Here is a 274523-nt window from a genome sequence, read left to right as displayed (position 1 = left end):
CCTAACCCTAACCCTAACCCTAACCCTAACCCTAACCCTAACCCTAACCCTAACCCTAACCCTAACCCTAACCCTAACCCTAACCCTAACCCTAACCCTAACCCTAACCCTAACCCTAACCCTAACCCTAACCCTAACCCTAACCCTAACCCTAACCCTAACCCTAACCCTAACCCTAACCCTAACCCTAACCCTAACCCTAACCTAACCCTAACCCTAACCCTAACCCTAACCCTAACCCTAACCCTAACCCTAACCCTAACCCTAACCCTAACCCTAACCCTAACCCTAACCCTAACCCTAACCCTAACCCTAACCTAACCCTAACCCTAACCCTAACCCTAACCCTAACCCTAACCCTAACCCTAACCCTAACCCTAACCCTAACCCTAACCCTAACCCTAACCCTAACCCTAACCCTAACCCTAACCCTAACCCTAACCCTAACCCTAACCCTAACCCTAACCCTAACCCTAACCCTAACCCTAACCCTAACCCTAACCTAACCCTAACCCTAACCCTAACCCTAACCCTAACCCTAACCCTAACCCTAACCCTAACCCTAACCCTAACCCTAACCCTAACCCTAACCCTAACCCTAACCCTAACCCTAACCCTAACCCTAACCCTAACCCTAACCCTAACCCTAACCCTAACCCTAACCCTAACCCTAACCCTAACCCTAACCCTAACCCTAACCCTAACCCTAACCCTAACCCTAACCCTAACCCTAACCCTAACCCTAACCCTAACCCTAACCCTAACCCTAACCCTAACCCTAACCCTAACCCTAACCCTAACCCAAACCCTAACCCTAACCCTAACCCTAACCCTAACCCTAAACCCTAACCCTAACCCTAACCCTAACCCTAACCCTAACCCTAACCCTAACCCTAACCCTAACCCTAACCCTAACCCTAACCCTAACCCTAACCCTAACCCTAACCCTAACCCTAACCCTAACCCTAACCCTAACCCTAACCCTAACCCTAACCCTAACCCTCGTGACGTCATGATGAGTCGTCAAGATGGCGGCCCCCATGTGGTCACGTGGTATGGAACCAAGATGGCGGCCCCCATGGGGTCACGTGACTGGTGACCAAGATGGCGGCGACCGGGGGTCACGTGACTCGACAGCTGGGATGACGGCGAGTGCTCTGTGACGTCATTTACGACATGATGGCGGCCGCTGACGTCATTTACGGCAACGTGGTGGCCGTAGGGGGTGACGTCATTTACGGCAACAAGATGGCGGCGGGCAGGGGGTCACGTGATCGGGGACCAAGATGGCGGCGGTCACGTGACCGGGGAGGCAAGATGGCGGGCACTGTGATGTCATCCAAAATGGCGGCGCCCATGGGGTCACGTGGTGTCGTACAACATGGCGGCGCCCAGGGGGTCATGTGATCCGGGAACCAAGATGGCCGCTCCCCTGTGGTCACGTGATCGGGGACCAAGATGGCGGCCGTCGTGACGTCGTGATGACGCGTCCAAGATGGCGGCGCCCATACGGTCACGTGGTGGTGTCCAATATGGCGGCGCCCAGGGGGTCATGTGATCCGGGAACCAAGATGGCCGCCCCCATGCGGTCACGTGATGGGGACCAAGATGGCGGACCCTGTGATGTCATCAAGATGGCGGCGCCCATATAGTCACGTGGTGTCGTACAACATGGCGGCGCCCAGAGTGTCACGTGGTACGGCAGCCAAGATGGCGGCCGCCATGGGGGTCACGTGACTGGTGACCAAGATGGCGGCGGCCAGGGGTCACGTGACACGAGAGACAAGATGGCGGCGAGTGCTCTGTGACGTCATTTATGGCAAGATGGCGGCTGGTGACGTCATTTACGGCAACGTGGTGGCTGTAGGGGTGACGTCATTTACGGCAGCAAAATGGCGGCCGCGGGGGGGTCACGTGGTGCGGGGGGGCAAGATGGCGGCGGGCCGGGTGACGTCATTTGCAGCAAAATGGCGGCCGCCGGGACTGGGATTTTTTTCGGGGTTTCGGCTGGGTTTTGCGCGGTTTTTGCGGGTCAGCTGGGGCCGGAATGGCGTTCTGGTTCGTGTGGGGGCGGCGGCGGCGCGCGCGGGGGTCCGGGGGGCGCGGGGTGGGGGGCGTCGTTTCGGTCGGGCGATTGGGGGGGACGCCTGTGCACTGGGGTCCTTTCTGGGGTGTGTCGCGCTGGTGACGTCATCGGGGGCGCGCCGCGGGTGCAATGTGGTGCGGCGGGCGGCAGGGGGCGCTGTGACTGCAGTACCGGCCGGCAACCAGCAGGTGGCGCTGTGAGTGCAGTACCGGCCGGCAAGCAGCAGGGGGCGCTGTGCATGCAGTACCGGCCAGCAAGCAGCAGGTGGCGCTGTGCATGCAGTACCGGCCGGCAAGCAGCAGGTGGCGCTGTGAGTGCAGTATCGGCCGGCAAGCAGCAGGGGGCGCTGTGCATGCAGTACCGGCCGGCGAGCAGCAGGGGGCGCTGTGCATGCAGTACCGGCCGGCAAGCAGCAGGTGGCGCTGTGACTGCAGTACTCGCGAGTAAACGGCAGGTGGCGCTGTGACTGCATGATTTATATGTGAATGGCATGGGGTGGGGTGCTGGCTTGCAGGGGGCGGGTCCGGGGAGGGGGGCCGGCCATGGGGGTGGGCTGTAGGGGTGGGGTTATGCTGATGGCTACTGATTACTGGCACCTGGGGTGGGAGGGGTCCCTATATACTGTATATAGTAAAAAGAAGAAAAACTATATGTCTGGTGCAGCAGTAGGAAATTTCAGGCTCCCGGGGAGTAAATGGTTTATTTTTTAATTTTTTTTTTTTTTTTTTACTCCCAGGGAGCCTGAAAGTTTCTACTGCTGCTTTTTTAAACTAAAGCTAGAAAGGAAAACAAAGTTAGAAAGAGAAGGAAAGAGAAGGAGAGAGAGAGAAGGAGGGAGAGAGAGAGAGATAGAGAGAGAGAGAGAGAAGGAGAGACAAAAGAGAGAGAGAGAGAGAGGAAAGAGGAAAAGAGAGAGAGAAAGAGAGACAAAAAGAGAGAGAAGCAGAGAGAAAAGACAGACAGAAGCAGAGAGAAAACACAGAGAAGCAGAGAGAGAAGCAAGAAGAAAAGAGAGACAGAGCAGCAGAGAGAAAAGGGAGAGAGAAAAGAGTTGGAAAAAAATAGAGGGAGAGAACAGGGACAAAGACACAAACAAGAGGAGAGAACAGAGGGAGAAGACACAGAGGGAGACAGAGAGGGAGAAGAGATAGATAGGAAAAGACAAAGAAGAGACAAGAAGACAGAAGAAAACACAGGAAGACAGAGTGAGACAGGAAAAGGAGGGTGGGAGAACTGAAGAAGGACAGGAGTTAGAGGGAAAAAGAAAGTGGTTAGGATTAGAGTGAAGGTGAAAACTTAGGAGTGGGCTGAAAAAGGAAAGGACTAAGAGCAAAAAACACAAACCGAGGAAAAGGAGAAGGTGGAAAGAAAAAGAAGCGAGAGGACTGAGATAGACAGTTATAAAGGCAACAGAAACAAAGGGTTAGATATGGATGGAAGTTAAGGGAGAAATAGAACAGTAAAGTGAGGAGCAAAAGGAAGAAATACAGTGGAAAGAAATGACAACACCGCACCAAAAAAAGACAGGAGCCACGGTGGGGGTAGGGAAGGGCAGGGGGTATCTTTATTAAGGGTGACTCAACTTTATTAAAAGAATGTTTTCATTTACACATCAACAAAATACATGGAAACAGTGTATACAAATGCAAGTGCAGATACAATCCATAGACGCACTGGTAAAAATCGAGTTTACATACAGAGCAATACAGCAAAATGCAGCAGCTAATGCAAAAGCAATACAGAGCAATGCAGCAGTTAATGCAAATGCAATACACACCAATACAGAGCAATACAGCAAAATGCAGCAGCTAATGCAAATGCAATACACAGCAATACAGCAAAATGCAGCAGTTAATGCAAATGCAATACACACCAATACACACCAATACAGAGCAATACAACACATACTAACACAAGATGATAACCTTTTTCTATTTTCATTACAGGTTGATTTATTGTCACAGGACACCCAAAACAACAAAACCACACATAAAACAACACTCATCTACCATTAACACCCCCTTCACAGGACACACAAACTCACCATCGCTGCCATCACAACTGCTAAATTACACCCCAGTAATCATTGCTCCTCGGGAACGTGGTTCCCGGGATCACGAAAAAATCCTCCTGCCTGACGAAAACCCCGGTCCCTGGACGGTCCGCACCCAAACTTTGGCAATGAACGTCGCCTCGCTGACCGACCGGGACCCGGGAAAAAAAAACCCAGCCGGGGGGAAAAAAAAAAAAAACCCCCGGCTGGGGATTTTTTATTCTAAATTTAAAAATGAGTTGAAAAACCTGAAAGGCAAAACTCATACAAGGTTACAACCCTAGAACCCTTCAACACACACACACTGCCTTCAGCTTACACACACACCCATGCTGACTCACACCTCAAACTCTCTGCTAACCCTCGGCACGGACTCCCACCCCTCCACAGGAACCTGGTTCCCAGGAGGCCCCGAAAAATCCTCCTGCCTGACGAAAACCCCGGTCCCTGGCCGGTCCGCGCCCGAACTTTGGCGATGAACGTCGCCTCGCTGACCGACCGGGACCCGGGAAAAAAAAACCCAGCCGGGGGGAAAAAAAAAAAACCCCCCGGCTGGGGATTTTTTATTCTAAATTTAAAAATTATTTGAAAAACCTGAAAAGCAAAAGTCATATAAGGTTACAACCCTTCAACACACACATACACACACACACCCCTCCTTCAGCTTACATACAAACCCACCCTTGCTCACACCTCAACCTCTCTGCTAACCCCCGGCACGCATTCACGCCGCTCCTCGGGAACGTGGTTCCCGGGAGCCTCCAAAAAAATCCTCCTGCCTGACGAAAACCCCGGTCCCTGGACGGTCCGCGCCCAAACTTTGGTGATGAACATCGCCTCGCTGACCGACCGGGACCGGGGAAAAAAAAAACCCAGCCGGGGGGGAAAAAAAAAAACCCCCCGGCTGGGGATTTTTTATTCTAAATTTAAAAATTATTTGAAAAACCTGAAAAGCAAAAGTCATATAAGGTTACAACCCTAGAACCCTTCAACACACACACACACACTTCCTTCAGCTTACACACAAACCCACGCTGACTCACACCTCAACCTCTGTGCTAACCCCCGGCACGCATTCACGCCGCTCCTCGGGAACGCGGTTCCCGGGAGCCTCCAAAAAAATCCTCCTGCCTGACGAAAACCCCGGTCCCTGGACGGTCCGCGCCCAAACTCTGGCGATGAACGTCGCCTCGCTGACCGACCGGGACCCGGGAAAAAAAAACCCAGCCGGGGGGAAAAAAAAAAAACCCCCCGGCTGGGGATTTTTTATTCTAAATTTAAAAATTATTTGAAAAACCTGAAAAGCAAAAGTCATATAAGGTTACAACCCTTCAACACACACATACACAGACACACCCCTCCTTCAGCTTACATACAAACCCACCCTTGCTCACACCTCAACCTCTCTGCTAACCCCCGGCACGCATTCACGCCGCTCCTCGGGAACGTGGTTCCCGGGAGCCTCCAAAAAAATCCTCCTGCCTGACGAAAACCCCGGTCCCTGGACGGTCCGCGCCCAAACTTTGGTGATGAACATCGCCTCGCTGACCGACCGGGACCGGGGAAAAAAAAACCCAGCCGGGGGGAAAAAAAAAAAAACCCCCCGGCTGGGGATTTTTTATTCTAAATTTAAAAATTATTTGAAAAACCTGAAAAGCAAAAGTCATACAAGGTTACAACCCTAGAACCCTTCAACACACACACACACTTCCTTCAGCTTACACACAAACCCACGCTGACTCACACCTCAACCTCTGTGCTAACCCCCGGCACGCATTCACGCCGCTCCTCGGGAACGCGGTTCCCGGGAGCCTCCAAAAAAATCCTCCTGCCTGACGAAAACCCCGGTCCCTGGACAGTCCGCGCCCAAACTCTGGCGATGAACGTCGCCTCGCTGACCAACCGGGACCCGGGAAAAAAAAACCCAGCCGGGGGGAAAAAAAAAAAACCCCCCGGCTGGGGATTTTTTATTCTAAATTTAAAAATGAATTAAAAAACCTGAAAAGCAAAAGTCACATATACAAGGTTAAAACTAGTCAGCATATGCTCACACACACACACAGACGAGTGGACACAGACAGACACAGTCATGTGCTCTCACACACGCTCACACGCTCTTCCCGCTTACAGGCTCGCTGTGGCCCTTACTCGAGGTGCCGAAGAACGTGCTCCGACGCGTCTGCTGGCTGCCGCTCCTTGACGTCGAATGGTAGATTCTGGGGAAATCGGTAGCCTCGAGGACCTGTGAGACGACAGGAAGTGGTCAATGAGTGGCTGACAGCTAGGAATTGTCCCCGCTCTGGACCAATAAATTTTCTACCCAAAATCCCATAAAAGACAGATGAACAGTAAAGTTTTTACAACTGTTCTACCTAACTGTGACTACATGCCAGGGCAGGGCAGCTCCAATCATAAGTGGTATAATATAAGTACACACAATATATGCCGACACAGGTACACGCAATATGAGCCTATACAATATATGCCGACACAGGTACACGCAATATGAGCCTATACAATATGAGCCTATACAATATATGCCAACACAGGTACACGCAATATGAGCCTATACAATATGAGCCTATACAATATGAGCCTATACAATATGAGCCAACTTAGGTATACACAATATAAGCACATGCAATATAAGCCAACAAAGGTACATGCAATATAAGCCAACAAAGGTACATGCAATATAGGTACACACAATATAAGCCAACATAGGTACACACGATATAAGCCAAAACTTGAGATAACTATGGAAGATTAATTGTTGGGCCCCATACCCTTTGAGAAGATGGAACCTACAGAACAACTGCAGTCACTTGAGGAGGGTGTAAGACGCTCCCTCTAGAAGTCCAAGATAATGGCATGGCAAAAAAAGCACTACCAAAGCTGGTAGTGAGAAGGAAGATGGATAAGAAAATCTTGTATAATCCTTCCTGTCTCAAAGAGTAAAAATGTAAAGATGCCAGAATAAGCTATATCTGGGAAGGAATGTGAGTAAAATACTGCCTATATGGCACAAAATGGTGCCTGTAAAGCGTCGAGATGTAACAAAGGCCTATGACACGGAAGACATTAGACACGGACTACATAACACGGACACGGATGACACAACATAGACACAGATGGCGTAACACAGAGACAAGAGTAAACTGCCTAGCACTTTCAACTTATGGACCCGAGATTCCTAGCGCAAGATGAGCCAGAGGCTGATGATGCCAAAAGAAAGAAAGCCCTATGACGATGGCACGTGATGATGAACTGTAACTCGTTAAAAGAAGTTAGTGCCGAAGCAGTTAAGAGGATGCTCGAGAGGCTCGGCGAGCCTAGAGAAGGAAGCCGACTGCCGGGTGACCGTGGCCGTAGCTCCGGACCTGAAGGCGAGCTCCTCGGGGGAAAGGTCCGTGACGACGTCGAGTCGAGGAAGGCGGACGACGCAAAGTTCCCGAGAATGTGGAGATGGGTCGGAACTGCCCTGCCCGGCAAAGGCTCTGGGGAGGCTGAGGAGAAACCCTCTCCCTTTACTTCCAGAGAGCCTGTCCCGCTACAGACTTCTCCGCTAAGCTGACATGAAATTGCCCCCTGTGATAGTAAAGGTTTTTCCCCTTCTCCCGACCGCTGGCCCCGACACTTAGCTTTTGGAAGAGGAGCGGACAAAATCCATCCTCGGTCGCACGTGGACGTTGAGATGTTCTCCACGTGTGCTTCGGTGTCGCCGTTTCTAAGCTTTGGCTAAGAGCCTCCTCAGGGTACCTAAGACAAAACAGAAAACCTGACTATTGCCCTCAACAACAGTAATCCCCGGGACTCCTCCGCACCACTGCCTCGGCTCACCTCAAATCTTGATTTGACTCCGGAGGCTGCCCAGAAGATACCTGCAAAGAGAAAAGGTACATGCTTAGCATGCTGCTGCATAACATTCACCTATGAGTCAGCCTGCCTAAATGCCAACTCACCTGCCCTTCCTCTGTGCCTAGGGCAGCGACAGCACCTGCAAAGAAACAAAGCAGAAAAGCATGCTGAGATATTGTGAAAACACAACCTCCCAAATCTGACAAGTATGCCACACCAATACCTTAGGCTCGCACCCACCTGGCACAGATATGCTCGGCTAGGATAGATTGCAAGCGGACCACCTAAAATAAAAAAAAAAAAAAGATGCTTAAAGCTGCACCAGAAACTGAGACCTCAGCAATAACAATTGCTTCCGTACGCTAGTCAATGCTCACCTCGCCCACTTGGCCTTGACTGCTGCCCTCGGCCTTGACTTCCTGAAAAGAAAGACAAAGAACAATGCTGTAACAGCCACCATTTATGTTTCCTCTACAGAAACAAATACTGTCTCACCTGCTCGGGGGAATCCCCTCACCCGGGATGGGGCCCTCTGGCACGGATTTAATCCATCTGAATCTGAAAAAAAAGTTAGGACAAGAGTTAAACTGTTGCAGGATAACTTAAGAGCTCCAGATATCTTGTGTCCATCTACAAATCCCATCTAGAGTCCAACTACACCCCACATTACAAACTTCAAGTCCTCGGGACTTCTCCTATTGCACCGGGCTATGCGGCAGGGCAGAGCAGCTCCGGCACAAATGTGTGCAGACACCCGTGACACGGGACGGGACGTGACAAACAACGGGGACGCGACACGGACAGAAATCTCCTGGCAAGGAAAATGGCTGCGAGGACTGAGAGAATGCAAAAGGAGATGACCGAGGTGAAACTGATGGTGAGCTGATGAGGCTCAGAGAAACCTGGAGGAAGAAGATGCTAACTGAATGATTTATTCCAAGAACTGCAAAGATGGATGCCCAAGAATCATACAGCCAGAAGCCTCTACCTGCCCTCACGTTCCTTCGAGTCCTAGTCCGCCATAATGGATCCTGGCGGGACATAGCTGTCCATACAGCTCAGAACAAGACCTGAAAAGACACCTGATTGGATGCTTATAGAAAGAGATGAGGGTCTGATGCCTGTCTGAGCTCCCGAGTCGAAAGTTCTATGGCATGGGTGCCAGGCCAAGGAACGCTGAGAGCACAGATGCTAAGACTGGTGCCAAGGTTTCTGGTAGGCCCCTCAAAGGGCTAAGATAAAAGACATGAGACAGCTAAACAAGACATAATGCACAACAGACAAGTGACACGATACACACCGGGACTGCTCTGCCCTGCTCACCTCAGCACTGTGATCCAAAGTGAGAATTTGCTTTTAGGGGGCCTAAGGGGCCACTTCTTGGCTACCCTCAGAGTTGGCCCAGAGCCCCTCAGGTAGTTGGCCCTACCTTGAGTTGGCCCAGAGCCAACTCAAAACCTCCCCCCCACCCCAGGAGTGCCGACCCAGCACCTCGCTTTCATCCCCTCTGTGGGTCGTGGCCCTCTACTTATCTCTCGGACATCTGGGGATGCCGGTCCGTGTCGGGTGCGAAGAAAGGCCGCCTCGCCGGCTGGGAAGTTCCTGCTGTCACCGGGCTGTTGTCTCTTAGACAGCTATATTAAAGAAAACCAAACATCAGTGCCTGATCTTGGCACCACATCGGCCAAAACCCCACAAGTCTGCTACTCACCATTCTCCTAAGAAGGCCTAGCACCTCCTAACCGTAACCCTCTGCCACAGATGTAATGCATTTGCACCTGAAAGAAAGTTAGAACATATGTCAAACACATGCACGATAACTCAAAAGCTGCAAACACCTTATGTCAACCTAGGAATAGCATCTAGAGTCCAAGTACAGCCCACATTACAACTTTCAACTCCCCAAGGCTTCTCCTATTGCACCAGGCTATGCGGCAGGGCAGAGCAGCTCCGGCACAAATGTGTGTGCTGACACCCGTGACACAGGACAGACAGGACACGACAAACAATGGGCACAGGACACGGACAGAAATCTCTAGGCAAGAAGGATGACTGCAAGGACTGAGAAGATGCCAAATGAGATGACCGAGGTAAGACAGACCGATGGCGAGCTGATAAGGCTCAGAGTGCCCTGGAGAAGGAAGATGCTAAACTGAATGTTTTAGTCCAAGAACTGCAAAGATGAATGCACAGGAGCCCTACGGTGAGAAGCCTCTACCTGCTCTCACATTCTTACAAGTCCTAATCCACCATAATAGAACCTTGCAGGGTGCAGCTGTCCATACAGCTCAGAACAAGACCTGAAAAGACATGACTGGATGCTTACAAAGAGTTGCAATTCTGATGCCTGTCTAAGCTCCCGAGTCAAAAGTTTTATGGCCTGGGTGCCGGGCCAAAGAAACGTGGAGATCGTGGCTGCTACGAATACTGCCGAGGTTTCTGATAGGCCCCTCAAAGGGCTAAGATAAGACATGAGACACCCAAACAAGACATAATGCACGACAGACAAGTGACACAATACACACCGGGACTGCTCTGCCCTGTGCACCTCAGCACTGTGATCCAAAGTGAGACTTTGCTTTTAGGGGGCCTAAGGGGCCACTTCTTGGCTACCCTCATCTCCAGAGCCAACTCAAGACCTCCCCTCCCCGACCCCAGGAGTCCCAACCCAGCACTTCGCTTTCATCCCCTCTGTGGGTCGTAGCCCTCTACTTATCTCTCGGACATCTGGGGATGCCGGTCCGTGTCAGGTGCGAAGAAAGGCCGCCTCGCCTGCTGCAAAGTTCCTGCTGTCACCGGGCTGTTGTCTCTTAGACAGCTATATTAAAGAAAACCAAACATCAGTGCCTGATCTTGGCAGCCTGTCAGCCAAAACCCCACAAGTCTGCTACTCACCCTTCTCCTAAGAAGGCCCGGCTCCTCGGGTCGCACGCTTCGGGCACGCTCGGAGGCCGACGCCCGTCCTCGGGGGGTACGCCTGGATTAAGAGGACAGGAGGTGATGTGGCGTTGCTGAAACCTAAGTGGACCCTCGGTCCTCCTCCCTACTTCCCTGACTCACCGCAACTCCTCAGCGGTTCCTGACTGCTACCCGGAAGACGGGGCTCTTCAGGGTGGAAAATTCGGTCCGTCGGCCGGTTGGGGACGGGAGCTTGGCGTGCTCCAAGTGGATTGCCTAAGGCACAAAAATGAGAATGGAGACTTAGACTTGCCCCCTTAGAATTCAGACCTCAGCAACAAGAAAGGCTACTGCTCACCTTGCTCTCTTGAACTTGACTGCTGGGATCCAGCTATACTTCCTAAAAATAAAGACAAAAAACAGCGCTGTAACAGGGTCACACTTGACACTCCCCCTGGACAGACAAATGGTGACTGACCTGCTTGTGGGAACCCCCTCACCCAGGATGGGGGGCTCTGCCATGGATGCAATGCAACTGCACCTGAAAGAAAGTTAGAACATATGTCAAACACATGCACGATAACTCAAAAGCTACAAACACCTTAGGTCAATATAGGAATAGCATCTAGAGTCCAAGTACAGCCCACATTACAACTTTCAACTCCCTGAGGCTTGTCCTATTACACCAGGCTATGTGGCAGGGCAGAGCAGCTCCGGCACAAATATGTGCAGACACCCGTGACACAGGTAAGACGGGACGTGACAAACAATGGGCACACGACACAGACAGAAATCTCTGGGCAAGAAGGATGACTGCAAGGACTGAGAAGATGCCAAATGAGATGACTGAGGTGAGACCGATGGTGAGCTGACGAGGCTCAGAAAACACTGAAGGAAGAAGATGCTAACTGAATGATTTATTCCAAGAACTGAAAAAATGGATGCCTGAGAATCATACAGCCAGAAGCCTCTACCTGCCCTCACGTTCTTTCAAGTCCAAGTCTGCCTTAATGGATCCTGGCGGGACATAGCTGTCCATACAGCTCAGAACAAGACCTGAAAAGACATCTGACCGGATGCTTCTAAAGAGACAAGAGAGTCTGATGCCTGTCTGAGCTCCTGAGTCGAAAGTTCTATGGCATTGATGCCAGGCCAAGGAATGCAGAGATCACAGATGCTAACAATGATGCCAGGGTTTCTGACAGGCCCCTCCAAGGCCTAAGGTAAAAGACATGACATATCTAAACACACATAATACACAAAAGACAAGTGACACGATACACACCGGGACTGCTCTGCCCTGCACACCTCAGCACTGTGATGAAAAGTCAGGCTTTCCTTTTATGGGGCCTAAGGGGCCGCTTCATGGACACCCCCCACCTCCAAAGCGGACTCAAAAACCCCTCCCAGTAATTCCCAAACCTGCACCCTGCTTTCATCCCCTCTGTGGGTCGTGGCCCTCTACTTATCTCTCACGCATCTGGGGATGCCGGTCTCGGGTGCAAAGAAAGGCCGCTTCGTCAGCTGGGAAGCTCCTGCTGGCACCGGGCTTTTGTCTCTTAGACAGCTGTATTAAAGAAAACCAAACATCAGTGCCCAATCTTGGTAGCCCATCGGCCAAAACCCCACAAGTCTGCTACTCACCGTGCTCCTAAGAACGCTCAGCTGCTCGGGCCGTACGCTTCAGGCACGCTCAGAGACCGAAGCCATCGTCACAGGGGGTGTCTGGGTTAAGAGAGATGAGGTGATTTGGCATGGCTGAAACCTGAGTGGACCCTCGCTCCCCCTCCCTACTTCCCCTACTCACCGCAACTCCTTGGCAGCTGCTGAAGGCCACCTGGATGGCACCTTTAAATAGAAGAGTTCAGGGTTTCATCACCAGGTCCTGTAACGCATCCACAGGGCTCACACGTGCAGGGAACCCGGTGCATCGGCCGGCTGGTGACGGGGGCTTGGCAGGCTCCGAGTGGATTGCCTAAAGCACAAAAAAGAGAATGGAAGTTTAGAGCAGCACCAGAAACTGAGACTGGAGCAATAACAGCTACTCCGCTCCACTGCTCACCTTGACTGCTGGTATCCAGACTTAATTCCTAAAAAGAAAGACAAAGAACAGAGCTGTAACAGAGTCACCACATACACTTCTGCTGCAGAGACAAATGGTGCCTCACCTGCTCGGGGGAATCCCCTCACCCGGGATGGGGCCCTCTGGCACGGATTTAATCCATCTGAATCTGAAAAAAAAGTTAGGACAAGAGTTAAACTGTTGCAGGATAACTTAAGAGCTCCAGATATCTTGTGTCCATCTACAAATCCCATCTAGAGTCCAACTACACCCCACATTACAAACTTCAAGTCCTCGGGACTTCTCCTATTGCACCGGGCTATGCGGCAGGGCAGAGCAGCTCCGGCACAAATGCGTGCAGACACCCGTGACACGGGACGGGACGTGACAAACAACGGGGACGCGAAACAGACAAAAATCTCCTGGCAAGGAAAATGGCTGCGAGGACTGAGAGAATGCAAAAGGAGATGACCGAGGTGAGACTGATGGTGAGCTGATGAGGCTCAGAGAAACGTGGAGGAAGAAGATGCTAACTGAATGATTTATTCCAAGAACTGCAAAGATGGATGCCCAAGAATCATACAGCCAGAAGCCTCTACCTGCCCTCACGTTCTTTCGAGTCCTAGTCCGCCATAATGGATCCTGGCGAGGCATAGCTGTCCATACAGCTCAGAACAAGACCTGAAAAGACATCTGACCGGATGCTTCTAAAGAGACAAGAGAGTCTGATGCCTGTCTGAGCTCCTGAGTCGAAAGTTCTATGGCATTGATGCCAGGCCAAGGAATGCAGAGATCACAGATGCTAACAATGATGCCAGGGTTTCTGACAGGCCCCTCCAAGGCCTAAGGTAAAAGACATGACATATCTAAACACACATAATACACAAAAGACAAGTGACACGATACACACCGGGACTGCTCTGCCCTGCGCACCTCAGCACTGTGATGAAAAGTCAGGCTTTCCTTTTATGGGGCCTAAGGGTGTCCGCTTCATGGACACCCCCATCTCCAAAGGAGACTCAAAAACCCCTCCTGGTGGGTCCCTACCCTGCGCCCCGCTTTCATCCCCTCTGTGGGTTGTAGCCCTCTACTTATCTCTCGGACATCTGGGGATGCCGATCCTTGTCAGGTGCAAAAGAAGGCAGCGTCAACATCTGGGAAGTTCCTGCTGGCACTCTTGTTCAACAACTTCCTGTTGTTTCTTAGTCAGCTACATGAAAGAAATCCAAATATCAATGCATGATCTCTGCAGCACACCTGCCAAAACCCAACAATTCTGCTACTCACCGTTTTCCCAAGAATGCCTGGCTCCTGGGGCCGCACCCTTCGGCCGCGCTCCGAGGCTGATGCTGTTGTCACGGGGGTAAGCCTGGGTTAAAAGGAGACGAGGTCATGTTGCATTGCTGAAACCTGAGCGGACCCTCGCTCCGCCTCCCTACTTCCCCGACTCACCGTGACTCCTCGGCTGGTGCCCAAGGCTATCCTGGTGACACCTTTAAACAGAAAAGGGAGAGGCTTCATCAACGAGTCCCGTGATTCTTCCGCAGGGCTCAGGAGAGCGGCACACCCGGTTCGTCGGCCGGTTGGTGACTGGGGCTCGGTGTACTCCGAGTGGATTGCCTAAAGCGCAGAAGCGGGAACAGATGCTTAGAGTTGCACCGGAAAGTGAGACTGGAGCAATAACAACTGCTTCTGTACCCTACTCAATGCTCACCTTGCCCACCTCATCTTGACTGTTGATATCCAGCTTTACCTCCTAAAAAGAAAAAGCACAGAGCTGTAACAGAGTCACACTTTACACTCCCCCTGCAGAGACAAACGGTGACTGACCTGCTCGGGGGAACCTCCTCACTCGGGATGGGTGGATGGATTTTGCCCTGGATTTTATCCTTCTGCGTCTGAAAGAAAGTGAGGACAAAAGTCAAAGGGCTGTGGGATAACTTCACAGCTCCAAAAATCTCCTGTCTATCTAGGAATATCATCTAGAGTCTGGCAACACCCCACAAACTGCAAGTCCCTGGGACTTGTCCTGTTGCAGCAGGCTATGCGGCAGGGCAGGGCAGAGCAGCTCCGGCACAAACATGTGCGGACACCCGTGACACAGAACGTGACAAACAGGGGGATAACAAACACAACATATTATGCTTGTGGTGAGGGTCTCGAGGGGAAAAGGCAAAAGGGACCCCAAAGACACACTAGGTAACACGGTACACCGGACAACACACCGTGGACCGGAACTGTTCTGCGCTGCCTGCCTGAAAGCTGCCATCAAAAGTAGAACCTCTCCCTTTAGCTGTCCTAAGAGGCCCCTTGGAGAAGATTGCTTTTCCCTCTGCTAATTTTTAAATCTGTCCCAGGAACTCCCAACCCACTACTCTCCCATCATCCCATCTCCAGGCCGTGGCCCTGACTTATCTTTTGGATGATCGGTGATGTGGATCCACGTTGCACCTGAAATGAGTCTGCCTTGGAGGGCCCCGCAATTGCCTGTTAGCCTCTCGGTCAGCTACAATAAAGAAAAACAAAACCAAAGTATGAGTACAGAGTTATGTGGGCCAAATCCCAGCAAGTCAGATACTTGCCCTCTCCTGAGTGTGCCTGGCTCCTTCAGGCTCCAGCTGCATCCTGATTCCAAGGCTGTGGCCATTATTATGAGTGGCACCTGGGTAAGAGAAAGGCAAGGTGAAATGGCATTCCTGTGAGTGCAGTGGATGACCATGTGTGCTGTAAGACATGTGAATGCCTCTGCTCGGCTTCTGAAAAGCCTTGGGGTGGAGGCTCAAATAAACACCCTTTCTCACCCTGCTGCCTTCAAAACCACCCCCCCCAACAATGACTCCTAACTGGATACCTGCTCAGCCTCCCTCTCCTAGTCACAATCCTCAACTCACCTGAAGCCTCAATCTCAAACATCATCTTTGACACTGGGCAGATCCCTCTTGTGACATGATGAATCTGCTGAAAAGTGTTGTAGTTGACACAACCTGGAGCCTCTGGAAGCTGCACTCTTCCTAAAAAAAAATACAAAACAAAATATGAACAAAACCAGAAATTATAAATGCACTTTACCACCCCTACACACAAAACCCAAAATTGTGAACTTAAATAGTCCCTGTATTCTATGCTGTTTTCTTCACAGCATCTTTAAAGCCTCTGTTGCTTTAGGTGCCCAGAAACACCTACTGAAAACAAGCTGAGATAAGCTGAAAGAGCCTCTTGACTGAAATGAGAAGAGAGCTCTTATCCTAGCACATCCCAGAGAGGGAATGAACCCCCTCAGCAAAAGCTGGGGTTAATATACCCCTGATGGTGCCCGCCTCTCGTTCCCATGGCACCCAGGAAAAGGGAGGGGGCTGATCCCACCGGGCATAAAAGCCCTCAGAGAAGCTACAGCTGTTTGGCTCCTCTGACTCAAATTCAAGGGGAGCAAAGGGCTTGTTATAGAAGAAAACTCTTCAGAAAAATAACAGTGCTTTCTTTTTTGCAACAACTACTTGGAGTAAAAGGGCAGAAAACTGGTAAGAAATATAACTTTCTGTTTAGGCAGCATAACTAGATAAATTGGGTAATTTGCTATTAACTTACTTATAATTATTCCTTAGCAGCTACTAAGTAGTACTTCAAGTGTGACTAAGTCCAGTGGAGAAGAATGCTTATGATATGAATAGTCTAAGTCTCCTTGGGACCTCTAATTAGGCCTATCTACATTATAAGTAAAAATAAGGAAAATAAAAGCTTCCCAGGCAGTGTAAGGGTTAAGTGCATGCCAGGCTCACCCTACTCTGAGGTGAGAGGTACTTGGTCCTACGGCACAGAAAGAAGGGCCCTGAAATGTAGTTTTAAACCCTTAAAATGCTGAAAAAGGCAGAGCTTCCTTCCAGTGCACCCCTTAAACAGAGGGTTTAACAGAGGAAATGGGGCAGTTACTTCTACTGAAACTAATACAATGGAAAATAAATAGCTTCTGCCCTTTAATTTATTCTCCTTAAGTACTGGGAAAAGAGGGGTTTTCATCACTTTAAATCTCTCCAGTGATGAAAAAAGAGGGATTTTTCCCTCAGTTCAAACTCTTATGGAGGGATAGCTGGGCTTCTCCCTCAATTTAGGCCTCAGGACAACAAAAAGGGGCTGGCTATCCTAAATTCAAACCCATAAGAAACATTTTCAATATTTTTCCTTTCTACTTAAACTGGAAAATAATAGAAAATGAGGACTCCCTGTCAATTAACACCCCTGACAGCATAGAAAAGGCAGGGATTCTTTCAACTGAGACCATTAAAATGGCAGGGGAAGCAGAGTCCCTCCCAGTTTGAACACAAAAAATAAAGGAAAAGGAAGCTTTTTGCCTTTTTTCTAAACCCTTTTTCTCCTAATAACCCCTCTCCTTTCTGGGAGTGCTGTGGAGGGTCTGGGGGCCCTGGGGAGGGACTGACACAGTAAAAGGGGAAAGTTGAAAGCCCTCTCCTGGAACCCCACATGCTGCCTGGCCTGCTCAGATGCTGCCCCTTGGCAAAAGGGCTCTTCCCTTGGCATTTTCTCAAAGTGATGCTCCGTGCTGAGGTGGGTCTGGCTGCTCCCTAGTCCGTGCTGGATGCTCCGACCGTAGTTCCTGGAGGGACCCTTGGGATGCCCCCGTTAGCCCCTCTGGACTAGCAGCTCCCTGTGCGGGTGTGACTGGGTAACCCTCTGAAAGCAGCTGGGCACACGGGGGCTGCTAGACCTTGGAGTGGGGTTGAGGTGAAGAAAGGTCCTGTGAGGAGTTCCTTCCCCTGCACAGCCCTTCGTCTGCCCCTTAAACCATGGGCTGCCAGACTTCCCTTACTAAGGAAATTAACTGTCTTTCCTCTCTGTGTGCCCATGGCCGAAACTGCGATTCGGCCTCCAAAACTGCAGAGAACGATTTCTCACGGACCGCGGCTGCCGACGCCGAGAACTCTTGCCGCCCTTGGAGGGCCACGTGCCTCCTGCGAACGGACGTCGACGCGCAGCGGGGCTGAGTTTGGCTTTACGGGGAAGAGGGCCGGCGCGGGATTTCTCCGGGAGCGAAGCTGCCCCCGCCGAGAACTCGGGCTGCCCTGGCAGTGCCGAGCACCTCCTGCAATCTGGCGTCGGGAGACGCGGGGGGTGAGTTTTTCTGTGCAGAAGTTCTCCCAGACCAAAGCTGAGAGCATCTAACCCTAACCACAACAACTTAGCTGGGTCTAAAACTTACATCCTTCGGACTGGCGGCGTGGGACCCGACCCGCTGTGCCACTGCTGGCCCCTTTCTGAAGCATTCCACTGCAGTCCTAAAACTCTGCCTTTTTGGAGGGTGTTTTCCCTGACCATAATCTTCCAAATATGCTAAAGACTCATAAAATGGCTTTGAAAATGCCCCAACAATACCCTAAGTAGTCCCAGAAAAGTCCCTTCCAAAATCCCCTAAATACCTTTAAAAGTCCTGGAAAAAAAAACTCAAAAAGACATACTCAGTCTCCAAACTCTACCTCTTGCTGTCTAGCCCACAGATGTCGTCCCTACCTTTTTGCAGTGGGTCTGTTGTCCTCTGAGGGTTCTGTCATTGTCCTGGTGTGTGAGGGTTGCTGTCTGGTCTGGCTGTTAGGGCTGCTGTGTTGTGCTGCTGTTGGGGGAAAAGGCTGTTTTTAGGGGGGCTGCTTAGGCTGAGGTTAGGGTTGGGGTGAGGGGTGGTACAGCTGTACCCTGTACCCCTGATCTCCACTGGACTGTCCAGCCCTGAAGCCCTTTACCCCTCAACTGGTCCCTCTGCCCCCCAGCCCTCAGCTCCTGTGTGTCACCCTTGACCCCTCTCCTTTGCCCCTCAGCCCCCAGCTTCTCTGTGTCACCCTACAGCTGCCCCTGCCACCCTCAGCATCTCTGTGTGTCACCCGCTGTCCCCTCTCCCTGTTCCTCCCTCAGCTCCCAGCCTCTGTCACCCTCAAGCCCCCACAGTGCCCCTCAGGCTGCCCCTCAGCCTCCATGTGTTGTGCCATGAAAAACCCTAAAAAAACCTAAAAATTCCCTGAAAACCTCCTGATCTTCAAAATGTCCTAAAAACCCCATGAAAACCTAAAAATAGCCTGAGAATATGTTAGAATACACTGAAAATACCCTACTTTTAAAAAACCCCTGAAAATCCCCAAAGAACCTTTAAAAATTCCTAAATATACCCTAAATAGTCCAAAAGGAGCTTTAAAAATACCCCAAAAATCCTTAAAATGCCCTGATAAGACCCTGAAAAAACCTAAAAATTCCCTCAAAAACCCTAAAAATACCCTAGCCCTAAAAAGTCCTCCACATACCCTCAATAGTCCTAAAAAACCCCCAAGAACACCCAAATCCCCCCCCAAACAATTCTTCAAAGTACTAAGAAAGCCCTTAAAATAGCCTAACAAAATCTTTTAAAAGCCTTGAACAAGCCCTAAAAGTATCCTAAACGTTCCCAGAAAATTCCTGAAAAACTCCTTCAAAAAAGCCCAAAAAGATCCTTTTTTAAATCCATGAGAAAAACCCTAAAAAAACCCCTAAAAAACTGCTCAGCCCCCAACTCCTACCTGTCACTCTCTAGACCACAAACATCATCGCTACCTTTTTATTAGGGTTGCTGCCTGCAGCTGCTGGGAGCGTTCTGGGGCTGTCCCCAGCATTGGGGTTACTGCCTTGTGCTGCTGTTGGGGAAAACTGGGGTCCTAGGGGTGCTCTTTAGGGTTACCTTGGGGTTTGGTTGAGGGCTGCTGCACCTGTACCCTAACCCTACCTGGTACCCTGTGTCTTTTGTATCCCTAACCCTCGGTGTGAACTCTCCGTCTGTCAAGCCTCCCCCTCCTTGCCCCTCAGCCCGCAATGTCTGTGTGCCACCCCGAGACCTCTGACATTGTCCCTTGGCCCCCTGGCCTCCACCGTGCGCTCTCCACCTGGTTAGGGGTGGTTTTTAGGGTAAGGTTAGGGGTGGTGTGAGGGCTGGTTCACCTGTCACCCTCAAGCAGCCCCCACTTTGCCCCTCAAGGCATCTGCTTCCCCTCACTCTCTTCTTGTCACCCTCAAGCTCCCCGCCCTCAGCCTCTCAGCATCTCTGTGCCACCCTGGAGACCCCCAATTGCCTAGATAATTGCCACTTGCTGTGGACTCCCAATTTTGTTACAGGCATCAATCATTTCAGGCACTGTGGGTTTTTCTTTTCCTAGGGCTTTGATAACTCTTTTACATTCTGCATTGCCATTATTTTCAATAATGTCCCGTATCATTATTGGGCGAGCTATATCATCGCTGCATTGTCTTTCTGCTCCTTGCATTACGCGGTCCACAAATGTGGTAAATGGTTCAGACGAGTCTTGCCTAATCAGATTATAGGCTTTTTCAAAACTTCCTGCAGGCTGAATTTGCAAAAAGGCTCTGCGAGCCATCTTTTTAATGTCATCTAACGCTGTTTTGGGTAAATTCACTCGATTATCATTCTGATCATCAGGAGGGTCACCAGTCAGCTTAGACGTGACAAGGGTACGAAGGTCTGCATCGGTACTCTGTCTATAAGTGGCTTGTACCCCTGTGAGCAGTCTTTTCCATTTGAGTTCCCATAGCATATATTGTGAATCTGTGAGAATTATACTAGCAAGATTTTTACAGTCATTTGGTGTGAGTGTATGTCCTTCCAGGACTTTTCAGCAGTTGCTTAAAATATGGGGAGCAGATACCACCGTCCCTTATTGCTTTTCGCAATTCTTTTATCTCATGAGGTGGGATAGCCACCCGTGTTCTAGGACCAGCAGCTTGCTGGCTGAATGACACAGGCATAGCTAGAGGATTTAGACTTTCTTCTTTGCAAATCTGGCCTCTGACTTCATCCTAGTCTGTTAGTTGAAAATTATCAAAAGATTTTTGTTAGTTTTCTAATTTGGGATTAATGCTGATGAATTTTCAGCGTTTAGTGTCTCTTTTTGGGTCAGAAATCTGTCCCAAACACTGGGGGGACTCTGGAGCTGTTTGGGAACAGTTCTTTTTCAAAATTCTTTTGTGTTGGATCAAAGGGTTGGCATTTGCAGGGTAAAGACCGTGGAAATAATTTGGCAGATCAGGAAGCTAAAGATGCAGCAGAAAATGGAGCTGAAAGACTTTAATATTAACTCCAAATGAGGAAAAATTGGAAATTCCAAAGTTTAGGGAAGCAAAAAAAAAAGGCGAATTAAAACAAGATAGGTGGCGAAAAAGATAAATGGGGGAAATAGAAACATCTTGATGGAAGACAGATAATAAAATGCTTACTAGGGAATAGCAGAGGACATGTATCAAAACGCCCACTGGGATACTCAGGCTTTGTGTGATCACTTTTTTTTAAGGAACTATGGATGCATTGCGATTTTTGGAGTAGAAAAACAAGTAACTGAAAGATGTATAATTTGCCAAAGGATAAATAAAAAGGTGGTGAGAAAAACAACATGAGAAGGTCGTGAGTTAACTCGTCGACCATTTCAAAGTATCCAAGCAGAAGTTTGCTTTGGTAAACTCTGGATTTATTTGTAAAAACCGTTTAATCCAGGAAAAAAAAAAGGATATCCCACATGCTGGGCAGGAGGGAGATTGTAAGAAAATAACATTTTTAAAGGCAATAAAAGAAAAACGGTGAAAGTATAAGGCTGGGAACGAAATATTACCTCATCCATTCCCGTTTGTTCCCCCACTCGTTCGCGGCTGCCCCAGCCCCTGTGCCGGCTCCGGCACGGTCCGTCTGTCCCGGTCCGTCTGTCCCGGTCCGTCTGTCCCGGTCCGTCTGTCCCGGTCCGTCTGTCCCGGTCCGTCTGTCCCGGTCCCGACCGCCTGGCCCGCGGCCGCTCCGCTGGCCGTGCCGGCGGAAGGGGCGGGGGGTCCGTCCTGCCGTGTGCACCGTGGGTATCGCGCTGACCGCACCGAGGGGGGGTCCCGTCTGTCCCATCCCCGGCTGCCCTGACTCTGCTCGGCTCCCGCCGCTGCAGCCGGGGTCAGTCGCCGGTTTTGTCTCTGCCAGATCAGCCGCCGTGAGCCACGTGGGGCCGATCCACGCTGCAGCTCGGTCTGCACCGGAACAGCCCCTGGGACGGTCCCGGCTGCAGACCCCGCCTTTGGAGGACCCAGACCCTGAGCTGTGCCGAGTTCCCCCGTCCCGCCCTGAGCTCCGTTCCCTTGGTAACCACAGCTCCGGCTGCTCAGGGGAACTCTCTAAAGGAATCACCTTATCGAAACACTAAAAGTTCAGGTAAAAGAAAGCCGTCTCCTGATTCATCCTAAAAATACGGGAGAAAAGCTATAGAAGATAAAAATCCAAAAAGAATGGGATAAAGGGATTAGTCTATTTCCGTTAAAAGAGGCTCGCATAGGAGGGGCGGACCAGGGTTTGTAAATGCTCCTTTGACTTCGTCTGAGGTCTGAAATTTTAAGAAATAAATAAAAGGGATATTTGGAGGATCCCATAGGCATAGCTGAACAATTAGACCAATTTTTAGGTCCAAACATTTATACTTCAGAAGCGATGTGGTCTGTAATGAAAATAATACTTTCCTCAGGAAGAAAGGCAATTAATCTGAGCAGCTGAAATAAAAGCTTAGGAAAAAAGATAATCTACGGGGACCCTCAGAGAAGACAAAATGCCAACTGTACCTCCTGAGTGGGGTAAAAATAATGAGGAGGGGAGTAAACACATGAATAATTATTGTAATTACATAATCAAATGAATAAATGCGACAGCATATCAAAGGCGAAATGCAGGGGGGAAAAAATGGTTTTTAAGGGACAGCTTTTCGAGGGGAAAGAAGAAACTGCAACTAAATAGATAAACAAACTTAAGAGAAATAGGAAAATGGTCCTAAGTAAGCAGAAGATCTGAAAATCTTTAAAGAGATGGGCACAGAGGAGGAATGGGGAGGTCATAAGCTCTAATTTTCTGGGGAGGACAAATACCATCTGGAGCCTGTGATAACTTTAAAAGTGGGTCCCCAAGAAGAAGAATTGGAATTTGTAATAGACACAGGGGCAGAGAGAACATGCCTGTTAAATATTCCAAAAAGTTATAGTGTGAGCAAACATATAGTGAAAGTAACAGGGGCAAAGAGGGAAAGTTTTACATTTCTGGTCATTAAAGATGTAGTAATTGAGGGAAGAAACTAAAATTTGGATGGGAGATGTCTTATTGGTCCCAGCGGCAGGTAGCAATTTATTAGGAAGAGTCTTAAAAGTGCAATTCAGAAGAGGAGTTATATCAGAAAATGGGAAAATGACAGCTAGAGTTTTAAAATTATTTAAAAGAGGATGAAGAAAAAAAAATCAACAAAGAAGTTTGAGGTGGGGAAGGAAATAGGGGAAGATTAAATATCGACCCCATAAGGGTTACAACTGAGAGAGAAGATTGTCCCGTGCGTGTACGTCAGTATCCTGTATCTTTAGAAGGACGGGAAGGTTTGAAGCCGGTAATAGAAGGACTAATAAAGGATGGGGCATTAGAACCTTGTATGTCTCCTCATAATATCCGTATTCCCCCAGTAAAGTCTGATGGGAGTTATAGACTAGTACAAGATTTAAGGGAGTATCCTAGGGTGATGTTATGATGCTTGTATCCCCATTCATGTGTTCTGTTAATGTTGGATATTATGTTCTGTACCTTTAAGACCGGCTCTGAAGAGGGAAAGTTTTGTTTTGGTTTTCTTATCAGCCTGGCGGGACACAGAGACTGCAGCTTTTGCTGCTTTTGCTTTTTGCTTTTGCTCTCTCGCTCTTGCTTGCTTCGCTTCTGCTTGCTTTTGCTCTTTAGCTAGTTCAGCTAAACTGTCCAATTTCTTCCTGGACGGTTTCTCCTTTCCTTTTTCTGATCATTTTGAACCTGCTCCGGACTGGGACCTGGGAAACACCGAGAGTTTGCACCTTCTGGCCTGCAGCAGCAGCCCCAGCACCGGAGGGACTGAGAACAGAGTGACCACCCCCAGAGAGACTTTCTGAATTTGTCATCTTTTTTCAGAGTGGTGTCATCCGGTATTGTTCATTTTGTGTGCTGGGGGGTGCTGTGCTTGTTAAATAAACAGGTTCTTTCCACTCCTCTCCGAGAAATCCTTCCTGAACCGGTTGGGGGGAGGGGCTGTGTGGGTTTGCTTACTGGAGGAGCCCTAATTTGGAAATTCTCCTCCAAATTTGCCCTAAACCTCAACATAATAAAAGAACTCAGACTCACTACCCAGTGGTAAAATATCTTAGACACTTAATAAATAAAAGTAGCTGGAAAACCAACCATGAGAAAATTGCAAGAATTTTATTCATTCTCCCTCCCTCTTCAAAGAGAGAGATCAGAAATTTACCTAGATTATTGAAATATTATAGATTGAGGGGTACGCACAAGTAGCAAAATTTGTGTATGAAAAAAACTGACAGAAGGAGATTATATAAAACAGACCAAAGAAGATATTGTTAAATTAAAAGAGTTAAGTTAAAACTAGCCTAAGTACCAGCTTTAAGCTTACCTTTGTTAGAAAAGTCATTTATCATTTATACATAAATACAGAAAATGGAGTACCTCATAAAATTTTAATTCAAGACTAAGGAAGAGTAAAAAAATATCTAGTAGCTCATATATCAAAGATGTTAGACTCAGTAAGCCACAGGTAGCCAGTAGGTATTTAAAAGCTACTGCAATCCTAGTAAAAGAAAGTTGTAAGCTTACTTTTGGAAGTAATTGAGTTAGGTTCACTTCGTACCGTCTGAGGTGTGTTGAATCAAAAAAAACAGGTAAGAAGAGAAGAAAGAGAGAAGTTGAAGTAGGGAGGTGGTTAGCAAACTCTGAGATGTTAGAATGTGAAGTGATGACATCTTGGTGCTAGAAGAGAGCAGAAGTGTGAATGCGGTTTTTTTGCATGAAAGGCAGGGAAGTGTCTTAGCACACGGTTGTTAGGAGGTTATTCAATGCCGAACTGAGGTCCAGAAAGGGTTTAGCAAAATGGGCTCTCCTTTAAGGGAAAAGAGGATAAGTTGACTAGAGAAAGGAAAAGAATGTCAGGAGCACGTGGGGACGCCAGGTTTGGGGTTGTCAAGGTTGGGAGGTGTCTGACCGCTCCCTATGAGCGGCGGGGTCTCGGGGGCCGCGGCAGGCACCGATCCATGGAGGTGACCCGGCGGCGGTGCTGGCAGCAGGGGACACACGGGTTTGCCGGGCAGGAGCGGGCTGGCTCCGTGGCGGAACTGCCGGGGTGGCTCCCAGACTGCCGGGGTCCCGAGTCGAGGATGGCTGCGTCGGCCCTGGTAAGTGGGCTGAGACAGAGAAGGAAAGAGAGAGAAGAAGAGAGAGAGAGGGCAAAAGGGACCCAAGGCTGCCCCCAGGGTCCCCATGCCCGTGGCTGTTCTCCCCTGCTCCGGCCCTACAGCGAAGTGGCAGCACGGCATTGACAGCAAGGCCGTGAAAAGAGCGGGAGGGGGGCTAGCACTAAAAGATAAAATCAAAGCAGAGATTGCTGACTCTCCAAACCTCACAAAGTGGTTTGTTTTTCTTAAGTAAGAAGGTTTTTGGTCTTTTCTTTTGTGTGTTTTGTTTGCTGTTAAAAAGAAGTTTGGTTTTTTTTTTTCCTGAAGAATGGGTTTGTAAGGCTAAAACAATTAAATGCTGCCCAAAAAGTAAAAAGCAATAGATGTGATACATCTAGTGTTAAAATTGGTCTAGCTTTTCTTATTTAACTAACTGTAACTCACAAAAAGAAGAATTTGCCTCTGCAGCTATTAGCACAGCTGGATAGAAGAAGAAGAGGCTGCTGTGGAGAAAGGTTTTAGCTAAACCCAGAAAGTTTGGAAGAAAAGTGACTGGTAAAAGTTAATGCAGTATTATCTTTCTTTTATTACTATGCTATTAAGAAGTCCTTTCCAGGTACTACTGAAGCAGCAATCAGAATCACGGAAAGAGGGTGAATTCATGGCAGCAGAATCAAAGGACTTGTGAAGAAACCTGAGGAATGGACTATCGCATTTAAACCGGGTGATACCGAACTGACTTTCCAATGGGGACTGAGTGGTAATAGTTTCGAAAAAGGCAAATGATCCAAGAAATGTACAAAGAATAACACAGAATTAAGAATTAAGACAACGCTTATACCACTGGTTTCAAGCACTGCCTGGTTTTATTCTGGTCTTGCCTGAATAGAACATCTCCTTAGGGGAGGAATACTCCAGATAGAAGGATCAAGACTGTTTTTGTGTTCTGACCTCAGCCTGAGAATTGTACAGGGGAGAAGGGGAATTACCATTTCCATCAGTAAATTTTATTTGATTCATTCCAATACTGGACATGCTAGCTGGGTTATAAGGAAATTCTTGAATTGTGAGAATAATTAGTATTGTAGTTCACAAAATTTATGCTCTTATTGCAAAAAGTGTTAAAGTAATAACTTAGCTTTGTGGATGGGAATTATTAGTGCCTGGTGAATGAGAGATACCTGAAGAACGGTAAGAGACCACAGTTAAAGGGTGTCAAAACCAATTTGCCTGGAAATTAGTTAAGAGAAAGTGACAAGGAAATAGAGGCTGAGACCAGATTGGCCTCTGTATTTCACCACCGAGAAGATCAAATGCACCTGCTGTGGGTTGCAACCTCACAGGCCTGGGAGGTGGGAGTATAAGGCATACTGGACCTCTGTTATTCCTGTTTCTGGCACTCATTTGTTCTCTTTTCCCTTTCGGGATACCAGCAAGATCGTGTCACAAATGCTACAGAAAGCATCACGTGGAAAGAAACCAAAGTTCCTCTTTTATTACACACACCTACGTCAACAGCCGCTGTTATAACCCATCCAAATTAAGAACCTGTAGGCAAAACGGAATAAATTATTGGATTACAAGAAACTTAGGAAAATGTGGTAATAGATTTGGAATTGAATGTCCAAAAGGAGAGAGATGGATTTGTTTTAAATTTAATCTTGAAGATATGGTACAAGATTTGGTAAAAAAAACAAATAATAAACAAAAAAGTAAAACCAGCACAGCAATTGAACTCTGTATTGACCCCAAATTATCTATTGAGTCGTATTACAAGACTCCAAGCAGTTATGGAAATGATAGCAAATGGAGCCGCCCAGGCTTAGAGTTATTATCAAGTCAGCTAAGCCAAACAAAACCTGTAGTGTATCAGAATAGGTTGGCTTTAGACTATATATTGGCCAAAGAAGGGAGTGTTTGTAGAAAGTTTAATATATCAAATTGTTGAAAATTGATGACCACAGAAAAGTCATTCTAGAAAAAGCAAAAGAAATCGAAGAAGAAAAAAAAAAAAATATATGCATATAATAACCGAGGTACCAGCCAAAAAATTAGAAAACAATGTTAAAACCTAGCTGGTAGGGTAATGTATTAGAAGAAACTAAGATCTTTCATTTTATGTGTTACAACTGTTTTTATATTTCTTCCTTGTGTAATCCCCTGTTTTATTTTGCCAGCATAGTCCAGAAGATGCAAGTAGATAAGAAATATTGCTCAAGCCAAATGATTTACAAAGAATAAGAGTGGGGATTGTGAAAAATGCATGTATTTTATGGTTGGCTTTTCGGAAATAATAAAATGAATATTGTATGTGTTGTGTTAGAAAGTAATGCTGTATTAATTCTCTTAAGTAGTGTGTTAAATATAGTTATAGGTAACAAAAACTGTTAAAATAGAAACGATGCTATGTAAGATATTTTTTTTAAAGAAAGGACTTGCAGTGAGATAGCGGCCACAGGACACCTGAATCTTTCAGAGAAAAAGAATTTATTGCCCTCTTATCAGAAGAAACGAACTTCTTCCCACCTCTAAGGCACTGTTAGGATTAGAAGGAAGAAGCTGATGATGACCAGACAGAATCCTGTGTTTGAATGGAATTTATGCACCATGTATGAAGTGTATGACTATGCAACAGGCTATTGCTTTTAAGGGTTAATCCTTTGTTAACGGGGGTCCTTTTTCAGGCCTGTGCTGCCCGGAAAAAGGTACCCCGATGTCCGTAACTCTTTGTTTTTGTTATCTCATATTGTCCTAATTCAAATTGTCCAAATTATTATTACTCTAATTGTATTACTATTTTTATAATAATTTTATGACTATTAAACTTTCAAAAATTTTAAAAGCAAGTGATTGGCGTTTTTCACACCAGTCTGTAATGTGAAAATTATCAAAAGATTTTTGTGAGTTTTCTAATTTTGGCATTAATGCTGGCGAATTTTCAGGGTTTACTGTCTAATTTTGGGTTGAGAAATCTGTCCCAAACACTGAGGGGACTCTGGAGCTATTTGGGAACAGTTCTTTTTCGAAATTCTTTTGTGTTGGGATCAAAGGGTTGGCATTTGCAGGGGCAAAATAATTCTCTGTCTGTCCTGTATTTATTAAAGCAGCTGTCATATTCCAACCTCCTCCTTCTCCTCCTTGTCGCACGGTTTGTGTGCATGGATGTGGCTGTGCAGACAAATAGTGACACAAAGTAGTCCCACTGGGTGCTAGGAGTGTGAAGGTGAAAATGCGGAGGCACACCAGGTATCGGTTGCTCAGGGTTACGTGCTGCGCTGCAGGGGGATCTCTCGGTGCCCGGCAGAAGGAGAGACGCAGAAGGATACGTGCAAGGCGCTGCAGTTTTCCCCTGCTGTGGTGCCATGTACAGACGCAGTGGCGGCAGAAGTGGTGTGACAGGGCACAGGGATGCCGGCTGTGGCCGGACAGCGGCACGCAGCGGCTCAGAACCGGGACCGCGCTGTATCAAAGCTGCGGCTAATGCAGTGCGGGGTGGCGGCGGGGCCGTGGAGATAGAACTGCGCATGCGTGCGGCTGATCCCTGAAGCAGTGCTGTGGTTCGATGAGTCAGCGCGGAGTGATATCATTGGTGCTGGGGTTGTAGCAACTGCGCATGCGTGTGTTCCGTCACTACGGCGGCGCGGGCAGTCATCATGGCGGCGGGCGGGCCGGGGCGTGCGGGAGGCGGCGGAGCTGCGGGAATGGGGCTGCGGCCGCGGCCGTGGAAGGGAACACCGGGACACCCATGGTTGCAGGAGGCAGTGGAGCCACACCATCCAGCAGCTCTGAAGCGGGAGGGTGCAGTGGGGAAGGCACGGCTTGGCCCGCCATGCAGCGGTGGCGGCAGGAGAGGGGAAGCGACCACAGGTGGCGCTGACGGGAGGCTGGGCTGGAGTGCCACGGTGCCGGCACGGGGGGCTTGGGTGGCTGGGGCGCCCCGGGTAAGACAGTCATTAAAACACCCTAAAAATTATTTTAAAAGCCCTGAAAAAGCCCTAAAGGTATCCTAAACATTTCCAGAGAATTCCTAAAAAACTCCTGCAAAAAAAACCCTAAAAATCCCTGAAAAATCACCTGAAAGACCCTAAAAAACTGTTTAACCCCTACCTGTAACACTGTGGCCTCCAAACATCATCTCTACCTATTAATCGGGCTAACTGCAAGACCCTCAAACATCACCACAATCACCAGCTTGAGTTGGTCTGGACAGCACCAAATAAAATAAAATAAAAGGCTTTAAAAATAGAAAAATTAAAAATGAAAATTAAATAAAAAATTAAAAAATAAAATAAATGCTTTAAAAATAGAAAAATTAAAACTAAAAATTAAATAAAAATGAAATTGAAAAAATAAAAGAAATGCTTTAAAAATAGAAAATCAAAACTAAAAATTAAATGAAAATAATATTAAAAAAATAAAAGAAATGTTTTAAAAACAGAAAAATCAAAAAAAAAAAATGAAAAATAAAATTAAAAATAAAATAAATGCTTTAAAAATAAAAAAATTAAAACCAAAAATTAAATAAAAATAAAAAAAGGTTTAAAAGTAGAAAGATTAAAAATAAAAATTCAATAAAAATTAAGTAAAAAATAAAAAATAATACAAATGCTTTAAAAATAGAAAAATTAAAACTAAAAATTAAATAAAAAATAAAATTAAAAAAAATAAATGCTTTAAAAAAAGAAAAAGCAAAAAATAAAAATGAAATAAAAAATAAAATTAAAAAAATTAAATAAATAGTTTAAAAATAAAAAATTAAAACTAAAAATGAAAGAAAAAATAAAATTAGAAAAATAAAATAAATGCTTAAAAAAAGAAATAATTAAATAAAAAATAAAATAAAAAATAAAATAAAAAGCTTTAAAAATAGAAAAATCAAAAATAAAAATTAAATAAAAAGTAAAAAATAAAATAAATGCTTTAAAAATAAAAAAATCAAAACTAAAAATAAAAAAAAACCATAGAAATAAATGCTTTAAAAAAAGATAAAGCAAAAATAAAAATGAAATAAAAATGTAATTATAAAAATAAAATGCTTTAAAAATAGAAAAATTAAAACAAAAAATTACACAAAAATAAAATTTAAAAAAACCATAAAAAGCGTTAAAAATAGATAAATAAAAAAAATAAATAAAAAATAAAAAATAAAATAAATGCTTTAAAAATAAAAAAATCAAAACTAAAAATTAAGATAAAAATAAAAATAAAATATAAAATAAATTCTTTAAAAATAGAAAAATTAAAACTAAAAATTAAAGAAAAAAGAAAATTGAAAAAATAAAATAAATGCTTTAAAAACAAAAAAATTAAAACTAAAAATTAAATAAAAAATAAAATTAAAACAATAAAATAAAAAGCTTTAAAAATAGAAAAATTAAAAATAAAATAAAAGAAAAAATTAAATAAAAAGCTTTAAAAATAAAAAAATTAAAAATAAAAATTAAATAAAAATTAAATTAAAAAAATAAAATTAATTAAAAATTAATAAAAAACAAAATAAAATCCGTAAAGTGCTGTAAAGTACCATAAAAGTTCAATAAAAGGTAGTGTCGTAAAGCGCGACTGTCGCAAAAATACACATTTTACGTCAGTCGCGCTTTACGGCACCTTTTGCGACAGTCAAGCTTTGCGGCAGTTTTGCGACAGTCGCGCTTTACGGCACCTTTTACGACAGTCGCGCTTTACGGCACCTTTTGCGACAGTCGCGCTTTACGGCACCTTTTGCGACAGTCGCGCTTTACGGCACCTTTTGCGACAGTCGCGCTTTACGGCAGTTTTGCGACAGTCGCGCTTTACGGCACCTTTTACGACAGTCGCGCTTTACGGCAGTTTTGCGACAGTCGCGCTTTACGGCACCTTTTACGACAGTCGCGCTTTACGGCAGTTTTGCGACAGTCGCGCTTTACGGCACCTTTTACGACAGTCGCGCTTTACGGCACCTTTTACGACAGTCGCGCTTTACGACACCTTTTGCGACAGTCGCGCTTTACGGCACCTTTTACGACAGTCGCGCTTTACGGCACCTTTTACGACAGTCGCGCTTTACGGCACCTTTTGCGACAGTCGCGCTTTACGGCACCTTTTACGACAGTCGCGCTTTACGGCAGTTTTGCGACAGTCGCGCTTTACGGCACCTTTTGCGACAGTCGCGCTTTACGGCACCTTTTACGACAGTCGCGCTTTACGGCAGTTTTGCGACAGTCGCGCTTTACGGCACCTTTTGCGACAGTCGCGCTTTACGGCACCTTTTACGACAGTTTTACTACAGTCGCGCTTTACGGCACCGCCTTTTATTGAATTTTTACAGCACTTTACAGCACTTTCTGGTTTTTATTTTTTTTTTAATTTATTTTCAATTAATTTTATTTTTTAATTATATTTTTTATTTGAATTTTAGTTTTAATTTTCTATTTTTAAAGCTTATTATTTTTTATTTTTTATTTAATTTTTATTTTTATTTTTTCTATTTTTAAAGCTTTTTGTTTTATTTTTTAATTTTATTTTTTATTTTATATTTATTTATTTTCTATTTTTAAAGCTTTTAATTTTATTTATTTTTTATTTTATTTTTTTATTTTTCACTTAATTTTTAGTTTGAATTTTCTTTTTTAAAGCTTTTTTTAATGTTTTTTTTTTTTTTCTATTTTTAAGGCTTTTTATTTTAATTTTTAATTTTATTTTTATTTCATTTTTATTTCTAATTTTCTATATTTCAAGCTTTTTATTTTATTTTTTTATTTTTATTTTTATATTTAATTTTTATTTTTAATTTTTCTATTTTTAAAGCTTTTTTTTAATTTTATTTTTTATTTTATTTTTATTTTTAATTTTTCTATTTTTAAAGCTTTTTATTTTTTTAATTTAATTTTTTATTTAATTTTTATTTTTAAAGCTTTCCATTTTTAAAGCTTTTTATTTTATTTTTTTAGTTTTATTTTTTTATTTAATTTTTGTTTTTAGTTTTTCTATTTTTAAAGCTTTTTATTTTATTTTTTTAATTTTTCTATTTTTAAAGCTTTTTATTTTATTTCTTAATTTTATTTTTTATTTTTATTTTTATTTTTAATTTTTCTATTTTTAAAGCTTTTTAGTTTATTTTTTAATTGTATTTTTTACCTAATTTTTATTTTTAATTTTTCTATTTTTAAAGCTTTTTTTAATTTTATTTTTTATTTCATTTTTATTTTTAATTTTTCTATTTTTAAAGCTTTTTATTTTTTTAATTTAATTTTTTATTTAATTTTTATTTTTAAAGCTTTTTATTTTATTTTTTTAGTTTTATTTTTATATTTAATTTTTGTTTTTAGTTTTTCTATTTTTAAAGCTTTTTATTTTATTTTTTTAATTTTTCTATTTTTAAAGCTTTTTAGTTTATTTTTTTAATTGTATTTTTACCTTATTTTTATTTTTAATTTTTCTATTTTTAAAGCTTTTTAGTTTATTTTTTTAATTGTATCTTTACCTAATTTTTATTTTTAATTTTTCTATTTTTAAAGCTTTTTCTTTTTAATTTTTTTAATTTAATTTTAATATTTAATTTTTCTATTTTTAAAGCGTTTTAGTTTATTTTAAAATTTATTATTTAATTTTTATTTTTAATTTCTCTATCTTTAAAGCTTTTTATTGTTTAAATTTTTCTATTTTCAAAGCTTTTTTTTAATTTTATTTTTTACCTAATTTTTTTAATTTTTTCTATTTTAATAGCTTTTTTTTAATTTTATTTTTTAGTTAATTTTTATTTCTAATTTTCTATATTTCAAGCTTTTTATTTTATTTTTTATTTAATTTTTTAAAATTTTTTTTTAATTTTCTATTTTTTAAGCATTTTATTTTATTTGGTGCTGCCCAAACCTGCTGTAGTGCCTTTTTATACTTTGTAATACTTTGAAGTAATTTTGTTTTGTATCCCTATATTTTTCCCAAATGGTTTATCCCAAACTGTACCCCCCTCCCTTTACATCTGTTATCCCTCTCCCAGGATGAGATCATCCCCAAACCCCCACCCTGGCTCTCTGTCAATCACTCAGCCTCCCATCCCCTCCATCCAGAACTTTCGGTCCAAGTCATCGAGTGATCAGCCAGAGGCTAGGAGTCAGCCGCCCAAGCCTTGCCCCATACACTCTCCTATATGTCTATCCTCCAGCATCCATCCCTTAGGGTCACTTAATGGTTGGTATGATGTCATCTACTGTCGGTTTCCACCTCCCTTTAAATGTAACCTTGGCACATCTCCCCTGGGCTCTCCGCACGAGGCGCCCTGAGGTGCAGGAGCTCTGTTGGGACTCCTAATAAAACCTTGGATTAACCCCTGCTAAGAGTCGGCCCTTTATCCTCTACCGCTGTCTCTGGTGTCTCTTGTGCTGCAAAGGCGACCAGCCCAGGTGCCCTCAGTACCCTCAGGGCACAGAGAGTGTCTGCCCCCAGCCCAGGTGCCCTCAGTACCCTCGGGGCACACACAGAGAGTGTCTCCCTGCCAGCCCAGGTGCCCTCAGTACCCTCGGGGCACACACAGAGAGTGTCTCCCTGCCAGCCCAGGTGCCCTCAGTACCCTCGGGGCACAGAGAGTGTCTGCCCCCAGCCCAGGTGCCCTCAGTACCCTCGGGGCACACACAGAGAGTGTCTCCCTGCCAGCCCAGGTGCCCTCAGTACCCTCGGGGCACACACAGAGAGTGTCTCCCCACAGCCCAGGTGCCCTCAGCACCCTCAGGGCACAGAGAGCGTCTCCCCGCTGTCGGCCGTGTCAGGGCCGCCCCCTGGTTTCTGCCGACTCGGGACCGGCCGAGGGTTACTGAGAGGCTCGCACAAACTCGCTCGGCCGGTGATTGTGGTGGTGTTTGAGGGTCCCCAGGACGAGGGAAGAGACAAGAATCTTGACTCCACCTTTCAGAAGACTGAAATATTATTTTATGATCTCTACTATATTAAAAGAAAATGAGATATTAGAACTATACTGAAGGAGCAAGGAGACATCAGAAAGCTGGAAAGGAATGAATAATAAAAACCTGGGACTGCTCACAGCCCCGACACAGCTGGACCATGACTGGTCATCAAGTAGAAACAATGCACAGGAGACCAATCCAAGATGCCCCTGTTGCTAAACCATCTCCAGCCCACACTTCACAGCCAGCAGATCGTTATTGGTTCCATTTCTGTTCTGAGGCTTCTCAGGAGAAAAATCCCAGCAAAAGGATTTTCATCAAACACGTCAGTGCCAGGTGATGGCACAGGCAGCATCGGCTGGCCGAGGTCGCTGTGTCATCCCTCCCAGCCGAGGTGTCACAGGAAGGAGAGAGTTCACCCTGTGCTCACCCTGCAATAGAGAGCAATAGAGAGCAATGCAACACAAAACACATACTAACACAAGATGATAACCTTTTTCTATTTTCATTACGTGTTGATTTATTGTTACAGGAAACCCAAAACAACAACGCAGCGGGGGTGAGGTTTTTGTGAGGGGTGGGCTTGATGGTAACTGGTAGCTGTGGTGATGGATTGCTGGTTTATGTAATTACATAATCATGATGCAATTACCTCTTAGTTGTGTCATTATTTGTCTGGTAATGTAGATGGGAGTACTGATGATGTGGTTAATGGATATTGCTATTCATTACTGACAGCTGGAGCAGTAATTGGGGCCCTATAAAGTATATATTAAAAGGAATAAAAGCTGTATGTCTGGTGCAGCAGTAGATAATTTTAGGCTCCCAGGGAGTAAATAGTTTTCTTTAAATCATTATAGTTTGGGGGTTTTTTTTAGTCCCAGGTAGCATGAAAGTTTCTACTGCTGCTTTTTTAGTCTAAGGCTAGAAAGGAAAACAAAGTTAGAAATACAAGTAGCAAAAGAAAGAAAGAAAGAAAGAAAAGGTTAGAGAAAAAAGAGAGTTAAAGAGAGAAAGTGAAAAAGGAAAAGAATGAGAGTGAAAAAGGGGTTGACAAACAGAGTGAAAAACAGAAAAAAGAGTTGGAATGAAAAAGAAAGGGCATTCGGGAGGGGCGGTGCTGCCTAAGGTCCTTTCCCGCCCAGGAGCGAAGGAGCCGTTTGATCCCCTGGCGGGACGGCAGCTCCCGGTGGCGGAGGACGGAGCGGTGGCTGTCAGCCCGAGACTACAACTCCCGGCAGGCCCTGCTGACGGCGCAGCGTCTGACGCAACGGCGGACGCGGCATATGAGTGGTTGGCGGGCCGAGGTGGACGCGCGGGGCCGTGCGCCGGGAGAGCGGGATGTGCGCGGGCAGCTCCCGGCGCCTCTCCCGCGCGGGACGGAGCCGTGGCAGCGACGCTGGAGGAGCGAAGCCTCCGTCTCGCCGCCCGCATGGATCTGAGCAGCGCGGAAGGGGCGTCCACCCGGTTCCTCGGCCTCACTCAGCGGTACCGGTGGCGGGGGCTCAGCTCGGGCGGGGCGGGGCGGGGCGTGCTGCCGACAGCCGATGGCGGAGGGCGAGGCGGTGCTTTGCTGCCGCGGGCGGGGAGCTCAGGGGCCGCGCGGGCTCCCGCGGTCACTGTGGGGCGGCTGCCCTCGGGCTGGCGGAGGCGCAGGAGCCCCCGAGCTGCAGCCGTCTCCCTCGGGCTGCTGCCGCCGCTGCAGGCGGAGGCGGGCGAGCGGCTGCGGAGTCGGCTTCGCAGCGTGCTCAGCGTTGCGAGCACATAGCGCTGCGATATCGCTGGAATGACACGGCTGCTGACTGCGTTAGTGCTTGTGACTTTCTTAAATGAAAACAGATGGACCGGTAATGACTAGTAAACACATAGATGGCAAGGAGAATGGCGAGCCCAAGAAGCATGCAGGCTGTATCCTTCTGTGCTGATCGCACAGGTGCAGTCTGCAAACTCACCCCTTTCTGCCCCTACCCTCCCGACCCCCAAGTAAAACGCTTTCCAGTGTCGAGCTTCTGAAAGACAAAACTTGTGATTTGGCACTAGGATCCAGAAAACGTTTATGTTTAGATTAGCAAATGCGTTTAATTTTGCTTCGTTGTTCAACTTTCAGGACTGTTTTGTAGGAGCTTCTGTTGAAACGGGAAGAAGCTAGTCCTCTCTCCTCTTCATTGTTGCTGTTCATTTAGACAACTGCACCTATGTTTCCAGAAAAATGGGAAAGGGAGGTGGAATATACTGTGTAGATGTAAGCTGGTTAGTTATATTCACATGAATAAAGGTGTATCTGTGTTTAAATATTTTGCAATGTAAGTAAATTTTAAATTATTAAGCCCAAGTAAAGCGAAGCACTGATGAACTAACCTCCTCAGTGCTGGCAGTTCATCTTAATAAGATGAAAACTACTCTGAAAGTGTCATAACTGGAGCAGCCGTTTTTCTTATAGAGATCAGGACTATGGAAGGATGTAATTCAAGGAAGAAAATTAATATGAACAGTTGATTTTAATCACAGTGTATTTTTTAAATTAGCAGATGTGATACGTTAGAGAGTCGAGTACGAATCTTGGTGGTATCCGAGAATGGAGAGCCAAAGAGGGATGCAGGCGCGAGGATTCCTTAGGGAGCATGTGCGCTTAGGCAAATTGCATGATAACGTGAATCTTACCTGTGCCTAAATTGAAGCCTAATTTTAATGAGGTTGTGTCTGTAGCATTTATGTTGATGTGAGAGTCTCCTTTAATTACAACAACAAATACAATATGAAGCAGGTGAGGTGTGATATAAAGTAGTTAAGTTGAGAAGAGGCAGAGATTTGCTCTTGGGTATATTTCTGGTTTTTAAAAGGACTGCTAGTGTGTTTGAAGTTTAGGTATGTTTTAGGTGGTTTGAATTGGGACACAAATGACAATATTGATATTTAAGCAGTCTTGTTTTAATCATTAGTGCAGATATACTCGTGTTTTATGAATTATTGAGAGTGCCGTCAGAAAAATGCTTTTGATATGAGAGGGTGTGGTTTGTGGCAAGGCAGTCTGTCTTCAAATTAGTGGAACGTAGTTTGTGAAGAGGTGGCGAGTAATGCGCTATCATGGTACGAGGTTGGTACTGCGGGCGGATTTTGCGCTTCGCGTTCCAGGATTACTTTTGTTTGCTATCTTTTCAAGGTGGTGGAGGGAAACCTCTGAAATGCTGTTGTTCCCTCAGGCTCTTAAGTACTGGTTTCTTTTCTCATTGTGTGTGGGCTGAAAAAAGACTGAAAAAATCAGTAGCAACCTACTAAATGTGGTCTTACTGAGTTGTACAGTGCAGTTGACCTCTTTGAGGCTTTAAGTTTACTTTTCAAACGTGGTTATGAGCCACCACCTGCTTTGGAACTCTGATTGCATCATGCCTTAGTATTTAATTTAATCCTGGCTTTTGCTTCCAGTCAGGACGTGGACATTTGCTTTGGGTGTAATGTGAAAGCCAGACTGCGATGGCTGCTAGGGATTGTGCATGCTGTAAGAAGTGTTCCCTGCAGCAATGAGTTTATGTTCTGTGAACCCTGTTCAGCAGAAATTATATTTTTTTTAATGGCAGGGTATAGCATTGCAGGAAATGTAAGACTAGTTGACTTGTGTACACAGATGAAGCGTTTCTATTCCAGCTCCGTATCTGAAGATCTGGGTTGCAGACGCGGAGAGTTTAGCAGAAAGCATTATGGATCTGTGGAGCTTGTAAGTATACGTAGCCTGTCTTTCAGTTTATCAGCTTATAACGCAGAGCTCTAATCCTTTTCTTTTCCAAGTAAAAGAATTGGATCTAGTTTGGAAAATGTGCATTCTCAGCTAGACTTGAAAGTTATGAGCTGATATAAAGTGGCTTCTGAATAGATATATATCAGACCCGTGATGGGGCATCTTTTTACTACCTTATTAATTAATTTTTCATTGTAACAGAAAAGGAAGCTTTATATAAATACTGTGTTTACTTCCAGATGGAAATTGAGCCTTTTTTCCTCTTAGAAACTGAAGATGGCAAAACATTAGGGTAGTATTTAATGAAGTACTAACAATTATGTAAGCTATAAACTGTGTACATGCTTGTGTGTGTACATACACGTGTATGTAATTTTATATGTACGTGACTCATAGTAGTGGGAGAGGGCTGAAAACTGAATGACCTAGTCAGAGTTAGGATTTTGAAAATGGTTCCCTAGAATCCGTCAGCTATTCTGCATTTACTTGAAATTCGGAGATTAGGTTGGCACTACGTTTTTCTCATATATCAATTTCTTCTGCATTGTGAAAATATGTCAGCAGTGTCATTCTGATTACAAGGTCATAATGAAATTACATAAATTTACTGTAGGATAACAGAAGTGGGGAGGAGTTAAGAAACTTATCTCCAGCTCTGTTACTATGGGATGAAGTCACAAGTTTTCTACAAGCTATAGTTGTAATTTTCAAGTTAGTATATTAACTAATGTGTGTGTAAATTGGGTGTAAAATGGTGGCCTAGTTGCTGGAAGTTGTATTGCGGGAACACCGGGTTCCTTTCTCTTCTTTCCATATGTTATACATAAAAGATGCGTGTTTTAATCCAAAAATGCAAGTAATTGGTTTTCTGATAAGAGGCTCTTTCATTCCTAGTACTTAAAGTCTTTTGCTGGAAGATAAAAATTATTTATAATTATTAATTCACAGTAAGTTCACATGAATGGTTTCGTTTCTTGGATGTTTTTCTTAAAAATTTTGCTAGCATTTCATGAAAGTGTATCATTTTTGGAGTACAGATGTTTGAAGGTTCTTGTTGCCCTTTCAAAATTCTAAATGTTTCAAACTTAACTTTTCTTGCTTCATGAAGCACCTGATTTGTCTCAGAGTTCTTACCGGGTCATTCAAAGTCTTTAGTCAAATTGGTAATAGCTAGACTGATCCCTTCTCTCTGGGGAGTCCTGATGCCTGAACAACAAGAAATGGTAGTAAGTTTTGATTGCTGATCGTATGGCTATTTTTTGAAATAGAACCTCTATGTTAAACTCTCTTATAGCTTATATCTAGTGATGCTGACGGAGCCATTCAAAGAGCTGGACGGTTCCGTGTGGAAAATGGCTCCTCTGGTGAGGTAAGTGCCCAAAAATACTCACAGAACGCTGAAGAAAATGATTCAGCTTCAGTTATTTTTCACTTACAAAAGATGCATTTGCAGTCATTTTCTAAGGAAGAGGACTTTGAAAAATTCTCGCGTTTCGTTGTGGTAACGTTTTTGCTCACTCGATCGTGTTAGAGAAAAATATCTCTGATTGACGCTTCCCAGTCTCTACTACATCTCTATATCTATCCTGTCCTGTTGGTACTATGATGTTCAAGCTGACCTCTGTGCTTTAAAGTTTGCTCCTTGGCTTGATGAGGTTTAGCTTCATTTTTTTGACCCTTAGCTGTCTTTTGGCAGCTGTGCTTATCTTTAAATAAGAGAGAAAGAGGTTGAGTGGAGCCTTGGAGAGTAATTCACTTCATCTTTCTTGCTGCTAAACTCACAGTGTGTCCCTGCAACTACTCCCGTGACAATTAGGTTTCCACTTACCTTCATGTTTTATCTTCCTTTGCAAAACTTTCATCAAATACCATCTTAATATTGGAAGAAATAAGACCTCAAATTCTAGAGATACTTGTAAGGCTTTGGTAAAGTGTGTATTGAACTAATAGTAACAGTGAAATGTTACTGATCATCTGCTTCTGTCAGCACTGGCTGCAGAGTTGAAAGCAGTCTAACTATTCTGCATTGATTCTTTGGAGGGTTGTGTTTGGTCCTCTGTCTATTTAGCTCAGTTTCGTGAAGTTCAAAAGCTGATTGGCTCATATCATGGAAAGATTCGTAGAGTGGGTAGTGGACGGCCACATGGTCAATGAACGTGGAGAATGGCTTTTTCTTCGCATGTTAAGTCATAATGGGAAAGTGCTTGAGGGACGCTTGGGAATTTACCTTAATTTATGAGAAACAGCACTGAAGAACTTCTGAAGCATGCTTTGGTCAAGCAAGGAGACTTCTTTGGGGATTAATTTGGGAAGAACTGAGAAAATGAAAGCTGAAGGCATTAATTTATTTAAGTTTTAAAAATGTTTGTCTTCAAAGTCCACATTGAAAGACCTCCTTTTCACATTCTGCCATTACCCCTAAGAGTGGTACAGTAGGACAAGACTTACCTACTTACAGAGAAATTAATAAAAAGGGTATATGAGAGGTAGAAATTTCTATTTCAGCTACACACCGACTGACTTCGCAAAAATCCTTGCTTTTTAAGTAGCAGTGTACAGCTAAAATTTCACTCTTTATTTGCTTTTGCCTATATTTTGTCCTCTTTTTTTTTACTTGGTATTTAATGTAACAGTCTCTCAATTCGATTTCAGAATACGGACTATGCTCCGAGTACGTGGCACAGAACGGATGTGCATTTGGAAAACCCAGAGTATCATACAAGATGGTACTTGAAGTATTTTTTAGGGAAAGGTAAATATCTTTTTGCAGATGGATTGGAATTTGGACCAATGAAAATGTAATTTGCAAAAATGCTGTTGCTGTTTCTGTAGTTTTGAACTGTTACTATTTCAATATGAAAAAAGGTATGGTGTTAATTTAGTATTAAAACATTTTCTCTCCTGTACATGAAACAAGTCCTTGTTTCATGTGTTTTTAACCTGAAAACAGAGCATGGGTGTCTGTAAGGAGTGAAACCCCCACTACCAAAAAGGGATGTTTTGAAATCCTTCATGGCTTTGAAAACTGTACCGGTCTCTTTGGGTGTTTTTTTTCACACAGCTGATATAAGTACGTGGTTATTTCTGCAGACAATCTGGTGTCTCTCTGATTCTGCACGAGTGGGTGGGTATGTCTTCCTTATGACTGATGGTGCTGCTTGTTTTTCTTCCAACAGTTCATCAGAATTATGTAGGTACAGATGCAGAGAAGAACCCTTTCTTTCTGTCTGTTGTACTGTCTGAGCAAAATAATCAGCGCATTCCTCAATACCATTCAATACTTTGGAGAAAAACAGTAAGAAACAAATACTTTACTGCGGTTCTGCCTTTTGTTTGTTTTGGATATGTTTATCATATGCTTTTTCCTCTTTCTTCAGAATTCCAGTATTTATTACATATTTTTATTTTGTATAACAAGAACATATCATTCTACCATAGTAGATAACGCTAAACATTATACTAAACTTTTTGACAGAAATCTGTAGTGTCAGATATTTTCTAATTCTTCCAACAACTGGTTTTTTTAAGAAATGATGCCTAAATTGTTCTTGGTTACATCCTATGATCAGTTTTAGGCGCTGACTTTATACTGCTTTTACGATTTTCTTGTACAATGGTAAGAAAATAGGCAGGTCTGATACTGGTTTCACTTTTTTTCTACTTAATGTTCCGTGAGATTCTTGTATCCAAGCAATTGTTTTAAAATTCTACTGTAGACATTTATGGTTCACTTTTTTTTTTCTTTGCAGCACCCATGACATTTTTTTTTCTCTAAATCAGCAGTAAATATAGCTGAGTAAAATTACCTTGGTTTTCTTCCTTCTTTCTTAACTTAATTGTTTTTATTAATAATCCTATTTGAATATGCAGAAAAAGTGGGTATGTCCTGTAATATAGCCTAGCTTTTCTCGTTTACAGGGTACTCAGAAAATATGTCTCCCTTACAGTCCCACAAAAACATTATCAGTGAAATCTATATTAAGGTATGTATTTACAAATAAGCGATCAGTTTAGATATTTGCCTGTATACCTTTTCCTGTAATTCAGAGCTTGCGGTCCTGTGGTTTTTAGGATTAATCTATAAAACGTGTAAAAATGGTTTTGCAAGTCTTAATCGTTGAAGAGGCAGCAATAGGTGGTTTTAAAGCCTGTTCTTGACCAGACAAAGGGAAAAAGTGTGAATTTGATGCTGAACTTCTCATTTTTCATTTGACTTGCCTTGAATTATTTAAGAAGAGAGAGAACTAGAAAAAGGGAGAAATAGAATTGGTTCTTGAGCCCTCCTAAAATGCTCACCGTGATTCTGTGTAGAGCCGAAGTGAAGGGTGATGGAACAGAGCCCTGTGCTTTAGAAGGAAATCAATTTCAACCTGATCTCCACCCTGAGTCTCACTAATTTCTGTTTTTAAAATGCAAACTAAGTTTAGGAAGCGTTGGAAGTTAGTATTTTGGGAAAGAAATGGCAATTCCAGAAACCATTCCATTTCCCAGAGGCTCTGGGAACAATTCATTTTGTAAGCGCTGTAACTGCCATCGGTTGGTGGTTCGGGGTTGAAATGTGCACTTGCCCTCCTATAAAGCACTAGTTCGTTTGCATTTCAGTGCTATGAGTCTTGATAAATTTGAGAAGAGCCCAAGAGAAATTTTTCATCCTGAGATACAAAAGGTAGGAAGTGACTTTTTTTTGTTTGGTTCTTTATCTTTGTTATTTTCTGGAAATAGAAGTAATTAAGTATAGATACTACTGGTTTGTCTCTTCCAGTAGCAGATGATGATGATGATAATAATAACAATAATAATAATAATAATAATAATAATAATGTTGTAATACTACTTAAACTGTCTTTATCCATTGAACTGGCCATTTCAAATCAAAACTTCTAAACACAAATAAAACCATCATCCTTGTAGAATCTTTAATACAAGTGGGCTAAAGATGCTGTTTTTGTTGACAGGATTTATTGGTTCTGGAAGAGCAAGAGGTAAGTATAAGCCTGACTACTTCTAGCTCACAGACCCATCCAGTGAATACAGCTTTGTATTTTGATGGGCTTATGATGACTTTGAAATCAATTGCAGTAAAAAAAAAATTAATGTTTTTTTGAACATGACAGCAAAAATAACTTTAAGCACCAACTTAATCATAATAGATCACCAATTTAAGTTAATAATTTTGTGCTATACTATCAAAGTTTAAAGGTAAATTATTTTGTATTAGGAGATGGTATAAAGTGTATGTTCTAATGTGTAGGATGTATACAAAGATACATACATACATCAAAGTCCTTAGAGGAAACAAATTTTTATGTCTTCTGTTTGACTGTTTACCATATAATATTTGGTTTTATTTCCCAGGGATCGGTGAATTTTAAATTTGGAGTCCTTTATGCTAAGGATGGTCAGCTTACAGATGATGAAATGTTCAGTAATGGTGAGTTTTTCACCTTCTCCCTAATTGTTTTGTTCATCTGAATAAAAAAAAAAAAAGGCAAGATCGTGCCTACAGCGGGAAGCAGGGCGGGAGGCAATGGTTATATGAACAGTCGTTTAGTTTGGTTTCCTGTGTTGGGTGAAAAATTGTAGCATAGGGTCTTCTATGTCTGTAAGAAGTGACAGTAGGAAGCCTATTGTTACAGCTTGAAAGAGAGTGAAATCTCTCCTAGAAATAGACCGTGTGACATGAACATTTAGAAAAAAGAGGTATTTGAAGGAGGCAACTCATTAACTCACTGCTTGTAGTTCTTTCACTCTTTTACAGCATGATCACATTCTCCTATGCGCTTGAACAGCATTGGTGCTAGCAAAAGAGGTCACTGTTTAATGTTATGTGATGATGCCTATTTGAGGTGCTCTTTCTGGAAAGGCAGTAGGCTTGGAAGATGTGAAAGGAAACTAACTCAGCTGAAACTTTGTGTCCTGGAAGCAGGACCCATTTCCTCATTTTGGTCATTTTTGAGATATGTTCTATTACTATGGATGCGCTTTTTTTGTAACATTTCTCCCTCCCACATGTAGAAACTGGAAGTGAATGCTTTCAACGATTTTTGCATCTCTTGGGTGACACAGTTACTTTGAAAGGCTGGTCAGGCTACAGAGGAGGACTGGACACTAAAAGTAAGAACTCATCTGAAGCAATGAGAGGGGGGTGGAGCTGCATTCTAAATGTTTCTTCTTATTGTGTGTAGTGCATATTGTATATATCGTGGTTATGAAAAAATCCCCAAACGGGCTTCCTCGTTTGTGTATTAAATGCTCTGCTTCACCAGAAGTAGAACTCGTTCACCAGGAACGAGTCAGGTTAGCTTAAGTCACTGGTATGGAATGCAGTTATGACAGCTATTATCAAGGTGAACGGTTTCATTTTAAGTTGGAATGATAACCTGACATGTTACTTGCCTCATGGTAGAAGGACATTGTGGCTTGAAGACCCGTGTGATTTCAGGAGGGTAGGTGAAAGGTGTAATAGGTTTTAAGTGTGAATATGCAGATTAGTTGCAAACTTGGTTTGGACTCACATGAAACATGTGGTGTGGACATTTTCTAAAGTGGATCAGACAAAGAAGGGTAACTGAAGATGATTAGAGTCTTTTGGTAGAAAGACTTGAGATATCTTTTGATTTTCAGAAAACTTTCAGGAGATACTCCTCCTTAAAATGTTGCCTTCCCTTGCAGATGATACAACAGGAACCTGTTCCATCTATACAGTTTTTCAAGGGCATGAAATTATGTTCCATGTTTCAACCATGCTACCATATTCTAGAGAGAACAAGCAGCAGGTACATGGTTCTCTCTTTATTTCCCTCTTTATTTGTTAAATCACAAACTCCAAAACTTGGTAAGAAATAAAGGACTTCTTGTCTGTTAATAGTTGAGAGATGCAAGCCTTGAGACTTTTGCACTTTTTTTCCTCAATATCCTACCCGATGCTGAAAATTTCATTCTGTTTATTAGAAATAATGCATCCTATCATCTCCATTAAGGTACAAAAGATACTTGTGAAGAAGATCTAAGTTGCTTCACAGAGAAGTGATTAAGTGTGGTGTTCAGATGACTTGAAGAGCTTCACTGCTGTAATTATTACCTCAAAGACTTTAGGAAAACTGGAACTTAGCCTTGTGTGTGAATTGTAGGAATATTCACATGTGTATCCCATAGTTCCTGCTTGAGTAGCAATTAGTGTCGCTTGAAAGAAATTCCCCTTGTGAGCACGTTCAGGTTGGTAACCTAAGAAGTGCTCACACTGCCATGGATTAACTAGGTGGGTTCTTGTTCAAATGTGCTGTCATTCATTGCTCAGGCCTTTCTTTGTATTTATGATGAAAAAAATACTTTATAGGCACATGTGTTTATTATACATCATACATCCATAATGATTTACCTAAATTACTTACAAATTACTCGATTTATTATGCATTCTTACATTTATTCTTACTATGCATTCTGACATATGGCAGTTTTCTCATGCTTTTTGCTTGGACTGATGACAAGATCACAGAGGAAAATGGAGGCCAACCAGAATATTTTTTTCAAAAGAATACTTCAGCACCAGAGTTTTTTGTCCTTTTATTTCAAGCGGTAGATTTGCTTTTTTTGGAATGCTAGAGTTTCCATGCCAAATTCGTTAATATTAATTATGGAAACTATGAGTGCTTATCTAAACATATGCAATATCAATTCTTCTAGAACCTGCCTCGTTGTGTGCACCATGTCATCGCTAGGTTTACTTGCTTATAGTTAAGTAATGGTTTTATACTGTCCTCAGTCATATTGACTGTAATTTTTCTGTTTACAGTTTAGGAATATTGTTCTATTGTTCTGTCACAGAATTGCTAAGATACTTACGTATGTCTTGTAAGTCACTGTCTATCTCTTTTTTTCTGCCTCTTCTTTCTTTTTTTCCTTTTTTGTTTTCCTTTTTTTTTCCAGGTAGAAAGGAAGCGACATATTGGAAATGACATTGTCACTATCATATTTCAGGAAGGTGAAGAGTCTTCTCCAGCATTCAAGCCATCCATGATTCGCTCTCATTTTACACGTATCTTTTTCCTGACATTTTCTAATGATTTTTCTTTTTTTTAAGATCAATATTACTTTTAATTCTGCCCTGAATTCCTCCCTCTATGCTGTTTATGGAAGTGAAAATTATTTTACAGTTGCATTCTTGCCTTCTTGACCTTCAGCTTCTTAACTAGGAGTTTCCAAGTCTGCAGCATCTAACAGTGTTTGTTAAATCCCTTAGAGGATAAGGTAAAAACAAGAATGTGAGTTTTAAATCCTTTTATTGAAAGCATTTATTTGTATCCTTTCACAAATCTAATTTTATACCTTTTCAAAAAATCCAAATTTATAAATTCATTTATCTTGGTTTTGTAAATTATTTTGGCATTTTACTCAATATCGCCTTTCAATGTTTAGATGCTGTTTATTTGAAATTTGTATTTTAGATCAGTATTCATCAAATTTTTCAGACTATTTACCATATATTCTCCAGTTTTTTAACAGCCTATGTTTTCCAGACTTCCGGTTGAAAACATTTTGAAGACTATATGATTGCGGAATCCAGCGGCCAATATCTTGGAATTACCATGGGGTCACAATAGTAGTAATCTATAGACCCCAATCTGGCATGTGTTAGACTAGATAGAATGGAATGAGGAAAAATGAATTAGAAGAAGAAAACTCTAATGTCTGTCTATACTCTGTTGCTGAGTTTTAAAGCTTTAGACTTCCATACCTAGTTGTCAGGCAGATTAAATGTTCCTAGAACCCACTTGCTAGGGGTGAATGAAAATGAACAAAGTTTGAAAAAATAATAAAAATCTTTACGTATCAAAGGAACCTAAATACTAAGAAGTGTTTACCACATCAATGTAACTCTACAATAGAGCATCAGCCTTAGTATAACTTGCACTTTAAATCATTGTCTCATTTTTCCTATAGTTCTGTTGGCTAAATTGTTTCATTGGAATATTTTCTTCAGTGGAAGCTTTGGTATAAGCAAAGTTCAGTATCAGTACTGCTTTATCAACTAAAAGTATTTTTAATCACAAATATATCAAATACGAATAAGACAAACTTCTATAGTATGTCTTATGCTGTGTCTGTGGTAGTAGCTTGGTTTTTAAAACTGTTGATCAAGCAATAACATTTTCATATAGGACCCCTTTTATAAACAGTGAAATCTATATTGTCTAGAATTGTTTATATATTTACATTGACTTGATTAATATATTGTACCTTTATTAAATCTGCAATGTACTGCACGAAAAGAAAAGTTTATTAAAATACATGCGAGCTTTATTAGAACTGGTTTAACTTCCTTAACTGTATGGCAGATATTTTTGCTTTAGTGAGATATAATAAGCAGAATGATAGTTACAGGTAGGTGCTGATTGTAACAAATAATTTCACAACGAATAACTGATGGTTTAGAGAAAACGGGAAAACATTTTGGCAATGGAAGAACTTTCTGGCATACAGACAGATCCACCTGTCTGTACGCCAGGAAGCCAAATGTGCTTTAGAAACTGAAGAGCAATATGGACCTGCATGCAGATGTCACTAAACTGGCTATAAGTAGCAGGTTTCTTAACATCAGAAACGTTAAATTCTGCAACAGGCATAAGCTAAGGGGGAAACCCAAAACTGGTTTTTAGATGAAATATAAAATATGATGAAAGATATGCCTGGAACTTTCATACCTGGTGAGATCAATGACATAGTAAACTACGTGGATGGTGACAGTTATTTAATGCACGTGATGCTGCGATAGCCACGGACTACAAGTCCTTACAAATTGCAGTTTAGCTGTAGCTGAGCAAGCTAATTCATTTTTGGGGATTTTAATAGAGTACTCGTATAGTTGAATGTCACGTACTTAAAACCTGCCAGAATTTTACATATTGCTGTGTTTCTTCAGCATTTCATTAAATCTAACTCCAGACAAGAATGATACTTCAGTTTGTGTGTGGGAGTTTTTTTCCCCTGCCTCTTATTTACAGCTAAGGTTTCTTTGGGGTCGTGTCTGTAATGCAGTTAAGCAAGGAATAGTTTTATTTTGCTACATGATCTCGTCAGCTTCCTCTTGCAAATTTGTTTAAATTGATGTTCAGAACATGTTCATGATTCCGAAGTGAAAATGCAGTCACTTCTTTCTTTTTCTTGCTTTGAGACAGAAACCCTGGGCATACATTCCTCATTACCCTTTAAGAAGTGATTGTTGTCCCGATTGTAAACTGATAGTCTGTAGATGGGTTAGCCATGGTAAAATGCTTTTTATATTGCTGTTTATGTGGGGAAGGAAATGAGTTGCAGTACACAAGATAAATTTCTCTCTTGCATTAGAGAGAAATTGGCAGCTTTTACTAGATCGGTCCATCTTAATTCCTTCATTCTGCCAGTCTTGACACATCTTGCTGTAGTACATATCGCGTAGTATTTTTTCCTGTATGACAACCTTAAAACATTGTATTTCAGCTTGCCCCCATTACGTTTCCTTCCGTCATTTGATTGTAGGCCTGAATAGAACTCGTTCCTTCTCTTACTTTTGTGTGTGTGTGAAGACAGTCTTCCAAGTGGTCAAAATTTCAGTAAAAAGGGATAGGGGATGCTCTAGGCTTTTGAGGCAAATTTTCCCTGTTTCAAATGCAATACCGCTCTGAGGTCTGATGCTGAATTTCTGCTTAGAATGCCCTTATATTTTATGTCACTCAAGAAGTCAATTTTTTTAGTCAGTTCTGTTACGGCTTTCCCTGTTACAATTAATTCTGATGTAGTTAAGGAGCATTTCACACCTTTTGTAGTTATAAATTATTGCTTTTTTTACCTGGACGTAATTAAATAGACAGAGGGCAGCCATGAAACTGTGTCTCAAATATGTGTAACAAATATTAAGATGATCAATATTCATGCAAATGTAGTACTGCGTTTCATACTGTATGCTGTTCCTAAGCTTTCAAGAAAAAAGACTGTATGAAGGCATTGTGATCCATTAGACTCAATATCAGTCAGTCACTGCTGGCCTTTTGGAGAAAGTAAATTCTGTCTGGTTTCTAAAATAGCAGATACAGGTTGAATCTATAATTTTGCCACTGAACTTGCTGTGACCCGTGTCATCTACGCATGCCAATTGTTGGCAAGCTATCACTTGAAATAGCCAAGAATGATTACTTATCTTAAAGAAGCTATGCCCTGGTCAACAAATAGGCATGGGTTTGTATCTGCTATTCAATATTGCTATGCTGGATTCCTTATGGATCAAAATAACTCGGCAGGTCCAGCTGTTACGGAAGTTATTCTGACTCTGTCTTCCTCAGTGTAAATGAATTTGCTGTTCCCAAGCTACAGATTCATATGTTGTAAGCCGTTGTTACTTCGGAAGCAGCAAATATTTCATGCGTTTGGTGAATGCATAGGGAAAGTGGAAATCTGTAAGGAGAACGTTTTTTGTACGTGTATTTTGTACGTGTTCATTTACAGTGTTTTTGAACAGGGCTGTATTTTGCTAGTGCCACTAAAACTATTGCTGCGTGAGTAGAACTGCGAAGTTCTGTTCTAATTCTATGTCCCTGTGTTAGTTTGTGTAAAAGAAACATAACTTTGCTCTGCTGAGTAATTCCAAGTGAATCTTTTTTGGTTATGCCCTTTGAAATTTGTATGTAAGACACACAGATAAGTTTCCTTTTTTTTTTTTTCCTTTGGTTCTGAATAGTGTCTATAAAAAAGGTAAGGTTTGAATGTGACTTTCAATATAGATAAAGATTTGTACTTTCAATAGGCTGAAAATATTTTCAGAAGAAAGCGTTCCTCTCTTTGGGCCTCCCCTTCCATCCCCACCTGTGTTTACAAATCACCAGGAGTTCAGGGATTTTGTGTTGGTGAAATGTAAGTCAGTTTTTCTTTTGCTAGAAACACTCTTAAATAATTGTGCAAACAAATTAAAATTTGTGATGCTTAAAATGTATATGCATTTTCTCGTGTATTCTGCTGATCTGTATCCGATTTTTTTTTTTTCATATCTGTAGCATAGTTGGGACGTCAGTTCCATCAAACTGTTACAGTTAGATTAAAAAAAAAATTCTCAGGCTACTAGACAGAGGCTGACTTTCACATTTGCAGAACTTGCAGCCGTATTTAGCTTTGCATTTTTGTAAAGGGCTTGGGAGATCTGAAAGGATTTATAATACTGTTCATTATTTAGTAATAGAAGGCGTTAATTTAGTAGCTCTGAAAACCTGAAAATAGCATCTCTTCCGAATGTATTCTTAAAGGTGCTGAAGGACGCCTGTGCAGCCCTTTTAATTCTGTAATCATTCCGTTCCAATTTTCATTGACCTGTATTTGCCCTTCTAAATCAGCAAGAAAGGAAACTTTCAAAATTGACCATGTTGATTACAAATAAACCTGACAGGAGCTTGATGGCTCATTTTGAGTATTTAAATTGTTTAGTACTTAAGTTGACCGGTAGTTTGTCTTCAATTTATTTATTAGTTAGGTATTTATTCTGATGCCTTGTGGAATTTTTCTATTACCAGTTTTTCTCCTTTAACTGAAGGGAGAGTTATTCTTTAAAAAGGCAAAAAGAAGGCAATTTTAAATTAATAGGGGCACAGCAGGTGTTTTGATACAGAGGCAAACTAGAGTTGGTGGATATTGTTGAAGTTCATTTACATTATGTCTCTTTTTTCCATAATAATTTAGTAATAAATGGTGAAAAAGCCACCTTGGAAACACCAACATTTTCTCAGAAACGTCAGCGCACTCTAGACATGCTGATCCGCTCTTTATACCAAGACATGATGCCTGACCTACACAAGGGAAATGTAAGTCAGAAGTTTCTGCATCCTTCATATGTGCTGTCCTGTTCTAACTAGTGGCTTGAATGTTCTGTCACTTTAAAGGACTGTAATCCTAATGAGCACTGAATTGCATATGACTAAGCTAAATACTGATTGTTGTATAACTTACTTTACAGTTCTATGAAAGCTGACAGACAGTCCTTTCTGGACAGGACTCTTCACCAGGTGTGAGGGGAAGCATAAAAATGTCGTACTTGGTGTAAGCTTACCTGCGGCGAGGGAATAGGGAATTTAGATACTATAAATACAGGCATTAGTCTCATCACCATAAAATCTGCATTTGTTCTGTTATGTGTAAATTTAGATGATTCTTATCCCTGAGTAGCTATGAGGTAACTTTATTTTGGATGATAAAGACTTAAGGTGATTCTTAATTAACTAAAAATAAGTTCAGTACTTCTAAAACTAACAAGTTGCTATTTTTTTGACCAGTGTTTATTTCTTTTATCTATATAGATCTGCTTAAACTTTTCTTTTTCGTATATTCATGTCACATATTCATGTAGTATGATCGTACAGAACATGACAGTGGTAAAATATGACAAACTGTATAAGGTAAAGCGCTGAAGGATTGGAAGAGTTGCAGTTTCTCTTCCCTGAGAAGCTGTGCAGTTAGAAAGAAACATTTTCTATTTTAGAATATGCTTAATAGAAGATCCTTCAGTGATGTGTTACCAGAGTCCCCAAAATCAACACGGAAAAAAGAGGAAGCTCGACAAGCAGAGTTTGTTCGGCTTGGTCAGGTAGGATCACTGTAGAAGGTATGCGGCTAGGTTTACAAAGAATGTGTCACTCCTTTTGTTAAACTTTTATTACCTTGCAGTTATGTCGGGATTTAATGCAGTTTTCTGTGACCATAAATAGTTTTGTAGTATTGCATTATTATAAGTTACATTAAAATAAAACATGAAGTATTTATCTGTAACGCCTGAGGTATACACATAGAAATATTTATATCGTACATGAGTTAAATGAAGGTTGTAAAAATCGTACCTTAGGGGGATGCCTGGCAATATACGTAGACAGACATATATATAGTTAGCCTTAGTGTCAGGAAGTTTTGCAAATCAAAGGTGAGTTTGTATAATTGACAAGAGGATCCTCTATCTGGCTACTTTAATAATAAAGTAAACTGTGTATATGGTTAGATTCTGTAGTTTGAGGTGGAGGTTTTTCTCTGTTACTACGTTTGACTCTTCTTTTCTGGGTTGCCATTTAGAAAGCAAGTAAAGAAAAAGAAACAAAAAAAAAAACCCTTACCAAGAAACAGCCAAGGTATGTTTTGGCTAAGATACCTAAGGACCATTTGACATCGTTGAGGATACAGAATTCTGCTTCTTTTTTCATTACTTAAAATGGCATAGGAATTCCAAACTGGAATTACTTTCTAGTCCTAAATTGTCCTTTTAATATAGTCTTTAGTTTGGGTATTGCTGACAAAAACTCAGTTTAAATAAAACATCTGTTTGTATTAGGCATTGAAATTGAAAACCACTGTGAAAGGGGATACCACAGCTAACTTGGCAACCACAAGCTTTTGTAAAAAGGAGGTGAGTGAAACTGTCAGAGAAGTTGTGGAACGTTAAACATTATGTAGTATGGTATATATTTATTTACTTCTGTAATTAGGTGCTGCAGCAGGAAAGAGGAAAGGTACAGTGTCAAACTGATTCTGCAGTCACTATTAGATTAATAAAGGATGAGCCTGGGGGCAGAAGCACTTCCCAAAAGTTAAAGCAAGTGCGGGCATTTTTACATCTGAGAAAATTCAATGAAGGCCATATCTTCCATATGCAATCATCTTTTATTTTAATTTCAGCACTTTTGAAATAAGATTCAGTTGTGTTTTCATTTCCTTTTATTTAGTTTGGATTTTTGTTTGAAGTCATTAGGGAGTGAAATATGCCAGCTGCACTCTTCTGCATGTATTTTATATACAGAAGCTTCAGAAGTGCTTCTAGAATTTCAGAGATTCAACTAATATATAAATTGGGAGAGGAGGGGCAGGCTCTGGGAGGTAAGTACAGAGAACACGGGATGGAAGAACAATTTGGCAGAAAGGCAGAAACTGTACCATATGCTAGTCACTAAACATCACAAACTGAACCATAAAATACAAGCAAACTGCATATGTGTAGTGGTACATACATTTTAAATATATAGGTTTGGGATTTTTAAATGAAAAAAATTATTGCGTGATGGTTGCGCTGAGTTTCAGCTGCACGTGTTCTAATTCTAGCGTTTCAGGTATGTGTCTTACTAGTCTCCAAACCAGAATTGATGCAGGAAGTCCTCTGCCAGAAATGATTTCAGTTTTGATATTTCTAATTCCAGCAATATACTGTTTGGAAATGTATCCTGCCAAAAGCATTTACATGTTATTGCCATTGTCCATCACATTCTGTGTCTGTATGATCTGTATTTTTTAGTGTACTTAATATGTATCCCTTATGTTACTTCATAGCCTTGGGAATCTCAGTCTTTCTGCAGTAATTTTCCTCATGAGGTTGTCTGTGCAGATTCTTGGGGCCAGTCCTTGCTGGTTTCTACAGATGCTGGCATCTTGTTAATAGATGGTTAGTAAATGATCTAGTGTTTTTGTGTCAATTTTTATGTATCTGACCATTTTCTTGAAAATATGTGTTCATAAACTCTGTTCAGGTGTTAGTAAGTCTTTATGTAGGGGGATAGTTACTATTCCGAGTAAATCTATTCCATTTATGTAACCTAGTTGCAAAAATTCATTCTGCAGTTGAATCAAGCCATATTGGCGAGCTAGTGTTAATGCAGATTTCTGAATGTGTTCTTATTTCAGATGTTGTTTTCTTGACCATCTGAAAAGCTGTAGGAGGTCGCATCCAGGTTCAAGAGGTGTCTAAATGGCTTGTCTGGTTTTCTTAGCCCTTGATAATAGCAAGCATGAAGCCAAGGGCTTATGTGACAATGATATCCTACTTCTTCCCTTAGCATTGATATTGCTACTCTGATCCCTTATAATCCTCTGTGTGCTACATAAGGCCAGCGGAACTGAGGGAATGAAGTTAGTGCTTGGTCATAATTCTCAAACTTGCCAAAGGAATGTCACTTTGAGATTTCAGTCGCTTTATCTGATTCATGACGATAATAAAACTGTCCTGTGAGGAAGTATTGGCTATGATGCTGTGGCACGTGTAGGTGCTTTGTGCCATTCTTTTTGGGTTTTTTTCTCTTCATTTTTGTAAGGAAAAGAACCCAAGACTTCAATTAGAAGAAAGAAATGGTTCAAAACCAGCATCTAGTAAGTTTTAGTAGGTTTTCAATACATATGTGTTTCTCTTTTAGATGGTCAACCGTCAGTGCAAGTATTTGATAAAACTCTCCAAATAAAGCAGATGAATGTGTTGGAAGCTCTGGATCTTTTGATTGCCCGAACAGACAAAGGTAGGAGAGGTCCCTGTTCTTGGATTCTTGCCTGACTCCGGGTATTGCTGGATGACATTTTGTCTCATTCAGAAGGCTTAAATGTGCACTTTTTTTAGTGAGGTAGTTTTTACCCAATAAAAGAGTAGTCTGTGACTGAATTTCATAAAGGGAACATACACAAAGCAAGATCAGGATCTTTATGTATAACTCGGAAAGCATTACAGATATGGTTGGTTTATTATTTTTTACCCTGTTATGTCTGTTTCCTCAGTATTTGCTGAAGCTCTGCTTACCCAAGCTTTGGGTAAAACATGGTTCCTTCTGTCTCACTGGGAGTTGCCCAATTTGGTTGCATCTGGTGAAATTCACCCTGAGATCTTACAGAACTAGCTCAAACTACGTGAGAGCCATTTGCAGTTCTCTCAAGACACCTGGAGAATGGGTGACATTTCTGAGGATCTGGCAAGTGTAGTTATATCAAAACTCAGTTTGTGAAATTTCTGGAGAAAACCCTTCTGTATCCTGAAGGGTTCAAACTCTGCTGAGGATCCAGTTATCAGTTGCTCACCTGGATGGTTCCAGCTCTTGAAGTTAACCCTTTTACTCTTTCCCTGTAGTTTATATCTATTGTATTTTATGTATTTGCAAAATATTGTGCATTTCACTCTTTGGAACCTCTCGGATCATTCTTTGGTGCAGCACCACCTAATGGGAAACTTGGCTACTCTGCTGAAGGGGTTGATTACTACAATTGTAAATCCTAGAGAGTTTGTAAGTCTTCTGTCCCCAGAGAGGTATTATGCTTTGTTTACTTTTGCTCTGTTTGTTAGGTGCTGCTTCTCATTGGAAGTATTAATTTCAAACTACCGTGTTCTTTTTCTAACCTTTTTCCTGGTTCTCTCCATACGGCAGGGAAAGACTCTCGTATCCTTGTCTTCAGACTCAGTGCTGTCCAAAAAGATATAGAGACTAAAAAAATCATAAGAAGCAAATATGACTGCAGAGAAAATAAACTGGAGAGAACAAAAGGTGATATTGTTTTCCTTATCCTGTATTAAAAACATCCACTGTGTTTTGATGCCGGTAGCTGCCAGGGGCTTGTTAGCTCTTTTTAGGCAGGTGTAGGTGTTCACTTTTAGGTTTTTTCTCTGGATGAGTCAATTCAAACTTTGCTAAGCTTATATTTGAAAATTACTTTAGTACAGTCCAGCATGACATTTTTGAATGATGTAAAAAAGCCATGTTACTTGGAAATTGCTAATGATGAAAAGCTTTAGGGAAAAATAAGACTTCAGGGTTGGGAGATACGAGAAGAATTTTGTGGGGATGTTATACTGAAGTAAAGCCCACTTTAAGCTGGACTGGCATGCTGGCAGATCCCCTATCAAACAGTAGTGCTTAGATTAGTCTGGGTGTTGCCCATTATTTTTGTAGAAATCAATGTTTCCTGGTCTTCATAAGTAAGCTGCTTTGAAAAGCTGGAAGGTGCAGTATAGTGATAATCCATGTACTTCGGATTAAAAGTAGATTTCAAAAGGGTCATAGGCTTTTGTCTTTTCCCTGAAGTCAATGTAATCCTATTGAGGAGTTTTTAATTCTGTGTTGCCAAGTCATCCATCAGAGCCCTGTTGTGCTAATCATCATACAAATACAAAACAATCAGACCCTATCCCGACCACTTAGAGCCCAGACCATTATTTCCTCAGGCTGCCATTTGTATGCCATTAATACTCACCACGGGAGCGAGCTGAGGATTGTTGCAGCTATTCGGAACAAACTACTTCTCGTCACAAAGAAATATAATTCGGACGACACTTCAATCAGCACCTCTCTGCTGTCGTCTCCTGAATCTCCAGTAGAGGAGTTCCAGTACATCCGGGTATGTGTAATCCAGTTACTAATTATCTTAACACACTGAGCAGCACTCAGCTAGTGTAGGGGGTTCAGGGAAGGCAGAGTTATATGCATGATCATCTTCCTGAATCTACAGACAAATAAAAGTGAGAAGCCATATGGTGGAAACCAGTCGTATATATGCTAAATAAAACTTGGAGATTTTTTCAAGAATTGTTTCTGCTTGTTCTTTGTTATGCTTCTGTGCTTAGAAAGCATCCCTTTAAAATCATGGAGTACCTGCAGCACCCACAGTAGGAACTGGAAAAAGAGTGTAATTCTATTGTTTACGTTATAGGAAATATGCCTTTCTGACCCTCCAGTGGTTATGACGTTGGTGGATGGACCTACTGGAGACAGTGACAATATGATCTGTGTAGCGTATCGGCATCAGTTTGATTTAATCAATGAGAGTACAGGGGAGTCCTATAGATTGCATCATGTTGAAACAAACAGGGTAAGTTTTCATCAGTTGAAAGTTTTTTTGCAGACCCTCACTGAGCATAATTTGTTGCAGACTCAGTGCATGCTGTGCTGATCTCCTAGGAGGGTAAGGAGCTCATGTGTGCTACTTTTGGCTTTAGGACACTCTGAGGTATTTATTCCTTTTGGGATACGTGATGATAATTCCCAAGAGAGGTAGTTATAAGATATGACATTGGGAAAAAGCCTGTGTTGTTGAAATGTTGTTGTTGTCAAGAGTTAATTTTTCCTTCTTTCTTAGCCAGTAGTTAGCTTTTGGCTTTATTTTTGTGGTATCAGTACTTTATTGTTTAAAAAGTTGCTTCAAAATAACTTCAGTGGTTGACCACCAGTATCTTGTTCAGATTTGCCTATTTGCATGTAGCTAAAATGTTTACATATTGTTTATCATTCTATTTAAGAAACTGCTGCCCAGTCAACTAATAACTGAATATCTATCTGTCTAGGACATAGGGAGAGGATTTAGGTAATGTCTTTGTTTAAAAAAAAGAAGATTTTGCACAGGTAATCTGTTGTTGTTAATGAGATAAGGGACTACTTTATTCATTTGATGGTTCTTGATAAGTTGTTTTCTTTTTAAATCGTCTCTATTTTTATTCGGATCTGGTGATGAAGAGGTGCCCCTGGCATGGCTGATCAAGAATAAACTTCTCCACAGCACTGGGAATCAATCTTAATCTGGATGAGGAGGAACTAGAAGTAAAGAATGGGGGGTGGAGAAGTACATCACCATCCACCATCCATCCACCACTCCCATTTCTTTTCCACACCGGAATCCTTATTTCCTTTAGGAAGACAAATAAAACAGACAATTAATATGAGCTGAGCTAGTGATTTTTATGATGTTGAAATGGGTTGCCTGCTTATTTCTTTGGACAATAGAGCAGCAATGGCTTTCAGTCACTACAAAAGACTGGTCAAAATGCATTTGGTATGGATGCGTAAACTTTCAGGTTTTCTTAACAGTTCTTGACCTGCACAGGAATCCTAAATGAAGGAAAGTCAAAGAACTGCTGTTCACGGAATCAGTCTCTCAGCCTTCTCCCTGTCCAAGCAGTATACATGGTTTGGGAAGCATTTGTCTAATGTAACCTTATGCATTTTGCTAATAAGATCTCATTTCCTGAACAGATATCCTACTTTTTGTGGCTGTTTTGGTTTGTTTTTAATCTTAATGTAAAAGACAAAACCAAAGTTTAATTAAGAGAATTTATGTAGCCTAATCTATGTAAAAAAATACTTTGGTTTAACCAATGTTGCTTTTCAATATGTAAATTCAGACTGTTCGGTAATCCTTAGGTACATCCCTGTTGACCTCTGTAAAATGTTAGTGGTTTTGAATTGTATATGATCTTTTTGCTAGTCATGATGTGCATTTGAAGATCACTTTTTGAAAAGAATTGTTATCTTTAGTGTACCATGTTGATTCACAGCTTTCTGAAATCATCCTATTTCCAAAAATTTATATTGCTAAATAAGTTATGTTTTTATTGCTTTGCAGTGTGGTATGGTTATGAATGTTCGGTACTGTACAGAACCAAATACAAAGGAAACTAATTTTCATCTTGAGAACATCCTGAAAATTACATCACAAAAGAAGCTATTTTTATAAATTTATTTATTTATTTATTTCTCTTTTTTTCCCCTTTTACCTGTAGTTGTGCACTTCCCCAGCTGATTGTATTGCTTGTTAGTCACAACCCAGTTGTAATAACCACAGTATCCTCTGCCTGTTTGTTAATCTTTTCCATTATCCTTGCAGGTTAATTTTGTTGCGGCTATTGATGTATATGAAGATGGTGAAGCTGGTCTACTGTTGTGCTATAACTGTAAGTGTTTAGGGAAGGCCAGAAGTGGTAATAGCTCAATCTACATGTGTAGATCTTCTTTCATTGGAGTCTAGGTCTGTATCTGAAAATGAATTTTAGTGTTTCATTGAAAGTTTGTCAAAATACGTTCTTTGGAACTTAAATGCATATTGGAGAAATTACAAATGCAAGTATTTTAGTCATACTAGCTGTTTTATACATGTGCAAGTTACATGATTAATGAAATCTTGGTGTCTGTAATAACCCATGTGCTTAACAGTCTTCAAAGAATGTAAATTACATTAACATATGGCTACTTGAAGGGCAGAGAGATAACTTCAGAAAGCAGTGTCTGCAGAATTCTTTCTTGCCTGTTTCTGTATCTTTGGACAAATTAGGGACCTGGTAACTGTTGAAACAGTAATACCTTGTGAAATACGACAACTTATTAAAACATAGGTCTTTTATTTTGGTCTTTCCAGTGTGTTCACAGAGAAAGCAACTTTTGCTTAGCTGTTTGGCTATAGAGGGATTTTTACATGAATGTTTGGTTGTGTGCATAATGTCCAGCCTTCTGCAAAATCTCCCTATAAAATGGGTGGTGGTTGCTTACAGTGTAAAGTGATGGATGCCCCTTTTTTCTATTTTGCTACAGATGTTTGTCAGTACAGAAAGGTATATCCTTTCAGTGGACATTCCCCACTTGTCCAGCCATCAGCTTATGACTTCCACTTCAGCTGGAATCAAGTTCCTTATGCTGTTGGTAAGAAAATTTCTCTTTTTAGTAGATGATTTTTTGCTACTGTTTTTGCCTGCACTTGGCCCTGGTGGAATTCCAGTGTTCTGGGAATAAGCATGTTACATTCATGATGCCACTTGACTAAAGTTTCTGATAATTTTGAAAAGTGGAGCCTTGGTAGCAAGTTTGTCCTTTGTTGAACTTTTTTCCCCTTTCTTTTTTGTGTTTCTCATTTTCCATTCCCTCTATATTCTGCCAGGCATGAAGAGTGAAATTTTCTTCAGTATGTTAGACAACACTTTTCATAAGAAAGGAACTTGGTCAAGGAAGAGGTCAAGAACAGTTTTTGTGGAGCATCCAAGAAACTTTTGCTTTAACGATTTTTCCTTGCCAAATAACTTCTATTTCATTGCAGTCTGTGCTTTCCCTTATGTTCTTGCCTTCACTACTGATTCCATTGAGATCCGATTAGTGGTGAATGGGAACTTAGTCCACACAGCAGTTGTGCCTGAGCTTCAACTTGTAGCATCAAGGGTAAGACAGAAAAATCATGTTTGACTATTTCTGTGATGTGTTAGGATCTAATTAACATAAAAAGTTTTTGCCGCTAAAAACGTAACAAACAAAACCGAAATACATGCTTACTTTACCTGCAATAATTGCTCATCTGTCTGCTCCTAGTTTATATCAAGGACAAAGAGAATCAGAAGATGATTAAGAAAGTCTCACTGTTCTAATGACGGGTTATTTGTCATTTCAGTCGGATATTTATTTTAAAGCTACTGCTGCAGTGAGTGGATCATCTGACAGCAGCTCTAAGGAAATGAGTTCAAAGAGTTCTCCTCAAACACCGACAGCTTATGAAAAGCCAGAATTACCTCTTCCTTCTCTAGAAGGTAATGTGATCTCTAATCATTCCAACAGTTATCAAATCTTGGTGCGGCTGGTCTTAAGTAAAGATGGTAAAAAAATGTGAGTTCCTACCTGAAAGTGTGGAGGATAAGAGATTTTCTATTTTCCACACATATAAAGCACTTGTCTGAGCTTTTGCACTGTAGTATCCTTTCTGAATGCATGGTAGCACTGTTCTGAAGAAATAAATTCTGTAGGAAGGGAAGAATTAAACCTCAATATCTTGATGACTCACAATGTGATCACAAGTCATAATGCAAAAAGGGGCATAAAATTATGAGAAAGCTTGACATTTCACATACGCTATTCCTTTTGTTAAAGAAAAGCAGAATAACCACTGAATGGCTGAAGCTCTTTTGCAAAACAAAAGTAAGAAGCCTTGAAAAGTTTTGCACAGACAATCTAGTGTAACGCGATGCATGAGCGGTCAGTCTATAGTGTAACAATAAAGGAGAAACAAGGGAACATCAGCTAAATAATGCAAGATGTGTGTACAGTTTTCTTCCTTAAATCTGCTGCTTTACTGTTAGCAGATAGGAAAAGAAGGTAATCACAAATTTTTTATTTGATGATAAGTTTGGGACTTTGTTTTTCTTCTAGGAATTAAGAAAACGTGATATTTTGTGTTACCTAAGAGGAGGAGTCATAATTTAAATCACTTAGTATCCAGGCTCCAATGTGTTTGGAGTACTTTAAAACACACGGGAAATACTGCACAGAGTGCAGAGTAATAGTCAGAGTTCCAGCCACAGGTCATATAAATTCACTTCCTGGTTCTGCTCCTGAGTCATCGTGTTGCCAAGAGTCAATCTTCTTCTTCTCTCTAAGTCAAATTGCTTGTATGTCTTCCTTCTTCTAGCTTATTTGTATTGAAAGATCTCTAGAGCAAGAAGATTTTTGTCACTTCAGTGCTCAGCTCAACAAGTATAGCTTGTCTCTGTAACTTTTCATTTGAAATTATTAAGAACTGATTCTGTTGTGCAAGTGTAATGTTCTTTTTTCTTTCTGTGTTGCAAGTGTAATATTCCTTTTTCTTTCTGTGTTTCAGCTGAAGTTCCATGCAAAAACCTGTACAAAATACCTCTGAGCAATCTGGTTGGGCGAAGCATTGAACGACCTCTGAAGTCACCTTTGGCTCCCAAGGTCATCGCTACTACGCCATCGAGTGGCATTACCTCTCTTCCAGTTTTGCACTCACTACCGTTATCTCGTATGGAAATTAAAGAAATTGCAAGCAGAACACGTAAAGAATTGCTGGGTAAACTCTCCTCATTCCTCAGTGTTACATATCAGTTGCCAAACATATACTTTCTAATCTTTGCACCATCACAGGTAGGTTTGTAACATGCAGGTAGTATTCATAAATTATTAAAATAAAAAAAGGAAACCGTGAGGAAGCATTATTTGCAACTAGTATAGCCATTGTCTGATCGTGTATAAGAAGGCCATATTCTAAGTTAGGTAGAAATCGTTAGTAATGGAAACCAGCAACAGATACCTTAACTTTTTCATGAGTGCTTCGTTTTATGTTGAAAGTATAAAGTCTTTTATTCCTTTATTGAGGTCTCTTGGATGAGCCTATACCCAAGACAGAAAGTTCACAGAAGCTGAAAAAGGTTTCTCGAAGACAGTCGGACCCTAAGCAGGGAGCTGTAAGGTCAACTAGTAGTGACAGGTAAATATACTTTAGAAAAGAGCCTAAGTTAGGCTATAAATATTTTCAGAATTGATTGCTCATGCTTATCTCAGTTGGCATGAGGCTGACTGAAACCTTTGCATATCCGTGTGCATTTCGTGCTAATGTGTTTGTTAGAGTATCTGAATACCATAAGTACTGAAGCAGTTACACTTTTTGCTGAAGACGTGTTAATGATAATACTAATGATAATAATGCAAGACAAGACTAAATGGCATTTTGTGGGACCTGCTGCAGCTGAACCTGTTGGAAAAATCTGGACTACTGCAGCTGCACTGTGCAGACTCTCTTGTTTTCTTTGTATGCTCTTGTGTTGCTATTTTCAGAATACATTTTGTGAAAAAGTACTGCAGCATTTGTCTGTTTGGCACTCTCCCAAATTTGCCCTGAACCAGGACTCCCCCAGTGCCATTCTCTTGTTTTCATTGTTTCCATAACCTATGTTTGCCTAGAGTACTGGCAGAATACAGAATACTGGCAAGATACAGGAGACTGACAGTAACAAAAGAAAAAAATCTCTCGCAGTGAAAAATTATGTTCGCTATATTTCCCTACTTGGAAATTATTGGGGTGAGAGGCTTCATTAATACTGCCTTTTGATTATTTTTAGTAGAGTAAAACAGGAGGAAACTTAGTTGCAATGGTCTGTGTCTGTTTTCAGGATAACACGATTGGATCTAGAAGTAGCCATTGTTCCTTCCTGCCCTGACCTCTGTATTTTTTTTAGTAACTTTTGTCTTCCTCTTTGCAGGATAATCTCAAGCTCATTTGAAGGCTATTCTGAAAGACGTCATCTTTCCACTAGTTCAGATCCTGATACTTCAGCAAACAGGGAGGAGAACTCACCATCTAGCTATCCATTTCAGCTGATTTCTTTATATGATGAAGACATCATTGACTTAAAATGAAGACACTTTTAAAACCTTTCTTCCTCACGTCACATTTTCTTACAGCTCTGTAAGCTCTATGGCAATGTCACAAACACTGCTTCTGGTAGTAAAATGTGGCTGGAAGTACTGGTGATAAATCCTTATGGAATCCATGTTCTGGTTAGCACAGCCTGATTTGGCAATGCTTATATCTTTGACATAGGTATGTTCTCTCAGTTGATGAAGCATTACTTTTCATGGCATTCTAACAGTAGGTAATCAATGGGAGATTTAGGCTGAAACTGAAGTAAACAAAAAGTATTACTTGTTCTAAGCTTCTTATAATTTGACTTACCTAAATGACATGCAGCAAAGTTAATTGCTGTTATTACTATCATGAGTTGTTTTACAACAGTGTATGTCATGTTGGAAGAGGAATTTTATAACACAGATCACTACTTTTGCTTTTTCAGTCTTTGAAAAACAAAACAACAACAAAAAAAATGCTTGCAGGCAAGGTCATTTCAAACACTGGAGTCAGTCCCTAAATTGATGCATCTGTGGTATGTTCACTGAAGAATCAGGTGAGATATGAAGATGGTGTTTCCTTGGCTCATTGTTTAGAGAAACTTGAAAACTCTTTTGGCATAAAAAATCCCTGAGCAGAGAACCTCTCTATAGGACACAGACTTGCAGAATATTTCTCGAAAATTGGAAAAAAAAAACAAAAAAACCAACAAGCAAAAAACAACTAAAAAACCCACGAACAAACAAAAAATGTGGAAACAAAAACTTCAGTCCATCTACTGGAAAACTCTTATTGTAGTGCATCTGCAGATTTTTCCATTACAGGCAGAAGAGCCAACCCAAATTGTCTTTGACTACAAAAAGATTCTTATGCAGACATCATCTTTAGCTGTTGTCTGTGCTTGCACCAATAGTATAAGTAATTATTTCAGATAGTTGTAATTTTCTAACTGGATGCAGACTGGATTTTCAGTGCTAATAAGGTAGTCTTCTGTGATGAAACAGTGATCTTGTCTCTTACTGTATTAAAGGGGTTTGTATTTAAAGTTTGATTTTTAATTTTTTTAAACCCTTTCCTCTAGAACACCTTTGCAAGGATTTTGTTTGGTTTGGGGTTTTTTTTCATGAAAGCCTTTCTATAGATGATGTTTTTAGCTTTATTAGCAAGCGTTTCTTGTTCTGAATATAGAAATACTTCTGTATCCTTGATTTTTATTTCATAATATCACCCATATGTCATGATTTCACTTTTGTTCAAGCATGATCATCTGGAGATGCGTGCCTTTTGCTGCCATCTGTCTGAATGTAAAACTGGTGATTGCAAAGTGATTTTTTTCTCAGTTATATAATATGGTTGAATTGCTTCACTTAAGAAAATCTGCAAGGTCTTACTTGGAAGTGTAATTTCTTACTCTCAACTGGGGTGGCTAATCAACAGAAGAAGCAATATTTCCAATAATAATTAGTCTTGGAGATGAAGGCTATTATTACTTTAGTGGGTTTTGCACTCATAGATTTGTGGGGTGAACTTCAATAAGCATCTAAAAGGAAGTACCAGATTGAAGTATTTGCAAAAACTTGTAATTATTCTTTTAGAATGTTGTTTCCAGAGATCGTGTTACTTTACCCTATCCTTATTTATTTGGACAGTTAAGGTTTAAAGAAAATCTGAAAGTACCACGCGGTACTTATTTTCCTGCAAGTTGTAAACACTTCTGAATCCACTTTTGGGGTCACTGCTGGCACTTACATATTTTTAAAAAGGAAAAGAACCAGCTTTTTCCAAGAACAGCTCTCTCAATGTTGTATTTGATTTCTGGTTTGTGGCTATTTTTGAAGACTGTACCAGTGTGTTTCAAAACTGGGGCTTTAGTTAAAATTTTAACTGGAAACTTTGCTTTACCCTGTTAGGATGCTGGATTTTAAATATACTGCAGATGTTCACCTGTGCCATCACAGCATGATTTAAAATGATTAACCATTGTTTGATAGCAGTTGAAGCAATATATGGAGATTTTTAAACTTGTTTTGAAGAACCTGAGCAAACACATCCTTGGGTATAGCCTTAGAGATGGAGCACTAGGGAGAATAAGAAGAATGAGAAGAGCATGACAGAAGGCTTGACTACTGGCTATGAGGGTAGTCAGAATGCATATAGATACAGTATTTGCATTATATCCTAAACATGATTATAGAAGAAAGGGCTATAAAGCAAGAGTTATTTTCTTGAACCAGAAGTGCAGTAGTGGCTGTAAAGTATTACCATTAATTAAGAGAGTGTTGGGGGGGTGGGAGTGTGTGTGTGTGTGAGAGAGAGAGAGAGAGAGAAAACGACCCTTTGAAGGTTTGCCTGTAATTACAGCATTGATGACATCTAGCAAATGAACTGTAAGGAGATACTGGATTACTGAAGCACAAAACTAGATCATACTGGCTTCACGGTACACACCTGGAACAGGATATTGCTATCATTTGAAGAGGGAAGCCCAGCAGCAACTGCATCCCTGCCCACCTCCTACCTGCTTTTATGCTATAGCTTGACATAATGGGTCTGGTACAAGCTGCTAAGCAAGTCACACTAGGAACTACCAGACCTTAACAGATCATTGCTCATGTAGTAGAGGAAGGAGCTGAATCCTGGGGAAAAAAAAATTAATGTCTTCATTCTTAATGTATCCAGTAAGTGCCTTGTTAAGTTTTTGCTTTTGTACTTAGAGTGTCATAGAGGGATAACATCTGATGTGGCAAAAGAAGCAGAGAGTGAAACAACATTTTGTTTGGGTTAGATGACACCTAGAGTTGGTAGCTGAGGCTTTAGAGCCATGTATATGTAGTTTACTACCTACTTACGGTAGGAGAGCAACCCAGAACGTAGGTAGAAGGCAGAGAACATAGAAATAATATTCCGATTTTATTTGACACAAGGCACAGGAACAAATTCAGTGAAGATCTTTATCACATTTATTGTATCAAAAAAACAATTACCGACACAATCATGTGAAATTGCTGGGGTACACAACCTTGTACAAGGATGTGGCTTCTTTGAGGTTTTTAGTAGTCTGAACAGACAACTATGATTTCTGTGTCTCTTCATGTGAAGAGAACTAGCTTCTAGCCATTGTTTTTATCAAAACATCATCCTTACTATTTAGACTGCTAATTAAAATCTAGAAGCAGTCGGTGGGATTGATACCAAAGCTCTTGTGCGTCATTTATAAAGGGCAAAGTTCTTACACACTTGCAGAACCTCTCCTTAAGACTGGCGTAAGATGAAAGGCTGCTGGGATGGCTATAGTGTCATTCACTCTAGTGTTGGAGCCATGTTGTTTGCCCTCTGTTTTTCCAGCCTGTGCATGCATATACTCTCTAAAACTTAAAAAGTAGTCTTGGGCATAAATTGTAGCCATGTCCACTGTAAACATAATCCTTTCTCCTTTCACAATGGGTGTTAGAGCTGCCTGTAGGCTGCATTCTTGATGCTGGCTGACCATCTCATGGTTAGGAGAAAAGATAATCTTTGACTCTACTATGTAAGATGGGTGTTGTTCTGATAGGAAAACTGAAAAATGTTGCTAAAGATGGATGGAAGGAAGGAATTGTTTCCATGAAGGAAGAATTGTTACCAGATTGAACACTTGCTATCAGGCTAAGTTTAGGCCCATTCTGGAACCTTGGCTACGTTTCTGCAAGAAATATTTTCTATCCCAATGTGCTGGATTTGTAGGCAGCAGCGGGGCTCTTAACTCCTGGCTAAATGGTGTTGGTCACCACTTCATCCCTGTGCCTTAGTCTGACTAAATTATAGGAATGTCATTTACATTGGTGCAAGCATTAGATTGTACAGGTAGTTAATTTAGAATGTACTTGTGTGTTCTCACCAGCATGGTTAATGATGCATGGAATCACAAAATAGTTGAGGGTAGAAAGGACCACTGTGTTATCATCTAGTCCAGTACACACACTTGTGCACCACCATTCAAAAATCTGTTCAAAATGGATATGCAAGATTTTGGGCTACTTGTCATCTTTGTCCTGCATTTCAATTGCAGCATGCATATAGACCATCACCATAACTTTGAAGTGTGACTAGGACTTGAGAATCCCCAGACACATGAGCTAAGTTAATTCACACATACACACACACAATATGGAGCCCTTAAGTCTTTGATGAGCTGTTCGTAAGGTCCCCAAAGCCCAGATTGAGCTTTAGAAACCAGTACAAAGAGTCATTTTTGTCCAGTTCCTTATTCTAGTGGCAATGCAGCACACATAAGTATTTCATAAGTGTTTGAAAGTAACAAAACACTTCCTTCTAATACGAAACAAAAACCCACATGAAATTTGAAAGGGCTATGGCTATGCATGGTAGCAAGAGAACTGCTCTAGGTTCAGTGAATGCACGCATACATTCGGTTTCCTGGTTTGCAAAGTAAGGCCTGTTCTAGTTATAGTCCTTTACTAGTTTGGGGGTGCGGCGGGGATTCCTCTTTGTTTTGGTTTGTGTGGTTTCTGGAGGCTGGTGCTGTGGGCTGGTTTTTTGTTGCTTTGTTGGGTGGGATTTTTTTTTCAGGTTTTGGAGGGGGGGTTTGGTTGGCTGGGTTGGGGGTTTTTTTTGTTTGTTTGGTTTTGGTTTGTTTTTTTGGTTTTTTTTTTTTTGGTTTAGTTTTTGTTGTTCTTTTGTTTGTTTGGGGTTTTTTGGTTGGTTTGCCATTGTTTTTCAATTCATAACAAACATGCAAGTATGCATCTGGAATGAACAGCAGGTTTGTTCTCTGCCTTCATGTGATTATTTCTATAAATGTGCATGTATTTGTACTTGATAGATTCAGATTGAATTTTTTTAGTACTTGACAGTCAACTGAATACTTAAACAGTACTTAAGAGGGCAGGGAATGGGTAACGTTATTGCCTAACTAGTTACATATGGTTAAGGTTGCTACTCCTGACGTATATTTTCTGCTGTTCTAAGTATATTTGACCCGTAATGGCTAGCTTGAACATGTTTTTCCAAAGGTGTGGGTCTATAACTCTCCTTGCAGATGCAGTGGCTTTTCCAGAGCTGTTGGCTTAGTCTGCATTTGAAATATATAACCCTTTTCATTTGGATTTGGTTTTCAGTATATATACATATATAGGTATATGTATTTGTAATTTCTACTGTAAATTTTCAGGGATTAAAAATCCTGAGTTATATATATAGGAATTTAAAGTAACAGGATCATAAAAGGCAGGGGAAGAGAAAATTCCATCAGCAAGTGATAAGGTATTTCAGAATAATTTTATGTTGCCGTCTGTGTGTGAAAATGGGTATCATGCTATTTTCATTCTTAACAATTTGATGTCATGGTTCATATGCACAGTGCTTGCTTATTCTGTTAAAGCACTGTTTTCTCTGATAGGCTTAATCTGTTTCTGTGAAGGACTAAATTATACCCTGGAAACCTAATATTAACAATATGGGAAGGCTCAAGAGATTATGCAGCAAACATCTGTACTTGCATGCAGGTTAGAAAGTATTTTTATTCTTATTACTTGAGCACAGCAACTTCACCAGCCTGTATACTGCTTAGCTGCTTCACTTTGTTGCTGACCTGTAACTGACTGACTCCTCTTTGCTACTGGAAATTGTGGTACTAGCATCTGACTTGAAGAGAAAATTGAGGTAATTTTCTGCATATTTACCTGGTTAAATGGAAAATGTTATGTAAAGATTTATGCAGAGCGTTATCAATCTAGAATGTTAGTTTAAATGTCTTTGAATGGTAGCAGACTGCTTTGTAATTTAATAATAGCATACTGTTAAGACTGTTGCTACATTTGTGATCAAAGACTCTTTACCACTGGTCTTAAATGCTGATGTATTACCATTTTTTTAATGTCATATGGTAGCATGTATGGTTTGTATTTTAGATACGACATCCAAATAGAGACAGTCCTATCACATCTGAAAGTGTTTTAAGTGCTATTCATCACCTTTGTGAAGAAGAAACATTATTTATTTCTTCATCTGTAATAAACAATAAATTTGATCCCACCTGTTTCTTTCACCTCTTTCACACACGCAGGACTAATGACTTTCAAATTTGCTAAGTAAAAAGACGAGAAATCAAAAAGACAGGATGTAGCACAGAGCACTGCTTTTCCCATTTGAGTTCTCTGAAGTGCTGTATCATACCTATGAGATTGCTGTTTGTGTCTTAAGCTTTACCCATCTTTGATAAAAGCCATAATCTAGGTTTGGTTTATGTTTCCAGCCATCTTTTAGACTTTTGGAGACCTGCTTCAGTTGGGGATCTTTACTCTGTAAACTAACACTACAAAATAGTTTTTCTCCCTTTCTGGCTAAGTGTGTATTCTTACTGTCTCCAAGACCTTGCGATTCCTTTTGAAAAATCATCTTTTCCAAAGTAGCAAAGACATTCTCTTAAGAGCTACAACCCTTTTTGTGATTTAAATGTATTCCTAGCCACCTTGACAACAATAACAAAAAAGCCTTAACTCCATGAAAGCCAAGACTTCATCTTCATTTGGGATTAAGACTTAATTCTGTGGTCAGAATTAACAGAAATAACAGCCACACAAACATCAAGTACTGCAGTCTGAAACTAACGTTAGCTAGGCTATGTTGTGCACTTCTTCACTGTAACATGCAGCCTAAGGAAAAGGTAGAGTTAAGCAAGGAAATTTTATTTATTTATAAAATTAGATTTTATTTTACATCTTAGGAAAAAAAAAAAGATACTGGCCCCAATGCAATTAATGATCTCATATGGCCATTGCAGTCAGTACACCAGGTTAAAAGAACACAGGAACTGAAGAAATAAGTGTAATTTGCTTACTATAAAATGCTTACTAAAAAATCCCGAAATTCTTTGGGTTCCTAAGAAGGCCATAACCCAGTTCGTTAACACACAAGCAGCACTCGATATGCCTCTCGCTTTAAGTAGGATGATTTCAGATATCAGCAACCATGGAGCTGGACCCAGGCAAAGGCGCAAAACCTGCAATTAAAAAGTGAAGAGAATAAATGCAAGTTAAGTAGGAAAAAGCAAATTATGTCCAAATTAATCATGTAAGGGGGATGCAGTTTTCACGTTAGATTTGTGCATGGTTTGGTGCACCGGACCTCTGCCCGAAGGAGAGAGAATAGGTGACTGTAAGTCAGTATGACAAACACTTGTGCATTTTTCATCATAATAATTACAGGAATATTCTTAACAAACAGAACTTGCCAAAACCTCGGGTACGAGTCGGAAGCGGAGGAACCCAGCAGGCACCCAGATTCCTCAACAGCCACGTCTCGCCTGTGGGGAAGCGTCGACGCGTCCGTCCCCGGTCGCCTCTCGCCGGGCCGCCGGTCGCCCCTCGCCGGGCCGCCGCTACGAGCGCGCCGGAGCGCAGGAGCGGGCCGGGTGGAAGCGGCTGGGCGCGGCGGCGGGGAACGATGACGTTGGGATGCGCCGGAAGCCGCCTGTTCGTGAGAGCGACGGGTCAGGGAGCGCCTTCTCTCCGGTGCCGGCGGTTCGCCCAGCGCGGGCTTGGCCCAGCCCTCCCCTCCCTTCAGCGTCGGGCGGTCGTGAGGACCTGGTCTCCTCTTGAGGGTGACCCTTCTGCCGTGGGTGCCTGCAGATTGTGGCGCGGGCTGCGGAAGTGCTGAGAGCCGGTCCTGCCGTGGGAGCGATGGCCGCAGGGAAGCACCCGGCCGTGCTGGACTCCGGGAGTCCGCGCAAGCCGTGGCGACTGCCCGCCGACGGACACCCCGCACCGGGCTGCTACCTGAGGTGAGCGACGCTGAGCCTGCAGTCCTCGCCGTGCTTTTTGCATGTGGAGGTATATTGGGAGCGGGCGGGGGGAGCGGATAGGGCTGGCTGCGTAACACCTGGAAAAGAGGCTCGAGCACTGGTTTCAGCGGCCTCACAGCAGCCCTTCATTTCAGTAATATCTTCACGTATTGAATACAACAAGCGCCTTGGGCTCGCGGAGTTTTTATTCGTAGCCGGCCTATTAGAATTTTTTACTTTGTTTAAAGAGAACACATGCCTGTTTCAACAGCAACTGTATTCACTGCCATATGTGTTGAGGAAAGCTGGTAAGTGCTGTCTGCAGTAAAAGTTACTGTAATGAACTTGTGATTTAATAGGAGCAGCTGCTTCTGTGCATTTGACATCCAGAACCTTCTTGTGTGTTTTACCAACAATTGCATGCCATGTGCAGCCTTTTATAGTGATGACTGTAATTTTCTGTACTCCTATGCCCTGTTAAGAGGTGTGCTCTAAGATCTTATTCTATGATGGTAAAATGTTTGTATAGAAATAAACATGCTATTGAGTCCCACTCAGATACCTCAGTTCTTTTAGTTTGGGAGTGCTGTGAAATTCAGACAGTTATCTAATGAATTAGACCTTCCAGAGGAAATAAATGTATATTATTTTTTAACTGTTTACCTGATGTTTATCTTCTTAATCAATGGTCCCAGGTCGCTGAAGGAACTTGAGATGTCACAGGATAGTATAAGTGCGTTCAGGGGGTGGTATTCAATTTCACAGTTAAGTCTCAGTGGAAATAAACTGAGGAAATAGGAAAAAAAATACAACAACGGGATTTTTAAACTGTGTTTAGGTCAAAGTGGTGCAGACACGTCAATACTGATGCTAGACCAGTACAAGCTCAGGCCTTTATGTGAGCCGAATAGAAAAATTAGAAAGACTAACTTATCGTCCAACGCAATTTGTCAGACATCTCTGTATACTTTTTTGAAAACTAACTAGCTATCTATTATTAAGATAGTTCAGGAGGAAGGTATGAGTACATTATGTTAGTAACTAGCTTATCACTCTGCTTATGCGTTTTGGTTTTTTCCTTGTATCAGAATAATCCATGAGTAAACTCTAAGACAGTGTTTATTTGCTGTAATAGGTGTAAAACTTAAACTAACCCCTACCTTATTGGACTCAGAATTTGAAAGTGTTAATCTAAAACAAGAAATATGTTAACATTCATAATGAATGCTAACATTCACTAGCTACATGCAATTTACTAGTAAGTCTGCTGTGGGACAAATGATAGTTCAGGGTGCATGCAAATGCTTAGTCCTAACCTAAAGAATATTTTAAAATGCATTTGGTCTCTTCAGTCTGTGTGTTAACATGCCATTTGGAATACTTTTGTACCAGTAATAAAGATGTGATTCATGCCTTATTTTCTGAACGGAACTAATACAGTATTTTGATGTATCACAGGTAAATTTTTCCATAACCTTATGGAGAAAAAGGACTTTGAAGCATGGCTTGATAACATTTCTATTGCATTTCTTTCTCTGACGGACTTGCAGAAAAATGAAACTCTGGATCACCTGATTAGCTTGAGTGGAGCAGTCCAGCTCAGGCACCTCTCCAATAATCTAGAGATTCTACTCAAGAGGGACTTCCTCAAACTTCTTCCATTGGAACTTAGTTTTTATCTGTTAAAATGGCTTGATCCGCAGACCTTACTCACATGTTGCCTCGTCTCTAAGCAGTGGAACAAGGTTATAAGTGCCTGTACAGAGGTGTGGCAGACTGCGTGTAAGAATTTGGGTTGGCAGATAGATGACTCTGTTCAGGATCCTCTACATTGGAAGAAGGTTTACCTAAAAGCTATTTTAAGGATGAAGCAGCTGAAGGACCACGAAGCCTTTGAGACATCCTCTTTAATTGGACACAGTGCCAGAGTATATGCACTTTACTATAAAGATGGACTTCTGTGTACAGGTAGGAAGGACAGACAACTTGGGAGTCTTAAAATTCTTTGTTTTCTCTTCCCCCTCATAAGATTATTGACAATTTGCTTTTCTTTTACTAGACAAATTATTCTCATAGTGTGAATACAGATGATAATTCAAAATTACTTATTTTTTCAATTTTTGAAACACCTGGTGTACTAATAAACTCATTAGTCACTTTACTAAGAACACAAGGAGACCGATGTCTTTTTTTGATAAAGAAACAGTAACAGTAGGTATCATTGTCCCTGCCAATGGCATGATGGAACTAAATGACTTTTAAGGGCCCTTCCAATCCAGATTGCTCTGTGATTTTGATCATGCTGTTACTATGAGTAAGCCCATTTGGGAAGTACAGATATGTTAGCTATCCTCTTAGAGATAGCTTTCAATTAAAAGGACTTTGGGCTGTGAGAGAACTTCAGTCTCCCAGAACATGGAAGAAAAAGTCATATCTTCTTTGAAACAAGGCTGTAAGCACTTTCAGTTCCTAACGTAAGTGCTTTATGAAGTGCTGTAAAACTAGATTTAACCTTGCTACTAGTCTGACTTGCACATAATTTCAGCTTCCTCCCTGAAGAGTAGAGACTGCAATATTTCAGTTTGAACTTAAGTTACAGACAGAACATATATGAAGCCTTAGTATGAAAGAATAATAACAGAGTTACAATGAATCGCTGTCAGAGCATATTCTAAGGATTTGCCAGTAATTTGGAATGATAATGTTATACACTAAGTTGGGAATACTCCCTTCAGTCGGTCATTTGTTGGTACAGTAGGATGCTTACTAGAAGCCAACGACTAGATTCTAGCCAGTCTTTCACTTACCTACTCAGTAGTGAATGTTATACACAGAAAACAGCATTGTCAAAACTTTCTGACAACTTTTGTACTGAAACCTCCAGGAGAAGAAGCAGATATAAGGAGTCCAGAGATTTATTTTGCTCTCCAAAGCTAGCAGCTGAAAAAAGAGGAGCTTCAGGTAGAGAAAAGAAAGTGGCAAGATATGAGGCCTGGTATTCATCTATATTTCAAAGTTTGCTGGAACCCTTTCCTTCCTGAAAGAAACTAAAGCTTGCAGTATAGTCAGTGGCTCTGTAAAACCTGAGTGATGTGTCACGTGAAATTTCCATTCATCTGTTTCCGTAGACACTATCAGTCAGACGTAGTGCCAGAATCTACCAATCTTGCATTTATCCTTTTTTTTATATTCTAGGATCAGATGACTTGTCTGCAAAACTGTGGGATGTAAGCACAGGTCAGTGCATATATGGTATCCAGACACACACTTGTGCTGCAGTGAAGTTTGATGAACAAAAGCTTGTAACAGGATCTTTCGATAACACAGTAGCCTGTTGGGAATGGAGCTCTGGGGCAAAGACACAGCATTTCAGAGGACATACTGGTGCAGGTATGTTGAAATTTTAAAATTGTAATTTCACCAGTGAAGTAATGTACATCATCATCATCAAACAAAATATAATTAAATTTATCTTTTTTCACACTAGCCTTATCGGTTTGTTCAGCCTCTGTTCTCTGTCATCTGAGTCCCCTGAGTTCCCCTCGACAAGTGACTAGAACACATAGTGTGACTAGAACACATATACACTTGTCCTTGAATATGCCAAAGCTTAGCCATGTAGCATTTTGCAATTGCATGGAAGTAACAATAAATGCCACGGTTATTCAGTAGCTTCAAGTCTCAAGGAGGTGCAAATCTTAGGTAGCAGGGCATACATGGCCATGGCCATTTTTTCTATTCCCACATTGGACATGAGCTTAAAGCAAAGAGCAAAATAGGAGCTGGGAATACGTATTTGCATTGCCCTCATAATTCAATTCTTTGTCGTGTACTTAGAAGTACCCTCAGTTCAGCTGTAGTTTTTTTCCCTTGTATTTATAAAATATACTAATCCTGTGGAATTATCTTACTAAAGCTCTGGAAATATGAACTAGCTTAAATTACACTTTGCCACAATCCAGCCATAAAGGAACCACTGATATACATGCTCTTAATTTGGGCAGAAAACCCCAGTAATTTCACAATGTAAACTTAGGCATCCAGAGCAACAATTCATTTAAACAGTTCAAGAACAATTAAGGATGTAGTAGCATATGAATTTAGAAGCTGCTAAATTCATACAGATGCTACTAGTGTCTCACAGAAAAATGCATGCATAGAGACTGGTATTCCTTATTTAGTTCTCTCTTTGCTTGAAGTTTTTAGTGTGGATTACAATGATGAACTTGATATTCTGGTCAGTGGCTCTGCAGACTTCACTGTGAAAGTGTGGGCCTTATCAACAGGAACGTGCCTGAATACCCTTACTGGACACACAGAATGGGTCACTAAGGTGGGAATATTGATTCATAATTAATCTCACACACTTATTTGCACTAAATTTGTAACATGTTCTAAATTTTTATTTCCTAGTCCTAATCCTGCAGGTAGGTTTAGAATCTGAAGAACATCTGGAAATACTACAAAATAACATTTCAACTGAAAAAATATTTAAGCTGTAATTAAACCTTTCAGACCATTGAAGATATTTCAATTCCAAAGTAGCTGGGCTAATACTAGGAAGCAGTGTTTTGATTCAAAGACCGAATAAAAACTGGTTCTGAAAAAAGATGGCTTTAAAAGTTATGTAAAAATCCAATGATCTTGATAACAAAAATCTGATCATGAAACAATATTTTTCCTCTGGTTATTTCAGAACTTGAAAGATGAGGAGTGTGGCTGTACAGATAAAGTATGTATGTTTGCTTATTAGTACAGTAAATTGTCACTAGTAGGAACAAAAGAGTGTAAACTGTAGTTTTCCTTCAGTTGCTAAAAAGTATTTGTACTGCCTTTATTCATGGGTACACTATGCAGGTGGTCAGTGAAATGAAAAATGCAAATGAAAATTTAATTATTTAACAGCATCAACATAAATCATTGCCGTCCTTCAATTACAGGTCGTTTTGCAGAAATGCAAAGTCAAATCTCTTATGCATAGTCCTGGGGATTATATTCTCCTAAGTGCAGATAAGTATGAAATCAAGGTATGTACCATATATCATACATATATTATTTTGGTACATTGGGAAGCAAAAAGCTTGAGTAATTTGCTGAAGTTTACAAACAATAGAAGGATTTAGTTTTTCCCCACATTTCCTGCTTTAGAGGCTGCATGCAGAACATGAAACTCTTTGGAAGCTAATTTTTCAATGCTTGCCTTAGTATTTAGTTTTAAATGATAGCTCTACAACAATCGTAATGCAAAGAATTGGTGCTTCCAGGTCATGACAGTGAGGCAGGTAAATGCAAATACTGTTACTGTTAGGGACTTTGGGGTTGGAGAGTGCTGCAAGTTTGTGGTTATAGAAGTGCTTCATAACTGAAACAGTTACATTTCTGTCCCAATTGGATGGTTGATTTTTTTTTTTTTTCCATTCTTTAAAGTACCTATTTTCACTGGGAATTTCTTAGGCTAGAAACAACATGTGCTGCACTGTAAGACAAGTCACTTGAAGAATTGATGTTTCTACCTGAAAAAGATAAATAGTTCTGGAAAAAACTCATGCACACATTTACCTGATGCTTAAAAAGAGACTGTGGGGCTTGCTCTATTTATGTATCAGTTTATAATGTGAATTTTTTATGGTCTTTAACTGTGTTCTAATTGTAGATTTGGCCTATTGGAAGGGAAATAAACTGCAAATGCTTAAGAACATTGTCTGTTTCTGAAGACCGCAGCATCTCCCTACAGCCTAGGCTGCACTTTGATGGTAAATACATAGTGTGCAGTTCAGCACTAGGATTATACCAGTGGGACTTTGCCAGCTATGATATTCTCAGGTAAACCATTCAGTTTAGGATTCAGTCTTCATTAAATAAATAAGAAGCAGTTTACCAGTTTTAATAACTTACCTTAAATGTGGACCAAAAGAATCTTGAATAAAATCCTGTAAACATCTTGCTTTACACATACCGAGCAGTTTAATTCTAATTTTGTCATCTAATAATATGAATCGTTTCATTGCTCTTCTGGTTTCTGGCCACATGCTCATCTCTTCCATATTTTCATTCCGTAAGCTGAAGTGTTTCAGTATAGACTTAAACCAGACTGCAGTGCTGTAGTTCTGAATGTGGAAGTGTAGTGATGCAGAGCTAATGTTACCATGGAGACTGCTATACAGAGAACCAAGCAGAAATTTCTGGGGGTCCATTGATGGGACAAGAAATTAAAAAGACTCTTTTTGCTTATAGCACCACTGATCTGTCACTCCTTCTAATGTTGTGGAACGACAGTGAAATCTATCAGACTGCAGTGAGGGACTGAACATGATGGCATTCCATTTCCACATAAAGAATCAAGTTGTATGAGTTGGGAATGGTGGCATCAAAGATGCCAACTTACTAAAGAAAAAAATGCATTTTAGAACTGCTAGAAGACTCCTTAATTTAAATACCCTGAATAATTGTGGATATTTGAAAGATCTCCAGAAGTGCTTCTTATGAGTAAGAATAACTGAGTAATTTCACTTCTTAGTTTACTCTCCCATCTTTCAGAACAGAAAGATGGTCTCTTATTGCTGAGAGCAGATTTTCATCCCCACACATTTTTGTGCCTCAGTTCTTTGCTTTATGTAATGCTATGATCAAACATGCAGGCAGTTGTGGAAGACTCAACTCTTCAGTTTCTATTCCAAGTTTTATTTATTAAGGGAAGCCATCATCAAGGTGTTGGGGAACTAAAAACTACTTTTATTTCTCCCCATGGTTAATTTAACATAAAACATCAGTAAAACAGCATTCTAAGGACTAGTCTTGGGTGATTTATCTAACCTGCTTATCACAAGAAGGCATGTCTATCTTTTACTTCTGCCTTTTAGAGGGGTGAATTCAAAATTATTCAAAAGAATAATAACAGCTTTTACCTCTTAGTGTAAAGATATTGAGGCATGAAATCCATATGGAAATTTACTGTAAAACACAAGTACATTTGCTCTTTCATTTGTATGTAGAAATGGCTCTTTTTTTCCTTGTGCTCTGCAGAATAATCCCTTTCAAACCTTAGCCTTCACTTATGCTCAGATGGGTCTGTCCTGAATATATAAAGTCAGAAGTGAAACCACAGGCCTGACTGTAGCTAAAGTGTTCAGTTGCTTAATTTGAAAGATTTGCATCCAGTTCTTTTTAAATTACTTCAGAATGATGAATTTAGACACATTTTCTGTAGACATACAGGATTCGCTTTAGTAATTCAAGCTCATGACAACATCGTAAGGGAGATTCTTACACTGTTTTCTTGTCTTCTAGGGTTATCAAACCTCCAGACTTCTCAAATGTATCCTTGCTGGGCTTTGGAGAGATATTTGCTCTACTGTTTGACAACAGATACCTGTACATAATGGACTTGAGGACAGAAAAACTGATAAGCCGCTGGCCTTTACCAGAATATAGAAAGTCAAAGAGAGGTTCAAGCTTCTTGGCCGGTGAAATGTCTTGGTTAAATGGACTAAATGGCCAAAATGATACAGGCTTGGTTTTTGCCACCAGTATGCCAGACCATAGTATCCATTTGGTCTTATGGAAAGAACATGGCTGAAAAGCTCACACATACAGAATCTTCAGGAATTTATGGCCTGTCAGCAAGTGTGTCCATAAAATGAGACTTTGCATGAACCAAAGTTGCACATCCAATGGTATCATCATGCAATGCACAATCATTTACTTTTATTTGGGCATTTGGGAATGGGTTGTTTTGGAAATAATGCAATGCAGCATGCTAACAGTATTCACCACAAAATTTTGTCTATATTCATGTTTAAATATACCTGTTTGGGCTCTGAAGTATAGCTTGTAATGTTTAAACCATTCAAATCTGCTACCAAGTCTGAAATCAAGTTGTGCTTGACCTGACTTCCGACCTTTTTTTTTTTTTTAATTGAAACAGAAGGTGAAGCTACTGTCTTAGAACCATAGGCTTTTGTACATCTAATAGCAAATACTGGTTGCAGTGCATGGCTGCTTAACAAAAATGAGAAAACAGCAAACCCTCTCTCTCTCCAGAATCTTTCTCTTCAAAATGTTTTTCCATATGATAGCTTTAAATACTTAGCCTTTGAAACAGAAGAATCAAACGAGTCCTTTAACAAATATTTGTCCACATATTTTTGTGCTATTTGACATGTACTTTAAAGCTGCATCTACATCCCATGCTTTAGAAATGCTTTAGGTTGATCTACCTCCCTCCCTCCCTCCTGCCTTAATGTCATTTTTTTTACACAACTTGAAAACATGGGTTTTCATGAACCTCATGCTCATGCCCTTCAGAGGACAAAACTGTCTAGCATTACTAGTGTGATTTTTTTCTTCCCACTATACAAGGAGACCTGACTTCGTACTTAATACTGAATGAAGGCCACGACTTCCAAATGTATGTGATATGAGTTACACCAATGAAGGGGAGTTTTCATATGCAAGAATCAGTATTTGAGGATGCGGTAGGAGTAGCTTCAAGTCACAGTGGAGCAGTCTCTTAAATACAAGGCCAGACTCTTAAGCACTCAGTTTTTCCACCTTCAGTCACATCAATTTACTTTGAGAAATGTTGTCTGTACTCAAGGATTTTATCAACTGGAAGCCAAATTCACAACTCTCAATTCAAACTGCACTGTGTGGGGCATAAATGATGAGCTCACAAAAGTGAGCTTTTGTTGTCTCACTCCTAAGTGAAGAAAACTGTGAAAAAGAATGTTTTGAATAACTTAAATTCAGTAACTTGTCTTGAAACCCAGTTCTCCTCATTCCTAATGTGGGAGTAACATAACAGTATCATTATGATGTGTGCTTCTAAAGGAACCACCTATACAGCACTGCATTAAGTTTGAAAGATTAAATAGAGGTGTGCCAGAAATGTCCTTGTTTCCAAATCAGCAAATCAGGAAATCTTGGTTAATTACTTCTTTTAGTGACCTTGATTATATAGAGTCCACAGAGAGGTGGAGCACAAGATGGCTGAGAAACAGACCCAAGCTGAGCCCTCCAGATGGGAAGGTGTGGTGGGCACGGGATGCAGAGGCACTGCTACTGTCTCCAGCTAACTAGTAATCTATAAAGAAAACAGTGTCAGACTCCTTTTGGCATCTTGCAGCAAGACAATGGTCAATGGTTCTTCTGACGAGAGGAATTCTCCACAGTGAGTTTAGTTTAAGACTGAAACAGGTTGCCCAGCCTTCCCAAACAAAGCCCTGAGCACACCATGCTGTAAGCAGGGAGTTGGACTTTCAGATGCCCCTTCCAAATGACGAGTCTGAAATTCTTAATGGACCTGTTGCCATACAGGTTGTGTGACTGACAGAAGCAGACATCTCAGATCCCAATACAGCTGCAAGTTTGTTGATACAGACTGTGAGATGCTGCAGTCACTGTGAATAGAAGTAAGTTCCCTTTGGACATTGCTAATGATACTATTCCCCTAATGACAGAGCTCTTTAAGGGCACAGGTATGTGCCGCTACCAAGTAGATAAAGGAATGAAAGCATGACACTAATGTAAAAATTTTAAGAAGCATACTTGCTCTCACACACACTTCTGTCTGTCAGACACCAGTGTCAGGCTACCGCTGCCTTCAGATGTGCCTTCAGTAGGAAGGTTCTAGTATATTGAGACAACATATGCAATGCATGTAGTTCTGGGGTCTTATCAAACAGAAACTGAAACTGTGAAACTGTGAAACAAAAATGAGCAAATGGTTTTTCTGTTTGTTTTGGTTTCCATCTGGCCCTTCAGCAAGTCAGCACTATTTCCAGATAGAGTTAAGAAAAAATGCCACTTCTGTACCCTTACACCTACCAAGGAAGCAATGTAATTCAACTTACCCATCACATAAAGGACTAAAATCCAGCTTGTGTTTAATTTCACAAAATCTTTTCCTACGAGGCTTCAAGGTGCCAGAAAAAAACCCCAACAAAATATGACATTTCAAAAAAGTTGTTTGGCCATCGATTTTTTTCCTCCTTGAAATAGGTTCTTTTTGGTTCGCAAAAGTATCTTTTTCATTAAGATGAATCTCTCTCCCTTGCCTCTATCAAAGCTTTCCGACACAACTCAGCATTTACCACTTTAGTAATTCAGGAACAGGTGCAATGACTCTTCTCCAACTTACATGTCTCCAAAGCCCAGTTGAACAAGACATTTTTTATCAGCAAAACTCCAATGGCTGTGTTTAGTGTTACAATCCATCACGTCTTTAACATACACTATTTCCAGGAATATAAGGGGTAATTTTTTTACAACTGAAAGGAAGATGGTACTCAATTACTTGTCTACCTTTTATTCAAACTGATGCATACAAATTTAGTACCCAGTGACATACAAACTGCAAGAATTAAGCGATGCTACCTTTAATACTAATGATTGTATTTGTACTTTTTGTACATAGGTTGAAAACTATTTGCATTATTTGAATCAGTTGACAAATACTGATTTTTATTATTAACTGAAAACAAATTGTACATTTCCCAGAGGAGATGCTGCAATCTGCATTGACCCTTGTTATCATTAAGTGATTCATGGCTTTGCTATATATTCCCTAAATAATTGCAGAAAAATGTTGACTCCATGTGAAAATCAATGTAATGTGATTTTTAAATTATATCCTCTGTCTTCCCACAGTACAGGTAGCCCTCCACTTTCACTCCTTATAACTGAGATCTCAATTTTGAGTTTGCAGCATGGTTTGAGATAGAACCTTGTTAACATTCATGATTAATGATGAGTTATATCTCCACAGTGTTGTATCCCTGATGAGAGATTCTCTGGGAAGGTTTCCTTGAAGGCCCTTCCGACAGTGATAAATGAGGGCAACATCCACAGGAACATACACACTCTTCCCAAAAGCACGTAGGACAGAATGGACTGAAGTCTGAATCACCTTTCGTGGATCAACTATCATTTTCCTGGGATTCTCTACCTTAGTCCTGACAGGTTCTTTGTATACATGCTGTAATATGTTAACACCTGGCACAGTATTCCAAGATGAAATGTTGAATGTGTGAGAAGATACGGTTTCTGGGAAGATATGGTTCTCAAAGAGGAAAACACTAGCCCCTGGGTTTTGCTTCTGAAGACTGTTCATCATTGTTTTCCAGTCTGGGTGTTTAAGGGGAAGAATTATTTCATCAGCATCATTAAGGACCACAAACTTGCTCCTTTCCATGTTACGGTATATACAGTCATTTAGAGCTGTGATTTGTCCGTAGTAGCCAATGTGTGTCCCATCTTGCAAGAAGCGCCATGAATAAGAAACCCTGAGGTGTGAGTTTATTGGCCAGGGAATTACCTCAACAGTTCCTTCTTCTATATAAAACTTCAAGACTTTCTCCATCAGATGGCTGCAGTTGTTCTTATAGATCACCACTTTCTGTACTCCAAGAATCTTATACATTTCCATACTCTGTATAAACTGCAAGACATTGTTGTAGTTTCCAAACATGGCAGAAATGCACACAGTGAAGTCAACAGAAAAGGTCTCAGGCTTGCGATTTTTAATTTCAAAGCTTGGCAGCTGGTCAATATTTCCATATGGAGACTGATGAATTGATACATGTGTTGGATCACAATTTTTAGGTTCCGAACAAACTATATCTGTAGCACCATAAGGGAATCCAAATCTATCTGAGTGAACATCAATTTTTGCTTTTGATACATATATTTTTCCATTGACCTGACAGCAGAACCAGCAGTACAGTTGTTTTACATCTTCATGGTGAACAATCCCAATCACACGAGTGACTTTGCTTTCTCTGTCATCAAAGTATGGGGATATAATAAAAGTTTTGTTACCTTCTAATGGTGTTATTGTGCTAATGGCAATCTTCCCTCTACATCTTCTACCTTCTTGAATTACTTTTGGCTGATGAGAAAGTCTCTGTAACTTCAGATAAGAAACTGCAAGCATTGAAGTTACAGTCATAATGCACACAGCAGCAGCAAAGTAAGATTTTTTCCCAGCACACAACATTTTGAATGGATCTAAATGTCCATGCAAATTTCTTTGTCCTTGTAATTTATGCTGCCTTATCTGCAGAAAAGAAAAGGCAGTATGAGATAATACTGACTCACAATCATTGCTCAAGAATTTCACAAACAAGATGAGGGTAAGTCTCTATTATGGTGCACTGACTTACTCAGAGACCCAGCTACTGTGCTTTTATGTAAATCTAGTCACAGAACATGCATTTAATGATATGTATGATATGTGACACTCTGAATGCCTCTATTTGTCAGATGTGTGGAGCAGTTTCTCTACATGGAGGGTTCTGTAGAAGAATATAACAGAGGTCTACATACAGCAATACAAGGGGTATTTTTTTTTCAAGAATCCAAATTTTAGAATATCCAATTTAATAACTAGGCAGTAATTCTTAAAGCAAAGCAAAACTTTTTTTTCCACTGATGCAGTGTGTATGTAAATTATGTTTTAAAAAACCAAACTCAACCAGACTTCTCACAGACAAGCTAGAGGCAGATAAATTAAATGTATATAGAATTAATCAAGTTCATAATAAATATGCTAATTGGGGATTACACAGGATGGTCCAGATTTATTTAATCACTAATTTATGAATTCCCTAACTTGCCGATCACCACAGAGGAAATCATACACACAGAGGAAAGTCAGTTCATACAATCCAGCAAAGGCAGGTGAAATCAATGCAGGTATAAAACTCAGTTTGCCACTACCCTACGTAACCCTGTAAGAGGCAGGAGTTGCAGGAAAGGTCATCTCATATAAATGCTTACTAGACATCTGGGCCTCTTCACAATGGATCAATGCTGTCTTAGCTCCTGGCATGATTTGGGGGTTAGGGCTTAAAACTCTTGCTGTTGCAGGTACAAGTAGGCAGTCCTGAGTGACTGGATAACCAAAGTCTTTAGCAGCATTTGTGCTAGCAAGTGTTAATGACTGAATGGGAGTTTATGGCACTCTCAAGCACTAATTTCTGCAAGTGGAGCCTAGATGAAAGTGTTCTCTGCAAATTCACCTTTAGATATTCAGATATGATGCATAAATAGAAAAGTGACAGCAAGTCTCCTCAAAGGCCTGCTTGTACCACAGAGATTCTTGGGAAAAAAAGTGTCCCAGATTAATAAAATTCATGTCAGATCAGAAAACTGCATTGGTAGAAGAGAGTTTCACCAACTGCCAGCAGGAAGTGTGGAGTAAAATGCCGTGATGGAATGAACCGATGCTATTGCAGAAGACGACGAAAATGTTTCTAGCAGGCGAAAAAGTAATTGCCTGTGCCCTCAAAATAATGTACCTGTATTTTCACAATTGCTATTTCATGAAAAAGTGAACTAGGGAGTACCACAGTCACAACACACCCCTGAAAATGTCCCATATGCGAAGGCTGATGTGATTTACAGCAGACTTTGCTAGCTACCAAGAAATTGCTTTTCAGAAGAGAATAGTCATAGGGGCACCAAAAATTTCACTATGCATCACTAGGCACAAAGCAGAAAAGAAGCAGCAGAAAGCACTGACTCATCTATCTCTGAAATGGAGATAGTATCCCCATAAGTTCCTAAAATGAGAGCAGAACAGCAAATACATAGTAAGAATCTGCTATTGCCATACGACTTCCAGCTGGAGATTTGTGACTGAAAATAACTCAAGCTTTTTAAGTCTTTTTATGATATGTTCTAAAGTACAGGTTTCCCCCAAGTATTCTTATTCCAAGAATGTTATATTTAGCATTCTTACAAAGAGAAGGTCACATTTAACATTCTTCCCCTTGGTTTTATCTATTTATGACTTAAAATATTGATCTATCTTACAGAATAAATCTTTTTTAATTAAAGAAATAAATTTTTTAATTAAAGAAATATCAAAACATGTCAACAGCAAATAACAAAATAAATTTATTACCTGTTCTTTCTTCTACTTTTTCTAGCAATAAATAACTAACAAGAAAAAAAATATATTTTCAATTGCATTTTGAACAGCAAACACAGGAAAGGAAAAAGTACCTTTTAAAGTACATAGCAGAGTGAGGCTCTGTTCAGTCCTCCATTCATTTTTTGCTAAAATAATTGTTTATTTTGAACAGATAAATACTTTTAAGGTAAATTGCAATAATTGTTCAATACAGAACAATACTGTGAGGAGAAAAACTGGTACAATACCTAAGATACTTCCTGGCACATTTTATTTCACATAGCTGTTGCTCTTTTAATGTCACTAACAGCAGCCACACCTACCAGAAAAACAAGTTTTCCTTCTCTTGAGCAAAGTACACAGTTGTGTTGCAAGAACTTAATTTAAATTACAAGTGAGTATGGAGTTGCTGAAGAAAATCAAACATTTTTCATGGATTTTTTAAGGCTACTTAAATTTTCTTCTGAAAATTAATCTTGCATGTTGATATAAACCCAGTTCACACACATACTTAAAAAGAACTAGAAAAATACACTATATATATATATCTGCATTTCTTGAACAAACATTTTTTTCATGACATGCTATAAGGCCTAGTTAGAACATGTGGATACAAATTCTGGTTAGGAACTGTGAGAGAGTGCTAAAACAACAGTGAGTTCTAGAAGCTAAGAAAAAGAGCAAAATCAAGAGGTCAAAGACACATCAGAACACGGAATCTTAAAGAAAAGAAATATGTACAATTTGATGAGTGAAATTTATGGTTTCCACAACACAACTCATTAATTTTGCTCTCCTGAAATAAACAGCACAAATATGTAGTCATAAAATACATTGTCAGTATAATTAAGAACACTACATTTATAGTTCCTCACTATAAAAAGCGTAAAATGGCAAATTTTAAAGGTATGCTTTCAGCATATTTAAATGCTCTTCTTATATAGTAACCATTCATTTCGATTTTGTATTTTTTAATTCCAATTAATATGCAAGTAAGCATGCCACAAATGATGCAGATTTGCTTTAATACTAAATTTAGCTAATGGTATCAATGGCTACTTTGCAGTATTCCACTTAACTGTAAACAGACTTTCTTCCTCCCCACCACCCTGACAGACTTCAGTAATATCACTTTCTCATCTTCATGTTCATTACCTTTTCATTCAACAAAAGAGTTGAATGAAAGGTAAAACCGTGTCATAAGAAACAGAGCTCCTTCACCAAGTGTTTCTCTGCAGCTGGCCCAGTTTCCATTACTCTCTAGTACAAGAGACCAGAAATGTCTGTACCTTATCCATTTGTATGTGGCAAGTTAACAAGCCCTCATCGTTGTTGGAAATTTTCTTTCTTAATGTGTGCTAGGATTTCAGTTTTTGGAGATGCAACATATTGCACTGATACATCTGAGCTTGTCATCAGCCTACAATTGACATATCTGCCCAGTCAGTCAGGCAAGTGCAGTTACACAATGTTTTCTTCTGCAGCAAGGTCATAATAAAGAGCTCTTGTCACGGTTAGAATCATGGAATGGCTTGGGTTGGACAAGACTTTAAAATATCTAGTCCCAATCCCCTTGCTGTAGGTGAGACAACTTTCACTAGATTGAGCTGGTCAAATTAATCATGTTTCTCCTTATTTCATTGGTCACAGTCCTGCTAAAATTTACTCTAAAACCTTGTACGGGATCAAGAGTACACTTACAAACTTTCATATACTTAAATAATCTTTTTTTCCCTGTCCTAGACCAAGGAATCAATCATGCTTTAGCCACACTGTACCACTATGCTCACAAACACATTTATTAATCTCCCATTACAGGTTCTTCCAATAGCTTATCTTTTTACAATTTTGAAATTACATTTTTTTGTATTGCCTTCAAATTGGATGTTGCTTTTACCTTTTCTGTCCAACTTCTATTTTCAGACTTTCTTTTCCAACATCTTTCTAAAACCCTCCACAACTAGCACTGTCCTTACTAAAAGCTGGTACCAATTGCTAATTTAGTCCAAGAGTCATTCCTGAGTAATAATTAATCTCCCTCACATCCTCTATGCATTGTGGCCTTCCTTTGTAATTTGTTTTGTTCACATGCGGGCAGCTGACAACTATTTATGCTGCTCATTTCAGTATCTTGACAATGAATACATTGTATTAAGTTTTTCATAACTCTCATTTTATTACTTTATCTCCCAATCTAGGGTAAGGATAGAGGGCGAGTAACAAGAGGTGACTGCAGAGTTTGAGTTGCTAATATGAAGTATTAGCTTCAGCAATGTAAGAACAATAAACAACCTAATCCTTGTTTATCCAGGGTCTAACTAAAACCCCTCACTAGAAAAACAGCCTTACAAAACTTACCATTTTTGAAAAATATTATTCTCTATCCTTTAGTTTATGATTTTTGTCAAAGGCAAAACCTCAGATCACTATGTTATTAACACAGTGTTAATATTAACCCATATGAACAATAACTTACCATCTTTATCTCAATTGCCTGTTGTTACTCTTTTGAGAGCTTACTTTTTTCAGGAAGGTTCTTTGACACACCAGGTGTCCTTCCTCTTTTATAAGATCCAAAGTCCAAAGCATATTGTTTGAAGGATTAAACTGAAGGCAGTATTTTTCCACTAATACAATACTACTCTAACAAAATTAAAAGTGTCTATTTCTATTCTAAATACAAAGACAGTAAGCCTTTGTATTTAGTCATACAGTTGTTGTACAACAATATACAGTTGTTGTACTTATTTTGTGCCATTAGAACTGACAAACCCCACCCTTCCCTGTATACACTCAGAAACTTCTCCATCGTAATCTGCTGTACATCCCTAAGCCAAACTCCTCCTATTGTAAATATTTAAACTTTGTGTCCTTTGAAGATCAAACAAATTGGGCAAAACAAAAACTGCATGACATTTAAAAGACTGTTATTTCATATTTTTTCTTTCACACTGTACTTTTTTAGCTGGGACTGAGTTAATTTTCTTCCTAGGAGCTAGCAGGGTGCTGTGTTTTGTGACCAAAGAAAGTGCTTCAAACACACTGATGTTTAGCTATCACTGAACGGTACTCACGCAGAGTCAAGACAATCTCTGTTTCTCCTGTGGCTTCTGTGCCAGGAGGTGGATGGCACAAAAAGTTTGCTTGGAACACAGCTGGGACTTCTGAACCAAACCAATCAAAGTCCTATTCCACACCATATGATGCTATGCTCAACCATCTAAGCTGGGGGAAGAAAGAAAAAGGGGGAAATGCGCAACATGACAGCATATGGCCTCCCAAGTCACTGCTAAACCTGACGAAGTCCTGTTTCCTTGGAAATGGCTAGAAACATGCCTGCTAAGGGGACATAATGGATAGACTACACATTCTGTTTTTCAAGTTGCTTTGCTTTACCTTTTAAACTGTCTTTATCTCAGGGAAAACCCATAGGATTTGCCACGTTTGCCCTTCTGATTCTATCCCCATCCCAGTGCAAGAGGAAGGGTGAGGCTTGAGCTGCCTGCCCGGATTAACTCACAACACACTGGAACTATGCTTTGGAGGAGTTTTGCGTTCTTCAAATCTAAAGTTAACCTCCACCCTTACTAGGAATTTAGACAGAGACTCAGAAAACCTGGTTTGGACAATTAATAGGTACCTTTAACTTACCCTTAAGCGGTTAACCCCACAACTGAAAAATAATGCTACAGCTGATCACCATCCTCCTATTTCTTGAGTGGAAATAAAATCCCGAATCTGTCGCGCCTCTCCCGCGAGCGCTGCCAGTCACAGGACCCCGAGTAGGTGCCGCTGCCTGACCTCCACTTCGGTGCCGGCGGGTTTACCACAGCCGCGCACAGCCGGCGGCGCGCCCGGCTTCCCGTTCCGCAGGAGCCGCCCTTTCCCGCGCGGGGGTGCGCAGAGCCCCGCCGCCGCCGCTGGAGTCCCGCGCGAGCACCGCCGCGAAAGCCGTGCGGAGCCGGGTCGGCGCTACTGGAACCCTCGCGTCTCATACCTGGCTCCCTCTGCGGTACCGGCAGCAGCAACCGCAACACGCCTCTATGGCCCGGGGCTGGCGGGAGCGCTCCGTCCCCTCACCTCCCTCCCGGGAAGGCGGCGGCGGCGGCGGCTATGGCCGTGGAGACCCCGCGACCCCCCGCCCTGGCCGTACTTTAGGTAGAGCCCCCGCCCGGCGTGGTCCAGGTGGGGCCGTTCGCGCTTGGGGCGGCTGCTCGTCGCTTCGAACCGTGGTGGTGCCTCTGCGCGGCTTGCTGTGCACGGCCCCGGCACCGACGGTCGGCGAGCGGCCCCACCGGAGCGCGGCTCCAGAGGTCTCGTTCGGCGAGCGACGGGGAATTGGCCTCGGACGGAGGGACCCCCGGGGCGGGCCGCGGCCTTGCCCGCCACGCCTCTGGCCTCTCCCGCCACTTTCCCAGGTTCCCCGAGGCATCGGTGACGGAGGTCCCATGTGAGACCGCGAATGGGGCAGCCCGGCGGTCCCGGGACGCTAATGCGCGTCAGCTGCGGCGCATTTTGGGAAGCAGAACCCGCCCATCCCGCCGCAGATCCGGACGCCAGCGGCTCCGGAGCGCTGGTTACCCAGGTCCACATGCTGTGCGCCGGGGGCAGCGCTCCCACACACCACGTCCTGGAAATGAACGGCATAGACGGCACAAGTGCAAAAGAAGGACATCAGCAGTGGTGCACTGTTCTCGAGGAGGTCTCCGGATTCGACCCCGATGCCTAACTGTCAAATTAACTTGTGTAAAATGGAGAAACACAAACTAGCCATTATATTTTCAAAATGCAAGTCAATTTCAAAAAAGTACAGGGAAATTGATAATTACACAATGATAAAAATCCAGTAGTCCTGGAGTCCTGTCTACTTTTAGAGACAGACACGATAGCTGAATCATTTCTACAATAAAATACAAGGTTGGCATTCATAGGAATTCTGTGGTGGGATTTTCTTTTCTAGTGCCAAAGGCCATAAGTTATGGACCTTTGTTCCAGTCATAGAGATGTCCCACATAGAGTGTCTTTATTTCTGGGGAGAACACAGAGAAAAATGCTTATTACAATGAAATGCTTTAAATGTAATTATTACATTTAAAATTGTAGCATACCCAATACAGTTCTCTTTCAGATCCAAAGCTGTCTATCTCCAAAGGGATGTATCCTTGGTAAGAGGTATGTCACACCAGTTTCCTGCAAAGACATGTAAACAGTGCTATTAGGCGTTTCCCAACCGTGTGCAAATAGCTGTAGAAAATAGTAGACTGAGGCCTCAACCTCCCTGTGTGGACCAAATATTTTTTTCCAATTTGAAAGTGTCTTTCCTAGATACATTGATCCAGTTCACAAATCAAATGCATTACCCTCATTGCAAAAAATTTCTTCCCTATATCTAGTCTGAATCAACCTTCTTTTAAACTATAATCTGTTCTCCTATCACTATAGGCCTCACTTAAAAAATCTGTCCCCATCTTTCCTGTAAGTCCCCTTCAAGTACTGAGGGGTGGCAATAACATCTCCTTGGCGCATCTTCTTCTCTGGGCTAAACAATTCCATCTGTCTCAGCCTTTCCTCATAGCTGAGGTGCTCCAGCTCTCTGATTGTTCTTGTAGCTCTTCTCTGGACCCACTGCAACAGGTTCACATCTTTCCTATACCACGAACTTGAGAGCTGGATGAATCACTCCACGTGGGGTCTCACAAGAGCTGAGTGGAGGGGCAGAATCACCTCTGTCCCCTGCTGCCCACACTGCTTTTGATGCAGCCCAGGACATGGCTGGCTTCTGAGCCGCCAGCACACATGGCCAGGACATGTCCAGCCTCTCATACACCAGCACCCCCGAGTCCTTCTCAGCAAAGTTTCTCTTGATCTTTTCGTTAGAATTATGTCAGCCCGAGCCTCTCATCAAGCTTGTCCAGGCCCCAGTCATCAGGTGTGGCCACTGCATCACTCTGGTGTCATCTGCAAACCTGCTGAGTTAAATGTGAAGTGCAAAGAAATTTAAATTTGTCTCTACTTCTTTGGACTTTCAAAATCTCACTTGAAAAAGCTGCAAATTTGGAGGCTTTTTCAATTTTATCCTAGAAATGTTGATTCTGTTGTATTTATACTACTAAATGGCTGGACTCTGTGCTCCATAAAGTCTGTTCAATTATATTACCATTCATTCACAAATAAAACATGCATGCTGCCTTTGAGCTAAAACATTCCTTCTGTACCTCTCCTATTCTTTTTCAGAATATTTTATTGTCAACAGCATACATACCCTGCACATTTTTAAACTTACAACCAAATGCTATTACTGTTGTAGTAAACAAACTTTTTTTACATTAAAGTATTTAATTAGCAAAACAATCATTATTATCAATGTAACAAACTGAAAAATGCAGCAACTCGATACAAGACTGAGGTAACAAAATACTTTGCCAAAAACCTAGATTCCAACACCAGAGTTCTTACAGGTGAGACAGTTCACAAGAATTTTAGAAAGAATCCTTTACACAAATGGCATGCAGTGGACTGCTGGAAAATACAGCCAAAAATAGTGCAACAGCTTCCACACAAAACAAACCAAAATGTTGAAATTGATTCACATTATAGTGTGACAAGTCAGTCTCACTTTGAAAACTAGTTTCTTTGCCTCATTTTAGTGCTATTTGGAAAAACATGCATTTTGGTACTGAATTACATTAAAATTAATTAAATAAATAAATAATGAATAATTAAATAATAAAAAAGAAAAATCAATTAAATAAATTAATACATTAAAGAAACTAATAATATTACCTATAGTTATTATATCTTCACAATTCTGAAAATGGCAATTATGTTATAATGTTTACTTTTACATAACTATTGTAGTTGTTGTTCTTTTTGATGGAGGAGAACTTGTATGGTTTGTGATCTTTTTTGTGGAAATGCTGTAACAATCAGTGGTGATAGGCAACCTATTGTATTTCAATAGCAGCTTTCAATTATCCATAGCAGTACCTGGCTATAGCAAATGGTACCAAATGGCATCATAACACCTCTTATCAGCAGCTAGGAACTGTTTAATACTTAAAGACTAATTCAAAATTGGTTTAAGATGTTTTACTAGTATTCTTTCACTGCCGTCATTATTCTTTCACTGAATTTCTCAATACTCTGCAGCAATTTCACAATTGTGCTATGCGGAAAAGATGGTAAATCTCACTGATGACTAATCACAAAAATCCGCAGGTGTAGAATAATTCAGACTATATCATAGCCTAACAGTCTGAAGTAATTTACTGCTGACAGGATGTTACCACATTCAAAAGCTTCTATACCATCTGTAATGGCGTTCGATGCTCTGCCCTTGCAGATAACCATGTATTTCCTAGTTCAAAGTTGTCTTAAGTTAGCAAAGAAAGAGAAAAACAATACAAATATATTTTTAATTACCACTCTTTTCATAGAGTTCCTCAGTTATCAAATAAATTTTGTCAACTTTACATACACTTTCCCATGTCCCAGGATCTAAATGCAATTGTTATCAGGAACTGTTTTTCTTGAAAACCTGGTATGTATTAGGCTTTCGGGATTGTAACACCAACTCTTAAAAGAACAATAAATTTACTTTTGACCTTCATTTAAAAAACAGTTGGCTTTTTCTCCTTGTTGTTAGAGAAGTTTCAAAATTAAAATGTAGAAGATCACGGAAGTCCACAGAATACATACTGCTAATGCCAGGGAGCTTGTTCTAGTAGAGGTTCTGTTCACTTAAACTGACTTTCATGGTGTTCCTGGTTTGTAAGTTAGAGGCTGACTTGCCAATTTCTCCTCTACGCAATCTTAGGAAAGTCAGAAGAGGTTTTCTGGTGATTGATGAAGTCGGAATAATGATGCTATATGGCAAAAGAGTTTCAAAAAGAAAAAATGATGAATTTAACATATGAACAGAAACTGATTCTGACTGCAGGAGTGCCAGGGTACAGCAGGAATACAGCACAGAGAGCGTTCCTTCGGAGGAAAAGGTCCAGTTACACTTCTTTTGTTGCTCATTTATTCTCTGGATATTCATGTGGAGACTTCTTTGTACTTGCTCCACTGTTGGACAGTCTTTCACTGCCACCACGATTTTATAATAGCAGTACTATCTACCAGTACTAATGTCCTGAAGTCACAACACATACTGGAATTGAATGGAGCCAAGTTGTCCACAGAAGGACAGAACAGAAACAATGGTATGGAGTCATTCTGAGGAGCCAGGACCATGTGATATAAAACACCTGATTACCTGCTTCCCTATGCTAAGGGATTTGAAATGAACAATGTTCATACTGAACCAAAACACCAAATTTATGAGCAACTATGCCATTGGTAAAAGAATGAAAGACAAACTTCAGCACAACATAAATTTAAACAGCCTTAACTCTATTACCAGTGTATTCCTGAGCAAAGTAACTGAATGAAAAAGAAGTGCAACTGTCCTATGCCAAAATACATTTTTCCCAAATAGCTCAAATATGAACAGCATATTGTCCAGAGATTTGATAGAAAATTTGAGGCAGCCACATTGCCAAGCAACTCAGTGCACTTAGGTTATAAAAATGTTGTTCCACAATTTTCTATTCTAATTGACACTTTGGAGCAAGTTAACACTGTCAATCATTCTGTGCATTAGAAAGAACTGAAACCCAACATGGGCCAAATATTCTTCAGTCACACAAAGCAGCTTAACAATAAAAAGAACCATTTGAAAAAGAACAGGCAGAAGATATAATGCTCAGTTTGCGGCCAAATATCAGTTCATGCAGTCTCTGACCACAAATAGTTGAGGGCTCTAGAATCCTGCAGGAGTGAGGATTAATCTTCTGTCCGTCTAACTTGTCTGCTTTCACTCAGTGCATGAGACTTTATCTGGTCCTAGGGATAACATTCACTTCCTGCTTTTAAAAGCTGTGTCAGAATCACTTTCAAGTTACATAGGAAAGTGCTGAAATATCTGTGGCTGGCTCATGTCAGGAAAACCATTCTCTTCTTCCTCCTTAGAGAACAATAACCTGTTTCTTCAGTTTGGCACTTGAAGTCGCACCAGGTAGGAGAGGAAATTATTCGAATGACATTAGATTAGCAGGTACCTAGAAGAGATTGTAAATTACTCATAGAATCATTACATTTGGGAAAGATCTCTAAGATCATTGAGTCCATCCTAGTATGGTTGCTTTCATTTTCCATGAGACAGTCCCTTCTAAAGAAGAGATGAGGTTATCTTGCTTGAAGCAACTGAGAGTAGAGGTTATATGCTCCTAGGGTAACCAAACCAATAGCTAGACCTGCACAAAACCTGATTTGATGGGAATTCTCTAATTTTAAATAATCTTTCTTTCTACCGCTGGAAAAAATGGATCAGCGTACAGAATGAGGAATTATGTCTGTCCCCACAGGAATGCGTGTGCACACAGATTGAAAGAGCTTTTCTAGTAAGCATTTTCTGGAAAATAGGAAAAAGTGGGTAGAAATACCTTACCTGAGGCTTGTTGCTTTTGCACGCGTCATCCAGATGTTTATGCCATAATATTGCATGAAACCTTGAACCAGTCTGAAACTTGTAAACATTGCCTACAAAAATAAGAAAATTAAAGACTCAGAATTTACAGACAGACATATAGTTTCAAAGGACTCTGATTTCTGTGCAGAAGCCAAAGTCCAGAATTAAACTCTTAAATTAATTGGCACCTCAAATGCTCAAACATGATGCTGCTAATGTAACAGAACCCATGTGACCCAGCAATTCTTGGGTGAAGCAAGTATGAGAACATATGTGGCCTCACAGGCAGAAAGGCTGAATTACAGCCACAGAAAAGACCATGTAGGTCGGTGTGCGGCAAGAAAACAAAGAACGCTTAGTAATAAGAGAACAAAGCCCACTTGGTTAAGAAGAACAAGAACTATTCGGTCAAGGCAGGAGAGATGTAACAAAGTTTCTAAAATGTAACAGTAGTTGTCAGAAAAAATTGTTATACAAGCACTTGATTTAAAGGAAAAAGGCTGACGTGAATACTAGGAATGCAATCCCTTATATTATTGGTTAACAGACGCGTGAACAGTTACCGTATTGGCTATCCAGGCACGTGATATTCTAATCTGATACTGAAAATATTATAAAGCTATATACACTTTTAATAAATGTTTCTGGTTATACCACAACTGGGGACTGTGCATCATCCTGGCTTTCTTCTCAAGGCTTCTGTAAACTTAGTTTTCTTCAATGTCCTACTGCAAATTGTTTCCTGCAATCAAATATTTTGTGCATTTTAGTTAACTCCCAGATGACGCACTTCATAGAGTAGATGGGACTCCATATCCAGCACCAAAGCTGAAAACATGGAAACTGAAGAAAGCCTCAAGAACCTGTAAGCAGCCACTCAAAGTGCAAAATAACTCCAGGAGTTTTCTTATCTTTTGAAGTTTAATCAAGGGAAATGAGTTATGGCACTGCAAAATAAATTATTAAAAAGTAATAATTACTTAGCAGACTTATTTTGGTAAATGGTTTGATATTTTAATTGGCCTCAGTGTAAGTCAAGATTTGATATCGACTGATTTTAAGGAAGCTATTCAGAGACTTGTAGATCAATGTATGGAGATACACGGACGGGCTGCAATCTCACATTAGCTGAGGAATTTCTGTGAAATTTACAGTAACTGTCAAAAGAAATGAATCTCTGCAGGCAGCACAGGAGCACCACAGCATATTGTAGAAATACGTTCCATTTAATTTGTACCTTCCCTGGAAAATTCTGTATTGAAGATCTCCCTCTTCAGTCTTTTATGAGTGCCACTGCAAGTTCTGTAATCTACAAGCTCATTAATAGATATTAATCTACTTCCTGTCACAGAAATGTAATGCAGACATTGTCCATCTTGCAATATCTACCTTTGTCAGGGTTATTTAGCTGGAAAATATCAGGATGCTCTGGGTCATCAGGCAGTGCCACCATCCAGCCTGCAATGGAGACTTTTTTCCCAGGTGTAGATTTATACTGGAAAAGACAGACAAATCGGTCATAGCTGAGACTGTAGCAGAGATTAACTTTTGACTGTAGAAGTTGTGCAGAAATATGACTTAGCCTGGAACAGAAAGTACACTTTGGATGCCCTTCCAGATCTACTTACGAGTATTCAATTTTTGGTTTTAGAATAAATGTAAAGCTTACATGTTTCCTTTCAGTGCCTCTTAAAGCTTTTGCTCCGAAGTACAGAAGAGTTGATCCTGAAAGCATGACCCAGTATCTAGTCCATGAGGAGAGCTGAATGAAAAAGGAAAAAAAATAGGAAAAACTCTGCATATCTCTGACATTTCAAAAATTTATTCACATGCAAGTCCAAGTGCTACCAAAGTTAATTTTAGAAGCAAGGAATGGAGATAAAGAGTGTCTCCTGGTGTAAATCAGCTCAGCTACCTAAAGCTTGATGGCTGGCTGTGAATACAAGCCTTCTTTGCTGGGTATCTCATGAAAATATCAGTAATGATTATTTAGAGAAGAATAGTGTGCAGTCTTCTACTGTACAGATCTTAGACTATTGATTAAAAAAAATTACTGAGTTGACTCTGCAATTCAATTCTTCAAATCTTTTCGCTCTGAACTGAACTGGGTTGCATGTGAAATACATCAATCAACCCTTCAGAAAGCAAATAAGTTATCAGATACATAGGACTAGAACCATGTGAAACCCTTGAATTCAGGTTAACTATGAATTGCCATGACTTTGGTGCTATGGGGGCTGCCCTGCAGCCTTTCCATTTTAATGCAATATCTCAAAAGCACCAAAATATATTGTAGAAATATATTCAATTGAATTTTTACCCTCCCTTGAAAATTCCGTACTGAAGAGCTCCCTCTTCAGTCTTTTATGAGTGCCACTGCAAATTCCGTAATCTACAAGCTCATTAATAGATATTAATCTACTTCCTGTCACAGAAATGTAATGCAGACATTGTCCATCTTGCAATATCTGCCTTTGTCAGGCTTATTTAGCTGGAAAGTATCAGGATGCTCTGGGTCACCTGGCAGTGCCACAAGATTTATTTCTGCCCTCACAACGCTGCTTGCTAGTTACACAATTGCTTCACTCCTGCTCTGCTGTCACAGCTAGAAACGTGACTCGTGACTCGCAAACTGCTGCATATCAAATGACACACAAAGGTTACAACCTTGTTACAACCTGGTTATAACTTTGATCAGAAAATTACAATTGATAAAACCATTATTTTGTGCGGTATCAAGCTGCACATTAAAAAAAAAAGCTGAAAATTAAACCAGCCACTAATGAATTAGGACCATAGGAATAACTATAATTAGAATTACTTACAGTAGGTTTCTTGCCTTCTTTGAGCAGTGTTTTTCTTCTTAAAGGCCCTTCCATGGTAATGACTCCGGTGGGACCACCTGCTGTGCAGCTGCATGCGCCCGTTGGGCTGGAGAGACAAAGCATTCCTCTATGTATTTGAGCAGAATAAAGATGATAAGTAAGCAATATAATTTAGTAAGGCAGCTGTAATTTATACATTATATTGATAACTTCTACAATGGCTGAAACAAACTAATTTAAACAAAATAAAATCTGACTGGATTTAAACTGCAACTAAATCACAGTATTTGCAGAATACTGATTCAGGGCCCTATTTTCTTAACTGTTCGAACATATGTCTTCATTTGCCAGCATCACAGAATTTATCAAGTTCAGGTCAGGTATACATGCAAGGAATGATTTTTATCCCTCAAACGATATAAAATTTTTAGAGTCATCTCTCTTAGATCTGTAAATGGATTGCCTGCTTGTAGAAAGTCCACTTCTTCGTGACTAGCAACATTGTGAGCACCTGCTACATATGGCTTGTGGATGTTCCCTCTCTTACTTGAGGTCCAAGGTCATACCCTTTTACTGAACAAAATCAACACACCACACAGACACAGACAGATATTATGGGTAGCTGCCTGGTAAATCAGGAAACAGATTGTGGGAAAGGGTCAAGAAGGTATCCTTCTAACATCATCACTTGTAATGGGAGTCAAAGATGGCCTTCATGACAAACCTGCTTCCACAAAGGTTTCATAAAACTCTAAGTAAAGCCTAGTTTTCTGCAAAACGGAAGCCAGACAACATTAGTTAAATCAACAGCTAAACTGAATTTCATCTGAATGGGCCATAACCCTGCTTTACCATTAACAGGAGTTCTTACAAGCAGGAGGGGGAGACTTCGTAAATTGTCATGGTCATATAAGGATATTTGGACCCAAAATACATTACACTAGGAAAGTGTAAAAACCCAAATTGAATTTTAGCACCATACAATGAAAGAGGCAGACCCGGAACTGTACCTGTAGACACAGCTTCGACTCCGAGGAGAATTCCTGAGTGGTACCCTCCAGTTAGGCCCCAGTGTGGCATATAAACGACCCCTGTTTGTGAATGCAAATATCTGATGAGCAGTATTCTTTAGGGTTTGGTAAATATGACAGAGATAGCCCCTAATCTTTTCAGGTCCAATACCTTTACAGTGCTTTATTTCAAAATGTTTGCCATTTTTCCTAACTAATTAATAATTTGATAAAAATAACTATTGATTTAGGGCTTACCTATGTTAGGGATCATTTGTGAATTTCTTAGCTAAGTCTGTAGAGTGCTCAGTGAGTGTACATGAAGACTAACTCACCTTTCAAGCCCTGACGGCAGCTCCTCACTAAATTCTGAGCTTTCACTGCTATCTAGAAAGAGAGTAGTACAGAGAAGGAGTAAGAAAACCACCCATGGGAAAATACAAAGCCAATGTATGTGGATCACCAGAATACTCTTTTGTATAGTACTGTGGACACCGCTTACTCAAATAATGTTTTGAAGAAGTGTTTAGAGTTCATGGTAAAATCTTTAGTTGGAAGAGGCTTACATGAGCCTCTCCATTTATAGTATCTCACTCTTAACTCATGTTATTGCTGTGTTTTAATACCATTACTTTTATTTTCATCATGCTTCTATTTCAGAACCTGAGAACTTCAGGTACATAAAATCCAGCTCCTTTGTAAGACAATATTTCTAGCACAATATCCATAAGTCAATTGAAGTTATTAGATATGGTATCATGGTTTATTTTCAAGAAGCAAACACACCTCTAATAGAGGATATGTCAGCTGTTTGCTGCTGCTAGGAATTATTAAAATATATACATATATGATGGTATTCATAACTAGAGTTCCTATCTCTCCTTCAAGCCCATCACCCAATTTTCCCTCCTTTTCTGGCACAGCTATTTAGCTCACAGTTTTAATTTGCCCAGGACTGATCCTCTAATGCTCAGTTTTAACACCCTGAGCTGTTCCTGTATTTTCAGAAGTGAAAAGATCATCTCAGTGTCCAACTGTTGGTCAAGTAATGTGCTATCTTTCACAGTCAATTTCTTATTCTAGAAATTGCCTGAATCTCTTAAAAGGTAGCTTTCTCTTGCTTAGAACACAGATTCTTGATCACTTTTTTGATATTATAATAATTTCTTTATTAATTATAATACCATAATGTGTTCATTTTACGTTTCTTTATAAGTCTTAGAGAGTACTACCAAACAAATCCCCTATCTTCTAAAACATATCGTTAAAATTAAAGCTTTATTTGTGTAAAGGTAGCTTTTAAAATACATATCCACTTTCCCCCCGGTAAAAGCTGACAAACACTTTGTGTCACACACCGAGCATCTACAAAACCAATCTTCTTTCATGCCACTTGTACCAAAAGCATCAGTGGTTAATCAAGGAAAACTGATGTTACATTGACCAGGTAGCAGTTCTGATCTACTTCCATCCATGAAAACAATCAGTCTTTGCAAGGGAACTAATGAGCTTCCTAATTTTCTGCTTTCAGCTATCTGTGAGTCTGCAGCGCCCTGGGGACAGGAGCAGGGTGTCACTCCCCAGACATACCTATGGAGAGGCCGTTGGCAAGGCGTGTGCTGGGCGTGTGGCCGCGCGCTGGACTGTGACACTCCAGGACACTGTCGTCCAGCAGGTGCCGTGGCCGCTCCGTCGGGAAGGTGGCGCTTTTGCTCTCCACGACGCTCAACTGACACATCATACTGGAACATGGAAGAAGAGAAAAATGCGAAACCCCTCTTATGTCATCTAACAGCAAGCCTTGGCTCACATTATTTCCACTAAGCCTCTGCCTCATCAGCAGGTTATTAAGGAGCAGGCAATTATATGCTACCATGTACTGTAGCTCCTTTACTATCAAAATGCATTTCATATTTTACTTCTCTTTGTCAGTAACAATTATTAAATTTCTGTAGCTGGGAAGTTGTAAATGTTTTGACTTCTCCGTACAAAATGTGAACATCCTTGGTGGCACCAAAAGCAGAAACCTAGAAAAAGGAGACACACCAGGAATCCACAGACCAAAGTGGATAAGCAGCTTTCAAGTATTGCCAGTGCCTGGCGCTAGCAGAGAATAGAGTCAGCAAAAATAACAAAAGTGTCAAGAGAAAGCCTGGGGAATGCATACTAGAGCCTGAAACACTTTTGCAATACAAGAAATGGAAAGGACAAATAGTAGCATGTTCTCTGCTACTATCTTAAATTTTTGTGACACATGTAACTAACTGCCTGAGCATGAGACAGCTGGGATTACACACTTGTTTCCTAGGCTGTGACTCTTCCGGTGCCTTGGTACAGGAGGTGTAGGTAGACTTGCTGCAACTGAGGCATCAGGGCATGTGGGTCTCCTGCTGAATTTCATAACTGCTGACATGTCAGATGGACCTAAAAGACAGAGATTATTTAACACCGGACTGATGCAAATCCCAGAAATTTCAATGGCGTGTTTAGGAACTGATTAAAATTAATTTTTACAGATGACCAAATGGCACCATTTCTGAAGCACTGTTTCTTGCCCATTAGGGTTACACCATCCAATTTTGTTAAAAATTCATCTCCATAATCTTGAACTCCCTGGAGTAATTTTAAAAATAGTTTTTCTCATACTTTTAACAATGAACTACAAAAACTCTCGGCTTCCTTACAACAGCTGGATGTGCCAAAGTGTAATATGCAGAGCCATAAAGTCGGTTTGTACTTCAGGTGTGAACAGGAACGTTCACATGTGTTTTGAATTTTGTTCACAACTTCATGTTGTGAATAAACTGTAAACAATCTGCTCATACTGACTCACAGCTTGAGCATGTAAGAAAAACCAAGGGCTCTTCATATACCTAATGGATGGACAGATGCATTACTTCTCAAACATCTATGAGCTCTAGAGATGTCTCACTGTGATCATTCTTCCTCTCAATTTACAGATTTTATGAGGCCTCACAGAAAACATGGTTTTGTTCCAGCTCCTCGATGCTGTTCACAAAAGGCAGGCAGTGACCTTTGCAATACAGTGGAAAACTGTATTCATCCTCAGTAAATGCCAGGCTCTTCTTGCCTTCACAGCAAACAGCTGAGATTTTACTTTTAAACACTTAGTTATGGCATTGGTGCTTGTGATGAAAGTGGGAACAGTGGTCATCAAAGTCGCCATCTGCCCCATATCTTTCTCCTTGGGACAGTCCAGGTACTAGCAGAACAGACTTTCCTCTACATTACAAAAATCCCTTCTTGGAGGTTCAAGCAACCTCAGCTTAGTCAGCTTCTGGACTCTTACCAAAACCACTCATTAGGAGGTTGACACAAGAAGAAACTTTGTGATGTGAAAAGCCATGTACAATCATCATCAGAATCTTTACAAAAGTGTCTGGCATCAAATAAGTAATAAACTGAAACAGAAAAAAAAAACAAACCTCAAAACCAATCCAAAACACCAACATTCCACAGCACAGTTTGACAACAGGATGAACATGAACTTTTAGCAGAAATGGTTCTGAGAGACAAAACTTCCCAGGGAAGTGGTCATGGCGCCAAGACTGTCAGAGTACAAGGTGAGTCTGGTTATATCACAACACTCTTAGTGATATAATTTAGTTTTACGGAGCCCTGCAAGGAGCAGGAAGTTGGACTCAATGATCCTTAGAAGTCTCTCCTTACTTGAGACATTCTGTTTCTATTTGTTATACAGGCTGCTCTCTCTACCCTGAAGCACCCTGCAGGAAGGTATCATCTTCTTCTGTCTTGAACTGAGGATTCATGAGACACAAGAAGAAATAGGAGAACCAGTAATGAGTTTGTCCCAGTAAGAGGCAAAAAAAACCCCAAATAAACACAAGATGCTTTCCTGCCCATGCTCACTCTGCAATATAGACTTATGTCAAGTTGTAGGAAACAAATAAATTAATTCCAAATTATTTGTCTTTTTATTTCACCATAGCCCAGACTCTGGAATTTCACTGTGAACTGGACTGTAACTAGGAAAAATTGCAAAGGGTTTTCCCTAGCAGTTAGGGGAAAGATTTAATCCACAATATTCTGCACATTTGAGCAAACAGTTCATTATGCTGCTTAATTACTAATGAAGGGAGCCCCAAGACAAGCAAAAAAGACACAACTTCTTTTAGCAATACAGAGAGGAGGGACAAGTTTGTTAGAGGAACCTTCAGTAGTATTATTCATCAGACCATCAATTTAGTAGGAGAACAAAGATAAAGCAGTTTTTAAGCATGTTTTCTGCCTCATTCATATATATCATCGGGACAGCATTTTTGCCTGCCCATCTTTGCTACCATCACACAACTGTAAATTTGTGAAACACAACAGTCATAGCATCAGTCACTGGCATATGCAGCTTCAGAGAAGGTCTTATACCTAATGGCCATGTGCAGTTTTAAAAAATGACTTTCAGTCATTACTTCATCCAGAGATTCACCTAAAGACGCACATCTGGGATGTTGGAGAGGGCCCAGTACAATATTCTTGCTGCACATACAACTAAAATTTTGATGCATTTGGGCTGTAACAAACACTGGAAGCTTCTTCCCTAAAACCAAAGCCCTTCATCTTCCATTTCTGCCATGGAGGTGAAGCACAAATTAGGACGAGAAAAAGTATGATTATGAATGCAATTATGTTGCCTAGTTTAATGTAAAAACTGTATGGATTCATAATTCACCATTAGGTCTGAAAAATCTTATCTGCTGCATTAGTAGCAAGACTATACATTTCACTAAAGTCTTTTACCATGGATTTTCATACAAATTAAAATTTATGCAGAGACAAAACAAATGCCTTCAGAAGTTTCAGAAATGATTACAAGTTCTTTAGTTTGAAAACCTCCAGTTCTTCTGATGGACTAGGTTCCCAAAAAAGGAGTTTGCTCTACATGCTTTCTTTGTAGTGCCTTTCCATCAGATACTTTTCAACTCGTGAACAGGAAAATACTTAGGACTATTGAGGTATTTATTACCTGCTAAGAAGCCTAAAATATATTGGAACTGAAACCCAGGATAAAGACAGAGGCAGCTAAAAGAGACTTTCCCTGAAAATTATGAGCATTTATCAGCAAGAGTTTAATCTGAAACTCAGCATAAACTTCAGCGTTAATATGCCCACTCTGAGGCTTGTCCCTTAATTTGGTTGCAGGATTTGTTCGTTTTTATATTGCTTCCTGCTGTGTCATTCAGGTGTTTCTGATGCCAGTTCTCAATCTTGATTTACATTAAGTTTTTTTCAAGTCGATGACATTAAGTTCTTTTAAGTTCACTGAATGCTACTGAAGTATTATTTTTAACAAGTTACTGAAACCACAGCCTGTGAAATAGTAGCAATCTTAAAGCGTAGCCCTAGAGGATTATCAGTACAGTGCAGTGCTTTTTCACACAGACATTGCACCACATGTAGAAATAACTGTTAAATTTTGTAACACATAATAGTGTAAAGGTTAAGTTTCTCACAGTGGAGAATCAGAGACCTGAAAGCAGTTTAACTAATTTTGTTCCAAAGCACTGATATGCAACAAAACAAAAGCATGCGACTCCTTCAAAATTACTTTATCAGAAAGAACAGCACAATAACAAGCCCAGTGCTGACACAATCAAGTTATTACAAAATCAAAGCTGGCTGGATTTGACTCCAGGTAGGTTCAAATGTTACTATCAAAACCTACAAAGAGTAAGAGATATTATCCAGCAAGAAATAATAGTTTGAGACTTTTCACTCTACACTCCCTTTTTTTCTCCCTCTCTTTAGGGAGCATGGACTGAAATTTACTCTAATATGATTGCAACATGAAACTATCTAAAGATTAATCATTATAAAGATGATGATTGCTTGATTTAAGTAAGAGCTTTTATTACCTGGACAGCTTTAAACAGAAAAAGTTTGATAAACTGCCACACTCCCCCTGAAACAAATTATGTAGCAGGTCTAAAAGGACTCCACATCTCAGATTATAATATAATACTAGGGAATATTATGAATAATATAAAAATAATTTTAGGGACTAAAATTTCAGTTCACAAAAAATATTGCCAGGCTTAAGGTGTGACATGTCAAGGGTGACAAAGTTTGCGGAAATAGGTGTAAGAGTCTTAGAACTTAAGACAACAGTCCAGCTTGGCTTCCTTGCTATTACATATGGCAATCACAATTGCTTGCATCAGTCCTGTCAAAGAAGGAAATGGACCCAGATTGACAGACCACTGGAACACACTGCCTAGAGAGAGCTTGTGGAGCTTCCTTCATTGGAGGTATTCCAGAGCCATCTGACACAGTCCTGTGCCATGTGCTGTAGGATGACCCTACTTGAACAGGGAGCTTGGACTAGATGACCCACTGTGGTCTCTTCCAGCTATGCTGTGATTCTGTGACTTATTCAAATTCCCAGTTAGGTGTCTTCAGTGAAGATCCTGATGGCAGAAAACAGAATGCTTTGTGGGACCAGATGAAAACAGAAATATCATCTGTGCTGGTATTATTATGGCTGGACTGACCATTTTCAACGTAGTTCTGCATCCTCCTTTTCTCCAAGGCAATAGAAGGAAATCCATACAGTTTAGCTCTGTTAACCCTGTGCTACGGTAATAAGAATCTGAACTGAAACATCTTTACATAGTCTTTGTATCTGCTCTGCTGCCAAATGCCTATGAAGAAGAACGGTGAAGTTTATAGAGTTCTCTTCAGCTGGCTACACTTAGTTCGGCAAGAAATCTGGGGTGTAGTGAGTGTCAGCACGAGTTATGGGGCACAGAGCAGATGACCTCATTTCTGTAAAGGAGTAAGAGACAAAGAGAGCCCATGTCAAGAAGGATGCCAAAGTGGGTAAGCAGTGAGATACTGATGACAACTGCACAGACCAAGGGATATTTATGGACATACCAGACTGCTGAGCAATTAGCTGGGGAAGTTATGCCTGATACTGCTGATAACAAAATTCCAATACTTAAATTCATTTGGGATTGAGTTATTTTGCCCCTTTTTTTCCAATAAGTGAAGTCATCTGCTACTGCTAGCTCTTGTCTTTACTCTTCTGGCTCCACTCCTAGTGCATACTGTTACCATGATTGCTACTCTGTTATTTTGCCTTTCATGGAGACAAAGCACTCTTAGCAGGATTTTCCAGTCAGCTGGCATGAACAAGGGTTAGTTTGGTTTTCATTATTTCTCAGCATCATTTTCAAGATTATGCTGACATGCACAAGAATGATGTATAAAAATATTAAAATGTTATTAAAAATGTGTTTGCATTAGGGAACGTGAGACAACCTCATCAGAGCAAGTCAAATGCTGTTCAGAGATCTGTGGCAAGAACATTTGGAAAAGTTTACACGTATCCCAAAGGATCTCACTGTTTTTTCCTTTGCATAATTTTTCCATGAATAATCCTTCAAATGTTATAAATGAATGTTACTTTTGCAATCCTTCAGTAAAACATGTGAACATTTACAGTCTCCAGAGCTTTTAAAAAAAGCAGTAGGGTGAGGGAGTTACAGTTCACAATTTTTCTCCACTAAAAAGCTATCAATAAACCAGTACTAGATAAGCAAACTAAAAACTGAAAATGAGTTGCATATTATATGATGAAGAACTGAGTGATTTTTCAGGAAAGTGTAACAGTCTCAACTATTCACTATTTTTTGCTGAGCAGTTTAGAACTAAAACTTACTAGCTCTGTTTCTAAAAAATAAAGACATTCCAATCTACAGACTCTCTAGTTAAATATCCACTGTAAATTTTTACTGCTCTGTTTCATTTTAATCAGTATGTGATAATTAAACTTGCAAAGAGAAATACCTACTTACAAAATACACAATCAATAACTTTAGATTAATTTTGTGCACAGAATCAAGAATGACAGAAAAAAATACACCTAGAATGGTGGCTATTGTAAAAGAGCAGTTTTAATTTTCAGAGTATTGCTTTACAATTCAACAAAAGACTACTAATGCATACAACATGTAATGTTGTTATGGCTGCTTCTCAGACAGGAGCAAACTAAAAACAAGAATCTGAGTTCTTGACTGAACTTGCCCCTGCTCCTCCAAGCTCCCCAAAAGCTGTCACACACACATACTCACACACACACATACTTCTGACTGCACAGTAAGCACACTTGAGTGTATTTCCTTCAAATGCTTCCTGTATAGAAGTGGTATTTTTAATTTTAAGTGACACTTTTATGGAATCACTAATTGTCAGCATTTGTATTACATATTCTGTTACCAGTGGAATGTGCAAACCCCAGACTTACACTTCAGCAAAAACACTGAAGTTTTTGCAGTTGGATCTACAAGGCAGTATATGGGCTTGGGTGACATCAAGATTGGCAATGAAGACATAGCCATTGTGGGAGCATAGCTGCAGGGAAACTAAAGTTTGGGTTCAACCAAATACATTAACCAATCAATCAAAAAAAAAAAAAAAAACCAAACAACCCCAACTTTTTACAGAAACTATTTCAGGTGACTGCTGTGAAAAAAAGAGTTAAAACCAAAAGACCAAAACCAACTAAACCTCCAAAGAACAAGGCAGAAAAGCCCTTTGTCCTCTGGCTGGTCTGTATTTGTAACATTCCTCAGGATAATAGCTTGGTAGTTAAAATAAGCATCAATGAACTAGGACATTAGACTTGTTTGGTAAGGAGGCACAGAAAGTAATAGAAAGCGAGGAAGTTAAAAACTGAGCCAAATCATTCCCTCCATGGAAAATTCATATTTGTTTTGACAGAATATTCTTCTACAATTTTTGTGAAGCTTTGGTATGTTAAGAAAAAACCCACAGTACACTAATTCCAGCTGGATTTAGTAGTTGATAACATGTGAATCCACTGATTTGTCTGGTATTGATTTGTTTCAAAAATACTCCAGTGAGTTGTAAAAGTTTCTCAGGAAAGTATCACAGAGGAAGAGAATGTAAACCAAAGAGTAAAGTTTTCTGCACAATCTGTAAATTTATGTGAAGAAAACTTAGTTCTCCCATTTCTACCCTAAGTCCTGTGTAAGAAAAGCAGACATGGTGCACATGAAGCAATGACCAAGAACTTGCACAAGGATTAGACAATCCTCATTTCCACAGAATGACTAGCTGCTAAAGCACTTAACACAAACTATTTATTAGTTGCCAAAGCAACCAGTAAAACAAATGGCAAAACTAAATGTCAAACTCAGTGTTTACATGGAAAATGATGGTGTGGGGGTTTTTCATTATAAAATGCTGTAACTGCTGTAGAGATATCACTAATGTAGTATAGTTAGTTCAGAGGGTTACAAATATGCAAACATCCCCAGTCTTTCTTCCTTCTGTTTCTAGATTTTCAACTCCTATATATCACATACTCTACATCCAATAATTGACCTCTTCTAATTAATTAAAATATATACTCTAAAAGTTTGTTATGAGCTAGCTCTCAAAGCTGAATGGACTTGGCAATATGGGCTGAATTTTACCCGAGTAACAAAGAAGAGATTATACCTGTTTCAGATTAATTATTCCACATTCCTGGTATGATGGTAACAGAAAACCTCTGGTCTAATTATTTTCCCCTCAAGAATTACACCAAGACCTACTTGAGGGAAAAAACAAAAAGGAAAAAAAAAAAAAAAAGGCGGGGGGGTGAGGTTCCATCCCTGACTACTGCATAACAAATGATAACAAATGCCCCAAAATAAGGGCTACCCACAGCAGAGGCCTGGCTGTTGCTAACATTTAATGCTAGGTGTTAATTTTAATGAAGGGGTTCATTAAAAATCACAGAATTGTTATGACCAGTCTTTGAGTCACTTAGTATTAGATACAATTTTCTGGATATGGTAATTATTTTACCATTATTTGAACTTTTTATATAGTTTTTCAAGACAGAGTAAATATGCTATATTTCAGAGAATGAGTGAACCACTTTGTATGTTCTGCTTAGCACTGCACCCTGAACTTTTCCAAATAACATGATGAGAAAGAGTATGCATAACAGAACATTTCTCTACCGAGCTACACTTGGGTGTGCAGATTCTGAGGAACTTCAGTTGCTTAGAAGGCTTACATTTACCGTATATTGCATTAATTCTTTTCCTTTGTTCTGGGAAATTCTATTGAGTTATACCTTCCAAAACAACCTAACAGCCATACCATAAATGACAAGCACCTTTCAGCTAACACTGCAGGAACAGAGATGTCTTTTACAGCTAATTCAACTAGAAACTGTGAACAGTTAGCATACTATAAGCTCTCCAGCTGCATTCTCTCTCTCTCTCTCAAACCACAGCAAGGCAGAATGAACAGACTTAAGCTGCTGCCAAGGAAGTTGTGTGAATCACACGGTTCCCGAAAGCATTCAACTTAACTGCTTAAAGCTCTTTCTTAAATGATACTTGTGAGGGACAAGAATCTGCAGCATTATGGAAGACATTAAATCTTCCTGTGGAAGCACTATTCACAATTATATATGCATTTGGTAATTAAATGAGGTCCTTTTAGCCACTAATATAGAAAACATAGCTTGTTGTGAGACAGTCACTTTAATCAGATGCCTGCCTCCTGTTTGAATTTACTGGAAAACTAGTTGGCAAAAGAAGTGGAAAATGGACACATGGTTTTCTCCAGCACTTTGCAAACAGAAATGCTGCAGGACTTAACTGAAAAAAAGAAACCCACAATGTCTCTGGCTACAGTAAACTGTTAATATTTTTTTGAAAGAGAGAAAACTGGGTGGAAGATAAATTTGCAGTGCTGGCAAGTAAAATCAATTTCCATCATCAACACATACAATTATATTTTAGAACACAAAGATGACACTATTCCCTGCACTTAATCCCATTATAGGCTTTGGAATTATTACCAATGATATTGAACTTTTTTTCTGTCTCTGGAAACACATGCTGATCTCTAAGGAGGCAGCATGTCACAGGCAAAACTCAACTAGACCTATTGCTATTAGTAATGCATTCACCTTTGTACTATCGAGACAACTGAACTGATGACTGGCCTTATGGGCTAAGAACCTTTAACTTTAAATCACTATTATCAAACTCCCATGCCTTAAACTATTAACTGGAACATTAAACTACTGCCCAAAGTACTTTGACATCATCTATCATCATTGTAGCTTACCACCTGCAAAGGACTTACTTCTGACCTACAATGTCCAAAGTGGAATTAATTTCAAGGTATAATTTGAATCCAAATAAAATTGACAGCAATATCTGTAAATGTGCTACTTTTAATTCTCCATGTTCAAATATCTCATTACTAATATTTGAGTATTTTTGTTCAGAATTACTCAAAACTAATATATGGCAATACTCCTATTTATTAATGTAGTGAAATAAACAATAAATTGATGCCTTCATGGTTACTTAGATTTCAATTTGAATTTATGCTAACTTACTTAATAAATCTTCTCCTTTCAGAAAAATATATTTTCAGTAAAATGTACTCGATCCCATTTAGTAGCATTTTTCCAGTCACACAGGTGCAGCTCACTGAAAAATTCCTGTGGGTATTACAAAATGCTGATGGCATTCATTGTCTAACTGGCAGTAAGTGAGAACTCTCTAGCTGAGCAAGAAATAAATACAGTAGTCCACAAAAGGGTCAAGCTTTCGAAGGAAATACTAACAGAAGAATGGAGCAATAGGAATGACTCAGCACTTGGTTTCTAGTCATCACATTAATTCTCACTCTGAGTAAAACAACCTTAGAGAGCACTTAAGGGCACTGCAGATTCGGAAGGGAAAATTCACCCTCTCCTAATACTACCAGATACTATAGGATCCCATATTCAATGAAATAGGTACTGCTGAACATTGTCCCAATCAATTTTTGTGGACTCCAGCTGAGCTCACTGCAGTATCATGCTGTATTCCTTACCTAGATCAGACAAGTTCAAAATTCTTGCTTCCAACTTTGGAACTGTATTTTTAATTGCCTTCCATTAGAGTTCTAATAAGGTCTCAGCACAGAGTACCAGTGATGATCACATGCCATGCTGCTAGGACTGAAATTATATTCCATAATCATACAAATGAAGTGTTAACATCAAAGTTCAAGACTTGAGCATGCAGACATGAGTACTACAAAGTAAAAGTCAGAGAACAAAAAGAGTTTATTTGTCTGCTTTATAAATGTAAGAAAGACGTAATCAAATGAGAGGCAATGACTTTGTTTCAAGTCTCTAGTATGAAAAATCAAATCCTCACAAAAGCAAAAGAAAATGTGGGATGATGTGGTGGGTTGACTTTCATGGGCTGTCAGTACTGCCCAGCCTTCACAGGACAAGGTGAAGAAAATAAGATACAAAACCTCTGAGGGCTGAGATAAAGGCAAATTAATTTTAAAAAGCACTGTGTGCAGAAGAAAAAGAAATCACAAGAAAAATTTATCATCTACTTCCCATCAGCGGGCAATAAGAAGCCACGGCCTAACCCAAGCATTGTAGCATGTGCTTAGGAAGATAAACATCTTAATAATAAATGCCTCGTTCCCCCTTTCTCTTAGCTTTTATTGATGAGTGTGTCATATGGTATAGAATATCTCTTTGGGCAGCTTAAATCAGCTGTCCTGGCTATGTACTCTCCCAACCTCTTGCCCATCCCCAGCCCACTGGCCTTTTTGGCAGGGTGTTGGGTTTGGAGAGATAGCCTTGATGCAGCGGGCACTGCTTAGCAGAACCTGGTAACTTATCAACACCTTTCCAGACACAGATACCGAGAACAACACTGTGATGGCTCCTGTGGGGAAGTTAACTTCCAAATGCATTTCTGTATGAAGAAAGTGTTCATTATGAGCTACTTTTGAACTCATCTAATAAAAAAGACAAAATATCCTGTGAACTATTCCTTTATGCAGCAATTAATAATACTGAGCATTAAGCAGGGAAAAGAAAAGCACCTTCCTAAAGAAACTGAAGACCAGGCCAAATGTTTATCTGACTCTGGGAATAGCAATCACAATACTAGGACAAACAAGAGGTTTCCTATAAACAGCTGGTCATTTGACAGGAGCCAACATGAAGAGCTGGGAGGCAGAGGAAAAACACATGGGCCTTTTCTTCATTTTATATTTAGCGTCTCCCTTTTTCTTACTCTCATTTACTTTGTCTTTCATTGGTGAGAAGAAAAGACATTTTGAATGCCAATTAAATTAAATAAATGCATGTCAGCTGTGGTCTGGACTCCTTGGGGTTTCTACATTCACACATGGTTTTACATAATGAGACAGAAAATTGGCCATTCAGGTTCAAGAGATTAAAACAGAACAGCTTTTGAGTTAATAGGTCATATAGCAGGAAGTACATTTCACATAGCCTGATGTTTGTTTAGTCTGGTCACAGCAATAAACAGCAGATTAGCTTTTGTCAACTTATGGATAGTACTCCAGTTTTCCAGATGTTTCTAGAAGCTATTGTTGCTACAAATCTTTTGTCCTCCTGCTGTCCACAATGAAATTGTCTCAAATGTATGTGATCACACAGAAACCTGAAGGAAGAATTTCCTGTGTTATTCACTGCACTGGTTTTTTTTTTTGTATTCCAAGAGGGCTCTTTTTTCTTGATTTATTAAATAATGATGAAAACGCAAGCATTTGTAAAAAAATCCCATATTCTGACACCTGTTCCAACACTAGCAAACACTCTGTGACATCCCTTGAAACTGGAACTGCTTTCATACAAGTCAGCAATCTTTCTTGTTGACTCATGCTACTGATGAACCTTCGGGTTTTCCTATATACTTCACTAGAAGATTTCTGTAATTAAAATTATTTCCTTACTCAAATTTTCAAATGATGTTTTATACCTGCAAGATCTTCTTTGGAGGAAACCAGTCGAGGAGAGCTGTTACCTGGCTCAATTCTTAAAGATAATCTGGAAAAACAAGTTTTTAGAGAAATTAACAAAAAAAAAAAAATCTCAATAAAAGTTGAAAGAAATTGAAGAAGTAATTATTTCGGCAGTGCTAACTAGCATTTTACTGTCTTGGAAGTGTAGTTATTTATTCTGTGATGGAATAAAACAATTTTTTTTAAGTAAATCACTACCTGTAAGAACCAAGAAAGAAACTGAGGAAAGTCTATGAAAGCAGAGGGGGAATTCATTATTTAATCTTCCCTCTCAGTTCAAAAACATAAGTTCATCCAGTCTTTTGCCTTGGGAAAAAAAAAACAAACTCAAAAAGTTAGTAATTTATATACAAACCTAACATTTTATTCCCTCTAAACATGAAAGCAAATTTACTGTTACCATGTTGAAATGTGCACACAGAAATATCTATTTTGTTACTGTGAATTACAGAAAAGAAGCTTAATAGAGCAAAGTGACCAACACCTTATAGTAAAAGAAAGTGATTAGAAGAAAGTATTATATGCCACGCTGCCTCACTCCGTGTTTTATTATGTACTCACTCTTGTGCTCTCAGCATTCCAACAAATCTCCCAATGCACATCACTTCTGCCATTTCTCAAGTTTAGGCAGTCTTAACTAGACATTCATGGGTCCTTTGCTCTGTACCAGTCTGACAAAAAGGTATGAAGGACTACAATGTTAAGTAAACTTTAATGGACTAGGCATAAATCCAAAGAAAACAACTGCTGTCATTGCCCAGCAGTGAACACACACAAGAGCTGGAAAGCTTCAGCACCTTGCTGTGCACCCCAAGGAAAGGCTTTCTGACTTCAGTAAAAACATGCAAAGGGGTGGAGGGAGAAACCTATGACAGCATTTCAAAATATCATGTATGGCTCAGCCATCACTTTCCTTACTACTCTTTATTGGGAATACCTTTCAGTTCCTTCTCTACAATATTCCAACATTGTCAAGTATGTTTTAGTGTGAAGTCAGGTAACAAAGCTACAGTCCTTTTCATGTTTTCGAATTTCTATTCTTCTGACAGTACTAGATTCTTTTAACTACCCAAAGTAATGTATTTCAAGTAGGCAATGAATCATTCCTTTCCAGACTACTTTTCTTTCTGTCCACTTGATTTCTGTGACCAGGAATCAGTAACATAACTCTCCTAGAAAGTTACAATAATACAAGTCAGTGCAAGATTCAAATGTTGATCACATGGGAATTTCTTTCAGTATGGAAAAAAGACAAAAGAACTTAATGAAGTCCTTAATGAATATTTAAGGCAAGTGCATTCTTACACCTTCTTTAGTGACAAAAGTGAGATCAACTTCCATGCAACTACTTGCACTATATTATTTCTCTCTCTTTCTGCCTAAAATTATTCTTGTGAGGAAGAAAAGAGGAACTTAACAGCAGGAAGAAAAACCTAACACCTTTATGTTTTTAACAAGGTTTTAGGAAGAGCTATGCTATGATTACACCATTTAGAAAGCATGTGTGTTTTGTGCTGCACTTAGGAATTCACCAACAGAGCAACAAATGAGTCTTCAGTGCTATCAAGTAAGATTACATCACTCTCCGCTGGTCATCTCCCCAGAATATGGGAAGCTAGATAATGTTGGTTATCTGTTTGGTTATGTTAAACTGCACTCTGAATCTTAGCCCTTTCTAAGTCCCTGACAGTTTGGACGTCGACTTCCATGATGCCAGAATTCTGCAATGTTTCCAGAAAAACTAGAATGCAATTTATCTGTTTTCAACTTATGAAAATACAGATGTATTAAAAGAAGAACAAATAAATGCAAGCCTAAATGTATTTTGGTAAATAGAAAATACTCATGCTGACATGTTATATTTAAAAGAAATTGTTGAGAAAAGGGAATATATTCTGACAACGAGATGTCATTCCTGAGTCACCTTCTCCTTTATTCCCCCTCTCCTCCAGAAGGCTGGAAGCAATCAAAAACATTCTTTATTTCCAAGAAGAGATACTGACAGTCAGTACAGTTTCAATCAGTCCTGGCTTGTTTAGGTGTTCCACCACCTAAATTCAATTTTGCAATTCCTCTGACACTCCATTTTCCATGGAGCAGCACAAGTTCCACACATGCACACACATGCTCAGTGTTTCCCAAAGAGGACCCTGGAGCCAGAATCTGGTGTGGCCCCTGAGAGGCTTAGTGTGTTATTTTCAATAGATCGGTGCATACTTTGAGATCTGATGTGCTTACCACCAACATGCATCATCCATATCCTCACACACCTAACGACATTCTCACAGCTGAATGTTCAATGTCAATCACTAGTATTACTTTAAATAAAAAACTACCTTGGTTCCAGCATGCCTAATAAACCACTCATAAGGCATAAAGACACTCTGTTTCATGTTGGCCCCTGTGTAACATCAGAAATTCATCTCAGAAGTCACTATTCTGTGATATTCATCCAATATCACAGTAGTATTAGGATTTTTTTTTGTTTGTTTCAGAAATCCTTTTCAAAAAAACAAATCTTTGTTTTACCATGGTTAGGAAGCCTAGTTTTAGTGCATGGTCTAATTGCTGACATATGAAATTTCAACATTCCAAAATTATACTGCAAGAGTTCAGCTAAGAGACACATGAGGATAAATCCTAGATATCAGCCTCAGAAACTGCCCACAAAAGCTGAAACCTCAAAACTGAGGAGTTAGTATTAATAATCTAAGGTCAAACAAAAATTGAAAGTAAAATCTCTAGGAAAAAAATCAGCATAGAGATTTGCTGAATTAACAAATACCAATCTCCCATCGGAAATTAAGACAAAGCTTCTACAGGAACAGGTGCAGAAGAGTATGTGAAGGCTTTGTTCTTGGATTGTAGAAAGATCATTGAACAATTTCTGGTTTTTTTAAGCCTGATACTCAAAATATTTTCTGGAACACGTTAGGGCAGGTCTGCTCTGGAAAGTAAGCTGGATGGACCTCTATTTCAACCTAGTTTTAAATAACACTCTGCTACTGGGCCATACAGCTCATTTTAGAGTAACCTTCCTAGCAAGCAGGAAAAGAGGAACCTAACATAATGCAGAAAATAAAATAGGGAGTCAGTCTTGAACACAGTCCTTTCTCATGGAAGTATGCTCTCCAGTACAGGATGGAACTATTGCTAGGACAGTACAGCCACTGTTACTCAATTTTTCTTGTATCAAGAAAGTAAATTAAGACAAAGAATAGTCTTTCACAGAAGTTTAGCTGCTCCATGTTATTAATCTTTGCTGAAACAAGGATGATATTAGTTGCATCAAAGCACTCCAGTCCTCAAAGCTGTCCTTTAGGGCATTTCTGACCATTATTTGCATACCAAACAAGATGGTCTGCATATCTGAAACATTCTGGGCTGCCTGTCTAGCATTAAACAGTAGGTCCTATGACAGTATGTCAAGCAACAGTAGGTTGCTGGGAGCTTCTGCTGGAAGGATACTGTCCCCAGGTATCCCCCAATATTCTCCTGCTGCTGCAGAGGCTGCAGCCCATGGCTTGGACAGGTGCATTCTTCACTGAGAAACACCTAGTTGGATGACTTGGACCCAGAGAGCGGTAGGGAATGGTGCCACATCCAGTTGGGGCCAGTCCCTAATGGGGGTTCCCCATGGCTCAGTTTTGTGCACAGTCCTATTTAATATCATTGTTGATGATCTGGACAAGAAGATAGAGTCCACTCTTGGTAAGCTCAGTAAGCTGGGTGGGAGTGTTGATGTGCTGGAGTGTAGGAATTCTCTGCAGAGGGATCTGGACAGGCCTGGATTCATGGGCTGAGATCAGTGATGTGAGGTTCAACAAGACAAAGTCCTGGTTCCTGCAATTCAGTTACAACAACGCCATGCATTGCTACAGGACGGGAAAGAGTGGCTGGAGAGTGGTCCAGGAGAAAGAGACCTAGGGGTGCTGGTCAACAACAGCTGAGCACAAGCTCGCATATGCCCAGGTGGGCAAGAAGGCCAGTGGCATCCTGGCCTGTACCAAAAGTACTGGGGCCAGCAGGACTGGGGAAGTGATTCTCCCTCTGTACTGGCGAGGCCAAAACTTGAATCCTGGATTCAGCTCCGGGAGTCTTACTGCAGGAAAGACATTGAGGTACTGGAGCATGACCACAGAAGGGCAACAAAGCTGAGAAAGGACCCAAAAGATAAGGCATATGAGGAACAGCTCATGGAGCTGGTGGAGCTTAGCCTGGACAAAAAGAGATACACGGGGGACCTTCTCTGCAATTTTCTGACTGGAGGGTATAGCCAGCTGGGGAGCAACCAGCAACAGGCCTAGAGGGAATAGTCTCAACCTGTGCCAGGGGAGGTTCAGGTTGGACATCAGGGAGAATTTTGTCACACAGGGGGTTGTCAGGCATCGGGAAAGGGCTGACCAGGGCGGTAGTAAAATCATCATCCCTGGAGCTGTTCAAGAAACAACTGGATGTGGCACTCAGTTTACCTAGTCTAGTTGACAAAGTGGTGATTGGTCAAAGGTTGAACTTGATGATCTTGGAGGCCTTTTCCAACCTTAGTAATTCCATGCTTCTATGATTCTATTTTTGTGTCCTGTGGTAGAGGCAGTCAAGCCACAATTACAGCTACTGAACCATATGGCCACTGGATCACTATGAATCTAAGACTAACAATGAAGGTTTTCTTCCACCCCACCTTTTACCACAACTCTTGGTGGAAAAGATCCAGGGAATACAGCTGCCTGGGAGGCTTACTGAAGATGAACTGCAACGAGGGTTCACTGCTGCAAGTACTAATTTAAGTACTACTACTTACTTTAAGTGCTAAGACTGGCATTTAATACCTGCTCCCATAGGACTGGAACTAACACGGTACAGCTAGGACTTCTATAGCACCAGCATTGCTAGGAGTCAGTATAGCCTTTTAATTGCCAATCAATTTCTCTTTAATGTTTTCCCACAGCTTCTTGTCTTAAGCATCTTGCCTTATCTGAACCTAAATTTGAACTGATTTTTCTGTAAGTCATCTTATTAGTCTATTGCCTAATATGCTCTGAAGAACCAAATTATAGGCATAGGTAGCAGCCTGATGGTCCTGTCCTGTCCCAACAGATAATACTGAAACACAAATAACAGTCTTCAAACTGGTTTCACTCAAGAAACAACTGTGAGAATTCAAGGCCTGACCTAACAATGCCAAAAGGTCAGCAAAAAAATTTCTAGGAATGGTTGCAAGGTATGTCTGGTTAGGAGAGGATGTGGCGTTGCACCACAATGCTACATACTGCTAAAACTGAGCAGCTTCTGCAGAAAACAGTATATGGGCTGACCAAGAAAGATCTGTTATTTTTAGGATATGACATCATCGTCAGGGGTTTTTTGGAGCATTCCTACTTGCTGACAAGCACAAACCTAAAGGAAGCAATTGGACTGGCACAAAAAAATTGTAGAGAAAAGCTTTGTTTATATAAAGTGGCTGCCATATTTTCCTTGCCAGTGTAATTGAGGTTTTCATTTGGCAAAACGCATGTTGGGATTCTGCCAATATGTTTTAGGACAACTATCTAAGCGTCTCTTCCTGACAGCCTGGTACTGAGATAGTTCTGTTCTTCATGCCAAAGGTGACACACACTTCTCTGCAGAGAGCATTAATGCTGTCCCTGGCTCAAAAAGAGCAGTCACTGCAAAGAAAAAGACAGAAGAGGTTCTTACCCACTCTAAAAACTTAGTACTCTCTGCATTTTTAAAGCTTACAGTTTCTCCTGGCATGGGACCAGAAAATGCTATGAAACTAAAGGGAAACTGACTGAGAGGAAAATGTGAAATCAAATACTTAAAACAAAATCCAAAAACTTCTTACCTAGTGTAAAATGGAAGAGGAATGAGAGCTTTCTTTAAGGGTAGATGTGATGTGTTTTGATGAATTAATTAAATTAATTTTATTAATTAGTTATATTTAATTAGTTATATTAGTATATATAGTTATATTAACTCATTAGTTTTATTCTGATGAAACAAACATGGTAGAGAAAGATCAAAGTTCTCCAATGCATATAAGCTGTAGCAACTTTCCTGTGGTAAGAATCAAATCTTTCCCTCTTTTTAATACCTTTTGTGACTTTACTCCAGTTTTTCCTTGCCACAGTGAAGCCTGGAGCGAAAACCACTACACTTGATTGAATTAATCTCACAAATAACTAAAATTTAAAAATGAAGGATTAAATGATCTTTAAGATATATCAAATGCCTTCAAGCATTATTAGCAAGGTTGCTACTAAAGTTACATTAATATTCAAATTTAAAATGGAATTACTTCTAGTTTTTACAAATATTATATGATGGTGTCATATGTTTATGGAAAACACTTGTTTAATTCATTTTTTCTGAAATAGTACAGTTCATGAAAGATGTTGTATACATGGTGTTAAATTGATGCATCATCAGGAAACTCCATCTAAAAATCAAATTTAACAATATGAACAGTTTCTTTAATCCAATCCAGGGGTTGTAAAGCCTCTACTAACTACAGTTCTTCACCTTTACCAATGACTGCTTAGTTTAATTTTTCTCTGTCTTCACAACTTTAACGAAGCACAGAAGCGTGTGCAAAATTAGTAAATAAAGACCATTTGTTAAATTTCAACACTGAGGTTTAAATCTCAGACTACCCTTAATAAAATTCTTGGACCTCTTGACCTTTTCAAAGGCTCTGTGCACTGATCATGGTCAGTGTGCATCTCTTGCACAATGTGTCTGTGAGTGAAACATATACAATGTCACGAGACTGAGTAAAGGAGTTTACACATTCCTTTGGACCATCATTTACTTAAACCCTCAAGCATGCAAGCATGGATGGCCAGAACTGCATACAGTGCTCCATGTAAGCTCTCACCAGCCTCTTCTGAAGCAGTATAAACACTCTATTTTTTCATAGAAACACTATATTTGATAGGCAGTAGGGATGAATTAGTCCTTTCATAGCTGTATCTCACTTGTGACAGCTATCTACTGATCAACACCTATAAATTAGTGTTAGAATAATTATATATCATTCCAGGGTTTGTGGCACTATCATTTTAGTCATCAGATTCTTTCTTTGCGATGTCCAAACCACGTTCTATTTCAATGAGCCCTTCCATCACAGTTTTATTAGCATATGGTCTAAGTATACATAAATTCTGAGACAAAATTCTTAACTGAAGTATTTAACAAAACTGGTAACAAGACTGGTTTTAAGGAAGTTCATTACCACCCTGCTCTCTAAAACATATGCTAAAATATTTTATACTAGCATTGTATGACGGAACATATGTTTGCTTTGAATACTTCAAATTCTGCTTACCTAAATAGTTACTCTATTTGTCAACAGCTAATTGTATAGCATTGGATCTAGCTTGGTTGAGCTACTTAAAACCTCAGTTCCTTAGCCTATGACTTAACTTTCTAGATCTCTCAGAATTACTGGCCAGGGATTATCACTTTTAACTAGAGTACATTCACATATTGACCAATGAGCTCTCTGGCATCTGCTTCAAACCTCTGTGTGGGTTAACTCTTCTCTGGGTCTTTTGTAAACATTGTTTTAATATGCTTAAACCCCCAGAACTTAAACCTCCAAATCATAAGTATTAACTTATTAAAAACAGTAACTTGACATTGGTAGATGTTCTCAATGTATTATTCATAATACTACAGAGTCAATGCTGGACATCTTGGAGATAACTTTAGTGTTACTGAACAAAATGCCCAGCACACAATCATCATGTAATAGAATAAAGACTAGATTTTCATCTACTCTAAACTGTTACTTTGTATTAGTACATTTCACTTTGTAAATTTGCTTATAGTCATAAAGAAAGACAGTAATTCTGGATTTTACTTAGCAGAAACACCTTCAAACATCTTCAGCCAAGGGCTTTTTGCTCAGCTCTTAATAAAACTAATGACTAAGTAATCTTTCTGTTACATTTCTCAATGCCTGAAGAAAAGAACAGTACTTACTTGTAATTGTCATCTTCTACAAACTTCTGAAGTTCTTCAATGTAACGGACAGACTTCAAATACTTTTGCACATGGGGAAGTGTTGTGAGATAATCTGTGGGATGTTCAAACAAACAAACAAAAACCATTAACATTTATGTAATCCAGAATTATAATTTTTTCAGGTGATTTTTTTTTCTGGTTCTTATGATACCTTCATGGAAACAGAATTTGAACCTCCCTAAAAAGTAAATTGGGCAGAAATACTACTTTGACCCTAAAAAGGTGTTAAAGACTTTACTGAGTAAAAGTGACGCTCTCAGTTGTTAAAGAAAATACAGATACATTTCATCATCATGAAAGCCGGTGGATTTCATTAGATGTTATCTCACTGGTGGAAAAAAATTATCTGCTGCAAAACTGCTTGAATTTTTTGTTCCTTGTTCTGGGGAAAATCAAAGCCTCTAGCCATAGGTATTAGTGCTTCTCATATGTCCAAGAACTGAGGAGACTTAAAAGTTGTTAAATAACTAATTAATAATTACAATGCTGAATATCAAGAATGAAAGACACTAAGTTCAGAATGACAGAAAAACCTCTTGACACATGGTGCATGGACAGGTACATGCCTTGTAGTACATAACTAAAGTTTTGCGGTCTTGTAAAGGTAACTGTTTTAAAGGCATCCATTATCCCAGAATATTGTTTCAAGGCCGTATTTTAATTTTCATCTGAATTTTAACAAAGGACTCAAAGTTAATGCAAAGCACTGCAGCAAGCTACCAAAATTGTAAAAAGGAAAGGGTCAATGAAATAAGGATGTTTCTTTGTCATCAAAGTTTTCAGAGACAATATGAAACTCACAATAAGAAAATGGTACCTGAATGATCTAGTTGTTCAGAATCATACGTAATTATGCCTAGTACCTACCTTTAAATACCTTGAAATACGGAAGTTGACAAAAAAGAGCTGGATACTTAAGCATACAGAGTAAACATCTCACCTTGTTTTTCCACAAACTAACAATCCTTTTTCTTTAAGCTCTCCAAAACTTCAGCTTTAAATTTTCTGAATTTTATTGTTTAGCTGCACTCAAGGCTTTTCAGCTTCTTTCAAGTTTAACCAATGAAAAGTTGTGCTAAGTCACCAAGAGTACACTGAGTATTCACTAAGACACCAAAACCAGCACATTTATTGATATACAGCTTCACTAGCAGGCTAGAACTGCAGAAATTATTTTTAGAGTAAAATTCTGTTGACAAAAAGAAACAACCCCTCCTTTTCCTGACTTCATCCAGGAGCAACATACGTGCAAAAGCTTAGCATATTGAACAACTCAAGTGTAGACTGAAATATTTGTATTTCATTTTGTAAATATATCACCAGGATGCTAACAACAAAATGATACCCAAATTAACACATTCCACACTCTAGACATCGTATCCACTGCAAAGTAAAGGGAAGATATTAAGATAATTCTCTCTGATTGCCTCTGGTGGAAACAGTATATAAGCCAAAGGCAACAGCTGTACTTGAAAGAATGTCATTTGTACCCCTCATGTAACAGTAAACTCTACACAACCTCTGTTATAGCTCTTACAATTTCAAATACATGCTTATCTGCCCAATTTGCTGGTAAGACTGAAGCTACACAGAAGTGGAAGCTACACCACTTACTAGTGTTCGACTCTACCAACATTAGCCTCTTGTGTTCCTCAGAATCTGCTTCCACAGTTTCACACTAAAGAAATTTTAGTTAAGGCTTGATAGGCATAACAACATTTACCAACCATAGTTGCAGGATACTTGCAGATCAGCTATTATTCGGAGAATATTGTTCATTTGATTGGATCTTTGTTCATTCTCCATTATGCTGTCTGAAGCAGGGTATGCAGAATCTATGTAGATTAAATCCAAGAGATAAATTCCTGAAACAAACAAATCAATCAACCAATTGATCTAGTGTTTCAAACAGAAACAGTTGCAGAATTTTTAATGAATACAGCAGCCAGAAGCTGCTGAAAGGAGATCTTGGGATTTGCATTTTGAAAATTTCCATAATTACTGCTTGAGTTCTATGACACCCCTTAAAAAGAAAAGCGTTTTTGCACTTAGGCTACTGCCTACTATGAGCAATTTGCAGGACCATAAAAAGGACACTAAAAAAAGAGAGAGAGCTGCCCCAGGCAGTGGTGCTGACAGTGGGGGGACACAGTGCTGCTGGCTCCCATGACCAGAGACCACTGCAATACCTCCTTTGTCTGCCACCAGTAGGAAAAGAGCTCCATTAATTTTTCTGCCCTGAGACTTAGGAATACTTTATGGAAATCCTTTGCAAGACTTTTTCTCACTCAAGCTGAGCTCACCACGTATCTGTTTCCTCAGATCTCTACCATCTTGACCGGTACATTGCTCGTTGGATCACACTGTGTTAGGTCCAGCATTAGCCAGGTTGCAATACCTAATTTCTTTAGGTTTTTACCTTATTCATTCATGCATTCTGAAAAAGCCTTACACTGCTTAGGGATGAATGAATGAATGAAGAAATCACATGACCTGTTATTGAAAACTGAAGAGACAGACAAAGAGGCGACAACAAGCCAGAACAAATTCAGTTTGTTATGAACTGTTTAATGCTTTGCCTGGAAAGCATAAGGCCATAACTGTCTCTCAAGTGCACAGCAATCTGTGAATTTGGACTGTGAAAGAACCATATATGCCCATTAGACCCACTGACATGATAAACAGAAGAGTGCCCTAGAGACCAAAGGTAATTTAATAATCCCACCAAAACCAAAAGGGACATTTAGACCTTGTAAATGAATGGAATAGAGCTGGATTAACAACTGAACAACATACAAACCATGGGAATTTCCAGTCATGCTGGAGTTAAAACAAAGAAAAAAGATGCTTAGAAATCAGGTCAAGTTTTATAGTCTAGTTTAACTTTCTGCAATGACACAGATCAGTCCTTCAAAAATTTTCATCCCATATTAAAAATCCTCTCTTGAAGAAATAGATCTCATTTTTATATATTTATTTATATAGCTATATAATTATGTTAATATGTTTTATATATAATCACATTTATATATTTTTATATATCTCATAAATATAAGTACAGTTTATAAACCAGAGGTTCATATGACTCTGACTACCTTAACAGTTTTATCTTAACAGTAACCTGCAGTGTTTATTGCTTTCTCCCAAAAAGTATCTTCTAAAAACCATTCTCAACTTATCTTCATTTCTTTCTCTACACATTTCTACCTCTAGAAAGACAGAATGATGTATCATCAGAAGTTATGAATGTTTTGACTTATTGTTTTATTTGCTTCCTTTTATTAAAACAAAACAAAAACCCCTCTGTTTTTGTAATTTATATTAGTAGTTGGTAGTTTTAGACCTACTGATTAAGTATGCCAATGTGATTCTACTTCTCAGCTACAGTAATTCTCCAAGCCAAAGGATGAGTTTAAAGGAAGAGGGAGTAATTGGGATTTGCTTCCCTAGATTATAAAAATATATACAAAAGCAGAGAGGCAAAAAGGAAAAAAGTATGACTTTATGTGATTAGAAGACAATTTTGTACAAGTTTGTCAAGGGCAGCAATACCTGCTCTTTGTTTGTCCTTTTTCACTCTTGTGAAGATAAGCTATTAATCATACCAGTTTATTATATCTCATACTAAATTTCACATATCATACCAGAGAAATATAAACAGCACTTTTGTCCTGCTTTGTTTCCACATTTCAGTATTACTTAGCTTAAAAAGGGGGAAAACCAAACCCAATTATTATTTTCACCTTTTCTGAACTTTATCTGAACAAGGGTTTCAACTACACTGGGAACTGCTTCAGCCATCATCCCACACACTCGAGAGACCCTAACACCTGCACAAGGCCAGCACAGACCGGGCAACTTACACCTCAGAATGAGGGAAGAACTCAAATTTCCCTAATATTAGAGTGGCTTTGTAGCAGTTTAGTGTTGAGCAAATCCTGAGTCCCCAAGGTTTTGCAATGGCCTAGAGGTCATACCTAGACTGAGGTTCCATACAGCAGCTCTTCACTGTCCTCTCCTGTCAAGTGGCACATCAAAATGTAGTTAGAGTTATGACTGTAAAGCTTCTATTTCCTCATAGCCTCTCCACTGCAACATGCCTTCTGGCAGCCTGGGAAAAGGCCACTTTCCAGCTATTCTGAGCAAGTCTGCAGCTTTTCTCATTGATATTAAAGGTATAAACACATTTCCACTCTGCAGCAGTGCTTGTAAGCATTTTTTCAGGACAAAGAATCTATTTTCCAGGACAACATACAGATGAGGACCAACAAGGTATACAAGCACCAAAAAGGATGAAAGGTGTTAGCTTAGGCCCTGCAAATTCCAAATAAAAGTGTAAGGAAATGGGCTATTGGTAGGTCGTGGGGTGCAGAAAGAAAAAACTCAAACTGACAGATGTCAAAAAAATTAAACTGAATGTAACATGCTAGAATATAAAAGAAGACATTTTTTGTAATTACACACCAAGCCACCCCTTTCCCATATTGCTCCTCTCCCTCTCTTCCTCTAAAGCAAGAAGGATAATTAAGTTTTATGATTTTTTTTTAATCTTGGCAGTGATATTTTAAACTCTTCTATATATTTGATGCAATCGTAGGCATAGATAAGAATCAGTTCATTTTGCACAGAGGAATGACAAAATTATTCCCTTCAGCAAAAGACTTCAAGACCCGTTTCTCAAAGGAAAGCCTCAGGGCTGCCCCATGCCAAAGCAAACACACAGCACTAACTTTTCAAACTTTGGCTCACATTTGTGCTACTGTGCACTGAAAAAAGCTGGGATGTGAGGCCACCGGGATATTTTCCAGACGGTGAGCTCATGGGCAGCTTCTTCCACAGGCAAGTATCTTTTCCAGTGATACTCACTTTTCTCCATTGTCACCAGAACTAATTTTGCAGCTGGATATTGTATGCAGACAACAGTGTTCATTAGTTTATGGTCCCATGGAAGTAACAACACATGCTAAGGAAAGCAAAGCCAAATAATCCAGGACTACATTTATTAATGAAAATCACTTTGTGTAAAGGGGACAAATTATTTTTAAGCTGGCAAAAGAAAACCAAACCTGTGATACCAAGCTTTTAAACTTCTACTGGAGAGTTTAAACAAAGAAGTAATATAAGTAACAGTTTAAAGACAGGAAAACATTAATATGGCAAAAAAGTGAACTTCAAATGTAGCAGTCAATGCCACATTTTGAGTCCTCCACCCACCAGACAACAATTTCCAAGGCTAGATTTTATTGAAAAAATATTTATGGAGAACTGCAGTGTTCAGCAGGATACAAACCTAAGTCTGTATACTTGTGTCTTGATTTACAGTTAAGCTTCTCCTATTATTTTCTTTATTCAATACTCAAAGCTTCTGAGAAACTAGCACTGAGACAGATAATAAATAAGCATACTTTGGAGTTGATGGGTACTAACAAAGAGGTCTTCAGAAAAATACTCCCAAGCCCTCAAAAAATGAGTGGTTATTCAGCTTCATTCAGTTCTGAAGAACCTGAACCGGAGCATGTAAGCTTTAAAATGTTCATGAACGACTACAGTACGCAATTTGTTCCTCATTAAGAAAGACGGACATAACATGCTATGAAAGACAAAACACTTTCAGTCAAGTAAATAACATGTACAAATTTATACTAATGAGAAAAGCTGGGCAGGTATTACTTTAAATAGCAGTAACAGAAACAAAGAGAAATCTGGGGTTTTTGGCATTTTCTTCCAAGTTAGAAAGCCTGGGTTCAAGTTTTCTGTTCTGCCACAGATTTCTTTTACCTGAGCAGCACCATTTATTCTTAACAATTCAGAATTTGGGGAGTTTATGACAATTTGCAGGCACGAGGTGTAATCCAAAACTTGAAGCACCTAAAATTGTTTCACAAATATACGCTGTTGCAAAACCAATCATAAAAAACATCTGCACAGATAAAGACTGAAAACTTGCATCATTATCAACAATCTTTTTTACTTTTTATTTTTTTAAACTTTTTTTATAATGACTATAAAACTATACTGAAAAATAGTAGGGCTGACAAACAAAAAATTAGGTGGTTAAACCACCCCAATATTTGATATATACTTTCATGCATAGTGGTCTGTTAAGGGTCTGTGCAATTCTGCAAATGCAAGTAAGCTGGGAAACAGCTGATGTATGATATTTTTGTCAGTCAGACATTCCCTACTTTGCAACAAAAAATAATTAGCTGATACAGAAGTATTTCACACAAGCCTGGGGACTTCAATTTATTATTCTTAGGTAACATTTTGATCATGTACTATAATAAATATCACAGTTATTTGGTAAATTGAATTGTTACTGTGAATAAACACATGGTGTAAAAGGAGGTAAAAAACCCCCTAAATGTTTTAATGAACAGTTTAGTTCCCTACTTAAAATCATGTACACTTCTAAATATTCACAGCCCCTGAATGCACATATGCTGCTGTGTAACACAGATGTCTGGGCATAAAGCATTTCTTCAGTACAGGAAGCAGAGTCTGCAAGACATGCAGTAACTGGCACACAGAACAGAAGAGAATCTGTGGAAAGTAATTATTTTCCACTTTTGCTCCTCACAAATTGAATAATGACACTGGTGTGACAGGAGGACCAGAAGAGACAAGGATATATTTCCAATTTGTAGTCAAGTATATTTATGAAAGCATTTTCCTATATACAGTAATGTGGTTGTACCATACTAAACAAAGCAGAGGACAGAGGGACAGTAACTTATCAATTAACTATGTGGTAGAAAGTCTAAACTACTACAGTCAGCAGTTTATAAAACCAAAGACACCATTGTTAGGAGATTAGCTCATAGGCAAAAAAGCCAACTGTTTTGTGGTATTGCTGGTTTCAAGAAGACTGGATATTTTCCAAGGATTAAGGGCTGGAAAATTTTTCTACAAAACCAAATGTATATACTGGTTAACCTTGGTAGGATTGGAATACTCTAAAAAAGTCAGAAGACAAACCTTTGCTAAGGCAACACCATGTAATTTGTAACATACAGCAATGTATTCATCATAAAATGTCTGAAGAGAGACTTCACACATTTATGACATGGTCCCATGGACAGCCGTCAAGGTGATTACAGGATTGGAAAGCTCGCCATATGAAAAAAGGCTAAAGGAATTGGGTTTGTTCAGCTTAGAGAAGTGAAGAGGCAGGAAGGGAACCTAACTGCTCTTCCAGTACACACAGAGCAGTCACAGGGAAGATGGAAATACTCTCTCCAGAGTGATAGCAACAGGTCAAGAAGTGATGGGGGAGCATTCTATCTGCATATAAGCAAATTTCTTCTCTGCAAATACACTTAAATATTGAAATAGGTTTCCCAGAGGAGGACAGCAATTTCCCTTGCTGGAAATACTCAAGATATGGCTTGACTGGACACTGGGTAACCTAATTTATGGCCCTGCTTTCCACAGAAGGTAGATCAGATAATCTCCAGGGATCTCTTCAAGCCACAACTCTACTGTTCTATGACAAGCTTGAAAAATGCGCTGGCCTATACCTGGATATCTATTATTGAAGGGGAGTTTGGAGTACAGCAGTTATATGGACTAATTTGCTGCAGCAGGAAGGCTCTGCACATACAAGCAGACAATGGACCCTAATTTTAACTGTGAATAAAGTGAGTACTTCAAGCAATCTCTTTTATCATGTGATATAAGCAAAATTTACCTTATAAAAATGTAGAGCTAGAGAGGGCACCTTATTTTGGTTCATTCTGTCTCAGCAACATCAACTAACAAAATTAAAATTTGATGTTGATTCCATAGTCTTTCCTGAGTAATCTCACCCTATTCAACCCCGGGAATTAATCATCCCACATTTGTCACCACAGCAATGAAGCCTAATATAGAAAAACAGATCAATAAGAGCAGCAAAACTCAAGGAACTTTCAAACTAAAATACCAGTTTGTGAAAGAAAATGTTACCAAGAACTCAACTGGAATTACATTCAAGAAGCTGTACCGTGAATCATCTCTGACTGGTGCAGATCATTTTGTTATCCACTGAAACAGGCTAAAAAATTCTGAAGCTGTCTGGACCTTTCTACCAAAGCTTTCCCCCTAAACAAATCAGATTTTCTCCAGAATACTGTCTTTTTTTTTTTTTCAATTTCCCCCAAAGCCCAGCTATTTCCTAATACATTTCCCATGAATCAGGAAAAATACATTACAGAAGATTAAATGCTTTAAGAGTGATGCATTTTAACATTTTTAAATGCATGCTATCCAATGTCAGAAAGCAGAAAATACTTAAAAAAGACTATAGGAAAAAGGCAAAGGTACAATAGCTGTTTTCCAGATGTTGCTTCCTGTCAGCAGCAAGTAGTGGTTAGAAACTTCCTGAGACAGATCTTACATAAACACTTTCGGGTTTAAGTCTGGGTGGTAATTTTTCTTTACAATGTTTTTTCTCTGGATCCATCCATTTTTTCTTTTTCCTGCTATTCCTACAAAACCACTTTTCCTTTTTTAACTTTTGAGCTTGAAAGATCTTGTGGCAAATGAATCTGGCAATTTAACTGCACCCTGTCTGGAAAAAAAATCTGTTTAATTTCTCAAGGTTTACCTTTTTAAGATTGGCACATTCTTATCTCTTTCTGCTTACCTTGAATTTCTGATCACTGACTCAAAGTTAATTTCTATGGCCATATGTTTTATAGTATTTTCACTCATTTCTCAAAGCCAAGTCTTTCAAACCACTCCTTGCCAACTGCATTACCCTACTGAAGACAACTGTCAGACTTCACAGCCAGAAATAACTGGATGTTAGTACCTTTCTGCTAGTAGGGTGTTTTGTTCTCTAATCATAGACTTTAATACAAGCTGATTGCTGAGATTCTCAGGATGAAGGAGAAATCAACTATGAAATCTTTTGCAAATCACATAATTCAGCGTAAAGCCTCTTAAAAAAAACCAGTGAACTGCACTTCCCAGCATTACAAATCCAAGGAAAAGGTATGCCCATTTGGTCCAAGCAGAATGCCCACACAAAGGCAAATCCTGTTTTTTCTCTTCAGTCCTGCCCAAGGAGCAAACACCTATTGTTATCCAAACAATTCAGTTATGCTATACACACCTGGCATATCCAAATAAAAGCTCCCTGTCATCTATCAAGTTGGCACAACTTCTCTTTTTCCCTGTAGACAAAACTGCAACAGGTTGAAGAATAAGCTTTGTCATATGCTATTTAGAACAACCCATACACAAAAGCTTATGGGTTATTTAGACAGCTTTTAAGAGACAAAAAAGCAGTCAGTACTTAATCAAAAGGCTGATCTGTGTAAAAATATGCTTCTTGTTCAGCAAAGAGGACAGTCACAGAAACAGAGTTTGGCTAATTTTGATTTTTCAAATATTTTATTTATAACATAATTACCTGTAAGAGAATGCTTAATGACTAAAAAATACACCACAAGAGAAGTCTCTAGGCTCCTTCACTGAGTAAAAATTTTAGGCATTTAACTGCATTTATTTAAGTGCCCTAAAATCAATGGACCTAAACTATACGTTAAAGAGCTTAAAAGTGGTTATGGATACTTTATAAATATGGGCCTAAATCAACAACCTCATCCTCAGGAAATAGTTTTTTTTCAAGAACCTTGGTGCTGTGGGATATAACTTCAAGTTAGAAACCTGCATTTTCCTATAAAAGCAAAGAATCTAAAACTGTTCATTTTAAAATGAAAACTAAATACTCCACCCAAGTAGTAATCTAGCTAGAGAATCACCTATCTAGCTCTACAAGCACTTAGGAACTGGAGAAACTGATCAGGAAACAATGACAGGAAACAACCACTCTAACATCCTGACAAACACTCATGGCAACCCACTCCCTTTGCTCTTCCTGCTGCCACTTCCCTCCCTTGAGCAGTGCTCTCCTAGGCTGAAAAAGCACCTTGGGAAGGAAGGAGTGTGAATCATACGTTGAAAGGAAGTTTCATGGGGATATTGCTAAATCAGTCAAAAATTAACAGAATTATCACTTTCTGATTCTATTAAGCCAGCTTTTTCAGTATAAAACTGGTACAGTATAAAATTGGAAAAGCTTTGGACTGCTTTAATCCCAAGTGTCCAGACTATGCTCCTAACTAGCACTGAAATGGCCACTCCAGTCAGTGGTCCTCTCTCTTTAGAATAGAAAGGAATAAGCTTCTGAGTTAAAATAGAAAATAATTAACATAACAATAGTAAATTGAAGGAATCACAGGCCATAGAGGGAAGGTACAAAAAACTTAGAAAGCCTAAGGCATATTGAATTGATAGTGTAATATAGTTAGACGTGAGGTTTTTTCTGACATTCACTTTTATGATGGAAATAATCTGTCATTATAAAAACAACTGCTTGTTCATGTTTTAACTTGAACAGAACTGGTTTTAATACAGTATCTTTAAACCTCTTTATTTGTCCTCTGGTTAACTCAAGTGCCCTCATATTGGTTTCCTCCAATTCTACAAAACCCAAATATCTTCAAAACTGACTGACAAATTGCAAACAAGCCCATTATTACAATACAGCCCATTAGTACAATACAGCTTTCTTATGATGTCAATGATATACAGTGACTGAAACAACCATTTGGTTTCCTAAACTGTAATAAAAAAGTGCCATTTTTATGTTGTAAAGTTTCACTTTTAATTTGCTAATTTCTTTGCAGGATTCCCAACAAGTTATAAGGGCAGATTTTAAATTCATTCATTCATTTGACAAATCTTTTTTAAACCCAGAGCTAATAGCTAACAACCAAAAACGTTCTACACGCAGAGTTTCATAATGGCAAATTTTTAGAGGTTTTAGGAAAATTGCAGGAATTCCCATCACTCAAATGAGAAACAGGCTTTAGATTACCAGGACAAGTATGAAGAATCATTCAAAATGCACGGAGGTTCAGCCAAATAATGAATTTGCAATCTGCATTAGAATGTTTTAAGAGCTCGCTTGAATTTGGACAAATTTATTGTCCATTATTTCTGCTTTCGAGCTGTTGCCTGACAAAGATGACCTAGGAAGCACTAAGAAAGGAGCCCCTCAGCGCTACACAGAGCTATCCGCTGGCTCCGCTGGCGCCCGCCGAGCGCCTGGGATGAGCATCCATCCCCGCATCCCTGAGCACGCTGTGACGAGATCCGAAGGCAGGAAGTGCCCCCCCGGCCCCCGACATTTTGGGGCCGAGTCCCGTGCAATTACCCACCCTCACTGCCCTTGATCTAACAAAGCGGACCCGCGTTCCTCGCGGCCTCCCCAGTTTGCCCTTAAGCCCGGCATTAGCCTCGTTTCGCGGCTGAAACTCGGCTTCCCCCGAGGCCGGTCCCGCACCCCGGGCGGGGACGGCTCAGCCGGGGTGGCCGAAGCACGAAGCTCCTCCCGGCAGCCCCACTGCCCGGGGGCGGAGGCAGCTCGCCCGTCCAACCAGCGCCCGGCAGCTCGCCGCTGCTTTGCCTTCTCTCCCCCTTTCCCGGCCAGGATAAGCCTGCCACAAAGAGCAGGGGTTCAAATGAGGCAGCTCCTGGCTGCCTGAAGGGACGGCCGGGAGCGCCGAGCGCCCCGCGGGAACGTACCGCTTCGGACGCGGGACGCAGCCCAGAGCGGTCTTGAGCGAGAAAAACGCAGAAGAGGAAAAAAGAATTGCAGAAGAGGAAAAGAATCCCCAGCACGTCCCGGCTGGTCGCAGCACGGCGCACGCGGACTGCGGGTCGCCGAGGCGATGTCACCGCGGTCGGGCCGCGGCGGCAGCTGCTGACGGGAGCGGCCGAGGAGCGCAGCGAGGAAGCCGAGCAGCCGCGGTAAGGACGGGCACTGCCGGGGGCTGCCGGACGGGTGCGGCGGGTTCCGTACGCGCGGCTCAGAGCTCCCGCTGCACGGAGGGAGCCCACGCAAGCTTATCAGAGTAGGACTGCTCCCTAAGATAAAGCAGCAAGCCTGCTTTTTGACTTCAAAAGAACAAAAAAGTACCCCCGAGCATAAACAAAAATCCGTCACATATTAAAATCAAATTTGTAAATATAGCTGAGACATTATGTGCCAGGCAGTGAAAGCCTTGGTATTATTTTCAAGAGTACGATTTTATTTTTTTTTTTAAATCGTATTTTTGCGCGTAACTTTGATCTTCACACTTCCTTAAACTTGCCATGCAAGAATTTTTCTAGGACATACTATTTTCTGAGGGACTATCTGTCTTAAAGATTTTGAAACCTCCATTCAGTCTTTTTTACACTCATGTCTGATTAGGGAGATACAAAACTTTCTGATACTTAAACAGTCTATAAAGGAAATATTTGAAGTATTTCACAAAAACTTAATTTAAAAAAGAAACTAGAATTTATGAGTACATTCATGTAGGCATCAAAGTATTACATGGTCTAACTGCTATTTTTCATGGGTAAAATGAGTCACATTTATTAAAATATGAATGTCTTTAAAGACTGTTACGGACAATGTGCATGCACACATATGAGCACACAGTATGAGCACTTTCTGGTAGTGATTGGATTAAGTGAAAATAAGGTGAGGCCACTGTTAAGGGAAGCAACAACAAAAGCAGTGCTTTCTTTCAGTAATTGCATTCCACATCTATGACAGAACTTTAGTAAAGCACAAAGAACAATCCACAAACAACTAAAATTCTTGGTAATCAAGAAGAATATTTGTACTTCTTGTAACTAAAGTTTTTGCCAAAACTTGAAGAAAGTTACATGGCAACAATAGATACATAAACTTCTGCAGTTTCTTGCAGCAACTGATAGTATTTCAAAACAAAAGTTTTCCAAGACCTCATGAAGACACTTTCGTTCTGATGTGCTGCTTAATCATCCAATCCCCTCATTAGAAAAAGTATTACCTTTTAAGAAAACTGAACTGGTGCTTGAACTAAAATTTCAGTTTTAAGTGGGCAGAAAATCTGACAAGAGAATGCATTCTAACACAAGTGTCTTAAAGGAATTAATTGGTTAATGCCAGTGTGGCACTTTTTACACTGGAAGTAACTAGTGGTAAAACTGCAAAAGTGATTCCCCCCCTAAGTTTGGACTTAAATTTTTCAATTCAGTTCAGTATCATGTTTTCATAACTAGCACTGCATGCTACTATGTGTCAGCCCTTTCCTATGTATTTACTTTAAAACTTAGAGCCCAACTTTAAAGGTTTTTCCAATACATGGAAAAATGTGGTCTACATATAACTGTGCTGTATTTTCACCGTGAATTGCTGTTTCCTTTAACAAAACAAAAAAACAAAAACAAAACAAAACAAAACAAATCACTAGATTTTTCACAGCAATACTTTTCATCGAAAAGCTAAGACGTGAGCTTATTCTAAAAGAAACCCTGCAGCAGTGGACGTCCCTCCTCTTAGAAAAGAGCAAATTTCACATTATGTTTTAAGATTACCTTTGAGAGGTAAAAATTGACAGGATAATTTAACATAATTCCATGGGAGAAAACGTGTAAAGGAGTAAAAAACAGAGCATGACCTCTAAGACAAGGGACAGGGAGTAGGAAAGCAAGCAGATTCAAAAAATTCATGCTTGTCTGTCTTATCACAATGGTGTTGTGAAATCCAGATCATATTACTGGCTTGGTGCCTGGAACATGCCAGCTAACTGTAAGTCCACAAGCACTGGCTATCAAAGGATTCTGTAGCAGCAAAAACCTAAGATTTGTTTTATAAAAATGCAAAACCAAGCCTTCTGATCTTTTCATAGCAGGATTTTGCATTTTCAACACCCTTGCTTCATTTGCTTTTATAATGCAATAAAAATGTAAAACTGCACTAATATAAAAATACCTTTCATTATCAAAGACAAAAGTATTAAACAGTGAAGATATGTTGCTAGCTATTCATGTTTCTTCTTTAGAATGCACAGCTATCAAATTCTGTATGAATTCACAATAAAATACAGCAGTTTATCTTCTAGAGAATAAATGCTGTCTTAGTTAACACTATGCCTTTTGTGAACATGCCTCCTTTATATGCCTCAGTGCCTGAGGATTCTGCACAGAAGATGGCATATCAGAGGTACAGAGGAAAAGACAGCCCATCAAAAGGACTCCTGGCTTTGTTTCATTAAATATGAACAACACAAAAAACAGTGATTAACAGTGGTTTAGCTAGCATAGCTGAATGAGCTCATTTGTATGTATGGTATCATTTTTTTCTTCATAGTCAAAGCAGCCATTTCAGAAAATATGAGTGTTATGCAAAAGTGTGTGTGTATGTTATCCTTTTTATGTATGTGTTTTTCACCTATCTGGGTATTCTAAAAGGCTTTGATGTGTGAGAGTAATTACAGTGCATTCAGTTCTGGCACGCTGGACCTACATGAACTCTTAAACAATCCAACCTCTAGACTGTAAACCCTTCCTCAGCCAGAGCAGTATGTAGAGATGGAAATAAATGGTGAGTGTTGGACCTTGCCTATCCACTCTTTAATTAAATGGAAGTCACCTATTACAAAAAAGCCCCAACCCACACCACAAAAAAAAAAAAACAACCCTACACAGAAAATGGAGAGAAATACTAAAAGACATGAACGCCACAATCCTGAAATTAACTTCTAAGGTATGTAATACTCTGGGAGCCTTTTTAGGGAGGCTGAGTGACAGTGATTATTGTAAAAACAACAGTTGTTATCCCTAAGATGCAATGACTTAAATGGAGAATCCAGCGTTAGTTTAGTTTCTGAGCATTCCGCGTAAGAGTAAGTCACGTAGGAAACCTACTGCATCACCTTGTTTACAATAATTATCATAGCCCAGTAAACGATTAATGCATCCTTAGTTCCACAGCTGCAGCATACAAGCCACTAAAAATCTTTTCTAACTTGTTAAAGTTTGCTGCTGTGTTCTTCATATACCAGGTTCTCATTATCACTTCTACAAACGAAACAGGTAGTGTTTTTTATCTCTGCAGCAAACTCAACTATACTGCAATCCAAATAGCTACTCAAGTCCCCAGAAATGCTCTTGTTATAACGTCTGAGGTTTAGCACAGAAAATTGCCTTCTCTGTAAAGCAGTCTGCAAGGACAGCGAGAGTGCCACGTATCGCATGTTCGAAAGCTGCCTGTCCATGGATCAATGCATCACCATGTCACACCTATGTTTCTCTGGCTTTGTTGCAGTTTACTATACATAGAAATACAAGAGCAGCAGCAAGAAGCAATTCTATTACTTTTACCTACTGGGATCTGCTATGTTCCTTATCTGTAGAAATAAGCCATAATGATGCAATTTAAGATACAAAACTTCTATTCTGGTATGACATCCAGGTAATTGCTTTTCATATTTGTCTTAGTTAAGGTATTCCACACATGATTCATACAGATCATTATTTTGCTTTTGTACTTTTCCAAAATGCTATAGTACAGGTAATGTCTTAAGTATCAAAACCTTTCCTTCTTAAACGGGCTTGTAATGTTAAGCAACACATAATAAAGGTCAGTGCTCAGCCACCTTCCAGTAGTCTTCCTGCTCTTACTTTTTGCAGGACACTGAAAAGCAAAGATATAAAAAGGACATAGTATAAACTCCTAGACACAAAATGCCAATCTCTCAATGGCTGAAAGACTCAGCATTGCAAAACCACTTGAGATTGAGATGAGAGAGTGTTGACACTATACACTCAGGCATTCATATACACATTTCTTTCCAGAGTAATATGGCAAGTGTCTCTTTTATGAACAAATTTCATTCAAAAAAACCAGCCCTAGCATTGAAAAGCTACTGGCAGCATTTTCAGATAAGCTTAATGATTCTGTGATTATTATTTTAAGTCATATTTTTCATCTCATGGAGACAGATCACTTGTACACAGAATCACACAGGCAAAATATTTCATAAAACCTGAGACAATTAGCCTGTCTCTTTAGTAAGAATGAGATCCTCCTAGGCATGGCATCAAAACCAACAAATAATGAAAAAAGATATACAGGTTGGATTATCCAATATTATGCAAATTATAAGTAGCTGAAACCCAAAAAGACCATTGTGCTGATGTTGATACTTTTACTGCTCCCTCTTAAGGCAAGCTGTTTGAAAATAGAAATTAACATTTACCAAATGGTAATTTTTTCATGTAGAAATGTTTTTACCTTTATAATTTTAGGATCACAATAGCAATTAAACAATACGTTATGAACATTTGTACAATTTAATATTGTAAAATACTAAAATCCTGTTGAAGTACATAAATTTCAAGATATTCGTAAAAAAAAAAAGGCAACACATTTTGACTAATGAAAAGCTGCATATAAACAAGACAGAATACAGGACAGAAAAATGTTTCAAAGCAAAGCCAAAAATAAGATTTTATTATCATTTTCTCTCTAAAGGACAGAAAAAGCAATCAAGTGCTGAAACATCCAATATCCCTTTCAGAAAAGTTATTTCCTCTTTTGTCACCAGATCATGGAAATATCCTTACTTGGGTAAACAATGAATAAGCAAACCACCTACTTCCAATTATATACATATAGAGGCAAACATCGGGTATACAAGCCAAAATTTTAACTAAAGCACTTGTGCTGGCTAGGAGTATAAAGGTGCTACAATTATATGCCACACAACAATGCTGCCAAACATTTTCATACAAATGCAGTTATACTGGTAAAAGACAAACACAGGAGATAAAAAAAAGTATTTGACCTCAATAAAAAGTGAAATATACTGCCAAGTAGGGTAGATATACAAAAAACTGAGGTACATCTGCACTAGGGCAAGTTTGCCCCAACTCAATTGCTATGAAAAGTGCTTTTATGAGTATGCACTTGAACAGAATCTAGAAATAAAATAATGAAATTACTTCAACTTGATGTTTAACCAAAATAATTACTTTATAAGTGTGCTTCATTCACCTGTATGCTTGTGTGTTGAAGTTTTGTCAGTATGCATGAGGATAAGAGACAAACAGTGCTGTATCTCCAGTAATTATGAAAATTTCCCTCAAACCTGCAAGCGTGCTTTTAGATTGAAAAGTCTACAGCTGCCCAAGTGGAATTTTGCGCTGGGAACAAATATGGCCCTAGTGATATAGTTTCCACTCAGTCCCCTCCAGAAGAGCTACTGGCAGAGGGCAAGGGGAAAGGAGCCAGAGAAACAGGAAGAACTGCATGATCAGCAAGCAATGGCAGCAGTCAAGTACAAGGAGTATCAGCAATTACAGGGCACAGGAGAAAACTGGAAGTTAATGTCCTAGACGTCAGATATCATCTTTCTCTCACCTGGGAAGCAATTGTAATGTCCTAAGAATCTGATGTTCTGCTACTCAAAGAGGAAGGTATTAAAAAAGCCTTAAATCCTTCCTTAAAATGGTTTCTCTGGCTTCCCTCCCTACTCTCTCCATTCCAGAAAGCTTTTTTGTCCCTGAAAGATTAATCATTGAGAGTTGCTCAAATGACCATGTGTGAACTTCATTTTAATCCAACTGCAGAAAGGAAGGAATGCCATTTATTCATGCAGTCCTTCCCAATATGCAACAAATAGGCCTCATACTAGACACATTTTTTTTAACCAAACAAGTACAAACAGTGAGAGACTTACAAAATTATCATATACAGACTGCAGGAAGGAGGACAGCGGATGACAGTATGATTCTTGTTTCTGTTTGTACTGGGGCATTCTCTAACCAATGTCACTTTCCTTCCACTGATTTTTCTTATAAGAAGAACATCTTAGAAAAGGTGACATGCAGGAAAGATCATGACAGAGAAACATTTCAGGACAGTCTAATTATGCTGATGTCATTCACTGGTGGCCTGCCATCTGCAACCACTGGTCAAACCCTAGAATAGGCTTCCTAGAGAGGGGTCACTCACATGGTCAGGCAGTGGGACTAGATGATCATTAAGATGATATGTTATAATGAGGCTGATGAACTCTGGCCCATTACTTTCTTACACAGTTCTTAAAAAGATCAGGAGAAAAATCTGTTACATGTTGCTCTTTCTTCAGCTCAGAAAAGTATGGGCACCCCAAAGCCATACTCAAAGCAGAGAGATGCTGATATGAGATGCTGTAACAGACAGAAGTGAACTCTGAGGAAAAAAGAGCTTTTTTTCAGTAGTCACAATAAGTACAGGTTTGGGCGGGGGAAGGATATTAGAATTCCAACAGCAAAATAAAACTATTTTACACCTATATGCAAGAAACATTTGCAAAACCAGTCATCTGTGCAGGAACATGAGGCCTAGAAAACTGCCAGGTTTTCCAAGTGTGACCTGCTGTGCAAATGCTGATTATACAAGTTAAAGCTGTCTGGGGTGAATTTATGTTCCCTATTTTCCAAGACTCCAAATAGCATTGCTTTACTTGCAGAAACCATGTCAAACCCCAGATTTTCATGTGACGTGTTTTCAAGACTTTGAAAAGTTCTGTACAGCACAACTCCTTTCTACTTGCAAAATTAAAATGAGTTTATTCCAAATAAGAAACTGAGGCAAAAGTATATAACCAAAAATTTTAAGAAGGATTAAGTTCTAGTCACTTTGTTTGAATCTTTTGCAGAAACATCTATTGTTTATTTCACAAAAACAGAAAAATACAAATGACAACCATATCTTTTCTCAGTATGAATAATAAAGGATGCATATCCAGCATTAGCTTGACATTTAAAAAAAAAAAAAACAACCTCTTAAAAGTCCACAGCTGCCTAGAATCATAAAACAGTTTAGATTGGGTGGGACCTTATCTTCGTCTTACAGAGCAAGTCTAGTTTCAGCATTAGATCAGACTGCTCATAGCCTTACCTAAATCAAAACTTCATATATTTCTAGGAATGGAGATTCTACCACCTGTTTGGGTGACTGCTTCAATCCTCAGTCACCCTCACAATGAAGTTCAAACAAAACCCAGTTTTTTCCTGAGGTAATTTGTATCTGCCATATACTTTCACTGTGCACTTCCAAAAGGAATTTATCTTCTTTACAAACACCCTTTAAGTAGCTGAACATGTGTCTTTCTTTACCTTCTCACCTGGAGGCTACACAAACCTCTCTCTTTCTGCTACTATTCATTCATCATGTCTGCCAGCCTCCAGCTAGCCATGCTGGGTGTACTCAGCTGGACTCACTCCAGTTTCTCACAGCTGTTACTATCACCATTTAATGCAATTTAAAAAAACTAATGTAGCAAAGATGAGTAAACAGTAAGGTGATAGATACTTAAATACTCAATGATTATTCCATGAGAAATATTTTAGAAGCAAAGAAATAACACTACGGCAACACTACCTTGGTTAAAAAGTATCTGACTTTATACACTGAAAAAACTCCAATACTGCATTTTTCATTCGTTTTATTTAAGAAAACTAGGTTGCATATACACATGAGGATTAAAAATCAACAATGAAAAGGTTTTAGAAATACATGACATCAAAGTGCTGATCAAGTAGCTGATAAGAGAGTGGTTTGTGGCAGAGTATTTCTGGCATCAGTGACAATGCTAAGCCCATATTTCCAAGTCTACTGTTGCCCACAAAGTTCTGGTATTGATTTATTTTTTGAGAGGTTGTGAGGGCCTCAGCTGTCCACCCTGAATATGAATCTGCATGGAGAACTAAGTTAGGGCAATTTCACCACAGGGCAACTGTTGCAGTATGCCAGTAGACACTACCAGCTGATTTCAATCGCCACGCATTGCCATTGTCCACCATGCACATATGCAGCTATTTTTCCCCTTTCAAGAAGGGATTCTGAAGGGGGATGACTAGGCTGAGTTTAGAGACAGTGTCTCCAGTGAGAGTCACAGTAAATGTTTCAGTTGTAAATTCCACTAGTCTAGAAAAATAACAGATTTTACTGCCTATTATATCTGAGTAGTAGAGTGTTTGACTTCCAGTTATTAAGGACCAATGTAAAATAAGTTTTTCCTTTTTTTTTTAAGCAATGGAGATTCAGTACTGCTGAATAAAGTAAAATTATTGCATCTCACCTAAGCTGTATGTCTTGCAATGTATATGCAGTTCTAAAATACTGCAAATTAACAGTTTGATATTTTTAGAACTTTTAGCAGCATTAATACATATATTAACTTACATTATGTTTACATTTAAAGGTTGTATTTGTAACTGTAAAAAATGGAAAATGTAATTAATATTTAAATGAAAACTCCTATCTTGGAAACTTTTGTGGTACTTGCCTGGAAGAAAGGAATGTTAAAATCCTTGTATTTATTGCTTACTTTCTTATCGTTCTTGGCAGGCTTTAGATGAACTAGCAACTAGTAACTACAGTTCTGACCATAGAAAGATACAACTACTCCTCATGATGTCCCCTTTAACCAACACAAGTTGATGCTGGACCTCATTTGTACAAATGGTTATTATGTACTATTTTGTAAGTTTTAGAAGAGATGATAATTTGTAAATTCACACTTATTTCCTACTCATTACTGTTAAATTTATTTTAAAACAGATTTTACTAAATTCTTTGCAGAAGAATATTTGACCGGAACTAGAGGATCATGATGACAACAAGATTCATCTGTTTAATACTAGTAACTGTTGTGGGAGTTACTACAGGTGAAACACAGGAATTTGAAGGCAATGACAAGGAAAAAGCTCAAGAATTCATTTATATGAATAGATATAAGCGTTCCAGTGACACACAGGACAAATGCACTTACACCTTTATCGTACCTCAGCAGAGAGTGACAGGTGCCATTTGTGTTAATTCTAAGGAGCCTGAAATTCTGCTTGAAAACCGGGTAAATAAACAAGAATTACAGTTACTTAACAATGAACTTCTTAAACAAAAGAGACAAATAGAAACTCTCCAGCAACTGGTAGAGGTGGATGGTGGAATTGTTAATGAAGTTAAACTGTTAAGAAAAGAGAGCAGAAACATGAATTCTCGTGTCACACAACTCTACATGCAGCTATTACATGAAATTATCCGAAAACGTGATAACGCCTTAGAACTTTCTCAACTTGAAAATAAGATTTTGAACCAAACTGCAGACATGTTGCAGCTTGCAAACAAATACAAAGACTTAGAGCACAAGTATCAACATTTGATGTCAATCGCCAATAATCAGACAATAATAATTGCCCAGCTGGAAGAACATTGTCAAAGAATGCCATCCATAAAGCCACTGCCACAAACTCCACAACCACCAATTAAAGTGTACCAGCCTCCTACTTACAATCGCATTAATAACCAGATATCTACTAATGAGATTCAAAGTGATCAGAACTTAAAGGTTCTGCCACCTACCTTACCAACCATGCCTGCAGTTACTAGTATTCCAACTTCAACTGATAAACCATCTGGTAAGTAATATTATTGATACATTTACATTATTTTATGCTAATATGCAGTGGGCAACATTTTTATTGTAATATCAAAAATGCAGTCAGAATTTATTTAGCTAGTGAATTTTACATACATGCTGTAGTAGAAGCACAGAAAGAAAGCAAAAAAACCCCTGTGAATGTCTAAGACACTCTAGCCCCACATATTTTTCTCATGTTACTTTACTAAGACAAACCCATCATTTATACTACATGTATAAGAAAAGGACTTCCAGAAAAATCTTACAATTCAAGTAATCTAAATCTTATTTACCTTTGCTCAAGACTGAACTGCTACAATTCATGACATCTGAAGGAGTTTGACACTGTGTAAACATATGAAATTATTACAAATTTTTTGATCTAGCATCTGATAATGTGCTTGTGTAATTAAAAAAGGAGTAAGTATCTGCTCTGTACTTTATATGGGACACTTGTGCTGTACACAGGAGCAAAAGGAAGTAAGTGGTGGAATAGTAACAGGATATTATACAGCCCTTATTAAAAGATAGAGAGTCACAGATCTCTGAACTCAGAGCTAACTGTAACAGAGTAATGCAGGGGAACTGCACTGAATATATTTCATGGCTATTTGCAAAATATTCCAAAGGACATCAAGGACGTCACAAACTTTAACGACTACCCAATAATGCAACTGCCACACGTTCAAAACCAAACAACCCCTGTATTGTTTCTCCATGGAAATACTCACAATGAAAGAAACTCGAGCAAGTAAGCACTGAGTCTCTTGAGTCTATAAGTCTCTAAAACATTTTGCTACAAAGCAGTATTTTCACAGAATTGCCAAAAGTAGTGCAGCAAAGCCTGCACCTGATCACAGCCAACCTGTGCAATGAAAACAGGAGTGAAATACAAGAAAAATAGTAAATGTCTTCTATTAATCTGTTGAAAGTCTCCCTTTCTCAAAAAGTAGTAGACCAGTATTCTCTCTATTACAGACTTATTACAGTCTTACTAGTCTCAGCAGCTTCACTCTTAACTTTGTTCACACTGTTTTCTGGTTGTGGTTTTTTTGTTGGTTTTTTTTGGTAGATGCCTCATTCCTGAAAGTGTCAAAGACCAGGCTGGATGGGGCTTGGAGCAACCTGGTCTAGTGGAAGATGTCCATGCCTGTGGAAAGGAGGTGGAATGAAACAAACTTTAAGATCCCTTCCAACCCAAGCCTTTCTGTGATTCTACAACTCCCTAAAGACAATTTTATCAAAACTACCTACCTTAAAATTCAGGGTGCTCTCACTTTTTCATGGGAAAATACCCTAGCTAAAATGTTGAAAAGGTTCCTACCTGACAAAAAAGCACTTGTCACGAAAAAGTAGTAGCAAATTCTACTTTGACGTGCTTCTAATAGTTCATCTTAAATCACTTTCAGAAAAAAGATTCATATGGAGTAGAGCACTGCTGCCATGTGCCATAAAAGAAACTGCAAGATTAGAACAGTGTAAATACTACATTGTGTACTGCTGTATATTTTTTTACAAAGACAAGGTCAAAGCTGTTTGACTATTTTAGAAGTTCTTCAATAATTACTTACTTTTTTATTTTTAGTCAGTGCCACTACACATTGTGATAAAATAATGAGCACTAATAATTTAAACTGCTCTGGTTTAACATTTTTTTCCCCACCTCTCATAATGAGCCATGCAATGGTGTGACAAGAGCATGGCATCTATATCTTAACTGCAAGAAATCTAAACAGTTAGCACCAAAAGAAATGGAGAAGGGGCTTATAAGTACAGCTCCAGGTACAGTCTCTGATTATGACTGAGGCAACAAGAACACAGCATCCACAGAACAAAGACTTGGATTGCCTCTTTGTACACTGACTTGCTGATTAAAATAGTTAAAAATACCAAAACCTCAGTGTTTTAATCTTCAAAACACTGAGATTATTTCTATAAAACTAATTTATTTCTAAAGCATTTGCTGAGTACCATTAGTAGTGTTGGACAATGCATATGAAAAACCATAGGACTGAAATAATTTAAAACAGAAATTACTCTTGATAGCAGTATATGCTTCAGTAAGGCTCCTAGTCAGAAGATCTGACAAGCCTTACTCCTTCAGTGGGCAGGCAGAATCAATCCAGGGGCTCTAATCTCTAATCCTGATGATTCTTGTTGACTTCACCCTTCTGCTGAGGAATCAAGGCAGGTGATATTTCTGAATATCTCAGATTCATTAAAACAGAATCTATTATACCACTGGAGAAAATTTATTGAAAAAACAGGAATATAAGATACTTTCAAAAAGCATAAGCTCTTTATAGACTCTCTTGAACTGAAAACAAGACTATGTTAACTGCAATTTCTGTGAATTCAAAGTATATTGAGTCCTGTCATTTATATAAAAGTTTCTCTCACAAGCACCCTATGTTAAAAAGAAAAAAAAAAAAAACTTAATTTCTATGTTATCTTGTAATTTATTAAGGTGGCAGCAGTAAGACCTACAGCCTGAATTTATGTTGTTGCTTCCACAGTTAATGCCTGTGCCAGTGACATTTTTGGGGATCAAAAAAGCTGAATTTCTCAAAGACAGAATCAAGGTCAAACTTACTGTTTTGTTTTCTAAAGGAAATTCTTACTTATCTATGCAGTATTCCTATTTAGTTTCTTTGGATATATATTTGATGGTAAAAGTACCAGTGCAGCTGCCTTAAATTTTTTTTTTTTTCAAAATCTACCTTTACCAGTAACGCATTATGAAATGTTCCAGAAATAATGTTACAATAAATGGATCTGTTTGAAAACACTTGGTGAATACTCGTCCTCTAATAAGAGGAAAAACAAATACGCTATTCAGTGAAATCAAACTAGTACAAAAAGCTACCAGCTCAAATACTGCCCTGCTTTAAAGAAATGCTCAGTGGCAGCTTGATGCAGAGCCTTTCTGTTTTGACACAGGGCCCTGGAGAGACTGTCTACAAGCATTAGAAGACGGCCATGACACAAGCTCCATCTATCTTGTAAAACCAGAAAACACAAACCAGCTTATGCAGGTCTGGTGTGACCAACGGCATGACCCTGGTGGCTGGACTGTCATTCAGAGACGGCTGGATGGCTCTGTCAACTTTTTCAGGAACTGGGAAACATACAAGGTTAGGACAAGAGAGCCAATTAATGTTTTCCACCCTCTAGAACTTACTGATAAAGTTAATTTAAAAGGGTGGTTTTAGAGTCTGGCCAAGAGCCTACTTGAAAAAGAACTTGTGTGTTTACCCTTCAGAAGATAATTCTCTATAAAATAAGTTTACTGCAGTTTTCTACTTAAGAATACACTCAGATTTACCACTAACACAGATGCAGGACATTAACATGCTTCTCTTGCTTCCTTTACAGCAAGGATTTGGTAATATAGATGGAGAATATTGGCTTGGATTAGAAAACATCTATTGGTTAACAAATCAAGGCAACTACAAACTGCTCATAACAATGGAAGACTGGTCAGGTCGAAAAGTATTTGCTGAGTATGCCAGCTTCAGACTGGAGCCAGAGAGTGAGTACTACAAGCTGAGACTGGGACGCTACAACGGCAACGCGGGAGATTCTTTCACCTGGCACAATGGCAAACAGTTCACCACGCTAGACCGGGACCACGATGTATATACAGGTAGGAGGTCCCTCTCAGCTGCCTTGCCACTTTTGCATTTACATCCCTGTCCCCCCCGACCCCCTTTTATCTCTTTTGAAAAAGGAAACATACTTATGGTCATACATACAAAAAAAAAAAAAAATTGCACTTACAAAGGGATTTGTCAATTAGTACCTTATGAAATACAAACTGATGTGTCAACCCTTATACATACTAACACCAAAATTAAAAGTTTTTACACTAGACAAGGGTCTGTAAAATACACTATGAATGGTTATTTGACACAGTAACACCCGCTGATTTTCAGGCAAGAGAAAGTAACAAAAAGGATTCTATCTGTAGAACCTAACTACTTTGCTGGTTCCTGAAGAAGCCTAAGTTCACTTTCTACCACAGGATATCTACATGTTAAACATACTAAAAAAAAGCCCAGATCAACCAGCCAACCATCCAGTGAAGTTTGCTACTATGCTTGCTTGAAGATTTTTCATTTACTTCTCAGCCTGAACTGGAGCTTTCTTTTGCAGGTAACTGTGCTCATTACCAGAAGGGAGGATGGTGGTACAATGCATGTGCTCACTCAAATCTCAATGGAGTCTGGTATCGTGGAGGACACTACCGCAGTCGGTATCAGGATGGTGTTTACTGGGCTGAATTCCGGGGAGGATCATATTCACTAAAGAAAGTTGTTATGATGATAAGACCTAACCCTAACACATTTCACTGAAATAACTCTTCTCTTGGTTTGCTTCTAAAAATCACATAAAGCTATGATTTTATCACCTGAAATTATCTTTTCAGAAATGAGGAATGTAAGATACTGTACATTTATTGATAAGGTATGAGGGCTTGTATATTATATTTTCAAGAATCATGCCCAGAAAAAGAGCTGAAGAAAAGGAACTGTAATAACATTCAGAACACCTCTTGGTCCTATTAGAACTTGCAGTTTACATGAAAACTGTAGATAAACTTCCTGGTTTTTATTCCCTGTAAATTAAGTTTGGAAGATAAAAATATTGCCACCACATTTAAGTATTTTTGTATGTTATGTATAAATATTCTCAAATACAGGAAATACTACAAACTGTACAGTAAGAGTTTTATTATTATTATTGTTATTATAAGCAATCATTTGACACAGGAATCATATCCTTTGAACTATGTAGCTGGTATATGTACATTAGTGTGATGATTATGTAATCTTTGTTAACTACCATGAATAAATTTAGAACTATATAATTCTGTTTTGAGAGCAGATACTCAAACCATTATTGTCCTGATAAATCCGGTCTTTTCCCTTCACTATGTGCATTTAAATAATCTGCTCCTATGAAAGTTCACCATTAACTCAAATATTTTAGATTAAAAACATTAATTATTTCTTACCAAAATGAAGTAGCTACTTGCATATGGAAATTAATCCAGATTTATAATAGGTATTCTGTGCTCTATAGCCAACATGTTATACTACACAACTGTTACGGTATTTTGTACCCGACTTCAGTGATTACCTGCTGTGTAGCCTCTATATTCAGAAATGGCTGGATACAAATTAAAGGGTCTATCCAACTTTGCAGGCAAATGATGGATACCAATTTATAAGCTATTTAATAACCTTAGCCTTTAGATAAAAAATTATATAGAGAACTTATCCATAGCAAAAAAGTTATTTTAAACATATTTCACAATTATTACTGTCAAATTATTAAACAGATTTACTCATATTTAGAGGTCAGTCATACGTATGAAATACAGACTGGAGTAATTCTAATATTCTTCTGAGATAGGTTTCTATAACAGATTGTCAACACACCCATTACAAACAAACTACTACAAAAAATACAAGTTAAAGAATGCATAAAAGAGGCAGAGTGAAAGCCTCTAGAAGTTCAACATATTTTTTGGTCAGCCTGTATGACACTGAGTGTTTGTGTGTGTTTGCATACTTTTCCCTTATTACCTCATCACATCTTTACCACAGTATGATGTGTGACGTAGCATGTGCTGTATATAACTGAAAGTAGGGTTTTTAATATATTAGATTACCCCTGTAATATTGTAACCCTTAATAAAGTACCAAATGTTATTTTAACATGTTGAGATTTCATCTTGTTGTAGTTCAGATTACTACACAATAGTCTGCCTCTGATTCAAACAAACTCTGATATGCAACCACTGTTGATGTGTGTGAAGTGTTGAAATATTGCAACATAAAAAAGCAAAACAATTTTCAGCTGAAAAAAATACAGAATTTCCACACAGCCCAAGGAGGAGCAACTTTTTGAGGGTTATATGAAACACCCACATTTCCCAAACAGTATTCAAGCTTTATCTTCCATGGGGTTATCTATTCAGTTCTGGAAAAGATTTGTATTTTAGATTAGAAATATTAAATGCACCTACTGGCCCTAAAGTCTGGCTGCAGTACTCTTACAATTAGTAGCATTAAGGCTACTTCATGCTTGGATTGAGGAAAAAACCCAGAGAAGTTCAGGTATCTACTGTGCAGATCTCAAGATGAGGCATTCCCTAGAAAAGCTATTACAGTTGGTCTTCTGTAGCTGGAGATATGGCTGGAAATACATCTTCATAGTATACACTCAAAATAGGCTTTAAACCCATGTTCAAGCTGACAGTCTTTTGTTAAAATAATAATATTTCTTAACCTTTTACCTAAAAGGTGAGTCATTTACCTAGATACTCTTCCATGTAATTAAAAAAGATAATGCACAGAAGTCGGTCCATGACTACCTGGAGATACCACATGTGAGAACAGAACTTACTAAATTTTTTGCATAAAATTTGCATATTTGCATAAAATAATTTTAAACACAGAGCCTGGCATATCAAAAGTAATTAAACATTAGGGATTTGGAACTTATACTGTGAAGTTATTGGCAAGTACATTGGCAGAACCACAGATTCCACTATGCTTATTTAAAAAGAAAAACCACACAACAGAACTCAGTTTGCACTAGGTCCACCTACTGTAGTAGATGACATTACTACAAACTGTGAAAGGCCTTAGTTTTTCCCATTTCCCTAATTATTTCCAAAGGTTTCAATTACACTACTTCATTGCTCACAAATGTACATCTTTGGCAACCCTGCAGTCTAAAAATCCCATACCATACACTTTCCTATCATTAGCAAAAGCACATCAGGTGACTTTATGCAAGAGAAAATTGCAGCCCTATGGAGAGGATCACTAGCAACTGCAATTCTCCTGTAAACCTCCATTTCAAGCAGTGCCATAGGAAGCTGACATTGCTTTTCTGAATTTTTGAAATATCTCTACCTTTTTCAGAAGTGTAAAGAAGATGCTGTCAAACTAATACATTATCTATATATCAGGAATGAAACAATGGGGCTCCACCTATAGCATTTAGACAAAAGGCTACCACAAGATTGATGTAACCTGAGAAGACAACTAGTTATTCTTTTGTATACAAATTTCCAAAGAATTCTTTCCTGAAACTGTTCGATTATCATTCAAAGTTTTCATAATTACCCCCACTGTTATATTCCAAGTGGAAAAGAAGCAAACAGTGCAACAAATCTATAGATGATAAGATCATACCCAACTTTGTTTGTTCTGTGACATACAGAGACAATCTAAAAGACCACCAGCAGTGAAGACAAGAAAACACTGTAACTAGCAATTACAGCCACGAATTTTCAAAACAATGTGAGTGCTATTTTTTCTTAAATCACACTGTGGCTAAACACTTCCAACAGTCCACATCACAGCCTTGCCAATCTCATGATTTTTTTCTTTCTTTCTCTTCTCCCTTTTAAAAATTGAAAGACCTGTCTGAAAACAAAACAACTGTTGGATGTTTAACAGGTACTTTTAAACATAGTAAATACTAGTCTCTCATATTATAGCCTGAGGTTGGAAACGTAACAGTAGTTGTCTCCTGTATTCATCTGGTTACACAAAATGTCCAACTGCACCTCTCAGAATGCAGGGAAAGCCTTACTTTACAAGAAGAGCAATACTGCCTAGTCTTTGCCATCAGCAGGGAGAGGGTCTCATGTATGAAACAAGATACAACATATGCAGGAGAATTCAAAGTCTCAAGGAGACTGGCTAAAGACCAGCAGGAATTTAAGATTCAAGTTGGATTAGGAAGGAAACATGCAATTTTTTTCCTTTCATTACCCAAGTCTTTTATTAGGCTTGTAACACACATGTTCATTTCAGAAATATTTTAAATCTTGTATAAAAGTGGCTTGGAGTGATTTAGTAATAACTGGGTAGTATTAAAACATTTCTTACACAAGGCTGTGAGCTAATTCTATAAACCAGAGTAACTGGAAAACTTCAGTGGCAATTTTAATTTCCCAGTACATCCTCTAACTCATATCAAGCAATCTCAGGCTTCCACAGATAAAATAAGAACCTCTCTCACAACCAAGTAAATTTCTTGCAGTGAGACAAGAGGCTCTACAGCACAAAACAGGATCCCCAAGAACTCTGCAAATCCTCACACCTGATCATTCTCAATTCAGTTGTTTTATATTCAGTAGTTACTCCTAAAATCATCTATTGGTCTACTTGTTCATTTACACAAAATAAAGAAGCTGTTCTGTAAGTAATGCTGTCTTTCCTTGAGAAGACATTTATTCACTGAAACGAGTCTCAATTGAATATTCTCTTTTGATAAGCTAAATATTCATTCAAATCTGAAATTATTTACAAAGCAGTTTCAGTAACTGATACCAAGCTTTCAATACAGTTTTAAAAGTACGGCCATTAGGAGTGGTGGTCAATTTTATTAAATAAGAAATATTTTAGATAAGTAGTGCTGATTGTTTCCCACAGCAAGCTGTACTAGGACTCATGCTGCTGGACCTATTCATAAGTGATATGAAAATGGGAATTAACAGAAACAAAAATCTGCTAATGATATTTATTAACTAGAGAAGCAAAGAGAAGGGCAGACTGATAGGAATTATGGAAGACAAACTGCTAGGACAGTAAAACAGAAGATGAAAATCTACAGACAGTGTTACATACAAGGGGAAAACAAAGAATCCTGACTTTCCATACAAAACAAGAAGAGCAAACCAGTGCCAATAAAGGCATAAACTTAGCATTACAAACAGTTCATGCTTGCTACTCTGTGATTGCTACTAAGCTTTGAGGTAGCTGAATGTCAGAAAATATTAAGTAGAGCACAAAAAGCTTCCTGAATTAACTGTATAAAATATAACCTGCATTTCTATCTTAAATTTTGCAGGCAGTACACTTCATGTGCACCCTCTTCCCCTAAAAAAAGGATACAGGACTGAAACGCTGCCCAGGCAAGTTGTCAAGGATGCCAAGTGGCATCTGTACAAGACATGATCAAGTAATCCAAGGACTCTTCCTTTTGGAAGAGAGGTAATTGAAGATTTACTGTGAAGGCAACAGATAATGACTGAAGTCCATAATGTCAGGAGTAGTCTCAAGCTGTGTAAGGAACAAGGTAGGGTTTATCTAGTGAAGGTAAAAATTACCATGTTCAATTCAAGCAAAAGAATGTGGTACTGGACAGAGTTGAAGAAATCCTGCCAGCTGTGTATTGTGTATGCAAGTTTATGTGTGCTTAAAGCAAGAGTGCAAATGTTCACAGAAGATAAATCTACTGAGGCATTAGGGGTTAGCAATACAGATAGCAATTCTGGCACAGGAAGGCTAAGCAGAATTTTTGATCTCTTGTTACCCAGGGTCACCAATTTAAAAACATTTATTCTTTTTAGCTGCAGTTTAGCATCTGATGAAATCACTAATAAAGCCAGAAAATAGCTCATTATATTGGACTACTTTCATAACAATAACCTTTATGCAGAAATATTTCTAGGTGAAAACCGACCAAAAAACCAATTCATCAAATGGCTACTCTGTGCATGTCACAGAAGAAAAGGAGACAATATCAAGGCTGGACAGCATTTTAATTGCAGGTCTCCCTTTTAATACATTTTCACATTGAATTACATGTATATTTATTCAGCACCTGAGAGAAAAACTCCTTCCAAAAGTATGTAAACATCTGTATAGCCCAAAAATCTCAACCTGACTTAACTTTTCCAAATATGAAATATATTGAACCATTCTTCTACATACAGGGTTCTTCAGGTGCACAACATGGTACATTAGCACTCGTCTGTCAATGAGCTACAGATAAATAAGGTAATTGTTCACACTCACCTAAATATGGAATTGTAGGAACCATTTTTAAGCTTCTGATGTACTCTCGTGTCCTTTTATAATTATCTTCCTTAGACAGTAAATAGTCTAACTTCTCAAAGGTGGTCTTGTCTTTCCGATTCAAAAGCTACAGAGAAAATGGAGATCACAAAATTTTCAAGGACAAATCCACACAAAACTAACAGTCAGTAACTTGTTGAATTGCCCAGAGTAAAGGAGAACATAGTCTAGTTAAGATTAAATTTATCATCATCATCCAAAGCAGCACAATGTTTGAAAACATGCTACCTGTTTTTAAAAAAGGCCATTTAGTGTAGGTCTTAAGCTATGAAAAAACATGACCACTATTTCTGACTAATTTGTCAGTGATTCTCATATCGCTAAGTAAGTTTTGAATAACCTCAGCAATAATACATTTTTAGAGGAAAAAGTATGCTATAATACAGTCACCAACATTCTCATAACTTAGCAGAGATGCTAGAAATCCTCTAAACTTAAGAGTAAAAAGAGCAATGTTAAATCCTCTAAATAAATGCAAACTGTGCCATTTCAATGAAATGCCATTTCAACAGTACCTTATTAAAAGTATGACAAAACTTTTCAGAAAAAAAGTATATGCAAAGTAAATTATTGTGGTATTAAATCCATGTTTTCTATTTATTAGACTTATTACAGAAATCTAGAAAAAACATTTAGGAATGCAAAAATCCTAGTCACAGGGGGCTGAAAAGTAAACATAAGATCACATTTTCTATGTTTATAAGAAACATAGCTATAAGAACACATTTTCTGTTTCTGCTGTTTTAAGAAACCCCAGAAATATTTTTAAGATGGTCTTAAAAGCCAGTTGAGTTAGGAGTGAGTGGAGAATTATGGCACTGTACACTGGCTTCTTGCATGTGTCCTTTCTGACAAGAGACAGCTGCTCCATAGCACATTCTTTCATACACCTTTTCCTCTGGAAAATTCCAGTTCTCGTACTGCCTAGCTTTTAAGTCTAGTTAATAAAAAAATAACATAGAAAGGATAGAAATGAATATATCAAAATAATTTTGCTGTTTTCTTTTTAGCACCACTGAGAATTGCTCGAGGCCCTGCCACTGCAATGTATTGTATTTTTGAACTACTGTGCCAACAAAGAGCCTGGCACCTCTTTAGGTCTAAGTCAAATTAGTCACATACTTCATCTCACACATGAGCAATTCTCCCTATCCATTTCCAGCTTCATCGAGCTGCTCAAAACATCAGGCATTTACTTTTTTATTAGATTATAACCTCATTCTGAGCAATTAAATCATAAAATAGTTGCAAGCATTTTAAAAGCTTGATAAACCTATCCAAGACTTAAGCTCTGAACTATAAGACTTATAAGGTCTGAACAGTCAATGTGATCCATGGTGTGTGGAATGGATGAGAATTACCCAAACATTTGTATAGTTAAACACTACATGGAGTAGAAATAACCTATAGTTGTGTATTCCTCTTTAAAGAAATATTTAAATTTACTCCAAGTATGGCTAAGAAATTCTACCTTCCAGAGATGGAATTTCTGAAAATAGAATTATCAATGCTTTTTATTTCTAACATAAATAAAAACTGAAATGCATCACACAATAATCACAACATTAATGCTTGTATATTTGTAACATGCCTTTTTCCTTCCTTTTAGGTAATGTATTAAATGATAGGCTATGTTTTGGATAAGGGGACACTGATACACGTTCTGTACAAGGGTGTTCTAAGATTACTTATCAACAGAAGTTTTCTTGAGCATACAACCAGTGGCTTCTAGAACACACAGGGAAATAGGAAATTTACAGGAAAATAGATGCAGCAAAAACTCTGTTTTTCACAAAACATGTAACAGACCACTGCTTCTGCTACAGTACCACAAAAACAAGAACATAAAAGCGTATTCCTCTAGAGTTTACAATATGACAAATTCCAAAGAACCTCAGAATTCCAACAAGACAGAAGGGACAAGGGTCAAGGCAACACTTACAGCCCAAGTTTTGGTGAGCCTGAAGATAGGTGCACTCTGCAGTGCTGACACCACAGACATAAGAGAATGAAGATTGTTCAGTTCTAGAAGCTTCTGAAGAAAGGGAATAATAGCTTTTAGCACATTGGAAAAGGAAGCAGGATTAATTAATATAAAAGTTGCATTAATAAACCATTATTTTTCATTAATAAAATACAAAGTTTTCATCTATGACTGCAGACAAAATATTATCCCAATGCTGTCATGTGCAAGATTCTTAAGACCACTTTAAGAGTTGCTAATTTTACAAGTATACCCATCAATAAATAGGCATTTCAGTTTCGAGAACACAAACAGTACTTGATTTCAGTTTGTCATTTTCTAAGGCTATTCCTTCAGGAACAGAAAATAGGAAAAAAGTATTCGATGCATTGTTCTTGAAAAGAGTAATGTAATTTTAGAAATCAAATATTTAATCAAGCAAAAACATTACAGGAAGATGCTGACAACCCTCTCAGAATTAACACAACTTTTACCTTTGTAATCTGTTGTATAGGAAAAATTTACCTCACTTCAATGTATTTTGAATTTACTCTGTGTGTTGACAATTACTCAAAACACACTGATCTCAGGCAGACAATACTTTGGAATAAAACTGTCAAGATGATAATGCTTGCTACAACAAGCATAAAAATGTAAAATAGAAAAATGAGAACTGTGTCACATAGCTTCTTTGTGAAGCCTAAGAAGAGGCTGGATTCATCCTTGACTGAGCCATTTACTCACTGCTCAGAAGCATTTAAGGAAGATCTGGACTTTATGGAGGGAAAAGCAGGAAAAGTAAAAAAGCAAGAGAAGGAAAGAGGGCAGTGTTCCCCCTCATGCAGGCTAAAAAAACCCCAAACACCACCACTCTTATTTCTAAGAACAACCGAGGACCTCCAAGTCGAACATTCTCCTGTTACTTGGACTATTGTTTTGTTCCAGTAACTTACTCAGATAAATTTTCTTCTCAAAGTACAAAACTGCTAAGTAAATTGATTGGAAATATGCACAATAGAAAATTTGTTTTGTACTACACAGAAAATATTATTTTAATTACCTACACACATATGCAATTTCACACATAAAAAATTCGCACTTGGGACTTTGATCCAAGTGCTGTGTCACTCAGGGTCACATAAAACAGAATGACTGCAGGTCGTGAAAGTGATAAATATTTTAAAATTTGTTTGTTTTAAAGTTATGTGTAAAATGCAGTGCTCAAACTCAATAAAATAACGGAGCTTTAAAAGCAGTGCTTTTTACCAGCAACTACATATTGCAAGCAGGAATACAAGTCTCACAATAGCTATTTTAGAAGCAAGGAATTTCTTTTCAAAAAGTTAAGTTTTAAAATGGTGGGAGACAAAAACCAGAAACATTTACAACCACATTTGATGTTGTCAACACACAATTAGCCACCAACAACTCAAACCACTTTTAAACTTGGTAGGTAGAGGTACAAGATGAGTCACACCGAACTGGGTAGGTTCATCTAACCAAGCAGAAAAGAACAGTTCTCGTTCTTTTCCTTTATCTTAATCATGTAGTACAACATAACAGATGTGCTAAAACAGAATTGTTACCCTCTGCAGTCCAACAAGGGCTCACAGGAGTAGTGCAGAAACAAACACGAAGGAGTTAAGGTTTTGAACGATAGTGTAAGAAATCTGCACTTACTTTAGCTATTTTCACGAAGTGGCTCAGTATTTCTGCCCTTATTTTTAAGGTCTGTGCTGTTAATATTTCTCGTACAACCCAAAAACTGACCTATAAAAGTAAACACATAAAACTTTAATTTGTTACCAAAAAAACGGACTTTATTAGTCTATTAGATGAAATATTTGCAAACTCTCACAATACTCCAGGAAAAAAACAGGGTAAGGAAAGAAAAGATTTCTGATCCCATGAATTCTCATCTGTATCACTGCAATTGCCCTGAAGCATTACCAGCATAAGAGGTAGAGAAGTGAGACAACACCAAGATAACTGAATGCACAAGTGAGACCCAGAAAAAAAGAAAAAATATTGCTACTGTTGCACCACAGCAAAACAAATCAGGAACTAGTAATTAGGAACAAGGGGTCTAGAGGAACAACATGAAAATGTGGACAAAGCAATTGAAAACAGGAGTTGTAATTTAAAAATCTTAATCCTCATTTGGAAAAACAGGTTTTAATTCACATGAGTAGTTCCGTTTAACTTTACACTCAAAGACAACTGTCAAACAGTACCTGTTCATCACAGTAATCAAATTATATACCTGGTTAAATCTCCTAGTAAAGGCAACAATATTTGGAGCAAGGGTGTGTTTTTCTTTCTTATTCCATCCACAGCTGGCTAGTTCCTAGGAAACACATTTAAAAATTGCCTTAAAAAACAGAAATGAGTTCTCCTTGACACTAATTCTAAATCACTCTTCTGTTTTTTAGAACCACAAGTCTCAATTTCAATCAAAATGTTGTTCAACTTCGCAAATGTACACTACTAATTTTAGACACCTTCATATGAAAAGGCAGAGTCAGCCAAAGAGAATTCTGCCTCTGAAAAGCACTTTGTAATGCTGATAAATGGAACACACTCTAGAGATCTGTACATGCCTGTGTGAGCAGCAGGAAAAGCATTTTCAGCTCCAAACACATTCTGAATCCCCATCTCCAGCACTTAAAACTTGGCAGATAAAAATGCCAATTTGCATCTGTCAGGACACAGATTCTCCACATGAAAAGTCCATGTCTGGTCTTATGATACTAGAAATCATATATTTATGTGGAAAAAAACCTCAGATATTCTACAAGGGACAGCAAAACTTACCTTTGGTAGAAAAGTGGAAGAGATCAGTAACCTAAGGATATTAAGTGATTGCAAGAGGGAAAATCCTGTGTATGGCAAAATCATTTTAGGTTTAAATTCAGACTGAATAGGAAGGTTGATAAAAGAGAGTGATTCAAAATGCCCCTGTGTGTTTGAGAATTACACTTTGTCTTTTTTTTTTTTTCTGTATGGAGGGATGCTGGCAGTTTCCTCAGTGAGCACAGTCACAGGAAACATTCCCATCAAGTGTGCAAAACCTTGAAATTTGTGGAGATTGCAATTTCAGGACTTGAAAAAAAATCTAAATGAAGTCACATAGAAATCTAAAATGTAAGCATAATTATTTCTGCTGGAGAACAAAGAATTATTAACTAGACATCCTTTTTCTAAACTCTGCAAAGTAAAATGCAGATGTGTTTCTTAGTAATAGCTGTTGAAGAACAGGAAAAAGCCTCAGCAAATAGCACACTTAAAGGATGTTTGTGTGTTTGAGATAAGACTTGGCAACCAAAACTCTAAAATCTTAGGTATTTCCATCCATGCATAAGGTCATGTTAAAATAATAAAACCTTAAATTTCAACTAGAAAATGTTAACTTTCTTAGTCTAATAACTTAACTAATAGCAAGGGAGAGTTTCATGACAAATACACAAACTATTTCTGGCTTTAAAATGTAGTCCTACAGTTGGCAGAATTTCAGGATAGAAGCAGTTGTTTCTTTTTGGCAAACAAACTATATTGATGATTCCAATAAAATGAAAATCAGAAAGCACAATTAACAACTAATAGTTCATGGTAACTGCTACATATCCAAAGATCTATATTCTAGCAGAAGCTGGAGATACAATAGTTTTCCTTCTGATCACTCCTCAGTGAGTTACATCTGCTTGCCAGAGTAGCACTTTAGGGAATTTCATTTCCAAAAGGCAAAATGAAGCAATTACAAAGGAAAAGAAGAAAAGCAAATCAATTGTTTTGGGATATTTTTTGCTATAAAATTCTATAGCACATGTTTCATAGCAACTAAAGTAAATTCAAAATTTGCTTTAAAAATGAACATCTATAGTTTTGCATTTTGTTTTTTAGTTCGTTCATCTCCTCAGAGTATGACACTACCTCTGCTTTTGGCAAAGGTAGTTAGAATAAAAAAAACCCCCTGTTTTGTCCTGATATTTGTCGAAACAAAACTTCCTCATAGAAAAGCATCTATGTATCAATTTGTACATATAGAAAATCTTTTGCTAGCAGATTTTTCTATAGGCATTGTTAATTTCTTATTGCATTATTTGTTAGCCATTTTCTTCCCCACAGGAAAGAAAATTCTCCCCAACAGCCTGGAGCACACACGCAATTTCAGAAGCATGAGAGTGTTTTCAGCTATAAAACTCTCTTGGTGTTCTTGGGGGAAAAAAAGGAATTATCTGACAGGAAGGACAGACAACAGATAGACAAATTTTTTATTTCCTTCCTATATTTTCTCAAAATAGAAGTCTGCTAATCCCTCTGAACTACTGTAATAAATGATGACTTGTTTTGTTAGTGACCTAATTAGGTGGCTGGACCTTCCACTAAAAACCTTCTAAACTTGACTGCCCCTACTGATGTCAGATATTCAGTTCTGCTGACATTATGGGGGAGCATGGGCTGCCCTTCATAAAACCATGATATTCCAACCTAAGAACAAGAAGACAACAAGCCACAATGGATACATGGTCTTGTAGTCAAAACACCTGAAGCAGGAGTCACGTGATTCTCGTACCTTTTGCAGTAAATAAATTTATCATATTTTACCCAAATTTGTCATATTCTGACAACTACTTTTATTCTTCATTTCTCAAGTTCTTACTACTGATTTTCAAACGTCTTTGTTAACTTTGACTGCTTTTCCTCAACAGGCCTCAGGTTCCCTTATGTGTCTTTCTAAAAAGGTTAAAATCTTAAAAGACTAACTTTTAAGGGTTTGCGCTAATTTAATCCCAGCATTTATTATTCTGAATCTTAAAATTAAGAAGCTTATAAAGCAGTTGATGCAGTCTAAAATTGAGATTATGGCCAGAGGCAGGAGTCAAAAGTCTGAAATCAGATATGAATTGAAAAACAGCAGCAGAAGGGAGAATAGAAAATTTTTGCACTTGATAAACTTATCCTGAAGAAACACTCCACTCAAAGCAAGACAAGAAGACTTCCAGAAAAGCATAGTTATCCCCTTTGGCAACAGATGACAAACCAAAGTAACTCATGCTGGATTACAGATTCACAGTACTAATAGGGAATATACCTAGAAAAACATTAGTGCAGTGCAAGAAAGTGAGCATTTTTGAACAAAAAAAGCATTCTTTGAATCGTCACATTTCTTCAGGCACTGATTTCCAAAGATGGTTCAAGAAAACCTACCTCAGGCTGTATAGCTTTAAATACTGGCATATCCATCAATGTTATCTGGCTCTGAAATGAAGACAGAATTTTACATTGTGTAATATGAAGAGCTAACAATGATGTATTTCTATCTGCCCTTCGGTAACTACAAACCATACACATATTTCTTACTAACCAGAACTAGCCTATGCTAGGGTCTCTTAAAGACTTAAAAAAATGCAAAGTAAAACAAATATGCTGTGTCAGGTCAGTACTACATGATTAAATCCCAAGACAGGATTATTTTATTGAAGTTGATAAAGTCAGAAATTTGTTTTCAAAAACACTGGAGGTTTATTTAAAAGCTGGGGGTTTTTTAAGAAAAAATATTTCATATATTTTTTAATACTCTGCAACCCTGAGTATTATATAAGCTTAAATGCAAAAATAACATTTATACTTACAGCAAACTCCTCAGGAGTTACTTTCAACACATCAAATACAACTGCATCATAGCTTTTATTGGCATAATCTGAACTTCGCCCTTCCAGGGAATCTGAGCTGCTACTACCCTAAAAAGAAAAAATAGTAGGCTTATCTGCAGAATGATTAATTTAATCTCAAAATGACTGACTCCATTTTGATGGTATATTACATTGCTCTGAACTCACCAATAATACATGGCTACTCTAAGTTACAGAGTAACAGGTCAAAAGTGCCATTTAAAATGAAACAAAATGAGTAATCATTAACAACAACAATAAAAAAGCATGGCTGTGAACACCAAAAACCATGGAGTGCTCTGTAATTACTCTCTTGCCATGTTAGTTCTTTTTCTTACAAATGGTGTAGTATGTGACTAGCAGTGGAAAGGGCTTCTGTGAAAGCTGAAACAAGCCAAAATTTCTATTTTGATACAGGAGCTAATAAAACCCAACGAACTGTACCTCTGGAGTGGCAGAGGTGACCATCACACTGGCCATGAAGTCATTCCTTTTATACATGCTCTCCACACGGTGCAGGAAGTTTCAGCTCAGCCAGCACTGGTTGAAAACAGAAATTCCTGCAAAGCAAATTATTTGTGGAATAAATCAGACTTATTAAAAAACCCAAAATGCACACAGAAAATAACCCAGCAATACAAGATATTTCATTTTCCTACTCAGAGCAAAGGACTTAGGAAACAAGATTTATCTTAGGAGATAGATGCTCTTTTCTTTTCCAGGTACCACCAGCGAAGGAGTACAATTGAATATTGCTAAAGCCATGCCAAGTCCTTACCCTTACCTCTGCTCAACTCCAGAAAAGCAGGGGGAAAAAAGTGTATTATTTGTCATTCATGTTGAATTAAGTTTTATATAAAAGTCCCTCCCAGGCAGGACAAAGTCTCAGAAACTGCAGACTACCACAAAGTGCTTACAGAACTAGCAAGTCAGCTCAAGCTCTGATTCTCTTTAACTGAGCAAACTGCATGGTTGTGTCGCCATTCCCCACAGCACTCATGGATGAGCCCATGGCAGGCACTGCCACTGACTGCTGTAAATGGGCTCTTTCATCAAAAGCTGTAGTTGCTCATATGTGCAGCAAGGGAAACTGCCACATCTCCCTCTGCATCCTCACGTTCCCTCCCACAACACTGACCGCACCAACAGAAAAATCCTGAAAAAACAAAACAGTTAAGAATAAAAATATCCTCTTATTTTACTCTCTTTTGAAAGATGAAGTCTTCGCTTCTCATTCCTACAACAACAAACAATTCTCCCCAGGATCTTGCATGAAACAAGTCACTAATTTTGCTCCAAATAATGCCAAGATCTTCTCTGCTAAACAAGGCAACAGTCAATTTCCTTTATATTTTCTCCTGATAAGGTTAACTCATTTTGAGCACTAACAGGCTGCTAAGTATTTCTAGGTCCGGAGTTGCTCTTCTTAACAGTCCTTACAACCATGAAGTGGAAAGTAATTCTGTAGATGTAATTTCTTTAACATGTGGCATTTACATTAAGGCCACAAAAATATTCTTGTGGCCTCCATCTCTGCCTTTCTGAAAGGTTCTCCAGGGCATGAGGAATCAATAACGATGTGAAAGGGGAAAGAAAAATCCCATATGTGAACTTGTATCATGCCCAAGTTTTACACAAGTTTCAATGTTCATTATATCAAACTGAGACAAAAATGCTTTAAAACCTAAACCCAAAAGCAGTAATATACTTTTGCCTTTCAACATTCAGCACATACACAAATCTTGCAAGGCTAGAAACTTTCATTCTAGACATGATCAAAATAGATTCCCCTTGCCTTACCCCCTCCCCCCAAAATATTCCAAATATAACACAAGCATTTAAAATGCACTGCTTTTTCATATGTGCAAAGATTTCTTCAAGATTCACATCTATGAAAAAATGCTTCTCTACACACCCACTTGTTTTGCTACCTTCATGAAAGTCATAGGAAGCAATTATCCTTTTTAGTCAAGTCCACTTGATCATTTGAAGTGTTTCCCCACCTGCAGAAAGCATCTCTCTACACACAAAGTAACACAGGAGCTGATACTATGCCCATGGTATGAAGAGGCTGTCAAACAACATCAAGATATTAAAAATAATAGTCCCCTGTACTTGCCATATTTCACACCAACAAGATTAAAAAGAAATTTCTCAAATCCCAGAAATTATCAAAGGCCCAAAATTTTGGCAATAAAATGTAAGAAGTCACTTAAATTACATACAACTTCTTTTCACAGCTTTTGATTCATAATTTCTTTCAACTTGCTCAGGTTAATCGTTGAAATGATGCATTACACAAACAATGCTAAAAATCAAAACTAAGGAAACACCTTATCTGTTTGCACGGAAGGTTCACAGGCACACTGCAGTAGATCTCCTTCATAGGCTGTCAGAAGCAAAGTGGATAAATCAGGATGCAACAGACACCAGAGTTTGTCTATTCTTCTTTGCCAATTTGACAAACCCATTTAGATATGGAGTACTCTCTGAAGCAAAACTGAAGACAGTGCAAAAACAACTGGAAAAAAAACCCAAAAATACCACCATCAAAACCAAGCACAGAAGCAAACCTTAGAGCCATTATTTTACTAGCATTTGTCAAATCTTGTTATCTATGCCACAGAAGCAACATTCTTCGAAAGCAAAATGCAAATTTTATATTGCTGTTAGTAACATGCATGTAATGCAGTCAAAGTGCCCATAAGGTCAGTCTCAGTACTAGTTACCAAACTCACAAGAAAGTCACTGAGACACTTAAGCACAGAAAACTACTTCTGGCCAACAAAGTCCACTGATTTGTGGACTTTATTCACAACAAAGTCCACTAAAGTGCTCTAATTTCTGAATGCTAGCAGAGCAATCTGAGGAAGTTACTAACTGTTCACATTGCTTTCAGCAAATACAAAGATTACCATGTCAGCAACCACTGATGACCACTGTTCTTATTGATTTTTTTCACTAAAGGGAAAAATACTGAGCTACATATGCTTCTTACCAGCCCTAATTCAGCCGTTCCACACTCCACAAGTCAACTGGCTTCGTTGATTTCAATAACCATTTACTTACTGCTTTCATTAGTTGATTATGGTTTTCCTAATAACACTGAATCGTGAACTGAGAGCTGCAACATGCTTTTAAGAAAATATACTTCAGCATTCTATCAAAAGATAAATATTCTTTCTTAAGCTTAAATTAGCTGGACAACTGGTTCAGTGGGAGCAATCAAAGTGCACTAGGGCCCTACCTGGGCACTGATAAACTTGGTTAGAACCAACAGAAGTAACCATAATGCTTTATATGAAAAATATCTTAATTTCAAAAGGTCCTTTTGAAGTAATTAAACAATAAATCTTGGTGGACATTTGGACAACATGAGAAATTCTAGAGTATTTGAAAGCCTGGATTTAAATAATTGCCTACTAACGGTTTATTAACGGTTTATTAACAAAGCAATTAGGCTAGAGAAGATTAGTCATAGAAATGTGATAGCTTTTTAAAGATCTTCCAAAGCAAACACTTGTGTATTTTCAGTATCCATTTCACCAGGAAGACCCTAATATATTTCACTATGTTTTAGGCAACAGTACCCCCTATAGATAAAATACACTATGAACAATTTAGCAGTTTCATGCACATCCTTTTCTGAGAAACTTCTTACTGTATTTAATGATGAATAATGAAAATGTAACAGAAATAAAATGGGGCTGTGGATTAATTCAGCTGACCATAAACTGAGATCACTCAAGTAAATAACTATTCCTCAATAACGTGCATCGTCCCTGAGTAAACAGGCTAAAAAAACCTGAATCTTGCATCATTTCCCAATAGCTGCCAATGGATCAAGTCTAATTCTGGAAAAAGCATATTCAAAGTTGATTTCCCTTTCTAAAATTCTCTCAACTCTCCTACTTCCACCCCTCCAGTGCATGTACTCAAACGAGTTTGTCTGTGAGCAGAGAAGCAGCTGCTGTGATGAGTTCAAGAAACAACTTCAGAATCCAAGTCCTGAACTCTTGGGTTATCTTAATACACAACTGATCTGAATTATACCTAACAGTACATTAAAAACAACACCTAATGCGCAGGTCATGCATTTATGACATGCTTTATTTGATTTGTCACATGTTACACTAGACTGCCATTGGTCCCTTTGTTGTCACTAAGCTGCCCTACAACAATTAAAATTCCAGCTTTTCAAATTAACTGTCATAGGGCAACCTGGATACAAAGACATATGTGGCAGTCACTACACCAAAAAGGTAAGCTAACATTCTACAAGTGGAATAAAAAGAAGGTTGTCTTATTTTTCAAAATTATAATGAATGCAATGTCTCAGTTTCCTAGTTTAAAAGCTGTATGCAAAATTTCATAGCAAAAGGCTGTCAAAAATTATTTCAAATCTCACACAATCCTCAGTTGCTAAAACCATGAAAGAGTAGGAAGCTGACAATGCTGGCTTGAATGTCCAATGCTATTCTTCTGATTACGCCCCACATCTTTACTATATCCACTGATTACTGAGCTCACTCTAATGAACATTTATTATATTTACAAATTTACTTTTAAATGTTTTCTTCTCTCCATTTCTTCTGTCTGCATCATTACTTACTGCATCAGGAAGTAAAGTAATAGTATGATCAAAATTACTTGTATAAGCTGAAAAAGTACAATAAAGTGAATTCTACTAAGTAAAGACAGTAGATCTCCATCTGGTTACCTAAACAAATTAAGACAAGAAATACAGTATGGGTTTCTAATTATTAGAAACCATTTGGAGAACTTTGCATAGACTGGAATTTTATCTGTGTCTGGAAATCTTTACATCAACGTTCCATATCAAGACAGAACTGCAGTGCTCTCTCCAGCAGAAGTTCTCCTTCAAAAGTCATTACCCTTCAAGCAAGTCTGCAAACTTGAATATCTTAGAAGACCAAGATATATGTTTAGGAAGTTTTACTTTCAGGGAATCTTCATGAAAGGAAAAAATCTTCAGTTACAGGAAAAGAAACATATATCTGCAAATTATAGTAAAATACTACTACAACTCAAGTTCTCTAAACAGATGAGAACTGACAGACACTTCTGTAATCTCTGGTTATCAAATATAGGTGAAAATATGAAATACCTGTAACTTTAAATACAATTGCATACTTACAGTGGAATAAGGCAGCTGTGCTCTCAACCCATTTTGCTGCACACCTCCATTAGTTCGTTGCTGGGTCTAGCTCTGGTTTTTCAGCAGTTTTATCTCTTGTTTAAAAGCATAACATTCCTGTAAATACCAGGAAACAGGATTACGGTTACATTTATTTTACAACTCAATTATTCTCAAACTGTGCACTCCTCACCTGAAACATGTGCTCTGGGATTTTTATTCTTACATCTCCCTCACAACTTTCATTGTTAGCTCCCCATTCTAGTTTCATTGCTATTTGACAAATTCCCAAACTTAAAAGAACTACATATACATCACAGAGAGAAGAGCAATGTATTATAAGTTTCATAGCGAAATATACTCCAAATATGTGCTTGTAACTCCCCCTCACTCTGTCAATCAACACAAGGTCCAAGCCAACACACATTATTTATTGGTTTCACTCACTTCTTTCAAGGTGCTTTATGAATTGTAAATGCTACTCATCCTCACACCATTTTCTTCAAGGCTTAATTAAATAAAGCAAAATGGACACAAATCCAAATACAGTAATTCTTTTATCTCTGTATCAGCAAATAAAGCCATAGCTCTTCCAACAAACACGATCAGCTACAAACCTAAGAAAAATACTGCTTAGGTAACTAATTTTGGTGATATTTACTTTAGGCATAGCCCTTCCCTTTTCTCCTCGTTTGCCTTATACCAACTTTTATAAAACCTAATGTTTAATAAAATTACACATCAAATGAGAAGAAAATAATCTCAAAGACACCTTCTTTTATATAGACTGATATGAAAATCTCATTAAAGCCCATGTTGCTTTGATAAAGGTAAAAATCACTGCAGGTCAATTGGTGCTACTGTGCCTCTACTACAGTTTTTATTTTCGTTCTATCACTAGAGAACCTCCCCCTTAAAAAAGTCTCTCTTCTAGACTATAACTATACACAATTCCTACTGGCATCAAAGCAAACTATCTTTTGCTAGAAAAGCAGTATTCTTTTGACACACCCAAAACTCATCCAGTAGGCACTCCTTGCATGAGCAAACGATCCTAGTTCACAGAATAATCAAAATGACAAGTTAAAAATGGGTTAGCAACCATTTAAGTATTTCAATGAAATTACAGACATGATGCCTGTTGTCTGCCCTGCATCACATGGCATTTTAGTAAAGGGCAAACCTTGTAATTACTATGCATATGAACCTCTGGATGTCTTCCCTTCACTAAAATAAGGCAAATAAACAGAAAAACAAATAAAATAACTTGGTTTGAAAGTGTTTTGTACTCATTTTTCTGCAAACTGGTGCTACATCACGCAGGATGGGCAACATGCAAGTTTGTGTAGGTCTGCCCTTTACAACAGCTTCCTGTCCTTCTGAGACATGAAGAATATCTACCAGGCATGGCATGAATATTCAACAAGTGAAAAAATATCTGACTATCAAAGCTAGACATAAAAGACAAATTGCAACATTCATAGATAAGGTTTCTGAGGCAAGGAATATTCTTTTGTATTTCAGAGACATCAACGCATTTCAATTTTTTCAATAATTAGTGTGACAAGAATACATATGCTCCATTTAGTTGGGTTCAGATCAACAAGCCACAGACAAAAGGCATGATGTACTTCTACAACCAAAAATTTCAACATCCATTCCTCCATCCACGACTTGCCAAGGCCCCAGGCTGACATAAGCCTGCAGAAGCTAGACCAAAAACTATCTGAAGTGAATTGAAAACAGATCGCAGTAAAGGCTCTGAACAAGATCCGCACGGTTTCATCCACATGATATGCAAATAGTTTTCAAATTTATTCCTAAAGACACAGGAGGCCGTAGCCAACCCTAGGTGGTTTCCATCTGTTCCCCCAGACCCCACATCCGTACCAAGGCTGCTCCCGCTGCCGCCCGGATTCGCGCCGCGCAGCACCGACTGCACGTGCCCGCCCCGCCTCACCGCACCGGGCCAGCCCCGGAGCCCCGCCGGCGGGCAGGGCCGTGGGCGCCGCCAGCCCCGCGCCGGAGCGACAGCGCCGGGCGGGGAGGGGCCCGGGCCCCTTTCCGAGCGAGGCCGAGGGGCTGGTCGGGCGCTCGCAGAGCGGGGAAGCGCCGCCCGGCCCCGCCAGCGCCCAGCCCGCCTCCCGCGCACCTGCCGCGCCCCGCGCAGGAGGGGCCCGGACCCGCCACGGCGGGCGGCGATGCGGCAGCGCCCCGCGCCGCCCCCGGGGAGCCGGGAGCCGCCAGCCTCCCGCTAGCGGCGCCTCCGGAGGGTGAGCGCCCGTCTGGGCCTGTCGCCGCAGAGCTCCGTCCGCAACACACGCCCGGAGCGGGGCCGGCAGAAGGCAGAGGGACGAGGGGCTGTGGCGGCCTGTCCCACCTTTTCTGCCGGGCACACGGAGCTTGTCCGCAGCTCACCTGTTCGGGACTTGATGCCCCCAGCAACGCCCACGAGCTCTCTCGGTGAGAGGGAGGCACCCTCAGCGCCGCCGGGGACGAGGCCCGGCCCGGCTGGGGACCGCGGGGCGGGGCGGGGGCGCGCGGACTGACGCGCGCGCCAGCCAACCGGCTCCCCGCGCGGGAGCGCGCACCAATGGGCCCGGGCGGGGCGGGAGCGCGCGAGCGCAGGTGCTGCGGCGCCGTCCTTGGCCGCGCCCGCCCCGCCCGCGCCCCCTGGCGGTCTCAGCGCCGCTGCGCAGGTGGCTCCGTGAGAGCGGCGGGAGCCCGGGGGTGCGGGCGCGGGGCGAACCCGGGGGTCCGGGCAGGGGGCGAACCTGGGGGTGGGGGCGCGGGGCGAGCCCGGGGGTGCGGGCGCGGGGCGAGCCCGGGGGTGCGGCAGGGGGCGAACCTGGGGGTGCGGGCGCGGGGCGAGCCCGGGGGTGCGGGCGCGGGGCGAGCCCAGGGGTGCGGCAGGGGGCGAACCCGGGGGTCCGGATGAGGGGCGAACCCGGGGGTGCGGGCAGGGGGCGAGCCCGGGGGTGCGGGCGAGGGGCGAACCCGGGGGTCCGGGCAGGGCTTCCGAACAGCCCGAGCGTCCCTCCCGGTGGCGGCCCGGCCCCGAGCAGCGCGTCTGGTCGCTCCCGGAGAAGAGTCAGTGAAGTGCCGGTCGTTCCGTCCCCTCGCCGCAGCATGGGCTGTGCCTCTCCCTTCCCGAAAGGTCCCGACAAACCTTTCGGAACCTCCAAACTAAAACCGTGGTCAGGTTCAGGTCCGGGTGATGATGCTGCGGGTCAGTGACCTTGTGTGTTCTTCCAAGGCAATCAAATAGAGCTTTGTGGGCTTCTTGGTAATTGAGAGTGGTACTAGAAGCAAAGAGGCAAAAGGATGGTGCACCTTTCTCTGACTTACAGCTTCTATAAAAGCTATGCTCAGGCGCAGTGTGTGTAGGCATCGCTACAGGAAAACATTGACTCTGTGGACTGGTAGGTACATGCAGGATTCCACTCAGCCCATCGGACTGGCCTGCAGGTTTGCGTGTTAGAGAACAAAAGCCTAGTGAGGGTATGCAGAGGAAGCTTTGAGATACTGCATGATGCCCCGAATACATTTATAAGGTGTCTTTCCAATTTCCTGGTTACCAAAGGTTTTCAGTACCTATCAAACTCAGAGCAGTTTAAACATCTTCAGACATCACAACTAAATGTATATGAGTGCGCTTTTCAAAGCAGAAAAATTCAAATTGAGAATAAATTGTAAAAATAACTTTAAACATAGATTTGAGATCTGTTATGAGTCCTGATGCTCACAACACCAATAACTATATCAAAGCCAAAGGCACTACACAGAAGGTATTCTCTCTACACTTCCCTGCCCCTCAGAAAGGCTAAAGAAAATTAATTTCATATGAATCTCCAAAAATTTAATTCTTATTTGAGTTTATCCTATTGGTGTACTGCCAAGCAACACACTTTCCTCTAATATGTATAGCATCAGTTCCCACTAGAGCAAAAGTACAGAATTGTCTGGCAAAATATTTTCTTCTCTGTCCTGTATCACTGTGCCAGAACATTAAAACAGCAATCCATGTGCTACAGTCTTTGGAAAATATACATTAGTTACTAGTATTTTTACAGGAATTTGGAAAAAAACTATCTGAAAACCAGTTAACTTCTTATCCAAATGATTATGAGATTCTGACAGAGTCACCAAACTGACACTTAAAGTACTGTAAAATGGTGGTGTCCACTGCCCAGGTAGGTCTCATGCAGCACAGCAGGACAGCCTCTGAAATCCTGGGTATAAACACTGCTCTGCTAACAACGGAATCACCCAGCACCTGCTCCTCTTGAAGGGGTCATAATGAGGACTCGAAACTTCTTTTTTTGTTCCTATTTTAGGTTTCTGCTATGTACAGTGCCTTAAATGACCCCTACATCATATATTTTTAAAAATAAGCCAGCACCCTCTGGTGGAAAAGAATGCACAGACAAGGAATGTTACTTTAGACAATGGCATCAGCCATATAATTTCCCTAAATTTTAATGAAATGTTTCTGTCTATAATTCAACTGACTTTTGACATAATATTCAATTTAAATTTTTCCTAAACCCATGCACAATACAAATGTACTATGCTATTTCATATAGCTCACGAAATGTAACATCCATGGAATTTGGCTTCATTTTCTCTGCATGATTATTGCTGGAAGAGTATAAATTCCGTATGCCATATTCATTGGCTATTCTACCTTTCCCTCAACCTGTTTTCAAGAAGTCTGCATTATGAAAAGTTAAGCAATGGGGCCTGCATCTGCATGTACACAAAGATCAGGTGAACAAAACTGGTTCTTTTTAACCTAAACCAAGTTTTTCCTGTAGCCACCTTAACAAAACTTTTTCACAAAATCTTTGTCTTCTGTTTTCTGCTGAAAGTGGTATTTTGTAGCACTTTTTAAACAAGTATCCAATCTCTGGGTCTGCTTTTCCCTTGATGCTGAATTCAGATGTGCCAGCTACGATAAGAGAAATTCAGCTATTTCAGAACACTCACAGAATCAGAATGATTTAGGGAAGGGATTTAAAAGCTCATCTCATTCCACATCCTTGCCATGGGCAGAGACACCTTCCACTGGACCAGGTTGCTCCAAGCCTGGTCCAACCTGGCCTTGGTCACTACAGGGATGGGGCTGCCCCAGCTGCTCTGGGCACCCTGTGCCAGGGCCTCGCCACCCTCCCAGGGAACAATTCCTTCCCAATATCCCATCTAAGCCTGCCCTCTGGCAGTGGGAAGCACTCCAGACCCTTGTTAAAAGTCCCTCTCCAGCTCTCCTGGAGCCCCTTTAGGTGCTGGAAGGGGCTCTGAGGTCTCCCCAGACCCTTCTCTTCCCCAGATGAGCAGCCCCAGCTCTCCCAGTCTGGCTCCATAGCAGAGATGCTCCAGACACCTGATCATCTCAGTGGCCTGGGTACCAGTGCAACAGTATGTTTATCCCACTCCTAAGAGTCAGGTCTTGTTTACCCCATTCTGCATTACTTGAAGTTTCAGACCTTTATAAGAAGGGGATTTGAAGGGAGGTGTTGAAGGCTGGAGTACTCTGACACCAACAGGGACTCAGGGACTAACCCATGCAGCTCCAGTCCCGCCAAATCCCACTGCCAGTCAAGATAACCATGGCCTACAGCTGCACTGTAGGGGGGATGCTCCTGTTAAATTCAACGTCGAGGGTGAGGAGGAGTGTACCTACACTTGCTGGGAGCAGCATCACCCCTACTGATGTCGGCAGCAGAACATAAAACGTAAATGCTGCTGAAGGAACGAAGCAGGGTGTCCCTCCTCAACAGACCAGCCTTGGAATGGCATGGATGGATTGCCACCACCTGGCTGGATTTTTTGTTTTGCTCTGAAAGTTGGATGAGGTTTTGGAGTACACAGCTCAAATGATCATCTGTTCAGAATGAAGCAATTAATGCTGGCAAAACAGAGAAACTTCAAGAGTAGTTGTTTCTAATGACTTGATTTCTAGTTGGTAGATCAGTATTAAAATGCTTCTTGTAACAGTTCAGTAATAGCATCTAAAATGCAAACTCCCAGTAATTGAATACCTAAATGTAGACACTGACACCACAGATTTGCTCTAGAAGCATTTTAATTTACAAACAGCAATTCCGATTGACTTTATACCATAAAAAAGGCAATTTACAAGCAAGAAACAAATTCATCAGAACAAAATAAAGCAGCACAGAAATATTCATGTCACAAATCTAAAAACAAAGTGAATACAAGAGTAAAATATCATCTGAATAAATATTTTAAAGTTCATGCTGTAAAATAATCCTTAATGGCAAGTTACTAATTCTTACAGCATCAGCTTAGCTAGCTTCATTTACTTCACGTGGCGATGAAGTGCGGAGGTGTGAGGTTCCCGGTTTATATTGCAAGATAATGACACCAAGTCAAGTCATTCAAACTGTTCAATTATTTATCTTGAAAAATAACCATACAAATAAAATTTATTTTAAAATACAAATTTTCAGTCAGAAACAAACACTGTTAAAATCGTGCAAGAGCTCTACCTCTAACCAGATCTACAACCAGAGCTTCTCAGGCTGAGTTCAAAGGCTGAATCCCCGGCCCGTGGGAAGGGGATTCAGCAGTTCTGCATCTGCCATAGCAGGAGTGAGCTACAGGAGCAGGAAGCAAACCTGCTCAGTCAGTGATACGTGGCTTCACATCCCCTGAAGAAATACAGGAACACACGTCCCAGGCTTACTTATTTGTTTCGTTTTTGTTTTTTTTTAATGTAAACTTGCATAACTTAAGTTAATGCTGCCACAGGGATGTGCAAGTAGTATTAAATCTACAATATTAAATACAAGTATTCTGGCACTTGATAAAACATATGTAAAATGCACACAGATTATAAAGTTTGAACATTTTGAATGACTTTACTAAACTTCCAATTTGATCACTGAGTATTATGAAATTTACAATTCATGAAATAAAGAGATTCATATAAAGAATTTACATAATTCCCCAAATACTTTCAAATATAAAATTTAATAAATAACCCTGACCAGTCAAAAAGCACCATTCAAGGGTAAAATTCCCTTGGAAAATAGATTAGGTGTTGCATATTTGAGTCCCTTTCAATGGTTTCATGTAAAACCTGTTTAGAAAAATGACAATAAAAGAATCACAGTAAACTAATACAAAAATTAAAATAATATATATATATTTAAAGGTAAAGCTTATTCAGTATTTTCCCAGCCCTTGATTTTATTCCTGTTGTTCTTCCCATAATTCAGCCTAAACATTATGAGGCCTCATTGTTTTGTCCAAAGTAAACCAAAGGCTTCAGCATAAAACATGAATTTATGCTGGGGAAGACTGCATTAAAACTCTAAATTTAGGCCTACAGTCTACCCTGCTGACAGTGAACTGACAGTATCCTTTATGCTACAGAAAGATTTCACACTCAAAAAGCAGAGCCAATCTTGAGGCCTTAGTGACCAAACTGAACTTTTAATACACTTGTAAGTATTTACAAAGCTATTTTCTAAACGTATTTACAAGTTTAAAAAAAGTAATATGGGAGATAACTGATAAAGGAAACTAAAATAATAGTTTTAAACAAGAAACATTAGCAAAGGTATAAAATCCTTTATTTTCACAGTTTGTCAGAATAGGTTAAGCATCTAGAGGAAAGGACACTGTCACTGTTTTCACATTTGTCTAGAATTAAAAAGGTAGATTAAGAAGAGACTCAATTATGAACCAGCCTGTATAATTTCATTACTTATTTTGCTGTCAAATATTTCTTCACATATTCTACTGACTTCTGCATTTATTGTAAATGAAATGCGTAACAGCCCTGTGCTAAGAACCGCACAGACACGAGACACGGTACAGTGTTTCCAGCCTCTGCTAAAGGAATGGCACCGTGCTCAGCGGCCGTGCCTCGTGCCTGTGCCAGCGCTGATGCTGGCACCGCGCTGTGTGACAAGGCACGGTGGCAGTGCTGCTGCCAGGGGTGCCGGTGGTGTCTGGCAGAGCCCGGGCGCGCGGCTGCGCCGCAGAGCTGGACTATGGCTTGGAGGCAAGAGCGCTGCCCGCGCGGGGAGGGACTTGCACGCTGCTGGACCACGGCTTGGAGAAAAGCGGATCATTTCCTGCCCCTTAACAGTCTGTTACAACGGTTTGAACCTGAACCTGTACAATCAACGTGATGTTGTTTTCTTGTTTGCTTTTGTCTGAGACAATTTTGGATAAGTCACTCTTTGGTAAACTCAAACCATTTTAATACATTTACAAATACAAAGAACTAGATTTAAATAATGCTAAGATTGTGACACAGAAATTCAAGAAATATAAATTTGTACCCATATCCTGCTATCCTCAAGTCATCCTTCCAGGGAAAAATTCACACCAAAGGCACCACAGCACAGGTTCAAGATAAAGGGTTAAGAATAACTATACATTTCTTGGATTTTGCATGTCTCAAACTTAATTTACCAAAACACACTTTTTGCATTTAATTACTTAAAACAAACACTCAAGGAAAAAACTGTATCAGAAACACCATGTTTTTAGGTGAGTAAACATACAGACTACCTGCCTTTAGACACAGACTATCCCTTCCCTCACTGGAAACAAAATTTCTGTTGTTGCTTCAAGGAGAGAAGCATCTCCCCACCCCCTGCCTCTTTATTTAGGCAGTTTTAGGACAAAGAGGCAAATGATGTACTTAATTTGACTGAAACTACTCCAATGGAGCAGTTGGAGGTTATACTGTAAATCCATGTTTGAGAGATTAATTCTTATTGCAGTGTGTCACAATATGAAGAACTAGTGTATTTAATAAAGCCGCTGCACAAATATGTCCCAGCTTCACAGAGGCCAAAAAGTTTTACAAGATAGCAAACCTACCTTTTTCTTTCCAATAATTTAGAAATGCACTTTCATTTTCTAATTTTTGGGAGTTAAACAGCACGTTCACAAATGGATTTTCAGTATCAGCTAAACAAACATAAGACCCAATAATATAAAACCTGTATTCTAAAGAAGGATGTGATTAGTTTAATAACTAATTCTGTTCATCAGGTAGAATGTTAAACAGTAGTGTTTGCCAGCCCATGCTTTTGAGGTCTTTTAAGCCATTGGTTTTTTGTGGTATTGGGTTTTTTTCTTTTTTTTTTTTTCCTCTTTTTTTTTCCTTTTTTTTTTTTCTGTTTAGTTGGGATCTTAGGGAAGTTGGTTTGTGTAGGGGGGCTTTTGTTTGTCTGCTTTTGGGGATTTTTTTCCCTTGACCATTATGTTTCACATGTTATATATTATACTGACCTAAATAATGAAGTTAGCACCATATTAAAAACACGTATTTGGTGAAACAAAAAAGATTTAGAGTATTTTTAAAGTTGTTGGTAGCTTCTTTATAGAGAAAAAAACCACTGAAAAAACAGAGAAGCCATAGCAACTCTGTGATACTCACACATGAAATAACATATTGCTCAAAATTCCCATAAAGTATTTGTTTTTCTATACAAAAAAAGTACAAATTCCAAGTGCTGGCATATCACCCGGAAATTTAAGTAGGAAGCCAACGTGCACCTGAAAGCAGCTCTCTGTGAAGAGACCTATTAAAATACTGCTCGGAAATACTGTGATTTAAACTACATCTCTCTCATGTTTTAACCAACCATGAAGAGTGATGAAGTTAAGTTTAATTACCTGGTACGGTTCTACAGTACAAAATGAAGGTAGATTCTGAGGCCAGTAAAAACCCATTTTAGACCACAATGCTACTTTTAGGTTTGCTAATATTTTTTTTTAATATATAGATATATATATATGTGTATATCTATATATATATAGATATATCTATCTCTATATATATAAAAAGGTCAGCACCACAGGTTGTCCAGCTTGCATTCTAGACAACTAACAAAACCTTTCAACAATTTAACCATAGTTAATAGATTTATGGCATTTGGTTAACATATGTTATAAAGCAAAGCTATTAAAACAAGGTAATTCACTTTGCTCACTTTTGCACACAAAGTAATAGTTTAATAAAATGAAAACCAAACAACATTTGTTTAAAACCAAAACCATCCTCCCAAAGTCCGAAGTTCTAAACCCTAAGCAGAGAGGAGTCCTAACGGTTGATAGAGTGGCATATGGTATTAGCCTTGACACAGAAAAGGGAAAGTGAAAGCATTTTATATATATAAAGCAAATTTATATATATAAACAGTCTCACTACCAAAACCAGTTAGTAAGAGTGAACAGATTTCATTGTGACAGGAGAGGAATCAAAGCTGTAATATTCTCTCTCCCAACTGCTGTGTAACTCATTACCAGCAACAGGATTTAAGAAATAAAGGAAATTACAGCTTCTTTGAACATTCAGCAGAGCTGCCAATCTTATTCTAATATCTTTCTCCACTGGCATTTGCGTCTCACCAGATCAATCAGCAGGGACACTTCACCAGACTCTTCCTAGCCTTTCCCCAGTACACTGTCTTTATATTCTGAGCGTCTTCAAATACAAAAAAACAAACCCCAAACAAATCAGCCTCCTTCAAAAACAAAGAATACTTCTGAAGTCTTCTCCAGAAACCATTTCTAACTGATTTCCAGAAGGTCAGGAAAATGAAAAGGCTGTTATACTTGTACTGAAGATTACTAAAAGAATAAAATACTTTAAAAATACATAAGTAATGTGCTTGTCTGTGTTTCACTTAGATATAAGATTTTAATCAGATGTGTTAGACATTGCATGAATTTCCATACTAGAATCCATGGCTTCAGAAGCTGAAGCATCGTTATCTACTTTCTGTTCCACAAACGCTTCTGTTCTGTCTGGAGACTCAACCCTGTTTCTCACTTCTGTAACTCCCGGGTGATTTTTTCGCAAGTGCTGGTTTAGTGTACCCTGGAAAGGAAAACATTTTCCACAGATCTCACAGCGAAAGGGTTTGTCATCTGTGTGACCACGAATATGATACTCAAGTTGGTCCTTACGGGTATATTTCTTTCCACAAAACTTGCACACAAAAGGAGTTATTCCCATGTGCAATCGCATGTGTCGGTCAAGGCTCCCTTTCTGGTTGAAAGACTTGCCACAGTAGATACAAATTAGCCTCTCATTGTATGGATACCAATGACCTCTTGCATTTCTTTCCCTTGGACTATTTTCATATCCTGGATTACTCACCATGGATTCAGTGTCAGCCCCTTGCACCAAGCCCTGGACATCACTATGCAAGTGACCCGTAGGTACTCGTTTTTGGCGTGCACGACCTCCTCTGAAACAGCTCAGCATTGACCTTGAAGGACTTGTATTGCTCATGCTTCCAAAGGTTTCTGACACACCTGTTGCCTGTGATGAGGCATGAGTAAATGAATAAACATGTTGTAAGACAGACCCATAGGAACCAACGTTTACTGCGACCACCTGCTCTCCATCCACCATTTCAGTGTGATATCCATCATCACCAAGGGAAGAGCTATCAGAGCAGCTTGGTCTGTCAGACTTTTCCATTTTAACTTTCACCTCTGCAATCTGACTTTCCCTTACTATCAGGTCTCCTTGGTCATGATCACCTTCAATCTGAACCTCATATTCAGAGATACTACCGCTGCTCCCTCTGTCTGAATGCCCTTCTTCTTGCAGACGACTACGAAGAGTTTTGCCTGGAGTAGTTTCCATCCGAAGGTCGCTGCCTGCTGCTGACTGTCGCACCTGAGAGCAATAGGGAGGAGATATCTCAATAGGGTTGGCAAAGTAGCTGCTGTCTTTAACGCCATTACGATTCTCTGAATTTTCTTCGGCACCGACAGTAACAGAATCAACATCACCAACACTGATCTTTGAATGAATACTCTCCAGTATCTGTGTGCACTTGTCAATGACACACTGCATCTGTAGGAAGCTAGCTGCAGTCAGAAAACTGACAACGTCCTTCAGTTGCAAGGACATCCTTCCAGTGTAACAAAAAGAAAGCAACTGTTCAAAAACATTGGGGTTTTTAATAACCGATATGGATAGGCCACTCATGGTGCTTAATGCTGAATGGTCGCGGAAATACGGAGAACTGGCAGCTAAGACAGCTTTATGGGCACGGAACGGCTGACCCTGGATGTGCACGATTATGTCACAGAGTTTCCCTTGCAAGCGGAGCTCGTTTAACTGGCTCAGAACAGTGTTGCTGTACTCCGGCACATCAAACTGAATGAAACTGCTGCTGTCCATTTCTACAGATGTAAAGAGTAATCTGAAAGAAAAATTAGAAGATTTAAAACAGAGAATGAATATGGAGTTTTCCATTTCAAAAATAAATGCTTGCAAATGTTTAAGTCACATCACCCCACTGATCTGTTAAAGGTGCATTACAACAAAACATTTAGCATAAATACTCCATATAATAAAAAAGTACAGTCTTAATCTGAAAGATTTGAAAGAAAAATGTTTGAGCCACCCATGGACTTCAAATTTTAAAAAAAAAATTTCTCTTGTAATTTTAGTTTTTTTTTTTTTTTTTTTCAAACCATGGTGTGAACTTTGAAGCTCATCTGACACAGCAGTCATCTCCAAGCTAGAATAATTTGACATTCAAATTTTAACCTAACTTAAAAGCCATGGGTACTTAAACAGAGGAAAATGACATTCAAAGAGGCCTTAAAGAGATGTATAGGGCTCCAAACAAAAGCTAAAGAAAAGTACTTTTCACAGATTACTATTGTAAAAAGCATACCCACACACTATCAGCCTGAGAATGTTGATCTGCAACATTACCCTACATTTCCAAGACTGGACACTAATCAAGCGCCCAAGAACCCTCAGACTTTTATTGCTATTCTAGTTCTTATTAATGCAGAAGTCTAAAGACATAATATTGCCACCATACCTGCTTTTCCAATTGAACAAACAGATCTCAACATCATCCATTGACTTCAGATGCAGGAAGCATATCCAATGTATCACAATATACTAGCAGATTTTTTTTTCTATTATGTTACATGCTGTAATGGGACACAGGAACAATTTAAATCAAATTATGAAAATTCAGGTTTCTAAAAAGAAAATTGACAAGAAATAAGATTAAAATCCTAAAAGGAAGCACTGGAACTCTATCAGCTGACCCTCACATAAAACTAACATTCACAACCTTCAAAACCAGAACTTCTTTTCAGCAGACACAAGAAAGCCAGCTTCCTGTCTTGACATTATGTTTGACTTAGAAAACTGGCAAAAACTCTCACAGAACATTCAAAATCAAGTTATCAGACTTGCTAAATATGTTCTCTAACTTACCAGTGTCATTACCCATTAAAATGGGTAAATGGGACTTCATTTGAGTTTTTTGGCTGAGATGTATAAGTGAGAAAAAAGACATTTTCTAGGTTCTTACATCTGAGGTGGGAAATAAGGACTGCAAGATGGCTACCAGAAGTGATATGACTATAGCAATCTCTTCAGAGATGGCTTTGGCAGGACAGTTCTTTTATTCAGCAAGCAAAGCTACAAAACAATTCAGAGTTTTGCGCTGATGTAAGTCAAAAATCCAACAGCACAACACATAACCTATCCCAGCTGTGGTGTAGTTACATGGCAAGATTAACTTTGCTTTTCTGAGCACCCCTGCCTGTTGTGCAGAGAATAACTATCCCATGCCCACACGGAAGACAGGAGTTTCAGCAGTTGGATACATGTCTGTGTTACGAATGAGTGTTTTAAGGTCACTTAAGGAATCACCAGGGAGGAGGGAATGCACCATCACAATCTGTCACCTTCACTTGTGCCTGACAGGGCAGCGCAAGCTTCTTAGAAACCCAGCATATGGAACCTTTAATTTGTGGGGCTTATTAGCTATGCACAGATGCAACATCAGCCATTCCTGATCAAGCTTCTCTGATAAATTGAGGAAGAGTTTGTGTTGAGTAGAAGTGACACGAATAGACAAATTACCTGAGTCAGGAACTCTGTAGAGACCAAAAGACCAGCCTCCAGCAGCAATAATTTGGCATTCTAGTCTAGGATGTACAGAAGGTTTGTCACAAATAGACAGTGGAGTTCCTCCTTGTCCCATACTTCCCTAAGGGCTCTTACCCAGCAAAATGGAGAATAACTTACTCCTGGAGAAAATACTAAAACGTAAATTGTCACCACTAGCACTGGTTCAGACAGAAGGAATGAATTAAGGATAGGCACCTGAGAAGAGAGAAGATGGACATTTTATGGCTTATGATAGAGGAAAAAGAAATTATGTTCTTTTCATCATAGAATCTCTAGATGAATTCAGGGTCCCTGGGATGCGGCCACGCATTGAAAATGGACTGCAAACACATACCAGAGAAAGCATGAGAACCAGAAAGACACCAAGGAGATGGGAATCCACTGTGATCCTTGCCTATCATGACGATTAGAACACCCTATTATCTCCATATGCATATATGTATCTGTTCTCAGAGTTGTTTCATCTTTCTTTTGGGAAACAAAGAAGCTTATTTTGCTTAAGATGCTAGGAGTAAACAGCACATTCTGGCCATGAGTGGAGAGGATGATGGAGTCAAAGGTCTGTAAGTCTGTTCATCAGTGTAGCAGAAAAGCAGTAAAAGCCCTGCAAGAGGGATCAAGGGAACATACAGTGTAGCTTTGAGAGCAAGCAAACAGGTCAAGTGCACACTATCAAAAGGCAGTGCACAACAAGATTCTATACCCAGCTGCTCTTAAAAAACAAAGAGAGCAAGCTACAGCATACTCTTTCGAGTACTTTTCCACCTTAGTTCCTTCCTTTGCAGATACATGCTTCCTGTAACCTTGAAATCATCTGTGGAAAGCTGGGGTTAAAGGACAAGAATTTTGAAATACAGCAGCAGTGGACAGAAGGGAACCCTTCTTCCAATTTCAGCCACAACCTTAAATCTCCAGCTAGAGGAGAAGTGACCAGTTACCAATGGAAACCCCATTCTGGAGCAGGCCTCCCTCCCCCTAGCAGGGACAGCATTGAGGCTGCAGTAATTTTGGCAGGGTTAGTACCAGAGCATCCCAACTTCCTCATATCAATTTGGGAAAGCAAGACCTGGGGGGGAAATCAGGGCATCACACATCAGAGAAGCAGGCATCACTCGCCATGTTTTATTGGTGAATAAGTGCCAGAAGAAAAATGATCTTATTTATTTACAAAAGTCCCTAATGTCACTATCTAGAAAATAAAAGTAATCCATAGATTATATTCCCATACACAAGAAGGTTTTCTTTTATTTCTATATAGGATCAACTTAGCAGTTCCATGATAAAATTCTAGTAACATTAACCAAAATAATGTTCAGCAGGGTACTGTACCATAACAATACTCAATTATTCATCAGTGCTGGCAGAGCAGTAGCACTTTCAAGACAATAGTATTTATGGCTGAAACATTTCTGAAAGAATCTGGGAAGATCACTACAGTTTGAAAAGGCTAATGAGAACCCCCCCCAAGCTTTTTAACAGCTTCCTTCAAGGTGGAACATCTCCCTAACCTCTTCTCCTTTGGGGTCAGGCATATAGCATTAAACTGAAGCAAGAAGGTACTTTAAAACACAAAAGAACTTTGGACACATCCACTGTATGCTCTAAAGAAAAAAAAATCTCTGCAGTTAACCAGACAGTCATAATGAAACTTATACACATAACATTCCTTACAGAATTAGCACAGGTGAAGAAGAAAAAGAAATCATGCTCAGTCAGAAGTCCCATTCGGTACCTTCCACAGTATCTCAGCAGGTGCAGAGGAAACCTGTGTTATTTAGGCTCAGTACAGTCATATAGAACAATAGCTCAGAATTACGACAGTTTTATTTGCAATATATAAACTTGAGCATTTGGGGGTAGTGAGAACTAAGACAACTTGAGCTGGATTCAATTATCCTTTTGGGTCCCTTCCAACTGAGAATATTCTGTGATTTTGTAAAGTCACAGCAGTGCCAGGTACACTCATTGTTAAAAAGTAATGCATTTCATCTTGCTTTAGCTTTCATCCCTGCCTGGGAGTTAGTGTAAAGTTAGGGCATAGCCCTGCAAAATTTGAGTCTGGGCACCTGTCTACAATTAGGTCCTCTCTTAACCTTTCCTCAAAAGTAGGTCAAAGTGTTTAAGGTTTTCATAGCTATTATGTATCCAAGAAACTGGCTGAAGGCACAGGCCAAAAATGCACACCAGGTTCACTAAGTCCTAGAAGGGCTCTCTGTTGAGCCTCATGTCTATTTTGTAGCAGATGATGCAGTCACACTCAAAAGAATCATATAAATTCTCTTTGCATCTGCACTACATTTATTCATCAGGGTTTTATACAGCAAATATAGCCCACAAAATGGCTTTAGTAGTAGTGGATTGCTGGCCTATGTCTTCAAAGAAAAGTGTTCATTGAAGTACCTCTGAATATGAGAGGGATAAAATTTCTTATTAGATTTCAAAAGAAATTTCCTTTAAAAATTATGTTCTATGAAAACGCTTATTTAATTTAAAAAACAAGAATAGATGTTGACAAACCACATTAGGTATTTAATTTTACTGACATCATACAGTAGCAGCAGAGAAGCATCATATAACTATAACACGAAGCTGTGTGTCTGCCAACATAGTATTAGTTTCTGCTTCTAAGTCTGCACCTGTTTAATTTCCTTCACTCACTGAAGTATGATTCACCGTTCCCACAGACAGGTGAATGACACAAATTATACTCATTTTAACTCACACTAAGGTGGGAGAAAAGATCCCTTGCATTTTCTTAAATCAGCAACAAGGAATCCTTGGGAAAAAAAACCCCACATTACAAACCATTACTGTTGTAGCACATCTGAGAACAGAAATGCATAGAAAAGCCAGGAGGGTCATAATGAAAGTTAAGACAAAACCAAAACAAAGTACTCTATGATGCCAAAAATGCCTCTACCCAGCAACAAGCAGCAGGACAAGAGGAAACGGCCTCAACCTGCAGCAAGGGAGATTCAGGTTGGAAATTGGGAAGAATTTCTTCACTGAAAGGGTTGTTAAGCATTGGAACAGGCTGCCCAGGGAGGTGGTGGAGTCACCATCCCTGGAAGTGTTAATGGATGTGGCACTCAGTGCTCTGGTCTGGTTGACAATGCGGTGATCAGTTAAAGACTGGACTCAATGATCTTGGACGTCTTTTCGATTTAAATGATTCTGTGATATTCCCTCCATACATAACTACTCAGAATACAGAGAGGGCAAGAAAATAAGCAGGTATTTGTATAAATCAGTGCACTCCTCCCTTGCATTGTGTAGGACCTAGTATTTGCACCATCTGTGTGAGAACTCAGGACATCACTGCAAATATCATTCAAGAGAATTTTAACCTAGGAATGTTACCTTAACAGCTATGATCATGGAAGTTTTTGGGCAAAAGTCTTCATCAGTCTTACTCTTTTCAGTGATGCCTTTGCATCACTCTTCAGATTTACAAAAGCCACACTAATTAACGCTAGCTGTATCAAAGGAAAACTGCCATCAAGTATGTCAAGGCTGGGGAGGGTCTCCAAGACACTCTTGAAATAACCTTTGAAAATAGGGGAGCGACTGATCATAGAACATTCTACCAGTTTATACTTCTCATAACAGTGAAATACTAATTATCCCTTAAAAGTCAACATACAGTGCTCTTGGATGGCCTTAAATAACATGCCACACAGCATTCCTGCTGTACTGAAACTCCATCCCCAAAGCAGGGTAAGCTACCTCACTGATAAAAAACTTCTAAAACGTTTAATTTTGCAGCCAATAAAAAACTCCAAAACTAAAGGAGGGTAAAAAACCCACATAATCTCCCAACAACTGAAGTACAACAAATTTCTAATAATACAAGCAGCACTATTCAAATATGTAGAATTGGTTTTTGCATTAATTCATCACTTCCTCCAAAATGCCCATTGGAATTAAAGAAGATAGAAGCAGTTTGCCCAAATTATCTGTAGGAAAGCACACACAAAAGGTGCATAAGGCATATTATTAATTGGAAAACAGCTTTGAAAGTCAGTCTGCTTCATGTCTAGTTTGGACTACAATACAAAATCTGTTAGGTGACAACTACACAACAATTTAAAACTTTATTACTTTACCTCCTAAAAATGCAGGAAATGCCCACTTCCTCAGAAACACAAGCCAGTTAATACAGGCTGAACTGTAGTTACTAGAAAGCTTAGCTCTTACATTCTTGCATCCGTAGATAACAGAACGTCCAGTGAGAGTCATTATTCCTTCTCTGCAGCCAGACAGGCCATGTTCTACCCAAAGTACTGAATACCTGCAATGAAACCACAAGCAAAGCTCCTGCCTGGCAGGTGAGGTCTCTGGCAGTGCTGTGGGACACAACCTCACTAACTGCCTGGGGAGCAAAGCAGTCAAGGGAGTAACCCTTGACACTCAGTTCAGTAAAGCTTTATTAATTCAGACATTTGTCTAACAAAAATTTTAAAGTATTTATTTTTACCTCACCAAGATTCACAACACGTGTACAGAAAATCACTTTAAAGAGTGGATGATTTCAGCATCAAAATAAAATCAATTTATTTAGATGTATGTACACACGTGGACATGTATACATACGCACGTGCCAGTACCAAGCAACGCTGCAAACTCATTCTCAGTGGTCAGCATAGTGCAGCAGAGATATTGTTGGAACTGCATATTTAGGGTTTTATAAAAAAAAAGGACCCTCTTATATGAGCAAATATCCACAGAAAGCAGATATGAAGTCCAAGTGACACTTTCATCCCTCATTCTCTTAACTGTCTTCCTCGAACTGCTTGCCTGTGTGGAAGTGATTGAAAAGAAAAAAACGAAACACCTATCAATGCATAAAAATAGTTTCACGTAAGAATTAGAAACCTCAATAGAAATAATCTCTAAATCTTGACTCTAGAAATCAAATTGCCACAAAAGTAGTTGCAGGCACACATCTATTTCTGAATGCAAAAAAGTTACCAGGAGGCAAACTGGAGATAAGCCAAGATCAAAAGGTGCCTTCTAAATAAAACTATTCTATGTGTCTATGATTCCAGTATCAACAAATGTATTCTGCCAGAAAAACAAAACAAAGGGGCATGTTGATGATACATACACTTCAATCAACAAGATCTTAAAAGTAATGATCAAAAGCTTTTATTTTGTGCACAAATTTCACAATATCCCCATTATGTAATGCTAAATAGCCACATTTTCCAAATACCTGACAACTTTGAAATGCCACTTCCATTATAAAAGAACTCCAGCCTGTATTTTGAGAGTGAGGATATATACACAGCTGGAACTTTCACAAAGTGGGAAGAGACCTCTTGAACATCCTGATATTACAATTTTATTTACTATCAAGATAATACTTCATCACTATTGTGCATTTTAATCTGTCCACTTTCTTTTTTGGTTTTGGCAGGGTTTTGTTTGTTTGTTTTTTTAACAGTAGCCATTCTTCATCAAATTGTTGACTTTTTGGCTCCGATGTTTCTTTTAAGTAATGCAATACTATGTTCTCTAGATATCAGCAACATTTTTTGCAGTAGATTTACAAGCTGCAAAGAACGCATTTTCGTGGTATTTTCCCAGCACACTGCCCGGGACAGGTGGAACTGTTTGGAGCTGTCCCTGGACAGGCAATGAAACACAAGCACATTCGGATCCAGATGTTGAGTATTCTGCAACACGTAACAACTGCAGTGCAGCTAATCCTATCGCACTTTGTTTTCCCTTGGAAACCAGGCTTACCCACTTTAATGTTTCTGAGACTGTTCTGGCTTGTTCCAAATTAACTCTCAACTCTGATTCACTCTAAGCGAATTCCAACTCTACACGCTGTGCACGCCTGCCGGGATTTGGAAAGACCTTTGCATTACGGAGATTGGGGTTTCACTAGAACTTCCACCTTCTCTGATGGAACAGCAGCAGCTGAAAAGTCTCCCAGCTCCTGGCAGTGAACACCTCCCCGAACGGGGCCAAGTTCGTTCCTCTCCAGTCCGCCGTGCCGGGGATTTTACGCCCCGCTCGGGTTAACAGCAGACCCCGACACAGGCGCGTCCGCCCTCCCTCCCCGCACGCCAAAGCTGCACCAGAACCACCGACTCGGGTTACGCGACAGCTCCTACCGAGGCACGGCCGGGCGAAGGCCGCCTCGACGAAGCCGCTGCCTCCGCTCCAGGCAGCCGAACCGAGCCACGGCCCGCCGGGCCGCGGTCGCCGCCCCCGCGGGGCCTGTCAGGCGCCGGGACCCCTCCCGAGCACGGCCCGTCCCATGGGGAGCGCCGCGCCGCCCCGGGCCGAGCGCCCCTCGCGCGCCGCTCACCTGGGGCTGTCTGGAGCTCTCACATGGCGGAACCCGGCCGGCCCGGCCCGCTCCCAGCGCCGCTTCCCGCCCGCTCCCACAGCCACTCGCACCCGGAACTGATTCCGCTGGCGGCCGTTCCGCTTCCTGGCGACGCCCCGGCAGCGGGCGGTGCCCCCGGGCCGCTCGGGAACCCGCCCCGCTCTCGGCGCGGAGCCCGGGCGCTCCCCCCCGCCGGAGTAGGGCGGAGCCGCCCTCGCAGCGCGACTCCTCACGAAGGCAGAAGGCTTTGAGCATTGGCTGGAGCCGGGCCGTACGTGGGCAGAGCTCTTCCGAGAACTCTCACGGTGTGCCACTCCAGACGAGAACCCAGAGCCATACCCCGATGGGCAATCGCAGATACAGCGAGGGAGCTTTTGGGGGAGGACATCCCCCACTCCAGCTGTTAACTGACACCTTTATTGAGCAAAGAATTAAGACGTTCACCTGTCTTATACTGGCCTTGTCACTCACAGAAATCACTTCAGCAAGCATGTGCTAACTTTTTTTTTGTCTTATCCTGCATTTGCTTGTAGGTCAGGTAGTGCAACGATTCAGTTTATGAACCAGACAGTTCATGTACTGGTTATCATGTACTACTTGAAAACAGTCAGAGTGACTGGTGCCAGTAGGTCCTGCTGCGATATCCACCCGGTCTAACCAGACACCACATTCTGTCTTCTGGAGGTATGTCTTTCTCTCCCTTTAAGACACAGAACAGAATCTTCATACATAAGGCATGGAATGCTGATCAAATAAAGCAGTGGTCTGGGAAGCATCCTGGCCAGGACACAAATAACAGAGTTAAAGGACACAAACACAAACTGTATTTGTTCACTCAGAGAAAAAGCACTCAAACAACTAATTCTGAACGGGCAGAAAACATTGGGCTCATTATTCCGTGTTCAGTAAGTGTAACCAAAATAGAAAATTAATTTTCTTGTACCATATTCCATTTGAATTTGCTGAAGACTGAGTGTGTTACATAAATATTGACTTCTCCGGGTATTGACTGAACATGCTTTCAATGAGAGCAAGCTCATTTTTTGCTTATGTAGTAAGCAGCGGCTGGGACAGTTCTGCAAGGACTGAGCAGATGGAGGCTGGACAAAATCAAGTGTTCAGTATAAGTACCTAATTTTAGTCAAGGAGAGAAAGAAGCCTCACAGGAAGGTAAGGGGAACTTAATCTTTAGTACTTTTCACAGCATGAAATTTCCTTCATACTTAGACAAGAAAAAAAAATCTGTGTTATCTGTACCTACTTCAACTGTACCAAGAGGCCTTTCGGACATGTGGTTGCTGCTACTATGAAGTGAGTGTTCTGGAATTTTCCTATCAGCATGTACATTCTCCATTGTAACTTCAGAGATCACCATTCTGTAAAAAACAGTTACAGCAAAACCTGTTTGACAAATTTGAACTAGCATGGAAGCCAATTACCTAAAGCAGCAAACAAATGGGTCTAATTCCACAAATTCATCAAACTTACTGTGTCATAAAAATTAGGTCTTAGTTTAATGTTTTCTTAGACTAGGCTGACATGTTATCATTATTTCAAGAAGACACATTACTAGATACACTTTTTAATATATTTAATAAAGTTATATATCAACAACTTTTGGAATTTGTATTTTGAGCACTTATTTTGGCAAAGTGAAATATTAAATACTAGTACTAGACATGCATTCCTTTCATTCAAGCTTAAGAAAACATTTACAAAGTTGACAGATAACATTTATTAAAACATGTTATAGAAAAAAAGGGGCATGGGACTCTTCTATAAGAAGAAAATATTGAACAGTAAAATTAAATTAAATCCATGCTGTACAATTAGGACAGCAATATTTATAGACAAAACTATCCAACCTCTGCAATACAGGCATAACATCTCACAAAATATCAAGATATGCAAATTTACTATTATAAATGACTTGTTTAGAATAAAAACTTATAGCTCATTAAGGAAGATTCACTTGACTTGCATAAACAGTTACATTTCTGAAAGAAATATGGAATCCCATGAATAAAAAAAAGGAGCAGCAATCGACAGACACAGGCTTCAAGCAAAAATCAGAACTTGCAATTTAATCACATTAAAAATATACCATCTTCTTTTCCAGCATCTTCCCCTAGGCCACTGACAGTTTACAGCTAATAGCTAAAGAAGCCAAGCTACCCAATGAAGCATTTAAAAGACAAAAAAACCCTAACTTTCCTTTGTTGCTTTGAGAAAGGTCCTAATTCTGTTATAGCAAAACACGGAATGTACTGCTGTGGGCTCTCATAATTCAGAGACAGTCATCTTGCCGGCACCCAGGCAAAAGTATTGAGATTACAAACCCTGATATGCCTCCATTCTTTCACGATCAATAATACTGGAACACTCAACACATCAGCCTTTGATCATCTGCCTTGCTTATGATACGGGAGAGTTTCTCAAGCTCAGACACACCTCAGATGAAAAAAGCTATGACCAAAAACTGTACTGACAAGATCTTCTAGGGTCTATCTCCTCACCCATAAAACTAACAAGGAAAGTTTAAAAAATGAAACAACAAAAAAGCATTCTGCAAACCAACACTGGTGTGTGAAATAGGAACTTTCTCTCTCAAAAGGGTTCAATATACACCTAAGCAGATTTTAACCCTGCTAACAGTTGAATTTTTCAGAATGGCAGTTACACAGATTCCATGGTAATTAACATCATAGTTACAAAATGGAATGAAAAGGAACTTAGCTGTAGTATCATTAAGTCTTCTTACCACTGCTAGGACAATGGCTTTGAAGCAGCAGGAAAGTCTGAAAGCCACCTGGGTATACAATATTTCTGGTTTTCAGAAGACACTCACTTTACTACAGCCAACAGCCACATCATCAAAGGTAATGAGGCATACGGAAAGATTAATGAAATTCATCATATACATATGCAGTCATATTATATATATACATATATATATATATATATATGGATTGCTTCCCTCCTCCCCACAAATAAGAAATAATTTTCCATACCTTGAACAAGACCACTCCATTAGCAAAGATCAGAAGCTTGACAGAAGCTGCATCTGTATATCTTGGCTTGCTATGTTCAACTGCACTGGCCACCAGTGGCAGGGACTGCAGGGGTGACACATGGCTAGCGTTTGCAGGCGGCCCCGCACTAGTCAAAAGAAGTTCAGTGTGCACAAAAAATGGATGCAAGCCAAAATCTCAACCAGAGGTGCACATAATGATTCTGCTTAAATATACTTAAGGAAGAGTGGCAGCTGCTAGCAAGAAGTGCAGGGAGACACATGGAGAAGATACTCCTGGGTACAGGTAGAGAAACTGAAGAGCTGCTCTTGGGAAAACACCTGAAGAAGTCACTGAGAACATGTATAGACACACTCACAGAAGGACACACTCCCTGCCTGAGGAGATTCACCTCTAAGATGACTTTGGCCTACCGCTAAGCCCTGCCAGAGCAGGTACACCTCTGAAATAACTGAGTTCCACAGAAGAACCAAGCTGGAACAGACACATCTCTGAAGGGACTGTGGCCCAGTGTCACCATGAATAGTGACACTGACCAGGCCAAAGCACCAGAGGACCCCCACTAAGAAATGCAAAGCATCAGACAAGGAAGTGTGCACATGACCCCAACCTCCTCTGTGACGTGTCACCTTACTAACAGAAATGGCAGGAACTGAATACAACTCTTGGTGAAAGCAAGGGAAACTGAGAATACAAAGGCAGGGAGAAGAGGTGTTAGACCTAAGGACTTAAGCTGAGCCTGAGAAAGATGGTTTAAGTGATTCCCACCCCCCCCACCCAGTACCTGAATTGGTGATTAGAAGTTGGACAAAGGGCAATAAACTGAGTTCAAGAAAAACACCACAAGACAACTGTTTCACCTGTGCCATGCAAAAGTAAGGATTTTAGACATGTATCTCAAGCTGTCCTTGAATCATCAATCCTCTCAACCCGATCTCAGGACACTCAGATCAATATTTTCCTGCAATCAATTGGTTTCATGTAAATCAACAGCAGAAAGCCAAGTGCTACAAAAATCAGTGGAGCAACATTTGCTGGACTTTCAAGACAATGCCATAATATGGGGTAAAACAGCAAGAGGCAAATACTAAAAAGTTACTATTCATGCTAAGTCATTAAAAAAGGACATGGTTCTATAATATGATCTACTGAACCTGTTATAAAATCTTTAAAGTGTCGCTCGCAGTACATTTAATTTTAAAGCTTTATTTCAAAGTAATCTAACTGCAAATAGAAGTAACATTAAACCTTGAAATATCCCATATAAAAGTCATTCCAAGCTGGTAAAAGAAACAGTTTTGCTGGCAGCTCTGTAGTATGGTCTGTGTTCAACATTTTTGTTTTTTTTGACCACAGTTTTCAGACTGGTGTTTCCGTCCAGCCTTTTTTATGGTTAAATGGGAAGAGGTACCCTTAACCTTTTTATGCAAAATTAAAGTGACAATTGGAAAGGGGCTGAGAACCAATGTAATATACAAGATCATTCTTGAAATGAGTATGAGAATAAACACGCTGGACATGTTCAAGGCCAGGTTGGATGGGGCTCTGAGCAACCTGGCCTAGTTGAAGGTGTCCATGCCTATGGCAGGAGGGTTGGAAGTAGGTGACCTTCAAAGTCTCCTTCCAACCCAAACCATTCTATGATTCTAATGCCTTCCCTCAAATGTGATGATGGTACTTGCAGAAATGACACCATGTATGTGGTAAGGCCTTGGAGAATGGAAAAACAGGGCCACCGAGTGCGAGAACCCTTTCCTCTACCCTCATGTAAACAGGCAAGCATTATAGTATTTTTAGTATTAAAAAGGACAGTGTTAGCAGTGTGTAAACAAACCATAGAGGGAATATAATCTCTAAGTTTAAAAAACATACTTATTAAGTATTATGGTTTGGTTTTTTAGTTGCTTTTGTTTTGGGGGTTTTTTTATTTGTTTTTGGGGGTTCTTTTTTGTGGTTTTCTTTTTTTTTCCTTTTTTTTTTTTGGTTTTGTTTTGTTTAAATACAAAGTGCTATACATTAAGCAGGTTACAGTGTTAGTGAGCAAAATCCCTGTTTCAGTACCTTGATCACAAAGGTTAAACATGGCCACCATGGTATTTGTAGAGTTCAATTAAGTGCTAAGAACAGGAACTCTGTGGTGCTGATTAGTCGTGCCCATTGCCAGCAATGGGTTCATTGTACTTGGGAACATCTGTTTCAACAAAATTCCATATGAAAAAATATTTGAATCATTAGAAGATTATTAATTAAGAGCCTCTTAAAAAAAAGTTTTTAAGTAGAATGCCAGTAAAGAAATTACAGTAATTACAGCTCACTGAGTGGAAAACCCTCAGCTTGCAGCAGACATTCACTTTCAGGATACAGTTCAGTTGTATCTTAAGACAATTTGTAACTGGGAGTTCAAAAAAGAATCTGAAGTGTAATAATCTTGGTGTGGTTTTGCTTCACCATACAGGGTCATCTGTTCAGTACATTATCCTGCACACAGCAGTGCCCAATATAGAAATTGGGGTCAGACAGGCTTAGGTCTTTAATGCTGGTTAACTTTTTCCCCATGTGGACAGCACTGTACTTGGTTATCACCTCTTCCTATTGTATTCTATGTATGTTCTTTCCTTGTCATATTTCAGTAAGCTACAAAGAAGCTTTTGCTTACTAAGAAGCAATTGCTTTTGCATTGGACTGCATTAAGCTTTCAACCCCAAAATCCTGTTGTCACCTTTACAACTGATGCCTTTACTCAATCTGCAGAGCTGGCAGCATCCCTTAGAACTATACACATTCCTCCATCTATCTCCATGAATGAAAGCCCCACACACAGATCCTTATCTTAACATAGAACAAGTGTCACTCCCAGCAAAAATACCAGCTTCAGACATAAGCATGGTACCATGTTCTGCAGTACCATTAAAAGATCCAAATCACATACTTCCTACTTTTTTCCACAAGCAACTTTGAGGAAGCAAACAACTCTGCTTGTGATCATCAGTCACAGTAGTTCAGTACCAAGAATCAGTATTATATACTATTCAAATAGTAAAGAATTAAAAGTATAAATACCTATCAATGACTGTAATTTTCCTAAAGCAGGTTTCTAAAACTAGATAAAAGTTCTCACAGAAGTTTTTGTACCAATAACAAGTCAGTTCATGAATCCAGAGTTTGGTACTTGCTACTGTAGTAAGCCACAAAAATTTGAACAGAAATTTACACTTTAAATATTTGCTTATTTAGACTAAGTTCCAAATGTTACATTTTACTTTAGTTGGTGTCTTATTTTTTAATAAGACATACTTATTACACACACTTCTAGAAGCTCTCACAACATAGTAATTAAAATCTAATGAAGTCAAGTACAGCATTAGACCCTAGAAGAGCAAATAGAAAGTATACTTCAGTATATATTAAGTCTATATAGTGAAAACTGTAAGTGCATTACAGATGCTAAACAGAAATCAGCACAAAATTAGACATTTATTTTACTGAAGATAAATTTTAAAAAAAGAAGATGTATAACTGAAATCTAAACCACCTTTACCACTGCCTTTCATAAAGCAATACAACAAAGGCTACTGAATGATGCACACTACCTAATGATGCTTCAGCTTGAGGTGGAATTCTCTTTATTTTTTCTTCATTTAAATGTGAATCGTATAAGCCAGTTTGGTCATCTTAGTTTTCTTTCCCAATAAGGAGTACTACCTGAATTTCTCGTTCATCTAAGTATTTCCAGGATTTTTGTCAGTTTAGAGCCGAGTTTTACTGTGAATTTAGAGGACTTGGAAATACAAGATGGCTTCTAAATACTGCTGTGATTACAATCAATCTCAGACCTTATTTTGCAGGCACATTTCAGATTAACCACATACACTTCCCACAATAAACACCTGAAGTAATATTGCAGGAAGCAAAATACATTTGATCTGTTTATACCAGCACACTTATCAAAACTTTTGTTTTGAGAACATACAATAGCAAGTACCAGACATTATTTGCATAATTAGTTTATTTTTCTTACTTTACTAAACAAACGTAAGCATTAATGTCTTAGTTCATCTCAGTAGTACTCTGCTCAGCTTTCGAAGCCTGATAGGACTTGGTACAAGAGGTCACATGCCGATGAAAACTGTCCCGCCACATAAATCTTTTCCCACAGATGTTACACTCATATGGTTTTATGCCTGTATGAATTTTCATATGGCCTACAAGATGGTGTTTCATTTTGAATTTCTTACCACAGACACCACATCCATAAGGTCGAAGACCAAGGTGCATACTCATATGCCGATCTCTCTGACTTTTGTGTGTAAAGCTTTTTCCACACTGACAAGGATAGAGCTTATCGGCATGGGAGAATCCAGTGAGAGACGTTTCTTCTTTAATCCCAGCAGCCATATCAATGCTTTCACCATAGCCTGCTGCCATCATAAGATCCTGTCTGTGAGCACTTAAATTTCCATCTGCCCTTTCACTGGAAAATTCTTCCATAGACGAGCCATAGAAGTCAACTTGTTCATCATAATTACTTTCATCTGCCTGTTCATCAAATTCTGCTTCCATCTTTTTGTCACCTATGTGAAAATCTTCAACACCTGAAGACTGGATTGAGTGATCTGCCTGGATGGTATTCATGGATTCAGAAACTTGGTGTTCATCATAAGGGTTATCAACGCCTTCACAGTCTTGTTCAAACCTTTCTGGTTTCACATGGATCCACCGCTTGTGAGACATGATACTGGGTTTGCTATACATTGGTCTGCTATACTGGTACTCTGCACTATCACTAGTTCCCTCTTCCCCATCCTGACTGGTCATTCCAGTGCTAAGTCTATCATGTTCTGTTGAAGAATTACTGGGAAGGTACTCGTGTTCCGTCAGCTGACACGGCAGTTCATCTTTAGAGCTCTCTTCTTCGTTTTCGCCGTCTCTTAGTTCCTGCACTTTGTGGAATTCTGTCTGTCCTCCAGAGCCAAGTTCAAAGGTTTCAACAAGGCCATTGTAGCTACTACTGCTTGGGGACTGATGGTCACTGCCATGATTCATCTTCTGACACAGAACTGTTGGGTTTCCCTCAAGCACTTCCGTGCACTTATCCACTACGTGCCACATCTGAAGGAAACTTGCTGCTGTCAGATAACTAACAATTTCTGGCGCAGGCATTACCAGCCGGCCTGTGTAGGTAGACAGAAGAATGTTTTCAAATACTCTGGGATTCATCACATCAGGCAGGACTATTCGTCTGCTGTTTTTCAGGAGAACCTGATCACAGAAATAAGGTGAACTAGCTGCAAGAACAGCTTTATGGGCTCTGAAGAGATGGCCCTGAACCACAATGGACACATCACATAATTGTCCTTGCTGGCGCTGTTGATTTAACTTCTGCAAAATGGTGCTAGAAAAATCTGGAAATTCCACTAGAAAGGAGCTTGACCCAGACTCCATTTCATTACAAATTTAGTGTTGTGCTGTAAGAAGAAAATATAAAATAAAAATAAGAAATAAAATTAGAAATTCTGCTTGGTCAAGTACTGACCTTTCCATTTTCTTCTACTTTTTTTTCTTTTTTCTTAACAGACTCACATGGAACTCAACTTTTCGCCACTGTTGTATTCTCTCAAGTCATCTCACTTCTCTCTTCTGAAAGCTGTACTAAGGCCATAAATTGCTATGCCAGAATATTTTGTTGTGTTTCTTCTCTTCAAGAGGACTCACCAACTACAGCAGGAGCTACAAACAGCAAACTATCCAATTGGGATAGACTAAGCATTTCAAACATGAGTTTAGGCTAACGAAGCTGTTATTTCATGGAATTATACAGCAGAGTTCTAACTCCAGGATGTCCCACAGTTTGTACCAGCATATGAAAGATTTTATATTTCAAATGCCAACAAAATAATCTCATTTGTCCACCAACAAACACTGATTTTACTCATGAAATATTTCACTTAAGATTAATTTTTCAAAAGCAACTGTATCAACTCACAGGATGACACTGGAAGCACAGGCAGAACCTGACTAAGAGTAAGGTTTATGACCCTTCTCATGTATTTCCCTATTGTTTCACTAACTGAAAGGTGGAACAGCAACAGCTTGTACAGTTTTTAATTCCAAGCTTATTGAGATATTTGGGTTAGGGCTAGGTTTATAATGTTCCTTTTAGAGAAATCATACAGAATTTAAAAGGTCAATCAAGAAATTGATACCTTTGCCACACAGAACTTTTCCTGCTTGTTCCTTGTGTATTTGTAACAACATAATAATTACATGACAGAATCCCAGCTAAGAGCTCCCAGATTTTCACATCTGTATTCTCACATAATCCAGATGTCTTACAAAAAGATTAACAGCCCTTTTAGCAGTAATACAACTTTTTCAAATGCATACTTGAAATTTTAAGTTGAATTTGAGATAAATTTGCATGTTATTGTAATTTGAAATGGCAGAAGTTTAAATGTCACTATGAAAAACCAACATTAACTGCTTGGGTAAGTTAAACTTGTGCAATTTTTCTATCTGATAATGTGTAAATTGAGTGCTATGGGATTCCTGAGCCATGGAGCAGCAAGTAGTTTCAGTGGTCAAGGTCCATGAAGTTGCCACCCACATAATTGCAGAAGACCACCTTTAAATTTACTGTCTTCAGCGCTCCTCAGGTTCTTTTCCTCAAAGCACCAACCCTCTTCAGAACTGAATCAGCTACCAATACTTTTCCACTGAGCAACGGAATACTGTGCCTGCCAGTTCAATTGTTAATTTTTCTTACCACTTCGCTTAAAACAATTTGACATAATTATTCAAGTATTTCAAGTTATCTTATACCTTGTGTATTTTACATCCATTTTTTGAAACAATCAGATTTTCTTATACAGATGCAGTTCCTTACCCCCTTCAGAATATTCTCAGATTTAAGATTCTATTTTTCAATATCTGCCTACAAAAAATAAGCCTTCAGAAGATGTTCAACTGAAGTTTAAAAACAGATGCCTGCAGAATTCATATACAACTACTGATAATCTAAACTGCCATCTTTCAGCAGGGAGTCAGCATGTCACCACAAAAACACTTCCAGATGATAGCAAACTTTTTTGTATTTTAAGTTGTCATGCAGACAAAATGTAAGTGAAATATTTTCCATTAGCAAAGCCATACAAGTCAAGCAAACCGGTTTTTGAAAGGAGTTTCACTCCCTCCTTCTACAATCTGTTTTGTTTTGCAGTTTTACTCCAAACTCGTACAGAACAAAGTCTTCCTACTTCAATTAACAATAATTTAAAAAACAATCTCCATGTTGGAGCATTGAGTAGAACATTCAAGTCACATTTAATTTGCTTTAGGATACCATTACTCCTAACAAGTGCTAGCAGGGAGCTCCTTGCCCTCTCCACGCGCAGGCCCGCAGACCTTGGTCTCTCACCCTCCCAGCGCCCCCGCGATGCTGCCGCGGCCGCACCGGCGGGGCCCGGCCGGGAGCCGCTCCGGCCGCGGGACCAGACAGGCCACAGCGCCTCCCGCGGCCGCGCGGACCCGCCAATAGGCTCCGGCCGGAGCGGACCCCGTTCCCGGTCGCACCGGGGACACCGACCCGGCCCTACAGAGCGCGGGACCTGCGGCCGCGGGGCGTGGGAAGGCCTCGCGCGCCGCCCCGCTCCAGCGCGGACTCGCGGACCGGGGCCAGCGGCAGCACGGCAGCACGGCCGCCCGGGATCCACGAGCGGCAGCGTCTCACCTGCGGGTCGCGGCGTCTCTCTCATAGCGGGACGCTGTCGGTGTGGCCCCGGCCCGGCCCTGCCCGCGCCCTCTCCGGCCCGCACCGGAAGCAGCTGCCCCCCTTCCTGCAGGCACTTCCGCGTCCCGGTCACGTGACCCTCGCCAAGCTCTTCCGCTCCCCACCCGCAGGAGCTCTTACCCGGGGCGGTGGCGGTGCCCCCTGCTGGCTCCGTTTGGGAGTGGATGGATTTGACCGGAGCGCTCAGTAGGAACGGTTCGCACCCCAAAACCCCCTGGGCCGAGCTGTGCCGTCCCGTCCTGTCCTGTCTTGTCCCTTTGCGCCGCAGCTGCTCCCCAGGGCAATACTCTCAGCGCTGCTGTGAGCACTGCTAGAAGGGGACCACAGACAGTACAAATGAAGCCCGCCGTCCTCGCCGGGCGCTGGCGCGGCCCGCGTGTTCCGCACGGATCTCTGGTGTGCTGGGGCACGGGATTTGTCCCACCGCCAAGCCGTTCCAACGGGCACGGAGCCAACACACCCGTGTCGGAACCCTTGCACCGCTCGGGCTCGGTCCCGCCCCGCTGCGGCCCGCAGAGGGCGCCGCTCCCCACAGAGGGCCGGCCCTGCCTGCCGGACCCGAAATCCGCCCCTTTCTGCGGGAAAATGTCCCAAATAAACTGATAAAAAATTAGTATTAATTATGCTTAATCTTTAATATTTTTTAAAGAAAACGGAGGACAATATCTCAGTTTTTAAATGCATCACACAGACTTCAGCTGGATCGGCCTTCCCGGTCGGTTGGCAGCCGTCGATGCAGCCCGAGCTGGCTCTGTGCGCGCCGGCTCCGCGCACACCCGGGCAGAGCCCCGCGCACACCTGGGCAGCGGCAGCAGCCTCGGCAAAGCTCTCAGAAGCGGAGCACAAGGTTCTGTGGGGCAGAGCCGTCCCAGCTCTCAGCTCGTGCCCCTGAAAATCTCACTTGAGTGAAAGCCATAGAGATTTCCTGTGGCTGAACTGGAGCAAGAGAACGTGCTAAACCCCTGGGGTAGGAGGGAGAGCAAGCTGTTTCATGGAAGCTGAAGGAGTTCTCCTAGACAGAAGTATCCCCACTTTAGCAAGTACTATATCTGAACAGAATTTGGTGTCTGCCTGTATTTTCAACTCTGGTAGTGCGCATTCACATATTAAGTACATATCTTTCCTACATTAATAGGACTGGAAGTCTAATAAAAACTGTAATACAGAAATGAGAAAAGAGAAGGATGATGTTTAACATAACACAATTGTGTAGTTGTCTCTTACAGGCATTATGAGAGTACATGACCAAATAAACCACTACATAAGAATGATAAGCAGTAGGGCAAGGAAGTTTTGAGAGATGAAATAGCACACAGCTAACCAAAGCATTAAACATGAGTGTGGCATGAAAAACACTTTGGATTTCCTTCATGTGATCAGTTCTGCAGTCTTCATGTGATAACACTGGCTGCAGGAGCAGGGCTGCAGGGTCAAGGCTAGTTTGTTAAATCAAAATTTATGTTTTACAAAGGAAGCAAATGAAAACAGCATTAACTAACTAATGTTTGTATGCTTTACTTTTTCCTGAGGTTATGGAAGTTTGGGTCAAATTCATGAATGATCATTCAGCTAAGCTTAGAGACTCTATTTTTTCTCCCTTGAATGCTTTTCTTATTACAGCATGTTTTTTAACTCCTTTGTATTCCCTGCTGTGATTAATTTAAATAATTTATTTTTAAGGCAGTGGGTTTCATAGCTTTTCTGTTATAGCAAGAAATACAGTGTTCTAATAAGTGAACTGAAAGGGAATTTTTTTCTTGATATTTGATAGGCTGACACAGGTGTCTCTCCAAAGCATATTTGTTTGGATTTTGAGATGGAGATAGTCTTCATCACCTTGTCTTTGTTAACAAAAGGTCTCTATAATTCTTGCATGATAAGATTCTACAATTTTATGAGGATAACAGCTCTTTAGCTTCACACTGAGGGTGAAAAAACTGTCTTTAGGTCTGTCCTATAATGTTCATGTATTCTGAAAGTTTGTATTCTTGGTACATCCAGTAAGATGACACTGATTATAATTTGCCGTATGAGTCAGACTTTAACTACCAAACTACTCAGAAGGGCAAACCAGTACTTGTGGATTCTGTGTAGTTATACAGGAAAGTTTCCTTCTCCAGAAGACTTGAGGCTCGATGCCACAGACCCTGCTCAGATAAACCTTTTGCTGATTTTCAGTGCTGGAGAACTTGGCAAAATAGGAAGGGTATTTTTTCTTTAATCAGCTTCTTCAGAGTTTTAAAATTTCTTTTCTAAGTGAGAAGAAAAAACTGATACATCTGTAATTATGTAGGGTGGGTCATTTGTATGTTGTTAGTTTTGGTTTTACATTTGTATAAAATTTTATATTTCAACAGACAGACACTGTCTCTAAATGCATTGTAGCACTACTGCTCAGAAATACAACAATCTATTGATCTCCCCATTATATTATTGAAGAATTAAAAAACCAGTGAGCATTAATGGAAGCCTAGGAAATAATGATGTGTGTATCAAATATTTATTGTTTGCTCATAAAAAAGGGAATGCCACAATGATAAGACAGATACACTTTAAAATGTAACAAAAAGAATTGTAAAATTTTATAGCACTCATCAAGAACAGAAAAGTATTCAGTTCCAAACACCTTTAAATTTTAAACAGAGACACATTGCAAAGTCCCTTGAGCAAAGCTTAAATAATACATTATAAAAATATAAATTTCATTCTGCTTCTCCCCAAAAAGGGACAGCTGTGTGCTGAGAAGACCATCCTGTGTTGGAAATAGACCCCAACATTGATGCGTGCAGAAAACAAACCAACGAAACAAACCTCCATTTATGATCCAGCTATAGACTTGTTTTTATTGTACTTATAAAATATACATAGCCTTTTATTGAATTGCCTGCTGTCAAAATCTGCAAGAATTTTATTGCTTTTTACTGTCCTGGAGAGGAATAAAGCAGCAGCCTCTGTGTAATTTCATAAGAAGCAAGGACACTAAATCTAATTTTGCTGGATATTGGCTCGATCATAAAAAAACAAGCAATGACCAAAATTTAGAATTTTGGAATACAGAGTATCTGTATGTTTCTCCTTATTTGTATTTTAAAAAAATCTATTATATTTATATCTGAACACAGACTGCATTACAGTGCACTGTGTGCACTATTGGAAGCTTTGCATTTATATATCTCTCATGATAGGTGCATGAGTCTGTTCCAGTATTAAATCAGAGTCTGCGCACTTTAAAGCAGTATCTCCTTTCTTCCACTTTGAAATGGGGTGGAGTAGACTCTGAAATACAAAGGGAATAGGGTGGACTTGGCTATTGAATAAAGTGCTTTCCTTGCCTTTTATCGCCTTTCTTCTGAACTTACTGAGGGATCAAAGTGTGACATGCCCAGACTGTCTCCAGCGAAGCCACTGTCCTTGAACCTGAAAATTGGGATGTAATTTTTAAGTAAAATGTGTAGCTTAGGAGCTTCTCAACAAGATTCACAGTATGCTTCTGTTGGCTGTGTTTCCAGTCTTGGGATCCACTGTGTCTTTCCCAAATTTCCCAGATATCTGAGAGAATATTAGATCAATATATGCCTAGTTTTTTGTCACATCCTTTCAGGGGTGAAATGAAACTCTTGAAAAATTATTTGACCTCCTATTTGCCAAATATTGATGTTGAGCAACAGGGTCAGTTTAACAATTCAAGAAAAAAGTAGGAAGAAAACGTAGTTTCTATAATAAGTTTAGTAGTTTCACATGCGGCAAGGGCATGCAGGATCTGATACTACCAAGCATGGTCCATCTGCTCTTATTCTGGAGGGTCCCAAAGCACTTCACAGTTAAAAGTTCTGATGCATCTTTGACCCAACTCCTTGAAACTTTGGTCACTGGGAACCGAAGATGTTCAGAATCAAACTGTTAAATTAATAACATTCCAGAACAGACAGTCAAGAAGAAATAATAATCTTACTGAAAGTTTTGAATGCAAGGGGATATGAAAGGAGAAAAATTACAGAAGTAGCAGTATTGCACACAGATGGCTGAGAAAAAAAAAATCATCTTCTCATCACAGGACATATGAGTAAGGGACTGTTTCTGTTGCTACCAGAAGACTACAGCATCTCAGTCACGATAAGGTATGGAACAGCCTGGAAGCAGGATTTTCTTTTACCAGAACATGAAAAGCCCCTCAGTCATAATAAGACCTGCCTGTGAGTCATAAACTTGTTCCTATCTTGAGTGTTGAAAATCTTTACTGATCTTTTAATCCAAATTTTGTTTGTAAAGGCCGTTGAACTTTAAATTAATTATGTTTTCATGTAAAAATAGTTAATTTCATCCCAGGGAGAAACCTGCAGAAAACTCCCAAGGGAAACAGTCTGGCTTCATTTGAGTAAACAGAATAAACACTCCTTAGGATGAATTTGAGTATCATCACAAAATTCTGTAAAAAGAAGTTAGTGCCTGTATGGGAAAATTCATTGAGAAAAATCTAAAAAGCAGAAAAACATTTTAGCTCAGCTTTAATAGAGCAGCTAGGGGGAAGATGCGTCTCTGAAGTCGAGGTGGGTGCTTTGGCCAGTACAAGGTTGCCCTGCCCATCACTGGTGATGGACAGAGCCTGTTTAAGGCAGGTAGCAGAGCCAGCACTGAGCAGTCCCGTGGGACAGGCACGTTGAAGTGCTGGGCATGTGGGCTGTTCTATCCCACCCTGCTCGAGGCACTGCATGGAAAGTGCAGATGTAGCTGGAAACACTTCAAAATTTAGTACTAAATTGTGGTGGTTGTTATAGAGGTTTTCTGAGAGGTAAAAAGAAAAATTTGTGTCATGTGTCTCAAAAAAAGTGCCTTATTCTCAGATATTTCTTTTCACAATGAGTTTGCATTCCATCTGAATTTCTTTTCGTCCTGTTTTGTTTTTTTTAACTGCACAGGCACTTATGAGGAGATATCTTTCTGGAAGCGTCTTGGACAAAAAAGGGTAAAAAATTATTTGGCATCATAGGCTACATCCTGGTATTTTTAAGAAGCAGCTTGATGCCAATGACTGCAAGTAGACACCTATTTTGGAATAAACTGAAACCAGACTCCTGCAGGAATCATTTGTTATCAGAAGCTGGCTCTTTAAAGCTCTTAGATACTGGATACCTGCAAAAATTCAATTCATTCTTTCTTGTGAAGCAATCTGATTCAAAGTGTTTTACTGTCAAAAATCTGTCACAAGGCCAGGAACAATACATAGGGCTCTGTGTATGTACTGGTCCTGTCTATTCTTTCAGCAACCTCAATGAAAAAGGAACTCAAATGGAGCTTGAATGTGTAGTTACTGAGGAAAAGAAGCCATGTTAACCTTTCCTCACATGTACAGGTGTGAGAGTTATCCAAAAATGAAGGGCTACAACTTTGAGCATGTCACTGGTATAAGGTCAAAAAGGGTCAGAAAGGGTCAGCCCTGCAAAAATTGACTCTGTGAGTGGATCCTCTTAAACATCTGCTCTATTCCTAAAAGCATATCTCTGGAGAACTGCTTAGACTTGAGGGTATGCTGTGATCTGCTCATGCAGGGCAGGTTCTGTATGGCTGTGTGAAGGAACTAATGGGCAGGGCCAAGGAGCCAGCTGGGCAAAGGGTGTGTGGGTCCAAAACCTGCAGCAGCCCCAGGCCTGGTGCTGGGGAAAGCAGGTCATCCCCCAAGACTAAATTGTTTCAGAGGCCAAAGTGAGTGTTGCCAGCCAGTTTGACACTGAAATTGCATATTTTTAGTTTTTTTTTTTTTTTTTTTTTCTGGAATGTGAACTACTGCCTTTAAAATCAGTCTGTCTGGGGATTGGTGGTGGTGTCAGTCTTGCTTTTGTGAGGCTACAACTCTACTGCACATAAAGAGTTTTTGTCAACATGTGGCTGAGTCTCAGGCAGGACAGCACACAGCCAGGGCTTTCTGCTGTGACTCAGCTGATTAACTCCATAGATCACCCTTGCTGTGATGGAATCAATGGTTGTGGTTAAAGGTCTCTTAAAAGGTTTTTCCAGTAATGAGTTTGTAACAAAGCTCCCACCAAATAGTTTAGTGCCATGTGATTTCTCCTTTATTGATTTCAATAAAAAGGCTAATTTGGAGATATGCTGGATTGTCATTTCTCGGTGGAGGATGGTTAATGTAACCAATGGCATTGCATTGCTATGGCACAATGGAGACATCGACCCTGACACATAGAGAACAGAGAGAGTTTAGCAGGCAAAGAAAGATGTTCCAAGTGCATATCCTGGTCTTGACAAGATATGGCAGCTACCCAGCTGCATGCTGGTGGAAGTGCATGTAAAAAGCACAGCCAGATTGGCCAGGTTCTCGCTTGTTCTAGAGAACCAGAACCTGTGTCTAGGCCTTGTTGCTGTCCTGCCAGCCCATGGCCATGGCGTGGCTGCTGGCCCACCGAGGCTCTCAAGGGACGAGGCCATCCTGCTGCAGGCAGGTGGACAGAGCCAGCCCGGCCCACCAGGGTCGCAGCCCAGGGTGGAGCAGAGCGGTGGCCATTGCCCCATGGTGGGAGCCAGCTCTGCCAAAAGGGGGGCCACAGGTGTTGTGGACGTGGTGCTGCCTGCCCCAGGCCCTGGCTGTGACCGGGCTGAACCTCCAGAACCACAGTGACATTCAGACCAAAGCGGCTCCCCTCTGTGCTCCCAGACCACGTTAGTGTTTGCAGGGTCAAGTAATCTCTGTGCAAGGAGCTGCCTAATCCTCTGAGCCAGGAGATCATGGAAGGCCCCCGAGCACAGCCAGGGAGGTTCCTTCACCTCTGCATGCTGCTAGAATTCACAGAGATTATTTCTTCTGGGCTAATGTTTCCTTGGGTTTAGATCCTAATCTGCTCACTGCATTCTCTCATAAGTGTTGGGATTGTAACTTCTAATGCTTTTCAGAGTGCCAGGACTATGCTCAGAAGAAGGCTGCTGTCAGAGAAGGTGATGCAAGATTTGCCACAATAGTTTATGAACTTGCCTAGGAAAAAAACTACTTCAGTGTCAGACTCTGAAGTACATGGCTCTGAGCCATTTGAGAGTGTGCCCATAGCTTTTTAAAGAATTCTGGCTTTGGAAATATTAGCTTAAGTAGTTCTGAGCAATACTTCAGGAAAGTATTATATTGGCTTTAGCTACTGTAAGTCCAGCATTAGTAACAAAACTCTGGTTAAATACTTGATAAAAAAAAACATTCTCGAAAAACTGGATCTGTTTAAAAGCAGTATCCACTTTGGTTATATTAAAAGTTCCCTTATTTCAAAAGAAAAGGATTAAACAGATTTTTAAAAACCCACCAAACTAAACATAGTTTGACAATGAAGAAAGTCTGCTTAGCTGTGATCTCTTCTAAATACTAACCTCCATTCAGTGCAACATAGTGGGAGTCTGCAGCTGCCTGCTGAGGACTCTGTGGTTTGCATCTTCTCTAAATGTCATGATGGAAGGTGAGTTAGTCCCAGTACTGGTTGCTCGAGCACCAGTTGCTTACAGCCCCAGACCTAGCACAATGCAGGCAGTGGAAGGACTCACATTTCCAGAGTGATGGAGCTAAGCCTGTGGTGATAAGGGCCTGTTCTCATTTCCTTTCCAGACTTAAAGCAGAGAATGCAACTGAGGGAGAGGTCAGTGAAATATCATATCCACTCTCTGCCCTGTCTTCCTAGTCCTCTCATCAACTTTGGACCTTCATCTTTCTTCTCCCATACCTCCCAGTCCCTCCTCTCTTAGGGAAGTGCTGGTAACTCCTGAGACTATGTGGTACTAAAAGTAACTTGGTATCCAAGCAGGAGTGTATCCAGTTGCTCTAGTGTGTAGTTTCTGCCTGTGCTTTAACTTGCTGTGACCATAAAATGATGTTATAATGTATTTTCTGCATGTTTAGCTTTTGCATGTTGTTTACTCAAGCAAAGGTTAACTGCTTGGAAACCGGTATGCGTATGACGTGTGCACGTGCAAATCTGTGCACGCACGAGGCTGCGCCACACGTGTGTAAAGACGAAGAGCATGTGGAGACCTGCTTTCTCTTTTACTTTCACATGAGTGGACACATCACCCAAGTGCATCTCTCTAGCTTCCATGATCTGAGATGGGAGTTCTTCAGTTTTCATCTCTGCTTATAAGTTACATTGGTCAAATCACTGTGTTTTAAGACAGAAAAACATAACAGAAGCTGCTCAGCTGAATGATTTTTAGCACAATATGAAGAAAAAAAAATAGGTTCTGGCTTCTCTTTCAAATAAGTGCTGTGCTCTGCAGAGCAAAGATCAAGCCAAAGTTCACCTTATCAGCTGCTGTACCTCACCTGGGGCTCTGTTATTGATAGGTCTGTCATCCTCCCTAATATTGGAGGGGTAATAGCAGCCGATGATTAGGCCACTCTCAAGCTATTAACTACATTTCTTATCCCTTTTATAAGAGCTTCTTAGTCAGCTGGGAAACAAAGGCTGCCTTCAACGAACAAGAGCCCAAATTGTGGGTCTGCATCCTGCAACCTGAAAGACACAACTGTTGCACTTAGAGGAGCCTCCGATGGCAGCGAGGGGGTGGATGTCAAAGGTTACCCTGTGGTGTTATCTGAAATGAGCAGGCTCTGGCTGCCTCTTGTGCTGACAGAAGCTTGCAGAGAAATTACAGAAAATTGCCTGTTTTGTCAACATTTTCTCGTGAGGTTTAGGAAAAAAAAAGGACTCTAGTTTCAGCAAGTCAAAGGGGCTTAGTCAGCCTAGAAGTGACTGACAAACACTCTATTATTCATCTTTGTAAAAAAGTGATATTTTATATCATTTCTTTGAGTGATTGTTAAGTGACTGGATAGTGACACTGACATGCAAGCTAATCCCAGTAATATTTCCAGTTATTGTTTGAAGGCAGACTTACATATTTGTCAGCACTGACAGTAGGTATATTCAAAAAGAAGTGGAGATGAAGAACCAGCCTAGTACAATCCCAAAGCACTGGGAGGACCTGTACCCTCAGATCTCAGTGCAGAATGCACAGGCAATGGACAGGACCGTGGTAGAAAAGGCGGTCATGTAGTCCCTTTAACAAGCCTTTCACCTAGGGTAAAACTACAGAGATAGGACTCTATAGTCCTATCTAGTAGTACAATAGGACTTCTGCCACAGCGTAGCTAGAAAAATGTTTTACTGTCTGGCTGTTGTTTTAGCCATACAGCAGAACTTTTTTTCTGTACAGACTGTTACTGAATTGGAAATGTTTTTACAGGAATGAATCATCCAGTAAGCTTGAAAAAAAGTGTCCTTATTAAATCTTGCTTAAGGATGGTGGATGGAGACAGTTCAAGAATCGGATCTGTAACTCTCCTTGCTTTTTCACAGAACATGGAGTCTGGTCACTGTTGCCTGTTGTGAGGCAACTGCCCTGTGTAGTTTTACCTTTGGAGGCTCATTGCTGGTGTCACAGTGAAGAAAGGTATGTTTAGCAGAACACAATTCTAGTTAGCCTGCCTTATCATAAGACTGAAGAGTGGTCATGTTACAATTTATTGCTGATCCCTAGCATTCTACTGAAATGGCCCTGTTGTGTCCTCCAGCATTTGTTCAACACGCAGGGTAGCTGCTGTCATAGGTACATGCTAGCTGTCACATTGCAGTCATCACCAGCTGGTACCCCAGCCCTGTGCTGTGACAATGGCTTGGAACTGTGATGTTTCCCTCAGCTATTTGCACTGGGCAGAGCATATGCTAGAGGTGACTTTATGAGGCTGGTAAAGGCTATTTACTTCTTAGATGAACTGATGGCTCTTAGCTACAATTCATAAAACCGTTAATGACTTATTGCTGTGTTCCTGCTGGTCAGTGGATGTTGTCAGATTGCCAGAGAAAACACGACAGAGCAACTGATCTAAAAAGACAATTTGGAACAAACACACGTGAATATACTACGAGACATTATCTAGGATCAAGTATGAATTTTAAAATAAATGTAGCTTAGTAGTATATCTGGGATCAAGTATGACTTTTACAGTAAGTGTAGCTTTGAAGTACTCTACTGACATATGTTTTGAGAAAAGATTACTTTGGTGATAAGGTGCCTTTGGCATTGGTGCTGCTGGTGACAGAAGGCTTACAGTGAAGGAAAGAGATGTAAAAGCACAGCAAAGGCTAGTGGTGTTCAAACTGGGGTTGCACTCTTGGAATGCTCACCAGGAGTTGCTGGCATTCAAATGTGGAGTCACTGCAAAGTAAAATCTATGGAAGTACAGACACTGTGGATGTAGGATGTTTGGGTGCCCTCAGTCTTAGAGAGGAGTGAAAACATATTTTAGCAAGGAGAAAAAACAGTTTGGGAGAGCAAATTCTGCAAACAAACTGCAACCTTTAGTCAAAGAAAAGTAGTTCATAAAAATTGGACAAACTTACTACAAATTGTTAGAATTACATTACTGAAATCTAAGCTCTAGGGCTACTCTCTCATTCTTAAAATGATACAATGAAAATATCAGTGAGTCCATAGGCAGGCAACAAAGAGTGTTCAATTTTACTGTAAATAACTTGGTTTTGTTGAGAGAAGAGATGAAAACGAGAGAATGTAATAATGAGAAATAAAAAAAGTCCACAGAAAATCACACTCACATTTATCCTTGCTCATAATGTAAGAGCAAATGCAGCTGACAGGAAAGGCTCTTCTGCCTAGTCTTTAGAACTCTTTCTAGCCTTACTATATACAACACCAATGTCCCAATTATACAAAGGTGTGACAAATTTTGTGCAACAAGAAACATCAAACTCTTATATTATGAAACCATAGAAGCTCAGGATTCAGCATGCTACTTGTTAGCAATACTCTGTGATGTGTTGATATAATTATCTTTTCTCCCCTAGCTTATACTTTCCAATTGGAATATTCATAACTGTAAATGAATCTATATTCTACCTTCTTCTTTGTGAATTGAATTGGGGAGTGCTGCCTTAGAACTTTTCCTGCACAAGAAGAATTGATATGTAGAAATAATGTAAACATGACTGTTGATATTGTTCACTCGCAATGGTATTTTATTCTTTAATGCTACTTTGGAGAGCCTAGTAGTATTACCAGCAGCCATAAAGTTGAATCTCTTGAAAATTTGGTGTCCCTTCTTTTACTTCTCAGCATTGACAGTTCAGATCTACCTGCTACAGTGCACTGGGGTATTTCTCTGCAAGTATTTTTTTTTTTAAATAGACCCTTTAATATGCTCTAAAAATGCCTTTCCAACCTGAGTTTTCTCTCAGTGTTATTAATTTTTTTATTACAGATCTTGTTATTTTCAAGGTTCCCAAAGGACCTATTTACAGCAGACATTTATGGAAAAGAAGCATGGTTAAACTGGTGAAAATAACTGCAGAAGTCATAAGTAAGTAATATAAGCTGTAGCAAGGACAGCGTGTGTTGCTTTAATTTCCAAAATAGCAACAGTTCAGACATTTAATTGCATTTTTATGACTTTTTTTTCATAGATGTCTGGTGTAAAATAAGTTGCCAGCAATATGTAACTACTAATAACTTTAAGTTTCCTAAGCTGGCATTAGATTTCTTATCCTATTGGAGAGGAAGGTCACTTAATATACTCTTCCTCCTTATGAGGAAAAAAATGTGGATGGTGGATATATATCTGTGTTTTTACACTTGCATTACCTGAAATCTTTTCTTCAGTAAGAAAGATACAGGACAATTAATTATTTATGTCCTCTCATAGTCTTAGGTGTGTAAAGGGAGCTTTTCTACCCAAGGGATATTTTGAGAAGCTAGCTTAGCTTAATTTTGCAATAACCTACTCCTAGGGTCATAGCTCTATCCTACTGTGCCTACCAGCTCTTATTGTGTAGGGACACAGGCTGTTGCAGTGCTCAGCTTGGGCCTTAATATTGAACTAAACAAATATTAATACCAATAGTAACTTATGAGGGTGGGAAAATGCAGCAGACAAAGACACAATCCTGCTCTGTCTATAGGTCATGTCTGTGTTGTTCATGGTTAGTGTCCTTTGGGAAGGAGCATATCTATCCATACCTGCAGAAGCTGGTCATGTTTTCCTTGCATGCCATGTACTCCCAAAACATCTAATGGTAATTTCTGTAGTAATTGAAGGTGTAGGGGGGCTAGATGATTTTTAAAACATTGCATAGAGGATGAAAGTTCTGTGCTTTGTGGCATGGTACAAAGGTGTATTGAATGCTTTTGAGGTAGTCTTCAGGTCCTGTCCTGGACAGAGGCAGAGTAATTTGTCTCTCATGCAAATTATGCATTTCTCATGCATAATTTCTTCCTGGAGTATCTCCTATGTGAATTAGTCAGCTAGCTCTAGCTTTGCTTAGGTTACTTTAAGGATGGAATTAACTGCAGCTAGGAAGGAACTTAAGTATTGTAACTGAAGTTTGGGTTATGCAGACACCAGGGTCTACATTAAATAAGGAGCAAGTTAGATTGGTAGGTTAGCCACAGGGAGGACTAAATCACATGTCAAAAATGAATATGACCATTTATGTAACTTCCTTCCTTCTCTGCTTCGTATCTTTAATCTTGATGCCAAAAAAAGAGATACACAAATTCTCTAAACTCATAACAAGGCATTATTCACATCATGCTCTCTCTCTTGACCTCTTCTTCCTCCATCTACTGACTTCTGTCTAAATCCCTGACAGTATGCTGAGGAGTCACTGTATTTATTAGGATCCAATAATGCATTACATACAATGCATTCTTCCAAGTGATGCACTTCTAATTATTCCCTTGGGGATTATTCAAGCAAAACTGATGTTGGGAATGTACATTGTGACTGTTCAGGTTAATGGCCCAGTGATTCATTAGACATTCTTAGAAAGTAATTGATTGTATTAACTGTTCACTGAATAGTGTGAACCCCAGCTGCTGCACTGCCCTCCCAGCACTGGCCCAGAGCTTCTGCCATGGCAGCATCAATGGGGCGAATTGCTGCCAGCTGCTGAGCTATGGCTGTTGGATCTCCTTGTTTTACTTTGCCCAAAGCTGGGATCGGCTGCCATTGTCACTCTGACTCTAAATCCTTCAGGAGAGCTGTGAGAACGTCTCAGAGTGGAGTTGGTGCTGAGTCAGGGAGGGTGATGTTGAGCTGGCAGTGGGGAAGGTTACCTGCTCTTTGGCACTGGCCAACATGAGGTTACTCAGTAGTCTCATTCAGTGCGGTTGAAAACAGGGCATTTTGCAAACCTCTATTACACTCAAAACAGCAAATGCCTTGGTGAAAGTCGTATTGCTCAGAGAGAATGGAGCTGTGATTTGAAGGCTCTCAAAACTGCTGAAGGTGAAGAGTAAATGGCCTGCAATATGAGAGATAAAGCTGAACGACAGGGCCTAATATGACCAGCTCTTATGTCATGTACTCTATTTTTCATATGGTAGTGTTCCCCTTGCCTTTGCTGCAATGACCTAAGGAAGACAAATAGTTAACAATGCAGCTCCTATTACACCTGAGATTTAGAGCAGCCTGTTAGCCTGTGCAAGCTATTTGTGTCCCTCTCCTTTTTTACATCCACTCTGCTCTGCAGCCTAAGGCAAGACACCTGTCCTCTGGGTTTGGCTTCGGGTTTAACACTGGTAAAGGCAATGGACCACCAGAAACCTCAAACCTGTGGCTGCCTGCTGACTCTTTGGGTCTAAGGTTCTAGTTTTTTCTTATCAGAGATTTATAGCTATCCTCTTCTTCTCTGACAGCACAAAAGCTGACATTTACACTGAGTGGTACCAGACTCTCATTCCCTTCTGGGGTGACTCATCCCAGCATCTTTGTGGGCCGCTGAGTCCTCCTTGTCCTGTGTAGATCTGAGATCTCATTCTCACAGGTCAGAGAGATTTTCTAGAGTAGAACTGACACTGAAATATGTGCCAGACACTGTATGGAAAGATCTGCTTTAGATCTGCAGGAATTGCTGCATACTGGTGACAGAAGGAAGGCTTCCTTGTGGAATTAGCTCACCATAGAATGCTTATCCCAGAATGAAAGTTAAAAATGCCCCTACACAGGGAGCAAAACCTGGTTCTTTGTTCTGTGTTGCTCTGAGCTTGTGGAGGGCATTGCTTGGCCAGGAGTAGCTGTGCTTACAAGTAACCTTTCCAAGATAGATTCACATGAGATGTAAACCTGAGATGTAAATGTCCCCTGCCACCAAAAAGAGGCTGTCACAGAGGGGCACAGAGATAATACTGAAGACCAGTATAGTCAGCACCAGGCTCTATTTGCAGGGGGGAAAAGTGTGCCAACAAAATTAATATGTATTGAAGTAAAAGCAATGGAAGGCATTGGTGCAAACCTCTATGACAATGATGCATCCCACTATGGCAGTCATTATTATGACCCTTATAGTGTTTGGCTTTGAAAAACATAGAATCTGTTTCAGGCATTTTTATTTCTGATCATTTTAGAGGTCAGATCAGAGAAATTTGGCAACTTGTAATTAAGGTAAAAATTGTAGAAGACTTTGTGATAAGGAGTTGAAAGTGTCACAGAGAGTAAACTTTTGTAATTATAGTTTGTTTAAATACTCCCTTAAAGATTTCATCTCTGTAATTTACTCTTGCTCAGAATGTTATCTTTGTGAGGAGTTATGGTGATTGATTACTTGGTGAGTATCTGAGCAGTCAAATGGGGAAGAGTTGTGTAACTTCTTATAGAGAATCCCTAAATCTTGCAAATTCCTAGCAGGACAGTCCTCCAGATATTCTGTACCTGGTCCAACCTTTACCTGGAACATATATATATATATATATATATATATATATATATATATATATATATATATATATATATATGTGTGTGTGTGTGTGTGAGCATGTGTGTGTTATTACATCTACTTATGAAACCTGCACACCTTATAGAGAGCATTGCCTAAGTATTTAAACACTCCTTTGCTGCACACATACGGAAAGCAATCTGTTAAAAAATACAAAAGTAAATGCAAATCAGGACAGCTGCTCTTGTCTTAGAGTCCCTGTAGGGAGCTGTTTGGGTGTGGAGGAGCTGAACTCTTCATTGCTGCTGGGTATGAACACATATGTCTGTGTATATGTGTCAGTCTATGGCATATGGGGAGTGATACAGTCTTTCAGACAGATAAGGTAAGACTGGCTTCAGAGAGACATTGGGTAATAACCTCAATTAGTCTGAATTTGGAAAATAGAATATACATTTGCCATATGAAAATGCAACATCACTGCCAAGAAACAAACACACAGAGAGCACACCTTTGTTTTCGATGACCAAAGAATATTATTTGGTACTTTGGAATCAATAAATTTGGCTTAAAGGATGGAGCTCAAGGCAATCTTAACTAATCACTTTTTTAAAAGCATATAAAATTCAACTAAAAGCTTTAAAAAGAGATATCTTAGACACCATATCAGTGTCAGGGAGAGTAAAACCTTCTTTGAACATCTTGCCAACTGCTAGTCACTTACTGAAGTTTTATAACATTAGCTTAGTAGTGGCAGCCTTCCTTATCTGTCACATCTTGTTTTATTTGCATCAGAGGCTATAATTATATTCATACAAACTTTACGTCATTTTAAAAGCTGAAAGCAGCCCCTGATTTATGCTCCCTACAAGGCAATATTTTCTCTTCTGGATGTAATATGTCACAGAGAAGAGTGAAACTGCAATTGCTGCCATCCTTCTGCCTCCTCCAAGCACGCCTCCAGGACACTGCAGCTACACGAGCCAGGAGCACGCAGGGCAGGGTGAGGGCCCCAAACGCTGACTTCAGTGAGGGCTTACATTTTAAAGTGAGAAGGACAGAGAGGACATGGGGGCATTGCAAACTCCTCTGTCCATACCCTGTCCCCTTTTGGCTAAAGAATGACGTCCTTGCTTGAGTTTCATCTTCACACATAAAATATCTAAAATAAATTTTGGACAATAAAACTTTTCTGAAAGAGCAGACATACACTACCAGTGCTACCATTTCAAAGACATTGGTGTGAAAAATTTTGTCACTAAACTACTGAATTTTCTTGCAGTATCCCCAACTCCACTTCTAAAGAAATTCCGCTCCATGCCCTGTCAAAATGCCAATAGCTGACTAGAAAGATAGAGCTTTTGGCTAAAAGGCTAAAATGCAGATTTATGGCCTGTGATGAATCTCCCTAGGGTCATTTCCCAAATTATCATGCAGAAGGCTGACATTGTCCCCTTACCATATATATGTTTTGACAACTTTCTTCAAGCTGGTTTCTTATTATCTCTTAAAACTAATTAAAAAAGAATTTTATGAAAACCCTTGGTAATGTCAGTTAATATGAAGCCAGCTTTCAAGGGTTTGTCTGGGGTTGACTGCTATGTAAACAGAAAAAATAAGAAGTCTTTAGAAAAATTTGAGCCAAATACAGAAATATTTCTTATGGACAAATACTGCATGGGCTTATGTTTCTAAATGAATTAAGTTTACACATTTCTGGAGAAAGAACTGGGAAAGGAAAACCTGACCTCAGAACCATTCCAATCAGTGAGAGCATGTGGAAATGCCAGGCTTTGTGACGTTTTCCATGTTTTTATTTTACATCATTAACATAGGATCAGCGTGAGCTTGTGTCTCTGCAGTGTTCACCCGTGGTCTCTGCTGAAGTCGCTGTTGGTTCAGTGCATGGCCTCGTGAGAGGAATGGCGAGAAAAGCCACATTAGGTGTGCCTGGCAGGCCTCTCCTGAGGTCGTGACAAGGACCTTCGCAGAGAGCAGCACTGTGTGGGCATCAGTCCCTTGGTGTTTCCAAACCACCACTGGATCTGAATTTTCCAACATCTGCCCAGCCAAAAAAGTTTCCCTCTGAAAAATCCACTCTTGCTGGGAAAATCATGTCATTTTCCCAGCAGCTTCTGAGACCCTCCACAGATGTGTTGAGATTTCTGAGGAAATGTGGGTCACAGAAGGCTGCAGGAGGAGTAAGCCTCTGGAGCCAGTGCCCAGCAAGTGGAGCTGAGGAATTTACAGCCCTCCTAGTGCTCACACTTTATTTCTCCCCACAGCCATGTGACCCTTCCTTCTGTGTTGTGTCAGCAGAGATCTCGAACACGAGAGCAGAACGCATTCCCGTGCCTTGCTTGCTGCTGTTTTTCCGTTTCCCATCTCTGAACTCAGGCATGTTTCCCTCCTGCTCAGGGTGTGTGGCTGTCGTGGGCTGGGCTGGGGGCAGGGGATGTCCCTGGGGAGCAGAGGGGAGGGGGCTGCCATGGGCCTGGAGGGAAGGACAAACCAACTCCCACCCCGGTCGCCACTGACCCCGGGACAGGGGGACTGATGGCCCCCAGGCCCTCCCAGGACAATCTGCACTTCTGCATGGCTCATAAACAAATGTATCTAAACCACCACACTTTTCATCCACTTAAAATTCTGAATACCTTTTCATTTATCTAAAGCTTGCTGAGGTGAGTTCCTATAAGAGAAGACTTATTTCATTTCCATGAAATGTTTATATTTTCTGGGAAGTTTCTCTCTCACCTCTTTAAATTTTACTGCAGTTGGCGTGCAGCCTGTAGTAGGGTCCTCCCAAGGAAGCTGGTGAGGCAGAAAGGTTCAAGAGGGACTATAAATTTCAAACTTTCTGGGTTAGAATAATTTAAGTGCACTGAGTTCTTAACCTTAAAGGATCAATAGTGAGGTTTTTTTTCCTTGTAGTGCTGTAAAATTCAAGTTTAAAAAAAAACCAACAAAACAAAAAATACCAACAAAACCCAAACCCAAATCAAAACCAATTCCCCCCAAACCCAGCTTTAAAATAAATAAAGGTTGTATATGAACAGGGGATTGATCCTGAACTGTTTCTGGAGTTTCAAATTCCATTGTCTGAAGGATGTCTGCTTTGGCTGTTCAGGAGAATAACCATCTCAAGAAAGTTTTTTACAAAAAGGTATAAATACCCATAGCCTAGTACTCATCCTTGCAAAATGGATGTAGTACTCTTTCTGCAATTAATTTCTTTGTTCTAAGTCCAGAAGGGACTTGGCCATTTCAGCACTGATTTTTGGAGTGGATTAGGGCTGGCTGATCTGATATGTGCCCATGGGTGAGTCTGCAGCTGTACAGACCTCTTCTCTGAATTACATCCTGCTGTAATTACATTTTCTGACCAGTTTGCTGAGGTTCTGGCTTAATATCAAGCATATATATGCCATTTTTAAGTTTTATATCCTCTCATATGGCATTTGTATTAAAGGCATTGACCAACCTGTTACCTTGTCAGAATATTAATGCATGGCCACAGTGAAATATCTTACAGTATATTCAGGCATCCGTATTTGTTTTGGGGAAAACCCCAATACCTTCAAATGAGGTTCACAAACTTTTACCAAAAAACACAACAAATTCCAGTGCAGTACAAAAATCTCAGCTGTTGTTTCTCCAGCAGGAATGTAAGGTAAATGCAACTCAAAAGAAATATGAATATGCCATATCTAGCAGAATAGATACCACATTTATCAGAATATATGAGATCATCAATCTAATGTGGGAAACATAGGACCCTGAGGTCAGCATTTGACAAGTAGTGCGGGAGAAACTGTTTTATAAAAAACAAATTCCCATTTAGCCTCTAACCCTTCACACAGTCTCTAACAATAATTTTCAGTCTGAAATCTCTGTCCTCAGTGGGAGGATGATGCTGAGTCCCCCTTCTACAGAGGCAGACTGACAGGGGATGGAAAGGGTCAGTACAGGCACATTCAAGATGTTTTAAACACTTGTTCCTAACAGCCTGGCCCAAAATAAAAATGTGAGACCAAAACAATCAGAGCAAACTAGGGTCTCTGGGTCTGTTTTGGAGCTCTCCAGGAGCAGCCCTACAGAGAAAATTCCTAGATTAATCTTCTGGACGCCCTTCCTTGATCCGGGATTAAGAGATGAAGTTCATTTTGACATCTTATGTAGAAACTCCCTTTGTAGATGCCAAGAACTGCTCAGAATAAATAAAAAACACCTTGTGTGACAGTGGCAAGGCTTTCTACAATCAATGTATCATCTTTACAAACCAGATGTGTAGCACAGAAGCACCCCATATGCACGGTACTGGCATTTCACACAGCCTGCAGATCCACCTGCCTGTGCAGGTGTGCAGCGATGGCAGCAGGTGACAGTACTGCCACTGCTGCCCGATTTGCAGGCTCAGTGCCTCCAGAGACACCATCCTGGTCAGGCACCTTTTTCTGCAGTGACCCTAGCTTTGCTAGGGTTTAGGAAACATAAATGAATGCAACTGAATCTATGTAAAAGTTTGAGAAGAAATTGTACTAACACCTCTCTCTTCTAAGGACTTGGGATACAGGGTAGGAGTGGCAGGGTTTCCCCTGATAGAAACATTTAAATTGAGAGTATTCAGCTGGTGCTTGAAAAAGGACTAAAGAAACCAGTGTCTTAGATTTAGCTATTATCTAGTAATCCTATTCTGTATATTTCCTGTCGGTTTTTTTCTGGCATAGTTTGTAACTCCCAAAATTATCTCTGGGCAGTGGCACAAACTATGAATTCATACTCAGAAATCCCACCTTGACCCATCAGTGGCCCTTCTGAGAAGCCAAAAAATAGCAGAGGTCGAGCAAAGTTCATGGTGCTTCTAGTGATATCAGCTTCAGGTGAGATTGGTCTTATCAGTCATCAGCCAACTGGAATCCACAGGGACCACTTACCAGCAGTAAGGTCCACCCTTGACTCTCCAGTGTGCATGCAGCCACTGTCTGCATTTTATCCAGAAAAAAAATACCCAAGCAAGTTCTAGATGAGCATCTTCAAGCCAGCCACAGCCTTTCCAACAGGTGACAGACAGCACTGCAGGGCAGAGGTTTATGAAGCTGCAGTATGGCAGGAGCCGAGGCAGAGTCCCACGCTAACATACTCTGTCCTCCCATAAGATAACAAGGGAAACATGGTATTGATTTACCTAGTGAAAGCGACAGCTCCCAACACGTGGAACCCATCCCTGCTTGTCACTCAGCCCTGCTCGGTCTTTTTGGACAAGGCTACTTGTATCTATGAAGTTATTAAGCAGGAACAGCCTATCAGAGCAGCCTCAGAGTAGGAGGTACCACAGCAGTTCCAAGAGCCTGGAAACTACCAAATAGCATTCAGAAATCTGCACATCCAGCTGTAGGAATGTATACAGACACCTGATTCTAAAGAGACACATTTCTCTTCCTGGACTTAAATGACTAATGAGCCTAGTTCAATTAATAATTAACTCAAGCGACTTTTAATTAATATTTTTTTAATCCAGCAAACCTAAGGAGCACTACACTTATGAGTTACACTGTTGAGAACAACATACAGAAGGAAAAGGCTAGAAAATGTATCCACATTTAGTCACTGGCTTTTGCTTTATAAATGTCACAGTAACCAGGTGTATCTAGTAAATAATTAAGTCTGATAATGGCCAGCTGGTAAGAAGCTCCTCCCAGGGCCTTCTATTAATTAAGGGGATTTCTATTAATTAAGGTCTGAGCAAAGCAGAACGGATATTTGCCCTTTGTTGATATCAAAAAGTGCTGAGAGCTGGAACTGTGTCTGAGAGTAATGTTAAATGAGGTTGTCTGTTTTGGAAGATCAGTCATGGTCCTCCTTATCCTTCTTCTCTCTTCATCCTGATTGTCTTCATCAAGCTAGTAAGGAGTAATGCCTGTCTCTGACCTTCTTAGGAAGCAAAGGAGTCTTGCTATTCCTAGACTTAATGTTTTTAGTACTTAGATGAACAGTAGCTTTAAAGTTCTTGCGCACAACTTATTCTAATAAGAAAAAATTCCTTTGTCATGGCAAATAACGTGAGCTCTAGTGCAAGCTGCAGAGCACTCTGCAGTTTCCCTGCCATGTGATCCAGCATCGCAGAAAATGAGCAATGGCAACAATAAATAATGACAGAATCAAAAACCATGGAACCCCTTTTCCTGTAACAATATATATCTTTCAGTGAAACACTCTGATCTCACAGCAGTAATGCACCATTATGCCCCTGAGGCCACTCCTCTGATTCCACATTTTATGGACCAGCTCTTTATTCCTAAATTCAGCAGATGCATGGCTTATAGCTGGTCCCAGCATGGAATGCATCACAAGCAGCTTGTCTATTATAAGTGACCTGCTAAAGAGAAGAAATAGTGTTTGTATCCTCTGCAGCATTTTTAAAGCTGAAAAAGGATACGTGAAAGATTTCTTTTTTTCTGGATCCTGTGTATTGCTCAATATTAAGTATTTGGAATACAAAAAACCCTGAAGACCAATCATTCATACGTTTTTCTTTTGGAAACAGAGGATGAGTAGTGGAAATTCTTGGGGAAAACTCTGCTTGAACAGTAAGACAACTAGAAATTATCTACAAGTGCTCTCTGGGATTTTGGCTGAATAATCCTTCTCATATGGAATTTTAAAGGCTTTATTAATAGTGTTATTTTTTAAATAATCTGTTTAAACTGTTGTGGAAAGTTTTATAGGGTTTTTAAACTTATTTTGAAGATTTCTGTTCAAAGGATCCTTATGCTTTTCCTTTAATGTTGTATTTGTTATTATAGCACACTGTATACAAAGTAGCCACAGAAGTCTTATGTCCTTAAAAATGGTGTTATTGTATAGTTGTCCTTGCAGACCACAGACTCCTCTATCTAGCGCCTGCTTTTGGGGTGCAGAGGTGGGCTGTGTGCAGGTTTGAAGTGGTACACAGCCTATTATTCTGGTAAACATCTATCCAAATTCCTGAGATAACACCAGACAAATTTATGTGTGTGTCTGTTCACCTGTACTCATACACACACATATGTGCATCAAATCAATGGAAAAAATATTTTGGGGACACAGTCCACAGGACCCCTGGAAGCACAGGCATTCTGGAGCAGTGATGAGTAAAGGCTCCAGCTTCCACTGCCTGACAGCTGGGGCTGTTCCTGTCCTGACTGACGAGTGTCTGTCTCCTGTGGAGGTGATTGCAGAGTAGTTCACGTTTGGGGTGTGCTTCTGGTTGTGACCATGAGTGACAGGGCCCGGCTCCTCTGTGCCAGGTCATGATTCTGTTTGGCTGGTATTGCTGGACTGGCCATTGTCAGGAGCATAAAGAGGACCTAAGAGGAATTACTTCAGGATCTGTTTATTTCCAATATTTTTGCTGTTGTTCCAATGCCAGAATTGTGCAAAAAGGTCATCGCAATATAGGTTGCTTTAGTTGCCTTCTGCAGATTTTCTCCCTCACACCCTTGTCCATTCCATTCCTAGAGCTTATTTAAGGGTCAGCTTTCTCAGTGGTTTTGGACAAGTGCTTCAAACAGACATTCTAGAGCAGCTCACAGCAGACACTGCCTTGTGAAGGGGACGCAGAATGAAAGAGGTCAGTATATGCATATGCCCTGGTTAAACACCACCTGCACACCGTGTCAGGTCTCACTTGTGGCATCGTATGGGGAATCAAATTGTCACTGTCGACTGACTATTCTGTAACCAGACACCGAAGCATACAGCACAAAGCAGAGAAAATATTTTCTTTCTCTCTTGTTTTCCTTCTACTAGCTTCAGCAGTTCTCCCTACCCTGCCCGCAAAAACCAGCTTTGTGTGTGAAGACACACCAGGCCTGTCCTTTACCTCTACAACTGCAGCATGGAAATAAAATGAAAGGAAAAACAATTGGGAGCTGTGAATTAAGGAAAATATTACACTGTGGTATATTGACTGAATGAACGTGTGCACCCTGAAAAGTGTAGAGAACTGATAGTTTAGATTCCTCCATGGGAAAGGTTGGAGTGGTGTTCTGCAGCAAAGAAGTGCTGATGATACAGGGCATATTTAATGAATGGGCTTGTACTTTCTCAAGATCTTAAGATCTTCAACTCGTAATGAGGAAATCTTCCTTTCCTCATTACAAGCCAATCTAAAAACCTCTGTGTTACCTGATCACCCAACTTGCTCAGCATGCTGCTTGTGTCAGAGGTTGAAATTGCCTCTTTACCAATGGTTTCTTTTTCAGAATGTGTACTGCCATTTACAAAGCAAAAAAGATAACATACTGGGGAAAGGAGAAGGCAGTGGAAGAATTAGCTCCCATGGTATGGAAAAATCTAATCTTACCTGAAACTGTTTGGGCATCCAAACATAACATGACTGCAGCAGGAAAAGGGAGGGAGTGGTCATTTCTTCCCTGGAATGGAATGAAATGTCTCAAACTAATATTTGGCCAAGAAGCTTTTTTATTGTTGCTTTGATTTCAGAATTATAAGGAAAAAGCTCTGAGTTCTGATGGGAAGAACTTGTACTCTTCCTTCATGCTTAAAATTTTAAAATAATCCCTTGAAAGATGAGCACAATTGAAATCATAGTTGAATGTGTTGATTCTTTTCCCTGTGCAGTCTACAGAGAGCCTTAAAAAAAAGGGTAGAAATCATCGGTGTGGCCTTGAAACCTTATATAATGTTTCAGTGTTGGGCCAATAAAAAATATCCTAACTGTTATTTTGTCTGAGCTCAAGTCCTGAAGGAAATGTCAGACCGAGTAGGAAAAAGGTTCTACAGTTACAGGTCTTATAATTCTCAGAGCTTTCCCCCAAATAGCCCCTATTTCCAAGCCCTGTCTCCAAACACTCCAGCTATGGAAGTGATAACCTGCAGACTTGGCAGTGTACATGACATTTTACTAAGGGAGCTAATACAAATATTATCTCAAGTGAAATGAGGGTTTAATTCTATTATCTGTGGCTTTTCTTTCCCGGGGGTCAAAAGTACAGAAAGTGGTCATGTTGTCTTTATAGTCCAAGAAACAAAAGACCTGTTTTTAAACCAAATAATTAGTCATCCAGAACTAATGTCCCACAGCACTAACCACTAAGGGGGCTTTGGAGTGATCTGAACCAGCATGCAGCTCTCCAGACACACCATTTCAGAGGTGCTAGTATGGAGCACAGCAGAGGATTCTCTTGGGTGGCTGACACCATGGCCAGGGAACGAGGAACAGGGACGCTGCAGGTACTGTAAAGCAACCCTGCAATTGCCTATTTCTCCAAGAGTCCTACTTCTTGTTTTGCACTGAGAATTCCATTTGCTGTTGCTTTGTGCAGGTTACAGGTGTGTGGCTATGCATGACAAAGCCTTGTGACAGCCAGCAGTGCCCTGCAGAGGGCAGGAGGCAGATCAAGGAGGGTGCTGGTAGAGTTCAAATGTGAATAGGGCGGTCTGGCATCCTACAAGGCATGTTAAATTCTGCAGCTGTAATCAGAGCTGCTCAGAAGGAGGAATCAGCATCAGCACAGATCTGCTCTTTGGTTTTGACTAATCACTCACTTTTAGCAGCTCTTGTGCAAAACTAAATGTTTTCTGCCTTTTAAACTGTTTGTCTCCCAGATTTGGGAATTATGAAATTTGCAAGGGACTGAAAAGCACCAAAGCAATTTTTTTTTGGCAATGGAACTAAAATCTGAGTAACTCCAATGTCTGAATCTAGTCTCCTCTGCTTCTACTGAGGGTATGGGCTCCAAGGAGCTCACAGTCTAGACAAAAGACTCATGGAAAAGGCCCAAAGTGCTGGAGCAATGTTTGCTATACATGCTGGGTGACCTACTCCAGCAGAGTTGTCTCTGTAGGTGATGAGTACCGTAAGGAAAAATGAAACAAGCTCCCTCTGACCAGGATTTTGGCAGTGGATCAGGTCAGAGGTTGTGCAATGAACTTGTGGAAGTGGCATGACCTGAAAGAGTGCATTGGGCAGGATACCTGTGCCAGTGATGCACACATCCATGAGCTCTGCCTTTTCTGGCAAGTGACACTGCAAATAGAGCTGGGTGAGCCTGACTCCTAACAGAATGGAAACCCTCAAGTGCTCATAGTAGTCATGACACTGGCTCAGGGGCTTACAGAATTAATAAGTTGCTACAGTTCATGTTCCAAGCCAAATCCTTTCGCTGGTCATTAATTTACAATCAGTGCCCACAGCTCTGATTATAGTTCCCTAGAAGAAATCTTCAAATCCAGCCAAAGATTTTTTAATGCTTCCCTCTCAGATGCCCGTTGCAAGGCTGAAAGCTGGATCTTCTTGTTCACTGCAGGTTCTCAAGAAGGAGGTTAGTTAGTTTCAAAATGCTTTTCCTTTTCTCTTACAAATCCTTTGTTTCTCCTAGAATTCACTATGACTGCATTTGGTTGGCCAACAAATTTCATAGGTACTTCATTTTACTGGTTTTGACTGGGATAACCTTACTTTTCTTCCAAGTAGCTGGTATGGTGCAGTGATCTGAGTGTGTGACCAAAGCAGTCTGCAGTTATTGGTGAGCACAGTTTATTCCAACCCAGCGACAAAGGGCTGGGGTCACCAGAGGTGGGGAGAGGACACAGCCAGGACAGCTGACCCCAGCTGGCCAGTGATGGGTATCCCACATCATGGCACATCATGCACAGCAACAGAAACTTGGGGAAGAGAGAGGAAGGAGAGGATGTGGGGGTGGTGGTTCTCGTCTTCCCGAGTCCTTGTCGCATGTGCCGGAGCCCTCCCATCCTGGTGATGGCTGAGCACCTGCCTCCCCGTAGGAGTCTGGAATTAATTTCTTCTTTTGCTTTGCTTGCACACAAAGCTTTTGCTTTACTGTTAAAGTGTCTCTATCTCAACTCACAAGTCCTTTTACTTTTGCCCTCTCAATTCTCTTATGCTCCCCATCCCACACTGGGGGAGAGGTGTGAGTGAATGTCTGTGTGGGCTGAGTTGCTGCCAGGGTGAACCTACAACATGGCACAGCAACTTTTACATGACACAGCTGCTGAGAATTCCAGCTCACTCTAGGGATCCTCTTAGGTAAAAAATTCAGCACTTTCTCAGGATTCAAGAGATACTCTCCACTTTCTCCTGCTCCCTGAGTTATCTCAGACTGTTCTCTCATGGTTTTTTTTTCCTCAGAGTGAATTGTGATAACTGAATAAATGCAAAAATGGTTATTTTAATCAAGAACGAACTGAAAAATATGTTTTGTTGACAGCATGTGCTAGAGTAATAAGATCCAATGCTGCTGCTGTAGTAATTACAAGTGAAATAGTCCTTCACTCTAAAAGATACTCTGCAGGCTCTGTTTGTTCAGATGGCATAGTGTCCTTTTGGTCTAAAGCAATTACTTACATTTTCTACATAACAACTTCCCAAAGATGCCTTTGAAAATTTCTAAAGACAACATGTATTTAATACTTTAATATAAGCAGGTTTGATTCAATACAGATTGTTCAGAAGCACCAAATATCTGTGGATGTATCTTAGGTTGTATCTAAATCTGTACTTCCGTGCATAGTTTTGTGTCTGAAAGCAATCCCAAGCCACATGGTCTGTGAAACAGCACAGGGAGCTTAGTAGAAATATAAACCATGTGAACTGTGATGCCACTAAATCACAGATCTTCCTTTTGTCTGTTTTGATAGCCCTTGATCCTCCAAGGACGTGGAAGTATTTTGCAGTCCAGCAACTGAAAAATAAGGCCACTTTGGATTCTGGAAAGAAAAACATTCTATTTAAATCCATCCCTCTTTAATTTTGTTTTCAGACACTGTCTGTCAGTCTAGCCTTTGAAATTAGCACAAATACCCATGAGAAATTTAATCCTGCTCAAGGCTCTGAATTAAATACATTGCAGCCGATAAATAGTTGCCCTTTGACTTCTAAATGATGTTTAATCTTTGAAGCAGGTACAGTAACCTTGGGTAATCTGCTCATCAGTTTTCTAGGTTAAATAAATGAATATATTAGTTTCCTCTAGATTTCAATGTTTTATAATAGCAATGGGAACATAAAATCAGCGCCACAAAAAAGAACCCATAACTGTCTGCTATGCTTTGTGGAGTCTATTAACAAGCCTCAGAAAAAAGGATCATTATTGCCCATGAATTCACTTTGTGCTGCTCAGGGAGACAGTCAGTGTTTCTGGGGTGGGGGAACTCCAGGCATGTTAGGTCTGCCTTAGCCAGGTGCAACTGCCCAGCAGAGCTGTTGACTCTGGGACTGAAAGGACCTGTGCTTTGTTCTGGGCCACTGGGGACACTGAGGCTGACACCCTCATTCTGCTTTAGGTGGAAATGACGTCACTAAGCTTTTCTTTTCATGGTTTGCCCATTCCTTGTCTGTATGTGGCCTTGCAGTTACTTGTTGGAGACAAATTTACTTGGAATAAAGCACAGAAAAAGAACATGACCACTTCAAAAGGTTAAAGGACCAATATAAGGAAGATTAGTTAAAAGATACTGTTACATATTATTAGGTATGCTCAGAAAAATCTTCATAGGAAGTCAAAATAAGGTTAGTATATTTAGATGTAAGTACTTCTAAAATTCAGATTCAGTTCTCTTAAGTAGCTGACAGAACCCATTGTATAGTCCATAGAAGTCGGGCAGTTCATGATTTTAAGATTCTCCTTTTTTTTCAAAGCAAATCGGGAAATAAAAACGAAGCTTATGTAGAACAAAGTGTTACAAATGAACCCGGCTACAGCAATCTCAAAGTCTGGGAGCCTCTGTGTTCATGAGATGGTGTCCTACCATCTGTATTATCTTTGGGTAGGACACTGTTGCATATTTTCCCCAATGTGAGTGAATATACTCAGCTTGGCTTTCTTATTATGCAAATCATCAAAATTATTGGAGCATATACAATCACCTGCCTCAAATTCATACTCATGTGGGACTGACAGGCAATGAAGAAACTGTAAAATTCGTTGTTTAATGGAAGTTATTGATTATTTGCAGAGATGATTTATGGAATTACAAGGGTCTGACATTCATTGACCACCAAATTACCCTTTGAATTATTCAGTGCTTTACAGATTATTTACTGACCTGCTGTGACCTAACCTGAGCTGATTCCTGCAGCAGTGCAGAGCATTGCCTGCTGCTGTGGTGCATGTACAACACATGCAGATTTTACATCCTGTTGGCAGTGAAAACAATTAATTATGTCCAAAGTGATGTTGTGATATAAAGCTATTAAAAAAACACTATAGTGAAGGTCATATCAGTCAAGATTCCTCATATCCTTTTCCAAAAAGAGAGGAAGTTGCCCACACCGTTACTTTATTAAGGCTAAAATCAGGTTAGGTCCCTGTTTGCCAAATCTAACAAACAAAGCCAGGCAATTTTCAAAAGGTAGAAGAGATACACTGTACTTTCATCAGCTTGGGTGGTAATTATCTTCATCTGGCTACTAAGAAGGTTTTGTGACAAAGCAAGCAGCTTGGACACGCTTAGTGGCAGTATCTCTGGCACTAGCTCCATACTCCAGAAGCCCTTGCTTGCTGGAATAATTGTGGCATTTTTTTTTACTTTTGGTTGACAAGTAGATCTCTGAAAACAAAGAAGGAAGCCACAGAAACTTCCCACCTCTTTTTATGTAATACTCAGAGATTAAATAGTATTTGTCATATTTATAAGAAAAATAAAATGAAAAGTTTTGTTATGAATTTCAGACTACGTTAAAATGAAAGTGCTTCCTTAGCATATCATGCTAAATAAGTGAGATTGATGGGGGGATTGCTTTTTAGAAAGCCACTGAAATTTTTAGAAAATGACCAAACTTTCAGAGAGGGTCATGCAGGAGTTAGTGATCCTGATAGAAGCTGTCCACAACTCAAGTTAATTGGAGAATGATGACTGTGCAAAGATGATAAGCTGAAGCATGTCTAGGCACATGGATGGCAAAAGACTATTGTGTAAGAAGCATTTTGGTACAGGTGAAGAATTCCCCCCAGCTTAACAGGTGACATTTCCCAAATTCAAAGTTTGCCTGGAGTTAGACTTGCCCTATTAGCATAAGGAGAAGGGGTATTACTTTTTAAAAGTTTTTATGAGTTATTGTGAGAAATTATTCAGAAAGCATGTTCCTTCCCAAGTCCCAAAGGGTGTCCCAAAGTCTTTCATGGTGCCCTTTTTGTCATGTGATTTTACTGATGTAATTGTTAGGTTAGTTGCATAAGTTTCTCTGTAGTTCCTAAAAGGCACTTTAAATTGGGACAAACTTTCCTGTCTAGGTGTGTATAGCAAGCTGGCAAACCTGCAAGAATTGAACTGTGCCTTGCCAATGTCCATAGAAAAGGAATGATCTCTGAATTTCCCATGAGCATGCTATAAACCAGTGGCTCATCTAAAGCTGAAGGGAAGAGTGCATGCCGCTGAAGGGTGTTTCAGGTGCCCAACCACAAAAGAAAAGGGCTGAAAGTGTTTAGGATGGAGAGCTCTCGGACCTCGGGATGACTGCTCTGGAGCTGCTGTGCCAGCCCAGCCCTTAGAGTCAGAGCCATCCCTGCTTTGTGCCAGCTGCCACCAGGGTCTCGCCACGCAGGGAGGCTTTATTTTCTTTCTGAAGATCAGTTGTGCATGCAGGCTGAGAGTGCACATAGTGGAATGTAAGGTGCCCTGATCAGCCCTGCCAGTTTTCAGGAGTAGTAATTGGTAACTCGGCTGGACAGTTGGATTTCTTCTCTGCTAGCTGTAGTTTCAGCTGGGAGGACTTGCCAGCTGCAGGGAAGCAAAGCCGGGGATCCAATGGCCGTTAGGTGGTGCCCCTGTCTTGAGTAAAAAAAAAAAAAAAACCCGCACAAAAGACTGTACTGTCCTCATTTTAGATATGCAAATAGGAACAGCTCTATGAAGGAAACTGCAGCGGAAGATTAAGTTCTAATGTGGGAATACATTAAGTGTATATATGTGTGTATACACACACACACACACACACACACACACAAATGCTCTTTGAATCTCAAAAGAGATTTTGGCAATTGAAACACTTGGTAGAGGAGAGCAGTTTCTTCCAGTTCAGTTGGGTCTGTTATCTACCTTCACTGCAGCCTTTGTCCCATGGGTGCCATCTCACCCCTAACCATTCTCACTGCAGTTTGTGCCAGTTGTAGGGGCCCAGAGGCATCTCTGATACAAGGAGAGACACTTTACACACCACAGCATGCTTCTTTCTGCATCACTGCCTAAGCTTATGTATTTCTCTCTGCATTATTTTGGGTTTTGTCATTTTTTCTGACCTGTTTTAAATCCCGAAGTGCCTTGCCTTGTAACCTGCTGATAGAAATGCAACACTATAAAATTACTTATTTGCCTGTATTTTTTATTGACTATTTTTAATTATGTTGTTGTCTGCCCCTTGCCCAGTGGTGAAAGGACATGGCTATTATTCAGTAGAGCGAATCCAGCTCATGACATAATCTGTCTAGTTGCAAGTGACTCACAGAATTCAACGTGATGTCTTTTTGTATGCCATGTATAGTCACCTGTCACTGTTTGCTGTGTCCTTAGCTCATGGCACAAGGCAAGGGAGCCACATCCTGAACCTTTCCTAGAGACCAACAGTGAAGGAAGTTCGGAGCTGCTGACTACCTGCCTGAGTGCTCATTTATTCCTGGCTCCACAACAGCATGTGAACATCTTATTCCACTGAAAGAATTTTGCCTGCAAACAGAAGATTTTAGGAAAACAAATGTTCCCTGACTTAGATATTTTCATTTCAGCTGTTTCCTAGATAAGCTCCACAGTATAGCTTATAAGAACAGCAGGTGAGGTGGGGGTCCTGCTAAGGGTGATTGTGGTTGCCTTGCTTTAGAACATATTTTACTTTTTTTAAAAAACAAACATCCATATTTCCTGTTCATGGGTCCAGGACATTCTGACCAGCTGAACAAAACCAGCTGGAAAGAGCAAAGACCTGGGGAGGTACCTAGTGCTCCTGGGTTCCAGCAACTGGAGGAAAATCAACAGCCTCATTTCTCCACACCAGCTTTTCCATTAGCATAATTGAGAATAATGAACTGAACCAGCAACCTTAAGGCTGACTAATAACTATAGTTTCTCTGGTGATGAAAAGCATTCCATATCCTATTATTAGCAGATCAATGCAAATAATTTGCAGACATTCCACAAAAGCTACCCATTGCAGCAATTTCATTATAGCTTTTAAAGTAAAATTTAAACAACTCCATTTTCATTATTTAAATTTTATGGCTTTGATTTCATCTCTTGAAACATTCAAAATTGCTATTATTTTTGTAAGTTGCTTACTTACGATTACAGAAACAAAAACCTTGTCCTAACCCCCTTGTTTCTTACCTTACATCACTCTCTCCACCCCTAAGATTGCTCTTGTAAAACGTGCATCAGCAGTGTGAGTCTCGGCTTGGGACAAGCAGAAGCAGCAGCTGCTGCTGCCACTGCCATGTACGCCCCCTCTCAGTGAATTGCCCACCGTGCTGGCTCCCCTCTTCTGAGACTGTTCAGTCTTAATGGTGAGCTGCTTGGGAGGAGAGAGTTTCTGTAGTTCTTCTGGCCTTGCTGTCATGGAAAATTATTTTCCCTTCTGCACATCTGCTGAGCATAAAGTACTGCACATCTGCAGTATTCAGCTGGAGTGAAGGAACAAAACAGCTGTAATTTCTTTTTGAAATACAGATCAAATCACCTGCAAACTCAAATGAGCTGGCATTGGACCTGGGTGCTTTCTCCACTGAGCAGGTTATTGGAGAAGGTATCTGGCTGGATGGGCAGCTCCTGTGCTTGACCTCACACCTCTTCAGTCAGCAGATCCAGCCTGGGCTCTGTCAGGGGGCTGCACAGGGAGGCAGTACTTGCTCCTCCTGTTTTTGCACAAGTGATGCTGCAGATGGTCTGTGTCAGGGTAGTCCAGAGGCTGAGAGGGTTTGTCTGGGGCTGGTCAGCCGTGTGCCCAGCGGGCTTAGCACTGCACTGAACTACAGCACTATGCTAGGTCCTTGTGCTGCAAGAGAGCCATTTTATCTCCCTCCAGCTCTGGAAAAGCTGGTACCCACAGGGCACAGGAGAGGAGAAGTGGGAAGAAGGATTCTCTCTGCAATGTAATCATTGTACTCATCCCTCCAAGATTTGCAAGACCTGGCCAGCCCCTCAGCATTTTACATGCAGTTTATGCCAGCCATTCTCCTGACCTCCACCCTGACTGGGGAGGGGGATGAAGACTGAGTGCAGGATGGTCACCATATGTTTTGTTTATTCTTTATTATTTATTTATTTATGCTGTGTTTAATTTTTTGAAATAAACCTGTTCATTTTGGGGGTGATTTTCCTACCCTTTTTTAGTTTCTTAAAATTAATGTAACTAATTTGGAAAGTATCTTGTACTAGGAAATTTGCAGATGCAGATGAAAGCATGTCTCTGGTGCTAGTTACCTGTGCTGGACCTGACCTGACCTGTGGATTGACTTTGTGTCTTGACCCTGGGCCTCCCTCACTGCCACAGACTTGCTGGATGATCTGGGCTCTTTGCTGATGTCGGCTGCCATCCCTGGGCTTGTCCTGTTCTGCCCACCTTGTTCAGATACTCCAGGACAGGCTATAGCTAAAGAGGTCCCTTTACTGCCAGTCATGCTGTCACACTTTGTCCCCACCCCTTGCAAGCAGTTGGCCTTTGCTACTTCTTGCCACCTGCCACATTTCTAACTTAAATCACATTTTCTCAAAAATACATTCACTGCTGATGCTGTCTGACTTCTAAGTCTACAGGGATATTTTAACAAGCCACTATGAACTTACAAAAACTAAATGTCATGTTCCTGTGTGCCACTTGTTCCATCTATTTCAGGGTTTCCTGGAATTCCTAGTACACCTTTTCTTGCAGGAAGTTCACTGTGAATCCACCCTGATGCTAGGTGAGACAAGAAGTGTTCTGGGGACATTAGGGCTCTGAATTTGCTGTCAGTATTACTCTTAGCTGTTCAGTTTCAGATCTAACTGGAGCCAGAGTTCCTCACTGTGGATGGGGAGAAATTCAACTCAACAGATATTTTCCTTGCCTAGAATACCAGGTTTCTACTAACTGAGGGCACAGGGGACAACTGAAAGGAAAATTGAAAATAAGCGTGGTGCAATTAACAACCAGTTTGTGTTCTCTTAAGTTCATTGTTTTCCTATGCTAAAACCAATTCTAATCCAAGATAAGTTCTGAATTTGTAAGCTGAAGTTGGTCTTGCCTTCTGTTAAGATGAGCATATGTTTCTCTTGTCCCTCTTGACCTTGTTTTCAAACTTCCTTTCTCATTAATATTTTTTTGACCTGAATGAAAAGCTGTCCACGTACAGATTGTCTTTCCATCCTAATTTCATCTGGCATTGAAGGCTTCTTGTGAAGCTATTCTTACAGGAGCCAATGTGCACCACAGGCTACTACCAACTGTGTGCTCTGGGCAGCAGGGAGAGGGAAGCACTGGAGAGGGCGGACACACTGCCCACAGATTCACCTGGGAGTTTAACACCTGTGGTCAGTGTAACTCTGTCTTACCTCGACTTGGTGTCTGGAGCTTCCTGTGGAGCAGCACCCACGTATTAGGTTATTAAAATCTAACATGAAGCTGTCAGACCAAGTGCAGCTACTGGTGTGTGGAATCTGCTTCTAAAGCCACACTGGCAATCAGTTCGCACCTGTAAATCAGCCAAGCCAGGTGTTTCCTCAGTGTTTTCAACTTTTTCACAATTCAAAAAGCCTCCGTAAGCTGCTGTCTTTGACTTATGAACAACTACATGCTGGTGGGTTGGAGGTGGACCCCAACCCAGGACACGGCCCAGTGGATCTCAGCAGCATCACTGGAGGGCTCTGTCCCTGGTGGCAGACAAGTCCCATGTCTGTGGCACTCAACCCTCTGGCTGGGATTCTGCCTTCTCAGCTAGACAGCAGAGAAGACAATTTGCATAAAGCCTTGACTTTCTGTAGGCTGACTGCACTGCAGGTGATGAAACAGGAAAAGTCCACCTCTTGTGGACATTTTTAACGTTCAGACATAATATATTGAAATGTAAAATGCATTCAAGTTAGAGACTAGGTGTAACAGCGTTAGTGGCTTACCGCAGCTGGAATTCAGTGCTGAGCTAGGAACCCAGTGCAGACCAGCTTTAATTTGGATCAGATGGCATGCCAGAACGTGTGCTCTGAATCTGGAAGGATTTCTGTGGGTATGGCAGGGGGTAGCCAGCACCACAACAGCGGCACAGATCTGAGCAGTCAGCCCAGCTCTGTTCCATGAAACTAAGCATTGAATAGATACCCCATCCCAGTAACGGAGAGATTGATCTCAGCAGGATGGCCAGTCAAATAATTGTGTCAATAAGAAGGGGGAGTAAAATATCTTCTCACTTTTCCGAAAACCCCTGGGTTCTCCCAAAGCAGGACCAGCACAGGGTAGTGGGGCTGTGCAGGAAACAAGGGCTTGAGCAGCTCCTGGGGAAGGGCCTGCACTCCCCAGCCTCAGAAAGGTGCAGGGAGGCACGTGCTGCCCCTTGGTGCAGAGAGCAACTACTCATAAAAAGCATTGAGTGAAAAATTATTTTGAACCCCCTAATAGTGCTTTGACCCAATTACTGAGCTTGGTTGGACAATCTGGCTTTATTGCTCTCTGTAGATTTTCTCAAGAGGCTGAGAACTACCCTGATACAGTGGCAGTAAAAAAACTCATCTGACTAAATTTCATATAGTGCTCCACAAACTGGCCAAGTGCAGAAATATCAAGCCAAGAGCTACAAGTATGTGTGAAATGGGAAAACTCTGCCTACTGTTGCTACCCACAATGCAATAAAGCTCTCCCACTAACAGAGCATAAGACTCTTATGCTTTATTAGCTAATTACAGACAGGAGATTCATTCAGCACTATTGATAACAGAGTGCTGCCTCCACTTGATACTTGTCAAGAAAATATTGAATCTGTCTTGGAAAGGAATTTCACCACCTCTGCTTGGAATGGGAGAGTTGTGAAGTATCCCAATAGTAAATCAACATCAGAACCTGAACTAAACATTTTCATTTACCTTTTGCATCCTACGCTTGGTGTCTTTAGCTAGTTATAAGGACTCTAGAGAAAAATGTCCAGCAAATATTCTCATTTTCTGCCTGTGAAATACCAGAAATATGTTGTGATTTTATTTATTAACTCAAATGCTTTTTCATCTTTTGGACTAATGATTATAAGGAAGGTATTGATAAAACAGTAAGCAAACAGTATGAAAAATCGCTGAGGTTTCAGCAGAATGGCTTTCTTTGACTTTAACATCTCCTTTCCTTGGTTTGGGATTCCTGCTAGTATAACCAGAGCTGATGCTTGTGGTAGACTCACTGACACTGCCTTCTTAGTCTCAAGCATCCCCTGTATCACCTTTATTCTGCTAAATAATACAGCCCATTGTCTGCAGTTCCCCTTAAGACATTTCAAGGAGTTCTTAGTGTCAGCTGTAATTCTTTCAGTAACTCCATCCAGGATGGGTTCTCACTGTTTTGTAATGCTCTTGAACTCTGTTGCTCCTTGAAAGCAGTTGATAAATTAATGTAAACAATGCCCTTGGGATAAGAGATGATACCACTTTTTTATTTTTTATCTGTAAACAAAATGAGACCCATTTCCACTGGGAATGCAACTAGCCTGGTAATGGGATCCCAGGCTGTGCTAGCTTCAAAGTCCACGTATCTTTATCAAAAGAGGAAATTGTCCTGAATATTAACATAATCTGGGTCTCACACTTGGAAAGAACAGCAGATGGGGTAAAACATGGATATAAAAATATGAGACAAGATGTCTTCTTTTCTTGAGAGCCCAAGTGTTATCAATAGATGGTTGCAAGAAAATAAAGCATGTGCAAAGATACCAGCACTTCTGTGTCAGCTGCTGAGCATTACTCCTCCTCCTCACCTAATTGCTGACAGATTAAAATGGCTTGGATCAGCAGCTACAGAAGAACTCTCTTGGCAGCTCCTGCTCCAGAGATGAGTTGCTTTTTCCTTGCTAGCCTTTGTCAGGCTGGGAAAGAAAGGGATGTATCTGAGGCAAGATTGGAGAGGTGTAGACCACTGGAAAATGTCATGAGCCTGGTACTGCTCTGGGTTGTCACTGAGCTCTAGCAGCTCAGGACAGGCTGGGATTGACAGGTAAGCATGGGAAGGAGATACAGTCCTGCCCTTACTTCATCTTCCCAATATTTAGCCTCTTCTCAAACTTTTGGTGACATATGCCCCTTAACAGCAGATATGTAGCTATAGACAAACTGCAGTTGCCTGGGTCATTGTGTTACGTAGCACAGCAATAATCCAATGCCAAGGTGAAGGTAGCAGTCCTTTGGATATATCTGTATTCCCAGATATTCTATATTCCTTCAGGATATGTCTGTGCTGCTGCTGAAATCATACCTGTAGTCATAGCTCTGCCTGAAGACAACAAATAATCCCTATGGAAAAGATACATCTTCCTTTAACCTAAGCAAACCTATATTAATGCTATTTGCTTTAGTGAATTACTCTGGAGCAGCACAGTTTTGTGTAAGAGCAATTATTTGGGATGGTAGGCATAAAACACTCTGGGTGGGAGGGTACTGGCTTCCACCAGCATGTCTTAAAGTGCTTTGCAATACTGAGAACAAGACTAGGTACATTTCTCCAGTCTTGTATCATCTGAATAATACATATGAATTTTTATTTTAATTTTTTTTTTTTTTTAGAGTGGAATATGTGTGCTTTTGCAGAGTCTGACACCCAGGATGCTTTGGTGTGTGTGGGCATTCTTTCTGTTGTCCTGACAAGAGTCTCACCAATTTTGACTCAGTCTAATCCCTCTCTTCACTCTCACTGCAAAAGAAAAGGATGGGGGCTACACCTGTCACACAATTGCTTATCTAAAATATCTTCTTTCTCTTTTAAGTTTATTCTGCAGCTTAACAATGGGACACCTGGAACTACCATCTGAAATGGATAGGCAGGTTCTTCAAAATAATTCTTCTGTTTTTAGGGTACAGAAATCTGTTCCATGGCAAGGAGGGGAGAATGTGGAGGGATATAGCTGCCAGGATGTTTTTATAGGATGTTTTATCTTTGGCAAAAGTACTTGTGTTATGGTGAATAATGCCATGAAACCTCTCCCCTGCATCCCATTTCTCAAATGCTGGAGAACCTGATATCTCAGCATGCTCAGTACGGTGTGTACACACCTACTGAAAGCAGATTAGAAAGATTTTTTATATCGTCCTGAAATATTGCTCTCTCTTTCAGTAAGTTTTTACATGTGTCTTGGATGGAATTTTTAGAGGTTTTCAAGGTTCTTGAGACTGTTAATAATACTGCTTAGGGCCTCAGGGAATGAACAAGATGGTCTAACAGGTTGTTTCCATCTCTTATTTCTGTGTCTCTTTGATTTAAGGATTTTCTGCATTTATTGGCTGTTGCTTCTCTTGGCCACTTTATACACTGTGTAGTGATTTTAACAATCATAGGGAATGGCAGAGGCTACTTGAAACCCCCCTGTTGTCATAGAAACACAATAGCATCTAGCTGGCTCTACCCTCACTGTCCCATACCAGCCCCCATGGGAAGCAGAAATTCAGGCCTTAAAATTGAATCAATTTGATCTTAAGTTTTAGAACCGATTTTCTTTTTGTTGCTTGGTCTCCTGATAGATTTTTTCATGCAGATTTAATTATTTACTCTACTAATATCTTATTTAAATTACAGTAACTAATTATTAGCACCAGTAGCACTGTAGATTCCAGAGCCGTCATAACCCTTATTGTTTGGGTGCTCTAAAGACTAACAGCATTTGTATTTCAATCAGGTACTGATGCAGCCACAGGGGAAAACTTCCAGCATAACACAAGAGATGCAAACCCAGAGAGACTGGGAGAGATGTCTGGGGGTGTGTGGGGCTGGTGTGTCCTGTGCTGGGCTGTGTCCCCAGCCAGTCCCTGCCACAGCACTGCTGCTCCTCTTGCTCTGGATGATGTTTCTCTGTGTGCAGCCCACTCCCCTGCAAACCCTGTTGAGTGCATGGTGCTGCGGCCTCATATTTGGAGGTATCTCACTCAAAACTGATGTTCCTCTTTTACTGATGGTTTTCAGATTTCTGTACCTTTTATGGGAAAGTGCTGGCTATCCCATGGGCTGCAGCTTGACACGGGCCCCGTGTAAGTCCCCTGACACAATTCCATGATCACTTTAGCCTTTAGGATTCTGTTGCCTTCTCCTCTTACTCCTATTTAAGCATGACAGTATCTTCAGGTCTCAAGACAGGAAAGCCCCTTTGTAGCCCCTTCTGGGGTGGGCTGTTCCTGTGCTGCTTTTCTCAAATAGCATGACTTTATCTTTGGGTGCATAGAGAACAATAATTTCAGGTAATCTTTAATAATTTGCAGCTTCCACGAGTCCCTGGGAACCAGAATTTTTGCTGTGTTCAGTCAATGTGAGTTGAGAGCTTGGGTTGGTTTACTGCCATTGCACATCCTAATGAGCACATGCTCTGGTACCAAAGGGTAAGGCTGGAGCTGGGATATTTAAACAGGGTGGAGAGAAACCATACAACTACTGTTTTAAATTGCCATTACTGACTAAAAAGTGATAGCAAAGGTTTTTGCTGAGTGAGCTCTGCATCATGAAGACTGAGCAGAGTCAGGCCCATGGCAGATAGTGTGCTAGAAAAGGCAAGTTACTGGAATCACCTGCTTCTCCCATTTGCTTTTCTCCAGTGACTGATGTAACAGAAATTTACATGTTTTTCTTTTGTAAAACAGCAAAAACATTGATGTCCTTGGTGTTGTTAAACTGAGTTTGCCCCTGTAAAATCCTATGCCATTTTGGGGCTTGCAGTTCATTTTCCCACTTGATATTTTTATGTTTCTTTGAGAGGTCCCGTAACTTTACTCTTCCCTTCCCTCTTCTGGCTGACGTGTTTCTGATCTGTACCATCCCATAGGAAAGCCTAGAGAGGAGAAATAGTTTCTGCTCTCTTTCCATAAACTGGTAAACCTCTTCCTAAGACTTCACAACCCTTTGGAAGCACACAAAGTACATTTCATAATTTCCAGGTACAGTGCATGAAAATTCTGCTAAGTAAACACTATAAAGTAGGTTTTGAGAAAATATTAGTCACCATTATGCAATTCCAAAACCAAAACCACAAAGAGAGTGCCAGTATATTTTGTTTTATTGGTTGTGACTGCAAATACTATGCACACAAAGGAAACCTTTGAAAACCAACCAGCCTATGTTTGTATGCATATAACTCTTACAAGGTAATTTGTCTAGTAATCTCAGTGTTAATATTTTTCATCTGGTACACAATGCTGATACACCAGACAATTTTCTGTAACACATCTGAAAAGTCCCACATAGAGTGATTTTTTTTTTTTGCTTATTTATTCGTAATTTTCTAAAAATAAATTTACCTGCTTTTCTTTTTTGCCTTTGCTAGTAAATGTAGTGAAGATAATATTTTCATACAGTTTCTTTTAACTTCAAAGTTTTCAAAGTAAATAGAAGCAATGTGCACTCTATTAGAAAAAAAATGCACAAAGTACCTAAATCCTAATTTTTCAGGCCTGCCAGAGCTGCATCTGTTTAAACATGTTACTTATATGCATGTGTACAGTACAGGAAGCTGGACTGCTTTCCAGAATTGCCTGGAGTTGTATCTTTTTTTATTCTTCTCTTTCTCAAAACAATTTTAAATCTACAAAAAAGGTCAGGGGAGGTCATGATTCCTGACCCAACGCTGAACTGCGCCTGCCTGTTCCGTCTGTTTGATGATCCGACCAGGGTCACTGAACTGGGGGTTATTACTGGCTCCCTGTGTCTATGAGGCACAGCCTATCCCAAACAATTTTTAAATTACCACTGGCATGAGACTGTCAGGAAGGATAGTAGCTGGGAATGTCTAGACACTGCCGCCAAGACAAGCTCCCCTATGGGGGAGCCACTGTGTGCCGAGGGGGTCAGGAAGAGGGGCTGGGAGCTGCCCCGGAGCCCCAGGCTGAAAGACAAAACTCCCATCATGTCCCCTGCAATTTGCTCCAGGGGCTTAGCCAAAGAATTTAAGATAAGGAAATCTATAGGCATTGCAACTGGGAGAATTTTTAACTGCTTTATTGCTTTCCATAGACTCTAAAGCCAGTTGTCTGCTTTTATGAGCTCTTTAAATCACACATCAGTTTCTCTTGGCTTCAGTCACACTAAAGTGCCTCTGAATTTATACTGGTTCTTCTTGACTTTATTCTTCAGAAATTAGCGTTGAGGTATGACTTTAAGGTTGTATCAATGAATTCTCATCCTTCTGAAAAGCTGCAACACCTTCCAGTGCTGGCCAACAGTCCTTTATGGCGTGTAAGGCACAGACCAGGCCATGAGGGTCTTTAAATTGTGTCTTTTTCTGATTCATCACTCTGCTTAAGCAGAACTGCAAGGGAAAGAGAGATTCAAATTCACCTTCTACTCTTTCCAGCTCAGTTCATTGCATTTTTTAGGAAATTTTATTTAGAATGTGCTGGCAAATTATTTAATGATTATATATATCAAAATTTATTAGTATCATCATTCACTCATTAATAAACATCCTGTTATTTCCAATAACAACACAGTTATTTTGAACTTCATACTGCAGGATATTTTTAATGGAGAAGTGCCCTGTTCAGTTAGGTTAGATTGGTGGTGGGCACAGCAGAGGTGGAGCCCAGCCACACGCCGGGCACCATGAGGGCACCATGGCTGCTGCCCCTGAGCAGGGCCAGGGAGTCAGGTGTGCCTGGGGTGTGGGAGGGGGCACCCCCTGCTTTGCATCCTGATGGCTGAACATTAAAGCACCTCACCAAATCCCACGTATTTCTCTAAAGGCAGCTGAATGGTGATTATTTCTCTAAGGAAAAGTAAAGCTGTATGAACGCCACAGCTGCCGCCTCTGGTCAAGCAGCAAGGGCCAGAAGAGCCCAGGCATGTTCCACCCACTAATATTGGGATCATGTTCCTATATTTGGCGCCCAACGAGAGGCTGATCAAATCTGCAGCCCCAAGAAGTCATCTCAGAGCCTCGGAAAAGCTTTAAGGCAGCTGAGCATCCACTGGAAGAGCTTTGACTGCATTGCTCTCAGCAGAGACTTTGGGACTGAACCCACAAGAAGTCTCACGGACTGCTCTGCAGCTCTGGAAAGTGCTGCTCCTTTCTGGTGAGCAAATTTTCCAGAAGAGAATAGGGGAGCCCCTCCTGCCCGTGGGGTGAAGAGACTTATCCTGCCAGACCATCTAGCAACAGCTTGGATTTTGGTGAGTATTTCTGCTCCTTAGGGGAGGTAGAAGCTCCACTAACAGTCTCTGCCATGAGTTCTGTTCTTTTTCGCTCTTGCGTAGGAGGCTGCGCAGCCCTGTGGAGCGGGAGCGATTGCGTTCTGGGCTTTAGCTCACCGTGGCATTGCTGTGCTGCTCTTGGAATTGGCGGCGCCGGCTCGGAGGAGCGGGAGGGCTCTGCCTGCCCCTGGCCCCGGCTGGGCAGCGCGGCGGGGACGGGCTGCTCTCTCTCGGCACGGTGGGGTGGGTCCCGATTCCCTGCTGCTGCCAGTTTTAAAAGCAGTATAAGCAGCTGCATTGTGAAACGCTGTCGTCTGCTCGTCATTGTTTCTTATCCGTGGTGTTTTTAGAAATCGGTAGCTGATTTAGCTTTGTTTTCGGTTGGCAGGAGTTTGTACTGTGCCTTTTACATCTAAAATGGGCTCGAAGTTAAGCACAGCACAAAAAGGAGTGTATTATCATATTGTTGGAATTTTAGTCTGTGGAAATGTAAAGTTCTCTAAAGGAAAATTAAAACAGCTTATAAGGTGGCTTTTTCTACACTTCCCACAAACTTCTCCTGAAGAAGTCCACAATATTCAATTTTGGGATAAAGCAGGGCATGAATTGATAACCTTGGGACAGTCTGGGAACACATCTTCAGCTAAATTTGTGTTCTGGAGTTTACAAGTTCGAACTTGGACGACAATTGATTAAAGAAGTCTGTAAATCCCACAAGGAGTATGGCCCACACAGCCCATATTTCTGTGGCCTTTTAAATTCTGAACTGAGTAGGACTCTAGTAGTCCCACATGATTTAAAACAGCTTTTTTCGTGTCTCATGACCTCCACAGAATTCAAATTATGGGAATTAGCATGGAAACAACTGCTAAAAGAGGCTCTCCCAGGCTTGCATGCTGATCCAAACACAGCAAAAGATGCTAATGGCATGCCAATTACCATTGAGCACCTCTCTGGTGAAGGCCAATGGTCTTCACCCTCAATCCAAGCTACCGCAATTCCTGTACAAACACTCGAGAAAGTAAAGGAAGCAGCTGAAAAGGCATTCTTTTCCCTCCAACCTGAGGGTCTATTTGAACCTTATAGTAAGATCAAGCAGCTGCCATCAGAGCCTTTTCTGAAATTTGTAGAAAGGTTAACTAGAGCTATTGAAATCCAAGTTAAAAAAGAGAATGCAAGGGAAGAGGTTTTAGAGGAAATGGCATTTACAAATGCAAATGAACAGTGTGGAGCGGCAATTTTGAGTCTCCCTCTAGAACCTCCCCCTACACTAAAAGATATGCTTCTAGTCTGTAACAGGAAAGTGCCTCTGATGAGTGTTGCTGAAGACACCAGACCAAGGCTGCTGCCAAGACCACCTCAGCGTGTCGCCGTTGCCAGCCCTGCACCCATTCCCCCAGCACAGCAGTGCCCTGGGCAGCAGCGACAACCACCAATGGTTGACCCCACAAAGCCATGCCTGCTTTGCCACAACCTTGGGCATTGGAGTAACCAGTGCCCCCTGAAAGGGCAATTTGATGAGTTTAGAAATGGCACGGGAGGAGAATTACAAGCACTTCCAGGGGGTCAACAACAACAAAAAAACTGAATGGGGAGCGCTGGCCTGCCAGGCATGCAGACACAAAAAGAGCAGGCCAAGGGAATAAGGGAAGCAAAACGAACCAAGCGTGCTGTAATATAACTATTTCTGTAAGTGAAGCAGATGCTTCAAAGACCACGTCTGCTGGTCCACTGTTAAAAATGCAACAAAATAACCTTTGTTATGATTTAGGTGAACCTATGTTAACCACATCTTCTGACAATGAGCCTTACAGGTTGCAGCTGACAGGATCACTCCACCTGAAAGACACTGACTGGCATTTTGTCACTGTCAACCCAGATCAGAAGGGTACTTGGCACCGAATTCGTTGTAAGTACGTCGTCACTGGGGACACCAAACACACACCACATGAGATTGAAATTGCTCCAGGAATGACAATATCAGATCCTGAGCAATTCCTTCTCGGGCTGCACTGTTTCCACCCACCCCTGTTTCTTCCCAAAGGACAAATTGTTGCCCAAGCTATCCCTCTGCCGTTTTTGCCCTCAGTCGCCTGGGTCCAAGTTACTGGGAAAGACAAACCCAAAATCCGGTGTAATGTCAGTGGGGGTGGGTGGAGAGTCAAAACGCATTGAGATGCTTGTAGACACGGGTGCAGACTGCACAGTGACCCCAGTACAAGACTGGCCAGCACATTGGCCTTTGCAAAACGTTGTCTGTCACGTTCGAGGTGTAGGGGACCTGCACACAGTTCCTTGTCATGCTGATACTCCAAAGCCAAATTTGCAGCATAAATTAATTTATGTTTCAGTTGTTAGCTCATGTGCAATTTAATAACAAAACAAAAAACCGCCAAAGAGATGATACTACGCTTGCTATATATAAACTCTTCTGAAGGGCAGTGGCATTGGGGAAATGACAGTCCTTACCTTGCTCCCAGAAATCTTTCAGTGACACTGTTATCACACCCGTGTCTCAGCCTCAGACTGAGGGTTGCAGATGGACTTAGGGGAATAAAGGAGAGATTCCTTTGCTCATGCACTGCAGCCTGTTAGCCCATCCAGAGTGGCACTGGGGCACACTGCTGGGAGGCAGATCACAGTTGCTAAGCTCGTCATAACCCTCAGAGGTCACAGGCAAACCTCTGCTTTTGAGGCTGCATCTCTACAGACAGGGCTGAGATGCAGCTGGGATGTGAGTGCTCCCAGGGCTCTCTGGCTCTTCCTGCTGTTGCCTGCACTTGGGGCAGCACCAGCCCAAGGGATCCAGCCTACTCAGCCTGCTGATGTTCTGGGAGAGTTGCCACACTAAGTTTGAGGACAATTTTTACCTCTTCCTTTTGCTAAATTACATTGGAAAATTAATGCACAAAAAGTAATGCACTTCACATTCCCCACATAAGAGGAGCTCCTTCTAAGGACACTTTTCCCCCCCATGTTTCTCCATTAGCTTATTCAATTTTTTTTTTTACTGCCTGCTAGTTGACTAGGAAAAAGATGCCTTTGTGCCTTCAAATGGGAGTTAATCAAGAACAGTTGAGGCAAGTTATTTTACACTAGCTGCCTTGAGGAGCTGGCCTTCATCTGCTGAGATCTTCAACCCAAGTACAACTACAGGTCAGTGCACTCTGCATTACTTTTTCTTACATCCTGTAGTAATTGTGTAAATCAACAATTTTTCTGAAGTTGGATCTGCCCGTTAATAATCCCATTTAAAACTAAGCCTCTTTCTCACAAGCTCAAATACAGTTTTGTGGAGCAACAGATCCTGTTTCTGAGGATGCAAGAAAAATCAGTCTCTTCTCCTTAAGGCAAATGTTTGCAAAGAAATTTATTGCTCAGATATCTATAACCTGCCTATTACTGCTTCAGTCTGTTAAGGTTGGGATGTAAGTGCATGTGCAAATAAGAACTCTTGCATGGCTGCCTTCCCTGTCATCCTGGCAGCCCCTCTCTAGTGCTTCTGGTCTGTGCTGGCCCAGGTGCATTGGCAGCTCGCTCTGCTCACCCAGCGCCATCCCAGGCAGTCCTGAACTGCATGGATAAACAGTGACAGACTGCAGCTGGACAAACTGGCCCCAAAAGCTTTCAGAGACTGAGGGGTGAGCCGCTGAGTATGGGAAGGGGCAGGATTTAACCTGGTTGGGGTAGAGGAAAATTCAGTGAGCAAAGAATGAAGTGGGACAAGAACCCAGCCAAGAACAAAGACTCAGCTGTGAGTGATATGAGTTTTGTAATCTGGGGCAGTACTAGTTTTGCTGAATGTGATATCTGCACATGGCATAAAAATGCATTTCTACAGAAGACATCAACATTTGTGAGCAGAAGAGAGGGTCTCTGATTTAAGGCATGGGATAGAGTTTTGATGCCTGTTTTTTAAGAAGGCTTCTATGAATACTCCAACTTGAAAAATGCTGTTGAATGTTAAAATGCAGAAGCTGAATGTCTAATTCCAAAGAGAAAATTTAGAATGAGAAAAAAGGAACCCTATTAGTCACCATGAAACACAAAAGGAAAACACACGCAAATAGAGTGCTGTCCAGAAATCAGTCAGTGAAATACCCCAGTATCACTGTATCATTGTGGGTCTCCTTCCCCCTTGTGCTATCCACTATCTGCTATTGACCTTTCTAGCTCTTACATATTTAAAAATATGTTTTAAATAAAAATTGGTAGCACCTTATCAACTAAAAAAACTGAAACAAATAGTTCAAACAATTTATCTCCCAGTGTACATAGGAGTTAGAGAAGCCCAAGAAATAAAACTATTGCTGCTACACTCATGATTTTCATGTAATTGATGAAAACAGGAGAAGGCACAGCCCCCCTCCCAGGACCCCCCTGCATCTGTTCTCTGGGGCTGGGGAGGCAGCCCAGGAACAGGAGCCACCATGGGTCCTGCTTGAGCTGGCCATTCTTATTTACCTGTGGCAAACAGCTCAAAACTCAGGAGTGAGGGAAATTATTTGTGGAGCTAATTTAAAATTCATGTTAGCTGTCTTCTTCATTTGCAAAGCACCCTATCTCTGTGCAGTAGGTGATATATAATGACACTTGTGATCACCCATCCTGGAGCCCTGCCCTGCCTGGGAAGCAGTGGCATTGTCTTTCTGCCTTTCCTGCTGGCTCTTGCAGTCTCTTTTGTTTTTTTTATTTTTTATCTCCCTGCTTCTCCACACTCTTGTTTATACAGAGGCTTCCTGTGTCTGTGGATGCATGAATAATATACTTGATGGGATGTATGTGTGCATGTTCTCTCTCCTCAGAGGTACTGTCTTGCCCTGATTTGTGTCATCTCCTGGGAAAATATTTCAGGGTTATGTACAGTTTAGAAATTCATTTTGGAAGCTTCAAAATTATTGTAGCAAGTAGGGAAAATATAGCAAGTAGAGAAAAAGAGAATTTCCCTATAGATTTCTCAGTCACAGGAGCACCATAGTTTTAGTGATGAAATAATAGTCCAGAAGAAGCAGAAAGTTGCAGGTTGAGTCTTAACAGAATTTTTAAGATAACAGGAAATCTTACAAGGAACCCACAGAATAAAATTATAATATTCAATTGGGTAAGAACAATTTTATTTTAAAATATAAATTTGAAAGGATTTTCACAATTATGTCTTATATTTTGTACATAAAGTCACTTGTGTGCATAACTACAGGGCAAGCCTTTAAATAAAAAAAATACTGGTTTATGTAGCCTGAAAATGTTTACTGAAAAGGATTAAAAAATAAACACACTATGTTTGTGCCAAATTGTTCCAGTCTAAGCCAACTGATTGCCACTGCAGCATTTTATCTACTTTTGTCATGTTTTTCTTCTAATTTTCCTATGTGTTGATTACTCTAAGCTCACAGCAAACCCAAGCTGGATGTGAGCATGTGTATAACATCTCTCTCTACATGTGCTACAAAATAAATAATTTTTTTGACTAATCAACTACAAAGCATTTTCAGAGCAGTGATCATTCAAAAATAAGGTATTTTCATGTAAGCAAGGCACTGTACCTTACAGTACTGACACAGTGTCATTTCACCCATTTTTGTGCGAACTTCTGTATTCTGTTTTTGACCTTTTAAAGTATTGCAGTGTATAATTATAGTTATCTTTTATGAAAAAAAAAAGCTTCAATTAACCAGTTTTCATTCTTGAAATCATTAGAGCAAATTCTGTTTTATACAGATCATTAAGAAAGGCCAACAGTTGCTGCTGGAAATACTCTGTATTGAGCCTGATTTAGGGAACACAAGTTTATTAATCATATGTTTAATAAAAAGAGCCTCTCGGTTCTTCCTGTGCATGACTCTCAAATCTGTTGGTACTTAGGATGATGAGACGTACCATACCCATTTCAAAAGAAATTGTGATTATTGACCTCCGTAGCAAGCTGCACTTGTTTTTAAGTTTAAATTGTGTGACACATTTTAAAACAAGCAGGTGAAAAGAATCTTGTTAGATCACATGTGGACTAAATGCTTTGAAATTAGAAAATTCCCCTGAATTCTGAGGGATGGCGAGCATCAGACTCTTGCGCTGTTAACCTCCTCCAGACTTTGATGACAGAGACGGATTTCAGCACGTAACAGGAAAGTAACGAAGCCAAAAAGTCCACAAAACTGGATGTGCAATTTTGACACGGAGTCATTCAAGACCAAGAATTCTTTATATAACATGAGGACAGTAAATCAAGGAATTTTGTCTCAGTTCCTTGTCATGCTGAAACTCCAAACAGGAGCACCCACACTGCCTGCTACAGAAAAAATGTTTTTTAAAAGACTTATTTCTTTTAATTTTCCATCATTCATAAGCTGTGATTATGGAGTTCTACCTGTAAAACTCATCCTAAATTACACTGCATTTATCAGACAACATTTTAATCTAATTTGTGTTTTCTTAATTATGACATTTACAACAAGAAATGATGGAACAAAGTGGGATATTCTTCCCTTTAAAGCAGTATTTTTCTTTTTTCACTCATCTGTTTAGGATACATCGAAATGTAATTTGAATTACAGCAGTTTCTGTGGAGGATTACTTCCCATTAGCTAATAAAGAGTAAAACTGCAGCAAATAACATTTTTTAAACTTTTATCTCTTATCAGTGCTGCAGTTTAGCAGATAAATTGGAATACTGATTGAAGAGTTTTCAGAGCATTCAGTTCCTAAATCTCAGCGCACTAACACATCTAAATAGCGTATTTAATTTTAAAAAATAAAACTAATCTCATATATTAATTTATTGGGGTGGTGAGGCAGCAATAATAATACAGACACAGTTTCAGCCCTAAAGAGTATTAGGGCTGTAAAGCTTTGTTTTTCATTAGGCTTTTGAATCCCAAACAAGGTAGGTTCAGCATCTATTTTATTTCAGTGTTCAATAAGAATTTAATATTTATTCTTATTGAATCAGATTCTTCAAAGTCTGTAATATGCCAGTTCTTTGTTGGCAATTTGAACATGAGTGAACCTAATTTTTTGGTGCGTAAAGGAGCTTAGGATAAGTAGTTTTGAAGTTAAATAGAAAACCCAGGGAGCAATATTTATGAAGCAATGTGGCCAAATGCATTTAAAATGCAGAATATTTGTGACTTTGCTAACCAGCAAATCCTTTTCTACTCTCTGCTTAGCTACAGCAGCTGGTGATTTTTCAGTTTCCAGGTACGTATCAGCAGCATAGCCTTTCTTTTGTGACAAAGGAATATAAGTTGCCTTGGAGATTTTTAATTAACTCTTCTCCTGTAGCTCTGCCTGCTTATCATTTCAGCAGTTATTTAGGCTTCATATCAGATTTTGGATATTGTTCTTCAGAAATGTCTTCTTAATCTACAGAAATTAGCATTTCAGCAAAACAATGTTTCCATAATGGACCATTCACTACACTTTTTTTTTAAGGTGTAGTTAGTATTTACACCCATTAATTCAGCCTTGAGAAACAGATGAATCCTAAAGAGAGGAACATGTGTGGAATCTGCAACTAAAAGAAACTACTCTGCACAAAAGAAGTGATGGTGATACCTTAATCAGACTAAGATACTCCTTAATTACTTTTTATGATTTGTTCTTATCAATAAATAAAGGCGAATAGACTATTTTTGGATAAATTGGGATTCTTTTGACTAATTTGTTATTTAATGCACTTTTATTCATTTAACAAATAAATTTACCTAGCAAAATGTCCCTAGCTTTCTCACTGCCATTTTAAAATGGCTAGTTGTCTCAACCAAGTGGGTGAAGATATATATGTATATTTCTATGGGGGAAAATAAAAGAGAATAAAGTTGGAAGAGGCAGAAAGGTGCTTATGACAGTTGCATCCCCTGACATCACAAATTTTTTCTCTATACTGCTTTTTTAAAAACTCTGGAATTTACAGTCATCATTGTTGTTAATGCCATTCAGCTAGCAGCTCAGCTTTTGGGGCTTTTTTTTTTTCAGACGAATTATAAATGTCATAAATGCTTCCAAGAATACAGAATCAGAAGCCTTTTCTACCCTGAAAATGGAGGTAGGAGTTTGAGCAAATATGATTTACAGACACGGGGTTAATGCTATAAGCTAGAGGGAGCTCCTCCACAACGAAATGCAGAGGTTCCGTTTCATTTATCAATGTGCTTCCCCGGCTTTGTCTGCTCGTGAACATAAAAGACACGGTTTTATTGCAGATATTATCTACACCATTCTGTGATATGAATGTTATTGTCTAAACTGTTGCTGAGACATAAAACAGCTGAAACCCTCTACCAACACCATATTTATGCCAACCCTTTTTATAAATATACAGGTCTTTTTGTTCACCTTCACTGTCTTTGTCTCCATCTTACCACTCAGCCATTTTTAATGAAAACACGTCTTCTATAAATCCTGAGCACAGAAATGCACCAAGAGCTAATCTTGTGTCCATAATTGTGCAAGATAATGTCCAGCAGTTGGAATTCTGGGCCAGCCCCAAGCCCGCGGTGTGCAGATAAAAATATCTCCCCAGTTATTTCATAGTGCTCTTTCCAAAGTAATCCACACCACAAATTCATCCCAGTAAAAACCTGGTTTATTCCACAGCTAGGCCTAAAGAGATATCAGTGAAGGGGGTTGCAGTGATCTGCTTGGAAGGGATGTAATTATTATAACTGGAACATTAATAATCTTTAATAATTGCTTCTATTGAGCATCTAAGAGACACAGTGATCTATCCAGAGTTCCAATAATTCTCTAGGAATCCTGTTATGCCTTCTGGAGCATTGTCTAAAGGACACTATTTGTCCACTATTATTTTTAGATGCCTTTTTAGTGTAAGAATAATTTTTAGTTAATTTGCATCCCTGCCTCGCCTTTGTGCACTGAAATTCTGGAGCCTACATTTGGGGTTCTTCTTTCTTACCCCTTGGTCCTCTATCTCAGCAGATGATATTGCTCAGGTCATAGAGATAATAAGAAAGCAACTAATATCTTCTTATTGATTTTTGTTAATAAAATGCCACTTCAAAGAGAAAGCAACAGCTGAAACCATGAAGGCTGAGTCATGGCTGTGTTAATGAACTTTATTTTTGTCTATATTTGGTGTCTAATTCATGGTGAATCTTTTGTTAAGTAAATGTGTCCTCTTTCCTGTTTGTAGAATACCCACAAGCAAATTATGACCTTATTCCACTTTCTAGAAACAATATTATTGTTTTCTTCTATCAACTTTAAAAACTTTCAAACATAATTGACAACCCAAAAACTTTAAATGTAATTGATCAAGTCTCTTCTCCTTCAGCACAATTGACTGCATCTGTAGGGCACGGTGTTGTCAGAGCAGAGAATGGGTACCAGCTTTCCAAGCAACCTTACTGCTAATGTTCTCCCAGCATAAATTTAAAATGGGATTTCCAAATATGCTGCGATGAATACTTCAACATTTGTTGTGTAACAGCATTCCTGAGCATAAAACCTCATAGGCTGGACCTCACTTGTAGGAAAAGGCCAGAACAAGGCTTAGAACTGGGTCTGGGGTTGGTCACCTGAGACTCAAGAGGAGGGATTTGCCCCTTTGTTTCCACCAAGACTTAGAGCCTTGCCTTCACACAGCTCCTGAGTTCGTGGAAGCTAGAAACAGAGTAACCACATCCTTAAAACCACCTGCACCACCACATAATTTTTGCACCTTGAATCTCCATGGGCATGGTGTTCCCATGGGGAACATCTCAGCCCAGGCTGGCCAGGGAGTGCTGTTCTTGCAGAATGCCCTTTATTTGGTTCATTTGTCAGGACATGACACAATCAGGAATCCTTCAGAAATCTCACCTGATGTCTCTTCTGCATTAATGTGAACAAAATTTATGGAATCCAAAGTAAAGATACTCTTTGTTAATAAAAGGCATGGCACATCAGAGCTGGCAGTGACATGGTATTTGTGGGCCTGTTTGGAAGCAGGGGATGTTCTGAAGGCAGCAGAGAGGCAAAGTGTGTTTGTGCATATAGTGAGAGAGAGAGGAGGGGTGTTGTGGCCTCTTTTACCCAGAAGGAATGGAAAGCACCTGCAGCGCTTCGTGATGGACCTCTGAGGGTCTGCTGGGGAATGGGCAGGTCCAAACTAATTCTTATTTCTAGAAGCCAATAATTCTGCTTGTTCCTATATGAAACACAGGGAGTGACTTGAAATGTGATCCTGTTTCAAAATACACTTTAGCTCAATAAAGCAACATTTCTGAAATAAAGTCTCTCCTGTCTGTCACTATGGCAACCTGTGCAGTGTGGTGCAGCAGAACTGCACTGGGGCTGCATCCCCTGCTTGTGTCTGAGGGTGATCCCATATGGCAAAGAAGCAAACATTGGTTAACATCTTCAAAAAGATGTTGAGCAGGACTTTTCAGCAAACTGAGGATTGACAAACAGCTGCCTGTAAAATTACCATTTGGAAATCCTTTCTGACTGTATCACTCCCCCAGCCCCTCGCTGCTGTGACACAGGGGTGATGGCTGGCAGCTGGGCTTTGCAGAAAGTCCAAGAATTGCTGCTTGCATATTTGTAAGACTACTAAGAACTTGTTAATATTGCATTATTTAATATAAAATAGCAAATTAAGCACAAAAAACTTTTCAAGAGAGAACTTCTCAGATAACAGGCTTTAGTGGTACCAGAGGCTCAGAAAAGAGAAATCACATTCTGCCTTTTTATTCTATTGTTAAGGAAATACAGAATGATTGCATGGGCTAAAGACAGATGTTGGTAAACATTTCTGCTGGCAACCCAGACTTGTCATGAAAGCACCAGTTTTGTTTCACCACTTCTGACCAAAGCATATTTTTCTTAAAATGTCTGCATTGAAAAGTTTATTCCAGGTTGAAAAAGGGAAAGAGAAAAGGTCCTTTTAAAAAGAGGTCCTTTCTCTTGTGTGATGTCTGAGGATAGTTACAGATTATTAAGTATTGAGATTATTAAGTATTTTATGTTTTGTGTTACAGAAATTAAAATCCTTTAAGAAGTAAATTCAGACATTTTGCTGGAAAGAAACTTCCTGACCTGCAAGTTAATGCCAGTTCTGCAGGTAGAGTTCTCAGAGTGACAAACATTTCTGGCACACTTACTGAGGCTGATCTGCCATTCACCCAGGGTCCCCTCCGGAGACCGATGAGGCAGACAGCAGCCTTTCCCTAAAGCCCCATGAGGTGAGGTCTGTCCTGTATGCAGACAGCCCTAAAAATGAGTCCTAAATTGCCAACATATCTACTAAAACTTCTATTCCCTCCCCTGGACCAGAAGCAAAACTGCCCCTCTTAGCATCCTGGAAAGCTCATCTGTGAACAGAACATTCAGACTTCTCTTTTAAAGCATAGAGACTTAAAAATACTGCACAAATAGATAAATAACTCAGGCATTGGATGAATTCTTGTCTTGAATAATTTTATTTTATTGTCCATCTGTCAACAGCTGGACAAAGAAGTGGATTAAAGTGTAATGCTCCAGGTTTGTTATTATGCTAAAAACAGCAGGAATAATTAATATGGGGAAAACATGTTTATTTTCTCATCTGGAAAAAAATTGAATCTCTCTTCTATTGAAACTTCAAAAATAAGATTCGACCCCTGGCACAGAGAACTGAAGGCATCAGCTTCAGATTGCCACAGGAATAGTGGTCGCAATGGGATGTGCCTATAGGTGGAAAACTTGGGGTCCTGTGAAGGAGATCCATGATTTGAACCATTCTGTGAATGAGGTGGACACAGAACCGATGGGCAGAGTCTGCTGCAGCTCACAGCAAAGCCCGTGGAAGAAAATCTGCGTCAGGAGTTACAGCATTGGCCAAGGGTTTGCATCAGGAGAGGTGAGCCCAGCTGAGGCTCTAGCTACTGAGCTTGATTTAAACTGTACCCTGCCTTCTCTCAGGTGCAGGAAATGGGCTGAAAGGAGGCAAAATGTGACAGACTTTATGTCTGGCTCTTTTGTACACCCTCATGCAAACACTGTCTTTTCTTTCCTTATATTCCTGCATGAAACCACACACTTGTGGTTTGCTTTGTAATTAGTTTTGGCGCTGAGAGAAGACAAGAGAACTTCTTGTTAGATGGATTAAAGGGATCTGTGCTCTACACCACTTGAGTGACAAGAACCATGTCAGACCAGTCTGCTGTCAAGTGAATAAAGGTGACAGCGCAGTCTGAGCGAGACGAGTTCTCCCACTCAGCGAGTGGCAAGAGGCAGGCACGAACTAGCCCTGTCAGAGAGCAGCCACAGGTGACTGGGTCAGAACAACTGGGACAGAGATGAAAACACAGCCACAGCGATTCCTCCTCGACTTAGCCGAAGCACTCCTGCTGAGACTTGTGTCTTCCTACCAGGGGAACTAGAAAACGCCTTCAGGTCAAGGAGTGGGAAGGGGAGGAGCCTGGAACCACTCTGCACAAGTATTTCCTAGGTTGCAGCCAGCATTTTTTAATGGTGTTTACCTGCAATGTGCAGTAACAATGACTCTTGTTGAGTAAAAGAGGATGGAAAGTAAAACAGAGCTCTCTGTGCCAGTGTCAGTGTGGCTGAAATCCAGCCTTCAAGTCAGGAGAGTGAGGGAGAGATTCCCTTTTTGTTCCAGTGCCCAGGAGCTCTGCTGACAGCAAAAGTCAGTGCAGTGGGTGGCACAGGGTGCTGTGGAGGGGCTTGTGCTTCCCAGTCTCGCCCATGACTGGACAGCTCAATGGTGGTCTGCCTGCTCATTGCATTAGGATCATTCTCAGCTTCACAGGCTCTAACATCATGCCAGAAATATCATAAATATTCAAGATTCGAACGCCTCAGGAGCTGTAGAAGTAAGCTAGTACAGAATGAATACTCCAAATTTGAATTCGTAGAATAAGTCCATGCTGGGAAAAAAAAACCTTCCTCTCCTCTGAAATTCTGCCTTAGTTCTGACTTCTGAGATTCTGAAACCCACAAACAAATCAAATCTGCCTTTTCTGCCTCTAACCTGCATAAACACATAGTTTAATGCAAATTTTGCCAAGCATGACTATCAGTACCTTGAAATTATATGACAGAAAGCAGCCCATGAGACCATGAGGTTTGTTTAACTGTTACCAAGGGATTGGAAAAGGGACACTGCAGCTCTCATCTAGCCACCTGAACTTGCTCGTGCAAAGCAGATGCCCAGAGCAGAGTCCTTTCCCTCGTGGGCGCTGTGCCTGGCCTTCACTGTGGCTCAGGAAGGGTGCTCAGCTCTGCAGGGCGGTCCCTTGCCCTCTCCTCATGCATTGTGTCATTACAGGCAGGTCCCTTGCCCTCTCCTCATGCATTGTGTCATTACAGGCGGTCCCTTGCCCTCTCCTCATGCATTGTGTCATTACAGGTGGTCCCTTGCCCTCTCCTCATGCACCCTGTCATTACAGGCAGCTGCCTTGCCCTCTCCTCATGCATTGTGTCATTACAGGCGGTCCCTTGCCCTCTCCTCATGCATTGTGTCATTACAGGCAGAGCTGCCTTGCCCTCTCCTCATGCATTGTGTCATTACAGGTGGTCCCTTGCCCTCTCCTCATGCACTGTGTCATTACAGGCAGGTCCCTTGCCCTCTCCTCATGCATTGTGTCATTACAGGCGGTCCCTTGCCCTCTCCTCATGCATTGTGTCATTACAGGTGGTCCCTTGCCCTCTCCTCATGCATTGTGTCATTACAGGCAGGTCCCTTGCCCTCTCCTCATGCATTGTGTCATTACAGGTGGTCCCTTGCCCTCTCCTCATGCACTCTGTCATTACAGGTGGTCCCTTGCCCTCTCCTCATGCACCCTGTCATTACAGGTGGTCCCTTGCCCTCTCCTCATGCATTGTGTCATTACAGGTGGTCCCTTGCCCTCTCCTCATGCATTGTGTCATTACAGGCAGGTCCCTTGCCCTCTCCTCATGCATTGTGTCATTACAGGCAGGTCCCTTGCCCTCTCCTCATGCATTGTGTCATTACAGGCAGGTCCCTTGCCCTCTCCTCATGCATTGTGTCATTACAGGCACAGGCTGGGATGGCAAATTCGCACCTGTAGCTGTCAGAGCATCAGCAGTGCTTCAGCTGTAGATGTGTTGGACTGTTCTGACCATGTGGACCGGCATCAGCTGATTGATACCTGATGTTCTGCAGATCTTTGTGATCTTTACCTACTGTGAATTGTCTTATATCAGGACTGCCAGCATATCAGGCAGATATAATAATGCTAGCAGCAGTATAACTGCACCTTAGAGGGCTTCATGTGTGGCTGAAAGATGTGTGGCCAGCCGTGGTGGAAATGCCACGAAATGTGTGAAGAGTAACAGGGCAGGAAGGACAAAGTGTCCAAATGCTTTAAAGAAGAATGAACAACTCTGTAATACTGGTGCAGGAGATGAGGAAATAAATAATTTTGTGATGATCAGAAAAATAATGGCATGAAAACAACTAGTGAGGTGACAACAAAACCAGTCATGAGCAGAGTGCAAGGCTCAGCATTGCAGCTATTGGATCAATGGCAAGTGTTGAATTTGAGAATTGTATGCAATGCTGTCAGGGCACATATAAACCATAAAATCTACTGATTTTAATCTAAGTGTCTGATTACAAAATGACAACTGTTTTAGTTTGTTGTTGTTTTTTGGGAGTTTTTTTTGGTTTTATGCCTTCGTCTATGACTCCAAAATGTGGACAAGTTAGGACAAGAACATCAGAGGAAACAGAAATCATTAATCAACAATACCTCCAAGCTATTATGCTTATAATTGCCAAGACAAAGATTATGAGTAATGATTTTCTGCAATACATTTTCACAAATTGTTTGAAAAAAGTGCTTAGAAAAGTATCAGCTTTTCTGGACAGCACCTTTTTTCCTGGCTAAAAGGAATTAATATCAAATTATATTTTAATGGAGAGATAAAAATACATAAAAGAGGCAGAAGATCTAGGAAGAGCTTTTCTATTATCACTAGGAGCTCAACAGCAGCAAGAAGGCCTTATGGCACATTGAGAATTACTGTGATATGTTGGTTACCAAGCAGAAAAGAGCTTCTGCAGAGACTTGCTGTGTTCTGAAATAGCCTAAAAATAAAAACCAGACTTTTTTTTCTGTCCTGCCTCTCACAGAAGCCTTGGAAAAACTGAAATTCATGATGGACAACAGTGACTAGAACTAGTTATTTTCTTCAAATTTCTGGTGCAATGGGTTGTCTCCAATTTAAGAACATCTCTCAGTTTTTCAGGCCAGGAACTTTAACTGACCGCATGCACATCTGATATTTCCCTGTAGCCTAGGGTATCTGCAATATGATGGTTGAACATTCAATGCTTTGCATACATCCTGCTCTGTTACCTCCTTTTTATCATCTTAAAATACAACTTCTTATTAAAAGTTTTCACACCAGGAATTTTTCATTGCATTTGAGATGAACGAACACCTCAAGAGAAATAGTATCAGCAGGAAAGGTCACAGTGGTTGCTCTGTAAAACATTTTAAAAAGGTCTTAAAAACAATATTGGGGTAGGTCTGACAAAGTTTTCAAAAGTCAAATAACTGGGAAATTGTCAGTCCACTTCAATTAAATGATCTTACATTTGTACTGTCAGCTGCAATAACACTCAGTTATTAGTCTTTGTGAATTTTAAAGCCTGCATTTTATAGTCCTAAAGCCTAGCACTAGGAAGGGAAAGTGACAGCCAAGGAGCTGTTTGTGGATGCAGCCTTTCCTACTGTGCCCCAGCCCGGGCTGCCCAGGCTGGCAGCAGCCACGGGGACTGGCATGGCTGGGGAGGCCAACAAGGTGATCCTGCTGCTCTCCTCAGCCCTCTGAGGCCACACCTGGAGGGCTGTGTCCAGTTCTGGGCTCCTCAGTACAAGGGAAACAGGGAGCTCCCAGAGCAGATGCAGCGGAGGGCCACACATTTGATTAAGGGACAGAAGTGCCCTCCTATTGAGGAATGGCTGAGGGAGTTGGCCTGTTCAGCCTTGAGAAGAAATGACTGAGAGGGGAACTCATCAATGATTGAAGGGAGGATGCCCAAAAGGTGGATTCAGGCTCTTGGTGGTGCTGAGCAGTGGCAAGAGGCAATGGACAGAAAGTGATGCACAGGAAGTTCCACCTGAACACGAGAAAGATCTTCTCTCCTAGAGGGGTGACTGAACAATGGAACAGAGCTCAGAGAGGTTATGGGGTCTCCTTCTCTGGAGATATTCCAGAACCAGCTGGACACAATCCTGTACCATGTGCTCCAGGATGACACTGACTGAGCAGGGAGGCTGGACCAGATGACCTAATGTCACCCCTTGCAACCTGATCCCATCTGTGATTCTGTGATTCTCAGGCAGTGTACAGCACCCAGTGGCTGTGCCAGTGGGGAGCAGCTGGGTTCCCTCCCCAGGAAAGCCTCCATGTTCCCCTCTAGGAGATACCACTTCCTCATTCTGTACTGCAGTCACAGACCCCATGTTCTTATCTTGACATTAAAGAAATAGATTTAATTGTCAGTCCTCTTAAACAAGCGTTTAATTCCATTCTGTGGGGACTAAAGACAGTCTTAAATAATTGAGCGGCCAAGAGATTGGTTATTTCTGTTTTCATTGCCCATATTGATTTAAGTGCAGTTAATCCTTTCAAATACCCATGTCACACTGGGCCTGATGGCTCTCTTTAGGGCAATATTGTTCCTCTGGCTAGATTATTTGACATCAAGCATTGTAATGTCACAATAAATCCTTCATGTAGGCTCCTCTTTTCAGAGAAGTAGCAGATGGGGACTTCGGCTCTTACATTAAGCTCTTGGTTTTACTAGTCAGAAGTTGGGCTTGTGAATAATTTTCATTAAATTTTCTTTTGTGCTTCATAAAAACTACCTCTTCAGCAGTGACATTAAATAATCAGAAGCCCAATTAAACAGGCATGTTGACATAAAACAAACCAAGGTGTTCCCCTCACTGCAAATTAAACATAGTTGTGTGTAAAATAATCTCATTTGGGGTATTCCCCAATACAGAACTTGTGGAATGGATTTTACAAACAAAAGTGGGGATGGCTGAAGCCAAGATCCAGCAGACATGTTTTACAAGTCATTGCAGGGTTTCTTACTTCTGGTTAAGTCCTAAATTTGTCTGTCAACCTTGAGCTCCATCCAATTAGTTGAATGATTCTCCACTTGCTATTCATCAATGCATCCAAGTGAACACGATAAATATCTATTCTCCTTACCTGTGGTCACACAGGTTGCTGGTGCACTCTGAAAGGTGTTCTTGGACTATCAACCTTCAGAATAAAAGTATTATCTACTTCTGCAGCAGGAGCAATCTTCGTGGCATGTGAATTAAATGATGTTAAAATCTGTTCCTTGCGGACTTCCTGTCTGTCAGGGCTGCCCTTCTTCCTAAGCAGAAAGATGATGTCCAAGAACAAGAGTGTACTAGAAAACCAGGCAGATAGTGAGTTCTGCAAACCCAAAGAGGTGTGTGTTTTAGGCTCTGGTTTTCTCCACAAGGACACAGATACTCATTGTGCTTGTGGGTTGTTCCAAAGCAGCTTCGCTTCCATTCACTGAGCAGATTCTATAAAGAGCTTATAGCTGTTACCTGTCTGCTGGGGTATTTACAGCATAGGAGCACACTTTTCTACTACTGATTGCCATTCTTCTGTTCTCTTGCCACAGACCTGCCCTAAACTCATTCTGGGTGGCCTCAGCTGCTTTGGGATCAGCAGCAAGGCACAGATAAATGTATGGATCACTTCTGCTGTCCATTTGGTCACTTTTTTCAGTTAATTTTAGATACATGTTACTGTCAAATCCTATCCTGATTGAGTAAGAGTTTACATATTTGATGCATTTTTAAATGACATTTTAAAGAAGTTTTCTTAAGATCATAATGGAGACAGTCTGTCAAGAATGCAGCTCAGAGCAGCGTGAGAGCATTCCAACGGCATTACCGGCTCAAGAGCCACACACCCAACGTGGCTCTGCCTCGTTATGCCCAGAGGTGTAAGAATAGCTGTGAACAGCTAATAAGAATCAATGCTATTGGAGACATCTGGTTCAGTTTTCATTTTTCAGTGTTATTAGTGCTTATTGGTACAAGGCTCAGGAATGCAGCCAATCCCTTTGAAGTGGAGTGTATTGTAAGGCTGCAGGCATTGTGAGCCTTGTTGATGACCCTGTGTGTAACCTTTCATTTAAACATCCATAATGCACGGAATGAGAAAGGCCTCCTTAAAAAAGACTGATATACTGGAAATCTTGTTGCTGACATTTTAGTATTCATTTTGAATTTTACAATCTCCAACAAAAACCAAATTCTTTAATCTTTCGAGATTCTTTAATTTTTTAAAAAATCTTTTACTCTGGTCATGTGAAGATATCCCTGTTCTCTTAGTTATTAATAGGTACTAAAGGTCCTTAATCTGTGCACAATACAAGCAACCAGGGAAGTTACAGCTCTTTGACCTCAACATAGAAAATAACACAGAGACCAAGCAGAGCTGAAGTCAGCTGCCACCTGTGTCTTGTTCCCTTCAAAATCTCACCACATGCATCTACAGCAGCCTGTAGATGAACAGGAGCACAATTTGACTTGTGAATAAATTGATCTGCATAAATCCTGAAGTTTAGAGGGAGGTTTTCAGAGGCATTTTGTGGAGCACAGGGAGGTCAGCACAGCCTTAGGAAGCTCCTGTCACAGGTCAGGCTCAGACAGCAGCATGGTGAGGTTGGAGGGTTCTGTGTGTGCCATGCTCTCTGGAGGCTGATCTGAGTAAAGAGACTGGCACAAATGCAGCAGTGACCTGGAGAAAAACCTGGGAGATCAATTGTGTGACAACCATCACTACTCTGAAGACAGTGCTAGTGTACTTTGATCTATACACAAGAAAACTTTTTTGAGCTCCCTTCGACAGTCTGATTAAATCAATTCCTGCCACCTGTGAAAGGCACTTTTATCAAGACAAAGAGAAGCTCCCCCAGCTGCTGAGTACTGAATGCTGAATGGTAGCTGGCTGCTGCTCGTTCATGGAGGACAGCACAAAGTTTTGCAAATCCTCTGCACAGATGTGGCAAATCTATCATGTGTTTATCTTACCATGAATGATGCAAGTCCTCCCCCCCACCCCTGATTGCCTTGAGGGGAAGCAAGCTACAGTGTCTGCCCTCTTTTTCCAAGTGGTGTGTTGGGATGAAGCTGGTGCTCAAACAGCAAGATGTAACTCCAGTACTTAGCAAGTGTTAGTAAAAGACACCTGGTGCTCTCTGACTTCAGCATGGACAAGTAAAGGCAGATGAACAGAAGTGGAACCAACCACACAGCAAGGAACAAAGTACGGTGGGTGAGTGGTGGCGCTGGAACACCCCCCAGTGTTCTCTGCTTCTCATGAGAGGTTGGGAGTTTTCAGCTTGGATTTTTCAACTGTTAGTGTGAAGACTGAACTCATTAATTTGTGGGTTTTTTATAGAGTCATTAATACCATTACTTACTTGTACTTAAATGGAAATAGTCACAAATATTAGCAAGAATCAAAATATTTTTAAAAATAGGCCAATAGTGAGATGAAAAAAATGGCAGAATTTGATTGGCTTAAAAGGTGTTATAGCAGACTTATAAGTGGGAGAGGAGTTACTCAGGATCATAAACGGAATGATTCTATCATTCCATCAAGAATGAATAATGGCAAAGCTTGGGCTGGCAGTGAGATCTGCAGGGCTGTGAGACAGTTTCATAAGCGAAGTGTCAAGTATATGACTAAAGACATTTAAATCTACTATAACAAGGTAGAGCAGAAAATGTCTTCTGAATAAAATACTTTAGTCCTTTGGGGTGAGATACAGATGTTACAGAGCCAGCAAGCTCTATCTGTCTATTTGGAGTGGCCAACATTGCTGCTGGGACATAACTTGGCATCATGTGCAGAGGACAAAAAGTGTGGCAGTGATCATTCTGAATGGTGTGGACAAAACAGGATGTAGATTTAGTTACAGATGTACACCAGCACAGAAAGTATATCTTTCCTGCAGCAGAAATATACATTTGGTTAAAGATTGTCCCTTTCAATTCCTGTTGCAGGAACCCTGAGTAGCAACAAAAGCAAGAAATCAAGTAAAGCTACCAAGAGAATTTTTGTTTCCCATGGAAAGAGTGATCAATGATTTTTTTTAAAAGTCTAGACACTTCAGAATTGTTGTTTCCCAGTACAGGTAACAAGGATATGTTTTAAACCAGGAAAACTCTTTAACTGTTAGTCTATATAAGAATGAACTAATATGTTCTTCACCTCATGAGAAAGAAACAAGGTGGCACATTGGGGCAGTGTGCAAAAATGTAGAACAAAGAAAAGTAGCCCACCATGACAGTGGAAATAAGAAAACTGTGCATTCCTCTGCCTGGGGCTTCTTCGCACCTCAGTATCCTTAATTATGTTCCAGGGTATTTTGGCATTCCTTCTATTTGCATTTAGATCTTTCATCAGGAAGTTAATGTTCTCAGAGCAAGTAAAATCTCAAACCCCATAAATCCTAATGTTTAATACGTTAACGATATAGAGATAAGTATTTAATTTTGCTTTATGCATGACAGAGAAGCCAATGACAAATAGCACTGAGTAATATTTATGAGTTCCATGCCTGAAGGAATAATAAGCACCTTAAATTATTGTAAATTCCAACAAGGCACATACATTGAAGGCTTTATAAAACTTTATACTTTATGCATGTTAACTACCACATTGTTCTGCCTACTATAGTTCAGCTTTTGCTGTTTCCAGCTGCTGTTATTACAAAGCAGCATCTTCCCATGCTGAAACAATCTTTCTAATGAATGTATCTAACTGTCCTTCTTGATATTGTTCTGGCCTCCAGGTTCCAGCTGTGTCCTGAGAAGTGCCATGAAAAGGGCAATAACAAAATTCAATGCAGTGCTAAGCAAGTAGCATATACTAAATATCTATTGTGGCTAGAAACAAAATAGGGTTCATCTTTCCTTCTTCTCTTTCATTATTTGAATAGTAACTTTACATGCCAGCTTTGCTGCCCAGCATTTCCTGGGCTTACTGAAGGGAAGCTGGAGAAAGGAACCTCACCCATCCAGGGGCACAGCAGCAATTTCTACATTAATCTTACACCAGCTCAGCAATGAAGAATGAAGAGCTATGGGAACAGAAGATGGACTTTAGCAAAGGAAACCTATAGGAAGCCACTTCATTTCTTGGATTTTCAAGTGCACCTGATAACTGGACTTGGAAGAAGTCACAAGTGTACATGGAGGTATCAATTCCTCTGGCTGAATTTGGGTCTGATAATGGTGGCAAAATGAAGATGCCTTGGTAGGTAAGGAAATATTTTCAGACATTTGTGAGAGAAGGTGACAGCCTGGTGTAAAACGATACAGTTGCCAATTGTCATCATCAACACTAACTGTATGCTGCAAGACTTAAAAGACAGCGGGCATGAGGGCAGATCCCCACAGCAACTCAGTGCCAGAGGAGCGCGCTGAGAGCAAACCACAGCAGTGGCTCAATCAAACTGACAATCTGCTCTACCTTCAGACATGTAACTCATCAGGTGTGGGTCACTGGGGCGCTTGCAAGGGGCCCAAGCTGCTCAGATTCCCTGCCCTTGGGGAGAGTTGCTGAAACACGTCCTTCTCCTTTGAACAGCCACGGGTGGAAGCCTGTGGGCTGCGCTGGTCAAGGTCGAGAGAGACCTCAGAGAATGCCAGGTCTCCTGTTGTTTTCTGAGGCTGAGCATGGGGACTCCCCGGCAGGGTCTGGGAACCTAGGTGTTGATATCAGGGCAATAAAAGGGCAATAAATCCACATTTAGGGCCCTTGTCTACCTCAGTGAAAGATCAGCTTCATGGCTTAGACAGTTTTTGCTAGCGTTCATATAGGAAAAATGAATAACAAAACATAAACCATTTGGTTTGCTGAAAGTGTTGCAACGAGATTTTTGAAAACGTATTTCAGAACTTTGCTTCATAAGGATGTGGGGCACTCTTGACTTTCTGCACTGTTTTACCAGGACGCTGTGAGGACCCTACCCCCCTCCAGCCTCTGCCAGAATGACTGAGTCGCCTGAACGTGGAGGGAGGGGCAGGCTGGTGACCAAGCAAGGCTCAAATCCTCTGAGTGCTTCTCTACTCTTCAAATTAGCAAAGGCATTTCTCTGCAAGGAGAATATTCCTGCACTGCCAAACAAGTATTGCAAGAGATTATTTAAAACATAGCTATCAGTGCCTTCTGGCACTAAGCTTGATAAAGTTTCTCTTGTGTCTTGGAGGACCACTTGCTTTCAGAATGTGGTTGCTTTCAGGAAGATGGCAAAGCACCGGCACTGCCAGGAGATCCATGTCAATGTGTGAGGTACCTCTGCAGTAAAAAGGACAGCCAGAAATTGGTAGCTGGTGCTTATAATTTAGACCCCAGAAGCTAAGATTGACATTTGCTGGCAGCAGGTTTGTTGTGGTTAAATATCTTTTTTCTTTAGCCCACGAAAAATACTCACACAAGAATTACTTGATCCACAGCAGAAGAATAGGATTAGCATCAGGAAGAGGTGTCTGGTGGCAACCTCAATAGTCCGAGCTTCCCTCCCTGAATGGGATTCATTCTTCCCAGCTGAGCCGGTGGGAAGTCCTTGCTCCTACAGGAAAGTGCACGGAGGGCTGCTGCGGTGTTGTTTTTTGCTCTCATGTTATGCCCTTTTCCAGGGGTCAAGAGTTCTTCCATAACACTCACTCCAAGCTAGAGGTCTCAGCATAAGGAGCCTACTTGGCATATCCTCTCAGAAAGGATTTTATACATGGGGTGATGGAGACCTCATGAAATGCTTGTCAGCCCAGCACTGTTTGTTTATTCCAGGTTCACTGGAAGGAGACCTCACTTCGCTTTGCAGCCTGGCCTGGCAATGTTTTTCATACATTTTCTCTAGCGCAGCCGTATCTCAGTGAGATCTCTCTGCCACAGCCTCCTCCAGGCTGACAGTCTGGCACAGGCACACAAAGCCGACTGAGCTATTGACAAAACCAAGGTGCTGCCCATTATTTGGGCATGCTGGAGTGGACAACTGCTGGGAGATCTCGAGTGCCAGACAATGAACGAATCCTCTGCGGTTAATTGTCATCCCTGCCAATGAGAGGAGGTTCGTCACTCTCGCAATCAAGGACAAAAGTCTTTTCTTTGGCCCTTTATTGCCTGTCACAAAGCTGGTTGGTGCAGCTGGGATCAGGCCCGCAGCTGATCCTTCTCTCCCCCGCCCTGGGCCATTCCTGCCAGCTCAGCTGGGGTCACCCGGACAATGGGGAAGCTGCGTCTGCTGTGTCACACCATGTTGGGTATATAGCCCGGACAGCCCCAGAATACGTTCGTAGTCTCCCCCTTGATACCTCTTTGTTTGCTTTGCTTTATTGTAAGGTAAAATGGAAGAAGGGAAAATGCTCCTGCCTAGAAATACAGATGCATTGTGATATAAAAGGGATGAGAAAGGCACATTTCAGCTGTGAGCCTCACATCCCACCTCAGCACAGGAGTGGTGTAGCAGGAGGCTGTCACAGTAGTCGTGCTGCCCCACTGCAAGGGTTCTGCAGATGGGATCCTCCCCACAAAGCAAAGCCTGTTTCATGTGCAGGTAACAGGCTGCCTACTGTAAGGTGTCAGGATAATTTGGCAGTTCCTCTGGCAAATCACTCTCCATGCAGGAGTGAACAGGCAAGTCTGACTAACCTGCAAGCAGACAAGCCATCAGAAAATAGTGATCAGAAAGTAGTGCTCCTCTCTGTTTTCCTGTGTTGGAACTTTACTTCCCCAGTGCGTTTGATGTAGGCGCCCTAAAAGCATAGAATAATTTTTTCCACTCTCTGTGTTTTTGTGGTTACCTTTCTCCCAGCTTGGGAGCCAGCAAGCAGATCCCAGCATGTCCATTTGCTACTACCCACTTGTGCCTCAGCAAGATGCAGCACAACCTGTGCGAGCTATGCTTGTCTCATTAGGACCCAACCTGCTTACCTGCTTCCCAGAATTTACCTAGTGGGCCTTACAGAAAATCACTGCCTTGTGTTCTCATTTCCATAAAGCTACTGCTACCAAGAGTGCCACAGCAGCTGGCTGCTTTTCCCACAGTTTGTCATATGCGATGACTAAACTGCATTTATTCTGCATATCCACCTAAGCAACTGCCTGTGTTCACACCTGAACTAAACACCAAAGGAACAATGACCAGTGGTGTGGGTTAAATAAAAGTATGCCCTTGCCAGGTCACCACCAAGGAGCTGGAGAAAGGTCAAAACTGCAGTGGTGTCCAGGCCCTTGCCCCTGCTGTCATGACTGTTATTACACCTTTAGTGCAAAGAGCAGCAGAGGCTGATAAGCATCCTGAAAGAGATTTTTTAACTTGTATTTACCTATGCATATGAACCAGGCTTGAGACAACACAGGCATCTAATATTAAAGAAATGAATGGCTCTTAGTTCATCTACTATTATGGAATAATGTATTCCCTGATTTTTCAGGTGTCATTGGATTATTGATAGTTATTGTGTTCTATCTGCATATCAGTGCTTGTACTCTCTCTGCAAAAGAAGCTCACCTGGAAGCCTGTGGAAATCGAATACATATTCAGGACTCAAAACAATTCCTGCCTGATGTATTCAAACACAGCAGCAGAATTTCATCACCTACCTCACCACCAAATTCTTTTCAGATCTTATCTTTTCCAGTCATAAGCTAAAAAAGATGCATGATACAATATCCTAGCAGTGCTGCAGGGGATGTGACTCCACCAGTAATTTGTGAGATAGATGTTGGGAGTGCCCCTAAATAAAATTGTTTGAGGATAAAATTACTGAGCGCAGTTCTGAAATGGTGCATCACCCACTGGCCTGGTCCAGGATTTCCAGCGGGCTTCTAGGACACGCCTGCCAAAATGCTACTGAATATCAATGGGAATTTTGTTTCTAATTCAGTTGTCTGAAACCAAACTAATCCTTCCCATAATGTTTCTTTCAGGTTTTGGATGGTGATTACATTAGAAATCCTATGAACTTTGATCATAACAGACAACATTTGCTTTGATGTGGTAGAGCTTTGATAGCCACATCAACATGAAATCAAAATAAAAGAAAAATTTAGAGATTTGTATCAGTTTACAATGGCAGCTATTAATAAAAATCTCTGATAGAACTGGTGCAAATGTGATATTTATGTAGAGTCTGAGAAGTGCAAGCTGGGGGACCAAGGTCTGGTGTAAAATCAAGGTGTTGCTAATGACAAAAAACTTAAACACTCCCACAGTAGAAATTATGACACCTGTGAGCCCCTGTTTCAGATCAGACTGGATGTCTGGGAGTTGCCATGTCCTTCACTTGCCACCACAGGTGACAACATGAGTATTTTTAACAGAGACAAGAAACATCTGTTGGTTTCTGACAGAGCATCACCAGCATGGGTTGTGAATTGAGACTTGTTGAGCTCTGGCTGCTGGTTCCTTAGAGAAGGACAAGATCTCTGGTACAGGTTTTCTTCCTGAGAGTATGTGTAGGAACAAAGTGCTGGAGAGACCCTGTGCCCTGAGGAACATAGTCCTGCTCTCCATCAGCACCCATGGAACTGCCACAGGAGCACTGAAGGCATTTTGCATGACTCGAGGGCAGGATTTTCCCTTTGCTGGCCACAGTGTTTGTACGAGAAAGACCTGCATGACTGATTGTAAGAAAAGAATATTTGTACCTTATATATTGGAGAAATTGTTCAGGAACAGTTAATCCTTGTGAAAGTCCTGCTCTGAAATGCTGCCAAGAGCAGTGGCTGTGTTGGCATTTGCCATGTCAGAGCCAGTCTGTGGGGAGCACCTCCTCGCCATGCAGCGTGTGACTCTGGCAAAGAGAATGGGACATTTTTCTGCCAGCAGGACACAGCAGGTTCTATCCTTAATGCTGCCTGGGCTCCAGGAGCGCCAGCTTTTCCTCCCCCGTGGTCATTTCCTGGCACTGGCTGCACGGCAGTGGCCAGGCCAGCGGCGCTGTGCTTGCAGGTGGAGCACGTGGGGCACCTTGTCCAGGCATGCCTCACCTGGAGAGCCTCTTCACACTTCATGACATAAGTGTATGCTGAGCAGCTATTTTATCTCACTGGTTTTTGTTGATAGTAGCATGTATCCTCAACTCACAATGCTCTGCACTCTGTGTTATTCAAAATCAGGCTCTCCTCAGCCTGCTGCTGTCACACAGGATATATCTGTGAAATCTGCCCACCTCAGGGATGATGCTCATCATTTAACATAATCTTGTGCTTTCCTTCATGCTTCATTTTTCATGCTCTTAGCAGCTATAACAAGTCTGAAAGGTAAATGATGAGAAGCCTGAAGTATGCAAGAAATGACTATTTGATTCTCCTGCAACACTGGGAAAGAAAAGCCACAAACACCTTTGAATTTTCACATATAAGATCTTGTTCATGCCACACCCATTCCGGGCTCAGAAACATAAAACATGCCAACCTATATTTATAGGAAAATCAGAACAGGTACCTGGAACATAATGAAGTTTTGCAAGAGCACTTTGGAGGAAAAATAGGTCTTACTCAGATATTGTTAATTCTAATTCAGAAATATAAAATAATATTTACATAGAAATGCCATGTCAAGTAAAGTTTTTATTCACTTTTCAGTTGTATTGAAATATTAATGTTACTGTTGTATTTTCATTTATAAAAGCTTTAATCACTTATATGTGCATTTGGTTCAAAACCAATAATTTCAGACTTTTTTTCCCCAGTGGTCAGAAAGTTAGCTTTCCATTCCAGTCTGTTAGATTTTTCACTACGATAAAAAAGTCCTTTTTTCTCCAGTTTTATCAATTTTGACAAAGCAAAATGATGACAGTTAATAAAATACTACCTTTGCTTTGACTAAATCTGCTTATTGCCTTATTCTGTAGAGGTTTGTTTTTCTTCTTGTACTTTTGGTACAGAAACACAAATACTCCAGGCTTGCAGATACGACCTCCAGTTCTTCAAGACCCACTCTCCTCTGACAGCTAATTGAGGCACTGCTTCATCAGCAGTGTGAGCAGGAGCTGCACTGCCTTCCTTGCCCCCTGGCATGGCTCCTTTGGGAGTGGGTGAGTAGAATAATGTAGGGAAAGGCAGCACTGGGACAAAGTAAGGACTAGCAAGGCTGGGTGGGTTTGTCCTGGGGCAGGACAGCTCTGAGCTGTGAAGCCCTGGTCATCTAGAGCGAGGTTGTGGTGTCTTGGCTCTTCAGGGTACTCCTCCTAATTGCTGAATGCTGCTACATGTTTTTAGAAGATTAGAAAAGAAAGGTACAGTGTTCTTTATAAGAAGCTGAAAATTACTAAATGCAGTAATAGATCTGGTGTGGAAGTTGGAATAACAGTTTGAACATGTGAATTAAGGTTCAGAAATTTACTGTGATGCCCTCAGGGGCATGTCTTTGCAGTAGCTCTATGTAGAGATAAGCAAGGTACCATGAGAATCAATTCCTGCTTTTTGTAGCTATGGTAATTTGGGCTAATTAGGGCAGGCTGAGCACCACCCTGGTGCTGAACAGAGAGCTGTATATAAATTCAAAATAGCTAAGCTGTCAACTTCAGTGAGTTCCTCATCCAAAAGACCTCACTTGCAATCACCTGTGGAGAAAAGCTACTTGCACAGACAGGCATCCTGAGAGCATCCCAAGCCACGAAAAACCGTTTCAGTTCTGAAGAAGATGCAATGCTTAGAGCTTCCTGCCAAGCTTCCCTGGTGTTGTCTGCAGGGTGCCAGGCTGCCAAGCCTCTGGGGAGGCTCAGTGCTCGGGGACAGCTGTGTGCTCTGCCAGCTCTGGGTGCCTGACCTGGCTCAAAAGGGCAGAGAGAAACCAAGAGCCCTTCCCATCTGCTCTGTCCAGCACCAGGTCCAGTAGAGCCGGGCCACGCTTCCAGCAGCACCTACAAGGTGAAGGCTGAGGTTTGCCAGTGGCTGCCACCTTCCTCCTGCAGCCCGAACTCAGCAGTGCCCGCGGCTGCCTGAGTCATCGCCATGCCAGCCATGCCAGCCATGCCAGCAGCACCAGGCCGCAGTTTGCTTTGCAAGGCATCAGCTCCTTAACGCCTGTCTCTACCCCAGCTCCCACTCGGCTGAAATGATGAAACCCTGCACAATATCAGTCTGACACAGCTGCTTACTCCTGGGGAGGATTCCTTTGCTGCATTGACAAAGCTGCCAGGTATGTGGAAGGGGAAGGGCTAGGCTCACATGTTCCAAAAGCAGTTAAGAAACCTGAAAACACAGCACAATCTGATGTAAACAAACAAGTTCTGCATATTCTCCCTTCCCAAATATTCAGAAGTCTTAAAAGAATTGGGTGTGTAATTGAAAGTAGCCGAAGGCAGCTCTATCCTGTGCTACCAGCGTTTATGCAGCCGATCACCCCAGGTTTCACTTGGCAGCTTGACAGGGTTACGTGTTTTCACATGGATGAACACTTCTCTGACAAAGCACTGCAGCTTGAACAACACTGAAAACCACGTTGTCTTGTTACATGGACTCTGATTTCAACAGGCGGGAAGAGAAATTTTCCTTTCTTTGCTCCAGCCTTGCCACTGAGTCCCTTGCGTGAAGAAGCAGCCTTCCAGCACCAGGAATATATTTCCTTTGACCTCTCAAATCTCACTTGCATTTTCACTAAGAGATAGCATCCCTTGTGTTCTGCCCCATGTTCTCACTAAGCTCCTCTGGAGACACAGTTCCTAATGTCGAGGGATCCTGCTGTCTGGAAAAGATCCGAGCCTGCTGCGTTTTGGATTTTGGAAGACCATTGATCAGGAAATTCGACACTTGCAAGGGATGCAATTGTTCTGAGAAATGAGAAGCATTTAGCTGCAAACCCAAGCAGGCCAGAGGAAGGAGCTACAGGGAACAGTGCTGGCTCCAGAATGCCAGGTTGGCTTCCTTGCGTGCCATGACCTGCACTTTTTTCTCTTATGGACCAGAGAGGAAAATCATTACAGGGAAAGAAAATTCAGTTTGTAAACAAGTTGATGAAAAACCATGAAGTAGGGGGCAAGATGAGCCTCTTACAGTTCTGCACTAAAAAACAGAGAAGCTTGTCCTTTCTACCATGGCAGCTCAATAGCACTCTTAAAAATATTGGATTTCCTATCTTTTGAGAAGAAGTCCCACTTTTAATTACTTTGTTCTATGCTAAAAATAACTTTTTTTTCCTATTGAAATATGACAAGATAAACAGAAGACTCCACAACATGGGCAGGCACTACACGATACTAAAATCTGACATGTTTTTCTCGTATCACTGTTTTCATTCATGTATATGCTATTTCCTTCCCACATGCATAACTTAAAAATATGTGAAAGCCCTAGAGTGCTCCTGAGAGCTCCATCCTAGGGAAAAAGTTTGAGGTGCTGAGCTGAGCCAGCAAGAGCAATTCTCTTGACTAAATCAATAAGGAGCCATCATTTAAAAAAAAAAAAAAAAAAGAAGAAGTAAAAAAGAAAAGAGTAGCAGTCTCTTCACATAGATTTCTGTTGTTCTGGGGGATAAAAGATGCTGTTTTCACTCACCACTTTTGTGAGGGACATAAAGGTCCATCTACAATACAAATCGCGTTGTTTATCAAAAACACAACCAAGAGCATTTCTGGTTCCTTCTGCAGCAAGCTTTGATGCCAAAAAGCTTTTGACATCATCGCCATGCGCTCCCAGCATGGAGACAAATTTATTTATTCATTAATTTAATATATTCAATAAGCCAACCAGCACACAGACTTATTCTTTACAAGTAATTAGAATGTATTACAAGCATACAAATGTGCCTAAGATTGAGAACTTGGGTTATAATCTAATGAAAATATTGTCACTGAATTAATTTCCTATGTGGTGCCAGACTCACAGAATAAAACCTATATTGAAAGTCTTCAGAGACCTACTGTCAACAGCCCAGCACTACCTCTATTTTAAGCAGGAGAAGATTAGATTTCAAAAGCCTGTTCTTTTTCATGCATGTTCTTGTTGTCTTAGAGGAATCTTCTGTATTTGAAAGGCCTCATGAAAGTTTCAGAAATAAAGTGAAGAAATTGGCATTTTTTGCTACAACTATAATTAAAATTAGTACTTAATTATTCATAACTCATGTATTAATTGAAAACTAATTATTTATTAGTTTTTTTCTGGCGCTATTGATTTATTATTAGCCATTAAAAATGCATTAGTCTCACAGAAATGGAGCTCAGCTGTCAACTTACCGGGCTCAAGGCAGTGGGTCCTCCCTGTGACGAGCTGCAGTCCTGGGAGCTGCGGGTTGCATCACGGCAGCAATTAAAAATTGGGGTGGGTCTGAGTCCTGCGGCGCTGGCTGCGCTCTTTGCCAGCACTGCAGCGCACAGACCCTCACTCGGTCCTTGGCAAAACCCTCCGCTTCACACTTGCCTAAGATTTTAATGTATCAGTGTTTTGCAAACTGACTGTTCGTGTGGCAGTGAGAAGAGAAATCTTGTTAGGAATGGGAACGTGATCTCAGTAACGCACACGAGCCCTTCGCAGCAAGCTGGGACAGACACGGGCGCTCGGCTGGCGCTGTGGGAGCCGTTCGTGGCCGCTGGAAGGCAGGCAGACCAACCACAACTGGGATATCGACTCCAACTTTCTGTTCTGATCAGCTGATACAGAAACCGGGCAGAAGCAGCCGCGTCTGGGTGCAGAGCTTCAGACACGGGCTGCAGCCCCATGTGAAGCTGCGTCCCTGAAGCATCCCAGGAGCTGCCAGCCCGATAGCAATCTGCCTTCCAACACACTTTTGTTTTAGTGCACAGCCTGGGGGCTTCTCCCTCTTTATAGAAGTGAAAAAAAGAATTTAAGTTATCCAGGGCCACGTAATTAATTGCTTTTAGTCAGATGTATTTTGCCTGCCTCAGTATGCAGCAGGCTTTCACTGCTGCGTCCTGCACGAAAGATGGTTGCCGCTGGGAGTATAATTACATGTTTTCTCTTCTCAGTCCTAAAACAAAAGGTTTCCGCATAGTACTGAAGTGTAAAGAAAGATCAAGGAATGCTCAGGGTTCCCGGAGAGCCCTTCAGCCCCTTATCAGCGGCTCCTTATCGCCACTAATCTGACAACACAGGTGTGATGGGATGCCCCAGATGGGATGGATCTCTGGTAATCTGATCAGGAGTAACTCATTGTGTGCTGCTGGACACCGGTTTACTCGTTACCGTTGAACAAAGGAACAAATTAAGCCTACCTGCGAGGTGCTACTACCCGCAGGGATGTGGTGGGGAGACCTTGGCTGTGTGCGGGTGTGCAGCTCCCAACCATTGCACACCACCCCCGACACGCTCCCTGGCCATGGGGAGAAGAGCAATGGGGAGAAGAGAAGGAAATTACAGAAGGGGTGTTCAGAAGGAAGAGGCATTTCACATCCCATGTTCCTCATTTTAATAATACAGATGGCTCACTGTGAAGCATCTTCAAAACAAAACAAAACAAAACAAAAACCAAACCAAACCTCTGTGACCCACATCGTTGCAGAAGTGGCAGAGTCAGAGCAGCAGCCTGTGCTCTCCCACTGCTCTGGGGAAAGATGGACAGGACTTGTCCCCACAGCTGGGTCAGAGAAGTTCATGGCTGAAAGGGTCAGTGTCTGGTTACAGCCAGGGTCACAAAGCAGAGAGATGCTCTCCCCAGACTCAGCCCAAAATGTCCTGAACATTTTTTCATTGAGGTGGCCATCAATGCATGATCAGTTCTGCTCCTCTGTGCACCAGGTCTCCCTCACCTTCTTCATTTCCAACTCCCTGCTTGTGCTCCCTGGGCCCCATCACCTGAAGGGAGGAGGCAGCATGCCCAAGCATTGTCTTGAACACTGAACTGAAGGAGCAAAAGAGCTACAAATAATTTGGAGAACTGTGTTGAGCTCCAAATGAGGTTGATTGTTTATTCAGGAAGTAGTATTTCAGGCAGAAAGCTGTAAGGAACCCTTCAGTGCTCTACTCTTTTCCACAGTAATTTGAATGGAAAAATGGCTCAACTCTGACAAAACCAGGTGAGTTCTACCTAAGCTTGTTTAAAAGTAAAATATTACAGCATATGGAAAGATTTGTTTGGAAGGGGAGGAACACACAAGCACATGACAATGACAAAAATTTCTGTCACTGATGGATGACATGAGAGACTTCAGCCAGGCTCCTGTGCTTTATGCATAGCTCCAGCCTGTCCCTCCTGTCAGCTGCCAAAGGTTTGCCATAAAACATTGCTCTTATCTGCCTGTCTTGACTCTTTTTTGCTTTGGACATCATCTGACTCTGCCAGGGTCTGATCAAACCCTCATCACCTGCTGCTTCTAGGAACTGGATCTGCCCTCTCTGCCAGTCAGTCAGTACAAGGGATGGCAAGAAGATTTTGGGGTGAGCAGATGTTTTGTTAGATCCCTGCATGATTCCCTGTGGGTGCACCATCCCAAAGGCATACAAAAATATCACTTCACTTCCACATTTTGGCTAAAGATGAGAGAATGTGATGCCCTCTTGCTTATTAAAGGTCAAGATACTGTTGGTGTAAGTCCAGATGGCAGAGCAAAGACTCCATCATCATTCAGTGCAGTGAAATGTGCATTGCTCTAGTTCATATCGCGCTTTATGTAATTCTCCACTTTTATTTTCTTTGTAGTTTGGGATGCAGCTTTGGCCATGTCCAATACTGAGCCTGGCTCACCAGGTGATGCTGCAAAAGCCATGCTGAGCTGTCTGTGATAAAAGCATCCAGCCCTGGCCATGGCTGGTGAGAGCCATCAGACCTGTGCAAGGAGCTGCAGGCCAAGGAGATGTGCAGATCAGTTCTGGATTTAAAGTCCTCACACATACAGCTGACACCATGCCATCATTTTACCCAAGCGATTCATATTTAGTTCTTGAAGTATGAGAAAAAACAGCTGAAGACTGCAAATGGTGGCTGTGGCTTCGGCAAATACTGCAGGCCAAATTCATTAGTAAGCTTTCAGAGAGAATTGTTTCATTTTCCCATCAAAAGTAAACAAAGAAATAGCATTTCTATCACCTCATATCAGAATGTACCTGCTGGTTCTGGGGCTAATTATCATGTTCTTTCTGTGATGGAAAATAGCCCTACAGCATCCTAACTGCAAAATTTGGTTTTCAGGAAAGAACGGTTTTCTGAGGACATAAAAATGTGTTTCATTCTTACTGAATAATTGGTTTATATTTGAATATATATAAATGAGAAGCAAGTATGCCATCTATTTCATAGCATTTGATGTACAATCATTTATACAGTGGGGCCATATTCATAATAGTTCTTTTATGTTATTAGAATTACTAATAAAACGCTAGACATTCATTTGTTACACCACTTCCAAGTGCACGGGAGGATGAACAAATGTGTTTTCATTATAAGAGATAATAATAATTAAGAGTGACAGAACCTTATCCTCAGGATCTGCCTCCCAGCAGCAGTTTGGCTGATAAAAAACCAGAAGTTAAGATAAGGCAGCAATTATTAAGACAAATCTTTTGAAGGGCTGTTTGAACTCCTGTGTCCAGCAGATAATCTGATTTTACAAGGTGCTCCAAGGCGGGGGAGGCTGCATGGGAAGCAGTACCCAGGTGCAGGCCTTTAGCCCCTTGCACCGGCATTTTTACCTCTAGCCATTTCCCTGGTTTCTTCTTCTTTTGTTTGCTACAGCTGTGGCACATAAATCAGTCTCCATTCTGTCTCACTGACACCAAAGAGAAACGGAACACAAACAATGCACAACACCAAGCCCCAAATGTATTCATCTTTTTTTTTCCTCCCTTTTTTTTGTGATCCCTTTCACCTATTTTTGGGGGGAGATTCAAAAATGGCTACAGGCAACTCTAATTCTTCCTTCATGAATATTAGATACACACAGAGCATGAATATTTGAGTAGCTAATTCTGGCTTAGGTGAATCCAATTGCTAATGGCAATTCATTTTTCCTCGGTGACATTCCACCAATAACCAGCGTGAGTGGGACAGGATGATGCAGTTTGGAGCTGGAAAGCAGGAGGGAATGAAACTAGGAGCAGAAATGCTTTATTGATCCAGTCCTCAGGTGGGACTCAGGGCTTGCCTCCTCCCTTCCCTTGGGGAGAGCTTGGGCAGGGAGATCTGTGCTCAGCAGTTACATTGTGGACCTTTAAGAACAAAACAGGGGGAAAAACTTTTAAACTGATTTTTATCATGTCACTGAGATAGCACCTCCTGATGTGTTGCGCCCTTTGTGATGAGCAAACTGCAGTGGGACAGACTCGGTGCCAGCAGCCTGGCACCACTGGGCAAGGCCTGGGCTGGGGAATCGCCTGTTTCTCCAGGGGAACCCACCTTGCTGCACAAGGGCTACAGGGATGGGCTGAAGTGGCATGGGAGGGTGGAAATGGGGCTGTCCCATTTAGTGATACTAGGTTATCTGTAAAACTGCATGCTTTGACTTTTTATTAAACAATAGAAATTGTGATTTGATGTCCAAGACATAGAAAAGAAATGGCATGTTTCTGGACCTAAGGAATAGCAGTGAGTAATCAGATATGACCAGATCAAACCTCAGCTGAGGTTCCATGTTTATGTTTACATGGCCCAAGAGACACCAGCAAGTATCTATCATTTTATATTAGTCTCAAAGTTGCCATTACTAGATGGATACTTCATAACCCATTGCTAATACTTACACACTTTGTCTGCTTTAGCATGAGGCTGCCCTTGCGTGTGCTGTGCACAGGAAAGATCACACTGGGTCTCTGAAATCGCCACGGAGCAGCTCCTCTGCCAGGGCTGGGGCTGGGCTGGCTCCCTGTAGCCGGAGGAGCCAGGATGTGTAAAATCTGTCACCATCCCCGCAGAACAGCTCTCAACCTTCAGGGGCCAAAAACCAGTGCAAAAGGAGCCTCAGCCATCACCCTTGCTGTGTCCCTCCACCAGGCAGCCTGGGCTCCAGCTGCACAACTCTAAAGCCATGGAGGCAGTGCCCAGCTGTCCCTGGGCTCTCCAGAACACTGGTGCCAGCCCCAGGACACAGAGAACACACTCTCAGTCTGCAAAAGCAAAGAAAGAACTGCACACTGAGAGAAAGTCCTGCTTAGTTTACAGGTTGCTTTTATTTACAAATATACTTATGTGTAATCTCTCTCTTATTTTTCTTTTTCTGTTTTTGTTTATACTCTGTGTGTGTGTGTGTGTGTGTGTGTGTACGTGCACATGCACGTGCGAAGGAACGTGATGCATGAGAAACATGGATCTTAGCTGCCATCAATGGTGGCAGGAAAAAAATTGAAGTGAAATGAAAATTAAAAACACTAATAAATAATTTAATAATGACAAATAATTAAATAAAGAAAAAATTCCGATCTACATACATTATGGTGGTTTGTTTCCGACACGGAGGGAAAGGAGCAGTGAATCTACAGTGAAAGGAGCTGGTTAAGTATGAGAGAGCACAGTCATATTTTTTACAAGTTAAACAAATTGTAACAGACAGCTACAAAATACTACATTTCGATAACATAAATACAGAATATATAAATATACAAGTAATACAGCCATACACAGCTAAAAAATAGGGTGTTCACCTAAAAACAGAGTTCCCAATGCAAAGTATCTGGCAGCCCCTTCACAGCTGCTGCTGAACAGAACCAGAGTGCACCAAGCCAAGGTGATCCAGGCTGCAGCCAGCAGGAGGGAAACAGCCATCAGCACAGTCAGATCGGCCTCAGAGAAGCAAGACCGTGTTGAAAGCCCACCAAAGCCAAGAGACTTCAGGCAAGCAAATGCCCAAGCACGTCCCTAAGCAAGGAGCAGCGGTGCCTGAAGTGCTGGCCTTGTGGCTGCCCTGTGCCCCCAGGCCATGGAAGGGGGCTCTGGAGGGACCCGCATGCTAGGGAGCAGCTACTGGTCACAAATTCGTGGGGTGAGTCGGGCATGGGGCTGTGTGAAGCACGATCCGAAGCACTGATACTCTGGTACTGTGGCTCCAGCTCCCACAGCCATGTTGTGCTTCAGCTGCCTCTGTCTTTTCACTGCTGTGACCCAGCTCCAGCTTGTGAGAATCCTTCCCTTCCTCATGATTCTGCTGCTCATTTCTAGTGACTTTCAGAGAGAACCAGAGTTCTTATGACATGGTTCACAGAGGTGCTCTTGTAAAGCCCAGCTTGCAGCATCCCAGCAGCATCCCAGAGCCGGGTTCACTGGAATACCTGGGGCAGTGGCTTGGGATATACCTCTGACCCTTAAGGAAACTGGAAGGGAGTCCTGAGCACAGTAGGAAGAGGGAAGTGGGTTCACATCATCTCTGGAAGGTTTGCTGGCATGAAGGACCTTCCCCATGACATGATGCACAGCGTGCTGGCTGAGCAATGACCCTTCAAAGGACCTGGCAATGATCATCTGAGTTCTGCAGGGTGGATTTGAAAAATCCACTCAGCAGCTACTGTGCGACTAACATGAGCCACATCTCAGGCATGCTTAGCTGCGACTGAGCCAAGTGATCTGGATGTTTTTGATGACAGAGTTTAAAGAAGAAAAGGAGATCAAAATACCCAGGACGATGTTCCAATATAAGTGAGTGTAACCACCACCGTTCATTACAGCAACATAATTACCTTCAGTATTGTGACTGTGAAATGTCTGCCACCAGCCGCAGGGCTGCTCTCAGGGCAGCGATGAGGAGGGTCTGGAAAGGCAGCACAGCCCGAGCCATCCCCTCGGCAGCAAGCCACGCCAAGGGAAGGTGCTGCTGCACCCCAGCCCAGCTGGCACCCACACCAGGCAGCTCAGTAACTGCTCAGGGCGCTGGGAACCCTCTGCCACCCTCACAGACCTGCAGCTGCACAAGAAGGACCTCTGAGCTCGTACCCAGCATATTCATTCTGATCTCTCAATCATCTTTTTTATACATTATTAAGCACACTGAAACCTAATCAATCATCTTTTACTTAATTGCATCTTGTCGCCACTTTAGCTGCACACTTATTCCTTGATTAGCCAAAACAATATGATGGAAATACTGTGAAGAGCTCACTTGATGCGTTTCTGTTAGAGAGGGGTTAATTTCCTAGGGAAAATGATTACTGTAAGGTGCATGTAATAAACTGCTGTCATGACCTCTAGCCTTTGAGCTCCCATATGTGCAATCACTGTTTGTGGTTTCCGTGGAAGTGCCAGATGCTAAGAATTTTTGGCAAGAGTTTATCAATTTGACTCAATGTAAGGTATTACTGTGATATGGCCCATTAAACATTTTACTTTCACCTGATCAGAGACATTCCCTTGACAACAGAAGAGTAAAGCAGAAATCAAAGAGGTCAGAGGTTGCTGTATAATCTTTTACTGCAAGGTCCCAGGTTAAAACCACAATGATCACACTCCAGTAGGATAATTTATTCCACAAAAAGAAAGTGACATTTATTTTGCTTTAATGAACTTTGGCCTTTGCCAGCTATTGCAGGCCCACTGGAAATCATTGCCTATGCATTCCTTCCCTGGACCAGCAGCGGCCCACCATGGCATGGAAGATGTTACACGTGCCAAGGGCCTGAATGTGCGTGTGTGTGTGGCTCCAAGGGTGGCAGAACATGGGGCAACAAACAGCTAAGGCATCATCATACGACACACCAAGGGAGAGGAGATAGTATGTACAAGCATGAAAAAAAAAGGTGGCAAACAGTCATCCAAAAAATCAGCAAAGAATTATACTTCAGCTATAAAATGGGATGTCTGATTTTTTCCTTGGAGATGGATTATTTTTCAACATCCATCCCAGATGCAGAGGTAGAGTTGGGACAAGGCAGTTCTTCAAACTATAGGTCATGTTATAGTTCTCATTTAAGTCCCTGTAAACACCAAAAATGCCATTTTGATCCTGCCAGTAATGAGATATGAAGCAAGGCTGTGCTTGTATGAGGAGTCTACAAACTGGTGCATCTGAGAGGCTTTTCTATGACTGTAAAGTAGCACAGCAGAGGGGAGAAGAGGGAAATGATGACTCCATTGAGGTCGGTGGTGACAAATGACTTGTTTACATGTGCCATATGAAACCTGCTTGCTTCTGCCCTGCAAGCAGTGAGGATCACCTGAGTTCTTTATAGATGTTTGCTATCATGCAGAGAGAAAGGAAATTGTTATTTTGTTACACAAAGAAAGGGTAAAATACTTGAACAGGATGGGTAAGAAAAGAAAATCCTTTCCATTTCAAAATATATCCAGGGGCTCACAATGCTCAGTTGAAACCACATCCTTGCCAGACAGCAGGGAATGGTCACTAGGCAAAGCATATGGACACAACAAACCCACCTTCCTGGGGATGGCAGCAATCAGGGACAGGGACAGGAAAGTCCCCTGGAACCCTTGCAGAGCCACCAGTCCCTTTACTGGCCAAGGCTGTGTGTGGGACACAGGGGCTCTGCACCTCAAGCAGTGGGAGGACGGTCCTTGGACTGAGCTCTGCCCCCCTGCACACACTCAGGGACACAGACACAGACACACAGACACAGACAGAGACAGACACACGGACACAGACACACACAGGGACACACGAACACAGACACACAGACACACACACACACAGACACACAGACACACAGACACAGACAGAGACAGACACACAGACACAGACACACATGCACACACACACACACACACAGACACACAGACACACAGACACAGACAGAGACAGACACACAGACACAGACACACATGCACACACACATACACACAGACACACAGACACACACAGGCACACACAGACACACACACACATGCACACACACACAGAGCCTCATCCACGGTGCTCTCATTCTCTCCAGAGTGAGAACCTATGCACTTGCACTGCAGATAAACCTTGGCTTTCTCAAGAAACGTCCAACAGACTCAGTGCACACTTCCATGCTGGGGGAAATGGTATTTTTTCCCTTGGAGCCATCATCCTGCCCTTCCCACCCGTGCCTCTGGAACCCCAGGAG

The 274523-nt window shown here is 40.6% G+C and overlaps 8 protein-coding genes and 2 long non-coding RNA genes across 28 annotated transcripts; 3 read left to right on the top strand and 7 right to left on the bottom strand.

Annotated features, from left to right (window-relative positions):
• Positions 1-8472: 8472 nt before the first annotated feature.
• LOC143695584 (uncharacterized) lies at positions 8473-14305 on the bottom strand. The gene is made up of 11 exons (XR_013184960.1): positions 14245-14305; positions 13064-14167; positions 12958-12985; positions 12703-12870; positions 12540-12620; positions 11374-12462; positions 11254-11295; positions 11058-11171; positions 10893-10974; positions 9709-10815; positions 8473-9631 (listed from the first exon to the last, which is right to left on the bottom strand). It is a non-coding gene; the product is annotated as an uncharacterized LOC143695584 (long non-coding RNA).
• An 18-nt stretch (positions 14306-14323) lies between these two features.
• On the bottom strand, positions 14324-15400 carry LOC143695583 (uncharacterized). Its single transcript, XR_013184959.1, has 3 exons — positions 14788-15400; positions 14672-14713; positions 14324-14577 (listed from the first exon to the last, which is right to left on the bottom strand). It is a non-coding gene; the product is annotated as an uncharacterized LOC143695583 (long non-coding RNA).
• Positions 15401-35381: 19981 nt separating this feature from the next.
• On the top strand, positions 35382-68530 carry GARNL3 (GTPase activating Rap/RanGAP domain like 3). Of its 2 annotated transcripts, none has more exons than XM_054646276.2 (29): positions 35382-35570; positions 37725-37794; positions 39110-39184; positions 40468-40567; positions 40992-41110; positions 41734-41798; positions 42418-42481; positions 42771-42797; positions 43171-43246; positions 43831-43929; positions 44488-44591; positions 45742-45850; positions 47151-47196; positions 49592-49698; positions 50515-50636; positions 51311-51415; positions 52148-52222; positions 53137-53248; positions 53994-54092; positions 54987-55103; positions 55781-55953; positions 56266-56424; positions 58213-58279; positions 58914-59021; positions 59413-59531; positions 59758-59893; positions 60958-61167; positions 61473-61584; positions 62357-68530. In XM_054646276.2, exons 1-29 carry the CDS (start codon positions 35515-35517, stop codon positions 62511-62513), a joined length of 2988 nt encoding a protein of 995 aa, XP_054502251.1. In that variant the 5' UTR covers positions 35382-35514; the 3' UTR covers positions 62514-68530. The 2 variants fall into 2 exon arrangements, with proteins under 2 accessions (XP_054502251.1, XP_077045480.1); XM_077189365.1 differs by having other exon boundaries at positions 35431-35570; positions 37658-37794.
• A 637-nt stretch (positions 68531-69167) lies between these two features.
• Positions 69168-71754, bottom strand: LOC143695591 (uncharacterized). Its single transcript, XM_077189411.1, has 4 exons — positions 71672-71754; positions 70946-71068; positions 69740-70426; positions 69168-69502 (listed from the first exon to the last, which is right to left on the bottom strand). Exons 1-4 carry the CDS (start codon positions 71752-71754, stop codon positions 69463-69465), a joined length of 933 nt encoding a protein of 310 aa, XP_077045526.1. The 3' UTR covers positions 69168-69462.
• Positions 70147-78172, top strand: FBXW2 (F-box and WD repeat domain containing 2). Of its 3 annotated transcripts, none has more exons than XM_054646436.2 (7): positions 70147-70282; positions 71741-72250; positions 73478-73672; positions 74482-74615; positions 75223-75309; positions 75936-76105; positions 77570-78172. In XM_054646436.2, exons 2-7 carry the CDS (start codon positions 71761-71763, stop codon positions 77856-77858), a joined length of 1365 nt encoding a protein of 454 aa, XP_054502411.1. In that variant the 5' UTR covers positions 70147-70282; positions 71741-71760; the 3' UTR covers positions 77859-78172. The 3 variants fall into 3 exon arrangements, with proteins under 3 accessions (XP_054502411.1, XP_054502412.1, XP_054502414.1); XM_054646437.2 differs by having other exon boundaries at positions 75936-76035; positions 77570-77809; XM_054646439.2 differs by having other exon boundaries at positions 70152-70282; positions 71833-72250.
• A 2481-nt stretch (positions 78173-80653) lies between these two features.
• On the bottom strand, positions 80654-89417 carry LOC129128997 (uncharacterized). 4 transcript variants are annotated; one of them, XM_077189377.1, is made up of 2 exons: positions 89306-89417; positions 80654-82337 (listed from the first exon to the last, which is right to left on the bottom strand). In XM_077189377.1, exon 2 carries the CDS (start codon positions 82275-82277, stop codon positions 80970-80972), a length of 1308 nt encoding a protein of 435 aa, XP_077045492.1. In that variant the 5' UTR covers positions 82278-82337; positions 89306-89417; the 3' UTR covers positions 80654-80969. The 4 variants fall into 4 exon arrangements, with proteins under 4 accessions (XP_077045492.1, XP_054502647.2, XP_077045490.1 ...); XM_054646672.2 differs by lacking the exon at positions 89306-89417 and adding an exon at positions 87272-88809; XM_077189375.1 differs by lacking the exon at positions 89306-89417 and adding an exon at positions 87849-88809.
• RALGPS1 (Ral GEF with PH domain and SH3 binding motif 1) lies at positions 89204-165969 on the bottom strand. Of its 5 annotated transcripts, none has more exons than XM_077189370.1 (22): positions 165814-165969; positions 163396-163512; positions 160571-160758; positions 158682-158797; positions 158199-158306; positions 157774-157824; positions 154829-154912; positions 154246-154335; positions 152545-152637; positions 150543-150669; positions 121162-121299; positions 119393-119486; positions 111364-111431; positions 99841-99967; positions 99134-99285; positions 97879-97930; positions 97544-97624; positions 96534-96660; positions 95378-95470; positions 95098-95203; positions 93688-93779; positions 89204-89387 (listed from the first exon to the last, which is right to left on the bottom strand). In XM_077189370.1, the coding sequence occupies exons 4-22, from the start codon at positions 158736-158738 to the stop codon at positions 89322-89324; spliced, it is 1806 nt and encodes a 601-aa protein (XP_077045485.1). In that variant the 5' UTR covers positions 158739-158797; positions 160571-160758; positions 163396-163512; positions 165814-165969; the 3' UTR covers positions 89204-89321. The 5 variants fall into 5 exon arrangements, with proteins under 5 accessions (XP_077045485.1, XP_077045481.1, XP_077045482.1 ...); XM_077189366.1 differs by lacking the exon at positions 89204-89387 and adding an exon at positions 90421-93298; XM_077189367.1 differs by lacking the exon at positions 89204-89387 and adding an exon at positions 90421-93298 and having other exon boundaries at positions 96534-96639.
• Positions 130648-146438, top strand: ANGPTL2 (angiopoietin like 2). 5 transcript variants are annotated; one of them, XM_077189373.1, is made up of 6 exons: positions 130648-131236; positions 138219-138309; positions 139857-140713; positions 143656-143849; positions 144091-144361; positions 144871-146438. In XM_077189373.1, the coding sequence occupies exons 3-6, from the start codon at positions 139906-139908 to the stop codon at positions 145068-145070; spliced, it is 1473 nt and encodes a 490-aa protein (XP_077045488.1). In that variant the 5' UTR covers positions 130648-131236; positions 138219-138309; positions 139857-139905; the 3' UTR covers positions 145071-146438. The 5 variants fall into 5 exon arrangements, with proteins under 5 accessions (XP_077045488.1, XP_077045487.1, XP_054502228.1 ...); XM_077189372.1 differs by lacking the exon at positions 138219-138309 and adding an exon at positions 134571-134717 and having other exon boundaries at positions 130649-131236; XM_054646253.2 differs by lacking the exon at positions 138219-138309 and having other exon boundaries at positions 130649-131236; positions 139878-140713.
• Positions 165970-169462: 3493 nt separating the features above from the next.
• On the bottom strand, positions 169463-184083 carry ZBTB34 (zinc finger and BTB domain containing 34). Of its 5 annotated transcripts, none has more exons than XM_054646537.2 (4): positions 183675-183742; positions 177305-182149; positions 176244-176358; positions 169463-175610 (listed from the first exon to the last, which is right to left on the bottom strand). In XM_054646537.2, the coding sequence occupies exons 3-4, from the start codon at positions 176282-176284 to the stop codon at positions 174089-174091; spliced, it is 1563 nt and encodes a 520-aa protein (XP_054502512.1). In that variant the 5' UTR covers positions 176285-176358; positions 177305-182149; positions 183675-183742; the 3' UTR covers positions 169463-174088. The 5 variants fall into 5 exon arrangements, with proteins under 5 accessions (XP_054502512.1, XP_054502517.1, XP_054502522.1 ...); XM_054646542.2 differs by having other exon boundaries at positions 177305-177369; positions 183675-183735; XM_054646547.2 differs by lacking the exon at positions 183675-183742 and having other exon boundaries at positions 169463-174268; positions 174551-175610; positions 177305-183630.
• A 1186-nt stretch (positions 184084-185269) lies between these two features.
• ZBTB43 (zinc finger and BTB domain containing 43) lies at positions 185270-194608 on the bottom strand. Its single transcript, XM_054646548.2, has 2 exons — positions 194454-194608; positions 185270-192192 (listed from the first exon to the last, which is right to left on the bottom strand). Exon 2 carries the CDS (start codon positions 192167-192169, stop codon positions 190775-190777), a length of 1395 nt encoding a protein of 464 aa, XP_054502523.1. The 5' UTR covers positions 192170-192192; positions 194454-194608; the 3' UTR covers positions 185270-190774.
• Between the last annotated feature and the right edge of the window lie 79915 nt (positions 194609-274523).

This window comes from Agelaius phoeniceus, chromosome 21 (genome assembly GCF_051311805.1).
Source record: "Agelaius phoeniceus isolate bAgePho1 chromosome 21, bAgePho1.hap1, whole genome shotgun sequence".
In the NCBI taxonomy this organism is placed as follows: Eukaryota; Metazoa; Chordata; class Aves; order Passeriformes; family Icteridae; genus Agelaius; species Agelaius phoeniceus.
This window is presented reverse-complemented; position numbering and strand designations above follow the sequence as displayed.

What these genes read in the sequence shown, in the direction of transcription:
- GARNL3 (XM_054646276.2), top strand. Translation starts at nt 35,515, where the DNA reads ATGGATCTGAGCAGCGCGGAAGGGGCGTCCACCCGGTTCCTCGGCCTC. An exon ending in TGATGAAATGTTCAGTAATG is followed by an intron (nt 43,247 to 43,830) that starts GTGAGTTTTTCA and finishes TCCCACATGTAG; the next exon opens with AAACTGGAAGTGAATGCTTT. An exon ending in CTGACCTACACAAGGGAAAT is followed by an intron (nt 50,637 to 51,310) that starts GTAAGTCAGAAG and finishes TTTCTATTTTAG; the next exon opens with AATATGCTTAATAGAAGATC.
- LOC143695591 (XM_077189411.1), bottom strand. Translation starts at nt 71,754, where the DNA reads ATGGAAAAATTTACCTGTGATACATCAAAATACTGTATTAGTTCCGTT. An exon ending in GAATCACATCTTTATTACTG is followed by an intron (nt 71,069 to 71,671) that starts GTACAAAAGTAT and finishes CTATTTCCTCAG; the next exon opens with TTTATTTCCACTGAGACTTA. An exon ending in GCTTCCGACTCGTACCCGAG is followed by an intron (nt 69,503 to 69,739) that starts GTTTTGGCAAGT and finishes TTTTAATTGCAG; the next exon opens with GTTTTGCGCCTTTGCCTGGG.
- FBXW2 (XM_054646436.2), top strand. Translation starts at nt 71,761, where the DNA reads ATGGAGAAAAAGGACTTTGAAGCATGGCTTGATAACATTTCTATTGCA. An exon ending in CAGAGGACATACTGGTGCAG is followed by an intron (nt 73,673 to 74,481) that starts GTATGTTGAAAT and finishes CTTTGCTTGAAG; the next exon opens with TTTTTAGTGTGGATTACAAT. An exon ending in GCCAGCTATGATATTCTCAG is followed by an intron (nt 76,106 to 77,569) that starts GTAAACCATTCA and finishes CTTGTCTTCTAG; the next exon opens with GGTTATCAAACCTCCAGACT.
- LOC129128997 (XM_077189377.1), bottom strand. Translation starts at nt 82,277, where the DNA reads ATGTTGTGTGCTGGGAAAAAATCTTACTTTGCTGCTGCTGTGTGCATT.
- ANGPTL2 (XM_077189373.1), top strand. Translation starts at nt 139,906, where the DNA reads ATGATGACAACAAGATTCATCTGTTTAATACTAGTAACTGTTGTGGGA. An exon ending in TTCAACTGATAAACCATCTG is followed by an intron (nt 140,714 to 143,655) that starts GTAAGTAATATT and finishes GTTTTGACACAG; the next exon opens with GGCCCTGGAGAGACTGTCTA. An exon ending in GGAACTGGGAAACATACAAG is followed by an intron (nt 143,850 to 144,090) that starts GTTAGGACAAGA and finishes CTTCCTTTACAG; the next exon opens with CAAGGATTTGGTAATATAGA.
- RALGPS1 (XM_077189370.1), bottom strand. Translation starts at nt 158,738, where the DNA reads ATGTATAAAAGGAATGACTTCATGGCCAGTGTGATGGTCACCTCTGCC. An exon ending in TCACCTCTGCCACTCCAGAG is followed by an intron (nt 158,307 to 158,681) that starts GTACAGTTCGTT and finishes TTTTCTTTTTAG; the next exon opens with GGTAGTAGCAGCTCAGATTC. An exon ending in TTAAAGCTATACAGCCTGAG is followed by an intron (nt 154,913 to 157,773) that starts GTAGGTTTTCTT and finishes TGTGTTTCCTAG; the next exon opens with GAACTAGCCAGCTGTGGATG.
- ZBTB34 (XM_054646541.2), bottom strand. Translation starts at nt 176,284, where the DNA reads ATGGATGATGTTGAGATCTGTTTGTTCAATTGGAAAAGCAG. An exon ending in TTGTTCAATTGGAAAAGCAG is followed by an intron (nt 175,611 to 176,243) that starts GTATGGTGGCAA and finishes TTTTTCTTTCAG; the next exon opens with ATTACTCTTTACATCTGTAG.
- ZBTB43 (XM_054646548.2), bottom strand. Translation starts at nt 192,169, where the DNA reads ATGGAGTCTGGGTCAAGCTCCTTTCTAGTGGAATTTCCAGATTTTTCT.